Source organism: Misgurnus anguillicaudatus, chromosome 9 (assembly GCF_027580225.2).
Source record: "Misgurnus anguillicaudatus chromosome 9, ASM2758022v2, whole genome shotgun sequence".
NCBI classification, from domain to species: Eukaryota; Metazoa; Chordata; class Actinopteri; order Cypriniformes; family Cobitidae; genus Misgurnus; species Misgurnus anguillicaudatus.
The window spans coordinates 33,593,109-33,881,466 of record NC_073345.2 but is presented as its reverse complement, the minus strand read 5'-3'; the positions used below and the strand labels follow the sequence as shown (position 1 = coordinate 33,881,466).

The window sequence follows — 288,358 nt, the reverse complement described above, 5'->3', positions numbered from 1 at the left end:
GTTTTGGCCACAATCCTACATACTATTCCTTTAACTATTTAAGTTAATGTAGTTAAAGGGGTCATATTATGAGATTTTTTTAAAGATGTCAAATAAATCTTTGGTGTCCCCAAAGTGCATATATGAAGTGTTAGCTCAAAATATCTCATGGATAATTTATTATAACATGTTAAATTACAACCAAAAAAAATCTTAAATTCCTAAATTAAGATGCTTTTTCTTGATGAGCAAAACGACCCAATAAAAAAAATATCAAATTTAAGCGATTTTGTGCACAAAACAAGCAAAAAAATCTGGCAATGGGTTAAGCAAAAAATCTTGAACATTTTTCTTAAACACTAAATTCAACATATTTTTGTGCTTGTTTTATGCACAAAATCGCTTAAATGTGATATTTTTGGTCTAAAAACGAGATTTATTTTCTTGGGTCGTTTTGCTCATCAAGAAAAAGCAACTTAATTTAAGATTTTTTTATATTTTTATTGAAAACAATACATAAATGTTAAGTTACTACACTGCAAAAAAAATGACTTTGTTTCTTAGTATTTTTGTCTTGTTTTCTGTAGAAATATCGAAAAATTCTTAAATGAAGATTCCTCTTCTTGATAAGCAGAATGACCTAAGAAAATACGTCTAAAACTATACAATTTGAGTGAGTTTGTGCTTAAAACAAGCAAAAAAATCTTGAATTAAGTTTTCTTTTTTCCTAAACAATAATTCAAGCAAAAATTTCCCACCCCATTGGCAGATATTTTGCTTGTTTTGAGCACACATTCATTTAAATTGTATATTTTTTGTCAAAAAACTAGACTTATTTACTTAGGTCATTTTGCTAATCAAGAAAATACATCTTAATTTAAGAATTTTTTGATATTTATACTTGAAACAGGACACAAATACTAAGTAAGAAAGTCTTTTTTTTTTTTTGCAGTGTAGGTTGATCTTTTTCACATTTTCTAGGTTGATAAAAGCACTAGGGACCCAGTTATTGGAAAAAATCAGATTTTCACGCCATGACCCCATTAAGATTACAATAATATACTGTATAGACAAAGAAATAATGCTGAAATAGGTTGCTTCTGACAAAATGTAGTTGTGTAGCACTGTTCCTTGTACACAAATATGAATGCTTATATTGACAATCCAGCATTTCAGAGATCTTGTATGTTTGTGTGTGTGTGTGTCTCCTGCAGAAGTTTCCAGAGCTGAAGTTTAAATACGTGGAGGAAGAGCAGCCTGAAGATTTCTTCATTCCATACGTCTGGTCGCTGGTCTATAACTCCGGCGTCGGTCTCTACTGGAACTCTCAGGGCATCGAGCTGTTCAGCATGGACTCACCTTAAACCGAGCGTGTGATGTTGTGTGTACAGATGTGTGTGTGTGTATGCAGACGTGTGTGTTGGGCTTTTTTTTTGGACTGCCTACAGCTTTTAGTGCAAGTCGGACGTTGAAGTGCCTCTATGGTGAGCGTTAAGGAATGGTTTTCATATATTTTGCGTGTTCATGTGGGACTCCTGGGCTTCCATCCGTGTCTTTATGATATAAGGTTTACTCATCTCTGCGCAGCTAGCATGGGCTCGCTCTGGCTGCACTGACGTTTGGGAATGATACAAATACTTTTACAAATTATTACTTTGTAGTGATAATCAGAATAATTTAGTTTGTTTACTTGAGAGGGGTCATCAGGGAAAAAATAAACCAAAGCTTTTTCTCAGTTATTTGTTTGCTAATGCTGGGATTACAAGTAGACTTTGTTTTTTCCTCCCTAAACCCCATTATGACTATAATTATTGATATTATGCACAGATTAAACACGTAACGTATGTTTTGTTGGTTGTTTTATAGGACGCTTTGCTCTTTTAAATTAATTTATTTATTTGCTCAAATATTACTCTTATGTAATCTTCACATGACCGTCTGCACAAAGATAAACCAAACCTTTTTCTATATTGATTTCGATGCTCATTGTTTGCTGTTTATCCTCCCAATAGGGAAAATATACAAATTATTAAAACATATTTAGGTACTTGTATAATAAAATAGCAACATTTACTTGTAAATGCAGCCTGGTGTCTGATTTATGTGTATATAGGCTATATATAAATTTGGTAAACTGCATGTAGATGATATATAAACTGCATTCGTTTGTTTTTGTAATAGAAATCATTTTTTTGTATTCGTTGGGTTTGTTTTTATTTTTAGGTCAGATGATATCTTTCAGTATATAATGAATTGAGTTTATGAATTGAGAAATCAGCCACCGTCCTTGTTACTTCATTTTTTATCATTGTTACACAGCACAAACCAACCACCCAGAGATGTTGTTGCTCTTTGTTTATCTTTTATTTTCAGTATATAACATTAATTTAATTCATTGTTTAAATTGATCAAAATGGATGATGATTCAGAGTCAAGTTTAAGATGCATTTTTTCACACTTCAGTTAAGAATGTTGACTATAAAAAGCAGCTTGTTTTGCTTTCTGGGCGTCATTTTAGTTAGTTTCAGATTCAGTTTCTATAATGTTAATTACAACCAATAAAAAGCAAACTTTACAATCATAATTTTGGACATTTGTGTGGTTCTTGGTAGGGAACTTAACAAAGAAATTTGCTGAATAATGATGTTAAAGGTGCTCATTTTCTTGACCCCATTTTTCAAACTTTAGTTGCTGTTAAAGCAAAAATAATTCCTGCAAAACTATAAAGCTCAAAGGTCAATGCAAAGCAATATATTTTCTATAAAACAATTCACTTTTCAAGGTCCTCTACTTCTCATCTGTATGACAACAATATTTTGAATTTTTGATTAACCTGCGCCTACAGGAGAAGCTAGTAGAATGTTATTGACGCCATGCCATCAAGACGCTGTTATTTTCATCCCAGAGTCAAATCACCATTTGTTTGGTCTTTGCTGAGGACAGCATGACCTTTCCAGACAACGCGCACTAAGCCATAGACATTATATACATAGACACCTTATAGACTTAACCCTGCCTTTAGGAGCTGACGTATCGGCACGGCCGCCATCTTGTATAGGTCCCCAGTGCGCCCCCCTGCATCTATTACTGCTGAGGAATGTGTATCCCCAACTACAATTATCATAACTCTTTTTTTGTGATTGTTGCGGGAAAAAATCCTTGCTCTTGCGGCACATTTTCTTAAAAAATGCGATGGAATATGCGGGATATTTATGCAATGAAGTTGCGGACACTTGCAAAAATTGCGGGAACTTGCAAAAATTGCGGAAACTTGCAAAAACTGTTTGAAGCTTTTGCAGATTTTCAATGATGTTCACGTCGCGTAATTACGTCACTTCATAACATTCCCATGGCAACAGGGGACATGGCTGCGCTTGTGTGAGGTAAATGCAACATTTTTCAAATTTCTGCTAAGATGCATGTGATTCTTACTACGAAAATGCGGGGATTATCAAATCATGCAAGCCCCGACTATTTTGCGCACAAAAATCTGAAATTTATGCTGCGAAAGTGCAGCGTATTTGAAAAAAATGTGGCTCCCACATAAATATGCGGACTTTGGCTGATTATGCGTTTAATCATGCAATCGCATAATTGCGTTTTTTTCTGGAGGGACTAATTATAAATGGTAAAAAAATTATTGTATGATCTTACTTGTGAAAGGTAATCCCATTCGATCTAGTATCAATACTGCGCTGGTTATGTGCACAAAATACGGGCATAGTTGCTCGCTCTCCGTTTACTCCGATTGACTCATATTGGTGGCGGAGAACCAACCAATATGGCAGCGATGCTGGATTACGTTCCAGCACGTTATGAGGTGTCTATGTATATAATGTCTATGCGCTAAGCTGCTGATGTTGAATCACAACCAGGTGTGCCTCATACATCCTAAAAACTTAAGCTGCTGGCTTTTTGATTGCCCCCTGCTGGCTGGGTGCAGTACAAGTCATAAACCCCGCCCTCTCTATGCAAACAAATGGGACTCGGGTCAAAATAAAAAAATAAATTATACTTCCAATAAAATTTTCCAAAAAATGGTTTTGGTCCTTAAAGGTAGTCGTTATCACACTGAAATATGTTCAATTGATCATTTTTGTGATAAGTTTCATTTTACCTAGAAATGGGGCATGTCGTTATGACGACATTTTTGATTGACAGCTTCTCTGAGCGGACTGTCGGAGCATCGAGGGAAGATTGAAGATATAACTGACTATCAATTTTTGATTTCTGTGTTATTTCACACTGACGAAATGAGCTGTATTTAACTTACCTTATTTTAGCAAGCCAATCAAATGAAACGTTGAAGGTGCGTGGCAGAAGTTTGATACCACGGCTCCGGCCCTGTCCCAAATGGCGCACTTCATGTGTACTTTCGGTCTCGTGGGCTTAAATTGCGCATGTTTGCTTAGTCTACGAGTCCGTAGGGTGTTTCATCTGTCATTTTTACGCTTCGAAGTGTGCTCATTAGCGCCCCCTTTGCCACCTTGATGCGGTCTTTGGCGAAGCCCACACTGCAGCAGGCTTCACGCACTTTACCAACCCAGAAGTCCTTACGAAGGAGCAATCAGACCAATCAGAAACAGAAGTCACACTGACGGGCAACTTCTCTTCCTATTTCCGGCTTGATGCTTGAGTCTGTCCCAAAATACGACTCCGGTGCAACCATGTGGACTCGCATCACTAGTCCCTAAAGTCTGCACTACATGATGTCATCAAAGTGTGGGCTCTGAGTAGGACCAAAAGTCCGGAGTGTGCCATTTGGGACAGGGCCTCTGTCTTCGATTCCTTCTGCGCTTGCCCTGGCTCCAAACTGACGTTTTTGCGTAAAGCGTCAGCACCTATCGACATACATTTTACGCTCAGTTCATTACAGTGGAAGGAAGCGGTGTTGAGTCGTCCAGATATACATATACATTATTTTTACAACAGCAGCTTGGTGATAGGTGATATAAAGTCCAGAATGATTGCTATGAACCTTAAAGACCCCCCAAAATTGGAGCTTGAAGATCTGTGAAAGTTAAAAATATCATAACATGCATAAAAAATATACAGCATTTCTCTTAAGGGAAAAACATTCATGACTCAAATTGTGCTCACAGGCGTTTACATGCGTGAATGTTTTCTCTTCTGATTGAATAAAGCATTACATTAACGACTCTTGCTTAAAGGTTTGTTTTATTTGTTTATCCTTCTGTTGCCATTAAAATGAGGCATTTAAAAGATAAAAGCTAAGAGGAGTTTTAGTCCTGCTGGTTCCTCTCCTGAGGTTCTAATGTTCCACTGCAGGAATGTACAGGAAGTCGACATTTACTGTAATTATAGGTCACGGAGAAAGAAAATTTTCCATTAGAGAAAAAATCTGTTTGTAAAAGCTCATGTTAGTTCACAGTGTCAGAAGTGTGTGTTTAATGTCTTTTCATTTTGAATTCTTTTTATTTGTTTAAACTCCAAACCCTAAATCTAAAACAGCTATGTGTGTATTCATTCATATTTGAACAGTGATGCATGTAATGTTGGTATCTGCTTGTGTTTTCTCTCAGAGGTTTTTACCGCAGTAACATTATTTTTGTTACCTGTGAGGTCACCTTCTCTATTCCTGGCTCTGTCTTTCAGGTGACAGCTTTAGATAAATGCACTGTGGGATTGTGGGTATTATATTTCCAGCAGACTGTGGCATCTTCTTCATTAATAAGATGAATTTTCATTAGCAGTCAGCGTTGCCCACAAGGAACCAGAAGATGGCTTTTTCTTTTTTTGCACAGGCTGCATTTGTCATCATGATGTATTTATTTGTAATTTGCATGCTCATTCATGTTCTATTTGAAATCGTTAACCGGAGTCAATTAAGAGATTTTCTAGATTTACTATTTATGTTTAAGTAAAATGAATATTTTTGTTTCATTTTGGCAATTACGACAACATTTTTGCCAAATTCCTAATAAAATAATGTTTTTATTAGCATTTATTTACTGAAAATTTTAATGAAAACTGCAAAGAAAGCAAGTTCAAATTACTAACAAAATACTTATGTTTAACATGTGTTTTAGGAAAAATTCAAAATGTGATTTTTAGTCAGATCTTTCATGGGTTTTGTCATGCTCTGTCTTTTACATTTGCTGTTGGGTGACTTTATGTGTGTCTCTGCATGTCTCTCTGTGTGTCTGCGTGTCTGTGTGTCTCTAGAAAACTTTGCGTGTCTCTGTGTGTCTCTGTGTGTCTCTGTGTGTCTCTAGATATCTTTGCGTGTCTCTGTGTGTGTTTCTGTGTGTCTCTGCTTGTCTCTGTGTGTGTCTGCGTGTAATTGGTGTGTCTCTGCGTGTCTCTCTGTGTCTCTGCGTGTCTCTGTACATCTCTGCGTGTCTTTGCGTGTCTCTGCATGTCTCTGTATATCTGTGTGTCTCTGTGTCTCTGTATATCTCTGCGTGTCTTTGCATGTTTTGTGTGTCTTTGCATGTCTCTGTGTGTCTCTGTATATATCTGCGTGTCTCTGTGTGTCTCTAGATATCTCTGCGTGTCTCTTTGTGCCTCTGCGTGTCTTTAGATATCTCTGCGTGTCTCTGTATATCTCTGTGTGTCTCTGCCTATCTCCTGATATTGCTGCGCGTCTCTGTGTGTCTCTGCATGTCTCTCTCTGTGTCTCTGAGTGTCTCTCTAAATCTTTGCTTGTCTCTTTACATCTCTGTGTGTACCTGCATGTCTCTGTGTGTTTCTAGATATCTCTGCGTGTCTCTGTGTGTCTCTATGAGTCTCTGCATGTCTCTGGATATCTCTGTATGTCTCTGCATGTCTCTCTGTGTCTCTGCGTGTCTCTGTACATCTCTGCGTGTCTCTGTGTGTCTCTATGAGTCTCTGCATATCTCTGGATATCTCTGTATGTCTCTGCATGTCTCTCTGTGTCTCTGCATGTCTCTGTGTCTCTGCATGTCTCTGTATATATCTGCGTGTCTCTGTGTGTCTCTAGATATCTCTGCGTGTCTCTTTGTGCCTCTGCGTGTCTTTAGATATCTCTGCGTGTCTCTGTATATCTCTGTGTGTCTCTGCCTATCTCCTAATATTGCTGCGCGTCTCTGTGTGTCTCTGCATGTCTCTCTCTGTGTCTCTGAGTGTCTCTCTAAATCTTTGCTTGTCTCTTTACATCTCTGTGTGTACCTGCATGTCTCTGTGTGTTTCTAGATATCTCTGCGTGTCTCTGTGTGTCTCTATGAGTCTCTGCATGTCTCTGGATATCTCTGTATGTCTCTGCATGTCTCTCTGTGTCTCTGCGTGTCTCTGTACATCTCTGCGTGTCTCTGTGTGTCTCTATGAGTCTCTGCATATCTCTGGATATCTCTGTATGTCTCTGCATGTCTCTCTGTGTCTCTGCATGTCTCTGTACATCTCTGCATGTCTCTGTGTGTCTCTATGAGTCTCTGCATATCTCTGGATATCTCTGTATGTCTCTGCATGTCTCTCTGTGTCTCTGCATGTCTCTGTTCATCTCTGTGTATCTCTAGATGTCTCTGCGTGTCTTTAGATATCTCTGTGTTTCTCTGCCTGTCTCCTGATATTGCTCCGTGTCTCTCTGTGTCTCTCTAAATCTTTGCGTGTCTCTTTACATCTCTGTGTGTACCTGCATGTCTCTGTGTGTCTCTAGATATTTCTGCGTGTCTTTATGAGTCTCTGCATGTCTCTGGATATCTCTGTGTGTCTCTGCATGTCTCTCTGTGTCTCTGCGTGTCTCTGTACATCTCTGCGTGTCTTTGTGTGTCTTTGCGTGTCTCTGTGTGTCTCTGTGTGTCTCGGCGTGTGTCTCTGTGTGTCTCTGCATGTTTCTAGATATCTCTGCATGTCTCTGTGTGTCTCTGCGTGTCTCTGTACATCTCTGCGTGTCTTTATGTGTCTCTGTGTGTCTTTGCGTGTCTCTGTGTATCTTTGCGTGTCTCTGTACATCTCTGCGTGTCTTTATGTGTCTCTGTGTGTCTTTATGTGTCTCTGTGTGTCTTTGTGTGTCTTTGCGTGTCTCTGTGTGTCTCTGTGTGTCTCTGTATGTCTCTGTGTGTCTCGGTGTGTCTCTGTGTGTCTCTGCATGTTTCTAGATATCTCTGCATGTCTCTGTGTGTCTCTGCGTGTCTCTGTACATCTCTGCGTGTCTTTATGTGTCTCTGCGTGTCTTTATGTGTCTCTGTGTGTCTTTGCGTGTCTCTGTGTGTCTTTGCGTGTCTCTGTGTGTCTCTGTATGTCTCTGTGTGTCTCGGTGGGTCTCTGCATGTCTCTAGATATCTCTACATGTCTCTGTGTGTCTCTGCGTGTCCTTAGATATCTCTGCATGTCTATGTAAAACTCTGTGTGTCTATGTGTGTATCTGCCTGTCTCCTGATATTGCTGCGTGTCTCTGTGTGTTTCTGCGTGTCTCTCTGCATGTCTCTCTGTGTCTCTGAGTGTCTCTGTAAATCTTTGCGTGTCTCTGTACATCTCTGTGTGTCTCTGCATGTCTCTGTCTGTCTCTAGATATCTCTGCGTGTCTCTATGAGTCTCTCCATGTCTCTGGATATCTCTCTGTGTCTCTGCATGTCTCTATGTGTTTCTGCATGTGTCTTTGAGTCTCTGCATGTCTATGAATATCTCTGAATGTCTCTGCATGTCTATGAATATCTCTGTGTGTTTTTGCATGTCTCAATGAATCTCTGCATTTTTCTGGATATCTCTGTGTGTATCTGCATGTCTCTGGATATCTCTGTGTGTCTCTATGAGACTCTGGATGTCTCTGTGATGTGTCTGCGTATCTCTTTGTGTCTCTGCATGCCTCTGAGGATGTCTCTGGATATCTCTGTGTGTCTGGGTATTTCCTGGTACATGCGTTGGAGACAGCAGACAGCAGGTCATGCGTCTGGGTCAGTCTATAATCTCCACCCACTCCACTTGTGCCGACACGGCTGGGTCATTACCATGACGATAGTGATGCTATTGGCATTTTTTGATGTTTGACAAAGAAGCTTTATTAAAAGTACCGTCAGAGAGCCTCAGAGAACTCAGATTCAGAGAACAGTTCAAGCACTGAATTTAATTTTAAAAGCAATGAGTTTAATATTTAGTGCTGTTTGTTTGAGGAAGCATCATGTTACTGTTTGTGGTCAAAACTTATCCAGATTATCCAACCTAAGATCTTTGATGGACAATAAAACAGAAGTCTCAGACATATCTGAGAATTGGTCTCTTTTGATAAGTTAATCTCTCAGAACACCTTAGCAATAGTATAGCAACCCAACACTGTACTGAAGTGTTTTACATTGGCAGATTTCTACTTTAGACATCAAGTATCGACCCAACAAAAAATAACAAATTTTGCTCATAGATTTTAAGATCTTAACCTGTATACAAATACTATCCTTTATCATCTTGCTTATTTCAAGTGACTTGGACAAAAAGCTGTTGACATTAACAACCAAACATAAGCAATGCTTTCTCATCTCTTTAAAGATGGATTTGCACTGACATTTCTTCATCGCCATCCGTGACTTGATAGAAACAGGCCTGAGACTTTAACTGTGACCGACTCACATGGTTCAAACCATTGCATTTATTGTATCTTTTCATCTTTCACTTTTTTTATCTAAAAGCGCATCTTGTTTAAATGCATCACTGAGCAGCCGTGAGATCTTTCTGAACGACTCGAGTGAACGGCCTGAAGTTTTACAGAGCAATTCGATGCCGTATAAGACTCATAAAACTGAGGTCTAGAGGTCAACTGACTCTCAGAAGTTTCGTCTTTACGATGTCTTGCATTGACAGAGAGATTCAGCCTGCAGACAGAGCTCAGCATATGGTGTCCCATCTGGGGTGACGGGTGACGAGAGGACGTTTAAGTCTCATGTTCAGTACTAGACGTGATGACATTGACTGCAGCGTGTACTTCTCTGTTGTTAGCAAGCTTCCCTTTTAAAGCGTGCCAGGCCATCAAACCTCGCAAATGAAGCTGTTTATTCATTTTGTAGCAGAAGTTTGCTTGCTGTATACCAAGTTTTCTGAAGTCAGTCATAAACCACCATCTATTTTCCTTGTACAAAAGCAGAAGGTCAAATGAGGTGCTTAACATCTCTTTTTGTGTTTCAAAGAAGAAGAAACATCAGATGTGTATTTTTGTGTCTTTATAATCTTTTTTTGCCCTCATTCTCTCCCTTTGATTACGTTTCCTCTCTCTCGCCCTTTCTCTCGCTCACCCTGCTCTTTATATCTTTATAAAGGTCACGTAGGGTTGGGGATGTGATGGTTTTTATAGCAGCTCTATTAGCTTACTGAAGCTCATATAGAGAAGTGTAATTATATGAGATAATGGCATACAGACCCATAGTTTAAAACATGAAAGTGCTGCTCTGATTCTGTAAATGTTTATCACTAACAGTAAGAGCCTTCTACACAAACACCACAAAAACTCTTTACTGAATCTCTACAAAGATGACTTTCATTCAATTATGTTTGTGTCTTTGATTCATCACAACAGATCACAGATGAAAGGTTTCCTTTGTAAGCTGTCTTCATTTACAGTTACATCCCAAAGTTAAAGGATTAGTCAATTTTCTCAAAAAAATCCAGATAATTTACTCACCACCATGTCATACAACATGTTGATGTCTGTCTTTGTTCAGTCGAGAAGAAATTATGTTTTTTGAGGAAAACATTCCAGGATTTTTCTCATTTTAATGGACTTTAATGGACCCCAACACTTAAACAGTTTTAATGTAGTTTAAATTGCAGTTTCAAAGGACTCTAAACTATCCCAAACGAGGCATAAGGGTCTTATCTAGCGAAACGATTGTCATTTTTGACAAGAAAAATAAAAATATGACCTTTAAAATCACAACTTCTCGTCTATCTCCAGTCCTGTGACGCGCCAGTACGACCTCAAGCAAAACGTCATCACGTCAAGAAGTCACGGAGGACGTTTGCGAAACTACGCCCCAGTGTTTACAAGTCAGTTTATTGTTTAAAATGGTCCGCAAAATGTGTGTTTCATATATGTAACACGTGACCTTTCCACGGCATTACGCAATGACGTGAGGTCGCGCTGGACGAGAAGTTGTGGTGTAAAAGTGCATTTTTTTATTTTTCTTGTCAAAAATGACAATCTTTTCGCTAGATAAGACCCTTATGCCTCGTTTGGGATCTTTTAAAATTTTAAAACGATCTTTGAAATTGCAATTTTAAACTGCATTAAAACTGTATGTGTTGGGGTCCATTAAAGTCCATTAAAATGAAAAAAAATCCTGGAATGTTTTCCTCAAAAAACATAATTTCTTCTCGACTGAACAAAGAAAGACATCAACATTTTGGATGACATGGTGGTGAGTAAACTATCTGGATTTTTTTAAAGAAAATGGACTAATCCTTTAACCCTATAACTGGCGCAGCCCTTTTTGAGTGGGGGGTTGGTGAAAAGGTGATATACACCTTTAAATTAATATACCTCTGGCATTTTTTTTTTTTTTGGTCTAGAAGCTTTATTTTGGTTTTAATTTTGGTAATTTTTGGTTTTAAAGAAGACACTTCAACGTTTTTTAGGGAAGTGTCTGGAGGTGAAAATGTTATTTTTTTTAAAGCAGTTTACATTTATTTGTAATAAATAAAAATGCAATATAGTATAATTTTTAATACATAAAATTGTCAAAAAACTGAGGTTTGTGCTGGTTTGCTTTGAGGTTTGCTGCATACTTGTGTCAAAAATGAATAAATAACAGTTACTGCATTATTATTACTGCTAAAAGGTTTTGAAATATGAAAACTACATTCTTAGACATTTCCAACAATATATAGTTTGTCGTGATAGATTAACATTTACATAGAAAATATTGAAATAAACGTAGCCAATTAACGGTTTAATAAATATTGATAAAAATTAGAGGACCAATTCTCATTTTGTGTTCCACAGAAGAAAGTCAAACAAGTTTGGTATACAGCGTGCTGGTGAGTGAGCAATTGAAATCCCTTTGTTCATATTGTTTGAAAATCTGACATTTTTTAATTTAAATTTTTTAAAAACGAGTTTTAATCTGGGGTCCAGAGATCCCCAGTGGGTCTCCATGAGGTTCTAGAGAGTCCCCAAAAAATGTCCAGGAGAAAAAAATTGTCAAAAAAATTGTTTCTCTCTCATTTCTTGCTCCATACATTCCAGAATTGTTTATAATTTATTTATTTCTGCTATAAATATTCAGGTACACTTTCCTTTATCACACTTACTGGAGTTTGTAAAGCGAAATTCTTTTTTTAGATTTTTTTGGTCAAATTTGCTGCAGTGCAAATAAATTTTTATATTTTTTTTTCTTCAGATTTATACATCCAGCATTATTCGAAGTGTAGCCAATTCTGTTTTTATGCAAAATAAATATATAATTTGATACATATTTTAGGTAGGGGGTCCCTCACAAAAAAATCATTATGTTTAGGGGTCCTTGGCATCATAAAGTTTGAAAAGCATTCTCATTGTAAGCATTCTCATTACAAATTTTAAGAGTGAAGAAAATAATACATATATATATATGTCAAAGAGACCTGCTGTTTGACAGAGTCCACTTAAACATTTCTCAACATGGTCAGGTTTAATTTCACAGACACACCAGTGTGACCTCTGACCTCATCAATGGTTTGGACTTCCTGTGGTCTCGTCATATTCAGCTCAATGTCTAAACTGGCAGCAGTCCATTGATCTGTCTTTGTGTGAAACAGCAGTAATTTTCTGAAACTCATAAATTTAATGCAGTTAATATGTTTGATATGAACATAATTTATGACTGCATATAAGTTTCACATTTGCATTTATTCAGCATATGCTTATTTCAAAGAGTATTTTGCACTAAGAGCAACATCAAGACAAACAAAAACATCATCTTATCTGAAATGTATTTTTTACTCTTCTGACTAAAGGGTTGCACATATATTTGATGATGCTTGTGGGAAACAGATGTGGCACTACAATAGCAGGCCATAAATCACGTCTAACAGCATCTCTACAGCTGAGACAAAATTCAGGGAAAGAAAAAAAAATTCAGGAAGAAAATACTAAATGACATCAAATTTAGAAATAATTGACATAGCCTACGGTAAATATTTATCTAGTTAAACACTCAAGGGAACAAAAGGAGGAAAACATTAAAAGAAAGAAATGAAAAATGTATGTAGGCTATTTATTTATTAAAAAGAAAGTGCGCAGTTTTCTTGTTGAGATGAGAATGTGTGACGCCAGCAGATCCTCATGAGCTCACGCGGCGCCAGTGGGGAATCCGTGAACAATAGCGGCCCATCATCATCATCATCGTCATTATCTTCCTCTTCAGTGCCCTGCAGCCACGCAGACTGTCTGCAATACAACAGCTCTCTGTCTGATCTTATCTCTCTCTCCCTCTCTCTCTCTCGCCCTCTGTCCATTATACTGAAGTCTGAAGAAATTCCCACTGCACTGTTTCTTGGCAACTTTCTTTGTCCAGTCAGTGTTTGCATTTTAATGTACAACTAAAACTTATGTTTAATTTCTTGGTATATGAAATGTGTTTGGCTTTCAGAAAGATGTCATTACGTTATTAAAAAGCTCATGAAACGTCCAGCAATTGCTGCGTCATAGACAGTGTCCGCGCGCAGCCCGTCTGTCACCCTGCGGTTACCCGGCGCGCGCCATTGTGTCTTTCCATTGATCAGAGGGCGCGACCTCTCTCATCCCTTTAAAAACCCTGCGTAACGACTTGACTCTGTTTGCTTGATGGGGGTTTTGACCTTTAAGTGAATGGCCAGTTAAAGTTTTCCTTATGGATTTACTGTGGGAAAAATACTAATATTGTTTTTCGACATTTTCTTCCTTAAGCTGTTTTCCATATTTTTCATATAACTTTTTAAGCCTACCCGTATTTCTCATATCAAGCCATATCTTTATTGATTACCATGTTGTTTCTTTTCCTTTTCTATTCTGCTCCTCACAGTTTTGCACTCTTTTATTTGTATACAGCTGTGGAAGTGAATGGGGCGCAAGAACGATTTGGATACAAGCATTCCTCAAAATATCTTCCCTTGTGTTCATCGGAACAAAGAAATGTATACTGTAAATAAGTAAACGATGACAGAGGTTTCATTTTTGGGTGAACTATCTCTTTAAACCAGTGACGCCAGTTGTATTTGAGAGGTGTTATATTTCTCACCAGTAGGCGGCAGTAGTATTCACTCATTCACAAACACAACCAAAAGAGTGATTATATTCCTACATGTTTATATTGTTATAAAGAATTAGATTTCATAATGTCATTGTGTAAAGATATTTAATGCATCGTTTTGTTTGCTTACAATGTACTTATCGTGTCTCTTTTAATGTTAACAGACTATTTTGTGTCCTGTATTTAAATTTCACAACCTAATGTTCAAATTCACCCACATGTGTGTCCCGTCCAAAAGCGTCCTGGAGTCTCACAATTGTGATAAATATTTGTTGTGTGTATTGTGTGTGTGCTTCATAATGTGAATTTACCTGTTTGCTTGGCGCCTGTGTATGTGTGTGTGTCTGTGTGTGTTCCTCTGTCCTTTGCTCTTGTTAGACTTTACTTACTAACACAACAAATTTCAGCTCATTCCCGCTTCTCTAACCGCTGTTACTTTGTAAACGGACAAATGTATCCAGTCTAATGTTTCATGTTACTTTGTTTCATATTTGCGCAACACAATCACTTTTTTCCTGCTTGTTCTTTTTTTTAAGCGACAGGGTGTCTAGACAACCACATGACCCGCGGCGCGCCAATGAGAGACAGAGAGAGAGAGAGAGAGAGACAGACACACAGGGAGAGAGAGAGAGAGGCAGGCGCCTGATCTTATTCGTGTCGTTCAGTCTTTTAGTTCTGATCGACTCGCTTGCTGTTTCTCAGGCTCGGTAACTGTGTGTGCATTTATCATTTGGGAAGAATCTGCGTCCTAAAGGTTTTTTCTGGATATTCCGAGCGTCGTAATATTTTAAAGCACACATTCATCAGGAAACACAAGCGCTTAAGATACTTTGCAGTTTCTCAGACGTGGATTTATACGCTGGTGCCAATTGGATCAGAGCTGCGGATTTGGTTTCAAACGCGTCTGCTTGGAGAAAAAGGAACACGATGAGATCCAGAGGAACCGGGTCGACATAAAATCAGATCGTGCGGATTAATATCGGACCACTGTATGGATGTTTAATTATTTTAGGTTATACCCTGACATCAGTGCGAACGCGTTATCTGCAGGGTGCGGGAAGATTTTAGGTTTTGCTGGATCGCACAAGGTTTTTACTTTCCTTCGGTGTCGGTTCGGCTGGTGAAATAATAAAGACTGGCGCATGAAACAGATCGCCTGCGCGTCTCGTGCTCGCCGCTTCTCCGCCGCGTACTCTCCGGCTGCGGACTCGGACCCCGGGATCTTCATGATTTGCGGACAAAATGGCCGTTTTTTAGCCGGGGAACCCTCTTGCCGTCCCGCATGTTCAGGACCAAACGATCGGGGCTCGTCCGGCGACTCTGGAGGAGCCGCGCGCCCGTGGAGGGCGACGGCGACGCGGACACCGGGACGCGCGGCAGTGGCACCGCGGGCTGCTGCCTCGGTAAACCGGGCGTCGGTGGTAAGCCGAACCCCGGCACCGAGGCCGAACTGAAAGCCCTGACATACTCCATCCTGAAGAAGATCAAAGAGAAACAGCTGGAGTTGCTTTTACAGGCGGTGGAGTCCAAGGGGGGAGCGCGGAGCTCCTGCTTCCTCCTGCCCGCTAAAGTAGACGCCAGACTGGGTCAACAGTCGTACCCGCTCCCGCTGCTGCTCTATAAAGTGTTCCGGTGGCCGGACCTCCGGCATTCCACGGAATTAAAAAGACTCTCGTGCTGTGAATCTTATGGGAAAATCAACCCGGAGCTCGTGTGCTGCAACCCGCATCATATGAGCAGACTGTGCGAGCTCGGTAAGCCTATATATTATTTATATATAAATATGTGGTAGCTCAATTAATGCATTGCGTTAGCAACGGACAGGTCATGGGTTTGATTCTCATGAAACACACACATAATGATAAAATCTTGTAGTCGCTTTCGATAAAATCGTCTGGCAAATGCATAAATGTAAATATAGATTATATAGATAATCGCCAGGCCATGTACTTAAGAAAGCATACTTAAGGGTAAATGTAGTCTATAGTTAAATTACTTAAAATGATAAGAATAAATTGTTATCACTTAAATATTTAATGCAATTCACATTCCACAGTATAGCCTGTGATGTATGCTTCAATTACACACATGCATACATTTTTAATGGTTTTGGCATAACATTGCAAACGAGTTTGGGTTTTTATGAATTTTGTTATAAACATGATATGTTTGCATAGGTTATTGTTACTATAGTTTCCAATAACTTAAAAAGTCAGACTTAAATGTGTTTGTAGTTTCAGGGTCCACAATTTGCGTTTATTTGTATACAGTACAATGTTTTAAATCTGTTGTGTGGTTCATGGGCTGGATGGCCTCTGAAGTTTGTGTGTGTGTGTGTGTGTGTGTGTGTGTCTGGCGCCAGTCGGCTGTGTGTTTATCAGAGCTGTCCTGCCTCTAACCCTCAGCACTACACAAACACTTCTTCTGCTGGAGAATACCAGGCCTTATCATCAACATACATCTCAACTCACTATACTGCTCTCTCTTTCTCTCTCTCTCTTTTTCCAGAATCCCCCCCACCCCCCTACTCAAGATATCCCACCGACTTTCTTAAACCACCTGGTAAGTTGAAGTTTCATAATAAAAAAAATCTTAAGGCTCATATCTCAGTAGTTTTGTGGAAGTGATGATGTAACACTGGACTGATGATGTCATAAAGCACATTCCTGTGACTACTTTCCCATGAAACACTAAAGTGAATTTTCCATTCTTGTTTCTGTTTTACTTGCAAATACTATAGGAAAAGCACTCATAGTATAGTGACAGTAAAGCAGCAGCAGCTCTCCGTATGTGATGTGTTATGATTTAGTTTGGACAGAATGAAGCTGCGGTCATAGGGTGGCACCATGCCAGTCGCCACTTTTGGATGGGGGGTTTGTCTGCCTGGATGTTTTGCCGCAGGGCCGAGCACAGAGAGAAAAAGAAAGAGAGAGAGAGAGAGAGAGAGAGTAGATGACTAGTTTGTATAAAAGCGGAAACCCGGGAACAGCTCAGAGTTGATTTATCTGTCGAATTAATCTGAGGTTTTGGGAGTGTCTGTTTGCGTCTTTCCTCCGAGTGAACTCTCTTAGTCTCTACCCATAATGCAGTGTGTTTGGTAAGTATGCCCTGCGTGTATTCGCTTCAGATAAGCAACACGGAGAGCGTGTTGTGTTTGGCAAAGTCCAGAGAGAAGTTTCCTGCCGATTGGTCTCGTAAAGATCCTTCTTTATTTCAGTCCTCACACTATTTGACCCAAGCGGTATCGCTTACGCTGGAGAATTTCAGCCCAGGCTTGAGCCTGAACGGATATCTGTGTTAAAATTCTTTCTTTGCGTTGATTTGTTCGTCTGGTGATGTTTATAATGGGAATTACTAAAAGATGTGCGTGTGTGGGAATGACTAACTCTGGCTCTTTGACTCAGTTTTTCATTTTTTGAGTTTGGTAGTGAGAAAGTATGAGTGAGAGAGAGAGAGAGAGAAACTGTGGTGGAGGACAGGAAAGTCAATTCGGGGAGGACATTTCCTGAGGGGACACACACACATACACACTTCCATTAGCTGTGTTCGGCTCTTGGACGAGAGACAATAGAAGTCAGCCAGACTGAAAGAGAGAGTTACACCGAGAGGAAGTTATTTGTCACTCATGGTTGTGATACTATGCTTTGTGTGTGTGTGTGTGTAGATTCATTAGCGCATGTGATAATGTCAAGATGATGAAGACTGTCTGTCAGTCACGCTGTCACACACATGCGTCTGTCGCCGTGGTAACTGTCCGACGTTCACACTTTGGTGACGGTGAGGTGCGAAGAGACGTCATTGTTGTAAAGCATTTGCATTTCAATTGGTTTCAGCTCATAATCAAAGCAGCACCAATGAGAAAAAACAAGATTAAGTAGGTTTGTCGAATGTTTATGCTAATAGAGGCTTTTTAATGACAAAGATCATTTGATTGAGAAATAGCAGTCGTAAAATCACAGAGAGAGACAAATCTGTGTCAGATGCTTGCGTGGTGCCTACCTAGACAGCATTTTTAAGGTATTATCCAGGCACAAAGACTTTCAAAATATACTTAACTAAACCTAAAACTTTGTGTTTACTGCAGAATGTCAGATAGTAATACCGTGGTATTCGGACTGTATTCGTATGCAATCAAATTAACATGGTATTCCAAGGTTGTTCAGATTATAACAAAGCTATACCATGGTTTTTAATATGTTACGATTAAGAAATTTGGCGGACGGTTAATTGTTTAATAAATTGTGACGATTATGACGATTTGACATTTAATTCTCATCCTTTTTTTGCTTGTTTTTCACACAAACATATATTTAAAAAACTGAAAATTCTTTATAAGAAAGTGTCTGAAAAATAAAATGCAATCAAAATAAACTGACTATACCAGAACAGGCCTTAAATAGTAGCCAATCCTACTAAGGTCATATTAGTACAGTTAGTACACATGTATTGAATGGCTTTGCAATGTATCACGTAAGGAGCGCCATCTGATATGGTCTCATTTATACAGCCGCTGCAGCTCCCTCTTGTGTTTTTTAGAGAGATGTGCAATCATTGGGGTGATCTGAAATCATTGCGATGAGATCAATCAATCGCTATGAGACGATTATTTAATCATTGTGACTGCCCTATTTGTCCATGATCTGATTAACAAGTGACCACAAATTTAGTCACCTTTGTTAAACTGATGACAAATTTAGTCAAAGACAGCAATGCGTGCTAACGCTAACATGGTGACCAGATTTTTCAAATAAAAACATGCCCTAGTTCAATAGTTAAAACATAATTTGTTATTTTCTATACTCTGGTACTCCGCAGGTTGGCTTTTTCAGAGTATTGGTTTAGGACGTGCTGTAAAACGGGAACATTTCCAGAAAACAGGTCACCTTAAAATTAAAACCTTCAAATTTTAGGCTTATTGTCAGCAACACAGAAATAGCAAGTTAGCGCCCACATGGTTTGTTCAGCGTCTGATTGGTCAATTGAATGGTTAACAGATCTAAAGCCAAAATTACCATGGTAACAACACAGTACTAGCGTGCGTGAGCTGCTGGGATTTTGTTTATCAGCATCTGATATGATGTGCAACACTGCAAAACTGACTCAAGATCAGAACATATTGGAAAATAATATCTGACACAAGTACGCCAGTTAAATCATTTCAAGGCTAGAAGAGATTTCCTGACTACCTCGTTGTTTTTAACTTGCTGTAATAGATCCTTAAAACTAAACGTCTTGCTCTCACAAACCGCTTTCTTGGCAAAGAGTTTAACCTCAGAAATGGTTTATTTATTTTGCATGACAGAAAAGCACAAGTAACAGGAAACTGAATGTTCGCTGGGGTTTAAACTTTTACCCAAATCGTACTTTTATTTGACATGATGTTCAAAGGGGTAATCGCATCATGTGATCCTGTGATTGACAGCTGTCGTTCTCTTCCTCCACAGATTCTCCAGGTTCGGTCCCTGCTTCCACTGAAACCGGGGGAACGACTTATTCAGCCCCTATGGGGTTTTCAGGTAAGAACCCGAAATCATCTTCATCGGTTCCTTCATCTGTCGTCATGTATAGATCCGTTCCTTCATCCGTTCCTCTAAATACGCACAAACAGAGACAAATGTGTTTACTAGAGAGCGAGCGAGTGCATTTTAGTTCCAGGCTGGCTTCCTGCGTACAGATGTTTCTCATTACGAGGGCTTTAAAGAGTTTTTTATGATGGTGTTTAATTCAGCGCTGGGCGTATGTGTGTGCGTGAGGGGTCTTTAGATGGCTTTTCAGATAAGAGAGGTTAACTGATGGTAGCTTTACATAAACACATGTTAAAGTACAGATACCAATGTGTGCTTTAGGTTATGTGTGTGTTGAGATCCCCTTTCCCGGCCTCCCCGGCATTTGTTTTAAGTTTTCGTGTGTGTGTGTTGGATGAAAGCACAAGCGCTCCCGTACTGACACACAACAACACAAACAACAAACACCTCCTCTATTATCATCTTATGTTTCAATCGATTGCTGTGAATCGTATTCATTATTATTTGAAGGACTGTATGTGAAGTGTAAAGATGGTGAATTATAAAACGTTAGATGTTAAAATAAGTTCGCTAAACTAGGAGAACTTGTAGGTTTTGAGGTGTGCGTGTGGTTTTCCTGCTGGATTGAGTGAATGAAGCTCAGAGAGGAAAACGGGTCGAGGGAGGAGTTTGGGGGGTTGGTTGTCGGTTTTTTTGGCAGGGGAAGAAAAGTCCAAACACACACACAGGGAAACATGTTCCCGCTGATAGCTTCTCTCTGGACTTATCCTTCTCTGTTTTGGCTTTTTAATGAAGAGAGAGAGAGAGAGAGCGAGAGATTGCACAATTTTTTTTTACTGCCACAGTCTTAACATTATACATAGTTTATATTTTTGCTTGTTTTTTGTGCGTTGTTGTTTGAGGAGAAAGAAATTAATTTAAAATTAGTTTAAGTTAATATTTTACACTGAAAAAAAAACACCGGTTCCATATGATTGAATTAAATTATTTGTTTTTTTAAAACTTGTTGGATCTATGTAATTCAATTATGTTCACCAGTTCAACATGATTGAATCAAGTAAAAAAATGAAATTAATGTTAATTTAATTTAAGAAAACTTAATTTAATTATGTGCAACCGTTGTCCGCAATTCTTTTTTCAGCATTTATTTTAATATTTTTTAGTTTAATTTTTATTAACTTTACTATGAGCTTTTGTTATTTATTAGTTTTTTTTCTTAATTTTTTTCACAATAATATTTCTATTTAAGTTAAAGTTATTTTGACTTAAATTATTTGAACTTTTTATTTAATTATTTGAGTCTTAGTTTTAGTTTGTAATTTTGTTTCAGTTAATTATTTAGTCCTCATCTTAACTTATTACAGTTTTTTGCTAGCGCTAAACTATTTTTTTTTCCAACTAATATTTATACTGTAAAAAGTGAAAGTTGGATTAGTTAAAAAATAACTTAAATTGGTAACACCTAACCTTAAATTTTCTCACTTTAAATTGTAAAAACCAAAAAATTTTAGGTGTTAACAATCAAACTAATTTGTTTAAGGACATCCAACTTTCACTTTTTACAGTGTAGACCTATATTTTATTACATGCTTTAATAGTTTTAGTTAACTTTGGTAAACAATAATAACCCTGACACTAGGGATGCATAACGATTAATCGCGATTAATCTATAGCAGAATAAAAGTTTTTTTTACATCATATATGTGTGTGAACTGTGAATAAAAATTATATAAATATGCACACACGCATGTATAATTTTAATAAAAATATATATTTATAAATAAAGTATTTATATTTATATATAATATAAATTATGCATAAATATACAAATGTATATACACACGTAATTTTTTTTAAATATATGCATGCATGTGTGTGTGTATTTATCTATACAAAGTTATTATACAGAGTTCACGCACATAGGTGATGTAAACAAAAAACTTTTATTCAGCTATAGATTAATCGCGATTAATCATTTTATTTTGGGCATGTTCATAAAATAAACCAACATTTGTTAACTCTTGATATAAAAGCTAAATCTGCTGTTTTACAGTCCCCAGTTATGGTTGTGTACATGATCTTGTTTTAATATTAGTTTTATAAGAAAATATTAGCATCGTTATTTATTGTTTGTTAGCTTGTGTTGCAGTTATTCAACAACATGGTTGCCTTAGTATACTGATTGATTCTGATCCTTTAATCTATTCCAGTAGAGAATATGGCCTATATTTTTTATGGTTATATATTTTGCATCTCTGGTTAAAATTGAATTAGGGAGGTATAATCTTTAGATGTGTGTTTGTGTGGTGATAGATTGTCTCTTTATGATAAGACTGATCTGCGTCACCCTCATGTTTTGATTGGCTGAATTTTTCGTCGGTGAGGACAGGACGGTTATTTGCCGCTGGAAACTTGTTGCATCAGGACCCGGCCGTTCTTAAAACATTTCCGCCAATCCACAATCAGTCCTTTATGAAAGTCCCATGAATGTTTGAGCCGAGAGACCCCGGCAGGTTGCGAATGTTTCTGGACCCCCTTACAGGCCCTATACAGAGTTACCGTGACAACCTCCCGTCTCATTCCCGGGTTGTTTGGGTTAGCCAAGGAGGAAAGGGCAGCACAGGAAATGACATCATGCCTCAGAGGAAAAAGCCTTGAGTTTTGGGCAGGGCCTCCCGGTCGCCTCCGCAAAGCGGAAAGAAAACATTTCAAGAAACTGACACAAAGAAGTTACTTGAAGCTGCGTCGAGCCACTTTGAAGTACGAATGTAATGAAATTTATTCACTAAGAGAAAGCGCCTGAAACGATTGTGCAAAGAGGAACAAGAATGATTAAAACTTAAAAGGAAATGGAAAGAGAAATCATTTATAATGACACGTTCTGCATGCCCTCAGGTCTCCAGCGTGTATGTTACAGACAAACAGCAGCGTCAGACGCCTCAAACCACAAACATTTCCTTAAACCACAATCTATTGACTTACCTAAACAGAGAAACAGACGATCTGTTTTCTCACATCATTCAGAGGAACGTCGCCGGGCCGACTGTCTGCTCGACGGGTGATGAATGAAGGATTGAATTCGGTATAATTTAATGCTATCTAAACACAGCACAAAGCTTTGACAATAAAAAGCTTTTTGCAATCGACTCGCCCGACTGGTTGTCTAAAATACACACATAGACGATGAGATTTGGTTCCCACGGTGATTGTTAACATCCTGGATTAAGAACAATTCCGGTAGTTATCGGTTCTTCTGACCGCCATGTACGGGTTGATATGAGAGCTGGATGTCATTCGTAGACATGATGCACCGTCACAGACAAATGCAAATTTAAGTGGTTAAGTTGGATGAGAGACAAGAATATGATGGCGTTTATTAGGGATGGGTCACACAGTGATTGTCTAGTTTATCAGGATCATCTAGACAATGAGTCCAATCAGGGTCAAGCATACAGGGACTAACTAGTAAATACTGAATGGTGGTGATAGTTGTCTGATCTTTGACCGTGATGTCATAAACAGCCATTTCCTTTGCCCTGACACACCTATGTACAGTATACAGTAAGCGAGAAACAATCCGTACGTCGTAAAATCGTAGCGATCTGCTAACGTCTGATCGGTGTATTAGCGCACAATGGAGGCCGATGTGAAGTATTTCCTTTGTGTTATGTAACGGCTCTCACACTAATTGGCAGTTTCCTTTATTGACTTCCAAACAAAGACGCTCAGCCAAACATTTGTCTCTTGGCCTCCGTGTGTCTGTCTGCGTGTCTTTCTCTCTGTTGAAAGCGTGCGCGCGCGCGTGTGTGTGTGTGTCTGTGAGATTACGCCCGGGGAAAAGATCATATTTATAGAGCCGTAACCGACACGCACATCAGAGGGATCTGCCGGCAGGTTTATTTGTTTAGCTGGAATTTTGCATGACTGCTCATTAATGTCTGGAGGTTGTGTAGACAGACGGCTGTCTCTACAAAAGCTTGATTTAATGTCGTGTCACAATGTGGTTTATAATGTAACACAATACTGCTACAGTATAACAGCATTAGTGTTAAAGTGAGTTTTGGACATATGACCGGGTGTCAATATAATAACACAATAAATGAGGTTTACAAGAGGAGCAGGCAGATGCTGAATGTTGACTAAGCATTGTGTCTGTGTGTTTGTTGTACATTTGCCATTGTTGTGCATGTGTGCGTTGTTCGGGTCACAGGTTTAGGCTACAATACAAAAGCTTTGAGCATGCATGCACGTATACAGACACGCACACACGTACACGCACTGTTGCAGAGGTTAAGAACGCCGTCACCTCCTGTGAACCTCAGCCAGACGGCAACCAATCGATAAAACCCACAGACTTTCCTTCTCTATGTGTGTGTGTGTGGAGACAGACAGAAATAATCATTAACTTTTCCAGACTGCTGTGTGCATCCGTGTGTGTGTGTTTCCATTAAATGGCCAGACGCTTTTTTTAGTTGATGTCCAAATGTGTTTAAAAATCTGAGGCTCCTTAAAAGGAAAAACTTTTCTGAAAACACTATCATGAAACTCACTATCATGTGTGTCTGGTATTAAAGCGCCCAGACTAAAGTCTTGTTTATACTCGACGCATGAGTGCATTGGTGTGCGTGGCAAAAATGACATCAATGACGTCGTTCCCGTTGGGTGCACGAGACGTCATATTGCGTGGAGGTGTGCATGCCAATTTCTGTAACCTCCGCAATCAAAATGACGAGGCGATTCTGTCTGAGCAGTCAAGCCTGCGACGCATCTCTTTGATCGATCCGTGCAAAAAATGCATATAATATTTATCTAAAAAGTAAGTTGTTAAGTGTTAAACTTTGCCATTTAACTCATTCCCTGCCAGCCTTTTTTTTTAAAAAGATTCCTGCCAGCAATTTTTTTGTGATTTTACAAAAGTTTCACAAAATCTTTCTTCTATAGATGGTTTCAGCAGTAACAACATAAACAAGCGGCTTTCGTGGTCATCACGTAACTTCCTGTAAACTATGCTAAGAATAAAAATAACAATAAAGTCCTTTTAAAGTATTTTATTTATATAACAAGTAAAATAAACAACACATTACATAGGAAACCAAAACATTTGTTATTTTCAACTAAGTATTTGTTCAAGAGTTCAGTTTAGCAACTAGTCAGACCATTAAACAAACAAAAAACGGAAGTAAAGTTCCGAACAGATGCATAACCGCGACAACGCACTTGCGTCTGATGAAACGTCTATAAATATATAAACATACAATATATCAAATAAAAGAACAGACCATCTGCTTTCAAACAAACAAACAGAATGAAAAAAAACTTTTTGTCCTATCTTCATTTGTTCTTTTTTATAACCTCTTAAAGGTGCAGTGTGTAATTTTAAGAAGGATCTCTTGACAGAAAAGCAAAATAATATACAAAACTATATTATCAGGGGTGTATAAAGACCTTTTTATAATGAACAGTTATGTGTTTATAACCTTAGAATGAGACCTTTTCATCTACATACACAGAAGGTCCCCTTACATGGAAGTCGCCATTTTGTGCCGCCATTTTTCTACAGAAGCCCTTAAAGGACAATTTTTTGTACTAAGTTGTCTCCGACGATGACATGTTTGTCTGGTGCCGGCTACTGTAGCTTTTCTATGTGTTTTAGAAGCGAGGGGTGAGCAGTGGACCAAGCCGGGTCTCACCACTAGATGCTGCTAAAATTCACACACTGCACCTTTAAATATGGATAGGTTTCTTTAAAAATACAAACATTTTGAGCAACAAGCTGAAATAATTGCAATTTTTTTTTTAGAGATCAGATTCAGAACAATGATCAAAACATACACGGAGTTTAAAATGTTGTTGAATTAGTTTTTCCTTCATTTTTTATAAATTGGGTATGACCGCCATCTAGTGGATAATAGCATAATTACAGATTACCGTAAAAACTTGTAATGGAAGCGTTATTGGCAGGGAAACGTTTTCTCTTAATTGACGAGATAACTCGTCAATGGCGGGGAAAGAGTTAAAACATGAATTATTTTACATATGATTCAGATATGTTTAATAAAATATGAATAATACATATTTAAGAGATTGCTGTTTTATTCATGTTGTCATATATATATACAGAGCTCTGATGCAACAAATACCAGGGTTGTTCCAGCGAACGACGACTTTCCTCTTTTTTGTGCTGGTTTTGGAGAGAGAGAGAGAGAGAGAGAGAGAGAGAGAGAGAGAGAGAGAGAGAGAGAGAGAGAGAGAGAGAGAGAGAGAGAGAGAGAGAGAGAGAGAGAGAGATACTTGTAACACTTGTATGTCTTGGCGATACATTGTAACTGTTGTCAATAAAGCACATTTGGTTTGGAGAGGGAGAGAGACATGAGGGAGTGCAAAGAGAGAGCGAGAGCGAGGGAGAGAGAGACGGATAGCATTTGAGCTAACAACGTTCAGGATGTCCATTGAATGCTGGAAGCTACACAAGATCTTATCCAGAACTGCCAGTGACCCACTGTGTGTGTGTGTGTGTGTGTGTGTGTGTGTGTGTGTGTGTGTGTGTGTGTGTGTGTGTGTGTGTCATGTTGCACCCTCTATTTTGGGACACTCTCTGCGTCTGGCTGTCACCATGTCAGTCGGGGTGACACCATGTTCACCCAACCGACCGACACACAGACGCCACACACACATATCGCTATAAATCTATAACCTATACACACACATCCAGTCATATGTGTTTACCTGTGTGTGTCTGTGTAATGGTTGTGTTTAATTGCACCTGTAGTGTGTCTGTCACACACACACACGGGCACACACACACACACACACACACACACACACACACACACACACACACACACACACACACACACACACACACACACACACACACACACACAGTCTGCTTACTGCTGGAGTTTTAGATATGATGTGCGTAAGTGTTAATGCTGTCACAACAGAGACCAGTAAACTATCACAACTAAAATAGCATCGGTCTGGCACATAGCAACCAAACACACAACTAAACATTTTATTGTCTGTATCTAAGTGAGTGACATTTTCTTGAGGACTGATTTCAGATCAGTGTTGTAACATAAATCCTCTTAAAGAGGAGTCGTGAGGTGATCTGGAGTCTGTCCTGGATACGTGTGCGAGATAAATACCATAGTGGTTTAAAACACGCTGACAAGTCCAGACAGATAGCCGTATTATAATGATCACATACAGATGAGAGGAAAGACTCGGCTGGATCTCTATAGCGTGCTTCAGTAATAGCATCATATGATAATAATCTGCTATTTTGATATATACACTGACATATGTGTCAAAAAACATAGTTGTTTGGAAATGGTACCATGGTAATACCACGTTTGTAAGGGTTATTATGAACGCTGGTGCGTAATTAACTACACGGTTAAATGACGGCCTGCTCGCCCTCTCTAAGATTAAAGACTTAAAGACAGAAAGGATTCTGGGAGTTTTTCCACATAACCTGGTTTGCAGTTTTGCAAAAATAGCTGCATGTGACTTTAATGTTGTAATGAATTGTATTCGTAATTAAGTTCAAGTAAAGTTCTCTGATTGGCTGGTTTGCGGTTGATTTATTGTTTGGTTGGCATAAGGAACAGACGAATGATTGGCAGCGCCGCTCATGTAAACATTGCCTGAAAGCCAATGTTTAGATTCCTGACATTCCCACATTGTCTCATGAACGATAATATGAAGGATGATGATCTGACTTTTCCCATTACTTTAGTCTTACTAATCTTCTTAACTTTGTTATTTGTACTTTAAAACTTATTTTTAATTGAAATGTCAAGCTAAAACCAGTTTCTACAGTAAATTGGTTTCACATGGCTTCTTACTGGTCTAAGCAAGTCTTCCATGGTCATTAGCTAGACTAGATGGGTAATCTTCCCAATGGTGGACCTGATTTAAACCTTGTAGACCACCTTGGACCAGAAACAAACCAGACATCAGGGGCCTTATTTATAAAATGTTGCGTAGAAAACTTAAAATTTGATCTTACGATCATTCCTCAAAAGCGCGCATGTGTGATTCATAAAACTAATGTACGCATAGAAAACGCGCGTACTTTCAGACGTGAAATCTATAAATCAAACTTGAAATTTTTAGCAGATTTCCGCCTTTAAACAATTATTAATGTCCCATATTAATGTCATTGATATATAAAAGAGCACCTGTCAATGTTTAAATCCTTTTTGAGCAGCAAAAATGGCTTATATGTCAAAAAACGTGCAGCAATCGGACAAGCAAAAGTGCGCACATCTGCTCAGACCCTGACGTGGCGCTTAACAGTTTTTATTAGGGCTGTCAAAAGATTAATCACAGTTAATCACGATTAATCGCATGCAAAATAAAAGTTTTTGTTTGCATAATATATTTGTGTGTGTGTTATGTGTATGCATATATAAATATACTAATACATGTATTCATTTAAGAAAAAAATATTTATATTTATACGTTTTTTGTTTATATTAAATATAAAGTATTTTAAAATCGAAATAAATATACATACATGTTAATGTTTCTTAAATGCATATATTTAATATTATGCAAAAACAAACTTTTATTTTGTATGCGATTAATCGCAATTAATCCTTTGACAGCTATGTAGACTTTGCCGAGTGTTTTTGCGTACGCACACTTTACGATCAAATCTGTGCATACGCACGCTTTATAAATGAGGTCCAAAAAAAGCTTGACCACTTTAAGATCATTTAAATGTGATTTTCTAACAAAAATGTATTAGATTTTAATCTCTAGTTTCTCTTTGTGTTTTGGCAGATTCTCTGGCTCTTCAGGAACGTGGAGAACAGCCTCACTGGTGTGTAGTGGCGTACTGGGAGGAAAAGACCCGCGTGGGGCGTCTCTATTCCGTCCAGGAGTCGTCTTTGGACATTTTTTATGACCTACCTCAAGGCACGGGCTTTTGCCTGGGCCAACTCGCCTCCGACAACAAGAGTCAACTGGTGCAAAAGGTTCGGGCCAAGATCGGCTACGGCATCCAGCTCAGTCGCGAAGCCGACGGCGTTTGGGTGTACAACCGGAGCTCTTATCCGATATTCATCAAGTCAGCCACACTGGACAACCCAGACTCGCGTACGCTTCTGGTGCATAAAGTCTTTCCCGGATTCTCCATAAAGGCCTTCGACTTCGAGAAGGCGGGAAGCCTGCAGAGACCCAACGACCACGAGTTCAGCCTGCAGCCGCAGACGGGTTTCACCGTGCAGATCAGTTTCGTAAAGGGCTGGGGGCAATGCTACACGAGACAGTTCATCAGTAGCTGCCCCTGCTGGCTGGAGGTCATATTTAATAATCGATAACGCCCCATTCCTTCATCGCCATTGAAACGGACTAGCCCTTACCTTTTGCGGACTATGTTGTTTTTTTCGCGCGACGCTGACGAGACCTCCGGAGGGAATGCGCAAGAAAACTCGGACTTAACTTTAATAAATGACTTTATTGAGAATTTAAGTGAAATTAAAGCTAAAATGTATTTTATGTTAAATATAAATATATTATTACGTGTAAATATGAAGTTTTATATGCATTGTTATTTATGTATTGTGCAATGTGTTGATGGGACAATAAGAAGATGCACTTTGCTTAATATAAATGCAAACAAAGAAATGCCAAAATAAAACAAAAAATACAGAATGCTGCTCTTGAATTCGTGTTTGTTTGCTAATTTGCCTTAAAATACTCCCTTTATAGGCATCTTACTACACTACAAGTACTTGGTTGTTTCAAACTAAATGATCGTAGACAATTCTAGGTAACTTTACCTATTCTTTTGAAATCGTAGGAATTGTCTTTAAACCAAATGACGTACACACGATGTGATTTAGTGAATGTGAGAGCAGACTCCCAGTGTGTAAATCACCGGCCCCGGGGGCGAATGTGTGCCAGGAACAGTTTGGCTCTTGGGGAGGGGCCGTCTACGTCCCCGTCTAGACTGCAGCCACACCTCCTCCTGTCTCTCCTGATATGGCCGTCTGGTTGGGGGATTAAAGCTGTAATCTGCTTTGACCTGACCGGCCCCGACAGAGACAAAACCTAAACGCACAAGACCCAGATTCTGTCCAAACCCAGATAGATCCAAAGTTGAGTATGTGATAAAAAAATAAAGTAGTCTTGAAAATATTTGTCTGTCTCTCGGGTCAGATCACAGTTTTGTCTGAAGGCTGTTCTGGGTCATGATGCGCTCCTGGTGCCGTAATCCAAACATTGCTTAAGCGTCTAAATCGTGTGCTGACCAAGATACCCGGACAGATGTCTCGACCTCACACGACTGCAGAGAGACGATTTATTCCTATCAGATAAACAGACTATTAGGTCATATTACTGTGCTTAAAAAACAACAACATAAGGACCAATGTATGAATACATAGACTAATGCAGTGAATTAATATGTTAAATTTACTAAATTACTAAAATACATTTTTTTATGTGTCCAGACAAAAGAGACTAAATATGTTGAAGTAGCTTTCACATAAGATGAGTTGCTTTTACATTACCGTAATATTTTCTATATTACAGTAAAGTTTTCTTATCTGTGCTATTTTTAATTCATCAGATGAGATTTTGATCTGATGAAGTGCCGCCAGAAAAAATTCTCATGTCTTGCATAGTTCTCAAAACTGTAAAGCAAGGCTTTGAACCGGTTCAAGGAACAGAAACGAAACCAGAAACTTTCCAAAAATATATGTTCCGGAACAGAACCGTTAATGGAAAATAATGGTAACTGGTTAATAACGTTATTTTTTCAGTTCTTTGACAAGATTTCTGTGCAATTTGACTCTGTGAAATTCACTTCCGGTCGTCGTTGACTCATTAGAGAAATGAGAAGCTTGCCACCAGCAGGTAGCCTACTCAAGCCCAAGTCTCTAATGCTCAATCATAAGACTTTAATATTGTAGGCTACCAAGTATCTCAAGATGTTTTTGTTTTTTTAATACTAATTAGTGGTGTAACGGATTGCAGTTGGTCCGTGATCTGTACAGATCACGACCCACAGTTCGGTTCGCATGCGATTTGTGGATTAATACGCAAATTTAATAAGGTGAAAGTTGATAATTGCACGTGTTTCAAAGGCTTGCAAATGTTAACACTTAAGTGATTTTAAACAATTGAACTGCAAAAAGGCGCTAAAGTGAACAATTTGCACATGCATTTGAATGTGTCCGGCCCAACTCCAATCAAACGTGATTATCCCTATGCCCTTCAAAGATCAGGGGCCTCATTTTTAAAATGCTGCGTAAAAACCATCCTAAATTTAATCTTACGATCATTTAACAAAAATGCGTACTTGTGATTCATAAACCGAACGTACGTGCAGAAAACGCGCATACCCCTTTAAATCTATACATCGCAAATGAACTTGAACTTGTGCACGCAGCCGAGCAGTTTCAGATCTCTGCCTTTAAACGATGCGTAATTTATGTCAGACATATAAAAGAGTGCTTGTCAATGTTTAAACCCAATTTCAAACAGCAAGAATGGCTCATATTTCCAAAAACCTGCAGCAGTCAGACAAGCAAAAGTGCGTACGTCTGCTCAGACCCTGACGTGGCGCTAAGCACTTTTCCACGTCAATGACGGTTTTTATAAATATGGACTTTGCCATGGATTTTTGCCTACGCACACTTCACAATCAAATCTGTGCGTACGCACGCTTTATAAATGAGGCCCCAGAACTCTTAATGTGTAAAATACATTTGCCGAATAAAGCACTGAAAAACAACGTAATTTTCACTTTATGTGGAACGACTGTTTATGCTGCATCTTCTTCCCGAAGCGCAGTTTGGAATTCGTCCTCCGTCTGTGTGTGTGCATTTAAGTGCACTCAACAAATGTAGGCATGTCAGTTATGCCGCTTACATAATTTAGCCTTTTTTAATGTTCGATGACAAGATAGAAAAAGGAAAAAAAGGGAAAATTATGTAGACTAATAAATTTAAGTTTAATCTCCCAATGATCAGCCTACTTATTTTAATGTCCCACAGCTGACATGGAACGTTGTTAACCCGGAAACGTTAAAATACAAACCAATTGGGAAAAAATTCTGGTTCAAAGCCCTGCTGTAAAGGTCAATGAAAGTGAAATCGTTGTATTGGCTTTATTGTGTAGGATATGACATAAGAAGCTCACTGATCACAGACTCGCTTATCGGCCAAGACGAGAAAGATCTGCTGGTGTCTGCCAGTGTGTCTCCTGTCCAGCGGGACGCCCGTTTGTCCATCTTGATAAGTCAGGCATCCTGTGATGGCTAAAAACAACCCTGCTCAGACAAAACAGACTTGTTGACATCAACTTTTGGGATCAACAAAAATCTTTCTTATCAAGAACATTTCTTGGTGGGGTTCGTCACTTGGTTGAAGATAAAAAAAGGTTTTTAATATTTCAGGTATTAGGTTCTGGTTCTGATACTGGTGCACACAGATCTGCAGACCATAGTGCCAACTTTATGTAAAGATCTAGAGAACAAAAACTTGATTACACTTTACTATAAGGTTGCATTTGTTAACATGAACTAACATTAGTTAATGCACAATGAACTAACGTAAACAGAGATTAATAAATGCTGATAAACTGATTGTTCATTCATGTTATCTAATGCATTTATTAATGTTAAAGGAAAACACCACCATTTTTCAACATTTTACTATGGTCTTACCTCAACTTAGACTAATTAATACATACTTATCTTTTTTCAATGCATGCACTTAATCTTTGTACAGCATGTCATGAATGTGTTAGCATTTAGCGTAGCCCCATTCATTCCTTAGGATCCAAACAGCAATGAATTTAGAAGCCACCAAACACTTCCATGTTTTCCCTATTTAAAGACTCTTACATGAGAAGTGCTGCAAACTACCATACAATATAGTTCTCATTTTTATTTGCTTAAAAAATTGCCACATTTTATTTTGTGCCACCATACTTACTCGTGTCACTACTCATCTTTTTAAATATGGAAAACATGGAAGTTTTAGCTTAAAATACCCCACAGATAGTTAATTACAGCATGTTCAAATTTCCACTTTGTAGGCCTGAGCAAAAGTGTGATGTTTTGGGGTGTGTCATTTAAAATGCAAATGAGTGGATGAAATGCAAACACTGATCACAATGATGGTGGTTTGTTGCAATTGAAACTCAAATGTGCTGTCAATTATATTTTTTTCTCTCTTTTTTTGCACTAAATGGCAGTGGCGTGGTTGGATAGTCCAGATTAAGGTGTGGTATTATTGTAATTCGCCTTGCTACCTACCTCACAAAACAGGCGAAATCTGAACAAACAAATTTTTCACATGCTTGCAAAAAATGGCTTATCTAAACTAAGTAACTGGGTTGATCTTTTTCACGTTTCTAGGTTGATAGAATCACTGGGGACCCAGTATTAGCACTTAAACATGGAAAAAGTCTGATTTTCACGCTATGACCCCTTTAAAGGAGGGTTTATTGCTTTTTCATTTCATTTTTGGGCCAAACTTACGACACCTATTTCCTACAAAATTCGAAAAGTTTTTTTCGAACATGGGTACCTGTTACACAACACTGACCCCCTATTCCTTTTATGGGCACTTCCCCCGTGAAAGCACGCCCACACGTCAATCAGAGTGAGAACGAGGACGCTCATTAGCATTGTTTCTTTAAGTAGAAGTCACCGACATCACGTCACGTTTTAAATCAAAACTCAACAATGGCATGAAAGAAAAAGTGTGTTTAGAAAGCCTTGTTAAGCTTTCCAAGTAAGCCAGCATTATGGAAACTAGATATAGTTTGTTTATCCGGATGTGTGTTTGTTTAACGCTGGATTTCTTAAAAAATGGGGCGGTCCCAACCGGGAGTCGCAGGCGGGAAGTAAAACTGCATCAAATGTCTGTTTTGTTGGTAATCGGTGCGTTAGTGCATATAATGTAAAAAGACACAAATATAAAGTGAATCATAAGAGATAGTGGGATAATGTTTTGTGTGTGTTGCTTGCTCGTGACTCGCTCCTCCCGCTGGACGCCTCTGGGATTTTGCGCTTACCGGAAACAATCGCAAGAGCCGATTTGTCTTTTATAAATCTGATCAAACTAAAGACTCTTTGTATTTCTTTAATGACATCAATTGGTAATTTATTCCTTCTTTCAAACACTTATTTGGGTAAATTTCATGAAAACTTAAAATGTATATTTTGTTTAAAGATGTCAGCATCTGTAGACCTGCAGTAGGGGTCTCTCTCACCTAACCTGACAGACACCAGGAAAAACTTTATCACATCTCATTTTCTTTTCATTTTTTTGTGATAACGCTGTTGCCCTCATGAGCACGAATGTTTTTCATTTGCTCTTCACACGCTATGAATGACCAGACGACTGGAGCCGATCTGTCTGTGTTAGTAAGACACCACCCTCTCATTCTCTCTCTCTCTCTCTCTCTTCTGCCAAAAATCTAATAAAATCTGTCACATCTCACCTGGTTAGGAAACAGTGCTAGTTATGTTCATAACTATCAGGAGGTGGATGAGGTGATTTGGTCATCAGTGTAAATGTTTCCGTGATTACAATAAGAGATGTCTGTTGCTTAAGTGTAAACGGCTGTGACTTTAATGATGACTCCAGTCAGATGACAGACAGTAATCTAAATGTGGATATGACTTAGAGATTATATAGTTTTGTATATGACTCAAATTCAATACAGGCTAACCCAAACCCTACCCTACAATAAATGATAAAATTATATACATTAATCATTTTATCTTTGGAAAAAAAGGTTTTCTCACATGTAGCCCACTTCAGGCAATAAAAACACTCCCATTGACTAAATATTTCATTTATGTTACATATTTTGACACCGACATGTGGAGTATTAAAGGGGGGGGGTAACGATATTTCATGCATTCTGACTTATTAACAAAGTTTAAGAGTTGTTTAAACAAATGCAAAGTGTCAAAAAAGGTGTTACAGAGTATTTCTGTGCCGAATGCATTTCGCCAGTGTTCGTAGAATTTTCAGAAAGTTTTTTTTCAAACACGGGTACATCTTATGTATCATGACACTTCCCCCGGAAAAGCACGCCAGCACGTCAATCAGCAAGAGAGCGAAAACCGAGGACGCTAGAAGTCACAGGCAACACTTCACGCGACAACATTGTTTTATATCAAGACTCAACAATCGCACGAAAGAAGAAGAAATGTGTTTTTGGATGTATGGAGAAGTAAGCCAGTCTTATGAAAACAATGGATATCGTATGTTTATCCGGGGTAGCAGCGGAGTTGTTTGTTTAATGCTGGATTTCGTTGACGCTGGAAGTCCCAACCGAGTCATGAGTTGCATGCGTTAAGTAAGACAGGTCAAACTGGTCTTGTGTTTGTGGTTTCCTGTAGTCATTATTTAGATATGAGACTGATGTTAGATTAATAAAACAATACAGACGATCATCTGATTAAGAATAACTGGAGTCATGTGTCACAGACATAACAACTAAAACACTTTCACCTGCTCCAGACTGAAGCACATCATCAATGACAACAGACCAAATTAACATAATCCACTGAAACCACTCAAAAGGGCTTTTCACACTGCGATTAACCCTGGGTTAAGAATCATTTCACACTTGTAATTTAGAAGCGGGGTTATCCCTGAAATTAATCCAGAGTTATGAAACAAATTTTATGGGGTTAACCCTGCAATCAGAAACTGAAGAGCCCATACCTCATATTATCATCTATGTACTGAAAACAATTGAATTGGAGTAAAAATGACATCACAAAGCGACAGCGCGCTTTTTTAATTCAGTCAGTTTGACATCGCTTTTTATGACTGTTGACACCGCAAATATGCAAATGAAAATGTTAACCCAGGGTTTAAAAATAGACAGCGTGAAACGTCAGATTATGAATACCCAGTGTTATCCCTTAACCCCTGGTTAAGTATGAACAGTGTGAAATGGATAACCCAGGATTCTGTTGACCTGGGGTTTAGAATAAACCAGGGTTAACTATTTAAATTGTGAAAAGCCCTTAAAAACATGTTTAAGTGTGTATTTTCTTACATTAAAGGAATTTTCCACTTTCATGAAAAAATTCTGATAATTGACTCACCCCAATGTCATCAAAAGATGTTTATGTCTTTCTTTGTTCAGTCGAAAAGAAATTACGTTTTTAGGGGAAACCTTACAGGATTTTTCTCAAATACAAAAATAATTCAAATACAAATTTAAATGGCCAAAAATATATATTTACTGAAATATATTTTAAAATATGTTTACATAATGTTTGTATTTTTCATCAAAATTTTGTATATTTGGAAATATATTTTAGAAATAAATATATTTTAAAGCATTTATATTCATGTCGCATTGGAAGAAAAACTTTTTTATATTATAACATATAAACATAGTAGGTTTGAAAAGGTTCAAATTAAATATATTTTTAACTGCAAAACTATAATTTATAAACTTTAAATATATGTCGGCCATGACATTTTTTTGCCGTATAGGTTGTTAAAGTAGAAATGTATTTATTGCCATTGAAATACATTTTGACATTTATGTTGATTTGTATATTTTCAAATTAAAAATATATATTTAATGAAACTTTTAAAAAATGTATTAAGCATATATTTAAAACATATTTTTGGCTAGAGAAATATTTTTTCACCATTTGGGATACTCTATTTATTTTTACCAACCTATTCTCATAAAACGCGTATAAATAGCATCACGCAGTTAAAAAGTTGTGCAATACATACGCCAAATGCCAATTTTGCATGCATATGATACGCCAGTCTTTCCTGTTCACTTATCTGGTGCATCTTTTCATTATTTTTTGGTCGTTTTTTTGTTTTCACAATTGTCGCTTGGGTTTGGGGTTAGAGCAAGTTTTTGTTACATAAAATAACATCCTTACCCAAACCCCAATTCTGACCCCAACCATGGTTTAAAAATAGACAAAACATGAAGAAACTTATATATTAAATTACATCCTAAAGCAAATCTCAAATCTAACCCCAAACCCAAGCGACAATGGAAAAAAACTATAAAAAACAAAATAAATCGAAAAAATAAGACAACATGAAAAGACGCGCCATATAAGTGAACGGGAAGGACTGCTGAATCCTATGCAAGCAAAATTGGAATTTGGCGTATGTATTGCACGACTTTTGAACTGGGTGCTATTTATACGAATGGGTTGAGTTTGACATTTTTTAACACTTAAATGTTTTAAGGATCATCTTCATTGGTTTGTTTGTAAAGACAGCTAAGCAGTCACGCACCATAAGTTAATACATCTGTAAGTGATTGGACATGAACAAACCAGTAATAAACCTCTCTCTGTGTGTGACACTGCACTAAAACTGGCCTGAGAAATCAACGTAGTGTTTGGGAAGAAAAGGAAAAGAGAGATTGAGAGTTGTTCTCTGGCCGTTGTTAAGGAAAAGCTGAGTTGTGTGAATTCCTCAGTGGATTGCCATAAATTACAGCGAGGAAGTACACACAACACACACATCACAGATACACAACAGTCAGACACACACACACAGAAACGAACAGCACTTATTGTGTGGGCCTTTGCTGTCTTTCCATCTCTCTCACTCACTCAAAACTGTAAATAACACTGAGGACTTGAAAGCGTTTTTCGACTGATTATACCTTTAAACCATCAGTTTCTTAAACAGAGAGTCTGGAAAAACTTACTCACGAGATCTTCAGCTACCTTTATTTATTCACTTTCTATACTTCACCAAACATGAAGAAGGGTTCACACGAGCAGCATTTATTTCAATGCAAATGAAGTCGCTGATGTCATCGCTACAGAATCTTTACGAGCCTTTTAGGTTTTTAGCTTCTGTTGTTTTCAATTAAACAGCGAATCTAACCAATAGCTGCCATTTTTTTCAAACCAACACTCATAAAATCTGCAGTGAATGTTCAAACAACAAACACTGTAAACAATAAACCAGATGAGTAAACGCAGTTAGAGGAAGAATAATGAATGTGTGTGAATTCATGCTTAATGACATCAGACCTGAATCAGACTTGAGCTACAGACTCAATAAAACCTCAATGTGAAACGTTCAAAATAAGCAGTAGTTCTGTCATTTAACATAATGCAATATAAATAAAATCTATCTATGGTTATATTCATGGTGAGAATCACACATTGGCGAAGGGCAATTTGGCATCTCCAATTCACAGAGCTGGGTAGTAACGGATTACATGTAATCTGGATTACGTAATCAGATTCCAAAAATCAAGAACTTGTTATTGGATTAAACCAGGGGGCGTAGCTAGAATTTTATTTTTGGGGGGTCCCATCTTAAAATGAGGGGGCAATAGCTTAACACCTATAAATAAAACTGCTTAACACCCGAACACATTTAAATCAGCATATTTACTTCACTGTTTCAGCAGAACATGAAGTAGACTCAGATGATGTAGATGGCACATTTTCTCTTTCTCGTTTATCTTTCCGTGCTTTTTTTGAAAAAGCGTAATATTGTACGCCATTGTCACAGAAAATTAATGAACTCTCATGCAAAGATGACAGCATAAGTTACGCACAACAACACATGACATGAGCTAATCCAATCAAGTTTGAAAACAGCTGCATTTTACCGTGCAGCATTTTGATTGGGCAATCTATCAATCAGACTAAGAAATCAACATTTTCTTATTTTTTTTAAGCAATTGGAAATCTGCAACCCATTCTCACAGAGATGCGTATACATAGCACGAAGTGTAAAAATCGTTCAATACATACGCCAAATTCCACTTTGGCGTGCATATGATATGCCAGTCCTTCCCATTCAATTGAACGGCGCATCTTTTTTTGTCGTTTTATTTACTGGTTTCTCAACTTTTTTTTCCATTTTGGGTTTAGGGTTAAAAGAACTTTTTGTTATATAAAAATGACATCCTAATCCAAACCCCAATACAATTCTAACCCCAACTCCACTCGACCATGGCTTAAATATAGACAAAAACACGGAGAAACCTGTATATTAAATAACCCTATTAAGCTAATATGAAATCTAACCCTAAACCCAAGCCAAAATTGTTTAAAAAACTGATAAAAATTGAGAAAGCAATAAATAAAACGACAAAAAAGATGCGCCGTTTAAGTGAATGGAAAGGACTGGCATATCATATGCAAGCCAAAGTGGAATTTGGCGTATGTATTGAACGATTTTTACACTTCATGCTATTTATACGCATCTACATGAGACTGGGACGCCAATCTGAGGGGCGGACATGTAAATGAGGGGGCCAAGGCCCACCCAGGCCCCCTTGTGGCTACGCCCCTGGATTAAACTACATTTTAATAGTTGTAATCAGACTGTAATTATTTTTTATGGATTACACATTATTCACACTATGGCAGTATGATGTTCACAATTTTGTAAATCTCCTTTTTTTACATTTTTCATGATAAATTTATCTACCGCTTACGTTAGACAAGATGCAAAATGGAGCAGCACTCAGCGTTTGGTCATTGGATGCAAAGGCGTTGATTTGGGTAAGGACACTAGGGACATGTCCCTACCAATATCCAGGAAACACTAAATTGTGAATCTATATGTACATATAACCGCTGATGTCTGTTTGTTTTTTAGGTATTACTTATTTTATTTAAAATAAAGCAGATCTGGGGGAAATATTTTGGTTCAGTCTTTAACTTGCTATGCCAGAATTTTAAAATTAACCAAAAATTTAACAAAAATAATAAAATAAATATAGCTGCAAGCAGCGATGCCGGGGTCAAGCCGAAAAGGGCACAGAATGAAGTATTGGTTGATGACCGTCATGATTTAAGATTTAAGAAGTTTTCAGTAGATTAAGGCAAATATAGCCATTTTTCAAATCTTGAGTGCTGTGTAGAAACAATGGGTTTTGCCTCAGGTCATGTTTGTGATGACACCCACCAAATTTAATATACATATGATTAAGCAATGTTGAGATATAGCCTCAAATGACTTGACCACTAGGGGGCACTGCACTAAAACAATAGATGGTGCCTCAGGTCACGATTGTGAAGACACCCACCAAATTTGGTGTACATACGATTAAGCAATGTGGAGATATAGCCTCAAATGACTTGACCACGAGGGGGCACTGCCCCGAAACAACAGATGGAGCCTCAGGTCATGATTGTGATGACACCCACCAAATTTGATATACATACAATTAAGCAATGTTGATATATAGCCTCAAATGACTTGACCACTGGGGGAACTGCACCGAAACAATATGGTGCATCAGGTCATGATTGTGATGACACCCACCAAATTTGGTGTACATATGATTAAGCAATGTGGAGATATGGCCTCAAATGACTTGACCACTAGGTTGCACTGCACCGAAACAGTAGATGATGCCTTGGGTCATGATTGTGATGACACCCACAAAATTTGATATACATATGATTAAGCAATGTTGAAATATAGCCTCAAATGACTTGACCACTGGGGGAACTGCACCGAAACAATATGGTGCCTCAGGTCATGATTGTGATGACAAATCCAAATTTGGTGTACATACGATAAAGTGATCTGGAGATAAAGCCTCAAAACTCTTAACCAGTAGGGGCACTGAAAAGTTTACAAGGGCTTTCAAAAAATGTCACTGATGAACTAGGTGGTGCTGTAACAAAACATTCCATACACCATCAGTTCACGACATTTAGAAGTTGTGAAACATTCACCTATTCATACAGTGTCAGACACACAAGAGCCATCCAGCTCATCGGGAGCATTTGGGCTTAGATGTCTCACTCATGGACACCTCATCACTTGGTCAGGTGGAGCTGGGCTTTGAACCACCAACCTTCCGATTTGTGGACAACCTACACTAACCACTGAACCACTGCCAATACACACATCAATGTGCAAAACCTTTGCGAAGATATAGCCTTAAATCCATTTTCGTGCTCGCCATTATATTTGTTGATGTGCTATACAACAACTGACAAAAACTTTTTCTCTAGAGTCTAGATTGTGTGTACCAAATCCAAGCCAATCAAATGAACGCTGTAGGAGGAGTTTTGAAAAAGTTGGTATGCTTTGTTATTGAAAATGGCAGACAGAAAACGTTTTGATATCATTTGACTCGGCATGCCTCAAGGAATCTAACAATAGCACTTTCATGAATTTAGACTCAATTTTGCAAAAAAAAATCACTTTTCAATGACTGTTATGACATATAACTCATGGACATTTTGACACTTGGTCAGGTGGAGCTGGGGTTCGAACCACCAACCTTTCGATTTGTAGACAACCACCACTAACCCCTGAACCACTGAACCACTGCCAATGTGCAAAACTTTTGCGAAGATATAGCCGCAAATCCATTGCGGCATGCTCATCAACATGCTCAAACTAGGTGGCGCTGTACCGAAACTGTGCACGCACCCTCAGGTCATGACTGCCATCAAAACTACCAAATCTCATGTGAATATGTTTATCTTTGGCGAAGATACTGCCTCAAATCCGTTTGTTCCCACTCTGCATAAAATTTGTTGACGCGGTGTACGGAAACGGATTGGCGAATCGACACGAATTCCATAACTTTTTGCCATGAGTGTCTCTAGATGCTACACACCCATTCTTTACGCAAATTGGACAAAAGCTCTAGGACGAGTTCGAAAAAGTAGGTTTTACAAACAATTCAAAATATCGAAATAATTAGCATGACGGAAATTATGTCATATGGTGCAATCGAATTGGCATGAGCCAAGGAATCAGAAGAAACAAGAATTGCGTTTCTATGACGTACGGGTCAGCAGTTATAACCAAAAATGTAAGTGAAAATTTGGACTGTTGGTGGCGCTATCGGATTTGACATAGACACTCCAAATTCGGTGTGGGGACTATTTGGAATGTCCTCTTTGAGTGTGCAAAATTTCATAACTTTCCTACAAAAAAAGATAAAATTCAAAATGGCCGACACCCAAAATGGCCGACCGAAAACCTTTTGGTATCGTTTGACTCGGCATGCCTCAAGGAATCTAACAACAGCACTTTTATAATTTTAGACTTAACTTTGCAGTAGTTATAAGCAAAAACAGCAATTTTTCAAATCTCGTGAACACTAGGTGGCGCTGTGACGAAACTGGGCATGGACCCTCAGGTCGTGACTGCCATCAAAACTACCAAGTTTCGTATGAATACGCTTAACTTTGGTGAAGATACAGCCTCAAATCCGTTTTTTCGCGCTCTACGTAAAATTCATTGACGCGTTATACGGTAACGGATTGGTGAATCAACACGAATTCCATAACTTTTTGCCATGAGTGTCTATAGATGCTACACACCCATTCTTTAAGCAAATTGGACAAAAGCTCTAGGACGAGTTCGAAGAAGTAGGTTTTACAAACAATTCAAAATATCTAAATAATTAGCATGATGGAAATGACGTCATATGGTGCAATCGAATCGGCATGAGCCAAGGAATCAGAAGAAACAAGAATTGCGTTTCTATGACGTACGGGTCAGCAGTTATAACCAAAAATGTAAGTGAAAATTTGGACTGTTGGTGGCGCTATTGGGTTTGACATAGACACTCCAAATTTGGTGTGGTGACTATTTGGAATGTCCTCTATGAGTGTGCCAAATTTCATAACTTTCCTACGTACGGTTCTATGGACTGCCATAGACGCAATGGCGGAAGAAGAAGAATAATAGATAATAATAATAATAATAATAAGAAAACTAACAATCCCAATAGGGGTCTCGCCCATTCTGGGCTTGACCCCTAAATATAATGATTGTATATTTGTTGTTTTTTACCGAGCCCCTGGGTGACATTGGAGTAAAAATACATCTAAAGTTTAGTTTCATGTGCTCACGCGAAACCTTCATGTGCAGAATTTTTTTTAAGTTTAGTTTCATGTGCGCACGTGATAGTTTTTACGTGCGCACGTGAAAGTTTCACGTGAGCACGCGATAGTTTCACGTGAGCACACAACAGTTTCACGTGCGCACGCAAAACTAAACTTTATTTAATTTTTGCTCCAAGTCCCCTTAGCGGCTCCGTAGTTTTTTGCCTGTAGCCTTAATAAATAAGTTTATGATAACAAAAATACTATTTTAACTATTGTTCAAGTAAACAGCGATAAACGTTTGTGACAATGTGGCTCTGAAGACAATTTTATTTATTTCCCCACCAATGTCAAAATCAAACTTCTGTATAGACACCACTTAATTTTTAAAGAAACTCGCGGTTTAAAGAAACACTTCAGTTTTCTTTGTGAGATGAAATTTTAGACCCAACAGTGTTGTTGCAGTGAATTTTGTGAAATTCAATATTGTTTTTTGCAATGTAGCTATTTTTATTTTTATTTACTTAATATTAGGTAAATGTGTTTTAAATTCATAAAGAGTGATTTTTTTATTCAGTTTGTTACTATCAGTTGACACTAATAACAAAGTAAATCAGTGTTAGTTTTGTAAAATATCAACTGTCCATACATTGCACCTTTAAAAATGAGTTTTTAAAGCTCTTGTTGGTGAAAAACAAGAAATCAAATAAGATGTCAAAAGTAATCAAAATGTAATCCAAAAGTAGTCAGATTACGTTACCAATGATGTGTAATTTTAGAGATATATTACTGACTACAAATTTTGTCATGTAATTCGTAATCAGTAATGGATTACAATTTATAAGTAATCTACACAGCTCTGCCAATTCACCTAATATGACTGTTTTGGACTGAGAGAGGAAACCAAAGTCACTTCTCTTTGTTTTTTGATGGTGGTGCTGTGTTTTTGAGTGACAGCACGCTTATGTTTGGAGGGTGGAGGAGGTGCAGGACGACTGTCTGTCCCACCTGTGGAGCTCCTGACTGGACTGCACTGTCTGCTAATGGCCTGTAAATCAGCTCACAGTCACACCGGAGGAGAGGTTGACTTTAATCCACACGCCTTTTATCTTATTAAAGTGTCTGTAAGAAGAGCTGTAGGGAGCCGACAATAACCCAGCGCACACACACACACACACACACACACACACACACACACACACACACACACACACACACACACACACACACTGAGAGACACACACACACACAGAAAGAGAGAGAGAGAGAGAGAGAGAGAGAGAGAGAGAGAGAGAGAGAGAGAGAGAGAGAGAGAGAGAGAGAGAGAGAGAGAGAGAGAGAGAGAGAGAGAGAGAGAGAGAGAGACACGAAACACACACACACACACACAGAGAGAGAGAGACATACACAAAATGCACGCAAGCACGCGCGCGAGCACACACAAAATGCTGGAAAGCAGAAAAATATGCATGCCAGTAAATAAACACACAATCCCGTAACAAACAATCAAAAATGCCAGTAAACAAACATACACACACATATACATGTAATGCTCATAAACACACACACACACATAGCTGAAAAGTAGAAACATGTGTGTGCCAGTAAACAAACACACAAACTCTCTCACACACACTGTTCATGTCCTAATATTCTGGGTTATGATATAATATTCTTTTTTTGAGGGTGCTTGATGCGAAGTTCGTCACAACATGTTTGTAGCTGTCATGTGTGTGATTCGTGATTCTCGCAAAATTAGACTTATGAGGTGTCATGAAACATTTTAATAAAAAAAGTAAATGCTATCAAAATAGGAAGCATACAGTTACAAACATCTCTTCATGTATAATTTTGCACATGATTTCAAATGACATCATACAAACCAATTTTGTTGTTTTACACATTTAAGGGGAAATATTTCATTACCGCAACGTGCCCATGACTTGATTTGGTTTTTTTAACATGGAAATATTTATAATTAAAAAATCTAAAAAATAAAAAGCTTCATTGCATGTTATACTTTAAACATTTACAGTAACGAAACATGTGATATTTGGTGATCATTGGTTAATGTAGAGACAATAATAAGGAATATAAATGTGTACAAGAAAAATTTTCTCATCCTCCGCAACAATTTTCAATTATTGTTTAAGCCCTCAATGAATTTTCAAAAAAATTGTTGGAAGGGACATAATTGACTGTGACACTCAAGATGGCTGCCAGGTAAGCAGTTCTTATATTTTCTCTCCAGATAAAAGTTAAAATTTTGTTTGTCATACCTAGACAACTTTTTAGTTCTCATTACCGAAACATGAGTTTGTAAATGCATATATTTAATGTAATATCATGTTGTGGTAATGATCATATTTGATAATGATAATTCTATAGGAAATATTTTTTAAATCCTCTAAAAATAATGGGGAATAGTAATTTCAGACCTTAATCTTATATGTGCAAAAAATTGGCTTCAATGGCTTTTTAAAGATTCGTCTCCTTTATCATAAACGGTTTTGATGCGTGTGCAGCAGACATTATTTTGACAAAACACGTTATGCACATGGTTCACATGACACAACAAACACATATTTTGAAAACACGAGCAACACACATGACACTCCAAACACTTATTTTGAATTTGCGCCCCTCTGAAGAGCAGTCACCAGCCGCCACTGTTACGAACACACAATGTAAAAATAAAAAGTTGACAACTTAGATTTTCAAGGCAACTTGCCGTGCAGCTTCTTTAAGTTTACTCAACTTTTGGGTGATTAGTTTACCTAACACAAACACACATGATATGAAAATCTCAGTTTAAAAACTGTTTACCACCTGTGCTACACGCAGACAGAAACACACCGTTCAGATCATTGTAGTCTGATATTAACAGCTCGACTCATTGTTTTAATGCTTTGTTAGCTGATATTAAAGGGGAAATTTCACAAGACTTTTTTAAGATGTCAAATAAATCTTTGGTGTCCCCAGACTGTGTATGTGAAGTTTTAGCCCAAAATACCCCACAGATAATTTATTATATGTTAAAATTGGCACTTTGTAGGTGAGAGCAAAAATTGGCCGTTTTCGGGTGTGTCCTTCTAAATGCAAATGAGCTGATAATGCAAACACTGATCGCCATAATGGTGGTTTGTCGAAATTGAATCTCAGTTGTGCTGACAATTATTTTAGTTCTCTCTCTGCACTAAAGGGCAGTGCTGTGGTTGGATAGTGCAGATTAAGGGGTGGTATTATTATAATAAGATCTCCTTCTGACATCACAAGGGGAGCCACATTTCAATTACCTATTTTTTCACATGCTTGCAGGAAATTGTTTACTTAAACTAAGTTACTGGGTTGATCTTTTTCACATTTTTAATTATAGCACTTAAAAAACACATGGGAAAAAAATCTGATTTCCATGATATGTCCCCTTTAATGAATAAGAAAGATAAGAATAGGCAACTCGGCGACGTGTTGTTGGTTATTGCACATACAGTATGAAAAGGTTTTTTATACAAAAGTCTGTTTAATTTTGATGTTTTTACTTAACGTTATTTAAACATCCTACACTGTCAAATTCTCTTTAAACGCCATCTTTCAGATTAAAATGCACACATGAAACATCTTATTGTGTTTGTGTGAATGCCTCTACACATGATGGATGTTCTGACAGTCCAACAATCAAGATAAAAGGTTGAATGAATCTCTATAATGCACATCAACACGTCACCGCAGTAAAGAAGAGGCCAGATTATGGGATGTTACGGGAACACACACATGCACAATGTTGATGTCATGTCACACACATATATGTGATTGATGCCATTAGCAGAAGGTCACACCTGCTTATGAGACAGAAGCATAAACAAACATCATGTTGATCTGATTCTAGCAGATCATCTGATCGATGGGTCTGATCCACAAACACTCTCAAATAATAAAATCCCATAATAGTCACAACAGGTGAACTCACGTCGAGGCAGATGTTGTCCAGAACATCACAAAAACCTGAACGAGAAGCTTCGGGCCATCAAACATCCATCAACCACCGAGAAGACTCTTGAAACCAGAAGCAAAGACTTTAACATTCATCCCACAGCATATGAGCTTCATGAAGTATTTGATCTGAAACATAAAACATTGTTTTATGTAGACGAACCATAGAGACAGTGTTTCATTTATGGCTCTGGGTCTACATATCATTATATATTTAATAATAGCATCATCCATCATATTTAATACAAACATGCCGTGCATCTTTTATGGAGCCTGGTTTTGAATTCCCACAATTAGTGTCCAGTAAGACCACAATGAAATTCCCTCCATACAGTTACCAAGCAACCATCCGCCTGAAAATAGAAGTGATAACCAAAGTTATTTTTGACAATGGAGACGTAACTCATCACTTGTTTTTTATCCTTTAGCCTCTCATCCAAAACTGTACAAGCAGATTTAATATTCAACGACATACCAACAGTAACCTACAAATTTATCAACTTAGTTTGACAAGTCAATCCATCTGTGGGTTAGTTTGGCTAAACGCTCATTGTTTATTAATAACCAGTTTACCATGTCTAAAGTTAAGAGCAAAAAACATGTTTATAAATACACCTGTCAATGCAAATAAACAAATGAATGCATTGCACAATACACGTTAATAAAACACATATTAATAACATTACGTTATATTAACATAACACACATGCATGGATCAGTGACAAAATAAGTTTGGCAAGATGAGAAATAAATTTTAAAACTGGTTTTAAAAGCATGCATCAGGTTTATGTCAATGCACAGTGTATTTATGTTAATTTTATGCAATAAAAAATTACATTTGCACCATTTTTATGAAAGTTATTACTGAATGGACCTGAAAATTTCAAATGGTGTAACCGCCAATTGAGCTAAAGAATGAGAAATATTAAATATTTTATCCACCTTGATGTAAGCATAATCATCAATACTAATAATACTAATAATTTTAAAATATAATTTTATTAGTTATTTCTAAATGTAAATTTTAATGCGACACATATGCTCTGTTTTCTAAATAATCTTTGACAAATGATGTAAAAATGTAAAAAAATCATATTACACTAAACTAGATGATTATACTTTATTCAAAAATTTTCATGAATATATTTACATTTTAACAAAAAAATACTAGTTACACCAATTGACACAAACCGGTTACACCACATTGACATTTTTGCAATAACCCCGCAAATATTCTTTCAAAATAAAATAAAACCAGAAATTTTAGACTTGGTCCTCAAAAAAGAGAATGTATGCAAGTAATCTGCAAATTTATTTTGAAATTTTAATCCTTTTACATTTAATTTATCCATACAGACACAAAATAATTAACGTCACGTCACTGACCCGCATAAATACACATTTTAGGGACTCCACATCAACATCTATAGTAAAATCATTTTAACTCCAGATACTTTGTTGTTTACTCATAGTGCTCAATTTAAAGTAGATTTTAGTTTTTAAAAGTGATGTAAAAGCATATAAATGTACAGACATGCAATGTAAAGGGGTATTTTTTTTGCAAAAAAGTCTTTCATCCACGGACAGACTGAAGTGAACTTATGACTGCAAGGATATCAGATAAAAACTCAATCTACCTGCTCTGATCACTGCACAAAACATCAACCAGCAGGAATTACAATCAAAGCAAAGATAAACCTACAACTTTCCATTACAATTTGATTTGAAGATAACACATGCAATGCAATGTGATGCGATTTCATGCAACATTTACACACGCACACACACACATCCATGCACGCACGCAAATGCACACACACAGCAAAGAAACACATGGAAAAAACAACAACATTAAACTTTCTAAGTGCAAACACAAAACATTCACACAATGCAAAGATGCCATACTGAAACCACAAACAACCATAAACCTTATTATAAACAGTTATTTCAGCAAAATATGTGAATTGAGCTTAGATGAAAATCTTAAATTAGAGTTTTTTTAAGATATGCAATCCAGAAATGCATATAAAGATTTACAAAATCAGCATTTTTTTCAGTTTCACAGTTTTAAAGTGAGCTGAGATGGTGACAGACAAAGAAATGAGAGAAATGAGAGAGAGAGAGAGAGAGAGAGAGAGAGAGAGAGAGAGAGAGAGCGTCTACATTGTACACATCAGCATGTTCTTAAACGTACGTTTTGTGTTTTTTTAAAGTTACGTGTACTAAAACAGCGGCTCTTGAACATCATGTCTCTGATGGTGACAGTTGCCGTGCCGACAGGAAACCACAGTGATGTCTGATGGCTGACATGTACAAATGAACAAAAAATTACCCATAAAAGAAAAAAAAAAGAATTGTGTCTGAACATTTAAACTCAGTTTCTGAGTCTGCAGGTTGACCTTATCTCATTTTAATACTTAGGAAGCAAAGCGGTTGCTAGGGTGTTGATTGTTATTAAATGGTTGCTAAGGTGCAGGGATTGGACAGATGAACATCTATCATTTCCCAAACTTCCTATCATGTACATTTTTAATAAATAATAAATAATATACAATTTGGTTAACATCCTAAATTCAGATCTTACTATTTCTGCTACTGATACGAACAGAACACACAGACTTTAGACTCCAGAGGTATTAAAAACATACATCATTCGAATGTCTTGGCATGATCATCCATTCTTCAATAACGGAAATGTAATATTATATCACAGCAGAGCAGCATTCATCATGAATATTACACACAAACAGCTCTGTCTGTGGATGTTTGATTGCTTCTGACTGATTAAAACAATCAAACCAGAAGCTCTGTGCAGGAGATATAAAAGAGAGATCCCAGAAGATTACGTGTGTGTTGTTTTTGTGGGTTTAATGTAAAGTGTCTCCTTCTGTTTGTCGTAATTCTGTTGCTTTTGATGAATATTAACATATCTGTGTGTGATGATGGGTAACATCTGCAGATCTTTTAGTGGATTCTGTTGTGAAAGGTGTTGCTGCTCTTATGTGCCATCAAAAATGTGATCATTTCCACTTCTGAAGTTGTGATTAAGAGCTTGTTGGGTTTAGGTGCTTTGTCGTCTAAAACAATGGAGGACATCACGTACACACTTGCGTGTGTCTTCAGAAAATGTTATTTAAATACTATTAGGCGGTTTCGCAGACAAGGCTTAAGGATTAGGCCTTAGTTATAAAAGGAGTTTTTACAAACATAACTTATAAAAACATTGCATTTTGAGACTAAACAATGGCACTGATATATTTTATGAGACATGCATTTTAGTCAACATGATCTCATGTTTTTTATGTAAAGTGTGATTGTACCCAGTGTTGGGGAAAGTTACTTTTAAAAGTAATGCATTACAATATTAAGTTACTCCCCAAAAAATAAATAATTGCGTTACTTAGTTCATTTTCATGGAAAGTATTACTGACGTTATTTTTTTTATTACTTTTGCGTTACTTTTTCTTAACCAAACCCAACTCTAACCCTAACGCCAGGTGACATATAAAAAAATAAATCTGAAAAAATGGTATAGATCAATATATAAAGTGACATAATGCAAGCACCAAATCTAACCCTAAACCGAAGCGACAATGGTTTAAAAATAGGACAAAACAGTCGAGTAACCAATACGTGATAATCACACGAAAACAGGAATTCGCATTACGTTTTTGAAAAAGTAACTCATATGTGTACATTTAAAAAGTAATGCGTTACTTTACTCATTACTTTAGAAAACTAATATTATTACGTAATGCACGTTACTTGTAATGTGTTACCCCCAACACTGGTTGTAGCACACATTTACTTATGTTTTCATACACAATGAAACGTATAATATTGACGTACTGACAGGACTAATATGTTAATTATTTACGTATTACCAGCTCTACAAATGTAAAAATTTGTACGTATTCCTATTCATAAATATTAAAATTGCAAGCATTGGTGTTTCTTACTCATGTTAATGACATGTTTTCAGTCGTATCCGACTTATTTATTTAAGACTGTTTACTCATTAAAGGAATAGTCTACTCATTTTCAATATTAAAATATGTAAATAGGAAAAACGTTGATGTGTTTGGTCACTTCTAACTTTATCTCTAAATGGTACCATTGAATGAATGGGGCTAAGCTAAATGCTATCAAAGCGTCACAGCATGCTCCAGCGCTTACGTGCACGCACACAGATAGAGGGATGTATCAACAATTCTTAGTTAAGGTAATAACATATTTTAATATTGAAAATGAGTAGACTATTCCTTTAACTAATGAAATGTTTATGAATTACACAATATTAAACAAGACTACACTTTAAGACCTTAAAATGAATAAGATTTCTGTAATCATTTATCCATTTTGTAATATTTAGTTTGTTTGTCATGACACACAAAAACAAGTTTTCTCCTATGCAGTCTTCTCATATGCAATAATAATTACACCATAACACAACATAAATTGTCAATTTTATTAATTCGCTGTATTTCAAATCTTTAAAATTTATACAGTTGCGAGAAAGAGATCCAAATTCAGCCCTTTATCCAGCGATCCTGATCCCAGTTTACATCAGCGACCCTAAACGTCAAATCTTGTGTGCATTATAAATTTGAATTCAAATATTGCGCCTCAAGAAGCTTTACGACACATCAAACGCTCATTGGTTCTTGCGTGCTACGTCACAGATTTGTGACATTCAGTCTTTCAGTCGATGTACTTTTGAAATTTGAAATGCGCGCCTTAACAGAGAGAAGCTGGATTAACGTTCTCGTCGATTAAAACCTTTAATATTTCTTGTCATTTTTACTACTTTTGGTCATGTTTTTGAAATTTCACAATAAATTAATTATTCTGATTACACTTGTATGTTTGTTATGCTGTTTATTTATAACAATAAATGACTTTAATAAACTGTTTTGGGTAGGTATAGGGTAGGACTGTATTAGAGGCGTAAAATATCTCTTTTAAATGCAATTTTGTTACTAAATTTTTTCTACACATTTCTGTCCGTTAAGTTGCATAATATAAAAATAATACATTACGTATTTTAAACATTTTGTATATATTTGGGGTAGGGTTAGGTTGGTAACATTATCGTTAAAATGGTTAAAGGAAAATTATACAGCAATCTTCATGGTATGAACGATTTGTAAATGTTTTACATTTTATAGCTGTAAAAATGTAGTAATGCTACGATTAAATGTTGCAAATACTTCTACATGGTACGCTTCCGCATTTATTTAAACGTACAAAAGAGTATGTTTTGTGTTTTTGAAAGTTACATGTTAATACTATGTCTTAACAGCGAGACCAGGCTGATTTTAGTCTGGCACTAAACCCTGTCCTGAAAACCACCCCTACATGTACTACTTTAACCACCAACAAATTAAATAAGGATTAAATAATGAAATGAAGCATAAAACACAGCAGAAATCTTTCTCCCATCCACCATTTTTAATGTTTGAGGCCCATCTATATCGCAGGAATTTTGGTATCGAAATGATTTCCAATCAGAGCGCGCTACGATAATTCTGGACTGATGAGTTGATATCTAAAAAACAACAAGGAAGAGGTTCAGAAACTAAAATAAAGATTAGTATTTAATAAAAGTGAATAATTTGATGGGAATGCATAACGAAAGGCAAAATATATTTAAATATTTACAATAAAAATGTAGTTCCCAGACAGCAGACAACTTCAGGCTGGGTTGCTATACACGTCACAACAAATTATAATAAACAAAAAAAATTATACCTGACCAAATTTCGTTCAGAACTTTACAACATTTTATAAATAGTAAATGCATTAAAAAAACATGAACAAATGATAAAAAAATTACACAAGTTCTTCAACCTGTAAATATTTTTTCACAATTCTCTGAAAGATGTTTGGACGTTACTGAACCATTAACTATATTCACAAAACTTTGTAAGGTTATGAATGTGTAATATGTTGATATCAAAATCTGCTAAATTATCACTAATCATTCATTTTAGACTGAAAATTCAATGAGCGTATAAGATGTGATGACTCTCTGGTGCAGATACAGAGAGGTTTCTCCTGCATTCATCTTCACGTCTCATGCTCTGACAGGTTCAGGTTTAGTTGACTATTGTCTGTTGATCGATGGTGCCGGGCGGTTATGAATAACAACAGTGGGTTAGTTGACAGGTTATTCAGAAAGGCATGTGTTTTAACCTGACAGTATCTCTTAAAAGTCTTCTTTGCATCTCTGAACAATAGCAGAGAGGGTGTGTGTGCGTCAAAAACACTTAAATCATCTAGTCGTCTTCTACACGCATTTTTCCCATTTGTTCCAGTGTTAATACAGGATTGACATTATCCTCAGGTCAATTAAATATAATTAGTGTGAGAAAAACACGCACAAACAAACACACACAATGAGTGTCTGTGCAGTTTAAGTCTATGTCGTGTTTTCGCGTGTACGGCAGGGGTAAAGGAGATTAGCCGAGGACAAACGGCATGTGATTGGTTGATACAGAGGGATGTTTGATGTATGTTTAACATGTACACTGTGAGAATGAATGTTTCACCACATGAAAGGAATGTTGTACATAAAGTACGACCACACACACAACTGTATATACTGACACCTGTCAATACTGCCCATAGACTACAATACTAAAATCTGAATAAAGACAGGTATAATTGGTACAGTTTAAGCCTAAAGACTGGTTCACACGGGACCAAAACACACCAGGGGTTTGATGGTAGTGTGTAAAATTACGGTAATGTACCTCAATAAACGCATTGATGCAATTGTTTTACTACAATAAAATAAGTACTGTCATCATGACCAGTGTTGGGGTTAACCCAGAAACATGCATTTGCAGTTTCAGTCAAAAATGGAGATAGCAGACAAGAGCTTGACATTTTTGCAATGGAAATATGCAATTTATGAATGCAGAACTTCTCAGTCACAAAAACACCTGCAAAGTGAGAAAAAGTAACGCAAAAGTAACTTAAAAGTAACGTAAGCATTACTTTCCATGAAAAGTAACTAAGTGACGCAACTTTATATTGGGAAGTAACTTTATATTGTAATGCATTACTTTTAAAAGTAACTTTCTAGAGTATGGTTTGTTAAAAAAAAGAGTTTGCAACAATAAACATTGTTTAAGTGGAAATTTTAAATGACAAATCATTAGTGGTCGACCGATATGAGTATTTTTTTATGGTTGATGCCAATATCGATATAGAGAAAGTAGGATGACCGATTGGCCGATATAACCAATTTATTTACAACAAAAGATAGACAAACTGGTAATAAATATTATGCATAAAAATGCATATACATTTTTTATGTGTAATATTTATAAACATACTTTTTTAAGTACTTGAAAAATATCTACAATACATGTGAACTTTGGATGACAGATTTTGCTGCACACCAAAGTGTTGTTGTGTGTAACTTGACAATAAAAAGTGAATAATGATTGATTATTTTACTGTCTGTCAGACTTTGGCTTTACATCAGAATGGATTTACATTACAAACATGCAACAAATATAAGTAACAGAAAGATTTATTGTTCAATTAAAAAGATTTATCGGCTGATGTCAATAATTAAAATGTTACAAATATGGGCCGAAATATCGGCCACTGCAATAAATCGGTCTATCACTACAAATAATATTATCAGCAACAATTTAAAAGAAAATTTGAATGGAAAATGATCATGAAATTAAGAAACATTAATAAAAAATATTAATTTGAATGAAATTATTTGGTAAGTGTGCACTGCAAAAAATTATTTTCAAGAAAAAATATCTTAGTATTTTTGTCTTGTTTTCAGTAAAAATATCTAAAAATTCTTAAATTAAGATGCTTTTTCTTGATGAGCAAAACGACCCAAGAAAATAAGTCTAGTTTTTAAAAAATATATATATAAAATTTCAGTAATTTTGTGAATAAAACAAGCAAGAAAATCTGCCAATGCCAATTTTGCTTGTTTTATGCACAAAATCACTCAAACCCGAAACTTTTGGTCTAAAAACTAGACTTATTTTCTTGGGTTGTTTCATCGAGAAAAAGCATCTAAATTTAAGAATTTTTAGATATTTTTACTAAAAACAAGACAAAAATACTAAGAAAATGTTTTCTTGAAAATCATTTTTTGCAGTGTAATGTTAAATGCTGAATGCATCAATTGACCAGTCACAACCGAATATTCTAGAGAACTATATTATACATTTTCTTATTTGATTAGTGACCTAAAACAAGCAAACGTTTATGTGCATTCAGTCGGTTGTTATTGCAGAATAAATCTCATTATATTGACCAGAACCCACACATGAAGCAGGACCCTGAAGGATTTGCAATAAACGCTAGATCGATGTACATTATCCCACTTATTAATTACACAACTACTTACCACGTAAGTAAAATAAACATGCATGAAATATTGAAAATTTTGTTATATTTTATGTAAAAAATGCAAGGCGTGCATGAGAAAACAAACAATACATTACATATATTGGTAGTAGTTGTCATGAGCAATGTGTTATCAGTTTTTATTGAGGAATGAACTGCATCTGACCAATCAGAATCAAGTATTTCAGAGAGTTGTGTAATAACAAAAAAGATTTGTTCTTTGCATCACATTGCAATTTTTCTTTTTAAAATTATAAATATTCCTAAGCTGGTTGCTTTTATACTTTACTCCATGTATTAAACATACATTTTAACATATAAATACAAATAATTTAAATATCATTAAGTGTTAATACTCTGTCAAATAGTTTTAAAACAGCATCAATATTTTTCTTTACCTCAACTACAGTGGTCCAAATTGAACATGTAATTAAAATGTCAATAAATGTTAGTACCATGTCAAATAAATGTATACACCTTAACAAAATGCAACAGACACGTCAAAAGATTATACTTAATTTTAGGTGATAATGCAATAAAATATAATTTGATGAATTTTTAGTTATTATTGGATTTTATTTCTTAAACACCCACAGGAAACAAAAATATAAAATAAAAAATACATTATGAACTGAAGAATATTCATGATGTTGTTAATGACATTTTAATTACAAGTAGTTGAGGTCAAGAAAAATATTTATGATGCTGTTATAAAACTATTTGACAGAGTATTAACACTTAATGACATTTTAATGACAAATTATATTTGTACCAGTGTAGTTGAGGTCAAGAAAAATATTTATGACGCTGTTATAAAACTATTTGACAGATTAACACTTAATGACTTTTTTATGACAAATTCACTTGTAAAAATTGGTAATTTATGTTGTCTTGGTATTGTCAAGTTACAAGTAACAAAGACATCCAAACAATGTCATATTTGCATTAAAAATGACATAACTGAACAAATTACACTTAATAACAGTTGTCATAAATGTTCATAAAATCTTCAGCTGCCAGTACTGTAATTTCTACAATGTTTTTTTACTCTGTGTGTGTGTGTGTGTGTGTGTGTGTGTGTGTGTGTGTGTGTGTGTGTGTGTGTGTGTGTGTGTGTGTGTGTGTGTGTGTGTGTAAGAGAGGATGAAAATGACCTCCCAATTCAGGAAACCAGATAATATATATAAAGGCACCCCAAATGTTGTTAAAATGTAAAGGTTTTAAGAACTCACGAAGTAATGTCTTTAAGGGTAAGAAAATATCATTATCACAGTATAATAAGCATTAAGTCAACATTAAGCAGACATTCTGTGTGCACTTATCAGTGTTTCAATCCTTCATGCACTCTTGTGTTAAATCACCATTAATTTGAGCGTATAGGGGGCTTTGTCTTAGATTTGTCACCTTAAATTATATTGCAAAATACAGTTTTAACAGGAAAGTTGTGCTGGTGTTGTGTAGCATTACTGGGCATGCAGTGCACACATCAGCAAACACATTTGTGTGCCGTAAATGTTTCCTCCATTACTGAACTGCTGGCAATAATTTCACACGCCAGACACCATTTAGCAGAAAGAAACGCAAACGCTCTGACAAAATCTGAGTATGTGAATGACGAAAAGATGGAAAACGGGATAAAGAGAAGAAAGAGAGGGAAAAGAAAAGTTCAGAAGAAAAGACGACAAAAATGTAGAGGGGGAAGTGAATCAAAGAATGAGGTTAATCAAAGTTCTCTCTCTCTCATCTTGTTAAAATGTAATTGTTTACTGTAATTGCACAAACTGACTCTTGCGTTGGAAGCAAAAATTCGGAGAAAAAAATGTATACTTGTAATGCACTGCATTCGCTTTGGATAAAAACATCTGGGAAATGAATAAATGTAATGTAAATGTAACATGAAAACTAAGACGTGTCCCAAGAATTACTCTTGTGGGTAAATAAAATTTAATGTCAAAGATTCAGCATGTGCGTTTATTATAAAAAAAAATGTATGCATGCAAATTCATAAACATTACATCCAGCAAACAAACAACTTTCTGAGAACTTTGTTACAGATCAACAGTAAAGCATTCCAGTGGATCAAGTATCGTCCGATTTATGATTTTACATTTCCTTAACGATATGCAAAAGGTACAAACCCTAAAGTAAATGGTCATCATTTACTTTAGGGTTTGTACCTTTTGCAGAAAAGAGATTTACGTTGAAGACGATAACTTGCGTCATGCAAGTTATCGTCTTCAACGTAAATCTCTTTTCTTGGACTACAACAAACACACGGATTGTAGGCAACAGTTTACTTTCTGGGATTGGTGATATAGACAAGAACGGCATTATCATAATTTCTCCCAATTTGGATTCACAGCCTGTAAGTTAACTCCTGTTAGCAACCGAATCTTTCAAACATGGTAAGAAGCGTCACATTTCCGGCTGACGTCAGAGGTATTCAGGCCAATCACAACATACAGATTAGCTGGCCAATCAGGGACACAGAGCTTTTCAAATCGATGAGTTTGTACAAAATCTGTGCGCTTCAGGAAGAGAGTGAAATCTGAAGCTACAAAAATGTACGGTATGTGGAAAATAATGTTTTTTTTTAAACCACACAAACACATTGTATTATACCAAATACACAAAATATTTAGCAATGAAATAGGTGCACTTTAAAATTGGATAATTCATCTAAGACAATGTCATGCAAGCATTTATAATTGCGGCTTGAGGCCGTGTTTTGGTTGCTCATTTATACAACAACGACGCTTTGGAGCCTGAAAAGCAAACATTTAAAAATGTGTTTCAATGTGCAAGTGAAAATTATGCCATGATTGTTTCTGTGTAAATGACAAAAATGCAAATCTTACAAAAATGCTAATTGACACGTTGTAGGTGTCAGCAAAAATGGGCCATTTGAATGTAAATGAGCTGATGAAATGCAAACACTGATCACCATAATGGTGTTCTTTATTGAAACAACTGTGCTGTCAATTATTTTCTCTCTCTCTGCACTAAATGGCAGTCCCGTGGTTAGATAGTGCAGATTAAAGGGCGGTATTATCCCCTTCTGACATCACAAGGGGAGCCAAATGTTCACATGTTTGCAGAGACTGGTTTACAAAACGTTACTGGGTTGGATCTTTTTCAAACGTTCTAGGTTGAAAGAAGCACTGGGGACCAAATTATAGCACTTAAAAATGAAAAAAGTCAGATTTTCATGATACGTCCCCTTTAATGTTTTTCTAGCTGTGAAATGATGCTGGCTAGATGCAGTATTTAGAGGTCAGGTTATGTTAACAAACCGTCGCACACTCTTGAGTTTACATTGTGTTTCACAGCTACACATCAGTCCTTACCAGACCTCTGAATGTGAATGTGTGTGTTTTCACACCATCTTATTTGCTTGGCCTTCACGATCTGTTAAACAGTGAAAGCCAAACACATTCAATCTGGTGTCCTGCACACGGTTCAGCTAAACAGTGTACAAGGTGAGAACATTATACAAATGTTTTCATTTCTCTTGAGTGGGAGTTTCTGTGATTTTATACGACCTGACTTAAGTAAACACTTTAAATGGTGAGTTTATTGGTAATTTAAGGAAATAAATATTTCTAAACCAAGATATCTACTCTGCCCCATCCTCTACTAAAGATCCAGTGCTGATTTTATTTTACACAGATTTTAGTTTTGTGCGATGAACTAATGGAAACGAAACCTCACAAAAAATCTCCCCTTGACTGCAGCTCTCACGATTTTACTCACCTTTTGAAAATTTTTTTAAGATATTGAAGGTTTGAATGTTGCTGATTGGTAAGTTTGAACATTATGCTAATAATGAGAGAGAGTGAGAGAGATAAGGCATATGTGAAAATTTTGAGGGTGTGAATGTGGCTTTGTCTGACTCACGTGGCAGTGCAGATTCAGTCGAGCCGAACGACCCTTGACCCAAAGCGACGGGCCAGAAGAGTACTTGACTCTAGAATACAATACTGAAGAGTATTGTAACATTCAAATCAAATTAACAACATTACAATCACAAACACACAGAACAATCAACTTCATGCAAAAACTCAAACTCTGAACCAGAATCTCAATGCAAATGTTTCTACCCATGTAAACTTGATTTTATTTATTTAGCTCTAAAAGATATGCAAATTAAAATACAACACAAGTACATGATCCATTAATATAAGTCCCCAATGGCCTGTTTAACCAATAGATAGGAGAGGACAGGAAAGTATAGGGTGGAGAGAAGGGTACGGGATCGGCAAAGGATCCCAAACTAGGATTTGAACTCCGGTTGCCGAAAGTGCATATGCACAATATGTCGGAGCACTGCCCAATACACCATCAACTTTTGGAATCTTTCAATGCTATCTCACGAGAATGTTTTACGAGTTGGCTAATTTGTATGAATTCATACGAAGCTAATCGTGCAAAAACGTACGATTCTCATAAAAAACAGCAACGAAACAAAACCCCTAAACCTAACGTCAAAGGGGTCAAGGCAAATCGTACAAAAACTTACGAACAGTGTTAAGTAAAGTATTGCATTACAATATTAAGTCACTCCCCAAAAAAGTAACTAGTACTTTTCATGGAAAGTAATACATATGTTACTTTTGGTTACTTTTCGTTACTTGACTGAGGCTTGATCTCTTTCAGGCTTTGCAGTTGTTTTTTATGTAAGTTCTGCATTCAGAAATTGCATATTTCCATCGCAAAAATGTCAAGCTCTGGCCTGCCATCTCCGTTTGTGACTCAAACTATTCCCGCTCAGGCGCGCATAAAAAGAGTGCGTAATTCTATGTGACTACGTTTAGTTTAATTCAGTACATTATTTTGTTTTAAATCGAATTAATTAATTGAAAAGTAACTTGCATTACTTTTAAAAAAAAGTAACTATTAATGTTTTCATTTAGAAAGTAATGCGTTACTTTACTCGTTACTTCAGAAAAGTAATATTATTAGTTAATGCACGTTACTTGTAACGCGTTACACCCAACACTGCTTACGAATGTGGTCGTATGAATTAATACGAATTAGTCAACTCGTGAAATATGTACACATTTTTTGTGAGATAGCGTTGAAAGATCCCCAAAGTTGATGGTGTAGTGGGCAGTGCTTCGACATATCGTGCATATGCACTTTCAGCAACCCGAGTTGGAATCCTGGCTCGAGATGCTTAAATTAAATTGCGCTTAAGTCGGACATAGAATTTGCACCTGTTGCCCCATAGACGTAGCCCACGTCTGAGACTAAATCTTACGTCTGGGGTAGGCATAAGTATAAAGTCCTAACTTTATCTATGGCAAAAATAGAAATAATGAAATGTGATGAGAAATTGGCGCGTCTAATGCACATGATACACGAACAGTGTGCTTTTATTCATGACAGAGTAAGAGACCGCATTAATAAACTAATACATAAATATTTACAAAGACAAAGCTTTCGATTAATTAAATTTTATTTCAGAGCTGTTAGAATTAATCTGCAAATAATTACATTTTGTGCAAATAGTAAAGGCTTTTATTAAGTAAATGTGGAGGTTGTGTTTGAAGCGTCTGCATGCGACGCACACATCTTGAGAGAGAGAGCGCACTTGTAAGTGTGAGGAGAGAAAGCTTTTTTATTTGTCATCTATTAGCTGGTTAATAACCATAATAAACGCGAATGGCGTCTGAATATCACTGCGGTTAAATGCCTACGCGAGGACACGCATCATCTACGCTGAGCATAGTTTCAGATGGTTCAACAGTCGTAAATATTTTTCACAATGTCGGACGTAGCTAAGCCCGAGTTAGGGCTTACACCCAACTTTTTTACGTCCGGCTGGTGCAACCAGCCCCTGAACTCGAAGCAGTGGCTTTAACACAGAAGCACAAGCTATTGGTCCTTTAATAGGAAGTGACATCAGTAACACAAACAAGGAAGCAATATGTGTTAATGTCCACAGGTGTTTATCCATAAAATGTCAGATACAGAAGCAGCAAATGAGCTATAGTGATATTGTTGTATAAAGGGGAAGTGAAAACAATGAATAGCCCTAAACTCTTCCCATTAACATCAGTATGAGATTTTGTGGGGGGATGTTCTCTTTTGAGAAATATATACAGAATATATTTGAAATACATTTACAGTATGTTCATATACGTATCACACACACACGTTTAGCAGATTCTGTAAGGTTTATGTAAACATACAACCACCAAGCATATAAAGCTAAATCAATCTGAGTTAACAGGTTGTTGCTATGCAGTTGCTAAGATGCTCGCTATGATGTTGTGGATGGTAAGGTGCCAAAGATTGAAATTCACCCAGAATTATAAAAGTGTCAATAAGTCTAACAAACACCGCTTACATCTGTGGCTTTTATGACTTGATAAATATATAAAACTATGACAGAAACCACGGTCAAGGTGAAGGCCGTTTACACACAAATACACACAGGTGTGTGTGTGTTTGTATGTGCTATAACTGACAGGCAGCCAAATGAAAACTACAGTCAAACAAGAGCTTTCCTTGTACAACTGATCACATGACTGTGGCGTTTGATTGAAGCTTTCATGTGAAGCTACATTAAACACACAAACACACACAAACAACACACCTCACAAATCAATGGCCTGAGTGTGTAAAGCTGGAGATGTTTTGAGAACCTCCTGACCGACATAAAAACTCTGAAGTCTCACGGCTGCTCGTATGTTAAACTCACATCAGCCAAAAGTAATTTGATAAATATTATTAAATAGTTATTGTCAACAACTTTGTATTTGTGAAGATTAACTTTGACATGTTCCTCTAAGTTTAGAGAAAGAACAAACTACACGCCATCTTTAAATGATCTGTTTGTAATTATGAAACCTGACAACACTTTGTTTCTCTTTCATTTTATTTAAATGATGGGCCACTTTTTAGGCCAAAAATATCAAATTTAGGTGATTTTGTGCATAAAACAAGCAAAAAAAATCGGAATTTTTCCTGAATTAAGTGTTTAAGAAAATTTTTCAAGATTTTTTGCTTACCCCATTGGCAGATTTTTTTGATTGTTTTATGAACAAAATCACTTAAATTTGATATTTTGGGTCTAAAAACTAGACTTATTTTCTTGGGTCGTTTTGCTCATCAAGAAAAAGCATCTTAATTTAAGAATTTTTTTATATTTTTACTAGTGATGCACCGATGTATCGGCCACCGATATTTATCGGCCGATTTTTGATGAATTTGAAATTTGAAACCATCGGCATATCGGCAGTAGCACGATACCGATTGTTTATTAATTAACTGCAAAAAGAAATCCATTATATGTAAAAAAAATGAGTTGATGATGTTAATAAAATAAATGCTGAATAGCAAAAACCACCTTTGAAGGTTGTCATGCTGTCTTATTATATTTGTTTTAGCTTAATTTGTGCCTCTCTTATTATGTTGGTCAGTTGAATGTTAATTAGATCCAATCCATGTTCAGTCAAAATAATTTGATGCAGAAATAAACTAGCTAATAGACCAACTGTATAGTATTGTATACAAGTGTTTAATATCGGCATCGGTATCGGCCAGAAGTTGTCTGTTTAAATCGGTATCGGCCCAAAAAAAATCCAATCGGTGCATCCCTAATTTTTACTAAAAAAATAGACAAAAACACTAAGAATTTTTTTTCTTGAAAATCATTTTGTGTAGTGAACATTTCGTTTCTGAGTGAATTATAAAACAGTGATGACGAGACTTAAGCTTATAGCCAAAATCATCACTGTTGCCATCACGACCGAGCATAGCAGGGGTCAAACTATCAGACTGTCACCAATGTTGCCTAGCGACAGGAGAACACTCCCAGAATAGTTTCCACGGTGACCGTTGCTAGACAGAAACAAGAGCTTAGCAACGAAGACATCGGGTGCTGCATCCTGCTGCTCATGAACTCACACCTTAACCACATACTGACACACTGAAGGAGGTGTGTGCGCGCGTGTTCCCGAAACATTACACCAAAATGACTAAACAAATCTTTCTCGCAACGAAGGAAAAAATAAACAGACGCACCTTTCTGGCACACGCCGTCCTTCGGTTTTTCCACCATGCAGATAATTCAATCTGTATTTAAAAGAGTCAGTCGACACCAAAATGAAATCGGTCACTTCACAAACTCATTTGACTTGCTTTGCTCTGTGGAACATAAAAAGAAAAGGTTTTAAACACAATGCAAATGATCTCATGCAAGTTCTCTCTGCAGGCTACAAAATAAAACCCCTGGTTGAGCAAGAAACGCCGTTCACCGCCGAGCGTCCGGCCTGTTGCTGTTGGCAGGCAGGGCAGTGATGGTTTGGACACAGATCAGGCCTGGCTGGAAATGAAGAGGGTTTGGCTTTATAACAAGGAGCCTGAGCGGAGATGAAGGGGGGGTGTGTGTGGATGAGCTGAAAAGATGAAAGTTGGAAAAACAGAGCAGAGAGAGAATTCCTGGCTCCAGCAGCTTTAAGTTATGTGACTGAAAAACAGAATCATTAAACAGTTCATTCAGGAAGTGAACAGGTCATGACATCATTTCCTGGTTGGCAGGGGCAGGATGTGGGCCGACGCTTGTTCAGTTCCTCCAGAGAGAGAGAGAAAGAAATATGAACTACAAACAGACCTGTACAACACAACCGATCGCGGTAACTTCAGCGTGCTCATCCATCTGCTCGTCTTTTTGATGGACATAAATGAAGCTCGCTGAAGATTCATCGCTGAAGATTCACTGTTACTTTTCAAAGCAATCAGTTGCATTTATTTCCATAGGCAATAAAAAACGACTACAATAGCATGAAATAAGAGACTGAAACTTTACGAAGACATCATGCACATTTGTTATTTCACTTCATAAGACCTCAAATACTTGAGCTTGTGATGAAAACACTCACACTTTTCAAACTACATCACTAGATGTACTCATATTTAGACATTTATACATTAAAGGAATATTCCAGCCAAAGAGCAAGATTAACCCATGATTTACTCATGCTCAAGCAATATAAGATATACATATGTCCATCATCTTTCAGATCAACACATTTGGAGTTATTTTAGTAAATGTTTTTGCTCTTCCAAGCTGTATACTGGTAGAAAACAGGGATCAGGGAACAACTTCTGACTTTAAACCCCAAAAAAGTCCATTCATCCCCCACAGCAGCAACCCAAACGGCTCCAATGGGCCAAAGGATTTAAAAAAATCCAGACAACCCACCCGCCACCATGTCATCCAGGATGTTGAGGTCTTTCTTTGTTCGGTCGAGAGGAAATTGTGTTTTTTGGGGAGAACATTCCAGGATTTTTTTTTTCATTTGAATGGACTTTAATGGACCCCAACACTTAACAGTTTTAATGCAGTTTAAACTTGCACTTTCAAAGGACTCTAACGATCTCAAACGAGGCACAAAGGTCCCACTAAACGATTGTCACTTTGTCAAGAAAAATAAAAAAATGCACCCCCAACCACAACCACCCTTCTTCTTCCGGCTGTGTGAAGCGCCAGCACGATCCCACGTTATTGCGTAACGACGTGGAAAAGTCACATGTTAAATATAAGAAACGCACATTTGCGGACCAGAAAATAAGTCTAGTTTTTAGATCAAAAATATCAAATTTAAGTGATTTTGTGCATAAAACAAGCAAAACAAAAATCTGCCAATGGGGTAAGCAAAAAAATCTTGATAAACACTAAATTTAAGAAAAATTTGAGGAAAAATTTGTTTACCCCATTGGCAGATTTTTTTGCTTGTTTTATGCACAAAATCACTTAACTTTTATATTTTTGGTCTAAAAACTAGACTTATTTCCTTTGGTCGTTTTGCTCATCAAGAAAAAGCATCTTAATTTAAGAATTTTTTGATATTTTTACTGAAAACAAGATAAAAATAATTTAGAGCATTTTTTCTTGAAAATCATTTTTTGCAGTGTATCATTCCACATACAACAACGTCGGAACGCTTGTAAACACTGGGACGTAGTTTCACATATGTCATCCGTGACCTCTTGATGTGATGGCGTATTGCGTGAGGTCGCGCTGGCACGTCACAGGACCGGATGAGAAGTTGTAGTTTAAAAGTGCATTTTTTTTCTTGCCAAAAATGATAATCTTTCACTAGATAAGTGATTTTAAACTGCATTAAAACTGTTACATGTTGGTGTCCATTAAAGTCCACTAAAATGAGAAAAATCGTGGAATGTTTTCCTCAAAAAACATAATTTCTTCTCAACTGAACAAAGAAAGAAATCAACATTTTGGTGAGTAAATTATCTGGATTTTTTCAAGAAAATTGACTAATCCTTTAACCCACTGGAGCCATTTGGATTACTACCGTGAAGAATGAATGCACTTTTTTGGGGGTTTAAAGTCAGAAGTTGTTCCCTGATTCCTGTTTTCAACCATTATACCATTAGCTTTTTTGTGTTACTCGCACAAATTTCTATAAATAGTTTTTCGTGTCCATTGCACAACTTTCTTTTCGGCTTTTTTTGTGTTGTTTCTCATAGGTTTTTCTTATTTTCTTACCATTGTCGCTTGGGGTTAAAATTCATTTCGGTTACACTTTATTTCGATAGTCCACTTTAGACATTCCACCAACTATTAATAACTTTGCAGCTACGTGTCAACTAACTTTCATTAATTTGCAACTGTGTCAAAAAAACCAAATCTAAGCGACAATGATTTAAATATAGGGAAAAAACGAAAAAACACATAAAATGACACAAAAAAAAGTCGTGCCACGAACACAAAAAACTATTTATAGAAATTTGTGCGAGTGACACGAAAAAGACATTTGTGCTCAAGGCATGAAAAAACCTGCATTTCGTGCCATGGACATGAATAAATAAATAAAAATTTTCACGACTTTTCGTGAGATCATGTTGTTAATAAAGGTCTTTTGTGGGTAATCAGCGTGATTTTTTAAGAAAAATATATATTTAAAATTTCATAAACTTTAATAACTAGCTTTCGGTACCGACGGCATCTTGGACTCACGCAAGAGTTTTAACGTAGTGAGCGTTGGTTGCCGTAGGTATGTTGCGCAGTGACTCTTGCAAGAGTCCAAGATGTCGTTGTTACCGCTAGTTATTATAGTTTACAATGTTTAGAAATATAGATATTTTTCTTACACAATCGCATCGATTACCCGCAGAAGACCTTTATTAACCAATTGAAGCTTTGTGGATGCACTTTTTTGGGGTTTTATGTCAGACGTTGTTCCCTGATCCCTGTTTTCTTCCATTATAAGCTTGGACAAGGAAGGACATTTACTAAAATAACTCCAAATGTGTTTGTCTGAAAGATGAATCTCATGAGTAAATCATGGGATAATTGTGATATTTGGCTGGAGTATCACTTTAAGTTGACCCAATACAATTCATTAACAATTAATTATTCTATTAGGCTGGCCACTCTTATAAGAGATTTCTTAAATAGCAATGATCCGGATCAGAGACAAGGCTTAAATTAAAGGGATAGTTCACTCAAAAATGGAAATTACCCCATGATTTACTCAACCTCAAGCTATCCTCGATGTATATGATTATATTTTTTCAGAACACATTTTTTTATTAAAAAATGTCCTGTCTGTTCCCAGCTTTATAATGGTAGTAAATGGTGCTTTGGATTTGAAGCCCAAAAAAAGTTTGTCCATCCTTCACAGCAGTAAAACACACGGCTTCATGGGGTTAGTAAAGGCCTTCTGTCAATCAATGCGATTTTGTAAGAAACGTATCAATATTTTAAATTTTACACTAAATTAACTTGCGCATTCACAAGCGAAGAATGTAGCGTACGAGAAATAGTGGCGTAGTGATGAATGTGCAAGCGCAGTGAGCAACAAAACGTCAGTCAGGAAATAAAAATCTAAAATGGGGATTTCAAAAAAATTGACGGATGATTTCGATATTAGTCAAGAGGAAAACGTTTTTTTTTGCCTGTGCTTTTTTCGCTCGTATGATATTTCCTACACAAATATTACTGGCATACATCAATGACATTGATATTATACTATATTTTAAAGGTGCAGTGTGTAAATTTTAGCGACATCTAGTGGCGAGGTTACGAATTGCAACCAACGGCTCAGCCCATTGCTCACCCCTCGCTTTTGAAACGCATAAAGAAGCTACAGTAGCCGCCACCGGAAAAACATGTCATCGACGGAGACAAAAATGTTTGTCCGTTAAGGGCTTCTGTATAAACGTGGTGGCACAAAATGGCGACTTTTACGTAAGGGGACCCTCGTGCATGTAGATAAAACATCTCATTCTAAGAAAAATAAAAACATAATTCATTATAAAAAGGTCTTTATACACCCACGATAATGTAGTTTTGTATACTATATTGCATTTCTGTCGAGATCCTTCTAAAAATTACACAGTGCACCTTTAAGTCAGGGCAAACTGTTTGCAGTTAAGACTATGCATTTTACTCTGGGACTTGGTTTAAGCCTTGCCTGTGATACCAGGGCAATGAAAACACACTGGTATGATAGAATGAGACAAAGTCAAAAAGACAGTGTACACACACACACACACACAAACACGCATGCACACAAACACTCTGCAGGTTGCTGCTTTCTCCTGCACAGCTGTCAGATTTGTGTGTGTAAATCTGTGTGGCAGCTGCAGGGAGAACCCAGCTGTGTGTGTGTGTGTGTCTGGAGCCAAATACTCTCTTTGTCATTCACAGACAAAAGCAACAAACGGCAACACGCTCGTGGCCAATTTATCACACAACCTTGGGGGTGGACGAATGAGGCGGGAGATGAACCCATAAACACACACACAAACACACACGCACGCACGCACGCGGACAGTTCATCACTTACATTACACTCTGTGCTCTGTTAAGAGCATCCTCGTCCGCGTGAAAACAAATGTTTTATAGTGTCTATTATAATGTTGACAGATGAGATGAAGCAGCATTTACAAGTAAGGAATAATTATTCGAAAATAATGCACAGCCAATGTCGTAATGCATTATTTTCTAATAATTCAACGGTCCATTATTCTGCTTATACCACAGTTACCACACAATAAGACATTATGCAGATGTTTTATTATAAGACATTTGACAATTTTCTGTGAGTAGGAATATTTTCTTAAGCATTTCAATTGGCCTATCAATATTTATATATCATTTTTTCTTTAGTATTTATTTATAACTTATTATGTTTTATATTATCAGGTATTTCACTACCACACATATATTTATGCATTATTTGTTAAAATTAAATCAATCTGTTATTTTCATTAAACTTGCATGGTGTACTGATATGAAACTGTAATTTGGACAACAGACCTGGAACTGAAGAATAATGCAAACTGTTTAAATGTTTATCAATGAGAATGAAGCATTTAACAGCCCTGTGGTATAAATTAATGTTATTTTAATTTCAACTGTAATAACAAATATATCCAACTTTACACTGAAAAAAATAACTTTTTGGTTTAGTAAAATATATTAGATTAACCCTCATAATTTCTGTATTAACATTCATTGAGAACTAGATTTACTAAGTAAAATTATAAATAAATACACAATTAATTCATGTACAAAATGAACTGTGTGGGAATAGTAAGTCATATTATATATTTTCTTGTATTATTTAACTGTTCCATTAAACTAAAACATTCAAGTAAAATTAACTTAAAATTAAGGAATACCCATAATCCTTTGTGCATGAATATTTTAATTTAATGCAGTATTTTTGTCAAATCACCATATATTGTTGTTACTTTAACTTAAAAATTTACGTTAGACCATTTTAACTTGTTTTTATAAGTTATGTTAACTTAACTTAAAATAGTAGGTTAAACTGACTTGCAAAACCAAATTGTTTTAACTTCATGCAGCATTTTTTTTACAGTGTAGGTAAGTTGTTACAAAGATATATTAAGTACATTTTAAAAGTACACTGTAAAAATACTTTGCTGCCTTAAAATTTTTTGTTGAATCAACTCGGATTTACAAGTGATTTCAACTTACTATTATTTATCTTGACTAAAGATGAGTTGTTATAACTACAGGTGAGTTGTTATAACTGATAAATTTAAGTTGACTTTTCTCAACTATATTTTAAAAGTTGTGATAACTAATTTCTGTTGACATGGCTTCAAATCTGAGTTGATTGAACAAAAAATTTTAAGGCAGCAAAATTTTATTTACAGTGTAGTGTTTTTCAGTGTACATAAAATTGCACTCACATTAAGCAACCCCAACATTTGATTGTAAACCCGGACAAGTTGGATTTACTTGGAATTACCCTAAAAAGTACATTTTACTTAAAATTTCTAGTAATTCCAATATATTTCAGCAAGTATTATAATAAAATTTCTTTTAAGTTGATTTAACTTAAAATAATTTGTAATATCAATTGCTCTGTTCAACATCTCCACTATAATAAAATGTGCTGAACAAGGTTCATGTAAATAAACACTGATCACCTGAACAGTGACTTCACAAAATTATCATTTACAACAAAACAACATCATAAATATACCTATAATATATATATATATATATATATATATATATATATCATAAATATACCTATAATATATATATATATATATATATATATATATATATATATATATACACACACCTATAATATATATATATATATACACACCTATAATATATATATATATACACACCTATAATATATATATATACACCTATAATATATATATATACACCTATAATATATATATATACACCTATAATATATATATATATATATATATATATATATATATATATATATATATATATATATATATATATATATATATATATATATATATATATATATATATATATATATATATATATATATATATATATATATATATATATATATATATATATATATATATATATATATATATATATATATATATATATATATATATATATATATATATATATATATATATATATATATATATATATATATATATATATATATATATATATATATATATATACACCTATAATATATATATATATACCTATAATATATATGTAAGGAATAATTGACGACGGGCCATTGCCAAGTATTGTGGGTATTCCTTACAACATGTACTCATAATTTTAAGTTAATTTCACTGAAATGTTCTAGTTGAATGAATTTTATATGCTTATAAGTTAAATAAGTAAGACTTTGTTAAGTATTTGTGCAAAACACAAAATAAGAAGTGATGTTTACTTCAATGTTTAAGTAAAGACAATATCAAAGATGTGACAGTTGAACCATAAAAAAGACAAACTCTCCATTTTACACCCCTTCATTTATTTTCACTTGCATAAAAAGTTCTGATGACATCTTTTTTTAATAAGCCCAAATCTACAGTTCGGTCAGCTGACATTGTTTTCACACCTGCTTTGTACATCTAAAAGATGCAAATGAAGATGATTTGCATTCAACAATCCTGGTGGCTCGCACTGCTTAAAGAGTCAAAGGGTTCGAGAGAGTCTGCCACAAACAACATAAACACCCTGACAGTGCTGAGAGCTAAAGTCAGGAGCCAATTCAATTAAAAACTAAAATAAACTCAAGAAACAAACACACGCTCACAAACATGCATCCGTTCTTCAATACATCACCTGTGTGTGCACATAAAATCATTCACATGAAACTATTACATGTTAATCTTACAGTACCATAATGACATTTTGAATTGACAATTAAACACAAACCCAATACTCTCATGATAAAAAGTGATTTTTTTACCAATGCTAAATTAGAAACAAAATCACAGCATTGAAAATCTAATAAAATTAATGAAAATAACAAGCATTAAAGCTAAAACATCAAAATGTCATGAGATAAAGAATGTGCCTAACCATCAAAACAATAAATCAATAAAAACTGTGTACTGTCAATACAAAAATGAGACTTGATTTAGTAATGTGACCTTTCATGTTTTCATGAGCGTGTGTTCATCTTCATATTTGAATTCTTGATACAAGACAAATAAAACACAAAAGCCCACAACAACACATAAGAGGTTCTGCTTGTGTTTCCTTCCATAAACGAGTCCACCAATGAATTCGAAACACTTCCTATGTTTAATATTCAAATTCATATGCCGTTTACAAGATTACATAGCTTATATAGAACTAGATGACTGGCTCGTATTAATTCAATATCATAATGCACACAGTCATCATCAAAGCCAGAGAAATTGACACTTATTAGATATATATTATATATATATACTGTTAAAAGATTTGACCGCCATCTTCATCAAACAAATTTGTTAAAGTAAACAGTTTCAAACAGAACGACTTGCACATGGTCTTTATATTTAGTTTTCACTCATGCTTGATTTTTTAGATTTCTCTATTTAGGAAACTGAACGCCGCAGGGCAAAAAACAAAATCCTCTTCGCTGCACAGGTCTCTCAAAGATTCATCATTACACTCGCAGGGGTTTAAAGGCCACTAGTATCTCCCCAAAACCATTTAAAACCTAAAATTCATTTAGAGCAAAAAATGCTTAACATTCGAAATCCTCTACAACCCACTTTTTCTTTTTCGATTTTTAAAGCAATTGTCTTAAAACAGTGCAAAACAAATGAATCCTGTGCAACAGATCTACGGCTACAAACACTGAACCTCATTCATAAAAGACATGCCTGTAAAAATTCAATTCCTACGTATGTTCATATCAACAATTCCCACAGAAATTTTTTTTAAGTATTCGTCTGTAAAACCATTTTTTCATTAACAGTATGCAATTGCAAAAATGGTTTCATGGACGAAATGCATTCTGCTTTGTTCATAAATGAGGTTCATTACACAAACATTTATACGCTCTTCGTAAAAAAACAAAACACAATAAAAGAAAAGAGTAATAATATTAACAATAATGCATAATAATATAACACATTATAAACAAGGACGAGAGGCCAGAACGGTAAGATCCAACTGACGTTCGTGAAGAGAATCTGAGCACTTTATGTTCAATGTGTCCTCATCACAAACACACACCGTGTGCGTCCAAGCCTTTCAGAGTCTTTCAGCCATCTGCCGTGTGTATGACAAAAGAAGGTCTCGCTCTTTGGAGCTGACGTGACCCCAGCTGGACACCCCCGTGGGGAGACGGCGTGCTCCCGATACCCGAGGGACCGAAGGGGGGTGGGATGGACGGACTGAGCTCAACCCTCAGGCTTACAAACTGTCTGCAGACACAACTGCCCTTCGCTTAATAATTTATCATTGTGAGGATGAATCTCTAGGAACCCTTCAGGAACATGTGGCACATTTTACACCAAAATGAAAATATTTTTTTTGTTTTCCATTAGATTTTCTTAACCATAATTTTCTAATGATAACAACTGTTAAATGCCTTAAATGGCGCTGTCCCGTGAGCAGGACACGTGAGATTACTTCAATATTTTGCATGTAAATTTGAATCTATCACTAAAAAACGTTATAGCATTGGAAAGGTCTACGAATGTAGTTTTTATATTTCAAAACATTTTAGCCGTAATAATACTGCAGTGACAGTAATTAATGAATTTGTGACAGGAGTATGCAGCAACCGCTGACACCTAGTGGTCATTGTTGGTAAAACCACTAAAAGTGTGAGACAAACCTCATTTTCTGTGATAATTTTATGTATAAATATATACTTTACTGCATTATTTAATAGAATAATTGTAAACAGCTATTACAATTTTTTATTTAATTTTTCACCTCCAGACACTTCCGTGAAAAACTTTAAAGTGTCTTCTTTAAAACAAGAACAAAAGAAATGCCAGAGTAATATTAATTTCAAGTTGTAAATCACCTTTTCACCCCAAAAATGGCTGCAGTTTAAAGCAGAAATAATTATGACTGTAATATGAATGAAATTGTAAAACATTTATTCATAGTATAATGTTTTCTGTAACTTGCGTTGATTTAAAGCTATGTTTATACTTGCCGCGTCCGCACGGGCACCTTGGTGCGCTCGGCAAAAATGACGTCAACACGGAGTGGGCGGGCGTGTTGGGTGCGCGAGACCCAATTTCGCGTGGAGGTATGCACGGCATTTTTTGTAACTGCGCGCGCGGCTCCGCATCCGAAAATGACCGAACTCGAGGAGATTTTTTCCGAGCAGGCAAGCCTGTGACGTATCTCTTTGGCTTATTTTTGTATTGAATGAACCACTGGACGAGGAATAAAATACAAACTTTAAAGATGTCTGTACTGTTTGTTTAGTAAAAACATGAATTAAATAAAGACATATTTAAGAGATTGTTGTTTTATTCATGTTCTCATATTTATATATCAATATATTGTTCCAGTGGAGGACGACTTCTCTTCTTTGTGTTTGTTTTGGACTTGATTGCTCGCGTTGCCCCCTGGCGGTTAAAAAAAATAGTGCAACAGCGAGCGTGTCAACTATAAACGCATCGTCCGTTTGGTGAAACGCACGTGCGATCCGTGGAGGCTTGCGTTGCGGACCAAAGCGCGAGTATAAACACAGCTTAAGTGTTAAAAATAATAATTGTAAAACAGTATTTGCTAGAAATACAGCTAAATAACAGTACCATTGTAAATAATCACAATAAAAAAGATGCAAATTTGTGGCAAAATATGCTTAATAGTCATACATATCCTAATGCAAAAAATGTCTTTAAAACAGGTTTTATTTTCTCTATATAGATTGAAAATATTTATTTTGATTTCGGTGTAAAATGTGACCATGTTTTTTATGAGACGCTCCTCTAAAACACACACACACCCAAACATGACGGACTGTCTGTCTGCGTCGTGTGTAATGACTGTCTGGTTTTGTGTCCTCATGTCTGGATTTACTCATGAATATGCAGGTCTGAAGTGAAAACAAATACATATTCATTTCAATCTGCATATTTCACCCTCTGAACTTTGACCATTCGGCCAACCCCCATCCCATAATGCCCCCCTCTCATTCATGTTGGGCTGCAGTACTGTGTTTGACGGTGTGTGTCGTCTGTATGTGTACGTGTGTCTGTTCTGCGTGTTTATGGCCTCTAGTGGTTTGTCTGAAAGTTAAGTTAGTTGTTGGGTTGTGTTTGCGTCATGCCGTGAGTTTCTGGATGGTTCTGTTGTAGTAAGCGGTGGTCAGAGCCTCCAGTGGACTCCAGCGGTGAGCGTGAAGCTCGATAACCTCCATCAGGAGAGAGCGCGTCAGCTGGGACTCGGACGGACACAACATCTTATCCCGCACGGCGGCCAGCAGCTCGGTCATCATTTCGGGAAGCTGCTCCTCCAACAACCGGCCGGCGCTCTGGAGCTACAACAACAGAGAGTTGTAAGGGAAACGTGTAGGATGTATACAGATGCATTACAGAATGCAGACACATTAATGAGAAATGAATGGTAGCGCAGAATTGTTACATTTGTAGCACACAGACGTTTCTTTGTAAATGACCCATACGAACACAATGAGGCAGACACGCGACAGAAATCACAGAGAGGAAATAAGACGTTCAAAGAGACTGACAGACTCATGCTAGAGGAGAGGTCAGAGGTCAAACACAAAGGGAGGAGGGAGACAGATGCTGGTCTGAGTATGAGACACAGTTTGGATTGTGTCAGTCTGTCTCCTGCTGACAAATTATTGCATGTAGTTTGCATCCACTGACTGAATGAAGATGTGATGGAGACGTGTGCGTCTGCTATTCAGAATTTTAATTAATTTATTCAGAATTGTTTATTAAGAGACCCATCTATTCTGTAAGAACAAAACTCCTTAAATGATGCACCCGAGTACAGTTCAACATGAGTTTTATAACGTACCTCCATAGAGCAGCAAAGTACAGCGTCCTCCTTAACCTCAGGAGACTCCAGAAGCTACGAGAGAGAGAGAGAGAGAGAGAGAGAGAGAGAGAGAGAGAGAGAGAGAGAGAGAGAGAGAGAGATATGCATGAAATAAGACTTTGTTCAAAAGTAAATAATAATAATGCAACTTTTTGGTTTATTAGGTCATCTCGGGTTTCTCTGCTGGTGCCGAATAGTTTTGTTTACATTCTGTGACACAAACTTATTAATTGTTAACTTTTATACCCGCTACAGCCTATACTGCCTAATAAAGGAATTAAGAGAGGGAATTAATGACTAGAGGCCGACCGATTTATAGTTTGGCGGTTTTATTGGCCGATATGAGCTTGTCGCAGACAGAGCTGTCACGATTATGAATTTTGGCTGACGATTATTTGTTTAATAAATTATGAAGTTTAATTGCCTATTTATTGCTTTGAAATTTTTATAAAAAAAATTTGTTTATGAAATATTTTTTACAGATTGTTGTGATTTTTAAATGAAATCTTTTGCAAGGTTTATCTGGCAGTAACCATTTATACACATAACACATTTTTAAAAGTAATCTGATACTGTCTCGTTTATACAGCCGCTGCAGCTCCCCCTTGTGTTTTCAGAGAGATGTGCAATCATTGCGGTGATCTGAAATCATCACGATGTGGTCAAACAATCACGATGAGACTATTATTTAATCATTGTGACAGCCCTAGTCGCAGATACAGTATATACGCTACATGTTTGCCACTGGTGACCCAGGTCACTCAGGCCGTGTTTACATTAACGTGAATAACTATTAAAACGCATTACTTTTGCCATGTTTACGCCTTTCATTTAGGCCATGTTTACATGAACGTATTTACCTTTTAAAACGCATTACTTTTGCCTCGTTTATCCTTTTAATTTAGACTACTTCTCCGTTTTCGACTTCGACGAACGAAGTTGTTCATAAACGGTGCAGACTTTGTTTTAGTTTGAGAACTCTTATGTAAACGAACAGCTGGTTTTAACTTGACAGCGCATCATTTTCAAAGTGAAAGTGATTTTTATTAAGATAATGGAGGTTTGCAACAGAGGTTTGCACAAAATATTAAACATCTTCTAACCAACTAGTAGAAAAGCTGCATTCACACCAGCCGCGGTTGAGGCGTCAAGCGCAAGTGATTTCAATGTTAAGTCAATGTAAAAACACGTTGACACGCGTCTGGAGGCGCGAATGAGGCGTTTATCACTGTGCGGTAGACGCGATTCTGCCTCAATCGCGCGTCTAGTGCACGTGAATGTCGCGAATTGAGCGTTGCCGCGGGAAACGCGCGAGGTAAAAAAATTTAACTTTGGCGGAAAAACATGCTGCGTTAACCAATCAGGAGCTTGCTCTAGTTGTGACGTAAATACAGGACGCGAGCGTAGTCGCAGAAGACCCTCCCGTGACGCAAATTTCCGGGTGAATGTCTCAATGACTAGAATTTCATGCGGAAATGAAGCAAGTAATCTCAAAATGTTCAAGAAGCAAACTATACGCGAAGATTTTTCATCAGCACATTTGAGTAATCACTGCAAATAATTTACTTATTATCATGTCATCCAAAATGTTGATGTATTTCTAGAAAAACGATTTTCATTTTCTGCATGAAAAATAAAAATATGCACTTTTAAATCACAACTTCTTGTCTTGCACCAGCCTTGGGACTCGCCAGCGCGACCTTACGTAATACGCAAGCACGTGGAAAGTTCACGCATGACGTATGCGAAACTACCGCTCCAGTGTTACTACTACCGCACAAGTGTGGAGAAAGAGGACTGTTTCGATGTTGTTGTTCAATGAATGTCTTTGTGTCAGTTTACTGTTTAAAATGGTCCACAAATGTGCATTTCACATATGTAATGCATGACCTTTGCAGGATGCCTAGGCAATTACACGAGGTCGCGCTGGCGCATGATCACACTGCTGTTTCAAGACGAGAAGTTGTAGTTTAAAAGTACATATTTTTTCTTTTTCTTGCAAAAAATGACAATTGTTTGATAGATAAAACCCTTATGCCTCGGTTGGGATTCTTTAGAGTCCTTTGAGGCTGCGTTGAACTGCAATTTTAAACTGTAAACGCGTCCAATAAACTCTATTAAAATGATAAAATCCTGGAATTTTTTCCTAAAAAAAAAAAAAAACTTAATTTCTTTCTCGACTGAGCAAAGAAAGACATCAACATTTTGGATGACACGGGGGTGAGTAAATTATCAGGATTTTGAAGAAAGTGAACTAATCCTTTAATCTAGCACAGCTTTAGAAAGATATAATACAGATATAAAAAAGACCATAATACAGATATATTTCAGCAAATAATGCAATGCAATGATTGACCAATCACTATCAACATTGCAAAAAATACTTTTTTACTTAGTATTGTTGTCTTGTTTTCAGTACAAATATTTAAAAAGTCTTAAATTAAGTTGCATTATCTAGCTAAATCACCTAAAAGTCTAATTTTTAGACAAAAACATAAAATTTAAGTGAATTTGTGTTTAAAACAAGCTAAAAAAAAATGTATCAATGGGGTAAGAAAAAAATCATAATTCATATAAATATTTTTTTTGCTTGTTTCGAGCATAAACTCACTTAAATTGTATATTTTTGTCTAAAAACTAGACTTATTTCCTAAGGTCATTTTGCTCATTAAGAAAATACATAATATTTGTACTAAAAACAAGACAAAAATACTAAGTAAGAAAGTCATTTTTTGTGTGACGTCACTGCTGGTAATCTACCCTAAATATACACACAACATACCATAAAACAAACCATTCTTTCATTTCCTATTTTACTCAGAAAACCACCAGACAGACAAAAGCAAGAATAATATTAACTTGTGACAGACAAGAATGAGCTCAGATTGACCACAAAATGCCAAAATCACTTTAATACACAGAATTTCTCTCTTCGAGATAATCAATGTAATGCACATCTCCTCTGTGTCATTTAACATTTCTCCCACAATGCACCTGTAATGCTTTGATCAATAAGCATACTTTCTCATCTTCAATACAGCTGAAATAAAACATTCATGTGTAGCAGACCTTGTGTGTCTTGCGAGGTCTGGTTTTTCATATGTTAAACCGGCTATTCTTGTAAAAGACGCGATTGTGTCACTTGACAATATGATTATGTAAGAATGTACTTTTTGCTTTGGCCAAAACGTGTGAAATCTTGATGAGACGCTGATCTGCTCCAGACACCCGCAGATGACTCACAGTAAAGATTCATTCATGAATTCACACAGAGCTCTCATGCCAAAACATTACTAATGAAGATTTCAATGATGACACAGAAGCATACATACAGTATAGACACGATTTCAGTTCCTTTAAGAAGAATAAAGATTCGGTTGACACTGCGTGCGTGCGAGTTGCTGCCGGGGGCGAGATTGGAGGGGGCAGATTTTAGTCTGTATATGTGTCTGAAGAGATCGACTGCGATAACTAACAGAACGCTAGGCGGGTAAAGTCGGTCGGGTACTGAGACAGAAAGCTCTTTGTAAGTCAGGGGCCTGCAGGGGCCGAACACAGCGCTGATCAAAGTGAACACGAGCGGCTCTGCTTACTGTCACACAACTGACAGCGCCGGCACAAACCACAAATCTCATTCAACACACACACTCACAACCTAAAAATACTTCTAAGCTAAAACACAGCTAATGCTAACCACCACCATAACATCAGAGCAGATGTGAAGAAACACTGATCACCTTCATAACCTCTTATCTTTCCACTGAAGTACACTTACAGTGTAATGTTAGTCAAGTTTCTTGTACCAAACCTCAAATTTAAACAGGCTATTTTTGGTACTGCACCTTTAAGACACCTCTATGTAATAAGCTCTAATAAAATTGGATAACAGACATTGGTAACACCTTACAGTAGGGTTATATATTTTTTAACACTAGTAAACACTTTAGCTGACATAAACAATAAACTTTTTATTTTTACAGCATTTATTAAGTAAGGAATAATTGACGACAGGCCGTTGAATTATAAGGAATTAATGCACACCCATGCTTAGCGTCGTGCTGTTATACATTGGGTGTGCATTATTTTCACATAATTCAAAATGACCGGAGTCAATTATTCCGCTTATACCATGCACGGTTACCAAAAATATTGCTCTGGTGCCTAATTTTAAGACATTTTTTAAGTTTAGGTGTGCGGTTATTGAAAAATAATCAACACCCATGAAACATTTCTCTTCTCAGCCAATCAGAATAAAGCATTCAACAGCCCCGTGGTTTAATCTTTGTTAATGCCAGTACAATTGAAGAGTTTCGTTGCAAAACGAGATAAATCCATTTTTTAAAATTTTTGTTAAAACATGTTTATTATTATGTTATCATGTTATTATTTTGTTTAATGGTGCTACTTAGCTGTATTTTTTAAGTTATGAAGGTTTAAATCAAAACAAACCAACTGCAGTTGCATTGAAATTAATTGGAATGCACAACCAAAAACGAGATTTCTGAACAATTAAAAAAACGTGGTTATCTCGTTTTGCAACAAAACTCTTCAATTGTTCATGTGATTTCATTATGCAACAACTTTTTATTTTAAAAATGTATTCAAAAATCTTAATATTAGCAATAGTTAAAGCTGCAGTCTGTAACTTTTGCCTCTCTATCGCCATCTCTGTTTGGACTACAAAATTGCATTTATATGTGGAGGAATCTTAAAATTAATAAACGCTACAGAAGTATTATTCATGTTAGTTAAGTTTAAAGGATTAGTCCACTTTCATAAAAAAATCCTGATAATTTACTCACTCCCATGTGATTCAATATGTTTATGTCTTTCTTTGTTCAGGTTTGAACAAATTAAGTGTTTTGAGGAAAACACTCCAGGATTTTTCTCCACATAGTGGACTTTCATCAACAGTTTACAGTTTCAGTGCAGCTTTAACGATCCCAGGGTCTTATTGTCCAAGCGAACGATTGTCATTTTCACTAAACAAATAAAAAATAAGTACTTTTTAACCACAACTTCTCTTCTAGCACTAGCCGTGTGATGCGTCAGCGTGACTTTAAGTATTATGTGATCACATCAAAAGGTCACACATGACGGATATGCGAAACTACCGCTCCAGTGTTTACAAGTGTGGAGAAAGATATGTTGCAAATATACTTATGCTGCAATAGTTAAGTTGTCCAGAACCGAGCAGGTATTCAACAATTATAGTGTATGACACTTGCATTACATGCGAGCGGCCCCTACGCTAATAGGATTTTGTTTCTCTTTCCCTGTCTCATCCTCGAACCCCAGGAAACTGAGACTAACAGACCCAGTTCAAGCTCATCACACCACTAGGCCTTCCTTTAACGTAATCCCCAGCACATTTCAAATGTTTTCTTCCCATAAAATTGTATAATATAGTATTTAATATGTAGTATATCTTCTATAGAATCAGCTATGTCTGGGTTTTTCTCAAGGGTTTTTTCCCCCAAAGGACTTTTCCCTCTAATAAAATTAGGGTTTTTTTCTCCTAGGAGTGTGTTCAACCCTTAGGGATTCAGTTGACATTGGCTTAACTTTTATATGTTACATTATTACTACACTCACTAGTACAGTTTAATCTTAGTAGGGATGGGAGAATTACCGGTTTCACGATTAACCACAATAAAATGTCCTGACGGTTAGTATTATCGTTTAAAATTTAATTATCATTACAATCGTGTTTGATTACCGTGATTTAAAAAAACTCGCTGTAAATCCTGTCCAGCCAGAATCAGTTTGATGCAGGCGCGCACATGCCACATAGTTGTTTTGCGGAAGAAGGCATTTAAAGGGATAGTTCGGCCAAAAACGATATTAAACCCATGATTTACTTACCCCCAAGCTGTCCGAGTTGCATATGTCCATCGTTTTTCAGACAAACACATTTTCGGATATTTTAGAAAATATTTTAGATCTTTCTGTTGATTAAATGTAATATTACGGGGTCCACCAATAGTCTACGACCTTCAAGTCCAAAAAAAGTGCGTCCAACCTTCACAAATTAAATCCAAACGGCTTCAGGATGATAAACAAAGGTCTTCTGAGGGTAATCCGTGCGGTGTTGTGGTAGAAATATCCATATTTAAAATTTTATTAACGTAATTAACTACCTTCCGGTAGCGCCGCCATCTTAGTATCATACGCATTCAGGATGAGAGCTTACGCAGCGTACAGAGTTTCTCTGCTGCTGCTCTGTCCCCCCGCCCTCTGAATTTGTTATACGTCACTAAGAAAAGTGCATACACTACGCTAATACTCTCTCCTGAGTCTAAGATGGCGGCGCTACCGGAAGGTAGTTAATTACGTTAATAACATTTTAAATATGGATATTTCTACAACAACACCGCACGGATTACCCTCAGAAGACCTTTGTTTATCATCCTGGAGCCGTTTGGATTTAATTTGTGAAGGATGGACGCACTTTTTTTGGACTTGAAGGTCGTGGACTATTGCTGGACCCCGTAACATTACATTTAATCAACAGAAAGAACTAAAATATTTTCTAAAATATCCGAAAATGTGTTTGTCTGAAAAACGATGGACATATGCAACTCGGACAGCTTGGGGGTGAGTAAATCATGGGTTTAATATCGTTTTTGGCCGAACTATCCCTTTAAGGGAAAATGTATTGTATTCATTCACGGTAAACTTATTAGACAGATTTTTTTTACCACAGAAATTATTTCAGGGACATGAAATATTAAATTGTGATTTTCGGAAAAAAAAATGTTCATATGTTTTCAGTGTGTGTATCAGTTCTTTTTGAACATTTCCATCTCATTTTAACAAAATCATGATAACACTGATAACCGCGATAATTTTGGTCACTATAATCATAATATGAAATTTTCATCCCGTCCCATCTCTAAATCTTAGCCACTGTACTTTGCAACGTTTGTTGTCCATAGATTTTCTGTGTTTTCTCCTGCTTTTATAAATGTAAAGCTTTTTAAAACAATTAAATAGTTAAAAGCTCTATATAAATAAAATTGACTTGACTTGATAAAGAGGACCGTTTTGACGTTGTTGTATGTGAAATGATACTAAGTAAAGTCTTTATGTCAGTATATTGTTTAAAATGGTTTGTAAGTGTGCTTTCACATATGTAACACGTGATCTTTTGACTTGATTACATAATAGGTAAGGTCGCGGTGGTGCATCACATGGCTAGTGCAAAGCGAGATTTTTTTTTAATGTTTGGCAAAAATTGGCGATCGTTTTGCTATATTAGGCCCTTATGCCTCGGATGGGATCGTTTGGAGATCTTTGAAGCTGCGTTAAAACTGTAAACTGTTGAGGTCCACTATATGGAGAAAAATCCTGGTGTGTTTTCCTCGAAAAACTTAATTTCTTCTCGACTGGACAAAGAAAGAAAGACATAAACATCTTGGAAGACATGGGGGTGAGTAAATTATTGGGATTTTTTTAAAGAAAGTGGAGTAAGCCTTTAACTAATGTTAAAGTCCCCATGAAATTAAAACTGACAATTCTTATTTTTTAACGGAATATTGCAGTGTTCATTATAAATCATTTAACTGTGTGGGTCATTATTATTATTACTTTTTTTAGTCTTATGTCCTCCTAAACTTTAATTAAAATCAGAAAATTTACCTCTTCTGGTGATGTCAGCTAGACGGTTTGGGCGGGAGCATCCAGTAACCCCACCCCCTCCCAACAAATCAGTCTGCTGCTAGTTCTATTTCTAAATGAAATGCCTACTGTCTGATCCATTTACAATGGAAAACACAAGGCACACCCACTAGTTTCCTTGCGTGACATTCCTTTTGACTCGGAAATACGTTGCAATATGGAAGTAAACTCGATTGTTATTTCCTGTTTAGAGGGACTTTAACAAATACAACCTTATTGTAAAGCGTTACCCAGACATTGTCGTACGATGAATTCTATAAAAATTACAAATACAAGAAACAACTTTCTGTGAGAAGCCTGCTCTGTTATCAAGTTTCAGCTAAAACTGACATTTAGCTAAAACACCAACATTTCCAAAGCAACGTTCCTTAGATACAGCAGGTCTGAATTCACAGTATGTAGTGTTTGATGAAGTGTAAATGTATATGGGTGTCTAGAGGATTGTAGTCCTGGTGGTCCGGAGTAATTACTGATGGGGTCTTTGTATGCTATATGTATATATGCTCCATAATGACATCCCTAGAGAACCAAAGCTTCTGAGATCACATTACACAAATCCATTACCATAGTAACTCAAAGACAAAGTCAGAAATATTTATAAAACTCAACTCAAGAACCAGAACATACAGAGTTTATAACTCCTGCAATACTATATAAAATAATGCAACTGTACAATAATGTGCAAACTTTATCGTTAAGGGCTTTAAAAACATTTTCATATCCTTCTCCTAAAATGAACTAAACACATCACCACACACAATAAAAATATCATTAAGTCATATTAAAAAAATAGTTTGAGGGGGTTAAAACGTATTAACAATGTTTAAGAGTTGGATTTCTCATGCTTATCATAGTCAAAGTGTCAAAAAATCAGCTGGACATATGACAGCGTATTTCCGTGCCAAATGCACTTCGCCAGGGTTCGTACAAATTTCGGAAAGTTTTTTTTTTGTACATGAAAGATTCATACCTCATAATCTTGCTTTTTTTACAGGCAATTTCAGTGCAGAAAGTACAGTGGAAGTCCTTATATGGGCGTCTTACTGGAATTGCGCACTCACACACCAAACAAGAGCTGACACAAAATTAACGTCACCTTCCATAGTTGTTGTTTGTGAGACAAAATTTAAGCTTGTTCAGCTTCCCAAAGAACACAGCATTATGGAAACAAAGGATATACCGTATAAACCCAAATATAAGGGAAGGTTTTTGTTGTAAAAATAGGCTGAAAAATGGGGGGGTCGACTTATATTCGCGATATAGAAAAAAATCACGGGAGAAAAGGAAAAAGCAGGGGCAAACAGTAGACGCCGCCAACATGATAGGTTAGATGTGTTTGATTAAAAGGAGATGGTTATTTTCTTTCCATCTTCACATAACACATTTACATACATACATACATGGGCCTACATAACTATTGCATTTTTGTGCTCATTCATTCATTCAGTGCACTTTATTTTGTGACAAATTAATCCAAATATTAATGAATGGTGTAATGAATTATCACTAGAATTTTCAAATAAAATAATTTTCTGTTGAAAACCATTTTTTTTCCACAAAATCTCTTTTTTTACCGAAAATAAGTCTGGAAAATGGGCTGGGTCGTCTTATGTTCAGGGTCGTCTTAAATTCGGGTATTTAAGAACGTCTGTTTCTCCGGAGAAGCAGCGAAGTTGTGCGTGTTTGTGCAACGCTGGATTTTGTTGAAATGGGGCGATCCCAACCGGGTCATGAGTCACAGGCGGTAAGTAAAACTGCATCAAATGTCTGCGTTTTGTTGGCAATCGGCGTGTAAGTGCATATAATGTAAACGACACGAACATGTAGTGAATCATAAGTTATCCAGAGATATGTGTTTATGTTTTTGTGTATTGCTTGCTCGTGACTCGCACCGCCCGTGGTATGCCTCCAGAACCTCGGGTTTATTCGAAAAGATTCAGTAAAGATAATCTGTCTTTTATAAATCTGATAAAACTAAAGACTCTTCAGGGATATGAAGGATGTAATACTACTATATGTACTATACTGCAAAAAATGATTTTCAAGAAAAAAAATTCTTAGTATTTTTGTCTTGTTTTCAGTAAAAATATCTACAAATTATTAAATTAAGCTGCTTTTTCTTTATTAGCAAAACGATCCAAGAAAATAAGTCTAGTTTTTAGACCAAAAATATCAAATTTAAGTGAGTTTGTTGTGCATAAAACAAGCAAAAAAATCTGCCAATGGGGTAAGCAAAAACATTTTTCACACTTAACACTAAATTCAAGAAAAATTCTAGAAAATTTTGATTACCCCATTGGCAGATTTTTTTTGTGCTTGTTTTATGCACAAAATCACAAATTTGATATTTTTGGTCTAAAAACTAGACATATTTTCTTGGATCGTTTTGCTAATAAAGAAAAAGCATCCTAATGTAAGAATTTTTAGATATTTTTACTGAAAACAAGACAAAATGACAAATAATTTTTTTTTTCTTAAAAATCTTTTTTTGCAGCGTAACATGAGATAAGCGTGTGCTATGTAAGCTTTAATGTTTCTAGTTTTAATGCCTGATAATCCATCACTTAATTAACACACCCTGGTATGTACTGTTTCAAATGACAAAGCTTATTTTAAAAAAAATATAATCAGACTTTTTCCTATTCATAAAAGAGTCATACACACAATAAACTTGTTGACATATGTAAACAAGAAAGTATACCGGTATAAATAAAATAATGCATAGCTTCACAATATAACATGCATACATATCAGAAGAATACATTATGCATGTTACCCGTGTCTATTTGAAATGAAGTATATATGTGAAATCACATTTTGGTATGCACTCTGCAAAAAAATTTCATTTGAAACTCATGCCCTCCGCATTGCTGACAAAAAATATTTCTGCTATTAATATGCACCTGTAACACCACACACCTCAGCGTTTCTACATCATTCAGGGTTCCCACACCTTAGTTAACTTCAAATTCAAGGACCTTTCAAGGACTTTCCAGGTCCAATACCCTTAAATTCAAGGACTAAATTTGGTGACACATTTCAAGTGAGAGCAAGGTTACATTGTGTTACCTTTAAAGATACATTGTTACAGTTCCCTTTCGAGGGAACTCGCGCGGCGTCATTGCGGTGACACTTTAGGGACGCCTCCAGGGGTAAGTGCGTCTAAATGTGTATATCAAATTTAACCAATCGTGAAGCTTAACGACAAAGACAGGGTGATGCGAGAGTCAGGAATTATATCGCTATCTAAAATATTGCCAAAGATGGCGTTACATGGACGCAGGAAGTATGGCAAGGGAGACGCAGCGTCTCGTTCCCTCATCAGTGAACAACAGTTACTTACGTAACCGAGACGTTTTCATGTTTAAAACACAACTATGCAAAAAAGCATTTTGGTATGAATCAACATTCACATACAGAAGATATAAGCATTTAAAGCGGACAGTTTAGCACGTGTGCTTAAAAAGATATTATCCTACACTACACAGGGAATAATATGGATTTTTTCCAGAAATGTTCTTGCATAAAATAGATTCAAGCGATTTCAATGATCTGTATCTATGTATGTATATTTTCAAAAACTTCACAGGGCCTTGAATTTTTCCACAGATTCACAAACTTTCAAGGATTGTCTGATTACTCTGATAGGATATTTCTGATGTCTCCAACCCTACAGTTTAAATGAAGAATATGCACACAAACTCTTTCCTCCCTTTCTTTTCTCCACACCCTCAGAGCTCCACATACACCGGGATCACCTGTAATTATCAAACCTGCTCGACCGCTCTACAAACACACACTTCACACCTGACTGAGACAGATCACAGCGAAAACACACTGTAAACACAGTCAAAAACACACAAAGTGCTTGTTAAACCCTCCAGACGTTCAGGTCCAGACACGCTGAACGGGATGTTGCTGTGATGTTCTTCATTAATGCAAACAAACACAACAAACTCTCACCCACATCACTGACGGCTTTTAGCTCTTTGATGTTAACCCCGCGAACAATCAAACTTTACTTTAGACAGATTGTGTCTTGCAGCAGACATCTCTGCATGGATTCTTTCCAGAAAAGGACAGTTTATCCGGTTTACTTTTTTAATGAGGGAAAAGTCAAATTCTGTCTTTTATTATTCATTCATCCTAAGGTTTTATGCAGAATTATATCCTGACGTGCAGCGTTAGTTCTCAAACCTCTCATTACTTAAAATATCAAAACGATAGTCAACTATAGTCAAGTTTTCTAGCCGCCTTAGGGCCGGTTCACATTTCAGGTCTAAAACAGCACGGAAAACGTGACCTCACCACTCTCCTCCTTCTTTCCAACTCGGCATTCTGAAAAGTTTGGGTTAGTAGTTTCTAGGGCTGTCAAAAGATTAATCGCGATTAATCACATACAAAATAAACATGTGTGTTTGCATAATATATGTGTCTGTGTGTATATATTATGTATAGTATATATAAATACACACATACATGTATGAATTAAAACAAAATTATTTAGGTATTTTTTTATTTATATGTATAATATAAAATAAATAAAAAAATATATATAAATATATCAATATGTAAATGTTTCTTAAATACAAACATTAACATGTGTGTATTTTATATACAGTATAAAATAATTACAAGCAGTGCACACACATAAATGATGCAAAAACTTTTATTTAGTATGCGATTAATTGCAATTAATCTTTTGACAGCCCTAATATTTTCAAATTGCGGCGGCATCACCGGGCCAGAAAAAAGAGTGCGTCGCACTACGTGTCGAGACTGTGACGCTCTCTGATTGAGCGTGCTTGCCGCACGTCTACATCCAAAATCATAGATATGTACACTAGATGTCGCCTTGGCTACAGCAGTTCTTTGGACTGAATGCGTCAAACAGAGCCGCCATCTTGAAACATGGGAATCCCGCATCAGCGTCATTGTAGGCAATGGTGCAACAGAAATAAAATCAACATAAATCGTCATGAATGCGTTTTTCTTGGTTTTCTTTTGGTTCGTTTCAACAGTCAGACATGTATGTAGCATTTAGTACAGGAAAAAATAAAACTTTTGATTTTATGAAAATTTACTTTTTCTAACTGTATGCATAGTGCTAGTATCGCTAACATCCATACGCAGCACAAAAGTCCGGCATCGTCGATGAATTCGAAGTACAGGCAGAGATAGCAGCTTTACCCATATACTTCCTATGACAAGACCCCTGTCCTAAGATGGCGGCGGTTTTGACGCATGCTCAGAACCCCAAGGCGACATCTAGTGTATATATCTATGATCCAAAATAATGTATTTGCGTGCGCAAAAAATGCTCAATCTTCATCAATCAGACAATACATTACTGAGAAAAAAATACATTCAGAATTTTTCTAAGTGGCCAATTTAATTTTATAATAATTATTGTATCACTTTTGTAAATTATTGTATAATTATAATTGTACTCAATTATATCAGATTATATCATTTAATTTGGATAATCTCTGCAGTATTTATCTGGAACGCAAACAATCAAAATATCCATTAAATTTGATTTACACACAATTAAAATAATAACAATACAAAAAAAACACATACTGTAGGCTGAACTAAGCATGACAATGCAAACAAATCTGCATGAAACTGAATCACTAAAATAAATCTCACTTCATATGAGAAAGACAATTGCCATGATGGGGCAACGCAGCCATATATACAAAACCAGTCATAAGTCGCATATATTTATACATTTATTTGTAACAAGCCAACGATATATTGTATGGGTCAAAATTATCTATTTTACTTTTATAAAATATTATGTGTATATATATATATACTATAAATATATATATATATATATACATAAAGTTGATGCAGATTATAAGGACTTCACTTGGACAACTTTAAAGGTGATTTTCTTAATATTTATTTTCAATATTTTTTACACACTCAGATTCAAATCAGATAAGTTGTATCTGGGCTAAATATTAACCTATCCTAACAAACCATACATCAATGAAAATCTAATTTATTCATTTCAGATGATGTATAAATCTTAAAGATGCACCAGTACCACTTTTTCCATTTTCGATACGATTCCGATACCAGGATTCTTTGTACCAGCCGATACCAATACCTGCCGATGCGACGCTACTGCAGTGTATCTTTCTTAAACAATTTAAAATTGCACACACACAGCCCAAAAGCCGGGATCATCCCCGATACCCAATATCGGATCGGTGCATCCCTAAATCTCAATAAAAAAATTGACCTTTATGACTGGTTTTGTGGTCCATACAGAACTATACGTACAATTTGTAAGTATCACACTACAGATTATAAAGATCTGCTGTTGTGATTCCCATTGACGGCAGCCGTAACATTTTATGCATCACCAAACTATGAATCCCTTTAAACAGAAGTACATTATGCCCAGCATCGCTCTGAAGGGTGTGTGATGTTGTGTTGTGTACCTCTCTTAAGCAGGAGTAGATTGGGCACACCAGGACTCTGAATGGCTCTCCAGCGCTGCTCCTCATGGTGCCAAACACTTCACACAAAAATGTGATGAAACCCAACCAGCACTCCACATTCGTCTGGCGCAACTCCTCACGACGCGTGAAGTCTCTCTGGATAGAGTGACAGGCAGAGAGAGAGAAATTTAATTTAATTTCACACTACACACAACATGTTTTTGCACTACTGTTACTAGGGCCGCCACGATTAATCGCGTGTCCCATTTAAAATGTCTCTGAAATCGATTCAGAATCGATTTTGAAGCTTGTGCGTGTACTACGGCATTTGGTCAGTAGGAAGTCCTTATCAATCTAAAATCATTATGAGTCGGAGTCGTTAAATAAAAATCATTCAAAATATTCTTTATTATCATAAACATACCTGAAACAATTTGAAAAAGACCGATATAAATATTCCTATATACATTTACTGGAATAGCGTTTGTAATGCTACTTCTTCTGTGGCACAAAGGGAGTTTCTGCACGAGAGCGCCCCCTGGCTTTGGGATGTGCCGGGATATCACCATAATTCATTAAAATTAATTAATTGAGAAAACGCACATTTGCACAATTAATCGTTACAGCCCTAACTGTTACTGTTATCTACATTGCACACATTGTATGCAGCCTAGTTGCAATAAAGCAAATAAATCGCACTTAAATTAAAAAATACGAAGAATAAAAGATATGTGTACCCATATTTCACAGTTTAAACAAAAATTAAAGGTGTTTACAATTTAAGTACGCATACATCACACCTAACCCTAACCCACATGACCACACCATTTATTTTAAACTAACACAGTGGCATTAAAAGGTTTATATTAAATTCATTTTTATGCCTGAATCTGTAACAATGCATTCTGGGAGTGTTTTATCTGTGATGGACAAATGTACTTTTATTCTACAGTAGGGCTGCATAACGATTAATCGCAACTAATCGTTTGCAGAATAATTTTTTTTTACATCATATATGCGTGTGTATAATAATTATGTATAAATAAATACACAGACACATGCATTGTTTTGTTTAAAAGCAGCTTCACGTTAAAGTAAAGCGAGCATTACAGCGACTCTGTTCAAACATAACATTGATGATGAGAGCTGGTTTACATGAGGACATGTGTTACATTTACACACAAAAAAACCCCAAACTGAGCAAATCAACCTGATAAGCATTTCCATGTAACTCAGAAGAAAACTTTACATATTACATTACGTGCATACTGTCGAATAGATCTGAAAGATGATAATAAATGCAAGTTAAAATAAAGAAAAGATTAAGATAGTAGGTCTGTGAGTTGAGTTTGTGTTTTAGTTTAGTTAGTGTGTGTTTGTCTTAAACAGGATGTGTGTTTTGCAGCAGTAGAAACACAAAGTTCTGATGTCAAACCACAGAGAGAAATAAGTCTGAAACTCACTTCCTAAAACAATGACAAAACACTTCAGCTTCACCACCAAAACCACAGTACAGACAGTCTGACCTGACCTGAGAGACAGGCAACCATGTGTCTGTCTGCCTGTGGTGTGAGAACGCGCGAGCGATAGAGAGATAGAGAGAGAGAGAGAGAGAGAGAGAGAGAGAGAGAGAGAGAGAGAGAGAGAGAGAGAGAGAGACACTGACTGTAAATGAATCTTCCGGGTTCAGCAGAAGTTGAGCTTCCTATAATCTAAGCATCACCACAGAGAGCACATCTGACACATTTGCTAACTTCATACAGTTTCGGTAATGCACTGCCGAAGGAAATAAAAGAGACGGAGGTTTAAAAACAGCCACAATGCTGTCACAAAGATTCGCGTTTACAAGGATTCGCAAAGACAACTAAATCTGCTGTATTATTTATGCCAGGCCAGTAGATGGCGATGCTAGCTTATAAAGAAACAGTACACGATTTGACACATACGCATTTGTCTACAGAGAAATATACACAAACAATCAAGCAGGTTATTAAGTTTGGTTAAGACCGATCATGAGGTAGGTTTGTTACTAGTGAAAATGTAAAAAAAAAAAGTAAAGTTTGTTAGAGAAGTGTTAAAGGGGTCATAGCGTGAAAATCTGACTTTTGTCGGTTTAGTTGCTATAATTGGGTCTCAGTGCTTCTATCGACCTAGAAAATGTGAAAAAGATCAACCCAGTAACTTAGTTTTGGTAAACCAATCTCTGCAAGCATGTAAAAAATAGGTCATTGAAATTTGGCTCCCCCTGTGATGTCAGAAGGGGATAATACCGCCCCTTGATCTGCACTATCCAACCACGCCACTGCCATTTAGTACAGAGATCAGCTCATTTGCATTTTAAAGGACACACCCAAAACAAAGTGGGAATTTTAACATGTTGTAATAAATTATCTACACTGCAAAAAATGATTTTGAAGAAAAACAATTCTTAGTATTTTTGTCTTGTTTTCAGTAAAAATATCTAAAAATTCTTAAATTAAGATGCTTTTTTTGATGAGCAAAACGACCCAAGAAAATAAGTCTAGTTTTTAGACCAAAAATATCAAATTTAAGTGATTTTGTGCATAAAACAAGCAAAAGAATCTGCAGATGGGGTAAGTAAAAACATTTTAAAAAAATTTTAAACACTTAGTTCAAGAAAAATTCAAGAAAAATTTGCTTACCCCATTGGCAGATTTTTTTTTGCTTGTTTTATGCACAAAATCACTTAAATTTGATATTTTGGTCTAAAAACTAGAATTATTTTCTTGGGTTGTTTTGCTCATCAAGAAAAAGCATCTTAATTGAAGAACTTTTTGATATTTTTTACTGAAAACAAGACAAAAATATTAAGAATTTTTTTTTTGAATTTTTTTTTTGCAGTATATGTGGTATTTTGAACTAAAACCTCACATATGTATTCTGGGGACACCAATAATTTATTTTACATCTTACAAAAGTCTTGTGAAATGGCCCCTTTAATAAACTCAGTATCTTGAGTAGCACAAACACAGTCCTGTAGGCCACCGTTTTGATTATACTCGCGCATGCCATTCGCCTGAATGAACACATGCACATGATGTCACTGCTATCACAGATTTGCATTTATGAAAAAATCATTACGTTGATAAGCCCTTTGAACTTTGAAACCCGTCTTCAAAAATTTTAGTTTTCAGAAACTTTAAGTTTAAAGTCAAAATGAAATTGAAATTTGTTTTGGAATATTGTTCCCATTTTTTTTTACAAATTACTCTATTAAAAAAATACAATTTTTTTTTATTCATGTGCCCTCATAATCTTTAAATGAAAAACGCAATTTGCTCCCCTTCTCGAAACAATCTTTCTTTACTCAAGGGTTTCCACACCTTAGTTAACTTCAAATTCAAGGACCTTTCAAGGACTTTCCAGGTCCAATACCCTCAAATTCAAGGACTACATGTGGGCACATTTCAAGTGAGAGCAAGGTTACATCATGTTACCTTTAAAGATACATTGTTACAGTTTCCTTTCAAGGGAAGTGTCACACTGCGGTGACACTTTGGGGGCCTCCAGGGGTAAGTGCGTCTGAATGTGTATATCAAATTCAACCAATGGTGAGGCTTAACGACAAAGACAGGGTGACGCGGGAGCCAGGAAGTATATCGCTATCTGAAATATTGCCAAAGACGGCGTTACAGGGACGCAGGAAGTATGGCAAGGGAGACACGGCGTCTCGTTCCCTTCTCAGGGAACAACAGTTACATACTATCCAAAAAAGCATTTTGGTATGAATCAACATTCGCATACATATGATATAAGCATTTAAAATGAAACAGTTTAGCACGTGTGCGTAAAAAGTCTAGATTTTTATGATATTATCCTACACTACACAGGGAATAATATGGATTTTTTCCCAGAAAACTTCTTGCATAAAATAGATTCAAGCACTTTCAATGACCTGTATCTATGTATATTTTCAAAAACTTCCCAGGGCCTTGAAACTTTTTTAAGGATTTGAAGGACCTGTGTGAGTGAGTGACAGCTGTAGTCTAAGTAAATGTCATCAGATATGACCTACATTTCAAATGAACCCCTCAGAAAGGTAAAGGACATACTGTACTCTCTTATAAAAGCATGTATAGTCTGAAGTGAATTATAAACTGGACAAACCATACACACAAACATTCATCAATCAATGCAGATGTAGAAACCTGCAGCCAATCTCCTCACCTGTAACATGTTGAGTAACAGAGAGCGAAATTTGGTGCCCTCCACCATGAACAGTGCCATCTTGTCACAGAGTTTGGCCGCAGTGGCTGCAAAGCTTCGATCGCTGATGGCTTTATGATAAATGGTGTGAACGATCTCATTCAGAGTCTCTTCTGAATCTGCCGAGCTCTGCGCTTCTTCCATAAACGTGGTGAGCTGGGACTCCACATCACTTCTGTTGTTTCTCATACTGTTCAAAATCTCTAATAATCGATCCATTCGGTTCTGCTGAGGTCCGGCCGTCGCCACGGGAACTTCCTCCTGCCAATCAGAAAATACCAGATTATGTGATGACAATGAATGGATGACAAAATGTTGCTGGATAGTGTTGAGGAATTAAAGAAAGTAGCAGATCAGGACTACACACAAAGAAATTAAAAATATCATACAGTACACACATTCATTCACAATTAAAGCGGAAAACAGTTCTTAGGAAACTACACATATAATTATGGATTTTAACATGAGAATGCATCACAAATCTTCATTTTTTACTACATCAAAACTTTAATCAATTTATTCTAATAATCGAAAACATTTAGATTTAAAGTTAATATTCAATCCAGTACTTGTGTTCTCAGATATTACGATCCAAGTATACAGCTACACACACAGAGAAACACAAACAAACACACACGCAACTACACAAGCAAACACACAGACACGCAACTATGCAAGCAAACACAAAGACACACAACTACACAAGCAAACACATATATACCAGCAAACACACAGACACACACATACAGCAAACACACCGACACGCAACTACACAAGCAAACACACCGACACGCAACTACACAAGAAACACACAGACAAACACACACTTTCACAAGCAAACACTCATACACACACACACACACACACACACACACACACACACACACACACACACACACACACACACACACACACACACACACACACACCGACACGCAACTACCCAAGCAAACACACAGACAAACACACACTTACACAAGCAAACAAACACAAACAAACATGCAACTACACACGCAAACACACTGACACGCAACTACACAAGAAAACACACAGACACGCAACTACACAAGCAAACACACAGACACACACATACAGCAAACACAAATTAATAGACGCACACATACACAAGCAAACACACAGACACGCAACTACACAAGCAAATACACAGACACACACATACAGCAAACACAAATTAATAGACGCACACATACACAAGCAAACACACAGACACGCAACTACACAAGCAAATACACAGACACGCAACTACACAAGCAAATACACAGACACGCAACTACACAAGCAAATACACAGACACACACATACAGCAAACACAAATTAATAGACGCACACATACACAAGCAAACACACAGACACACACATACAGCAAACACAAAAAATAGACACACACATACACAAGCAAACAGACAGACACGCAACTACACAAGCAAACACGCACACACAAGCAAACAGACAGACACGCAACTACACAAGCAAACACACCGTCACGCAACTACACAAGCAAACACACCGACAGGCAACTACACAAGCAAACACTCCGACACGCAACTACACAAGCAAACTCATAGACACGCAACTACACAAGCAAACACACAGACATGCATCTACACAAGCAAATGCACAGACACACAACTACACAAGCAAACACACGCACACAAACAAGCAACTACACACACACAAACACACTGACACGCAACAACCCAAGCAAACACACAGACAAACACACACTTACACAAGAAAACACACACACAAACAAACAAACAAACAAACAAGCAACTACACACGCAAACACACTGACACGCAACTACACAAGAAAACACACAGACAAACACACATTTACACAAGCAAACTCACACAAACAAACACGCAACTACACACACAAACACACCGACACGCAACTACACAAGCAAACACACCGACACGCAACTACACAAGCAAACACACCGACAGGCAACTACACAAGCAAACTCATAGACATGCAACTACAAAAGCAAACACACAGACATGCATCTACACACGCAAACACACAGACACACACCAACACAAGCAAACACACGCACACAAACAAGCAACTACACACACAAACACACTGACACGCAACTACACAAGCAAACACACCGACACGCAACTACACAAGGAAACTCATAGACACGCAACTACACAAGCAAACACACAGACATGCATCTACACAAGCAAACACACATACACTCACCAACACAAGCAAACACACGCACACAAACAAGCAACTACACACACAAACACACTGACACGCAACTACACAAGCAAACACACAGACACGCAACTACACAAGCAAATACACAGACACGCAACTACACAAGCAAATACATAGATACACACATACAGCAAACACAAATTAATAGACGCACACATACACAAGCAAACACACAGACACGCAACTACACAAGCAAACAGACAGACACGCAACTACACAAGCAAACACACCGACACGCAACTACACAAGCAAACACACCGACACGCAACTACACAAGCAAACTCATAGACACGCAACTACACAAGCAAACACATGCACACAAACAAGCAACTACACACAAACACACTGACACCAACTACACAAGCAAACACACAGACAAACACACACTTACACAAGAAAACACACACACAAACAAACATGCAACTACACACACAAACACACTGACACGCAACTACACAAGAAAACACACAGACACGCAACTACACAAGCAAATACACAGACACGCAACTACACAAGCAAATACAAAGATACACACATACAGCAAACACAAATTAATAGACGCACACATACACAAGCAAACACACAGACACGGAACTACACAAGCAAACACACAGACACGCAACTACACAAGCAAACACACAGACACGCAATACACAAGCAAATACACAGATACACACATACAGCAAACACAAATTAATAGACGCACACATTCACAAGCAAACACACAGACGCGCCACTACACAAGAAAAAACATACACAAGAAACACATAGACATGCAACTACACGCACACACACACAACTACACATGCAAACACGCAGACACGCAGACACGCAGACACGCTACTAAACAAGCAAATACGCAGACACGCAACTACACAAGCAAACACGCAGACAGCACACGCACACACACGCAGACACGCACAAGCACACACAAGCACACACACGCACACACACGCACACACACGCACACACACGCACACACACACACACACACACACACACACACACACACACACACACACACACACACACACACACACACGCAACTACACATGCAAACACGCAGACACGCTATGAAACAAGCAAATACGCAGACACGCAACTACACAAGCAAACACGCAGACAGCACACGCACACACACGCAGACACGCACAAGCACACACACGCACACACACGCACACACACACACAACAAGAGACACAGAGTTACAGAGTTACACACACACACACTTCTCTCACCTCCTCTTTTAATCTTCTCTGTAGTCTCTCTTTTGAGGACTGTAGTAAGCAGATCTTCCCAGCTTCTGTTTTTTCATCTTTCTCATTCTTCTGTTTGTGATCTCTCACCGGCTCGTCCTTCACTCCTCTCTCTGTCTGAAGCTCCGGCTCCTCCTGTTTCACATTCTCGGTCTCTTTGGTATAACGTGTTGGGGCCCTGTCGGCCCCTGGGGGCCCTTGATTGAAATTGTTCGTCTGGTGTTTTGGATGTTGGTGCCAGCGACGGTTCTGACTGTAGCCGTGATGCGGACCGCCCTGCCGCCCGCCCTGGTTCTGCTGTCCCTGGTATCCCCGCCCCCCGTGCTTAGCGCAGATTCCCGATTGGTGGTCTGCATTGGGCTGTTGCGTCTGATTGGCCGGCTGCTGTTGCTGCTGCTGCTGGGGTCCCTGCAGCTGAGGAATCTGGGGTTTCCCACCCCCTCCTCCTCCTCCAGGTGGACGCTGTTGTCTCCTAAAAGATGAACAGTGTTGGAGAAAGTTACTTTTAAAAGTAATACATTAAAATATTAAGTTACTCCCAAAAAAGTAACTCATTGCGTTACTAAGTTACTTTTCATGGAAAGTAATGCTTAGGTTACTTTTAAGTTACTTTTGCGTAACTTTTTCTTAGTTGGCTGAGGCTTGATCTCTTTCAGGCCTTGTAGGTTTTTTTATGATCGCAAAAATGTCAAGCTGTGGCCTGCCATCTCCGTTTCTAATTCAAACTGTTCCCGCTCAGATGCACAGAGTGCGTAATTCTACATTAATATGTTCAGTTTAATTCAGTACATTATTTTTAAATTTAATTAATTAAACTGAAAAGTAACTCGTATTACTTTTTTTAAAAAAGTAACTTAAATATTAATGTTTACATTTATAAAGTAATGCATCACTTTACTCGTTACTTCAGAAAAGTAATATTATTACGTAATGCACGTTACTTGTAATGCGTTACCCCAACACTGAAGATGAAGAATATATTAGTAGAAAAGAGTGTAAAGGTTGTGAGTTTGATCCACAGGGAACCCACATACTGAAAAAATTTTGAAATTAAATGTACTGCAAGTCAGTTTGGATAAAATTGTCTGCCAAATGCATAAGCTTGAACAAATACTAAAGACACAGACAGGATGTGTATTCAGGTTCAGTCATTATGAGACTGTCTGTGTGTACATTACACACGTGCCCATACTGTAAACACCGGCGTGTGTTGTATGTGTCAGAACACATCTACTGTATGTAGGTCAGTATTTAGATTTCAGAGATAACTAGATTTAAAACTGCTATCACTATGAATGAGGGGACAATGCATCGTTCATTATAACAGAAGTCCCACCTTCCAGTTAAAAGAACCAATCATCAAACAATAACTATTCGCTGGGGGAGGAGCTCTGTATGGAGTCGCATTAGGCGCTTGCTAAACGGTGCATGTGCAGTAGCTAACTGACCTCGAAAAAACAAAAGTTATGATGATTTCAGATCACTGCGATGATTGCACATCTCTCTAAAAAACACAAGGGGGAGCTGCAGCGCCTGTATAAACGAGACCGTATCAGATTACTTTTAAAAATGTGTTGTGTATTAATATTTACTGCCAGATAAACCTTGCAAAAGATTTAATATATATAATCACAACAAACTGCAAAAAAAGTTTATGAGAATTAAATGTCAAAGCAATAAATCGTCATAATTGTCATAATTAACTTTCAGCCAAATTTCATAACCGTGAGAGGTACATCTGATGACAGGTTTATTTGTTGGTATTTTAAAGATATCGGTCTTTCCCCATTCAAGTAGATAAGACTTGCAAAGTCTTGCAAAAATTTAAAATGTACCTTTGGGAAATGAATAGTACGTTTAAATCTGTTTGAAAGAGTCGTTCACATCAAAAACACTTTAATGTTACAGTATTGTTAAAAGTTCGGTCACAAGCGTAATGTAAATAACTTGCCGGCTTGGGCTCCATGATGTCATGGGCCATCACAAATCAAACAACATCAAAGCTTAACATCTCCACTAAGGAGCAAACACGAAGTCACCTCTGTACCTTGTAAAACATGATATTTCTGCTCTTTAAAATGCTCACGCACACATAACCGGGAAGTCTTTCTGTTTGATTGACAGCTTTAAAGTAAGACATCATGTTAAGGTCACATTTGATGGGGACGTTCTGGGGTTTTATGAGGGTTAATTTTAGGGGACACACACTGAATGATGTTTTAAAAATAAACAGTGGAGGTGGAGAGCGTGACATTCCTCAGGTTTACAAGAGTTCACACATTACACAACATATGCACACGCGATATACATTTCAATATGATCACCAACACCAAACTGTAAAAATAATCCCTGTATTCAAACAACTCGGTTTGTCAGGATTTGAATAAACAGTACATCTAAATCCCATTCACACAGCACTTTGGTCCCAGAAAATTTGCCTAAATTTGGCAGAAAAGCTTCTGTGTGCACAAACACATCCTGTAAATGTTCTGGGATCGCTCCGTAAAAAGGACGTAGTAACATTGATGTTTACATTTACAGAAAGCATTCTGTGTGAACAAGACACAAAACAAGGCCGTAGTGAAATCCCACATGTCATTTCAACAAGAAGTTATGGTTCAGCTCTTTAAAATGAGGGATTTACATGCACATGAACATTCACAACAAGAAATGTCGGCAAATTGGACTGAAGCAGAGATCAGGGAGCTCATCACTATCAGCGCTGAAGCTGAGATCATTCACCAGCATGACAGAACAGCACATCACGCGCGCCTTATGATATTGTCATAAATGAAAATGCACACGCATGGTTTCTCGAGAGAGATATTACAAATAATTAACAAACTTCAGACACTGTGGAAAAAACAACCAAGTGCAGGACTTTAAAAACGTCATGTGCCTTTACAGGATCTTTACGGTGTGTGTGTGTGTGTGTGTGTGTGTGTGTGTGTGTGTGTGTGTGTGTGTGTGTGTGTGTGTGAATGCATGCACAGATTCCAGAAAATCATTAGCAGTGTAAATGAACCATAAATCAAAGAATCCCAGACAACTCCCAGACGCATTTTCCGTGATTTTTCCGTAATCTCTGTGTGGAAAGGGCACAGTTCTACAGACAGTAGATGTATTTCAGCTGGCCGTTGTGCTTTACAAAACATTTTACAATGTTTTATGAAGTGTGCAAATTGTGTTTCAGATTCTCTATAGAAAACACTAAACTTATCCTTTTCAAACTGCAAATCTCATCAAAACGAGAAAACCTTCTGGTTAAAAAGCATCTATGAATACATGTTAGCTTTTATTATATGTCCTTGAATGTGTTTCTAAAGAAGAATGAAGCACTTTTCTATCAAACACAATGACATACAAAAGATAAGACACTCATTGCATTAAATACAGCAAGTGAGATACAATTCACATCCCAAAGACATTAAAGAGCACCTATTACATCGCTAAAAACATTATTTTGTGTATTTGGTGTAATACAATGTGTTCGCATGGTTTATGGTTCAAAAAACACATTATTTTTAACACACCATACGTTATTGTTGCCCCTCTATGCCCTGCCTTCCTAAAACGCCTTGATTTTGTACAAAGCTCATCGATCTGAAAAGCGCAGTGTCCCCGATTGGCCAGCTAACCAGTACGTTGTAATTGGCCTGAATACCTCTGACGTCAGACGGAAATGTGACGCTCCTTACCATGTTTTGAAGATTAGCTCACAATGCAATGCTGACAGGAGTTAATGTCGTCTTTACTACCTTATCAATACGAGCCGAATCCGTTCCAGAAAATGCAGATGAAGAAGCAGATCGATCAACTTTACCAGCGCGGCTTGAGCAGAACGTAACAGATTGGTAAGGTAAGGATACTTAAATATAAAACCATGTCTGCATTTGTGATCGTAAAAATGACAAACAACAAGCGCTACTCTCTACTGCTCAAAACTTGTGTTTGAATCATGGTTTAGTCAGTAGTTAAATATGAAAAAATAGACGACTTACAGGCTGTGAGTCAGAAGTGGGCGGAGTTATGCTAATAACCGTCGTGTTCACGTCAACAGACCAAGGAAGTAAACTGTTGCCTACAATCTGTGTGTTTGTTGTAGTCCAAGAAAAGAGATTTACGTTAGAGACGATAACTCATTGTTTACTTTGGGATTTGTACCTTTGCACCAAAAGATGTGTAAAATCGTGAATCGGAAAATAGGTGCTCTTTAAAGTTAATATGAGAAAATGGGAATTATATTTATAGTATCTAAACATTTAATCTTTTAATGTTGACACACTAATACTGTTGGAATAAAATCGATACATCAATAAAATTGATGTTTTTATTAGATACACATTACCGTAACACAATTACATAAACGGTATATGTACAGTTATGTTGCATTTTTACAGTACTGAGAAGCAAAACAGGTAAAGACAGCATAATTCTATAAGCAAAATATAATTTCTTATTTCTTTTCTTGTTTTAGTAAGTGCAAAAATCACATTTAACTCCAGCTCTTATTCAAGTTCATTATTTGTGATCATGATAGTTTTTTCCCGTCTGCCCGCCCTTGGCATCTCTCCATTATGAGTGTGCGTGTGTTCTCTAATCTGTCCGGCTCTCATCGTCAGACACTTAAAAGTACAGAGCTGACTGACTCAATAGTGTCCACACCCGAACGTCCCTGTTCTCATTTACACACACACACACAACCTTAACAGCTCAACAGCTCCTTACCAACCCCAATTTACATCATCTGCTGGCGTATCAACTTCAAGTTAAACACACAAATTTGTTTACAATCTCAAATAAGCAATACCACACACATGCATCTCCTTCAAAATGTGAAACAGCTATTGTGCATTTCTATAGGTACAGCCACATTCACTTAAAGGTGCAGTGTGCAGATTTTAGTGTTAATTTCGTCAAACGAGACAAGACTAAATATGTTCGTCAATTACCTTTTTTCTATGACTAAGACGAGACGATGACAAGACTGCACAGATGTCCAAAAACTCTAACTAAAACTAAATTAGCATGCATTATTGTTGACGAAAAAAGACGAGACTAAAATGTTTTGCATAAAGTAAAAACTAAGATAAAATCTCTCTTCATTTTCGTCTACAATCGTCTCTATGTTACGTCTTCAAAATCCGCCATCTCGTACTCCTGTTGCTGCCAGCCTGTGGCTATTTGAGATGTGTGAAACACTATTTGACTGAAATGGCTATCAGAAATAATCTCAGAAAAAATTTATTTATAAAAAGACAAAAATGTCTTAACTATAACTTGACTAAGATACCTTGAGTTGTCTTTTGACTAAAACTAGACAAAAATGACGAGACTTTTAGTTGACTAAAACTTGACTAAGATACCTTGAGTTGTCTTTTGACTAAAACTAGACTAAAATGACGAGACTTTTAGTTGACTAAAACTTGACTAAGATACCTTGGAGTTGTCTTCTGACTAAAACTAGACTAAAATGATGAGACTTTTAGTTGACTAAAACTTGACTAAGATACCTTGAGTTGTCTTTTGACTAAAACTAGACTAAAATGACGAGACTTTTAGTTGACTAAAACTTGACTAAGATACCTTGAAGTTGTCTTTTGACTAAACCTAGACTAAAATGACGAGACTTAGGTGAATAAAACTTGACTAAGATACCTTGGAGTTGTCTTTTGACTAAACCTAGACTAAAATGACGAGACTTTTAGTTGACTAAAACTTGACTAAGATACTTTGAGTTGTCTTTTGACTAAAACTAGACTAAAATGAAGAGACTTTTAGTTGAATAAAACTTGACTAAGATACCTTGAGTTGTCTTTGACTAAAACTAGACCAAAATGACGAGACTTTTAGTTGACTAAAACTTGACTAAGAGACCTAGAGTTGTCTTTTGACTAAAACTAGACTAAAATGACGAGACTTTTAGTTGACTAAAACTTGACTAAGATACCTTGAGTTGTCTTTTGACTAAAACTAGACTAAAATGACGAGACTTTTAGTTGACTAAAACTTGACTAAGAGACCTAGAGTTGTCTTTTGACTAAAACTAGACTAAAATGACGAGACTTTTAGTTGACTAAAACTTGACTAAGATACCTTGAGTTGTCTTTTGACTAAAACTAGACTAAAATGACGAGACTTTTAGTTGACTAAAACTTGACTAAGATACCTTGGAGTTGTCTTTTGACTAAAACTAGACTAAAATGACGAGACTTTTAGTTGACTAAAACTTGACTAAGATACCTTGAGTTGTCTTTTGACTAAAACTAGACTAAAATGACGAGACTTTTAGTTGACTAAAACTTGACTAAGATACCTTGAGTTGTCTTTTGACTAAAACTAGACTAAAATGACGAGACTTTTAGTTGACTAAAACTTGACTAAGATACCTTGAGTTGTCTTTTGACTAAAACTAGACTAAAATGACGAGACTTTTAGTTGACTAAAACTTGACTAAGATACCTTGAGTTGTCTTTTGACTAAAACTAGACTAAAATGACGAGACTTTTAGTTGACTAAAACTTGACTAAGATACCTTGAGTTGTCTTTTGACTAAAACTAGACTAAAATGACGAGACTTTTAGTTGACTAAAACTTGACTAAGATACCTTGAGTTGTCTTTTGACTAAAACTAGACCAAAATGACGAGACTTTTAGTTGACTAAAACTTGACTAAGATACCTTGAGTTGTCTTTTGACTAAAACTAGACTAAAATGACGAGACTTTTAGTTGACTAAAACTTGACTAAGATACCTTGAGTTGTCTTTTGACTAAAACTAGACTAAAATGACGAGACTTTTAGTTGACTAAAACTTGACTAAGATACCTTGAGTTGTCTTTTGACTAAAACTAGACTAAAATGACGAGACTTTTAGTTGACTAAAACTTGACTAAGATACCTTGAGTTGTCTTTTGCCAACAAAAAAAATACTTCAAGTAAAGACAAAGCTACACAGAAAGGACAACAAAGTTAGTTATTTAGATAGGCAGGCATAGTGAGCATTATTCCAGTACGCCATTTAGTGCAGACACTATGACACACTTTTGGCAGACACACTTTCGGTGACGAGAGTTTGAAGCACAAAAGGCCCAAAAAAGAACTTAAAAAAGGGCATCCGTCCATTGACCAATGAAAAGATTTTACAGGCGCTATTGTGATGAATGTCTTTAATCAACCAACTCATAAAAGATAACAGATCAAAAGATACTGGACATCAACATTCAATTCTTTGTTTTGTGGGTTTAATTTTGCACATCCTTCACCAAACCACTCCTACTGAACACCATAATGACTGTGAATTAGCTCCACCTTCCAACCATCTTAATACCTGTGATTCACAAACATCACCCTTTAAAAGTGCTTTAAGTGATCTGTTATAAAATGACACACAGACAACATTCCTGTGACAGGAACATCACTCTGTGACATCACTAGACATGTGGGTGTGGTCAGATTATAGCCAATCAGAAGTCTTTTCTTTTTTATGTGCAATTTGCACATGTAATTTCGGTGTTTTATGTGACAGCACTTTTAATGGACAATAAATAAATGAAAGTTAATAGCAGTGATGAGAGTCCAGTAGGTTTGTTTGAATCCCAAGAGCAGATCATCACCAAGCATTATTGTCAGAAACATCCACAGTGAACGTTCCACCTCAATCCAGCGGCTCGATTCAAAGAGAACCAAGCTTAAGAGATGGAAAGCACATGAGTGAGCGAAGACAATTCCTGCTACAGGACCTGTTTGAGACACTGACCTGGACACATGCCGCTTTCCCTCAGGTGACAGTAGCACTGTGAGTTGTTCCTGGGGCGGGACAGTTCGGCTACGGATGTGATAATGACATGACATATAATTAAGGGATAGTGGATAGAAAAAAAAAGAAAAACAGATAAAAACAAGAAAGGGAAAAAGAAAAGTGAAATGGATAAAAAATAAATAACCTAAACAGTAAATAAAGAACAAAAATGATTCAGACAAATCTACTAGAATGAGACTACAAAATGCTGTGAAAGTAACAATTTTTTTTAAATTTTGTAATCATTTACTCCCCCTTAAAGGCAGGGTGCATGATTTTTGAAAAACACTTTGGAAAAGGGAGTTGGGCCAAGTACCACACACTTGTAGCCAATCAGCAGTAAGGGGTGTGTCTATTAACCGCCATTGTTGCTTGGGTTTCATATGTGTAGGGCGGATCTATCAAAAGAAGGTCCAGATTTTATTGGAGTAGGGGCATGTTTGTTTAGATGATTTCAAATGTCAACATTGGCTTTCAGAGATCATGCACCCCGCCTTTAAGTTGTTCCAAACTTGTATAAATCTCTTTGTGCTTGACTGCCATAGTAGGAAAAAAGATACTAAGTGAATGATGCCCCAGATCCGTTTAGATGTTTTTCTTTCCCAGCCAGCATTTAAAAAAAAAGTTGCCAGTTAGCGGCAGCATTTTTTATGATTTTCACAAAAGTTTAATGCCTACCAGAAAATGCTCTTGTTTAAATATTTAAAGATACAATATATCAAATGAAAATAAAAGTTTCATCCTACCTTTATTTGTTCTCTTTTTATCACCTCTCAAATGTAGTTTTATTTCAAATATATAAAATTTTGAGCAAAAATCTGAGATAATTGCCCTTTTTGTGAAGGACTTTTAATAGATATCAGATTCAGAGCGATGATCAAAACATACACAGAGTTTGAACCGTTTGCCCTAATGCTGCGTTCAGACCAGCCGCGATAGAGGTGTCAAGCGAGGGTGATTTCAATGTTAAGTCAATGTAAAGATGTGTTGACATGCATCTGGCGCGAATGAGGCATTTAGCCCGGTAGACGCAATTTCGCGCCTAGTTCACGCGAATAGCGCAAATTGAGAGTTGCCGCAGGAAACGTGCGAATTGAAAAATTTTAACTTTGGCGAAAAAACGAGCCGCGTTAACCGATCAGGAGCTTGCTATAGTAGTGACGTGATTACAGGAAGTGAGAAGCCCCTCCCATGATGCGAATTTCTGCGTGAATGTCTCTGACTAGAATTTCATGCGCAAATGAAGCCAATAAATTCAAAATGTTTAAGCGGCAAACTAGACGCGGTAGACGTGAATTTGATGCCTCAAACATGGCTGGCGTGAACCCATGGTAAGGGGTTGCTTCCGGGTTTTATAAGTTAGGTAAGAGCGCCACCTGGTGGATAGTAGGAATAGAAATATGGATTGCCGGAAAAAATCGGCTTTTCAACATTTTCAAAATATCTTCCTTTATGTACACCAAAAAAAAGAAATTTAAAAAGTTTGGAACAATTTGAGGGTGAGTAAATGATTTTTTCAGTGAACTATCCCTTTAAAGCAGTGCTTCTCAATTATTTTCTGTCACGCCCCCCCTAGGAAGAAGTAAACATTTCGCTCCCCCCCCCCAACTCTCTGCCGCGACTGTAAATAGTATAATTTGTCTATAAAATGACACATCTGCAAAGCATTGTAACCTTATTAACATTAAAGAAAACACAAAAAAAGAAATATCAATCAACTTACAACAAATAATAACTTTATTAACATTGTTTTTAGTCTGTAACAGAAAAGACTTAAAATGCATCAATTTGCCTGAAAAAAAAATCAATCCTTATTTACAGTATATTTTTTGACCATTTGATACTGAAAAATTAAATTAAATATAATCAATAAATAATAATAAAAAACTCAAGCGGCATATCAGCGTGTTTGGGGTGTAATGTCTTTAAGTGACGGTGCAAAAAAATCACTTCCTGAAAAAGTATTTCACCGGGGTCTCGCGCGCCCCCCCTGGGGGTCCCGCCCCACTATTTGAGAAGCACTGCTTTAAAGTGACTACAAACACTATGGTAACTACTGTACAGCTCAATACTGAAAGCTATAAGAAGCTGTGGCAAACACAGGACACAATGAAGCACAGGTTCAGAACAGGTTCAGAACTAAAGGTCTAAATGAAAAACCATTTTTATAAAATGTTCATTCAGAAATGTAATCTCAATTTAAAATCACCCCCTCTTGCTCGTGTGCCTGTAAATTCTCTCTTGTGCTGTTCAGATGAGTTTGGTGAATCAGATTATTGACCAAGCAGAACAAAGTCATCTGCCATCCGGCATTCTGTGTGTTTAGATACTACAAAATGTGTGCCATGATATGGGATCACACACACGCGTGCACGCACACATGGATGCAGACACGCACGCACACAGACTTGCACGCAGACACTTGCAACAATACTTCCTTCTGATATCTGTTTTTAGACATAGCTGATCTCATGTACAGTTCAGTGGTACAGAAGTGCGATAGCAGCGTAAATAGTCATGAGTTTAAAACCAGGAACACATATAATGATAAATTATGTATACCTTGTACATGTATACCTTTGTATAAAAGTGTTTGCCAAAGGCATACATTTAAATACAGAATATCTGCATATGAAGAGTTTGGTTCCAAAACGCAATAAATCAATTTTGACTAATTTCGGTAAAAACGTGTTTTCTATACCAAGAAAGTGACTAGATGAAAACCACTATTTTTTGTTACAAACTTTCACATAGCACCTTTAGGTTATAATAACATAAAAAATTCAAATCCATAATTTGATTTTCAAAGATTTATTTTAAAAATTGATAATTTTTTCAGCAAAATGCAATAAATCCATGACAAGTTTTTTCAAAATGCTATAAATCTATTAAATCAATATAAATGTGCATTCATCTTCGTCATGTTATATTCATTTAGTTTAACAGTGGTATACACTGATTAAAAAAATAAACATTAATGGCATTAATCAAAACACTTACTTTGTCATATTAATAAAACTGTCATTGCTGCGGTTATACTTGACGTTGTCGCTAAACTTTTTTGACAGCAATCAGCTGTAAAATGTTTTGGTCCTGCTCGATTTTGATGACTTCGCGTAAAATAATGAAAAAGTTTTTTCATAAGATCTTGTGGGGTCAATGTGTTAGCATGACAGAAGCTTGATGCTCACCACTACAGGTCATCAAACAATATCATCACGCGCTGTGATTGGTTAAGCGGATTTATTGCGTTCTGCAGAGAAGGAGGACTGGCGTTTATTGCGTTTTGGGAAAAAAGATGACAGTATAACACGGCGGATATTGTATTTTGTGTAAAATTAAGAATTTACTTTTTAATACTGACCTAATAAAATACTGATTTTGACGGTAATTCTTTTTTTTAAAATGGCGTTTATCCCGTTTTGGAACCAAACTCTTCATATGTAACCCGTAACATATATACATGAATCAGCTTATAACTTTCTAAATCCCATTTAGTAAATGATACAAAAATAGGCTTAAAACAGCTCGAATAAATCAGATAAAAGTACAACAATTATTCCGGTCCCACTTTAGGGTCTCACTATTAACTAACTATTACTACTTTTGCCTCAATATACTCCAACTACTGCTTATTCATACCAAGTAAAGTAGTGTTAAGTTTAAGTATTGGTAGGAATTGGGTAGGATAAAATATGTAGAATCAGGTTTTGCAGAATCAGGCATTCGAGTCAATGAGTTCACCATTTTAAGTTCCACAAACTCAAATAAAATGACTCAAAGAACTCAAAAATATTATTTATTAACTAGGGCTGTCACAATGGTTAAATAATCATCTCATTGCAATTGTTTGACCTCATCGTGATACTTCAGATCACTGCAATGATTGCACATCTCTTTAAAAAACACAAGGGGGAGCTGTATAAGCGTCTGTATAAACGAGACAGTATCAGATGGCGCTCCTTAACTGACAGTGTAATGTGATACATTACAAAGCCATTCAATACAGTGAAAAAACTGTATCTTAAGAAATGCTTCAAAACTTTGATAAGCAATACGAACTGCCAAGTACAACATACATTTCCGAAACAGCAATTTTAAATTTAGGGAAGTGAAGGATGCTATTCTTAAGGATCTGTAAGGAATTGATTTTTCGCAGCCACTACAGACATAAGACAAAAGATTTAAAGGAATATTCAATTTTCCCAAAAGAAAAATCCAGACAATCTACCCACCACCATGTCATCCAAAATGTTGATGTCTTTCTTTGTTCAGTCGAGGAGAAATTATGATTTTTGAGGAAAACATTGCAGGATTTTTCTAATTTTAATGGACTTTAATGAACACCAACACTTTACACTTAATTCAACACATAACAGTTTTTTTTCAAAGGACTATAAACAATCCCAAACGAGGCATAAGGGTCTTGTCTAGCGAAACGATTGTCGTTTTTGACAAGAAAAATGGAAAATATGCTCTTTTGAGCCACAGCTTTTCGTTTGGGTCCGGTCCAGCGCGACCTAACGTAAATGCGTAGTGACGTAGGGAGGTCACGTGTTACATATATAAAACGCAAATTTGCGGACCATTGTAAACAATAAACTGACACAAAGACATTAATTAGTATCATTCCACATACAACAACGTAGGAACGGTCCTCTTTCAACACACTTGTAAACACTGGGGCGGAGTTTCGCGTTCGTCCTCTGTGACCTCTTGATGTCATGACGTATTGCGTGGGGTCAGCTGGCTCATCACGACCGGATCTAGACGAGAAGTTTTGCTTTAAAAGTGTATATTTGTTATTTTTATTGTCAAAAATTACAATCGGTTTGCTAGATAAGACCCTTATGCCTCGTTTGGGATTGTTTATAGTCATTTGAAACTCTTAAAACTGTTAAGTGTTGAGTTAAGTGTCAAGAGCTGGGCTCCACCAAAGTCCATTAAAATCAGAAAAATCTCAAAAAACACAACTTCTTCTCGACTGAACAAAGAAAGACATCAACACCTTGGATGACATGGTGGCGAGCAAACCATCTGGATTTTTCTTTTAAGAAAATGGAATATTCCTTTAATTAAAATAATCACAACGGGTGAAAATTATTTCATAAACAAACAAAAAAAATGTATGAGAATTAAATGTCAAGCATTAAAACAGACAATTAATCATCATAACCGTCACAATTTATCAGACAATTCACCGTCAGCCAAACTTCATAATCGTGACAGCCCTATTCATTACTTCAAACGGAGTCATTTCAATACCACAGCCTCATTCTAACAAACACTGCAAATAATTAAACCTTTTGGTGGTTGTGATGAGTTCAATTTGCCAGGTAAGCTAAGAAAGAGTCTGGCACTGCACATTTCCTTTAGTTTAAAGTTAAGTCAACACGATTGGTTGAGGAGGTTCCAGTTCCCAGCATGCTTGGCATGAGCCCACAATACGAAAGCACACTTTTACTGGTCTTAAATTTTCATGAGTCACATACTCTGTTTATTAACTGATTTTTTTTATTTGAAAAAGTTGATTTACTTAAAATTTTTGATGTAATCAGTTTCAATAAAATTTAAGCATTCAGCTGAAAAAAGCTGGCTAGCACCTACAGTCGGTGTCCGCCTGCCGTTTTTAAGTGCGTTTAAACACTTTAGTTTCACTAGAGCTGACACGCAAACAAAAAACAGTTTTAACCTCTCAGTCAAACAGATAAACCCAAGTGCATTCTGGGCCACGAGGAGTTTAGTTGCCTTTATTCACAGCAAGCCGTCAAAGCAAAACCTCATCAGAAACACCCTTCACTAGACAGGCATCAGAAAAGATAAACCCAAAAAATTGTCCGGCATCCGAGTCCTTTGAAGCCATCCAGTCAGACTGGGTTCAACACACACAAGAAGATCAGATCAACGGCGACGAGACCTTTTTTCTACCTGAACAAAGCTGCAAATAAAAGAGGGGTTTTGCTTTCTTTCACGCTCTGCTCTCTGCTTTTCTTTCGTACGTCTTCAGACCAAAATATTTTCTTTTTCCTTCCGTTCCTTAGCAACGGCAAACTGCAACCCAACTTTCCAGTGACGTCGAGACCGAATGCAAAAGAAAGCGACTGGAAGTGGTTTAATGGGCAGATATGAAGATTTACTGTACGCTTGACTCCAAACACAACAGCCTGACGCTCTCGATTAAAACTCGTACACGTGTGAAAAGTGTGTGCTGTCCGCTTTACGACTCTCACATCTGCGTTTGATGTTTGAGCTGCCGACAGCAAGAGAACAAGAACTTCATCTCAGATTTATGTGACGTGACTCACCGACGGTCGGTTCTGCGCCGGCGAAACAGTTTTTTTGCGTGTGCGATCTCAGCTTCATTCGGCAGTGGAGGAAAGACCTGCAGAGAGAGAAAGAGAGAAAGTCTGTCACAAATAGCAGATAATAATTAAAAGCTTACATTTTAAATTATAGCATTAATTCAACTATAAGTACAATTTAATACAATGCAACAATGTTAAAAGTATAAATAATAATAATACATTCAGAGATCAATCTGCACAGGCAGACACTATCTCCAGACAACCACAGTGTCTGCTATAAGCAAAAAAAATCAAAGTTTTAAAGAAAAAAATGTCTTGTCTCGTCAGGACCGGAATAGGTTTAAGCACCAAAGTTTTTGGGAAGGGAAACTACTGGTGCATGATGGGTAATAAAACCCTAAAGTCTGAACATTCTTGAGCTCTGAGCAGCGGTGACACACACAAGAGTGCTCGGGGTTTGAGTTTCTGTGTCCTCTTTGCCTTACTGAGTTTTTGAAGCCAAAACCGCTGTATGCTGATTGGCTCATTCTGATTGGACACAGATGTTGGGAGAGATTAGTGTAATTGGCTGCTTTCCTCGTGGGCTCTGTAATAAAGGCTTCTAACACTTAAGCCCACCTCCACAAAATGACAGAGCCAATGTTTGTCACAAAAATGAGAAAGGCCGTTTCTCAACACCAAGAACGCCAAGTTAGGACTCACGTCCTTCGTAGTTCGGACTTGCAAGTTCAGAAGAACGAATTCCCGAAGACGGGAGTTATATTACAAATGGAAATGCAGAGTACTTGAGGTCGTCATTCAGTCTAACCAATACGTGCAAGCTCAACCGATACATATTTTTATAATAAAACTAAATATTTCAAATGCAAAAACACTGCTTGTTTTCGTTTTGAAAATATGAGTATGTGGTTCAGGAAAAATGCATATGATGAGGGGACATTTCAAAAGACTTTTTTTTAAATATGTCAAATCTTTGGTGTCCCCAGAGTACATGTGTGACGTTTTAGCTCAAAATATCATATAGATAGTTTATTATAACATGTTAAAATTGTAACTTTGTAGGTGTGAGCAAAAATTTGCTGTTTTTGGTTGTGTCCTTTAAAAAGCCGTGGTTGGATAGTGCAGATTAAGGGGTGACATTAACCCCTTCTGACATCACAAGGGGAGCCAGATTTCAATCTCGGCTTGCAGAGAATGGTTTACCAAAACTACGTTACTGGGTTGATCTTTTTCACATTTTCTAAGTTGATAGAAGCACTGGTGACCCAATTATAGCATTTAAACATGGAAAAAGTCAGATTTTCATGATATGTCCCTCTTAATGTATTTTTTTACAAAATAAAATATGATTTTATTTATTTTAATACTATAAAACATTTGTACAAAATGAAATAGCAACAAGAAAAAAAATGAGTTAACGTACAAAGGGTGTGATTTATTACAGTGTTAAGATTATATATAAATATATGTTATTTAAGTTATGACAGTTAAAACAAATAACAGACTTCATATGAAAAATAAAGAGAAATAGAGGAAGAAAGAGGAAATTTTAACTCTTTCCCCGCCATTGACGAGTTAGCTCGTCAATTACGAGAAAACGCTTCTCTGCCAATGACGAGTTTTTTCGGCTTTCCGGAATAAATACTGCCATTATCCACCAGGTGTGCACTTACCCAACTTATAAAATCAGAAAGTATTTAGGTATTTTTCAAGAAACCTACCCATATTTGAGAGGTGATAAAAAGAGAACAAATGAAGGTAGGATAAAACTTTTTTTTTTGAAAGCAGATGGTCTGTTCTTTCATTTGATATATTGCATGTTTATATATTTAAAAAAAGAACATTTTCTGGAAGGCATTAAAGTTTTTTGAAAATCATAAAAAATGCCGGCAATGGCTGGCACCTTTTTTTTTAAACGCTGGCGAGGAAAGAGTTTAAATAAGCGCTATCTTTACTAAGTGACCACAGACTTAAAGTTTATAATTTATATTTCGACTAAACAAGCTCTTAAAACTACATTTCATTGAACAGAAAAAGTAATATTTCGAATATTGCGCAAGTTTTAAGCTCTACTGCTGTTGACGCGAAATGCATTCTGGGAAACTTGACTGTCAGAAGTCCCCACAAGTCACCTCCTGATGCAACCTCGATAAAATGGGCGGATCAAGAACACATCAGGAGATGTTATGTGAACTTGGCTTGGTGTGAACTTTGAACTGGAACAGTACTTGGGCCGCGACCGATGACGTGCCAAAGACAACAAATCACAATTATTCACCTTGGAAGGGCTTAAATTGTGGGAGGGCTGGGGGGATCCGGGACCACCACATAAGGTCAAATTTTTTATTGTAGTAAAGATATTGTTAACAAATTAAAGATAATGCTGAAATGTTTAATAAACTAGTTCCTAGCCTATAAACACAACTATTTGGGAATAAAATAAGTATATAAATCATCTAGTTGTGTTTTTAAGGTAATAATGTTTTGCCAAAAATAAATCAGATAAGATGGAAAGAGATTTGTGATATCACTGCAAGCACAGTGGGTTTCATTTTGGGGCGAACTATCCCTTTAATTCATCTGATTTGGATAATTAGACAAACACAGAAGTGAAAATTAATTGTATATTAGTAAAAACACAAAGAACATCGTTCAACTCGTTTTAAATAAAGGAGCGCATGTTTTTTATCTGAAACAATGAGAATGAGTTTGTATATCCTGTATGTGACCGAGTACAGATCAAAGCCAGTGAGACACTGAGTTGAGCACGTCCTGCTGAGTCTGACCTTTGACCCACACGCAGCAGGACCGACGGTCAGCTTGTAGACGTGACTGTGGAGGGCGGGGTGGAGGGTGAGTCGACCCCGGCAGGAAACGTTTGCATACCACCGCATTCCAGAGTTCAAAGGTCATATCGGAATCAGCGCTGGCAAAGCAGCTTATAGAGACTCCTCCCACTCTGCCGTGATTGGCTGCGATCAGAGATGCAGCGATGACATCATAATGACGTAGAACTTAGATGTGTGTTAAGTAAATGCACTGGAGAGATTTAAAGCTCAGTTTGTGGTGTCAGATCAAATATAATTATTTATCAAGCTAGCTACAATTTCTTTTAGTAGCGCTGAAGCAGCGTTGGGTTGAATTTCGCATCATCAAGGCAAAATCCACAAAATTCAAGCTGAGCTTGTCCTGTCGAGATGATATTCAAAAAACTGTGAGGATTATGAAAAAACATGAACCTGAAGTGAATGAGGACATGAAGCGTGACAGAGTGAATATTACACCCTCTGATTTAAGCCAAAGAGGCTCAACATGTCAATATTTTACTCCATCACTTCTGAAAGCCTTAACGTGGAACTGAAAACTGAGCGTAAAACATCTGTAAATAATCCTGACTGCTGATTTCCACTCGAGAAAGTGCTTGTACCCACTTCACGCTATTAAATGTCCCATCGAACCGGCCAGACACACACAACAGATCCCAGAAGACAGCTCGGTTGATTCTCGCACTCTGATTGGCCGGGATTTTTATCCAGTCATTGTAAACGTTACTGGATCTCACATGAAAACGTTTCTAAATCCAGCACCTACAGAGATGGCTCTTTGTCAACATCACTAACGCAGGATGAGGGAAGCCATCACCTCTGGAATTAACCCGACCCTTTTCCTGTTCATAAGTCAAGACATTCCGGATGATGAAGCAGAATTCCAAGAGGGAAAGTGACACAGGAATTCCGGCGCTGTTAGCGGGGAGGAATCAGGAAGAAAATAAACCATCAGTCAATGCTGAACGCTTGGAGAAAGAGAGAGATATATCAGCTGTATGTCAGCTTATTTTGGGGGCTTTTCCACTTTTTTTAGTACCACCTTAGTTGAGGATCTAAGCGAGCTAAAACTAAAACTTGACGTGAAAACACTCTAGATCACTGATTGGTCCAAGAGAATCGATCAGGCCAACTTATAAACTCTTGGCTTAAAGAAAATCCCACTCATGTTTATGACGTTAATGTGCATTTATCTCGTAAATACGATATATCGGTCTTGACCATTCGTTTCACTGCCAGCTATATCACGTCTCATCTCTCTCTGAGTGACAGTACACAAATACTTTATGATCAAATCAGCTTTAGTAAACAAACTAACACAACGCTGGAAACGCAAATACCTGTGCTGTCACTTCACATAAGCTGTTATAGTTATGTGCAGTGGGGTTTTGTAATGTGACACGTCATAAAGATGCTTGAATCAGCCAACAAGCATCCACCCACAAATTCCACAACTCCCAACGGATCATTCCGCATCCAAGATTCCCTGATTGACCTTATCATTCCAGAGCTGAGGATTACGACAGAGAGAGAGAGAGAGAGTCAGGGAGAGAGACCTCCGTATTAAATAAACCGTGAAAGAGAGAGAGATGGTGAGAGCAGGTAAGCGTGTGTGTGCGTGTGTGTGTGTGTGTGTGTGTGTGTTGATCCGAGTTTCTCGTCTGGCTGACAATCACAGGATGAGGGAGGCGGTCTGACCTCCTTATTGTTCTGTAAGAGAAGTGCAGGGGTCTCTCCCTCTTTCTCTCTCTTTCTCTTTCGGCCTGCAGTGCTGCACGTAGCCCCGGGTCAAGCCAGTCCGTTTCTGGCCCAGTTAAGGTCTTTTGTTTTGCAGAAACTGAACACATCTACAATATCTGACCCATCATAGACGGTCTGCTTTAAACACGCACACATATAATAATCTAACCTCAAAAGTAACTTTCACAACTTTTCACAAACATTATTGGATTACATCAATATCATTTAGTTGATTTAGAAGCTGAGGACTCAAAAGTCAAACACATTATTTCTGAAATGTTTCACTGTATCTGTGAGACCTTTTTAAAACGTTTGGTCCTCACGAGTACAACAAAACTTGTACATGCATTTACTTAGTATTTTTGTCTTAAGTACAAATAGTCCTAAATCAGGATGTATTTTCTTGATGAGCAAAATAACTTAAGAAAATAAGTCTAGTTTTTAGACAAAAAATATCAAATTTAAGTGAATTTGTGCATTAAAAAAAGTTTTCTTAGCCCCTTAACAGTCAAAAAAGCCTAATCTTGGTCTTGTTTTAAAGAAGACACTTTAAAGTTTTTCAATGAAGTGTCTGGAGTTGAAAAGCTTTAATTAAACATTGTTATAGCAGTTTAAATGTATTGTTTAAAAAAAATAATTAAATTATATATTTTATACATTCAATTATAAAAATTATAAACATCAGAAACGTTACAAATTTCAAGACATAAGTCTCAAGTAGTTGTGATCCAAATTCCAAGTTAAAATCACAAAAAATGAGGTTTGTGTCACACTTTTAATTATTTTACCAACAACAGCCACTAGATGTCAATGGTTTGCTGCATACTCGTTGCAAATTAATAAATTACTGTCATTGTGCATTATTATTACTGCGAAAATGCTTTGAAATATGAAAACAACATTCTTAGAGCTTTCCAATGATATAGTTTGTCAACATTTTAATGATTTTACCAACAACAGCCACTAGATGTCAACGGTTTGCTGCATACTCGTCACAAATTAATAAATTACTGTCATTGTGCATTATTATTACTGCGAAAATGTTTTGAAATATGAAAACAACATTCTTAGAGCTTTCCAACGATATAGTTTGTCAACATTTTAATTATTTTACCAACAACAGCCACTAGATGTCAAGGGTTTGCTGCAAAGTCGTCACAAATTAATAAATTACTGTCATTGTGCATTATTATTACTGCGAAAATTTTTGAAATATGAAAACAACATTCTTAGAGCTTTCCAATGATATAGTTTGTCAACATTTTTGTAGATTTATACTATGATATAGCGTTATGAATATATATTAATTAATATGCATTCATATGGGGGGGTCATGTAACAAAAAACTGTCACTACATTATTTCTATCATCAGATAAAATATGAAAACTACTAGTGCTGGGCATAGATTAATCTAATACAAAATAAAAGTAATTTTTTGCATAACATATGAGTTTGTGCTGTGTGTAATTTTTTATTTATATACAATATAAAATATATATACATGTATGTATGTATGTATTTGAGAAACATTTACATATATATATATATATATATATATATATAAACATGTAAATGTTTCTCAAATAAATACATACATACATACATGTATATATATTTTATATTGTATATAAATAAAAAACGATAAAAAAAATTCTTAAACGTATATACACAGTATGTATGTGTGTGTAATTAAATATACATAATATTTATACACAGCACTAACTCATATATTATGCAAAAAATTACTTTTATTTTGTATGAGATAAGCCCAGCCCTAAAAACTACATTCTGAGAGCTATGCAGTGATATAAAGTGATATAAAGAAATTGGGCCTACATGTGGGCCTGTGACATTTTAGAAACTGACTACGTTATTTTGTTCCCAAAATGGTGATGATATATGATGACTACACTCTTAGAGCTTTCCAATCATATATAGTTTATCAAGATTAGATAAGAATTCACATGCAAAACACTGAAGTAAATGTAGGCGTCCTGCTGGCGGGTCAGTGACATTTAGCAGGATATAAATGTTTATATGCTCTCTTCATAAATGAATCAATTACTTTTCTAAGATAATTTATGTTATAAAACACTGTTGAAATATGTATTCTAGAGGCTTAGACCTTTCCATTAATATATAGTTTGGCATGATAGACTAACATTTACATAAAAAATATTGACATAAACTTAGGTTTTAATTCAAGAAAAATGTACTTAACCCATTGGCTTGAATTCATTTAAATTTTATGTTTTTTGTCTTAAAAATAGACTTATTTTCTTAGGTTATTCTGCTCATCAATTTGATCAAGAGCAATTCTTTGATATTTGTACTAAAACTAGACGAAAATACTAAGTACGAAAGTCATTTTTTCCACTTTGTAGACTGCAATTGTTTTATGTCTCTGTAGTGACTCAAACCCTAATTGTAAATGATATTTATGAATCACTTTCACTTTTAAGGAAATCCCCTGTCAGATCTGGCTCACTTATAATGACAACTATAAATAAATCCACACAATCAACAAACACAAACACACACCTGTGTAAAAGCGGAAACAGACAGACTGACTCTGGCTTTATTGGAAACGGAGCTAAATCTGTGTGAGACTCGACGTGAACGTGATGAAACACACACACACCGAGCGTTATCACTTCCTTAAGCTCGCTATTAAACACAATATAAGTTCACATGTTCATGAACATCCTTATACACGCACGCACGCACGCACACACACAGAGAAAAAGAGAGAGAGAGAGAAATCTGCAGACTTGGAGGGTTTATTCACATGCATGCATATTTGATATCCAATAATGCATTCTTCAATAGCCAAATTCTATGTGTAAAGATGCACACATTAAACTGAAGCTTTACACTAAAACAAAACACTACCATTTATGTAAAGTCACACAGACAAAGGACAAATATGGCAAATGGCTGAAACAATGCCAGATATCACACACACACCCTGTCTGAAATTAATAATGGACTCATGTCTAGACGATAACACATGGGCTGGGTCCACAGAGGACCATTTAACCGTATGGTACCTAACTACCAACATCCTGCTCTGGGTAGAGAGAGAGAGAGAGAGAGAGAGAGAGAGAGAGAGAGAGAGAGAGAGAGAGAGACTTTTAAAATTGAAATTTACTCTTTAAATTGACATTAATGTCTCTTTATTAAAAAATACCAAAAAATTTAAATAACATTATATAACAAATTATATATAATAACAAACTACATTCAAATATAAATTTGTAAAACTTCAACTTCACAGATGCATTGATTAACTTCCTGTTTTTCATCAGCAGGTCATCGATCAACTACTCAATATTAATTAGTGCTGCCTCACAATCGTTTGCAGAATAAAAGTTTTTGTTTACATAATATATGTGTGTACTGTGTATAATAATTATGTATATATAAATACACACACATACATGTATAATTTTAAGACAAAAATATATTTATATAATAAATATTTTTATATAATATAAAGTACATCAAAATAGAAACATGTATAGACGGTTTCATCGGACGCACGTGATACACGTCTGGATCCGAACCTTACTTCCGGTTTCGTTTTTTTAATGGTCTAACAACTAGTTGCTAAACTCATCTCTTGAACAAATGCCTCGTCAAAAATAACAAATGTTTTGGTTTCCTATGTAATCTATGTGGTGTTGTTGTTTTGCTTGTTATATAAATAAACTACGTTTAAAGTACTTTGTTGTTATTTATTATTAGCGGAGTTTACCGGAAGTTAAGAGAAAGCGAGCAGTATAATGCTGAAATGTGATAACATCATGACACCACCAGATGGCGCCACTTAACTGTTGTTTTTCAGTAGAATTTACACCGGTAAAACACAAATGTATGTTTTGACAATGTAGAAGTATACATTTTAAGTTGTAAAACAGTCACATTACACATACGTTAATAATACGTTTTTTCAAACTGAAGGAGTCTAAAGGACAAAACTCAAACACTATTTACAAGCTGCTTTTAATAGACTACTATGTAGGACACCGTGCCAGGACAATTTATGTCAAATTAAAGTTCAGTGCAAACACATTAGAAAAATCACAGGATTCTTCATCCAGCAAATCTTGCTAGAAAACTGCTAACATCTCTCCAAACTGTCATACAAACTCTTCATCACTAGATGGCAGTGTGGGATCATCTACTACAATAAAGCCAATATAAACATCCCTCCACCAGGAGGCGACCTGCTATAGACCCAGATCTTTGCAAGATCTTTTACAACTTTGCAAAAATTTAAGGGGGCCGGGATTAGACTAGTCCTATACTAAAATCATGTAAGAGCTGTCCAAACTGAAAACAACTTGCACTGACATATCTTAAAATACATCAGTGCCCTTTGCTTTACCTTAAAATGCACACAAGTATTGTTTTTAGTCAGGCATGTTTGTTAAAACTAGTTATATTTCCTAATTAAAGGCGGAGTCCACGATGTTTGAAAAACGCTTTGGAAAATTAGACGGGCCGTCTACCAAAACACACTTATAGCCAATCAAATCAAATAAAATGCCGGATTGCGTATGTGTGGGGCGGGTCTATCAACAGAAGTTCCAGATTCTATTGGGGTAGGGGCGTGTTTGTTTAGGTGATTTCAAATATCAACATTGGCTTTCAAACATCATGGACTCCGCCTTTAAACTAAGTCCTAGTCTTGGTTTAAGATAATCCCTGTCCGGGAAACCACCCAAAGGTGTTTAAGTGAAGTATGTTTCTTACCGGCAGGGTGGGCAGGAATTTGTCCATGTTCTCCAGGTCAATACCATCATCATCGTCAAATTTGCCCTTCATCATCCTGTGAGGAGACAGACGTAATTTGACTAGATGTTTAAGCAAACAAAGTATATCAATAATTTACCAGAGGATGTTTATTACACTGATATTAACCACACTTAAAGTGGTTGCTAGATATTAATAAAAAATATTCAATAAATAATATATATAAACAACACAGGACATTAGCCTTATTGTTGACCATTTATAGTCCCAACAATAACCAATATTTTTTAAACATGCATGTTTATGTTACGGCAATATAAACGAATATTGTATGTGTAATCAAATATAATTTTAGGAGGTTTAAATGTGCCTTATCCAATCAGATTTAAGAGTCATGTTAATAGTTGCAAAATAGCTGGGATTTTGTAAGCAACAAAAGAGTATTGTTATTGTTTGTACATTGTGTATAAAAAGTTCTAATGTAAAAGACAGATTTCATGCTAAATTATATCAAGCAATTAAACCTTAAAGGGGACATATCATGAAAATCTGACTTTTTCCATGTTTAAGGTACCCAGTGCTTCTATCAACCTAGAAAATGTGAAAAAAATAACCCATTAACTTAGTTTTGGTAAACAATTCTCTGAAAGCATGTGAAAAAATAACTCTAAATAATTGAAATTTGTCTCCCCTTGTGATGTCAGACGGGGATAATACCACCCCTTAATCTGCACTATCCAATCAAAGCATGGCCATTAAGTGCAAATTTCAGCTCATTTGCATTTTAAAGGACACACCCAAAAACGGCATATTTTTGTTTACACCTACAAAGTGTCAATTTTAACATGTTATAATAAATTATCTGTATTTTATTTTGAGCTTAAACTTTACATGTTTACTCTGGGGACACCAAAGATTTATTTGATCTCTTAAAAAAAGCTTATGAAATGTCCCCTTTAAATCACTCTGTATTATGTCATGTCAATATACAGTCACTAGAGGACAGCAAAGAGGAACCACCACACCCCACCCAAACACCACCAGACTTTAAATACTAAGATAAAGAGACTTTTAAAACCATAAGACAGACATGGCACAAATGTGAACAAGAATATGAGGAAACAGTGATATGTTTTGACTGGTGTTATATTATATGTTTTAGACAAAGTCTGTATGTTTCTGATCTGAGGTCAGTGTTATTGAGGGTTAAAGTCGTCTCACCCCTCTCTGTCGATGTGTGGAAGATGTTTTGGTGTCCCTCTATACGCCCTCCTGTGAAACTGTGAGAAATCAAGTTTCTCTGGTTGCATGTCCCACGTAGCACCTCTGAAAATACACACAAAAAACAATTAACACACACACAAAACATGTAACACACATTAAAAACATTTAATAAACATATACCAAAAGAAATGTGCTTAATCAGGGACTTTTATCCTGAAACATTTGATCCCAAAATCAAACTTTGTTTCATTATTATTATTTTTTTTGGGAAAGTTTTTTTAAGGGAAAAATATAGCCTTAAATAAAACATTATTTTATTGTTATTATTATTTTAAAGTTTTAAGGTTTGCTTTTTGTCATTATTTTTTATGTGTGACATATGCAGCAAACATTTATTGTTTTTTTTATTTACTGTATTCAATTATTTATTACAACATTAAATTGCTTTAAAGCAGCTTTACAAGAAGAAAAAAACAGAAAAGCTGGAAATTATTATATACATATTAATATATAAATAGCATATGTAATAGAATATATAGTGCATTACAGTTCTTACTGTCCCCTAATAGATCAAACATACATCAGAACACAAGAGTTTATAAGGCACAATGTTCACAAGAAGTTAAACAATATTCATGTTATATCTGGATTTTTTAAAAGGGACATATCATAAAAATCTGACTTTTTCCATATTTAAGTGCTATAATTGGGTCCCCAGTGCTTCTGTCAACCTAGAAAATGTGTAATAGGTAATTGAAATTTGGCTCCCCTTGTGATGTCAGAAGGGGATAACACCGCCCCTTTAACCTGCACTATCCAACCACAACACTGCATTTTAGTGCAGAGATCAGCTCATTTAAAAGGACATTTTGCTCATACCTACAAAGTGGCAATTTTAACATGTTATAATAAATTATCTAGATGGTATTTTGAGCTTAAACTTTACATATGTACTCTGGGGACACCAAAGATTTATTTGACACCCTAAAAAGTCTGGTGAAATGTCCACTTAAAGTCTTATGTGTATAGTGCCATCCAGGTATTTTAATCATACAGGTTCATAGCGCATACTTGAGAAACAGTAACAGTGGTATGCTAGTATACACAAACTACTGCGACACAAATCAGCTGTTTCAGTGAAGTGTACAACTCTTAATCTCCTGAAACTCTTGATCTCATACATAACACTGATTTAGTCAGAACAATGTGTTCCTTACAAAATCCACTTCAAAAACGTAAGAGTTTATTTTAGAAAGCTGTGTGAAAATCTAAAGGGATTACAAATGTCTGCAGAGAGAGCGAGAGACTGAGAGAGAGAGCGAGAGAGAGACCTTAGGGCAACGAAGATTCATGACTTGGCAAAGTTTAAATGAGACCATGAATCAGCACCAAACACACTAAACATTTTAAGCTAACAGTTTTAAATACACATCCACATAAGACTGATATGAGTCTGAGCAAACCTATTTTTTTCTTACTGCAACAATGCATATTCAAACATGTACATGGAAAGATACATTAAACATATTAAACAAGAAAGTCATGCTTTTATTCAAAATAAATGAAAAAGGTACCTGTATGCAACTTTATGCGCATTTTTAAGTATTGCATAAGAAACGAGTGATGTGCATGCCAAATTTTAAATTAAATCCCTTAATTTGCAAAAAAGCTTGAGGTGGTTTTTGACTTATGTGACAATGCAAATAATGGGAGATGGAGACGTGGGTTTCACGCTTCGATGGAAACCCAGCTTGTAACAATTTAGTTTAGAGGTTAAAAAATGTGTATTTGTGTATCTCACCCATGGCATTCCAAGTTAGCAGCCCAAATGTCCGTTCCCAGGATGTCAAGAGAAGGATCTCGGTTTCCATTCTAAAACAAACAGGCAAACATGCAGATGTTGCATTAAAATTTTTATTTTTTATTTTTATAGGGCATGTAATAAGTGTTTTTACTCCTTTATAAGAGTTCTCTCACCTTAGCTCTAAACTGATTGTTTTGTCCTCTGCTGCCTGATCTAGAACCAGAACCGGGTCGAGAACCTGAACTGGGTCTAGAACCTGTGCTGCCATTACTGCTGTGCTCCCATTCATCCTGAGAGAGAAAGAGAGGATCAAACTCTACTGAGCATGTGCAGAACAAACACCGGCACACAAGCACAACACGAACACTTTTCTCAAAAGCAAAGCAACAGTTTCATTCATCAATGCAAAATAAATCTGAAGTAACATTTTAAATGCTATATCTGCAAGTTTTATAGGTCCCCTGTGGTGAAAATTACTTTTTTTATAGTTGTTTATATGTCTACCACATATGCAAATCATGTGCAAATTCAACGTTTTCGTCTCATTCTCGTGGTTTAAAATTGTCTGGTTTTCTATATCACAACCAATCATATCAACACATATCAGTTGTTCGAGTTATAGATTTTATGTACGGATGTCGCATAGACTCGACAGCTCTGCTTCTGTGACATCAGCGCTAAAAAAATTGTGTACGTGTAGTTCACACATGCATTGCGTGAAACCGTACCTGAAACTGCCGAATGTAGCATCTATTTAAATTTACATCTATGGTCTGAGCTGTGTGATTAAGTAAAGACAAGGACTAGGGATGTTCATTTCAACTCTCCCGACCGACAACCGCAGCTTGTTAATCGAACATTAACGGTTATCTTTAAATATTAAACTGTCATTGAGTAAAAAAACAGTTGAGGGTTGTCTGTGAGCACGCGATCAGTCCCGAGGATTAATATCTAAAGGGGGCGGAGTGTCTCTTTTTTATCTACCACAATTTCTAAAGCAGGACCGTTTTGGAATCCATTCAGCCGATCTCCGGGTCTGTCGCTAGCACTTTTAGCATAGCTTAGCATAATTCATTGAATCTGATTAGCATTGCGCTCAAAAATAACCAAAGAGTTTCTATATTTTTCCTATTTAAAACTTGATTCTTCTGTAGTTACATCGTGTACTAAGACGAGAGAAAATTAAAAGAAGTGATTTTCTAGGCAGATATGGCTAGGAACTATACGCCATTCTGGCGTAATAATCAAGGACTTTGCTGCCGTAACATGGCTGCAGGAGGCGCAATGATATTACACACTGCCCGAAAATAGTCCCCTGCTATTAAAAGTTACTAAAGGGACTATTTTCGTCTGCTGCGTAATATCATTGCGCCTCCTGCAGCCATGTTACGACAGCAAAGTCCTTGATTATTACGCCAGAATGAGAGTATAGTTTAGCATGATGCTAATGGTCTAATCAGATTCAATGGATTATGCTAAGCTATGCTAAAAGTGCTAGCGCCAGACCCGTAGATCAGCTGAATAGATTCCAAAACGGTAAAAATGAAATGTTTAAAAGTGGAGTGTCCCTTTCATAAATTAAGTCATAAATTTGTACCTTCGGTTAACCAATATGAACATCCCTAACGAGGACTAATTTACATATTCATAGAAACGCATATACTAAATGAGGCAAGGGTGTAGAGCTACATTCAAGGAGTTTTTGAACAAGAAAAAAATTGAAGTCAGAGGAAAAACTTTTACATTTGTTATTATAAGGCTCAAAGATGAGTAATAAAATTATCGACTACAGGGGGACTTTAACTTTTTAAAAGTGTCCTCGGATAGTGTCAAAGCTACTGTAGACATGAACCCAAAACTACAAAATGGAAATTTGTTGATACAACTAGTTTATAATGAGGTCTTGAGGGTCTCTCGCTCTTGATATAAACACATCAAACACAGATTTGTAACAGAGATCCACCTGAACTGCCTAATAAAGCAACCGCATGACTTACAAAAATAGCAACCCGCAGGACAGCACACAATGAAACGCCCTTCTCATGTTTGCCAAACACCTTGACACTGTCTTTAATATTTAATGTAAACACAAAGTAAGCATACGGTTTAAAGTCTTAGTCTGTGAGCAACAAAAATCTGCAACATCAGCATTATTGAGACGGTTTTTAAATCACTTATTAAAGGATGCAATGTGTCTGTATATCAAACACATTGTAGCTGTGAAGTTCACATGAAAAACTAAATTGACTGTCACAACAAATGGCTTTATCTGCTTGTTTAGTCTGACATAAAACACATCACTGCTTCAGTAGATTAATAGTATTAATATGCGTTAATTAAAATAAACTGGTTATGGATTAGAAACTTACTGGTTTGGATGAACCCCTCCCCCTCGACGATGACCAGCTCCCATCAACCTTATCACTGCAGTCCTCCGTCCACTGAGAGAGAGAGAAAGACAAAATTCATTTGTCAATATCATTATAAATATGATTATCATATTATTGACATCTATCAATTATGTTGAGTAAATGAACAGCAGTTTTTCATCCCATAAATAATGTGCGCTTAAATGATTCATTAGAAAGCTCCTCCCACACAATCATTGTGATGATGTCACCTGTGAGGTGTGGGACGGGGTCTTGTCCACATCCTGGTCCGTGTCGTTTTTGTCGCTCAGAAGTCCCTGCACCTGATACTCGAGCACGTAGCTGTCGATGAAGCGTTCCAGCTCCTCGATCTCTTGCGAGCGAGTGCTTCCCGCCTCCGACGATGCTGATGCCACCGATGAGCTCTCCATGGCAACCGGACCACAGTAGGGGGAGGGAGGGGAGCTGTGGGCGGAGCAAAACAAATAAAAAGTGATGAATTGTCATAATCATACACAATTAGACGACACTGAAAATAACACATTGCGAAATGAATATCAAATACTGATACTGAGACAACCGTATCCAATATATTGTCAAGATGCTGAACGGTTTCTGTGAGATTCACCCATTTAGTAAAAACTGTTACTAGCACGTGACAACTTCTGCTATTTTCTTCAAACATCCAGGAACACTGCTTTATCAAAAATATAAGAAAACTAAATATAAAAATATAGCAATTATACGCAAAATGGACTTAACCCTTATGTTGGGTTTGGGTTATTAGACCTAGAGAGATTTTCTTTTACCCAAAATACAAGTTAATGTTATTGCATTGGACTAAAGTGTGGTGACTTTTTTTACAAAATACAGGTATATAAAAAAATATAATTTTTTGTCACTTTTCCACCTTTCCAACACATAATGGTTAATAATGTGTGGCCTACAGAAAATAGTTTATCAATCAGCCATTATGCAAAATATAACCAAATATTGGATTCAATCTTTTTGTCAACTTTTTTCAAGGACTGGTTTTCTATTTTTTTTTCTGAACTGGCTAATCGTAGGCCTCATTAGGTTTGTTTACATGCAACCAAAAAATCAGATTGTAATCGTATTGATGGATCAATCGTATTGAAAATCCTCCAGGTAAACACCTTGATCAATATGATTGAGGTTAAATGGATGCAAATTTCGATTGTATTGAAAGGGGTGGTGCAGTCCGATCTGTGATTCGATCATCAGGAGAACAGTATTGTAGTATTTTCTCAATCAGATGCAAAAATACCTTGCTTGTGCTTAAGTTCACACCTTTACCTCTTATTTACGTATCATAAATCAGGGTTCCCACACCTAAGTTAACTTCAAATTCAATGACCTTTCAAGGACTTTCCAGGTCCAATACCCCAGAGCTCCAGACTGCCACCAAAATTTGAGAGTGTGCAACTGAATTTTACATCCAGTCGCACATGTGCGACCAGTAAATTTGACCATTTTTTTGTAATGTGAAACAATTTAAAACAGCACATTGTACTTTCTGCATATATCATCAAAGTATTTATTAGTAATACACTGTAGTAGAAATCAGAATATTTGGTTAGCATGTTGATTTACGGTGTGTGCCCCTAAATTTTCTGGTTGTGCCCCTAAAATTTTCAGTTGGGGGCCACTGTGCTCCTAGTGAAAAAATTTGTCTGGAGCCCTGTACCCTCAAATTCAAGGACTAAATGTGGGGATAAATTTCAAGTGAGAACAATGTTACATTGTGTTACCTTTAAAGATACATTGTTACAGTTCCCTTTCGAGGAAACTCGCGCTGCGTCACTGCGGTGAAACTTTGGGGACGCCTCCAGGGGTAAGTGCGTCTGAATGTGTATATCAAATTCAACCAATGGTGAGGCTTAACGACAAAGACAGGGTGCGGAGGGAGACAGGAAGTATATCGCTATCTAAAATATTGCCAAAGATGGCGCTACAGGGACGCAGGAAGTATGGCAAGAGAGACGCAGCGTCTCGTTCCCTTCTCAGGGAACAACAGTTACATACTTAATCCGAGACGTTTTCATGTGTCAAACACAACTTTGCAAAAAATCATTTGGGTATAAATCAACATTCACATACAGGAGATATAAGCATTTAAAGTGAACAGTTTAGCAAGTGTGCTTAAAGTCTAGAATTTTATGATATTATCCTACACTACACAGGGAATAATATGGATTTTTTCCAGAAAACTTCTTGTATAAAATAGATTCAAGCACTTTCAACGATCTGTGTCTATGCATGTTTATTTTCAAAAACTTCCCAGGGGCTGCAAAGTCCTCTGCTTTTTGGTGGAGTTCAGATTTAGGTTACTTTCAAACTGTTTCTGTGAGTTAAAAAAAAATCAAAGGATTTTGTTAATTAGTTATTGGCATTTGGGCTGAATAGACTTTTGGATACTTTTGGCATCATTTTGAATGTCTGTTGGGCTGGCTTTGTTATGCAAATCTGGCAACCCTGTGCGCGTTTGCGCAGTTGTTTAGATGGATTATTCAGTCGCAATCAGATTAATTTCAGTCAGATTGACAGAATTTTGTGCATGTAAACATAGCCATTGATCTGATCTTATGCACCTTAGTGTTTGATTAAAAAAGAAAACAAATAATGCTCTTTTCACAAAAAACTAAGGTGCATAAGCATTTTAGATTAATTAAGCCTATGATTAATAATTAATTAATTAATTTAAAAATAATGCAATAAATAAATGCAAATCCCGTCCTATCTTAAAGAGAACAAGTTGACAAAAAGATTAAAATCCAAGATATGGTGCTAATGTAGCATAACAAGTGATTTGTCATGGTCATTTTTAACCGGAAACACCAGGTAACATAGGGTTTTGAACGCAGCACAAGAGTTAAGTGCAATTATACAAGAAAATGTTTTTATTATGAGGTATTTAAATTTTGTTTTTGCTTCAGAAAAACAATGGGAAATGTAAGAGTGACTGGATAATTTCTTTGGATAGTTTATTTCCTGATATCTACTCTCTGTGTGAAAGCTGTGTGCAGTGTTTATAGTCGGCAGGTAAAGAGAGAAAGTGAGAGTTTAATCGGGTGTTACTGTAGGTCAGACTCAGCAAATAGGATTTACAACTTTACCAACGTCTTAAACCACACGCAGAACAACATCACATTATCTACCATCACTTGTTTGATTTCATCAGCTGTTCAGTGAACCCAGAACCTGTGCAAACATCTCAAACATACGAACACTGAATTCTGTATGTCTATAATGTGATAGGAATGGTTACATCATTCACAGCATTTACAATCAGAAAAGAAAAGGATTGAAAATGATGCAAAACATGCCAATGAGATTTTATTTCAATTTTATTTTAACGGTTCTTCCTCACTTGTGTAAGCGCCAGCTTCAATTTAATTTTACATGAACATTACAAGGATATTGTATATTATTAGGTGCTCCACTAATTTGTTTCAACTCATCCTCCAGTTTAACAATCAATTTTAAAAGTACAAATATCCAATGCATATGCAATAAATATAAATAAATTATTTAACTGATGGGTAAATAGTCTCAAGATTATCTACAGCGATCCAAGTCCAGAGAGACAAACACAGCTAAAAAAAAAATGGACGGCACTGACAGATCCAGAACCCGGGGAAACAGACACAGGAAGACTGTCATGATTGACAGGAAGTCCAAGCATATGGCAGGAAGTAACTGCTGGGAGACAATAAATGTGCTGGATATACGAGGAAGAAGAACAACATCTGTTTCTGTTCAGTTACCATGTGTGCACTAAAACTCACATGGTGTACTCGCATATCTAAGGGTGTTTCCAGACCTGAGATCAATTGCTTTGTTCCGAAACCAGGGGTTAAATGGCTAAGTTGAAATTTCATATCGGTTCGGTTTGCATTGCAACTAACCAAACTAACTTGGTAATACAAGTCACGTGCGAGTAAACTCTCCTTTTTTTGGTCAGAGTGCATCTGTTTATTTTCCGTGATTCTAATAAGTTGTCTATCAGGATGGACAGACAGCAGCTTTGGGGGATTTTTTTTTTTTTGGGGGGGGGTAACTGTGGTTATATTACTTCATTATTGTGTACCTATTGCAGGAAAGAGCAATTTTATGAGGAACAGGTGCACTTTAATTTTGAATGGCGCTGTCATGCTCACCAGAATTCGTCATCAAAGAGCTATCAGGTTAGCCTGGCTCCGCCCTCCTACGTTCTTCCGCTTCATTTTCATTTCGCTTCAGGACAACGTCTGGGACTGCTGTGTAGAGTTTTGTTTTCTCCGGCAAAAATCTGCAGGTCCAATCAGCGAACAGCAGGGAGTGGCTAAGAACGCAGACGTTGAGGTCGTGCGCCAGACTGAGTGACATACGTCACGACCAAACGTTAGCGATAGGTTATGGCAGATTCAGAGTGACTCTGGGCAGATCCAATAGTTTTAAACTTCAACAGAGGACCCTCCTTAACGGAAGTAACGCTTTGCAATTGAGCGTGGCCAGACTCTCTGTACAAATGAAATGAATGTACGAGAGTCTGGTTGCACCAGGCTACTATCAGGTATGGTTAATAAAGCAATAAGATAGCCTGTTCATTGGTCCGTTGGGGTCGGATTGCTTTCACACGTATACCAAACCACTCCAGAGTTCGTTTGGAGTCGGGCACCTCATTCGGACTGCCTGAACCGAACCAAGGGAAAAACGCACCATGTTCCGAAACGTTTACATTTATGCATTTGGTGACTTACAGTGCATTTTACATTTTCATTAGTATGTGTGCTCATTGGGTTCGAAACCATGAGTTATAAGCTAATTTTGCTGAATAAAAAACATTAATCTATAGGGGTGTGACGAGACACTTAATCCACGAGACGAGACGAGACTTGAGATTGGTTTCATGAGAACGAGACGAGAATTGTACACTTTTTAAGAAATCCTCAATGATAAAATAAATGGGAAACTGAAATAACATTATTTTGAACTGTGCTAACTAATCTAGGACTGTCCCTAACAATTATTTTGCTAATTGATAATGAAGTAATTTGATATTTTTTGATAATAAATATAGACCCAAGTGAGCAATAACCTTTAAAATTACATAATGATGCAATAATAATTGGTTCAAATTAAGCATCAAAACAAGTAAATACATTACAGTAATATGTAGCCTATAAAAAACAGCATTATGTATTATAACAAATGCCTGCAGGGGGTGCTAACGGATAGGCTTCTGTTACTTTCACTTTAGATGCTTACTTTTAGCCAACATCGTTTACATCCATTGAAATCTTTCATATTTGTCCAATTCTTTACAATAGAAATGATACAACCACTGTTATTCTTGAGCAAGAACATGCAAAGATAAAATCATGTAAACTCAGGGTTTAATCTGCTGAGACACTTCACATCTGACACCGAGAAAAACACAACGCGCCTCAGACAAACATTATTAGCAACCCAAAACAAAAACAAAAAATCACAAAAAAAATCACATGCATTGCACTTGAAAAGGTTTAGCCAGAAACGTAACTTTATGCTGATATTAGGACAGTGGCCGTTTCTCAAACAGAAAGCTGCATCCTCTGAAGGTCGCATATGCAGGCTGCATACGAACCTGGTTTATTTCAGTTAACTGAGCATTACATTCGAGAGTCATGACAAAAGACAAACCAAAATGTCCAAAAACTATTTGAAATGTTTGTTTATTTAGCTAACGCTGATGTTTGATGTTTGTTTATTTAGCTAAATCTGGTCTGTAACACCAGCTGTTCAAAGTAACACCACTGTGATTTAAAACACACCGAGAAAAGAATGAAACTGATGAGAACAGCTGAAGACCACAAAGACATCAGCAGGCCAACATCTCCAGTGTGAGAACGCTTGCATATAGCAAAGTGCTTTAATGATCAAGTCTAAAGTTACAGATCTTCACCTCTACTGACTCCACTACAGTCACCTGTAAACCTTTCACCCAAACTCACTAACAAAACTATTTAACTTCAGATAAGAGTTTACAATACTGCTATAAATCAAAGTGATTCAAAAACAACAATTATTACAAATGGACTAAATTCATTTACAACCCAATCTAATAGAGTTTCAACTTGTTTCAAATAAATAACTCAAGTTACTGTGGTTATAACCAGATTTGTGAAAAAATGTTGAGGATGTTTTTGCTTCATTCAGGAAAATTCATGAAAAATTCGTGAAAAAGATTATATTATATATTGATTATTCAGTGTTTTAAGTTATTTCTGGCGACTGAAACATAATAAAACAATTACGGAATCTGAACTTTATATAATAGAAGGCATTCCTTCTTTATTTTTTCCCCTAAGCATAGGGCTGTCACTAGGGTTGCCGCGGTGACAGAATTTTCCCACCGGTTAATCGGCGCGTCACAAACCCGGTGATCCCGGTATCACCGGGTGGGAGGAGCTTATAAATCCGCATGCAGACATTTTACTTTCACTTTTGAATCACGCAACTGTTTAAATGCAGTGCTTGCGTACGCTGCGTTAAATCGCGTATGAATTTGCGTGAAATGAGAGTGCAACAGCTGGTTTAAGTCAATGTGCGCAGGTAATTCTCACAGAACCCACCAGTCGCAAGCAGAGCAACCGGCTACTTCTCCATAAAGTACTGCTTGAATGATGGGTTTATTATTTTTCTTGATGAAAAACACAACAACAAAACAATCTCTTATATTTAACATCAAATGTATATTATAACAAAAACAAGTAAGCATGCGGCTTCTGCCATCGTCTGGTTGGTCAGCTCGCCTCGCACACTGACTGACAGAAATAAATGAAACCTGACACCTGCTGCTCTGTGATGTGACGGGCGTTCAGCTCCGCTGAATTCAGGCAGCAGACACATTCAGTTTTTAGTGTTTGCTCTCTCTAACAAAACGAAATTATTTAATTACATGAAAATATCAAAACGACGGTGAAAGACGGTGTCGCGGTGGGCAAGTGATCTAACCGGTGAGAGGCTGAAGCATCGGTTATCACCGTTTCACCGACTATCGCGGCAAGCCTAGCTGTCACAATGATTAAATAATCGTCTTATCGCAATTGTTTAACCTCATCGTGATGATTTTAGATCACCGCAATGATTGCACATCTCTCTAAAAAACACAAGGGGGAGCTGCAGCGCCTGTATAAATAGACAGTGTCAGATTACTTTTAAAAATGTGTTGTGTATAAATTAGGGATGCATATCAATTAATCGCGATTAATCTATAGCAGAATAAAAGTTTTTGTTTACATCATATATGTGTGTGTACTGTGTATAATAACTTTGTATAGTTAAATGCACACACATGCATGTATATATTTAAGCAATGTTTACATGTGTATATACATTTGTATATTTATGTATAATTTATATTATATATAAATATAAATACTTAATATATAAATATATTTTTTTCTTAAAATTATACATGCATGTGTGCATATTTATATATACATAATTATTATACACAGTTCACACACATATATGATGTAAACAAAAACTTTTATTCTGCTATAGATTAATCGCGATTAATTGATATGCATCCCTAGTATAAATATTTACTGCCAGATAAACCTTGCAAAATGTTTTATTTGAATAATCACAACAATCTGTGAAAATTATTTCATAAACAAAAAAATGTATGAGAATTAAATGTCAAAGCAATAAACAGGCAATTAATTGTCACAATTTTTTAAACAATTAACCGTCAGCCAAATTTCATAATTGTGACAGCCCTACCTAGGCATGCAAAACACTTGTTTATAATAATAATAATAATAATAATAATAATAACAATAATAGTATTTAATAGAAGAAATTGCAAAATGCAATGCACAACATATCATCTTGGGAGTTCTCCTCGGCCTCCACCTCTCACGACGGAGGTTACTGCTGTCTTATTCCCAATGGTAGTAATTCTTGGACTTGTTTTGTGACAGTCCTGTAAAATACAATGATAATGCATTGCATTTTTTGTTTTGTTTTCTTGCTGAAAGGGATGATTAGGAGAGGACGGCTTTCGAATTGATTGATTGACTAATCAGTCTGCACAGCACTGTACTGCATCGACTGCACCTACTGTTTAATAACTTCATTCTGATTGGCCAGTGTGACATGCAGGTCATGCAATTGACACGCTTGTTTACCTCTCAGTCTCACAGCTTGCGTTAGCTTCTTTTATCCAGTGAGAGACGCAAAAGGTGAAGTTTGACTGATAAAACCATATAATTACATCTAATAAGTTTTAACACGCCCACAGGCCCACGAAGCCTGCGGCCCACCAGGAATCACCTGGTTGTCCTGATGGTCAGTACATGCTGGTGCATAGTGACATGGTAAAAAAGCTGGGCATGGATTAAAACAGGATCATGGCATAACCTAGACACGCTGTCATCTATGGTAACTGGAATGGAAGTGCTAACAGTAATAGTCCATTCTCAGACTTCAGACTGGATTTCAGAGACAGGGTCACAAATTTGAATATCTTTATATAGAAAATATCAAGAGGACACACACACACAGTACATACAGATGGTCACAAAAGCAAACATGCACAAATGTACTCTAGTCCAAAATCACTTGTAAACTTTGCCCTTGTGCGAGATAAGGAAATACTAGCGTTTACTTTCAGTCTGTGACTATGGGAACATGTTCATTATAAAACTGACTGATAGACATAGACGGGTGATTCTCACGAAACCATTGAAACACCACGGCACTAATGATTTTAGCTTTAAAATGTGTAATATAGTAACATTAAAAAGCATCAGAATTAACACAATACTGTGTTCTACCTTGCACAATGTGTGATTTCAACATAAGAATTTATAATTGGAAATTTTATCTCATTTTCTGCTGAAATTCTCATTACCGCAATGTGTCCGGCTGTGTTTGAACATGCGTTATGTTGTAATTTAATCAAATTAACACAAAAATATTAAGAAAATAAAAATAAATGGATGTTTTGCTAGACTACTTAAGATGACATAAAAAATATTTACTGAATATTCATGTATAATAATAATGAAGAAAAATTCAGAAAATGATGTGTCCATGCCTGATGTTCTCATCCTCCGCAACACTTTTTGAGAACAATTTAAGCACACATACAGAATTTTAATAAAGTTTGATTTTGAGTGACCAAGCACATGGACCAGTTACTTCAAGATGGCTACCAGGTAAGATCATTTTTTTACAGTTAATTTGAAATATTGTCTTGTCAGAATGCTTACACGACATTTTGATTATCATTACCGCAACAGATGCTTATTAAATGTTAATTTAATTAATAGAAGCATAATACTTTGATTTTAAATGAATGTGCAGAATCTCCAAATTATGTTCTTTCAGGTTTGTCATGTCATTTTGAAAATATGTCAGTGTTGATGTTTTCTGACTGTTGCGGTAATGAGATTTTTTAGGACTAATTTTTTAAATTATGTTACAAAAAGTGTTAAATGACAAGTAAAAGTTTTTAAATTAATGTTCCCATTTACTCCAGACTTTGTTTTTCAATGTCTGGTGGGAAAAAAGTAAATTTAAGCAATTTTTTAATTTTCATGCTTGACATTTTTAAAACCAAGTTTTCGTGAGAATCACCCAGACATGCAAACCACTTTAAACACAGTTTTTAATGATGAATAGTTTCCAGTCAGGAGGCATCTCACTGGGGTTAGAAACAGAGATACAGAGTGTCTCATTACATTAAGGTGAATAAATTAATTTCAGATCATCATTCCCATCATTTTTAAATTCAACAACAAATCCTATCAAGTATCATTTCAAACAAAGTTACTTTACATGAATTAATGCATTGTGTTTAAGGGTTTACGCTCATTTGGAGAGTGTCAGCGTGTTTAACACCTGATGCAAAAGTTGGTCATGTGATTGACAACCCTGATGATGTCAGCTGGTTGTCAGGACAACCCATCGGTCACATCAGCACCAATGCAATGCTGACGGCAGGATGTCAAGTCAATGAGCTTTCTAAGAGAATGGATGTGCACGCGTCTCATTGCAAAACAGATTAGGATCCTTTCTAATAACAATGTTGTGATGTAATACATAACAGACAAATTGTTCAGTGTCTATCTTGACTACATAACATGTCACTCAATGTGATGTCTCAAAATACCAGCTGAGAAGCCAAAAACATCTTCCTGAGCAACATCTAAGCATCCAGACAGAAGATGAGATATTTAGGAAACCTAAAGAGAAAGAGGACGCAGTAAAACAGAGTTTGGTGATGACAAAACTGAAGTCCACCAGCAGCAAAACAACTGAAACAAAAGACGTATTGTTCTCCGACAACGAAGCGGCACTGAATGAAGCCGATGCAAAACTACAAACATTTCACTGCACATTCTTACAAGCCAAATCTCATTGCAACACACAAAAAAAGAGTCACAATACTACAAGTTTTACTAAGATAAACTTTTGATTTTGATATTTAAAGCCTTGAAATAAAAAGTTTGTGGAGCTTTAAAATGTCAAAGTATTAAAAACGAGACATTGAATAAACTTTTGAATAGCATTAAATAATCTTCAACTTTAGACCTTGATGAAAATAAACATTATTCGTTATTAACAAAATAAATAAGCCATCATGATATGAAAGTGCCACACATGCGTTGTTACAGTCATAAAAACCTGGATTTCCCCCTTAAAACAGATACTTAGTTAGATCATAGAATTTTTATGAAAAGAAAACCCAAGAACAATTAACCTGCGTCCGTTTACAGTTGCCAGATCTGCGTAACAAAACCAGGTCAGTGGCCATTTAAAATTAGCATCCCAATGACTATTCACATTCCAAATACCAACAACTAATGAACCAAATCCTTTCATCTCTAACCCGCAGAAAACATCAACCTGCAGAAAAAGTTTAAAAGTAGCCCAATTCAAAACTTTGCCGAATGGCAGAGGACGTGGCAACGCTGCCTTGCTTTAACCAAGCTGGTCGTGCGTTGAGAAGAATCAGCGTCTGATAAACATGAAGCTCGTGTTGTATAAAGAAAGTAACAGCAGCTGACTTTAATTCTTAGCGGCTAGTTTGGTAATATCTATTTATATTATCAATACTAGGGGTTTAAGGACGGTTCTGTTGGATAGCAAAGGATCACAAGCCCTGCGAAACACTGGCCTCAGCACAAAACAAGCAAACAAACAAACACACACAACAAATGCATAACATGATGTCAAATATGAAGGTTACAGCAGTCAAAGTCAGTCACACAACACACACGTGATCAGATGTGACATGAGCATGCCCCACAAAAAAGAAAATCAATATTTACACTATAAATGTCATATGAGCTTCTGGTCCAGATGATGTCATCACAAAACATAAAAATAATAATGTGATAAAATTGACCAGTCCTTAAAACTACAGTCGCAACAAACTCAATTACACACAAATCTCTGCTCTGCTTCTCATGATGTGAACTGAATTCCCACAGATTGTATATCTGTTCTGATTGGCTGATGAAGCAGGAAGTGCTCACACATTCCACCTCACACAGAATGAGCCAATCAGAATCATAATGCAAACTAGCAGGGATTGAAAAAACATTGATGGGCGGGGCCAAAGCTGAAAGCAGCCCAATCAGCTTTGTACTATTTAAAAACAAAGCCCCTCTTGTTAGATACAAATACAGAGGACTGAAGCAGAGCTTACTGAAATGACATGTGTACTGTTTTGATGTTTAACATTCATGTCGTATTTAAAATATATCATGGTTTAATCATATTTGCAGTGTCAACAGTGAACTTATATACGAATATCACACACTAATCCAAAAGCAAATACAAGAAATTTTAACATAGACGCACTCCAAAAACAACCAAATCTTTCCATCATCAGATACAAAATTCTGAAACACATTCTTCATAAACGTTCAAGCAGAAATGTATCGTTCTGTGAGCCTATCAGATACCTTGGTTTACTTATTTAAAAAATATTCGTGAGAAATAAAAATGAAGAAATGTTACTTATTGTAAGGCAGGTTTGACCAGACGTGTGTATTTGTTTTTTAACATTCAATCTGATTGGAGAGTCAAATACACCGTATGAAACAATCTAGGTATTGACCGATATGGATCTTTTTGTGCCGATTCGGATACCGATTTTTGTTTTAACAGCCTTAGCCGATGACCGATACAGGCTGCTGATTTTCGTGAGCCGATACTGCTTTTGCTTACTTAAATTACTAACCCTAACCCGATGCGATACACATAAAAATCACTAAAACAAACTCTAGTTTTGCACTGTAAAAAATTGTGATATCTACTTTTGAAAAAAAATCTCTACACAAAATATTTGTAAGTACCAAAATCATTCATATAGTTTTACACAAAAGTTAATTTCCTTCTTACAAATTTAAGTAGATTACACAAGATAATATTAAGCTAACACAGCTTGTCCTGAATTGATCCAGGGAAAATCTTTGGAATTTTGTCGCATTCATTTAACGTGCAACTATTTAATTGCTAAAAAAAAACAATTATTTTGTGTATTTTTGTGTATAATACAATGTGTTTGCATGGTTTTGATAAAAAAAACACATTATTTTCCACATACCGTACATTTTTGTTGCTCTAGATATGCTTGCCTGCCTTCCTCAAGCGCTTTGATTTTGTACAAACCTCATCGATCTGATAAACGCTGTGTCCTTGATTGGCCAGCTAAACTGTACGTTGTGATTGGCCTGAATACCGCTGACGTCACCTGAGAATTAGGGCTGTCACAATGATTAAATAATCGTCTCATCGCGATTGTTTGACCTCATCGCAATGATTTCAGATCACCACAATGATTGCACATCTTTCTAAAAACACAAGGGGGAGCTGCAGCGCCTGTATAAACGAGACGGTATTAGATGGCGCTCCTTAACTGACAGTGCAACGTGAGTTTGCAGTTTTTTAAATATATATTTGTGTGAAAAAAAGCAAAAAAAAAAAACACAAAGTATGAGAATTAAATGTCAAAGCAATAAAATAGACAAATAAAAATCACTAAAACAAATTGTGATATCTACTTTTGAAAAAAATCTCTACACAAAATATTTATAAGTACCAAAATCATTCATATAGTTTCACACAAAAGTAAATTTCCTTCTTACAAATTTAAGTAGATTACACAGGATAATATTAAGTTGAACACAGCTTGTCCTGAATTGATCCAGGGAAAATCTTTGGAATTTTGTCGCATTCATTTAAAGTGCAACTATTTAATTGCTAAAAAAACAATTATTTTGTGTATTTTTGTGTATAATACAATGTGTTTGCATGGTTTTGGTTAAAAAACACATTCTTTTCCACATACCGTACATTTTTGTTGCTCTAGATATGCATGCCTGCCTTCCTCAAGCGATTTGATTTTGTACAATACAAACCTCATCGATCTGATAAATGTTGTGTCCTTGATTGGCCAGCTAAGCTGTACATTGTGATTGGCCTGAATACCGCTGACGTCACCTGAGAATTAGGGCTGTCACAATGATTAAATAATCGTCTCATCGCGATTGTTTGACCTCATCGCAATGATTTCAGATCACCGCAATGATTGCACATCTCTCTAAAAAACACAAGGGGGAGCTGCAGCGCCTGTATAAACGAGACGGTATTAGATGGCGCTCCTTAACTGACAGTGCAACGTGAGTTTGCAGTTTTTGAAAACACAAATGATGAGAATTAAATGTCAAAGCAATAAAATAGACGATTAATCATAACAATTTATTAAAAAATTAACTGTCAGCCAAATTTTTTTAATCGTGACATCCCTACTGAGAATGTGATGTTCCTTACTATGTTTAAAAGATTCGCTCACAATGCAATACTGACAAGAGTTAATATCGTCTTTACTACCTTATCAATACAAGCCAAATCTGATCCGGAAGATGCAGATGACTAAGCTGATCGATCAACTTTACCAGTGTAGCTTGAGCAGGAGGTAAGGTAAGGATTACTAAAACATAAAACCATGTCTGCATTTGTGATCGTAGAAACGACAAACAGCAAGCGCTACTCTGCACTGCACAAAACTTGTGTTTAAGTCATGGTTAAGTCAGTAGTAAATACTTTAAAAATGAAAACATCGACTGTGAGTCAGAAGCGGGCAGAATTATGATAATGACTGTCGTGTCCATAAAACAGCCGAGGAAGTAAACTGTTGCCTACAATCTGTGTGTGTGTTGTAGTCCAAGAAAAGAGATTTACGTCGGAAACTCTAATGCACGTCATCATTTACTTTGGGACTTGTACCTTTTGCATATTGTTAAAGGAACAGTCTACTCATTTTCAATATTAAAATATGTTATTACCTTAACTAAGAATTGTTGATACATCCGCATACATACGTAGCGCTTTTCTAAGCGGATTTAAAAGAGGAACTACATTTTATGGCGTAATAGCACTTTTGGGAGTACTTCGACTCGGCGCAGTAACACCCTCCCTCTCCCATTATGAGAGAGAGAAGGGGAGCGGACTTTTCAGGTGAGTCGAAGTACTCCCAAAAGTGCTATTACGCCTTAAAATATAGTTCCTCTTTTAAATCCGCTTAGAAAAGCGCTACGTTTTATTTTGTACCACCAAAACTTGCTCGTATAACTACTCGTCTTAAATAGGAAAAACGTTGATGTGTTTGGTCACTTCTAACTTTATCTCTAAATGGTACAATTGAATGAGTGGGGCTAAGCTAAATGCTATCGAAGCGTCGCAGGCGCAGCGCGCTCCAGCGCTTACGTGCACGCACACAGATGATAGAGGGATGTATCAACAATTCTTAGTTAAGGTAATAACATATTTTAATATTGAAAATGAGTAGACTATTCCTTTAACCTGTACTAACACACACTTACACACCAAAAGAAAAACGTGAATCGGACAATAGGTGCTCTTTAATCACAATCATCATAAACTGTGTTAAACTGAGCTGCTGGACTTCTACAGCTGAAATCAAAAACTATTTCATTGAAAACACACTTCATTGAATCTAACCTTGTTTAGCATGAGACTATTAAAGAGAGCCATTACACACACAGAGGTCAGATTGTGCCCCATCAATCTATTGACAGTGAATGTATTGCTTTGAGATTGATTGACTCAGACTGCTGATTCACAGACAATCTTTAACTACATTCTGAGTGGGTTTATTATTAACTGCAGTGATTTGTTTTTGGGTGTCAATGAAGGGTTAACCAGCACTAATAATATGCTGCTATAGGATGTATTCCCGTGTAGACACGTCTCCGTCTCTACACACATTCCTTTATAGATCCTGAGAAAATGTATTACGCAAGCTAAATTCCCGTCATACCTGAGCATCACGGTGTTGCCTGCTATTACATCACCAAAACATGCATAAATTAATGACTACAAAACTATGCACACTACACATATATTATACACATACACATCCAGTCACATCTTTATTAGTTGTATAAATTGCATTGCATCGGGTCACAACTGTGCAATAATGACACAGCAAATGTGCACTGATTTAGCAAAGTGACATTTACAGCTAATTCAATCTCTGCTACCATGGTACAAGATGAATAACGTGTTCTAAGTGATATCACGTTACCATCAGTTAACAATGCTAATGAAAGACTAAACCATACATTAAATGTGTTATCCATCATCAGTCTAGTGATCAGACACGAGACAGAGCCCGTGTAAAACACGCCTGAAGGGCGAGGAAGATGATGATAGAAGCAGCAGCAGCTGAAGAAGACCACAGCTGTTTAACTAATAGATGATCTCTTAACTGAGCTGATGCAACCACCCTACAACAATACCGGTACGGTCCAAAACCGGACAGCACGCAGCAAATCCTCTGTGTATACATGTATGAGGTGAAATGCAGATGTCTGGACACTTCTCTTTACAATGCGCTTTGTGTCTTTGTTGCTTTTTAAAGGGACCCGAACATGATGATGAGACAAAAAGCTAACAGACACTCAGCAGAAGAGACGGTCAGCGGGTTCAATGAGCGCGGAGGATCAAAGACACAATATGTGTATCAATAACGAGACACAAAGTTGCGATCATAAGCGTAAAGCGTTACAATAACGTATCACAGGCGTGCCACCCGGCCGCACGGCGTTACTACAGGCTGCGCAAAAACGGCGGATCAGCGCGTAAACACCCAAACCCGCCCGGAGAAATCACGCGAATACTCACCAGATATCCGCGATCGGTTCTGCGGGGGTCGCCGGGTGTCCACCGGGCTCAGATCCGCCCTGTCATGAGAAGGTTTCCCGGGGACAGAGAGGTGTACGGGGTGAGAGATTAGCCTGCGTCCCTCATACACAGACAGACGCACGCACGCACGCGCAGGGAGGGAGAATGCTGGAATGTGACGTTTAGTCCGGTTTGCTGACAGGACGCGCACGTGGCAACCAAGGATTGTGGGAATTAGAGTTTAAACTAAAGAAAAGTAGGCCTACGTAAGTTTTTGTATCGGTGCTGCTAAATATTGTCTATATATTTGTTTATTAAAAACTATAAGGCCAATTGCAATGTATTAACATTACATTTTGACATTTATTCATTTAATCCAAAGCAATTTACAAACGAGGGTGGATTTAACATTTTATTTTAAAGAACAATAAAAATTACACACTCAAAAAAAAAAAAAAAAAAAATGCTGGGTTGTTTTAACTCTTGGTTGAGAAAAATTTGGACCAACCCAACTGCTGGGTTAAAATAAACCTACATTATTATGTAGGCCTATCAGTTAAGCCCATACTGCAAAAACAAAATATTCTGGCTAAAAATATGTTTTAAAAATATGCTAACTATATATAAATATAACATTCTATTTAATTTGAAAATATATCTAGTTTATATTTCAAAATGTATTTCAAAGGCAAGCAAATAGCCTACATTGATCATTTTACAACCGATATGGCAAGAAATGTATTTTTGGCCAAAATATATTTTAAAATTATGCCACATACAAGCTAATTTTATAATGTAAAGCTAATATAAAATATAATATATATAAGTAGAAAATATATTTAATTTTAACCTTCTCCAACAAGTTTGTAACAACATTCTTCCAATGAGACGTTGATATATTTCCTTTCTTTGAAATATATGGAGGGCTAAATATATATATGAACATTTTTTAGTAAAGTAATTTTTTTCCCAAGACACTTAAAAAATTTACTTAAAATACTCAAGTAGTGTCCGCCAGGGGCGTAGCCAGTAATGGGCCAGGGCGGCACTGGCCCGCCCACTTAACTCCCTGGCCCGCCCAGGCAAGTTTCATCAAAATACACTTTTAGTTTATTTTTATTATTCAAATGTATTTAAGAAAATATATTAATATAAACCTGATTTATCTTTGACTGGTGTGTGTTTAATTTGCTTTCTAAATAAAATGGAATTGTTGAAGCAAGTTGTAGGAAGCCGCCGGAACGTAATTGGTTGCTTGGTTGCTAGGGGTTCTTCTGACAGGTAGACTCAGTGGGAAGCGGCGGGCTTAGGCAGCCAGCCAGCTAACTTTGCTAACTGCGTTTTTTAGCTAATATTATTAACATTGCCACAATAATGGCTAAAGTTTCTTTAATGTGTTATTTAAAAACGCAAGTGTTGAGGAAGAAGATACGCCACTGCCTCCATCTGCCGAGTCCTACCAGCGCAGTTCTATAGACTCATTAACCCACAAGAAGGCTAGTCAGGCGCTGGTGGTGCCGGTTGCCGCTTGCTCCCTGGCGGCAGTTCCAGTGCTCTCTCCCGGTCAGCCTGACACAGGTTTACCCGCCAACGGCAATTGATAAACCACCCTCACAACCTAATTTGAATCCATGACTCGATTACTCGCCTCAAAAACCTGTGCCTTTTGTTTTTTGAGAAAAAACTCTGTGACTCTTTGGAATATAATGAGATCATTGCTGTTTTCAACATTAAACCCAGGCGCTTGCATCTTGTTTTGTAGAATGAAAACAACAAAGGTAGGCCTGTTGTTTAACTCGTTTCCTTATTTTTGCTCCTGAAGTGATCTAATAATGTGTTTTGTGTATAGATGTACGCCTTATAGGTTAACTTACATTGTTTAATTTAAATGAGTTGCTATAAGTTTATTTATTTCAAACCGTGCTCTGCTGAGAGTTTTCATTTTTTTCAATTTTCTGTTACGTTTAGCCTACTTTATTTCAGGTGAACTGTTTTTGCACTGCTGATTAGCCTGAATAAGACAGTTTATTGTCTATGCTGGCCTGGTTTGTCCTTTATTGAGCTCTGTGTTGGTTGAACATGTTTAGACAGTGTTTTATTATTTCCTTTGCCGAAAATTGCAAAGTAAAGATGTAACTGCTTTGCAGTTTGTCTATTCTTTTTTTTTCTACTCTAAGGTTTAATTATTATTCAAGTCATTTTATTCTAATATAAACTATAGGCCCACTCAGTTTTGCCCCGGCCCGCCCAAAATACAATTTCTGCCTACGCCCCTGGTGTCCGCCTCTGTATATACAAAAAATATATTTGTGAAAAATATATTTTTTAACATATTCCCAAAAATATTTCAACAAATATCTTTTTTGGCCATTTTTGTAAATTTGGAAATATCATTTTTTGGTGTATGGGAACCAAAAAGCTAAATTTGTCCATATTTCTCGCAACCATTAAATGAAACTACCCAGCATTTTTTTTACAACAATTAACATAGTACACATAGTATAACATGTGTTTATATTATTCTTTATTTTACACATGTATTTGAAGACCACAAAACAAAACAAAAATCCCAACAAGTCATTATTTTTTGTGATATCTGATGCCCTCTGGTGGGTATATTGTTCCTCTAATCTTTATACTTGATTATTATATGTTTAGTTCTGTCGCCCTCTTGTGGTTTACCTGTAAATGACACACAATATTCAAGAACTAAAAACAGATTGATCATACTCAAGTTCAGTAAACTTAGTAATTGTACTAAGCAGATACATAAAAAATCTGTAATATATGACAATTTATGTGTCAATGAGTTTTTTAATGACTAAGCTACACTATAATAGATCTTACTGGGTCTATTTTAAGACCAGTAGGTCATGTGATGGGGCAGCATATGTATGAACAATTAAAAAGCTTTAAATGCAAAACTCTTTAAGTGCGTCTGGCATGTTTTTCTTATAAATGAGCATTTTTATCAGACTTTTAACATATTATGCAAACATACTGGTATTTCTGAATGATCTGAGGTCAGGATTAAGCAGATTTGAAATAAAAGTATTTAATAAACGTATAATATGCACCGAGAGCATCATAATCTAATTTTTGATAAAAGTGGCGTTTAGTGGCTATTGCATCTGAGACAATCTAAAAGTCATGCCCTCTATATGCCAAAACACATGTTCACACACACAGACACACAATTATCACGTTGTTTGTGAAGGTCATAGCATGTGATGTCCTTCTACAACACCTTTTAGTCGCTTTGCCATTTTGGCGAGAACTGTTTTCATCAATAACAGCACTGCCAAGCTCCAAGTCTTACACACACACACACAAACACATACACACGCGCGCGCGCACACACACACACACACTCAGAAGTCTCCTGAAGTTCCTCACTCTCCAGATGGCAATAACACGTTAGCTGTCACTGTCAGAGATTAATTAATGTTCCTGGTGTGATGTATCTTCCTGCAGACTGCAGCTTTCTCTTCCTCCATCCTCTCTATCACTCCATCTCTCGCCCGTCCTGGACAGCCTGTCACTAACGTAACCCTAGAAACCCAGCATCCTCCACGGCCTCCTCCGAGAAACAAGGATGCCAAATATCAGCATCACTGACGCCGCTGGCTACTTGCAGTTTGTCAGGATGTTACTCAACAGCACTTCTTTAAAAAGTCACTTTACAACAAAACTTTGTATTTAGTCATATAACTCAAATCTTCTCTGCGCATTGGTTGCAATGCCTGGGTCTGTTACAGGGTATGATTTTCCTTTAAGCAACAAACACAGAGTGAGGATGATATGACATCATCATCATCGGCAGCTATAAGGTGAGGCGTTTATTGTGTTTTGTATTTGCCATCTTAATGTTGGCTTCGTTTCAGTGATTGTAATAGTCTGTCATTAGCTCAATGAGTCACACAGGCGTCGTGCCAGGCTGTGTGTGGGACGATTTGTTGACTGTTTATTTGTCATGAACCTTTGTGTGCATCCCTGTTTAAATTGTTGAGCTGGTGACATGCAAACACACACACATATATACACACACACACACACACACACACACACACACACACACACACACACACACACACACACACACACAATAAATGCATGTGCACGGGCCATTCAAACTATGGAGTTTACTGTCAGAAAAAAAAATGGTCATTTATCCTTTCAAAATTATACCAAACAGTGCAAATAAGTACATCAAATGTACATATTAGTACCAAATGTATACACCTTTGTAAATAAATGGTACTTTTTAGGAAAGGGTACTGCCCCAGTCACAGATAGGGACCATTTGTTTGACCATTTTTTCTGAATTAAGTGAAGATAGAGGTAAACCAAAATTATGTCCAAAGTTATATCTGTTCATGTTAGAGCTGTCACAAAGATTAAATAATTGTCTCATCTCAATTGTTTGACCTCATCGCGATGATTTCAGATCACCGCAATGATTGCACATCTCTCTAAAGAACACAAGGGGGAGCTGCAGCGCCTGTATAAACGAGACGGTGTCAGATTACTTTTAAAAATGTGTTATGTGTATAAATATTTACTGCCAGATAAACCTCGCAAAAGATTTAATTTAAATAATCACAACATTCTGTGAAAATTATTTCATAAACAAAAAATGTATGAGAATTAAATGTCAAAGCAATAAACAGGTAATTAATTGTCACAATTTATTAAACAATTAACCGTCAGCCAAATTTCATAATCGTGACAGCCCTAGTTCATGTCCAGAAAGTTAATTAAAAACATCATCAAAGTAGTCCATGTGACATCGGTGGGTCAGTTGGAATGTGTTGAGGCATCGAAAATACATTTTGGTCCAAAAATAACAAAAATTACGACTTTATTCAGCATTGTCTTCTCTTCCGGTTCTGTTGTGAAGCACATGCGCGAGACTAAAGTCACGTGACTGCAGTGATGTGGATGACGTGTAATCCTCAGACGTGTTTGCGAAGTTATTTTTTTTCAAAATGTAAACGAAGCTCAGGCGTACAAAAACAACAGCTGGGGCGCACCATATAACACGTCAGCCGTGCGTACGTCATTTGCGTCACTGCAGTCACGTGACTTTAGTCTCAGGAAGAGAAGACAATGTTGAATAAAGTTGTAATTTTGGACCAAAATGTATTTTGGATGCTTCAACACATTCTAACTGACCCACTGATGTCACATGGACTACTTTGATGATGTTTTTATTACCTTTCTGGACATGGACAGTATATCGTACATAGATTTTCAATGGAGGGTCAGAAAGCTCTCGGACTAAATATAAAACATCTTAAACTGTGTCTTACAAGTTTGGAATGACATGAGGGTAAGTCATTAAAGACATTATTTTCATTTTTGGGTGCACTATCCCTTTAAAAATTAAAAATAATTTATAAAATAGCCTAGAATCTATTTAGAAACTATTTGTTTATTTCTAACTTCTAAAATAAAAAATAAAAAAACTTATTAAGAAATATTTAGTTTTTTTAAGTTTACTTTTTTGAAAAAATAAAATGCTTTGAAATAAATAGCTAAAGTTTTAATAGCTAATAAATGTATGGTGTGATTTCACAGACTGGGTTTAGGATTAGGCCTTAGTTAAATGATGACATAATTTAACTAACTGGTGTGCATACTATTGCAAGACAAATGTACACGGACAATAAAGTGCTATCTATCTATCTATCTATCTATCTATCTATCTATCTATCTATCTATCTATCTATCTATCTATCTATCTATCTATCTATCTATCTATCTATCTATCTATCTATCTGGGTGATTCTCACGAAACCATTGAAACACCACGGCACTAATGATTTTAGCTTTAAAATGTGTAATATAGTAACATTAAAAAGCATCAGAATTAACACAATACTGTGTTCTACCTTGCACAATGTGTGATTTCAACATAAGAATTTATAATTGTAAATTTTATCTGATTTTCTGCTGAAATTCTCATTACCGCAATGTGTCCGGCTGTGTTTGAACATGCGTCATGTTGTAATTTAATCAAATTAACACAAAAATATTAAGAAAAAAAATAAATGGATGTTTTGCTAGACTACTTTAGATGACAGAAAAAATATTTACTGAATATTCATGTATAATAAAATTGAAGAAAAATTAGGAAAATGATGTGTCCATGCCTGATGTTCTCATCCTCCGCAACACTTTTTGAGAACAGTTTAAGCACACATACAGAATTTTAATAAAGTTTGATTTTGAGTGACCAAGCACATGGACCAGTTACTTCAAGATGGCTATCAGGTAAGATCATTTTTTTACAGTTAATTTGAAATATTGTCTTGTCAGAATGCTTACACGACATTTTGATTATCATTACCGCCACAGATGCTTATTAAATATTAATTTAATCAATAGAAGCATAATACTTTGATTTTAAATGCATGTGCAGAATCTCCAAATTATGTTCTTTCAGGTTTGTCATGTCATTTTGAAAATATGTCAGTGTTGATGTTTTCTGACTGTTGCGGTAATGAGATTTTTTAGGCCTAATTTTTTAAATTATGTTACAAAAAGTGTTAAATGATAAGTAAAAGTTTTTAAATTAATGTTCCCATTTACTCCAGACTTTGTTTTTCAATGTCTGGTGGAAAAAAGTAAATTTAAGCAATTTTTACATTTTCGTGCTTGACATTTTTAAAACCAAGTTTTCGTGAGAATCACCCATCTATCTATTTAGAGGCAAAACAATTGCACTGATATATTTTAAGATATCTCACATTATTTTCATTTAAGACAGCTTAAACATGCATTTTTGTCTGTGATACCAGACCTATGTGTTAAATAATATTAATTAAATAAAAGATAATAAGATCACTTATTTTATAAATGTGTTATACAGAGCATGTCTAAAATATGACTTTCCATTCTCTTAGACAGTGGCGGCCGGTGACTTCTGTTTTTCGAGGGCGCTCGATGCGAAGTTCGTCACAACATGTATGTATCCCGTCATGTGTGTGGTTCGTAATTTCAAAATATGTGTTCAGCGCGTCGAGTGAACCTATGTGCATCGCGTGTCTTGCCAAAATAAGTTCCTGCCGCAGACGCGTCTGAAGGATTTATGATAAAAGAGACGCTCGCGTTTGCCAGATACTCGCATAATCTCATGCGTAATCAGAGTTTAATGTTACGGGAGTGTCTTGCGTATATTTTGTGAACATGAGCGTCTCTTTCATCATAAACGGTTTTGATACGTGTGCAGCAGGCACTTATTTTGACAAAACATGTGATGCATATGGTTCACAACAAACACACATTTTGAAAACACGAGCAACACACATGACACTCCGAACACATATTTTGAATTTGTGCCCCTCGAAAGAGCAGTCACGAGCCGGCACTGCTATTAGATGATAAAAATGAAAGCGTCATTAAGTTGAAAGACTCATGTAAGCCATCCACAGAAATAAAAAAAAACAATTCTTCACAGCAATTTTCAGTACTGAATCACTGCAATTGTTCATCTTTTGATTCATATTCACTCGTATTATCCAAAATGGCCACACCTAACAGACACAACAGATGTGAAGTGATGTTTAGCGTTTGTTTTTCTCTGTGAATATTACAGCTTGATTCAGACAGAGCGGTGTGGAGTTGAGCTGGTGGAGGGTACTGAAGGCAGTAATTAGTGAGCGAGAGCCAGCATGATGATATTTCCGTGAGTCTGTGGCCTGCGTTTAAAAACTGAAACGTAGAATTATGCAGTACGGCCACCTCCCTGTCCTCTGGTCCACAGCCCCATCCCAAACATACACACAACAGACTGGGGATTTAACCATCTCTGCACCTGCTCGTTACAAATCACTCATTCATTCACATAAACACCACATCTTATCTGAACAGGACACAGCTGCTTGTATTGGTGGCGTTTACTGCCTTTTCTAAAAGTTTGCTTTTGAACAAATTGTATTAAAACAGTATTTGTCTTCATGTTCCTTTTACTCTTCTAAATGACTCATGAAGGATGATTAAACCGAATCCCAAAGACTTTTGCTGAATTTAAGTATATAATAGAGACTTATGGACTCTTTAGACTTGAGTCAGTTAGTTTTACCTAACAACTAGCATCTGGGAAAGTGCTAGCAATCACAGATCAACTGGATAACGGTATATCCTATACTGAAAAATAAGCATCAGCTGGTAGTTGGTTTAAGGTGGCAGTAGCTGGTTTAAGCTGGTCCTCCCAGCCTGGCAAAGCTGGTGAGTCAGCTGATCTTCCAGCCTGACCAGCTAAGTCCAGCTAGACCAGCTTAAAAAGGTGACCAAAACACGGCTAGACCGGCTTAAAAAATGATCAAAACGCAGCTAGACCGGCTTAAAAAGCAACCGAAACGCAGCTAGACCGGCCTAAAAAGCAACAAAAACGCAGCTAGACCGGCCTAAAAAGCAACCGAAACGCAGCTAGACCGGCCTAAAAAGCAACAAAAACGCAGCTAGACCGGCCTAAAAAGCAGCCGAAACGCAGCTAGACCGGCCTAAAAAGCGACCGAAACATGGCTAGGCCGGCCTAAAAAGCAAAAGAAACGCAGCTAGACCGGCCAAAAAACCAACCGAAACGCAGCTAGACCGGCCTAAAAAGCAACAGAAACGCAGCTAAACCGGCCTAAAAAGCGACCGAAACGCAGCTAGACCGGCCTAAAAAGCAACAGAAACGCAGCTAGACGGGCCTAAAAAGCGACCGAAACGCAGCTAGACCGGCCTAAAAAGCGACCGAAACATGGTTAGGCCGGCCTAAAAAGCAAAAGAAACGCAGCTAGACCGGCCTAAAAAGCGACCGAAACATGGCTAGGCCGGCCTAAAAAGCGACCGAAACGCTGCTAGACCAGCTTAAAAAGCGACCAAAACGCAGCTAGACGGGCCTAAAAAGCGACCGAAACGCAGCTAGACCGGCCTAAAAAGCGACCGAAACATGGTTAGGCCGGCCTAAAAAGCAAAAGAAACGCAGCTAGACCGGCCTAAAAAGCGACCGAAACATGGCTAGGCCGGCCTAAAAAGCGACCGAAACGCTGCTAGACCAGCTTAAAAAGCGACCAAAACGCAGCTAGACCGGCCTACAAAGCGACCGAAACGCTGCTAGACCGGCCTAAAAAACGACCAAAACGCAGCTAGACCGGCCTAAAAAGCGATCGAAACATGGCTAGGCCGGCCTAAAAAGCGACCGAAACGCACCTATTCCAGCTTAAAAAGCAACCAAAACACAGCTAGACCAGTTTTAAAGGCGACCAAAACACAGCTAAACCAGCTTAAAAGGCGACCAAAACACAGCTAGACCGGCTTAAAAGGCGACCAAAACACAGCCAGACCCGCTTAAAAGACGACCAAAACGCGGCTAGACCAGCTTATAAAGCAACCAAAGCGCAGCTAGACCAAAAAAGCAACAAAACACAACTAGACAAGCTTAAAAAGTGACAAAAACACAGCTAGACCAGCTTGCTACAACAGCCAATCCAGCTACACCAAGCTGTGAGACCTACTAAAACCAGCTGACCTGCTTTTGCTGGTTTTAGCTGGATTTTACAGTAGGGTAATAAAAAATTGGCAAATTCAAACAACACCTCAAAGCCCTGGAAACCCTTTAGCATCAACCCAACGAGTACCAACGACACATTACAATACTGTATTACTCTGTTACTCTGAGAGAGAGAGAGAGAGAGAGAGAGAGAGAGAGAGAGAGAGAGAGAGAGAGAGAGAGAGAGAGAGAGAGAGAGAGATGCTGTTAGACAGGCAGTGGACTGTAGGACTAAACAGCTGAACATTTAAAAGTAATTGAAGATTACTGGGTGTTACTATAACACTACTCACCCAGTGTGTGCTTGACTCTTTAGCCAGCAGGTGGGGACAGAAAACCAGCCAGACAATCTGTGTGTGTGTGTGTGTGTGTGTGTGTGTGTGTGTGTGTGCACATGTGAGTTCATTTATTGCTCATTTATCTCTGTCCTCCATATGTCATTAACAGAGACCCAGTTATTAAAATGATTTTTGTATTGATTGTAATTGTTTTATTTTGTAAAAGCGCCTACTATAGACAGAACTGACCAGTATGCTACAATATTTCCTACACCTCATTAAGACTGAATTATATGTTTATTACTGCATATTTATAATTAAGAAAGTAGTGGCCGTGTTTGTTTGTTAGTTTTTTGTACTTCTGATCTGTTAATATTAACTCTGCAATACTCATCTTTTAGGCTCCCGGTTCTGTATGTGTAAAAATATCATTGCATAATTCAGGGTTCCTACACATTTTTCATTTCAAAATTCCATACTTTTACAGACTCAAACATACCGACCTCCCTGAAGATTTTTCAGACCATTTAACATGATAAAAGCAGTGGTTTAAAAAATGTATACACTAAATAATTCATGGATTTTTATAGCTATACCTCATACAAATAAATGAACACCAAACCAAGACATGTTCAATGCACATTTTATTGGAATTTAATCGTAATGTAATTATTTTGGAGGATGGCAGGTGGGAACTAATATACATCGTATTGGAATAATGCCCAAAATACACTACAAAAATTAAGCTAATGGTTCATAATGAACAGAAATTCTTAGTAATGGTTTCTATTGTTATTTCAGCAGAGTACTACAGATATAAAAATTAGTTTCTTAAAATAATTATTATTGCAAAATGATCCATCAGGGATGGAGTAAGACTAAAATTCACCAAACACATCAGTAGGGGCATGAACATGTGTCCACCGTCAATATTCATAGAAATGTTAACAATTCTGCTAAGCTGAAAGTACAGGATAATGACACGAATGAGAACTACAGCAGTGATATAACATAACTGCGTTATATAAATACACATCTAAACAATAACTAAACACCAACGCACAATATAATCTATAATGACATGTTCCCTTAATCTTTTGCTTATTTGATTTAGTGACAATGAGGTGTTGTGAGGTGTTGTAATGAGGTGTTAGCAAAGTTTTAATGTCCATTCATATTTATTTTTATAGATTGAAAATGTTATGGAAAATATTCTCCTTTTAAAATAAAAATCCATTTTTATTTCTATAGCACTTTTTTGCAATTTTGCATTGTTACTAAGCAGCTTTCCAGTAAATACATATTAATACAATCACTTTAGAAAATAAATAATATTATTAAAAAAACTCCAATAACAATAAGACTCTTATATATTTATAGCTCTATCAATCAAGTATGTATTTCCTTAGATATATATTAATGATGCTGTCTCTAAAAGCAATTGTCTGTTTGATTGTAATCTACATATTCCAGAAGTTTTGTTAATATTCAGTTTTGACCCTTATTAAAATGTTAGTTGTGATTACAAGTACTGAAAATGGTTTTGGGGTCAGCCTTTCACACCAGAGTTAAAGTCTTCACGTATGAGTGGTGAGAAAGGTGTCATGCTGCCCCCTGCAGGCTGTATGTGGCACTGCAGTGCGGCCCCCCGCTGCGTCCGCTGGGTGAGTGTGTGAGCACCCGTTGAGTAGGTGGGTGAGCTGGAAGAGTGTGGGAGAGGTGGTAAGGGGGCAGATGGGCCGGAGAGAGAAGTTCATGGAGGACCGAGAAGGTGTCAGGTACACGAGAAGGAGGGTGAGAGAGAAAGAGAGAGAGAGAGAGAGAGACTTTTCCTCACACACTTCTCAACCTACAGATTTAATATATCGGATGCCGAAGTTTTCATTTAGCAAAGAACAGTTTATGTGACAGCAGATAAACTCTGTAAGCTTTTAGATAATCTTAAGTTTCTAAGGAAGTATCTGTGGTGCTTTTCTGAAGAATCAATAACAAAAATATTTCTTTAGGCACTTTGGAAATCTTTCTTTTACTTTAATTGGTGATTATCATTCCTATTGCATATCCGACTGAGGTTGTAGCTCGACTTCGATCCTAAATTCATGTTGTTTGTTGAGATGTGAGATGAACAGACTCATCATTTCATCTGAACATGAAGAGTTCAATCTAACAGACTTATAGGAGGGACATAAGTTATATCATAGAGACGTTCCAGTGTTTTTTTTTTTGGGATGGGGTCAATCAACAACACCTTAGCAACCACTCGGAATCCCTAAGCAACTGAAAAGCAATGCCCGTAACACCCCAGCATCGTGGGCAACAATCCCATTATCTTCATAAAATGTACAAATCGAGTTTTGCCCTTTTTCTCTATTATAATTGTCTAATATTATTATTGCACCCACAGAGGTTTGTGCAAAAATTGGAAGTTTTTTTTTTAATGACGCACAGCCAATAAAATGAGAGTTGAGTTAACAGATGTTAAATAAACTGCTGTAATGAGCATTCCTGAGAGGCTGATGCTGGATTCAATGTCGTACTTTGTCGGACAGTCAGATTTTATTGCTGTTTTCTATTACATTGCCTGTCTGGACACCTTGTTATGCACAGATCGGTGTGTGTGTGTGTGTGTGTGTGTGTGTGTGTGTGTGTGTAGACAGCCCTGAAACCTCAGTGTCTTGCTACCAGACAGAGAATCATGTCATGATCTTGTTAAAATCTTAAAATGACCAAATTTTCACATTCTGTCCCCCATTTCAGTGACCCATATGTCTATTTGTTCAACACATTTACCCGTTTAGTGACATTTCATATTGTGAAAGCAGAGATGCCTGGAGCTTCATTTAGCAACTACTTTTGCTGTAGTTAAAGACAAGACACATCAATGATGTGACAGACAAACATGTGCTACATGTTTTATGATTTGTGATGTTTCATGTTAGCAAAGACTCAAAGAGCTCAGATGCAAAACCCTCTAAAGCCCTTGTCACACGGAAAATACTGAAAATGCATCCGGGATTTTTGGTTTATTCACACTGAAAATGATTTTACAGAATCTTTGTGTGCGTTCAAATGAGGTTTTAGTGAGCCTGACATGATATATTTTTTCTTTCATCAGACTCTTAATGGATTCTGTCAACAAACCGGTATTTCTAAATGGCCTGAGGCCAGGATTAAGCGGATTTGAAGTGATCGTTTTTTGATACATATAGTATGTGTTGAGTTATACTAAAATGAACAGATTATTTTATATTGGAGATCCACCGATATATGTGACAATAATGGGTATCGGTCGATAAAAGCTATTTTTCTCAATATCGGCTATCAGCCGATATATCTTCTTAATCAAACAGAGAACAAGAAAATGCAATGAATTTGAGCTCTGTGTATAGAAAATGTAAAGAAACATTACAAGTTTAATGTTAAATATTAATGATTATTATGTAAATGAAAACCATTTAGAAAATTCAATCTTCAGAATTTAGTTAATGTAACCACCAAACTATCGGTATATCGGCCGTTATCACTCTGAATAATTGGCTACTGAAAAAAATTATTCATTTAATTTACTACAATTTTTTTTAAGGTAAGTGGTCGTAATCAATTTATTTAAGCTACATTTAAATCAAAAATATTAGAAAAACAAAACAAATTTTTATTAAAATGTAGCTTAAATAAATTGATTGCGACCACTTACCTTAAAAAATTGAGTACATTTAATGAATAATATGGGTGCATGTCTATTTGATACGTTTTAAATTAAAATATGTATGTTTAAAATATGTTTTATTTAACTATTTTTGTGACTGTATGCTTTAAAAATGCATTTTTCTTTTAGTTGTCATTGTTTGCACTTATATTGGACTCATCAAACTTTATTTTCTGTAACAACAAATAAATAAATAACAGTCCTGGTAAATTTTTATAACAGTGTAGGCTCAAAACATATGAGATGGTTCAAATAAAGCTGCACTGTAAGAAAATCTTTTTGCACTTAATTTTTTAACCCTGCCCTGTAAAAAAATCTGCTGGGTTGGCGGTAACTTACTGTAGATTTAAATTTATGTTTTTTACTGGCAACATTTTGTTCAAAGTTAAATGAACATTAGACATTTACAAGTCTTTGTCTTTACAGAGTAAAACTAAAAAAAAACAGCATCAAGCAAAACATTCTGGGAAACAAAATCTAAAGCAAAAAAACAGAAAAAGGTTGATGATGATTTCTGGTTCCCAGAATGCTTTGCATAAGGCTGTTATTGTATAGTTTTATTCTGTAAAGATAAAGACTTGTTAATATTTAAAATTGATTTAACTTTGAACAAACTCTTGCCAGTAAATAACAAATTTAAATCTACGGTAAATTACCGGCAACCCAGCTGCAATAACATTGTAATTTCTGCTGAATTTTTTTACAGTGTGGAGAACACACAGGGTCAAAATTGGCCGCTGTTAATTGCTGCTACCCAAAATGAAAAAAAAATTCTAAATTAGGGAATAAAGGGTTCAAATTGAAAAAGTTGATATTTGGGTGTTTGGTGAACTTATAGCAGTAATTTAATGCATAGTTCATAATTTTCCAAAGAAGAAAAGGGTTCGGGTTAAGTTTAATTAACTTGGATTTACAAATCATTTCAACTGTATTGACTAGTGATGAGCTGCTGTAACTTATAAAATAACTAAAGCAAATTCAACTTAATTTAATAAGTTACAGCAACTCATAACTTGTCAAGATAGGTAAAAAAACTTATAAGTCCTAAACTTAAAAATATAAGTGCAAAAATATTTTTTACAGTGTGTCCAATAGGTTCTATCACTTACTGTAAAAAATGCAGCATTTTTATGTCACTTTAACTTAACAAATGAAGTGAAAAAATGTATTAAAGTTATGTCAACTTATCACAGGTCAAAATTTCAAATATTAGCTTGACTTGACTTGCAAAACCAAATTGTTTTAAAGGGATAGTTCGGCCAAAAACGATATTAAACCCATTATTTACTCACCCCCAAGCTGTCCAAGTTGCATATGTCCATCGTTTTTCAGACAAACACATTTTCGGATATTTTAGAAAATATTTTAGATCTTTCTGTTGATTAAATGTAATGTTACGGGGTCCAGCAATAGTCCACGACCTTCAAGTCCAAAAAAAGTGCGTCCATCCTTCACAAATTAAATCCAAACGGCTCCAGGATGATAAGCAAAGGTCTTCTGAGGGTAATCCATATTTAAAAAACGTAATTAACTAGCTTCTGGTAGCGCCGCCATTTTAGAGTTATCCGCATTCAGGATGAGCGCTTACGCAGCATACAGCGGTTTCTCTGCTGCTGCTCTGTCCCCCCGCCCTCCGAATTTGTCATATGTCACTAAGAAAAGTGCGTACACTACGCTAATACTCTCTCCTGAGTCTAAGATGGCGGCGCTACCAGAAGGTATTTAATTACGTTAATAACATTTTAAATATGGATATTTCTACAACAACACCGCACGGATTACCCTCAGAAGACCTTTGTTTATCATCCTGGAGCCGTTTGGATTTAATTTGTGAAGGATGGACGCACTTTTTTTGGACTTGAAGGTCGTGGACTATTGCTGGACCCCGTAACATTACATTTAATGAACAGTAGGGGTGGGCAATAAACCGGTATGATAGTAATTACCGGTATTGTGTCGCGCCATGATATGGATTTTGCAAAACCGTTGATACCGGGATTACATATTTTAAATTCTATTTTTGCACTTATCAGGGTTCCCGCGGGGTGTTGGAGAAACTGGCCTTCAGAAAGTTACATCCATGGCCCTAAAATGCCCAGATCTTCATCCTAGGACTTAAATGTAACTTTATGAATGTTGTTTTTTAAGACCCCGCGGGAGTTTACTCAAGTCTTAAAAGTCATACCTCCGTTCCCGAGATGCACTGTCCACAGAAACACAAAACGAAAAGCTCCGATCGCACTTCAATCCATTTTTAATCATCATTTTTTTAAGAGGATGCACAACATAGTCCACGCAAATCCTGCCAAAGACTATATTTCAGGTGTTGTGATCTGTACAGCGAGTTTGGCGAGAAACAAACCCGTGGCTTACCTAAGCATTAAGTTACCAGGTTCTGAAACAGGACCCAGAAGCGAACAAAATCAACACTGCTTTATTGAAAATCAACTTAAACAGTCGGGCTGTCGAGTCCCAAGGCACCAACAGCGCGTCAACAGTGTTATACATTAGGGAGGCTTTTTTTGCTTCACTGCTTCGTTTAACGGTGTTACTCCCTTTTCACTCAGATCTGCTCTCTCTACTGCGCCCTGCACACGCTCTCCAGGTAAGCGATTGGAGGACGGAAAGCAAGAAATTACCGTAATAAACCATAATTTGCCAAAAAGTGCAATTTATCTTCTTTTAGCAACCATTCTTTTTTTGATAGCGCAAATGGTCGAGGAGTTACGGTTAAATGAATAGCGCTTTCCGAGTCCTTTAGCGGATAACGTAAACAAAATACCAAACACATTAAAAACAGCCTTTAATGGTAAATTTCCTTTTCTTAATGCAGATTTATTAATTAGAGAGGCTATTAAACAATACAACGTATGAGTGGAGTGTTTTTGGCAATGTGAATCTGCTGGTTAATTAAATTAAATGCAATAAATACATTTATTAATATAACTAACTTGTATTAATAAACTGAATTCATTAATGCGTTCAAAGATTAATACTAATTTAAAGTGAGATGGCATCTCCCATCAGATGTTCATATTAACAACAAAAAGAAAATCTTGTTCTTTGTATATTTATAAATCAAACAGACACAAGATATACACAGCACACAGCTTTAAAGTTGTTGGATGTAGCGTAAAACATTGTAATAAGGCACATAGCCTACCAGCAAATGACCATACTAATTTCCATACTTTCATACTTCCCATATTAGTGACAATACGCATAAGCAGATGAGTCCACCCATCCACACAATGGCACTTTTAAAGGAAAAAATGGGAAAAGATAAAAAATCATGTCTATGTCCAATCCCTCACTTATTAGTAAAATAAGGTTAAAAATACTAATTTTGTCCGTAATTTAACTAAGGTTTACTACAGTGTGACGCCAAAATGTTTTATCTCATATGGCAACATACCGTAATACCGGTATACCGGCTGAAGAGTGAAAAATACCTTGATATTAATTTTTGCTCATACCGCCCACCCCTAATGAACAGAAAGATCTAAAATATTTTCTAAAATATCCGAAAATGTGTTTGTCTGAAAAACGATGGACATATGCAACTTGGACAGCTTGGGGGTGAGTAAATAATGGGTTTAATATCGTTTTTGGCCGAACTATCCCTTTAACTACATTCTGCTTTTTGTTTACAGTGTAGCATCAGGCAAAAGAACTGTGAAAATATCAATTGTCAGATTTCCCAAACAGCCCTCCAGTTTTTAGTCCTACTGGTCAGATAAACAGATGCTTCAAATTCACACCATGTGTTGAGTACATTGCTTTTAACAAAGCACACAACACAGTCACAGGTGCAGGAATATCAGTGTGTCACTTAAAAGACAATTACTGTAAATTAACAAGTATAAAACATAAAAGACAAATGTGCACACACACACACACCCTTATGATCTTATGATGGTGACAGATGATTTAAAAAATGGAGATTAACAGCCAAACCCATGAAACCAGGAGCGCTATCTAAAACCTGTCGGTTAACAGTAAAGATCTGAATTAATCTGTACTCAACTACTTTATTTGTACACCCTAACATTCACACATTAAATTGAACTCCTCTGTACAGACATCACAATTGACATTGAGTACCACTTTTTATGTTATTATTCCTTCTGGAAAAATTCACACTCATTTGATGCACTTCAGAAAAGGTTTGTGGATTTCAGATGACCATGCAGTCAATAACCGCGACATGAGGCAGAAGTGAAATCTAAATAAAACACTTTGTGATCGTGTCAAACCAGGTTGTAGACCAATCTGTACTGGAGACCGAACGAGCGTTCACCCCACACCCTCGCTTCATGTCTTATAAACATGCCCTGGTCTGTCAAGAGGGGTGTAAAATTAAATCAAGTCTCACTGGATACACAGGCTTTCACGAAAGCTCGCCAAAACCAAACCCACATAAATACTAACGACTTTACCAGCCTAATGTTTAATTAGACCAAACCCCTGCCCTCCTTTCCTGCCCCAAACAGACTGAAATACAGCACACAATAACCCCCAGCGACGGGCTGAAACACAAACCGCCTCCATGTGACTCAATCTAACGTTTCTGCTGAATGATTTACTCACATCCACTTCTTCTTTCTGATCTTTATAAAGGATGTGAAGAAAAATTAAAAATTAAATAACATGATGGCATTATTTTACAATTCTTCAATCATTGTAATTACAGTACTTTTTGTTTAATTACTGTAACACAACTCCTTTTTTAATTAACAAAGATTACAGAAAATACAACATACTTTTCCTACACTGTAAAAACATTCTGTAGAAATTACAGTATTAATGGGTATTACAGGCAACTAGCTGCCAGCAATTTACTGTAGATTTTACAATTATGTTATTTACTGGCAACAGTTTGTTTAAAGTTAAACATTTTTTGTCTTTATCTTCTACAGTAAGTTACTGGCAACCAGCTGCATAATTACAGCTACATTTTTACAAGTAATGAGAAATTTGTGGAAAACATGAAACATTTTCCTGACAATAATGTCACAATAAAGAAACACAATAGTCCTAAACCTTAATATATTATGCAAAACATAAAGATTTTGTGTATTAAAAATGTAGCTGTAATTATGCAGCTGGTTGCCAGTAACTTACTGTAGAAGATGAAGACTGAAAATGTTTCTTGTTCATTTAGCTTTAACCTTTTAAGCGTCACCGCACCCTATTGAGTTAAATCTACACTCTTGGAGCTTTCAAACAATATACAGTTTGTCATGATTAGATAAGAATTCATATGCAAACATTGAAGCAAATGTAGTCGTCCTGCTGGTGGGACATTGACATTTAGCAGAAAATAAATGTTTTGAGGCACACTCTCTTGATAAATGAATCAATTACTCTCCCTACATAATTTATTTTATAAAACACTGTTGAAATGTCTATTCTGGAGGCTTAGACCTTTCCAACGATATATAGTTTGTAGTGATAGATAAAAATTTACAACAACAATATTAATGCAAACTTAGGTGTCCCGTATTCGGGACGGCGACGTTTAACAGTTTACAAACTGTTGCCATTAAATAACATAAATGTAAAATCTACAGAAAGTTACTGGCAACTAGCTGCCGGTAATACTGTAATTTCTACAGATTTTTTTTACAGTGTACACGTGTGACTATACAAATCACAACACATAAATAGTAAAATGTTTGCGTTATTTTGTCACTAATTGGGAGCAGTATGCTAGCTAAAGCCATTCACTTCCAGTCTTTGTGCTAAGCTAAGCTAGCGGGGGCTGCATCAGACAGAGTTACAGCACGCACGGAGATGAAAAAGGTATTTATGGACTTATCTAACTCTGGGGGATACGGCGAATAAGCTTAATTCCCAAAATCTGGGCGTGTTCCTTTAATGTTCATTTAAAGTCGCAATGAAAGTAAAATAAAAACTGTAATTTGTTTTGTAATATTGTGGGTTTTTTTTTTTTTTACAAATGATTTATCTGTAAGCTTCATTCATTTTTAAAAATTCATGTGCCCTCATAACCTTAAAACAAAAATGCAAATCTCCTCCCCTCCTAAAAACGATCTCTCTTCACTTCCGGTCATAAGTACGGCAGGTGGGCGGGGTCCAGGAGAATATCGCTGCGATTAGCAATTAGCAACACGACCCAACTTCAAATGATCCAATCAGATCTCGATGGACAAATTCAAATCCAGCCCTGCCTTATTTCATTTCAGAGGCCGGTTTTACTCGGATACACGTCACCACGGGGAAAATTAGGCAATTGATACTTCCGTTTCATTAACTTTGAACAAACTGTTGCAGTATATAACATAAATTTAAATCTACGGTAAGTTACTGGGAAACAGCTGCATAACTACAGCAATTTTTTTACAGTGAACTGGTTGTTTATTAGCATTCATTTTACTGAGATGTTTGCTGTTTATTAGTATTTAAATAGCACATATTAATGCCTTATTCGGTAACACTTTATTTTACGGTGTCTTTGTTACACATGTTACATTATAGTAATAACAGTTAATTATGCATTAGCATGCAACTAATCCTAAACCAAACCATAATCCTAACCCCAACCCTACAGTAGGTACATGTTGTTGATGATTATTACTTAGTACTTAAATATATAACGCCTTAAAATAAAGTGTAACCCCTTATTCTACAAATACTTAGTACTTATTACTTAATGGGGTGGTTTCGTGGACAGTGATTAGCTTAAGACAGGACTAGGCCTTAGTTTAATTAGGAAATATAACTAGTTTTAACAAACATGCCTTACTAAAAACATTACTGGCGTGCATTTTGAGGCAAAACAAAGGGCACTGATGTATTTAAGGATATGTCAGTGCAATTTGTTTTCAGTTTGGACAGCTTTTACATTTATTTTAGTCCAAGATTTGTCTAATCCCTGTCCCAAACCACCCCTATAAGTATTAATAAGAAGTAGTTTGAGTATATTGAGGCAAAAATAGAGAGAATTGGACCCTTAAGTGGGACCAGAATAATTGTACTTTTATATGATTTATCCAATCCTTTTCAAGCCTATCTTTGTATCATTTACTAAATAAGAAATTAGTAAAAAGTAATTAAATACTTTTTGGTGAGAATAATTTGTACAGTAATATAATTACAGGATTGAAGATTTAATTAGTAACTAGTATTATTTACCTTTTTGAGTAACTTGTATTAATATAGTAGGTGTGTGACTGTTGTCTGCACTCTTAAAAATAAAGGCGCTTGAAAGGTCCTTTACAGTAATGCTATAGGAGAAGCCTCAAAGAAACATTCAGTCAAATGTTAATTTTATAATGTAAAGAACAACAGAAAGGTTCTTCAGATGCCAAAAGATCTTTAAAAAACGATTTAGGCAAAAAATGGTTCTTCTGCGGCACCGCACCTTTATACAGAAGGACGTTTATTGGAGGTATGGCATTGTTAAAAGTATGGAAACGCTGATGTAAAATCTGTATGTGAAGTCAGTGTGAGTTTGTTGACGGTGTGATAGTTTATAATTACAGAACAGGTGATGTGGCTTTTAAAAACAAGGTGACTACGAGCAGAACAACAACATAAATATAAAGTGACATGGGTTACGGTAAAATAACACACAAAAGTGTATCATTAATATCATATAAACATTTATAAAATATGTTTTACTCAAAGAAACCTGATCTTATGAGAATACGTGTGTATTTTTACACACATACATCTACATTTACGTTTTCATACACACTAAAACGTATAATATTGACGTATTGACATGACTAATATGTTAATTTTTTACGTATTAACAGCTTTACAGACGTACAAATTTCTATTTATAAATATTAAAATAGCAGCCATTGTTGGACCCTTAAGTGTTTTCAGACATATTTTTTTACTTATTTATTTATTTATCTAATGAAATGTTCAAGACTAAACTTTAAAACCTTAAAATGAATCATATTAAAAATAAATTATAAAAAATGTTTAGGGTAAGGTTTGGGGTAAGGTTACGGTGGTAACATTATCGAGAAAATGCTTAAAGGGAATTTATACAACAATCTTTATGGTATGAAAGATTTGTGAATGTTTTACGTTTTGTAGCTGTAAAAATGTAATAATGCTGCGATGAAATGTTGCAAATACGTTTACATTTTACACTTCAGCAGAGACCTGTGGATTTATATATATATATATATATATATATATATATATATATATATATATATATATATATATATATATATATATATATATATATATATATATATATATATATATATATATATATATATATATTACACACACACACACACACACACACACACACACACACACACACACACACACACACACACACACATATTCTATAGACAGACTCAATAATAAGCCATGGTTAGCAGACACACACCCTTTCCATGGCACACCACATTGTGGGTCTCAACATCTGTCTGCAGACACACACACACACACAACACTGTCAAAACCCCTCCACCCAAATACTGCACCCACCCTTTACTCTTCCCCAAAAATATCTGAAGTGCCTATCCACATGTCAAATTCAAACACTAAAAACCATCATTGTACAGACCAAAGGTTAATCCACACACGCACACACAAAGGTAAACGTTGTTTTAAGGCCTGGGGTTTTAGTTTAGAGAACATTTAACCCTTCATGTGCTCTCTGAGTTTATAAAAACCTTTAACCCAAAACTTTCCCAACCAGATAATTATTTTATGGTCTCCAAAGTATTTGGACACTTAAAAAGTATTTTTTATTTGCATACAAAACATTTCACAGAAGAAAGTGGTTTAAATGTTAGACTGACTAAGCGAAGGGTACAGTTTGCAAAAAATGTGAAAACAATAGTTTACCATTAATCTTATTAACTTACCAAAGTATTTCAAGTGAGAAGGATACATAAAAAAACATGCATTTTCAAATTAGACTGATGTTAAATCCACTGTTGTAATATATATAATTGTTTTACAGTCCATACACATGGCCGTTGCCAGGGTTTGAAAATTACCGAGGTCCAGGGTGGGGTGTTAAGAGTTAACAAATGCTATCCCAGGTGAAAAAAGTGCACTCATATAAAATACACTTTTTAAGTACACTTAGTAAATGTACTATTTTCGTGCACTCATTTTGTGGCTTATATATCACATTTGTTTTTGGTACTTCTTAAAATTATGTTAAGAACATCTAAGTGTTATTTTGAGACATCATTTATTTCAATAAAAATCTAGTTGGTGGTATTCTTACTTTTTCAGGTAAACTGAAGTACTGCTCAAGTAACTTTACTTTTAATAAGTATATTTGTAGCATAACTTTACATAACTTACAAATGTACTTAGTATTTAAGTGGTTTAAGTACATTGAAGCATCCTTTATTTTTACCTGGGATCTAAAATATTCTGTCTTAACCTTTTTACACTTTGGGTACACACTCTGTTTTGGGGGATGGACTGGGACTGCTGGATTATTTATTACTTTTTCATGCAACAATGTTTATACTTGTAATCATTTTAATAAGCAATATTATATATAACAAAAACGTTACAAGATTTTAAACAAGAACTTGTTTAGTGCTCTTATTGTTTTCAGCATGACTTTGGTTAACTTTTAAATTAAATGAAATAACAGAATTCTTAATGCTTATGTTTTGTTGAGATTAGCTTTACCGTTTTACGCTACGTGTTTTAACATATTTGGCATATTTTATTTAAACCCAATTCTTCTACATCTTTGTACCAGAGTTATTTTCTGTTTGATACTGTTAATACTCTTACAGACACAATTATGATTATTACTGCTTTTATCTTAATGTAGTATCAGCAATAACCTGCTCGCGCTGAATGATGCGTCTTATTTGATAACTTTCAGTTTCCATGTTGCCAGATATTAGTACGAGAAATATGCAAAAATAATTGGCCTTAAAAAACAAAGTTCGTCCAAACCTTGTATTTCAGAAATAAATCAGAAAAATCTCTAATACAAACCTACACCTAACAATCACTTTATAGATCATGTCAAAGTGTCACATTAATTGCTAAAACACTACGGGCCCTATCTTCCACCCAGCGCAATTGACTTTGTCAGTGACGCATGTATCATTCGTATTTTGCACCGGCGCATAGCGGGTTTTTCCCTCCACAGACGCACGTCGGCAAACTAGGGAATGAACTTGCGCTCTCTGGGCGGTTCAGCGGAAAAAAGGAGGCGTGCTCCGGCGCAAACCATCTCTTATGCTATTTTGCAGTTTCAAAAAACAATTGCGCTACACTGTAAAAAAAGTCCGTAAAAATTTCAATGTTATTGCAGCTGGGTTGCCGGTAATTTACCGTAGATTTACATTTATGTTATTTACTGGCAAGAGTTTGTTCAAAGTTAAATTAATTTTAAATATTAACAAGTCTTTATCTTTACAGAATAAAACTATACAATAACAGCCTCATGCAAAGCATTCTGGGAACCAGAAATCATCATCAAACTTTTTCGTTTTTTTGCTTCAGATTTTGTTTCCCAGAATGTTTTGCTTGATGCTGTTTTTTTGTTTTACTCTCTGAAGACAAAGACTTGTAAATGTTAAATGTTCATTTAACTTTGAACAAAATGTTGCCAGTAAATAACATAAATTTAAATCTACGGTAAATTACCGGCGACTCAGCTGCAATTTCTACAGATTTTTTTTACAGTGTACTAACCAAAAAAAACTAGTCTAAAGTCAGTGGCGCGTTGCGCGTGGTTCATTATGCTATTTTAAGGGCACATGCTTGACCATAATGTATAGCGTGCACAACGCGCATTGCTTATCTAATCTACACAGATGCAACAGTTATTTTTGCAAATCATACATTTTTACAATAAAAAAATAAGATAAGGGAAATCATCATAAATTGTTACAATAAAAAATATTAACACATGAGATAAGGGAAATCATAGTGGTGAGCATTGTGGTGATAGTTTTTATTTATTTTGTGTGGCAGCGTTAAACAATTATCATGCAAATAACGATTAAAATATTTTCATAAGTTTGTTGTGTGACTGTATTACGGTTATTTTATGTAAATAATAATTAAAATGTTTTCATAAGAAACCTTTATGTATATGAACTTGATTTGTAAGTGTACTTTGGGGTTGGACCTTGCGTTTCTTGTGTCCGATTTCAAAGCCCCCAAACCCCTTCAGCTGTGAGGGTGGACGCAGCGATGTCCTCCTGTGTGCCTGGCGTGCCCGATTTATGCTGGCAAGCTTGGGATCCCCCCGTCTCCTGACATCATTGTAGTGCTTGGCGCAGCTGATGAGACAATTGCGACTATTTCCTCTCACGCCTGTTTAACCGCGACGCTGATTCGGGTGGGTTTCTCCCATCCCCATACAAAACAACTTCTCTGTCTTTGACTGCTCTTACAAGAACGTGGGTCTCCTCGGCTGTGAACCGCTCCTGGGGTGCGCCTGGTAAATCCGTCATAATAATAGCAACCCGCCATGGAACTTGCGCCCTTGCATTTAAAGGGAATGTTGGATAGCGTTCTGATTGGTTTATTTGACGTTACGCCCAAACCACACCTATGAATAATGAACCTACTTCAGACCAACCCCTTATTGATTTGCGCCCGGCGCAAGACTTATTTCTCCCGCCGGGAAAATAGCAACAGCGCCCAAGATCCGCCCACAAAGTCACTTGCGCTCTGCGCTTCGCACTTGCGTTTCAGATCGTTAAAATAGGGCCCTACGTCTAAAGAGGATTTTTAACAATAGGATCTGGCAACACTGCAAATTCTGTATCCGCGCCGTCGCAGCTTAAACCAATCTTCGTCATTTTACACTAAACTATACATTAAACCGTCCAAACTTAATTATATATGCAGATTCTTTTTGAAAAACGAATTAGTCATTCAGAGAACTTCAAAAAAAAAAAATTTATGAAAAAATTCCGGACCTCTGTGACCTCATAGCTGGCTACAGCCATGCATACACACAATATTTAGTTACATCAGAAGTAACTGTAATTCAATTTCTCTTACTTTACTTCTTCAAGGGAAAAGTAATTACTTAGTAACTAGTTACACCCAACACTGATTAATACATTTTAAAAATGTGCCAAAGTCTGTTTGTAGCTGAGACTAACACTGCTCCCGTTTGTAACTCTGCTAACCTGCAATTGTACTGAGCTGTACATTTAGCAGCTGGAATGTTGGGGTGGGCTGAGCGTGTGACACACACAACAAAGCTAAACACAAGGGTGTAACTGCCCGCTTCACATCCTTCTGTGAAACCACCCGCTGGCCCGACTTAAGGGAAACAACGGCATCACGGCCATCCAGATCTCCCCACCCTCAGCATAGAGACTCTTCCTCTCTTTCTTACATATATTATATATTACATGTTTTGTGACACTGCAGAAAAATGTAATGTGTCAAAAATAGAATTACATTAAAATACGTTAATATAATATTGCTTTAATGTTTACATACATACGCACTATAAATGTATACACAGGCACACGTACTGTAGTTGAATAAGTGAGTGATGTAAATCAATCTTATGTTTTTCAGGCGCAGAGATTTACATTTTTAACGAATCGCACCCCATACTGCCCCATGAATATGCAGATGCTCCCACTGTGTGTGTTTGTGTGTGAACACGATGTGTTAAAATCATTTCGTGTGTCCCTCCGATCTGGCTATACAGTATGATCATTTCTACATTTTGCTAAGGTCTGGACACCTGAATGTCGCATAATTAAAACCACATTTGTTTATGAAGAAAGCAGAGGAAGAGAAATCTAGCAATAAATGTTATTTGGCTTTTTGATGAGAAACGAAAATGAGAACGATTATAGTTTTTGAGCAATAAGGGCATTTAGAAAGGACAACCACAGCGCCCACACTGACTCATACTGTCTCACACACACACACACACACACACACACACACACACACACACACACACACACACACACACACACACACACACACACACACACACACACATAATTTACAATGAAGTACATTAATATATCTTGCATGCCAATGAGAATAAATGAAGAGCAAACTTTTTGGTAATACTTTACTTGAAGAGGTGTTCATAAGACTAACATGACACCTTCATAATCATGACATGACGCGTCATGAACATGAAGGAAATTTTATGCATATTTATGACAACTGTCATTAAGTGTCATTTGTTCAATTATGTTATTTCTTAATGCAAAGATGACATTGTTATGACAACTTGACATAAACCATCATAACTCTGTCATAAACATGACATAGCAGAATATTTATCAAACTTAAGAAACTACTTAGGTTTATGGGTTAACATTACATTAAACTGTCATATACATATCATTAAGTGTTAATACTATGTTAAATAATTTTAAATACCTTAACATAATGCAACAGGCACATCAAAATATTATACTTAACTTTATTTAAATGCACAATACATAAAAGAACAGAACTTGATTTTCCTCACACAGAGGGTTCTGAAATTTTCTGACATAGAAGAAAAAACTAACAAAACATTTAATCAATTTAATTTAATGTTATTAACTTTGCAGCAATATTGACCCAACACTGCATTGCTTAACCCATTATTGTACTGTTTTCATTTAATTTTAGGTAAATTGGTCTCCAAATGCAATAAAATATAATGTTATACATTTTAATTATTATTATTATTATTATTATTATTATTATTGAATTATTGATTTTATTTGTTGAACACATGGAGGAAACTTAAAAAACCCCATTATGAACTGAAAATATGCATGATGTTGTTATAAAACTATTTCACAGATTATTAAAGGATTAGTCCATTTTCTTAAAAAAATCCAGATAATTTAATGGAACCCAAGACTTAACATTTTTTTTCAACAGAGTTTCAAAAGACTCTAAACGATCCCAAACGAGGCATAAGGGTCTTATCTAGCGAAACGATTGTCATTTTTGGCAAGAAAAATAAAAAATATGCACTTTTAAACCACAACTTCTCGTCTATCTGGGGTCTGTGAAGCGCCAGCGCGACCTCACGTAATTGCGTAATGCCGTGGAAAGGTCACCTTTTACATATGTGAAACGCACACTTGAGGACCATTTTAAACAATAAATGGACACAAAGACATTAATTAGTATTATTCCACATACTACAATGTCAGAACTCTCCTCTTTCTCCACACTTGTAAACACTGGGGCGGAGTTTCGCATTCGTCCTCCGAGACCTCTTGACGTGGAAACGTATTACATGAGGTCGCAGGTGCGTCACAGAACTGGAGGAAGACGAGAAGTTGTGGTTTAAAAGTGCATATTTTTGATTTTTTTGTCAAAAAATGACAATCGTTTCGCTGGATGGGACCCTTATGCCTCGTTTGGGATCGATTAGAGTCTTTTAAAACTCTGTTTAAAAAATATTTAACTGTCGGGGTCCATTAAAGTCCATTAAAATGAGAAAAATCCAGGAATGTTTTCCTCAAAAAACATAATTTCTTTTTTACTGAACAAAGAAAGACATCAACATTTTGGATGGCATGGTGGTGAGTAAATGATCTTTTATTTTTTTTTAAGAAAATTGACTAATCCTTTAACACTAAATTACATTTTAATGACAATTTATATTTGTACCACTTTAGTTGAGGTCAAGAGAAATATTCATGACGATGACAGAGTATTAACACTTACATGACATTTTAATGACAAATTCAATTTGTATCGCTGGTAAAAAGTGGTCAGTTATGTTATCTTGGTAATGTCAAATTTTCATGACAAGTTATGATGTATTGTTTAATGTCAAGTTCTCGTCATAAAGACATCTCAAACAATATAATCTTTTCATTAAAAATGACATCATTGAACAAATGACACTTAATGACAGTTGTCATAGTCATAAACATGAATAAAATCTCTTTCATGTTCATAGCACATGTCATGTCATGATAATGAAGGTGTCATGTCAGTCTTATGAACACCTTTTCAGGTAAAGTGTTACCAACTTTATGTTTTTTATAGGACCCGGCGTTAATTATTTCTGACTTAAACCACAACTTCTCTTCTTGGACTTGCCATGTGATGCATCAGCGTGACTTTACGTATTACATAATCACGGCAAAAGGTAACGCATGAAGTATGCGAAACTACCGCTCCAGTGTTTACAAGTGTGTAGAAAGAGGGGCGTTCAGATGTTATTGTATGTGTAATGATACTAATTAATGTCTTTGTGTCAGTTTATTATTTAAAATGGTCCGCAAAATGAAAAATGATGATCGTGTCGCTAGATACGACTCTTATGTCTCGGTTGGGATCGTTTACAGTCCTTTGAAACTGCATTGAAACTGTAAACTGTTGAGTAAAGTCCACTATATGAAAAAACAAACCTTGGAATGTTTTCCTCAAAAAAACTTAATTTCTTCTCGACATCTTGGATGACATGGGGGTGAGTAAATTATTGGGTTTTTTTATGAAAGTGCAGTAATCCTTTAAGATACTGTACGTAAGGGTAATCTCTGAACAATACAGGTATTGTTTGGTAAAACACAACTCTGTGAGGACCCAAGATCACTTAAAATCTCCTTAAAGCCTGGTGTTACAAACACAGAATAATCCTAGTACCAGACTGAAGGATTTCCTATGACAAATATATGTTTGACAGTGCACTGAATGCCGGATTTAACGAACGTCTGGGAATGTTCTCATAGACACCTGGATGAATGACAACAGACACACATAATATTGCTGGCCACCCCTCCCCATCACTCTTTCTTTCTTTTGTTCTTTTATTTTTATCACATTGTGTTTTCGAAAAGAGAAATTGAAACCATTAATTCTTTATGTCAGTATAGACTCACGTTTACATTGAACACAAGTGACAATAACTTGCCAAACACACTAAACGGCAGTCAGAGCGTCGCCGGTGAGTATTAACCCAGAACAATAGACAGAGACTTCACTAATATAAAAACAGGGAGGGTGTCTTACTCCACCCTGGCTGATATATGCAAGTGGCTCATCTTTCTCGTTGGGTGACCAGGCCCTTGAGATGACTGTTGTCTGTCGTCCCCCCACACCCTCCCTCTCTCTGGGGATGAAGGAAAGGAGGCGCGAGACGCCTCCCACCTTCTTTAATTTTCACCTCCGACACCATGGCAACTGAAGGGTGGCGACCTCGTGTATCCGGACGCTGTCGTTACCCTTCGATGCTCGCGTCCTGAGAACCCATAACCACTCTGGACCGACGGGGGGTCTGCTGCTACGGTGGCCAAAAATGAAAGTTGTGCCAAATATAGTTCTCGGAAAAGAACAGGCAAGAGTTGAAGTACAGAATTAATTACGAATGTGTGCTTCACATTTTTCCAGTAAGTTTAAGATGTATGTATACTGTGCACAATATGCATATTTTCCGTATTCATGGAATAATTTGTAATATTTGCTAAAATATTCAGCGTACAAACGGAGGACACAGCGTGAAATAGTGTATCAATGCCATGCACTCAACGGCCTTGACTGATTTGATCTTGACTTACTTTGAGAAATTATATATATTATGCGAAGTATCGCATTCCTAAATTTAGATTACTTGCAAGATTTAACTTCATGCCATGCAAATTTTTCGTTCAAGTTGAATAGTTTCAACATGCGCGAAGAAGGTTTAAGGCAGGAATCGCAGCAATCGCAGAACCAATTCTCACCATTTGCATTGCCCGTGCCAAGTTTGCGTCTATTCACATCTTTGCATTTACTTTGTATGTAATCTACTCACGCAAATCATTGAATTTGCGTTGGATGTGTACGCCCCATAATGCTGCATTTTCACTTGAGTTGAATATTTTCAACTTGCACGAAGACGCTTTTGAGGCAAATAGCATGTTTTCGCAGCAATCGCACCACCCGATTCGTGTCATTCGCAACGCCCGTGCAAGTTTGCATCTTTGCATTTGGTTTGCATGTAAACTATTCGCAACAAATCGTTTAATTCGTTTTAGATGTGTATGCCCTATAATGCTGGGTACACACCATATGCAAAGCATTGTGTTCCTCGCTATAGATTACTCGCGGGGTTTAAGTTCGGATCATAGGAATTTTTCGCATTTGTTAAATATTTTTATTTGCACGAAGACGCTTTTGAGGCAAATAGCACGTGATTTTCAGCAATTGCACCGCCCGATTCATGTCATTCGCATCGCCCATGCAAGTTTGCATCTTTGCATTTACTTTGTATGTAAACTACTTGCACAAATTGTTGTAATTCTTGTTTGATGTGTACGCCACATAATGCGGCATACATACAAACGCGAAAGCATTGCGTTCTTCTCGCTCTAGATTACTCGTGGTGTTAAAGTTCGTATCATAGGATTTTTTCGCTTTAGTTAAATATTTTTAATTTGCACGAAGACGCTTTTGAGGCAAATAGCGCGTGATTTTCAGCAATCGCACCACACGATTCATGTCAATCGCAATGTCCGCGCAAGTTTGCATCTTTGCATTTAGTTTGTATGTAAACTACCCGCACAAATCGTTGAATTCGCGTTTGATGTGTACACCCCATAATGCTGCTTACACACCAAACACCAAGCATTGTGTTCCTCCCTTTAGATTACTCGCAGGGTTTAAGTTCATATCATTAGAATTTTTTGCTTCAGTTGAACATTTTCAACTTGCACAAGGACACTTTTGAGGCAAATAGCGCATGTTTTCGCCCCAATCGCATCGCCTGATTCACGTCATTCGCATCGCCCACGTGAGTTTGCATCTTTGCATTTAATTTGTATGTAAACTACTCACACAAATCGTTGAATTCGCATGTAATGTGTACGTCCCATAATGCTGCGTACACACCAAATGCAAAGCATCGCGTTCCTCGCTCTAGATTACTCGCGAGATTTAAGTTTGTATCATGGGAATTTTTCAATTGAGTTGAATATTTTCAACTTGCACAAAGACGCTTTTGAGGCAAATAGCGCGTGTTTCGCAGCAATCACACCGCCTGATATGCGTCATTCGCATCGCCCGTGCAAGTTTGCATCTTTGCATTTAGTTTGTATGTAAAGTACTTGCACAAATCGTCGAATTCGCATTTGATGTGTATGCCCTATAATGCTGTGTACACACCAAAAGCGAACCATCGCGTTCCTTGCTCTAGATTACTCGCGTGGTTTAAGTTCGTATCATAGGATTTTTTCGCTTCAGTTGAAGACGCTTTTGAAACAACTAGCCTTAAATGGTATATAATACACTTACAGAAGTACTATTATAGATGTAAAATGTTTCCCTGTACAGTGTATAAGTAGATTTCAGCTTTAGCCGAAGAGTTCTTCAGATGAACTCTGTGTGTGAGAATCTATGAAAAGGGTTTAATCATGACCTTGCAAAAGTTATTGTATTGATTCTACATCTAACACATTTGGTGGCACCTGTCCTGTATATTTAGTAGGTGTAACCTAGTTCAGCCTATCGTGCCATAACATAAACCAGTCCTGTTTCTATGACAGCATGTGTGAGTGTGTGTTAACTGAGACTGGCTAATCAACTGATGAGCTGTTTACAGACCCCCGTCGCCTGGAGGAGCCCTAGTGAACATTCAGACATGTCTTACAGAAACACACACATATCTCCAATGATATGCATGCATGACATTGTCCACACACACAGAGAGAAAGAGAGTTTGGAGGTCTCATTACTCTGACAGTCATTTGCAACGCTGCATGCAGTATTAGGTGAAACTGCTCTGTAATGACTGGTGACTGTTGGATGGGCCACTATTCAGATTAAAGTTTTGGGTAAAATCAGGTCATCTTACAGTACAGCAGACCACCTTACGAATGAGATGAATATCTAATGAAGATTCTAGAAAAGCAGGCCATTGTCTGCGTTTTAGCCAACATATGCACAGATCCCATGGGTACTTTATGCCAATGTAAATTAATTTATGGGCTGCAATGATAGTGTGTCTCTAAATGCTGCATGAAAAATATGAGTAGTTGACAAATAATAAAAAATTTCTTCTCAGGATCAAGATATTAGGTAAAAATTGTCATAACAGCAAAAGAGAAAGGCTATAACCTGTAGGGGTGAGTGGGGCACAAACTAACGCAGGGTTTATTATAACACGGCTACTTAACATATTTTCAACTTTTTTCTCTTACTATGAGAAGATCTCCTGTTCATTTGTGAAAGGTTATGATGTGTTTTCATTAAGATGTCAAACAAAGAGGTTTGGAGGACTGGATGTAAATTTCTTCATCTTATGTTTAATTTTTTATTTCTGAGTTGGGTGTGTAACACTGATGCGCGGTTACGAGTCATCCAAAAATATTTTTAATGATATTCAGGTCGGGGTCGGTTGGATTGTTTGAAATAAAGATGCCAATTAACTATTTTAAACAATTACGACTTTTAAAAAATGCGGGCCAGGAAGCGGGTCGTGTACAATATTAATTTATTTTTTTGCGGTCCGAGTTGTGGGCAGGTTTGTTGAAAACGTCGGTCAGGTGTGGGTTGTTTATACATTGACCCGCGCATCACTGGTGTGTAAGTTACCAAATTTAACCTTATATTATTTTAATCACAGTCTTGTTACCTATAACATAACACCATTTTGAAACATCTCAGCAACTTCTAGTAACTGATAGCTGGGATTGAAAACATTTTTTCACAGCGGGGATAGTTGTCACACAGTGTTACAATAAAGCCTCAGGTATACAATGATAATAAAATAAAAACAATGTAAATACTGTTCATCAAAATGGTTAATACTGTTAGTACAATATTAGGGGAATTAACTCACAATTATGATTTTTTGTCTTAATTGTGCAGCTCTTAATACAAGGATGGTTAGATGAAGGATCATGGATAGATGAATGTGTTGATATCTATCTATTATAGGCAGATATACAAACAATATCCACCTTTAGTATAAAGACAGAATTGTATTAAATTATTTTATAACTAAATTTTGTTACAAATAACCCCACCTACAGATTAAGTTTTAATGTTTGGACTCCTGTCACTTTTGGTGTAATTGTACAATAACAGTAGGTCACACAAACAAACTTTAAGTGTTCATTTGTAGCAAAGATGTGTGTGTTGATTGTGTAAAAAAATTGTTAATCTAACTTAAATATTTTTTGAATGATATAGCCATATATAGTGTGTGTGTGTGTGTGTATATATATATATATATATATATATATATATATATAAAAGCATCCAAAATAAACCAAAACTTTGTTATATTTTATTATTTGAAGTGCAGTCACCCTTTGCCTAGAAACTGTTGAACCGTAAGCCTGTCATTTTTTTAAGTACCTTCTTAAATTTTCAATTTAGGATGAATTTTAAAGAGTATAGAAAGAGTTTATATATATAATCTGGGCTTTTATTGACTGCTTTTTCTTCAATATTCAGTGTAAGTCATCCATTTCAAAAATATTTTTTTTTAATAAAATTTAAGTTTTCTAATGGCACAGGTACATTTTTGTCTACAAAAGTAATTTTAAGCATTTAACTATACACCTTCAGCTTAAATGATTTTTAAGATCATAGTTAACATTTTAGTCAAGTGTGTCCTATATATATATATATATATATATATACAGTATATTAGGGATGCACCGATACAGTTTCTCAAACTTTTTCAGCCCAAGGACCACTTTATCTTCCATTTTTTTTCTGAGGACCACCTAACAGAATCCCACTCTAACACGCCCCCAAAACACAACAAAAAAGGAAGGATAAGCTAAATTTAAGTTTAATATGCAACTGTTTCAAGTCAAAAACTTAGTTTGTAAACTCAAATGCAATGCTATGTTCAGAAATGATTTTAATTGTATTACATTTGAAAAAGTAAATGTGAAATGAGTTGCAGTTTAATATAAACAACAAACTGCTTTAGCTACTTTCAGTTGACGCTTTATCTTTTCTTTTGACTCCTCTTTGGTTTTGCCACCGATCCATTTTTACGTTATTAAAACAGAAAGGCAAGAAGTGATATCACAGTTTCGCAAGTGCATTAAAAATCTACTTAAATAAGTGATAATTTTGTATAAAAACTTGCCTAGTTTAGGTAATCTTTTGGCAGACCACTGGGGGGGTTTGGTGGACCACTAGTGGTCCGCGGACGACACTTTAAGAATTACTGACTTAGAATGACATATACCGATACCAATAAATGAAGGTGTTTGTGTGTTTTGTGTGTGTGTGCGCGTGTGTACCTCAGTTTATTTCCAGCTCTAGTCAGATAAAGACAAAGCGCTATAAATAACAATAATTTTCTCACTAAGGTCATCTGGAAGGTCACACGTAAGACCCTGATTCCCACAGCACCAGAATGAGATGATGGAAAGAGGACACATGAGAGCAAACCTGCCACTGTGTGCCCAGCAAACTTATCAGACAACTCTCTGAAGTTCAATCTAACCAGGAAGTCAAAGAGGAAGTCCAAGTGTATCACCATGACGATAACCTAAAATGAATCAATGCACTCATACTCATACAAACTTTAAGTCTGTTTGTGGGACCTGCCGTTATCGTACAGTTACACCGAAAGTGACAGGAGTGCAAACGTTACCCCAAAGGTTTCCTAGCAGGTGTTTTCAAGCACACAATATTGGTTTATTAAACTGGAAAAGTATCCTTAAAATAGGAATGATGCAACGAGAGACACAAACAATAAAAGTGACAATATCTAGATTTGGTATTTTGTGTTTTCTGAGTTGACCGTTTTAAACTAAATTGAATTTCTGTCTTCGTTTAGTCACCTTCAAGTTTATTCATAATCATGTAAACAAACACATAAAAAGACTCTCCAAATACAGTATTTTATTTTAGCTTTTCTCTTTACAATAAAAGCACATATAAAGAGGCCTTAAGGGTTGTTATCACAGAAATAAGCCCTGACTGTACGTTCAGGACCCGAAGCGAAGCAATAACAACCTGCCGTCTGTACATTATCCTGCTTATTACACAGCTATTTACCTCTTAAATAAGGTAAGAAGCATTAAATATTAATTTGAATTATTTTATTTGCTAATTTTTAATAAATGCAGACCTTTAGTGAGGAAACCCTCACTAAGATAAGTGTGTATTTGTTTTAAGATAAGACAGGACATTCAAATGTCACTATTACACTATATGGATTAATCATTTGTAAATATATTTATGTTATTAAAAGACATATTTATATTACATTTTTTGTTATATTGAACTGCATCTGTTGCAATGATTTGCTGCATCCTGGTTACCAATCTCAGAATAGCAAACCTGCAAATGTCGCGAGTAGCCAATCAGAATCAAGCATTCCAATGAGCCATGTAATAAAGCACAATAACAATCACATGTGCTTAGTCACACAAGAGATTTGAACAAGAAAGACCCAAAACATAAATGATGCATCATTTACTGAAACTCTTGTCTCTTTTAAACATGTGCCATGTTTGAGCAAACATCTTTTCTTTTCCACAAAACAAAGACGTTTGGAATTACCGCCTATGAATTATTGGTTTCTTCTGTAATTTCTCTCTGTTGTTTGCGTTTTCAAACACAACCCCATGACAGAGAAAACAATAATTACACTATTTTTCAAAGTGAAAATGCGGATTCACCGAAGTGAGGTGGCAAAGTCTTTATATTTATCCTTCTCATGTATGAGCAAAAGGAAATTGGTCGTGATGGTCACCATTTGAGACCACAAATTACAAGCCTGCCTCTCACAAAAACCAAAGCCGAAAACAAAAACGTAGAAAGTGGTCTCGTTTGAACATTAAAACCTGTTCAAATAAAACTCACCACAGAGGCGGCTGCATAGAAAGCCTGAGAAACCAAAGTGGTTGAATCGATCCCCCCACCCCATTTAAATACAGATTTGCAAAAAAAGGAGGTATTTCGAAGATTAAAGCCAAATATTTGCCTAAATGATTCATGCATACAGTACACAGTGACCCTATAACATATTTCAGGGTTTTCCAAACTGGGGCTCATAAACCCCTGGTGGTTCGCGAGGGAATTGCAGTGGGTTCGACTTTTGATGAAATTAAATTACAATTAAATCACACTGATGTTATGACAATTATTGACATGTCCGCAAAAAGCAATAATACGTTAATTGCAAAATAAATCTATTGTTTTTTATCTATTTAAAAATGACAATTATGGCTAAATACATTGAGACCAGAATATAGGAAACCTATTTAAGACACATTTGGAAGACTGACATGATTATATGTGCAGATGAGATTATCTAAAGAGGTCATCACCCCTTGTTTTGCTTGTATCAGAACAGGATGAAGTTTAGGGGCCAAAAAAAGATAACACAGTGATCCATCCCATGATGCACTGTGATAAGAAATTTTTTGTGGCTTGCAAAAGCAGAGACCAAACACACAAACTCAATGCACAGAGCCTCAGGATCATAATGTGGGAAATAAATGCTTTGCACTTTTGACTAAAACCAGCATAAGTTGCTACAACTTATACTATATTTTTTATAAGTTATAACAACCTATCTCTAGTCAAGATAATTAACAGTAAGTTAAAATGACTTGTAAATCTGAGTTGACTCAACTAAAAAAATTAAGGCAGCAAAGAATTTCTTACAGTGTGCATACATTCAAGAAGATAGCTTGTTCACTCGTTCCAGAAAAACAAGTTTTTGTGATTGGGCAAAATCCTTGATCTTGCGGCACGTTTTTTTAAAAAAATGCGATGGAATATGCGGGATATTTATGCAATTTTATGCAATGAAATTGCAGGGACTTGCAAAAATTGCAGGAACTTGCAAAAATTGCGGGAACTTGCAAAACTGTTTTCAGCGTCACATAATCATGTCACTTCATAATGTTCCGTTGTTGTAGAAATATGCATATTTATTACACGGCTCTCTGGAATGCTTGATTTTGATTGGTCAGTTGAGAAATTTGCAGGTTCGTTCTTTTCAAATAATAACCGCTCCAAAGTAATAACGCATAGCGGGTACTACTTGTACGATTAAAATCGCTCCGCGCCAATAAAGACCAATAAAGATTACTGTTTGGCGCCATCTTGTGACAAACACTGGACAACCACAATTAAGAATGGAAAATTTTGACATTAATTTTAACATGTACGGAAAAAACAAAACATTTAAACAGTGGATAGAAGAACGAACAACGACAAGACACAGAGAGCTTACTGAGACTGAACTTGACAAAATAGAGCATGACAGCTACGAAGCCAACACACAAAAAATACAGAATGGGCATTAAAACTTCTCAAAGACTGGCTAAAACAGAAAAAAATGGAGACAGACAAGTATGAAGCAGAGGATCTTAATAAGGTATTACGATCATTTTATGCATCTGTGCAAAGTTTCGCGGAAGAATAAAAATGTTAATTTAAAACAAATATGCCAATATGCTTCGCGTCGGGTCCTGATCACACTGTCGGGGCTTATTTCCCGATAACTACCGGCTGCCTCTACATTATCCCTTACTTAAAACTTTATAAACTTTATAAACCAAAATTACTACCTTCGGAGGGCGGGGGCACAAAGCAGCAGCAGAGAAACCTCCGTACGCTGCCTAAAGCTCTGATCTTGAGTGCGGACGCGACTGGGATGGCGGCATTACCGGATGCGAGTTATTTTCGTTTATGGGGTTTTGAGTGTGGATATTTCTTCAGTGAAACTGCGCGGATTGCCCTCAGAAGGACTTTTGGCGCTTTTCCATTGCATACTATACCCCACGGTTTAGTTTAGTTTGGGTCGAGTCAGCTCACCCCAGTTTGGCTTGGTTAGCTTTTCCATCGAGTTTAGTAACACTTCGCAGTGGGAGGGATTATAGGCGTGTCGTTATATTTGCGCTGCCTGCTGCTGTATCATACAAGCAAGAGCGTTGTTTGAATGCTAAACATCCCCATACATTCATTTATTTCTCAGTCCGCCACAAAATCAAAATTGACCACCACAAATATGTTTGCACATCATGTTTATCACTACCTCTGTATTCTGTAGAAACACCGGTGGCGTCGTCAGTCGATGCGCTCTGCTGAGCCTCATTTAAGTTGAATATACACATATTATGCGCACGTGCGTTGCGAATGTGCCGCTACAAACTGCAAGCCTGGAAAAAACACTGGTATGGTGTTCCGGGTTCGCAACATGTGGATGTTTTTCATCGCTAAAAGGGAGTTTTGGGAACTTATAGCAGAGCACAGATGACAACATGTTTGCTCGAGACAGCGCAAGCTAGCAGTAAAAGGTAAAGCTAATCTTTACATTATAGCGATGACGCAGGTAGTGACGTTTTTCTTAGACCAATCAGTGATTTACAGTGTTTTCATATCACGTTTGGTATCAGCTCGGATCGCTTGGAACCCCAACCGAGGTGGTACGAAAAAAAGTATCGGGTACCATGTACTGCACCTAATGGAAAAGCTCCCAAAAGTAAGCTGACCCGACCCAAACTAAACCAAACCGTGGGGTACTATGCAATGGAAAAGCTCCATGTGTTTGTCATCGTGGAGCCGTTTGGATTTGTTTTGTGAAGAATGGATGCACATTTTTTGGACTTGGGGGTCGTGGACCCCATGGCTTCACGTTTGGTTAGCTGAAAGATCTGGAACATTTTCTAGAATAGCTGGGAATGTCATCGTCTGAAAAATGATGGACATATGCATCTCGGACGGCTTCGGGGTGAGTAAATCATGGGTTTAATATCATTTTTGGCCGAACTATCCCTTTAATTTTACGCAAAATCCGATATCTGTTATCTTTTCTCCATTTTTTCCCAAAACGCAATAAACGCCAGTCTTCCTTCTCTGCAGAATGCAATAAATCCACTCATCCAATCACAGCGCACCATTCTATGCATTGTAAACAATGGCAGTACTTTAAATACACACAGAATAGTTTTCCTCATCTACTTTGTACTTCGGGATCAACAAACAAAAACAAAATAATACTTTTGATGGCTTTGATAAACCTATGGTGTTTTTTTGTGGCGGGGAAGAAATGTAAGCCACTCGGGCGACTGACAAATCTCACAGGACAGCATGAAGTTTCTGTCATGCTAACACTTTGACCACAGGGGATTTTATGAAAAACTTTCCATTATTTTACTCAAATCGAGCAGGACTAAAACTGATTCCTGTCAAAAAAAGTTCATTGACAACGTCCCAAGGATGACAGCAGCAATGACAGTGTTCTTAATATGACAAAGTGTTTTGATGAATGCCATTCAGGTTTATTTTTTAATCAGTGTATACCACTAGCCAACTAAATGAATATTACATGGCAAAGATGAATGCACATTTATATATTGATTCAATAGATTTATAGCATTTTGAAAAAAAAAACTTGCATTTTGCGGAAAAAGTAGTTTTTAGTATAAATCTTTGAAAATCAAATTATGGATTTGAATTTTTTATGTTATTATAACCTAAAGATGCTATGTGATAGTTTGTAACAGAAAATAGTGTTTTTCATCTTGTCACTTTCTTGGTATAGAAAACAAGTTTTTACCGAAACTGGTAAAAATTGATTTATTGCGTTTTGGAACCAAACTCTTCATTTGCATATGATTTACTTATTGAGTAAAGCTGCATGCATGTCAAAATGGTATGAACATGATCGTCCTGAAACCAAAGTGAATAACTATTCGGGTGATTCTCACGAAACCATTGAAACACCACGGCACTAATGATTTTAGCTTTAAAATGTGTAATATAGTAACATTAAAAAGCATCAGAATTATTACAATACTGTGTTCTACCTTGCACAATGTGTGATTTCAACATAAGAATTTATAATTGGAAATTTTATCTCATTTTCTGCTGAAATTCTCATTACCGCAATGTGTCCGGCTGTGTTTGAACATGCGTTATGTTGTAATTTAATCAAATTAACACAAAAATATTAAGAAAAAAAAATGGATGTTTTGCTAGACTACTTTAGATGACAGAAAAAATATTTACTGAATATTCATGTATAATAATAATGAAGAAAAATAAGGAAAATGATGTGTCCATGCCTGATGCTCTCATCCTCCGCAACACTTTTTGAGAACAGTTTAAGCACACATACAGAATTTTAATAAAGTTTGATTTTGAGTGACCAAGCACATGGACCAGTTACTTCAAGATGGCTACCAGGTAAGATCATTTTTTTACAGTTAATTTGAAATATTGTCTTTTCAGAATGCTTACACGACATTTTGATTATCATTACCGCAACATATGCTTATTAAATGTTAATTTAATTAATAGAAGCATAATACTTTGATTTTAAATGCATGTGCAGAATCTCCAAATTATGTTCTTTCAGGTTTGTCATGTCATTTTGAAAATATGTCAGTGTTGATGTTTTCTGACTGTTGCGGTAATGAGATTTTTTAGGACTAATTTTTAAAATTATGTTACAAAAAGTTTTAAATGATAAGTAAAAGTTTTTAAATTAATGTTCCCATTTACTCCAGACTTTGTTTTTCAATGTCTGGTGGGAAAAAAAGTATATGTAAGCAATTTTTACATTTTCATGCTTGACATTTTTAAAACCAAGTTTTTGTGAGAATCACCCATTCACAGAATAACAAACAATAACATGTCATCATCTTGCTTAAAAACACACAGTTTAGTACTAAATTCTAACATTTACTGTCTTCATATGTCATGAGAGCAAAGCATGCTGGGAACTCAGTCCTCTACCTAGTTTCCATTATTCAATGAAAATGATTGATGTTGTCCCAACACAAATGGATTAAGTAAATTTCCCAACTCATCTGAATAAACTGAGCAAGCAGTTGAGTATTTTCAAAAAGAAATGTCAGTATTATGCATTGCCATTGTGTTTAAAAAAGACTAAAACAAAGGTGTAGGATTAATCAAACAACATTTAAAAATCTTTTTGTTTGTGTGTGTGTATCAATATCCGAATAATCACACTTTCTTATTTTTATATTTTGTTCTACATCGCGGTTGCGAGTATATGCACTGAAAAAAATGATTCATTGAATTTAATCCATTTTTTTAAGGTAAGTGGTTGCAATCAATTTATTTAAGCTACATTTAACCTCTTCAACCCTAGGACCCTGTCCCGGGTCCAAAATTTCTCATTTTGACTTAATATAAAATATTCTTTTAATTGTTAATGGTCTGTAATGGACCCCAGTAACATATATGAGATACTGTTTGAAAGCTTAGAGTCTCTACTTTCTGCAGATATGCATCACTTTGAGAAATCTTTTACTGTAAGAAAGTTATTTACACTTAATTTACACTATCACCCCCCCCCCATAATTGTGTATATGATTTAATATTCACATATTTCATATTTTTAAAATATGACAAACATGGGCAAGTCTTATATCAAATGAAAGCTCTCATTCTCAGGAATAAGGCTACAGCGTTATTTTTGTTCTATTATTAACACATATCCAACAATAGTTGAATGAATAATAAGGTAAAAAATCGTCTTTTGTAAACGTATGTGAAACTTGAGCGTGAACTGCCTCAGATAGCACAGATAGCCACAAATGATACACCATCTTTTCTCTTAGGTCCTACTCTAAACAATGAGTCCATTCACAGCATTTTCTTTGGTTGTGTGCATGAATAATCCCTTGCTATTTATTATATGTGCAAAACAAAAAATTAATATTTATATGAAAAATGTATTTTCGCACACTTCAGTAAAATAAGAATAAATTTTGAATGCGACATGCTAAAGAGATCATTCTTTTTTTGGGTGTTTACTGTCTGCTGCTGTTAACAACCAGAACTGTCTGCAGTCTACTAGAGCACACAGAACCAGAGTTATACACTATCAGAGACAGTATTTACAACATAAAAAAAAGAAAATTTGGTGTTTCATCGTATGAAAAACAACATAAATAACATTATTTGTCACAAACAGCAGCTTTTTATGTAACTTCAAAGTGTTTTCTTTAAAATGATATAAAGCAATTGCATTTATTCCACTGTATGTGGTTATGGGAGCACTTCAAATATTTTTAGGTGGAAATTAAATACAAAAATAATATTATTACTCCCTTCAGTTGGAGTAAAATAACTTTTGTATAGATTACGATAGAGAAAAAAATGCTGGCAATTGCTGGAATCAAACAAAACTGTCTGCAGGGAGCTGAGGCACTAAGGGCCAGAGTTCTACACTTTCAAATAAAAACTTTAGAAAAAAAAAACATCAAAAAGCGCCTATTTATTTTTGTGTTTATTAGAGGACTGACATCACATACAACCATGTTTAGCACTTTCAACAGTGTTTTATGTAATTTCAAAGGGTTTCCTGTAAAATGATACCAAACATTTGTATGTAAACCTCTGCATGTGGGTATGGGAAGCTTTTGAAATTGGGTAGGCCAAGTCCAGGCGAAAATCCCCAAAATAGCTTCAGGGTGGAAGAAGTTAAACAAAAGTTTTATATTTTATTTTACTTTACTAATCTTTTTTGTTTAAATGTAGCTTAAATAAATTGATTGCAACCACTTACCTTAAAAAATTGATTAAATTCAATGAATCATTTTTTTCAGTGTGTAGGTTTTTGTCACTGCAGAATAAATAAACTGCTTTAGTCAGACCTATTAGCTTTATCAAAGTTTACCTTCCTGTCTGTGGTAAAAATCTATGAGAAAAGCTCAGGGAATCTGACACTATAATCTTTAGGCTTCGGTCATGTCTGAAGAGTTGGCCCATGTTTCCCTGACAGATAAAATCTGACCTGGTTACCGTGCCGACAGTGATGTGCGAGCCAAACGGCCAGTGATGAAGGGTTAGATGTGAGCCGCAGGGTTCTGTAATGACAGCTTTGAGACTCGTGCAGGGTCGAGATTTAACTGTGTTCAAAACAACAACCTAAATTTATTACAACCTCTTCTTCAGCCTTTTATCTCGGATGTTTTGTAAAACCATAAACTGCATCTCTTCATGGGAGATTTCAAATGTAGTCTTGCAATCATTCTCACGTTCGTAATTTTACCCATAGATGTTCATTAATAGTAAGTTCCTACACTGTCCAAAAAAGGTCAAATAATGGTCCCAAGAAGCTGTAATCCTTTAAAAAGCTCTTAATTTAGGGGAGACAGGCATGGCCGTAGCCAGGGTTTGGCAATTAATGAAGTCCAGGGGTGTTAAGAGTTAACAAATGCTATCCTCTTACTAAATGTACTATTTTGTGCACTCATTTTGTAGTTAATATATCATAAATTTGTCTTTAGTACTTAATCTAAGTGTACTTAACTGTGCGATTTTGAGGCACCACTTTTTTAATACACTAGAAATCTATTTACTGGTATTGTATACTTATAATACTTATATTTACAAAATACTTAGTACATTCAAGTTTACTTTATTTTTTTACCTGGGATCTTAAGAATTCTGTCTGAACCTTTTTGCCATTTTACACTTAAATACACACTCTTTAGTCTTTCTATACGTTTTGGGGGTGGATATTGTTATATTATCCGCTATTTTATAATATCACAATTTTAAACTCTTTGCTGTTAGGGTGGATATTTAATTTATTTTCATGCAACAAAGCATATCATAGCATTATATTAATCGTTTCAATAAACAACATTATATAAACAAGAACTTTATTTAGTGCTCTTATTAATGTTTTTAACATGACTTTGTTAAAAACTGACTCCTGAACTGAATAAAATAACATAACCTTTTTCATACCCACCCTTACGAAAATTACCATGGATTTATGGTGTAAAAAGTGTAGTAACCATGTTTTTTGTGTGTGTGTGTGTGTGTGTGTGTGTGTGTGTGTGTGTGTGTATTGGTTACTATCAGCAAAACCCTTAATTTTCGTAAGGGCAATGCTTACATATTTCACTGCACTACATCTTTGTACATTGTACCAGTGTTATATTTTACTTATTTTTAGTGTTAAAAGCGTTTATTAAATACAAAATCATGATAAGTATTGCGTGTGTCTTACCAAATGTATTATCATGTCAGGAATAACCTGCTCACGCTGAATGACAGCATTTGAGCACTGTTTAGGTGGTCACCCCATGTTGCCAGATATTAGTACGAAAACAAACAAAATGGGCCATAAAGAAAAAATACATTTATACTTTGTCTTTCAGAAATAAATCAGAGACATCGCTTACTTCTCCCTTCATAAATTTCCCAAATTGTCATATTAATTGCTAGAACATCAAACATTAAAGAGGATTTTTCACAATGGGATCTGGCAACACTGCGGCTGCACGCGTGGCCGCCAGTGTCTCACAGCTGTCAGTTTTCATCTTTTTTTTAAGCAAAAATATACAGTAAACTGTTCAAACTTAATTATATACGCGGATGCCAATATGAATCGTTTAAAATTAATTAGTCATTCAAAGAACTTCAAATTTTATTTCTTTATATGAAAAATTTACCAAGGTCCGGACCTTGGTGGGCTCATAGCTGGTAACGGGCATGGAGACAGGGACACAAAGTAACGCTTTTTGGCTCTATCATTCAAAAATATTTAAGTTAGATTCATAATTTTTTTTACACAATCAACACACACATCTCTGGTACAAATGAACACTTAAAGTTTGTTCGTGGGACCTACCCTTATTGTACAATTACACTGAAAGTACCAAGAGTGGAAACGTGACAACTTACCCCATAGGTGGGGTTCATTGTAACAAACAGAGGGTTTGTTGTAACACCTGCTAGATTTAGTTTAAACAAATAATTCAAAAAAATTCTGTCTATATACTAAAGGTGGACATTGTTTATATATCTGCCTATAATAGATAGATATCCACACATTCATCCCTTCATGATCCTTCATCTAACCATCCTTATGGGTGATTCTCACGAAATCCAGATTTAGAAGATGTCCAGCATCATCATTTTTAAAAAGCCCTTGAAGCCGATTTTTTGGCACATATAAGATTATGGTCTGAACTTACTATAACCATTATATTTTAAGGATTTAAAACATATTTCCTATAGAATTATTAAAAAATTTTTAGATTATCATTATAAAAAAAATTATCATTACCGCAACTGTTTACTGGTAGCCATCTTGAGTGTCACAGTCAATTATGTCCCTTCCAACATTTTTTTTTTTGTTTTTGAAAATGTTAGTTCCTTGAGGACTTAAAGGTATAGCGGAAGATTTTCCCGAATTATTTAAAAGAACCGCCCCTCCACATTTTTAAAAAAATGCACACGCGCCACACTCTGGTCTTGTTTCTTTATTCATAGTCCTTTCTCTTCTTGTCATACAATTCGTAGACACATTTCTCTTGCAGACATTTTGAAAAAAAAACTGTGAGAACGCGAGCTTCAATGAATGGTTGTAACCGTAGCACAACACACATACACGTGAAAGTGCGCATGTGCAGAAAGCGAGCACTTACCACGGTTATACGTCGACAAATCATCAGAATGATTGACATCTGGGATGACCAATAATATAGGTGATCCACCCGGAAAACGAAAATCTTCCGCTATACCTTTAAACAATGATTGAAAATTGTTGCGGAGGATGAGAAATTTTTTCTTGGACACATTTATATTCCTTATTATTGTCTCTACATTAACAATGATCACCAAAAACCACGTTTCATTACTGTAAATGTTTATAGTATAACATGAACTGAAGCTTTTATTTTTTAGATTTTTTAATTATAAATATTTCCATGTCAAAGAACCCAAATCCATTCATGGACACGTTGCGGTAATGAAAATTTTCCCCTTAAATGTGGAAAAAACAACAAAATTGGTTTGTATGATGTCATTTGAGATCATGTGCAAAATAATACATGAAGAGATGTTTGTAACTGTATGCTTCTTTGATAGCAATGAAAATGTTTCATGACACCTCATAAGTCTAATTTCGCGAGAATCACCCTTATATTATGCATTAATGCATAGATTTTTTTACACAATTAACACAAAAAATCACAATTGTGAGTTATTTCCCCTGACATTATATTAACAGTTGGTATTTACATTATTTTCATTTTATTATCATTGTATACTTAAGGCTTTATTGTAATGTGTGACAACTCCGCGGTGTAAAAATGAATCCCAGCTATCGGTTACTAGAAGTTGCTGACATGTTTCAAAATGGTGTTATGTGTTAGGTAACAAGACAGTGATTAAAATAGTATAAGGTTGGATTTGGTGACTTACACAACTCAGAAATAAAAAAAAAACATTAGATGAAGAAATGTACCTCCAAAACACTCTTAGTTCAATATCCAAAACAAATCAAAACGTTTTACAAATTCACAGCAGATCTTCTGACAGTAAGCAAAAAAAGCACAGATTGCTTGGCCCTGTATAAATATATAAAGTAGCCGTGTTACAATTAACCCTGCGTTAGTTTGTCCCCCTTTCACCCCTAATATTTCGGTACAGATATATGTATACATTTGGTACCAATACTTAGGTACTAATATGAATTTTTTTAGAAAATAGTGCATTGTGTTAGCAGCGCAAAAGGCCATGGGTTTCAAATCCTGAGAACTCACATGCTTATAAAACATGTTTACGTTGTAATGCACTTTGGATAAAGAATCTGCAAAATGCATAACTGGATTTGCCCGATGACAGCAAGGGAGCCATTTTTTTGACAGTGTAAAACCAAAAAGGCTTTTACAGACAGATGTGCAAATGTTTTATTGTCTACATTCAATAAAGATAGAGTGATTAGACTTCATGTTGACTTTATGTGTGTATGTCTATATTGGTTTATGGTCTGTCCATCCCTCAGTGACCTCAGATAAACAGGATGAGCTATTGGTCATTACCGGCTTAGAAACAAGAGAATAAGACAGACAGACCGAAAGACAAGTGAAATGATATTGGTGGTCCCTGAGCACGCTCTTAGCCTTTGGGCAGAACTGAAATGCCCTCGAACCTGAGCTGATTACTGTCACTTCAACAGCCAATACACTAAATACACTTACACTTACTGAAAAAGTGTCGTCTGCTACGGTGTTTATGTTTCAAACCATAATCATGACAGTAAATACTGTCAGTAAAATGACTCTGTTGTAATGTCAGTCTGAATTTTACTATTTGGCTAATTTGTATGAATTTGTACGAAGTGAATCATAAAAAAAACATGTGATTATCAAAAAAAACCAATAAAGAAACCCCACCTTTAACCAACGTCACAGGGGCAAAAGCAAATCGTACAAAAATGTACGTACGTGGTCATACGAATTAGGCACCTCGTAAAATACATACGAATTGCAATGAGATAGCGTCGGAATTGTTTGAGATTTTTAGCATTGAGAAATCTCTTCTAAGAGCATTTATCTTTAGGATGGGTTTATTTTCTCAGTACACCATCTGGAGAAACAAAAAATAAATGATTTGTCTATTTAATATCATTGTTCTCCAGGTGCAATTATTAAACATTAAAAAGATGTTGGTGGTTTTTCTTACATGTGTGCATGTACGTTTGCGCACACAAAGTTGATAAAGATTATTCAATTGAATGGGTGCATAAATTAGATGCATTAATTACAGCTGCAGAGATTTAATGAAGCGTATTGTTTATATTGTTGTATATGTGCACATTAACGGCTCATTAGTGACGGAAGATCATCAGACATTTCACCTCCACAGGCTAATGAGAGAAAACTTTATGTCCAATTCTGGGAAACTCCTCCACAATCTCTCTCCTCATTCAAACCCTGGAGCTGTTGAAGGGATGGGTTCAATGCGGACATATAGATCAGTTCACATGAATTTGAATGCTTATAACACCCTGAACAAAAAAGGTCAAAAACTCTCCTACTGTGGCACTTTTAATTATTATATTAATAGAAACGATATTTATGCTTCTTGTACTTTTACAAACTGTAATGGCAATCAAAGAATACTATACATTTTGCAGTTTGTTATATATATATCAAAAATACACAAAATGTCAAAAATTATTTTTACATTTTGCATTAGGAATAATAACTCGTTATTGAAGCATTGCTATTGCAAACTTTTTGTAGAGTGCCGCAGGGATGACATATTGTTGTAGGCTAATTCAGAAGTTAGCGCGATACTGATTCCCTCACAAAAAAGCCCATTCATTTTTTTCCATAGCCTTTAGATTAGCGCAAAAAATTAGATGTGTGTTTAAAGAAAATGTATGATACTTACTCGTTTTGTTCAACAAGTTAGTCTTCACAGATGAACACAACATTTATGACTTTAGAAGTCAAAATTCGTCTTTTTATTTTTTTAATAATCACATTTACACTTGAAAATTCATAAAATTGGTATTCATCTGTAAAGATTAACTTGTCTTAACTTGAAAGACATTTAAGTGTCTTTCACCTTTAACACAGAGCTTTTTTTGCGATAGTCCAAAAGTCTAGGTTTGGGCTTTCTGGTGAGAGAACCAGTGCAGGGCTCCAGACTAACTTTTTTCACTAGGAGCACAGTGGCCCCAACTGAAAATTTTAGGGGCGCAACCAGAAAATTTAGGGGCACACACTGTAAACAACATGCTAACCAAATATTCACATTTCTTCTCATTTCCACTGTATTACTAATAAATACTTGATGATAGATACAGAAAATACAATGTGCTGTTTCAAATTCAGTGTCACATTTTATTGTGCACTTTTGGAAAATAAGGTCAAATTTACTGGTTGCACATGTGCGACTGGATGTAAAATTCAGTGGCACACTCTCAAATTTTAGGGGCAAAATGCCACCATTTGAGAGCAGTCTGGAGCCCTGCAGTGTCCTGCTAACTTCCAGGTTAGCCTAAAAAAATAAGTCACCCCTGCGGCACTTTATTTATTGTTTTATTTGCGATACAGATATAAGTAATCGCAGTTATGTGCATTTATTACACGGCTCTCTGGAATGCTTGATTCTGATTGGTCAGTTGAGACATTTGCAGGTTCGTTCTTTTCAAATAATAACCGCTCCAAAATAATAACGCATAGCCGGACTACTTGTACGAGTAAAATTGCTTCGCCCCAATAAAGATCAATAAAGATTACTGTTTGGCGCCATCTTGTGACACACACTGGACAACCACGACAAGACACAGAGAGCTTACTGAGACTGAACTTGACAAAATAGAGCATGACAGCTACGAAGCCAACACACAAAAAAATACAGAATGGGCATTAAAACTTCTCAAAGACTGGCTAAAAGAGAAAAAATGGAGACAGACAAGTATTGAGCAGAGAATCTTAATAAGGTATTACGATCATTTTATGCAAAGTTTCGCGGAAGGATAAAAATGTTAATTTAAAACAAATATGCCAATAAAAATGTTTCAAATTCATATTCATGTCCAGTTTTTTTCTTATGTGGCAAGTAGCCGTGTAATAAGCGGGATAATGTTGTGACCACAGCGAAGGTAAATATCAAATATTTTGACATTAATTACACTAGTGTAGTTTGATTCACTTTATAGATGATATAGAAAAATGAATACATATAAAAAATGTCTGTGACAAGATTCAAAAGCTGTGCATTAAAGGCATTTTAAAAACAAGAAACATTTGTAAATGCAGAATTAAAAATATAAGATTTGGCATAATAACAAGGGATAAAAGGTTTAAATCTGTTAGTTTAATAAAAGTCAAGTTTAAAAGTTAGTTTAATACCAATTTTTTGGTAGTTAGTAGTCTCATAGTTAGAGAACCACCCTTTTATCCCATTCCTAGTTTATCAAGGAGCTTGCCAGTTAACAGGCTTTAAAACTTAAATTCATTATTTGTAAATCAGACAGCAGACATTATTATTGTAATAAAGAACAGGGTTTATCATTTTCGAGAGGACAATTTTAAAATACACTATGAGTGACAAAATTACTGTATTTAAAATAATCTTTACAAATCGTTATTTGGAAGGAACGAGCAGGAAAAATCCTGAAGGATATAAGAGTTGGAGCGAGCAGTGAGGTGTGAGGTTGTTTCTGTAAGGTCATGTGTATGGATCATACAGTGGGTGTATGTGGTGTGGGCAGACAGCCGTTAGCAAACTCACCAACACTAACTACACTCGCTAATGTTCTGTTAAAAACCTTCATCAAGATCTGAAGCCCTCAGCTCACAACACGAGTGTGAAAACACTTTTATCTAGCCAATATATCTACAGATTAATTCAAAGGTAACCTCTCATCTGCTTCCTTATGTGCCGTTAGACTTTTTACTAGATTCCAACGAAACGCCACTCGAAATACTCACGATTTTATTAAGCATTCATCCTACATTCATATATGCTTAATAATGTCCTCATGAGAAATCAATGTTCTCATAGTTTTTCTCAACTTTGTCTCACACGTTTCTCCTCAAAGTCTATGAAAGAAAATAAAAAAATGTGAGCTTTGACCACAAAACCAATCATAAGGGTTAATTTTTTAAAAGCTGAATAAGCTTTCCATTGATACTTTCCATTGCATGGTTTCAATTATTTGAAAATCTGGAATGGATGCAAAAAAATCTAAATATTAAGAAAATCACCTTTAAAGTTGTCCAAATGTAGTCCTTAGCAACACATATTACTAATGATAAATAAAATGTTGTCATATTTATGGTGCAAAATTACAAAATATCTTCATGGAACATGATCTTTACATAATATCCTACTGTTTTTTTTTTTTTTTGCATAAATGAAACATCGATAATATTGACCCATGCAATGTATTGTTATCCTAATTATTTGCTCACATACATTGAGAGTTGAAAGGTAAAAGAAACTGGAAAGTGTATTTCGATAACTTAATCCTAAAAAAGTTTTTTGAGACATGTATGAGTTCATATTGAGATTTAAAGGAACAGTATGTAAGAAATTTATATCAATTAATCATAAAATGGCCCTGATATGTCACTAGACATTAACTCTTTCACCGCCAGCGTTTTTTAAAAAAGTTGCCAGCCAGCACCAGCATTTTTCATGATTTTCACCAAAGTTTAATGCCTTCCAGAAAATGTTCTTCTTTAAATATATAAACATACAATATACCAAATGAAAGAACAGACCCTCTGCTTTCAAACAAAAAAAAACGTTTCATCTTACCTTCAGTGGTTCTTTTGTAATCAGCTTTTGAATATGGGTAGGTTTCTGCAAAAACACCACATTTTGAGCAAAAAGCTAATTCCATTTTTGTGACGGACTCTTCATAGAGATCCCATTCAGAGCCATCTTTAAAACAGACACGGACATGCAGCTGCTTGCCATAGGGCAATACTTCCGGGTTTAAAAAGTTGCGGAAGGCCGCCACTTGGTGGATAATAGCGGTATTGCGGAAAGACGGAAAATCTCGTCATTGGCGGGGAAGCGTTTTCTCTTAATTGACGAGATATCTCGTCAATGGCGGTGAAAGAGTTAAGAAATAATTTTCATTTCAAATACTTATATCACTGACAACACCGGTCCAGCCAGGATATTGTCATTTAAAATGTGGAGTTGCAGCCCTCAACTGATGTTTATGTTGTCATTTTGTGTATTGGCCACCAGTTCTGTGATTGCAGTACCAGTTTTGGACACAATCCTACATACTGTTCCTTTAATTGCAGACTTCAGGATTGTGGCAATAATGTGACCCATTTTGTGAAAACCCAGCTGAAGTTTTTTTTATTTACTGTTTTCTACATAAAATCATAGCATAAAGAACATTCTGTGAAAATATAACCTTGGTATCTTTAATATTGACTGATTAAGATCCATGGGTGTAGAATTTGATATATGTCCCCCCACTTTGAAATAAACATGATTCTGTTCCCCGCACTCAGGTTCTGGCTAGAGGGGATACAGCTACGGCCAAATCTCACAAGGATGAAAAACGTGCTCATTCCACAAGATTTCTGATTTTGGCCGTAGTTGTATCCCTTCTAGCCTTCAACTGGCCGCCACCGTTCCCACCCATGATTTTTGTTTGTTACTTAAATTTGAGCAAAGTAACATATACTCAATCACAAGTGAGCATTATAAGGCGAATCATCTTTCGCGCGTCTGGTGGAGTTTCGAAGTTCAAAGGACGGGAGCAGGAACAGCGTAGACCTGCCACTGCGTTGTCTCAAACGCAGTGCTGTGTCGGCACAAGCCACCATTTCACATAATTTCAGGTATTGTCACTTTAAATATTTAAAGAGTAACTAAACCCCTGGTCAGAGCCTGACTCCACCCAATATTTAAAAAATGCAAGAAAAGTGGGCAGACTCCAACGGAGATAGAGGGACAAACTGAGCTCGTACCAAGGGTGTGGTGAGATCATAACAAGGGCGTGGTGAGCTTGAACCTGCTTATGTCACGTCATACCGCAACATTCAATAGGAAAATTCAACTGCAGTAGCCACCGTTCAACCTGAAGAGGGCAGCACTCAGACATTTTTACACCATATATTGTAGCACTGAAACACTTTATACCCAAATGTCAAGAAGTTTACTCAAATCAATGAACAGCACTAATAAAGCCCCATTCTTACAGATCATTAACTAAAAAAAGTTGGTTAAGGGTTTAGTTACTCTTTAAGCACAAATAGACGCTTGGCCATAATACCACATCTCAAGGCTTTATGCTGCGTTCACACCAGTAGAAGTGTCAAGCGCGAGTGATTTTAATGTTACGTCAATGTAAAGATGCATTGATGCGCGTCTGGAGGTCTCGCGGCGCGAATGAGGCGTTTAGCGAGGCACGGTAGACGCGATTCCGCCTCGTTTGTGCGAATGCCGCGAATTGAGTGTTGCCACGGGAAACGCGCAAGTTGAAAAATGTGAACTTTGGCAGAAAAAAGCGCTGTGTTAACCAATCAAGAGCTTGATCTTACAGGAAACGAGCGGAGTCTCAGAAGCATTTCATGCGCGTTTGGGAACATTCTGTGAAGTTTGGGAACTTACAGCAAAGCACAGATGACAACAGGTTTACTCGAAACAGCGCAAGCTAGCATGAAGGTAAAGCTAATCTTTTACATTATAGCGACCAATCAGTGATCTACAGTTTTTTCGCCCGCCTAGCTCGACTCTAGTGGCCAGTCGACGAATTGCAGTTTAAATCACTTCCATATTGGCTCCGAATCCCTTTAAAAATATATCATGTGATTGATGTCTTGAGGTGTGGTAACCGTAGTATAAGCGGAATAATTAGACTCCGGGCCGTTGAATTATTGAAAAATAATAATAATAATAATAATAAAATCTACTGACAGCCCAGATCCCTCTCACTTTTAAAATGCTGGCTAAGCTCTTGTTAAAGGGATAGTTCACTTTAAAATGAAAATTCTGTCATCATTTACTCATCCTCATGTTGTTCTAAACCTGCACGAACCTCATTCCTCCGATGAACACAAAACAAGATATTTTGAGAAATGATGGTAAACACAAAGTGACCAATGACTTCCATAGCAGGAAAAAAATATTTTGGAAGTATTGTGATAAATGACTAAGAAAATGTTTTGATAAATGACGGTAAGCACGCAGTTGATGTTAACCATTCAATTCCATCAAATTTTTTTATTCCTACTATGGAAGTCCATGGTCACTATCTGCTGTGTGTGTATACAATCATTTCTCAAAATATCTTCTTCTGCGCTCATCAGAAAAAAGAAATTCATACACATTTAGAACAACATGAGGACGAGTAAATGATGACAGATTTTTCATTTTAAAGTGAACTATCCCTTTAAGATCATGTCAAAAATTGAAATCAATGTGAAATCAAACATTGATGCCCTAAATCCCATCATTAGATTATGAGATTAGTCTGGATTTTACAGAGTAACATATGATCACAGTTTTATGGTAGAGATCTCTTTAGCTTCAGGAGAAAAGTTTGAAACGGAAGATTTTAGCCATATGCCCTCAATTTAATCTCTTTGATATCAACTTAATCAATAAAGAGATTTCTTTATAAATGATAAATAAATGTGTGTTCTTCTAAAGACCACAAATCTGCTTGCTGGAGTGCTCTTCAATAGACAGACATGTAAATAGACAGACTGTATGGATATGTATTGTATAATGCTTTGTGAGTTTCTCAGATCTGGCTGCGGGGTGGCTGGTGTGGGAGGGTCCAGTTGTGTGTGTGTTGTATATTTAGGTGGATTTTGCCCATGGGTTGGCGTGTTGTGGGAGGGTCTGATGGCGTAGCCCATCTGCAGGACTGAATTGCAGGTTGCGTCTGAGCGCAGCGACTCAAACTAAGATAAATAATGAGAGCGAAGCCGACCGAAATAGCTTCCCCCGTCGCCTCTGCGGTTCTGTCCTGCTCAGAGACCGTCCAGACCCGACTGCCTCGGCATACTCCTCTCTCTGGTTAGCATCCTGGCTAAATTTGTTTGCTGTGCTCCTGTAATTAAGCGTGTGTGCGCGTGTGTGTGCCAGAGTTTAGATACACGCTGGCAGCTGGCTTCACTTCACCACTATAGTTTTTTTTTCCCTCAGGAGACTCACAATAGTGTTTAACAGCATGTGCATTTATGTGGGTGTGTGTATTATTGTAGAAAATCATTTTAATTTACTGCAAATTAACTCATCGGTTACTTAGGCAGACAGAAACAATAGATCACTGGTACAGTATGTCACCTTTTTTACCTGGAGAAGAAAAATTAAAGGGATACTCCAGCCAAATATCAAAATGACCCCATGATCCGAGATACACATGTCCATCATCTTTCATACGAACACTTTTAGTAAATGTCCTTGCTTTTCCAAGCTTTATAACGGTAGAAAACAGGGATCAGGGAACAAATTCTGACTTTAAACCCTACAAAGTGCATTAATTCTTTACAGAAGTAATCCACACGGCTCTAATGGGTTAAAGAAGGTCTTTTATGGGTAATCGATGCAAATGTGTAAGAAAAATATCCATATTTTAAACTTTATGAACTACAATAACTAGCTTCTGGTAATGACTCGATTCGATTACATTTTCGATTCAATTCGATTCTCGATTTTTACTCTTTTTTTTGAAAGCACAAAAATTCGAAGTTCGAGTTTGTGACTTAATTTCGATCTATTTCGATTTAAAATCGAAATCATGACACCCTTATAAATGTTTGAATATTTTTTCTTACAAAATTGCTAATACATAACGTTTAAAATATTTTGTTTTACAAAAATGCATCGATTACATGCAAAAGATCTTTATTAACCCATTGAAGCCCTGTGGATTACTTCTGTAAAGGATGTATGCACTTTTTGGGTTTAAAGTCAGAAGTTGTTTCCTGATCCCTGTTTCTCCCATTATAAGTTGGGAAAATCAAAGACATTTACTAAAATAACTCAAAATGTGTTCGTCTGAAAGATTATTTTAATATTTGGCTGAAGTATCCCTTTAAAGCCGCTCTATGCATTGTCGGCGTTTTTGTCAAACAGCGACCCCTAGAGTCGCTGGAGAATACTTGCAACTGTCGTAATTTACCACTCTAGTACTCCGAAGATAATGACCAGGTAATGTTTCACAATTTCATACAAATATTAGGCTACTGCATAGTCTACTACACTACAGATGATGTTAATAGGATAATAAGAAGTTTATTCCAAGTGTAGAGTGCATATAATAATAAAGTACAGCGTTTGCTAGCTTATAATGTTTTTACATGATTGCAGCTAAATCACAAGTAAACATTACAAAATGCCATGACAAAGTTAATTGTGTATGTTGCATTATCTCATAACATTGTTCATGATAATGTCACTATACATGATTATTGCTATGATTATCATAATAGTTTGCAAATTGTGCATGTTTACACTATTTACAACCTCTAGGCTTATTTATGTCCTGATAATTATGTGAGATAACTGTTGTCATGATAATCGCATGACATACTACAAGCAAGCGCAACAACATACAACATAGACCCCAAACAAGTTTACAAATGAGAGATTTACTTACTAGTCCATCAACAAGATCGCCAGATCAGCATCCCATCCAGTGCTGTCTTTTATCTCACGCCAACGAGTAAAAACATGACCGAGTGGGACTCTTGTCTGGTTCCTAACGCGGTCAGATTCTCTTTTCCTTTTCCAACTCACTTCCGAATGCTCTTTCTTAACTTTTAAATCGTTTAGCATCACGTCTCAAATTCGTGCGTACAGTTGTTGTTATGGGCTTGATTGACTTCATGCAGCGCTGCAAGAACCGACAGCCGGGTGACGTCAAAGTGCCGTCTCGGATTATTCTCGTGGTTCTTTGACGTCATCCGGCGATTGGTTCTTGCAGCGCCACACGAAGTCGAACAAGCCTAACGTGTGTGACGTCGTTGCCGTAAAGCAAGTCGTGATTCTCGCGAGATTCGTCAGGGGCGGTTCTCTCAAGCTTGCAATTGTGGTTTTGCTAGCGGCGTCCTCCCCGAGCTTCAACAGGAAGATGATTCGCCTTACTATGACTTTGTTTACCTCTGCAATAACTTTGAAGCTGTTATATTAAGGTAAAATAACTGCATAGTGTGTCTTTAAATGAGATCTCTACAATAGTTTTTAACTCTCTCCAACCCATCCCCAACAATAAATCTCTTAAAAGGAAAAACAACAGAAAAAAAGCAATGCCAAAAATATATTTATATTACATTTTAAAGTTATTTTTGCAAGTTATTTTTAGTTGAGACAGCTCAAATGTGTTTTAGTCTAGGTCTAGCCTTAAAGGATTAGTCAGTTTTCTTAACAGAAATCCAGATAATTTACTCACCATCATGTCATCCAAAATGCCGATGTCCCTCTTTGTTCAGTCGAGAAGAAACTATTGTTTTGAGGAAAACATTCCAGGATTTTTCTAAATTTAATGGACTTTAATGGACACCAACACATAACAGTTATAATGCAGTTTAAAATTGCAGTTTCAAAGGACTCTAAACGATCCCAAATGAGGCACAAGGGTCTTATCTAGTGAAACCATTTTGATTTTTGACAAGAAAAATAAAAAATATGCACTTTTAAACCACAACTTCTCGTCTTCCTCTGGTCATGTGATGAGCCAGCGCGACCCCACGCAATATGCCATCACGTCAAAAAGTCACGAATGACGTGTGCAAAACTACGCCCCAGTGTTTACAAGTGTGGAGAAAGAGGACCGTTCTGACCTTGTTGTATGTTGAATGATACTAATTAATGTCTTTGTGTCAGTTTATTGTTTAAATAGGTCTGCAAATGTGCGTTTCATATATGTAACACGTGACCTTTCTACGTCATTACGCAATTACGTGAGGTCGTGCTGGCGCGTAACATGAACGGAAGACGCTGAGAAGTTGATGTTTAAAAGTGCTTTTTTTCTTGCCAAAAATGACAATCATTTCGCTAGATAAGAACCTTATGCCTCATTTGGGATCATTTAGAGTCCTTTGAAGCTATGTTGAAACTGCAATTTTAAACTGCATTAAAACTGTTAAGTGTTGGAGTCCATTAAAGTCCATTAAAATTAGAAAAATCCTGGAATGTTTTCTTCAATAAACATAATTTCTTCTCGACTGAACAAAGAAAGACATCAACATTTTGGATGACATGGTGGTGAGTAAATTATCTGGATTTTTTTTAAGAAAATGGACTAATCCTTTAAGCCTTGTCTGGGAAAACAGGGGTTAAGGTAGAGCAAATGGAGTTTTTGTCATTTTAAAGACCCTGGTAAACTCACGTGTCTTATCTTGTGTAGGGGAGGCTGCCACTAACCCATGTGATGTCACCGCTACTGCTTTTGTGCATTTGGCCAAATCATTATAGTTTCACCACTATGACTTTTCTAATTTTATCAATGACTTTTCACCTCCACCTCTTCATCTCTCCGTGTGGGGGTCAGCTTGTAAAGATGTGGTGACTTAGTTTAATATACTCTGAGCCAGAGAGTGAGCGATCACCCGCCTGAGAGAGGGTCAAATCATAGCAACCACCCAAACTCCAGCGGTACGCTCACACTTCTGAATCATGCATTACATAAGGCCATATAACACATAACACACACACACACACACACACACACACACACACACACACACACACACACACACAGAAAGATCAGAAAAGCATTTCCAGTGCATTACTAATGTTATCATGAAGTCTCACTCTTAAGAGAAATGTCACGTGAATATTTGTTTTGTTAATAAAGTTTAATGTCTAATATAAGTGAGAGTTCGTCATTGTGTTCGTTGTTGGTTTTTCACTAAGAATAATAGTTAATCCAACATTTAAAGGGCACGTCTAACAGTATTTTAAGCATTCTGACTTATTAACACTGTTAAAGAGTTGGATTCCTTATGCTAAACATTGGCAAAGTGTCAAAAAAGCAGATGAATGTATGATGGAGTATTTCTGAGCCAAATCCACTCCTCTTTCCTACAAGTTTGTTTGACTTCGGAATCTGTTGTGTAAGAGAGCCCCCGGTTACAGTGGAAGTCCTTATATGGGCACTTTAACCAGAATAGGGCGCGCACACACACACACCAACCAAGAGCTGACACGAACATCAACATCATCAAAGTAGTGTGTTGTTGTTTGTGAGTGAAATATAAGCTTGTTTAGCTTTCCAAAGGACCCATTCTTATGAAAACAATGTATATGGTTTGTTTATCCGGGATAGCAAAGGAGTTGTGTGTGTGTCTTTGTGTAACGCTGGATTTCGTTGAAATGGGGCGGTCCCAACCAGGTCATGACTTGCAGGCGGTAAGTAAAACTGCATTAACTGTCTGTGTTTTGTTGGCAATCGGCGAGTAATTGCGCTTTTCCATTGCATAGTACCCGAGCGCAACCTTCCAATCTCTCTGATGAAGCCAATACGGAAGTGATTTAAACTACAAATCATCGACTGGGCGCTTGAGGCTCCAAAAGGGAGTCAATTCCCATAGACCTCCATGTTAAAATGGACAACTTTACAGTAGAAAATAATATATTTACAGCCTGGTACAAAAATTGTTTTTGGTCTGTATAGTTAAGTTTGCCCTTTGTGACAACTGTGAGGGGGGTGAATTTTTTTGTAACTTAATTATATTAAGCCTTAAAGTTCTGCATAATTAAGGGCGTGGCCACTTGAGTGACGGTTGAACAGCCACTGCTGTCACTAGAGTCGAGCTAGGCTGCCGTGGTTTCAGCAACCAGTCTCCTCAGCGTCACCCACGTCCCGCCTTTTTATCCATTTTCAGATATCCGCAAGTGATGCGCGGCCAAGATGGCGATGGCAAGCACCGCCTACTTTAAGCTTCAAAAACGATCTTCAAAAACCTATGGGTGACGTCACGGACACTACGTCTATTTTTTTTACAGTCTATGATAGTACCCCACGGTTTGGGTCAGCTTACTTTTGGGGGCTTTTTCAGTGGGTGCAGTATGTAGTAGGGATGCACCGATATGGACATTTTGCCCGATACCGATAATCGATAACTCTTTAAATTTGGGGGCCGATAACCAATATCTATAGGCCGATAAATATTCATATTATTTTCACAATGAAAAACTCGCAGACGGCAGACATCTTGTCTTTGCGCTAGACTAGCATACTTACTTAATGTTAACATGAGATAAGCAGAAACAGCGTGTGTTATGTGAGCTTTAAGCAGCGCATGAAATGGAGAAAAGTGCCAGTTGTCATGATGCTCATTCCAAACGCACTCCTAATGCTGCGTTTACACCAGCCATGGTAGAGGCGTCAAGCGCGAGTCATTTCAATGTTTAGTCAATGTGAAGATGTTGACGCGTGTCTGGAGGTCTCGCGTCCCGGATGAGGCGTTTGGCGCGGTAGACTCAATTCCGCCTCATTTGCGTGTCTAGTTCACGTGAATGGTGCAAATTGAGCGCCTGGCGCGGTACACGCGAATGGTGCGAATTTGCGGCTGACGCCCGAGTTGAAAGATTTGAACTTTGGCCAATTTTCGCACCACGTTACCCAATCAGGAGCCTGCTTGCAGCCCCGCCCGAAGTCACTCATTCAACATGAAGGAACGCTTGATATTGTCCAAGAGCAGTCACCCGGAGCTATACGACACAAGTTCTTATTTCTATAGAGACAGGAATAAAAAGGACCTCGCTTGGAAGAGTGACAGTGAGGACATTGGGCAACCTGGTAAGTTGTAAATACATTTCACTTTTGAGTCACGTGACGTTTATCGACCCGCGCCGTTTATTTTCCCCCTATAGTAAGGTCACCAAATACAAACTGGTAACTCTCTCGATAAATGCACAATCAACATCAGTCATCGCATAGCACTTGCCCCTCCCACAAGAAGCGGATTTTGCCTTTGACGCGCGTCAAATGCTTGCTTTTCTCTAGACACGTGAAATGCATTCAAACTGTTCAAGCGGCAAACTAGACGCGGTAGACGCGATTTTGACGCCTCAAACACAGTTGGTGTAAACGCAGCATAAAGCTTTTGACGTGCGTGCTTCCATTCAGACAATATGTCAGAAGTACCAGCACACACCGGGTCACTTCATTCAAACAAGTTCATTGCCCCTAAATCAAAAGTGAAAGTAAAAGGCTCACGGCTGCACTGCCATTCACATTGATTAACTGCTGGGAAACTTTTCTCACTTTCACATCCCTACTCTCCTTGTAGACAAAATCACAATGTGTGGCTAAGATGATGTCTTCAAAGCAGTGGAGGCCCTTTTTGGGTGGGCTTTTGCCCCCAAAAATGTCTGCACAGACCCCCTAAAAATTTTTGGATTTATTCTACAATCTGTACACAAATTCATGCTTGCTTTAGTCCCCTGTTAATGAAAACTGAAACGCATTTTTCAGGGCGAACGTCAAAATACAAGGTGTGTACATTAACTGATGCTCCAAATCTCATCATTAGATTAGAAGAATTGAGACTGGATTTCACAGACAGTGGAACATATTTTTTGGAAAGGCTGCAGGAGACACGGCTCTCCTGTCCTAACCCCGCCACATTACTCCGTATCCTTCACTGTGGTGCCTCGGATGAAAGAGGAAAGGCAACTCCAGGTCATCCCTTTCTGTCGGCGGTCGGTTAAGTGCTTGTTGCCAACGGAGAGCAATCGTGCCCGTGTGTCCGGCGAGCAGCAACCCCGCCTCACTGTCTTCCACCGCACCGAAACGGGCACGTCTATTTTAACAACTCACCACTGAGATGGCCTTACCCATAATCCTCTACTGACCAGCTACGCCCTCCTGCCCGGCTGGGGTTTTGATAGTTAGCTGGAGTGATTACTAGCTGTGTTTAAATTCCACTGAACAACATGTGGTCACCCATTGAGATGCCACGCCCACAGTCTGCTTACTGTCTGTGTAGAATAGAAACATATCACCCATCTTTAGAATATAAAGGAAAACTTATCCCTTTCCTGACAGACGTTTGCATTTTGTTTGTTGTCTTTCTGATAATATTTCACAGTTTTATTCTGGCAGTAGACTTTATTGTGGGACAACAGAAAAATCTGATTACATGGGCACGATTTCTCACCAGATGCCTTATGACACATCTAAAGGTAAAACACACCCACACGTATGTATGCGTAAAACCCCATTTATAAATATATGCATATTTCTCAGAAAAGCAGACCTGTGTGAGGCATACATCATTTTTATTTACTTTTTTATGTGATTTTGGGGGAAATCTGAAGAATAATTTTAAACATGGTGCAATGGGTATTAATTATTATTAATCTGAGTGAAAGATGTAAATTTTTCTAGGGTATCAAAAATACATTTTGCATAAAGTTGTATGATGGGAGAATGATTTTATGGATATATTCCTAGTTGGGTAACGTGGTAAACTTCCTGCCATACAAACCACAACAAGAAGAGAAAGGCCATCGTAACCTTTAAAAAATGACATCAGACTTCCTGTCTCTTAAATAACAGAAACTCTAAATGCTCTTATCTTAAATGTGGCATGTTGAATGTTTCACATCTCAAAACAAGGAAATAACCTTATGTTTTCTGTACCATTATTACTATATAACTTTATATTAAACAGTGTTTTCCTGAATCAAGCGTATGGATTTGACTCCGGTAGGTGAAATATTTTTTTTCTGTAACAAAGATTTTGAAGGACTATATTGCTCATTATTATTATTAGTTTAAATACAACCTTGTTTTAAAGTGTTACCATATTTTCTTTAGGAAGCAATATTTGACTGTTGTTCTGTAACTTAATTATTGATTGAAACGTCAAATTTTTTAAATAAAAGATTTAATGCTTTCAGTTTTAGGCAGTGGTGGCTAGTGGCTGGTGACTTCTCTTCTGAGGAGCGCAAATTTAAGATGTGTGTTTAGAGTGTCGTGTGTGTGGCTCGTCATTGTGTTCGATGTGTCCTGTGTGGCCCGTCATTTCAAATATGTGTTCGGTGTGTCATGTGTGTGGCCCGCCATGTCAAAATATGTGTTCGGTGCGTCATGTGTGTGGCTCGTCATGTCAAAATATGTGTTCGGTGCATCATGTGTGTGGCCCGCCATGTCAAAATATGTGTTCGGTGCGTCATGTGTGTGGCTCGTCATGTCAAAATATGTGTTCGGTGCATCATGTGTGTGGCCCGTCATGTCAAAATATGTGTTCGGTGCATCATGTGTGTGGCCCGCCATGTCAAAATATGTGTTCGGTGCGTCATGTGTGTGGCTCGTCATGTCAAAATATGTGTTCGGTGCATCATGTGTGTGGCCCGTCATGTCAAAATATGTGTTCGGTGCATCATGTGTGTGGCCAGCCATGTCAAAATATGTGTCTGGTGCATCATGTGTGTGGCCCGTCATTTCAAATATGTGTTCGGTGTGTCATGTGTGTGGCCCGTCATGTCAAAATATGTGTTCGGTGCATCATGTGTGTGGCCCGCCATGTCAAAATATGTGTTCGGTGCGTCATGTGTGTGGCCCGCCATGTCAAAATATGTGTTCGGTGCGTCATGTGTGTGGCTCGTCATGTCAAAATATGTGTTCGGTGCATCATGTGTGTGGCCCGTCATGTCAAAATATGTGTTCGGTGCATCATGTGTGTGGCCCGCCATGTCAAAATATGTGTTCGGTGCATCATGTGTGTGGCCCGTCATGTCAAAATATGTGTTCGGTGCATCATGTGTGTGGCCCGCCATGTCAAAATATGTGTTCGGTGCGTCATGTGTGTGGCTCGTCATGTCAAAATATGTGTTCGGTGCATCATGTGTGTGGCCCGTCATGTCAAAATATGTGTTCGGTGCATCATGTGTGTGGCCCGCCATGTCAAAATATGTGTTCGGTGCGTCATGTGTGTGGCTCGTCATGTCAAAATATGTGTTCGGTGCATCATGTGTGTGGCCCGTCATGTCAAAATATGTGTTCGGTGCATCATGTGTGTGGCCCGCCATGTCAAAATATGTGTTCGGTGCGTCATGTGTGTGGCCCGTCATGTCAAAATATGTGTCTGGTGCGTCATGTGTGTGGCCCGTCATGTCAAAATATGTGTTCGGTGCATCATGTGTGTGGCCCGCCATGTCAAAATATGTGTTCGGTGCGTCATGTGTGTGGCTCGTCATGTCAAAATATGTGTTCGGTGCATCATGTGTGTGGCCCGTCATGTCAAAATATGTGTCTGGTGCGTCATGTGTGTGGCCCGCCATGTCAAAATATGTGTCTGGTGCGTCATGTGTGTGGCCCGTCATGTCAAAATATGTGTTCGGTGCATCATGTGTGTGGCTCTTCATGTCAAAATATGTGTCTGGTGCGTCATGTGTGTGGCCCGTCATGTCAAAATATGTGTTCGGTGCATCATGTGTGTGGCCCGCCATGTCAAAATATGTGTTCTGAGTGTCATGTGTATGGCTCGTCATGTCAAAATATGTGTTCGGTGCATCATGTGTGTGGCCCGTCATTTCAAAATATGTGTTCGGTGCGTCATGTGTGTGGCTCGTCAAGTCAAAATATGTGTTCGGTGCGTCATGTGTGTGGCTTGGCATGTCAAAATATGTGTTTGAATGTGTCGTGTCTGTGTGGCCCGTCAAGTCAAAATATGTGTTCGGTGCGTCATGTGTGTGGCTCGTCATGTCAAAATATGTGTCTGGTGCGTCATGTGTGTGACCCGTCATGTCAAAATATGTGTTCAATGTGTCGTGTGTGTGTGTGGCCCGTCAAGTCAAAATATGTGTTCGGCATGTCATGTGGGTGGCTTGTCATGTCAAAATATGTGTTCAATGCGTCATGTGTGTGGCCCGTCATGTCAAAATATGTGTTCAGTGCATCAATTGTGTGACCCTTAATGTAAAATATGTGTTCGATGCGTCATGTGTCTTGTCTGTCATGTCAAAATATGTGTTCGGCGTGTCATGTGTGTGGCCCGTCATGTCAAAATATGTGTTCAGTGCGCCATGTGTGTGGCTTGTCATGTCAAAATATGTGTTTGATGTGTCACGTGTGGCCCGTCATGTCAAAATATGTGTTCGGTGCGTCATGTGTGTGGCCCGTCATGTCAAAATATGTGTTCGGTGCGTCATGTGGGTGGCCCGTCATGTCAAAATATGTGTTCGGCGTGTCATGTGTGTGGCCCGTCATGTCAAAATTTGTGTTCAGTGCGCCATGTGTGTGGCTTGTCATGTCAAAATATGTGTTTGATGTGTCACGTGTGGCCCGTCATGTCAAAATATGTGTTCGGTGCGTCATGTGTGTGGCCCGTCATGTCAAAATATGTGTTCGGCGTGTCATGTGTGTGGCCCGTCATGTCAAAATTTGTGTTCGGTGCATCATGTGTGTGGCCCGTCATTTCAAAATATGTGTTCAGTGCGTCATGTGTGTGGCTCGTCAAGTCAAAATATGTGTTCGGTGCGTCATGTGTGTGGCTTGGCATGTCAAAATATGTGTTTGAATGTGTCGTGTCTGTGTGGCCCGTCAAGTCAAAATATGTGTTCGGTGCGTCATGTGTGTGGCTTGGCATGTCAAAATATGTGTTTAATGCGTCGTGTGTGTGGCCCGTCATGTCAAAATTTGTGTTCAGTGCATCAATTGTTTGGCACTTCATGTAAAATATGTGTTCGATGCGTCATGTGTGTGGCCCGCCATGTCAAAATATGTGTTCGGTGCGTCATGTGTGTGGCTCGTCATGTCAAAATATGTGTTCGGTGCATCATGTGTGTGGCCCGTCATGTCAAAATATGTGTTCGGTGCATCATGTGTGTGGCCCGCCATGTCAAAATATGTGTTCGGTGCGTCATGTGTGTGGCCCGCCATGTCAAAATATGTGTCTGGTGCGTCATGTGTGTGGCCCGTCATGTCAAAATATGTGTTCGGTGCATCATGTGTGTGGCTCTTCATGTCAAAATATGTGTCTGGTGCGTCATGTGTGTGGCCCGTCATGTCAAAATATGTGTTCGGTGCATCATGTGTGTGGCCCGCCATGTCAAAATATGTGTTCGGTGCGTCATGTGTGTGGCTCGTCATGTCAAAATATGTGTTCGGTGCATCATGTGTGTGGCCCGTCATTTCAAAATATGTGTTCGGTGCGTCATGTGTGTGGCTCGTCAAGTCAAAATATGTGTTCGGTGCGTCATGTGTGTGGCTTGGCATGTCAAAATATGTGTTTGAATGTGTCGTGTCTGTGTGGCCCGTCAAGTCAAAATATGTGTTCGGTGCGTCATGTGTGTGGCTCGTCATGTCAAAATATGTGTCTGGTGCATCATGTGTGTGACCCGTCATGTCAAAATATGTGTTCAATGTGTCGTGTGTGTGTGTGGCCCGTCAAGTCAAAATATGTGTTCGGCATGTCATGTGGGTGGCTTGTCATGTCAAAATATGTGTTCAATGCGTCATGTGTGTGGCCCGTCATGTCAAAATATGTGTTCAGTGCATCAATTGTGTGACCCTTAATGTAAAATATGTGTTCGATGCGTCATGTGTCTTGTCTGTCATGTCAAAATATGTGTTCGGCGTGTCATGTGTGTGGCCCGTCATGTCAAAATATGTGTTCAGTGCGCCATGTGTGTGGCTTGTCATGTCAAAATATGTGTTTGATGTGTCACGTGTGGCCCGTCATGTCAAAATATGTGTTCGGTGCGTCATGTGTGTGGCCCGTCATGTCAAAATATGTGTTCGGTGCGTCATGTGGGTGGCCCGTCATGTCAAAATATGTGTTCGGCGTGTCATGTGTGTGGCCCGTCATGTCAAAATTTGTGTTCAGTGCGCCATGTGTGTGGCTTGTCATGTCAAAATATGTGTTTGATGTGTCACGTGTGGCCCGTCATGTCAAAATATGTGTTCGGTGCGTCATGTGTGTGGCCCGTCATGTCAAAATATGTGTTCGGCGTGTCATGTGTGTGGCCCGTCATGTCAAAATTTGTGTTCAGTGCGTCATGGTGTGACCCGTCAAGTCAAAATATGTGTTCAATGCGTCATGTGTGTGGCTCGTCATGTCAAAATATGTGTTTGATGTGTCATGTGTGGCCCGTCATGTCAAAATATGTGTTTGGTGCGTCATGTGTGTGGCCCGTCATGTCAAAATATGTGTTCGGTGCCTCATGTGTGTGGCCCGTCATGTCAAAATATGTGTTCGGTGCCTCATGTGTGTGGCCCGTCAAGTCAAAATATGTGTTCAATGCGTCATGTGTGTGGCTTGGCATGTCAAAATATGTGTTTGATGTGTCATGTGTGGCCCGTCATGTCAAAATATGTGTTCGGTGCGTCATGTGTGTGGCCCGTCATGTCAAAATATGTGTTCGGCGTGTCATGTGTGTGGCCCGTCATGTCAAAATTTGTGTTCAGTGCGTCATGGTGTGACCCGTCAAGTCAAAATATGTGTTTAATGCGTCATGTGTGTGGCTCGTCATGTCAAAATATGTGTTTGATGTGTCATGTGTGGCCCGTCATGTCAAAATATGTGTTTGGTGCGTCATGTGTGTGGCCCGTCATGTCAAAATATGTGTTCGGTGCCTCATGTGTGTGGCCCGTCATGTCAAAATATGTGTTCGGTGCCTCATGTGTGTGGCCCGTCAAGTCAAAATATGTGTTCAATGCGTCATGTGTGTGGCTCGTCATGTCAAAATATGTGTTTGATGTGTCATGTGTGGCCCGTCATGTCAAAATATGTGTTTGGTGCGTCATGTGTGTGGCCCGTCATGTCAAAATATGTGTTCGGTGCCTCATGTGTGTGGCCCGTCATGTCAAAATATGTGTTCGGTGCCTCATGTGTGTGGCCCGTCAAGTCAAAATATGTGTTCAATGCGTCATGTGTGTGGCTCGTCATGTCAAAATATGTGTTTGATGTGTCATGTGTGGCCCGTCATGTCAAAATATGTGTTCGGTGCGTCATGTGTGTGGCCCGTCATGTCAAAATATGTGTTCGGTGCCTCATGTGTGTGGCCCGTCATGTCAAAATATGTGTTCGGTGCCTCATGTGTGTGGCCCGTCATGTCAAAATATGTGTTCGGTGCCTCATGTGTGTGGCCCGTCATGTCAAAATATGTGTTCGGTGCCTCATGTGTGTGGCCCGTCATGTCAAAATATGTGTTCGGTGCATCATGTGTGTGGCCCGTCATGTCAAAATATGTGTTCGGTGCGTCATGTGTGTGGCTCGTCATGTCAAAATATGTGTTCGGTGCATCATGTGTGTGGCCCGTCATTTCAAAATATGTGTTCAGTGCGTCATGTGTGTGGCCCGTCATGTCAAAATATGTGTTCAGTGCGTCATGTGTGTGGCTCGTCAAGTCAAAATATGTGTTCGGTGCGTCATGTGTGTGGCTTGGCATGTCAAAATATGTGTTTGAATGTGTCGTGTCTGTGTGGCCCGTCATGTCAAAATATGTGTTCAGTGCGTCATGTGTGTGGCTCGTCAAGTCAAAATATGTGTTCGGTGCGTCATGTGTGTGGCTTGGCATGTCAAAATATGTGTTTGAATGTGTCGTGTCTGTGTGGCCCGTCAAGTCAAAATATGTGTTCGGTGCGTCATGTGTGTGGCTTGGCATGTCAAAATATGTGTTTAATGCGTCGTGTGTGTGGCCCGTCATGTCAAAATTTGTGTTCAGTGCATCAATTGTGTGGCACTTCATGTAAAATATGTGTTCGATGCGTCATGTGTCACGTCTGTCATGTCAAAATATGTGTTCGCTGCATCATGTGAACCTCTGTGCATCATGCGTCACTACACAAAATACTCACAAGACACTAACTTAACACTAAACTCTGATTACACATGAGAGTAAGCAAGTTTCTGGCAAACACAAGAATATCTTTTATCATTAACCCCTTCTAAGCATCTGCATCAGGCAGATATTTTGACATGACGCGTGATGCACAAAGGATTACATGACGTGCCAAACACATATTTTGACATGAAAGGCTAAATACATGTGTGCACCCTCAAAAAAGAAGTCACCTGCAGCCACTGGATTTAGGTGAGGCCTGACTATAATATGAGCTGATCTGGCTCAAAAAGGTTTTTAATTTTTTCACTTTTATTGCTTTTTAAATAAATAATCTATCCATCTGTACATGTATATCAATAACATTGTGCACAGGGTTATTTTCAACCCAACGTTCCAAACTATATCTTTGAATGTCATCCGGAAATTAAGCACACGTACGTATTCAAAATAATTTCCAGATAGAATGATGTATTTGGTAATAATAGTACTAAAGTGAAGTAGCGATATCTGTAAGATTGTTACTGGACCATAATAATGAAAGCAGTATTGACGTAAATGTACAAAAGAAAGTCCTTAGTTACGTTGATGTCAGCAGTCTCCCTGATGCATTTTCTTAGTTTTCTCAAGTTAAATAAAAGGTGTGGCAGAAAGTTAATTTTGGACCCTGTGTGTAAGAGGAAGACACAACGTACCCAAACACACATCAGAACACATCTAACTAAAACAGACAGGTTTAGACATGAGAGTGGGCAAGATCACAGTGAGGGGGTTTATCATGGTAAAACTCGACTAAACTAGACCCACCCACCCCGAAAGAGAGAGCGAGGGATTTGTACATGTGTGTGTGTGTAAAGTGTGTAGGAGAGGCTAAGAAAAACATTCCGGACTGGCAGCAATATCTCGGGAGAGTGTGTGAGAGAGAGAGAGAGAAAGAGAGGAGGTGAGGTAATATCTATGATTGTGTGGTTGGACTACATTCCCTTCCTTGTCCTTTCATGCAGTGGGTTATAAGACCAGGGAGAGAGAGAGAGAGAGAGAGAGAGAGAGAGAAAGAGAGAAAGAGAGCGAGAGAGGTAATATCTATGAGTGTGTGGTTGGATTACATTCCTTTCCTTGTCCTCTCATGCAGTGGGTAAGTATACCGGAGAGAGAGGGAACATGAGGGGTGGTTAGTGTGAACCAGTCAGACCACTCCAGGGGTGTAGCTAGAACTGACAACCACTAACACAGTGGTTCTCAAACTGGAGGGAAGGGGGCCCACGATGGTGCCATTTATCTTATAATACATTTTGTTAAATTTAAATCTTAAGTTTGATGTTTTGTCATGCATTTTCTTTGGGGGGAGGTGAAGGGATGCACTAAAGAAGGCTGTATTCCCCTATTACACCTTTAAAAATTACATTCACCCTGTCTTATCTGTCTCGCACCCAGTCAGACTAAACACTATATATTGCACTGATATTATTTAAAGCAGAGAGCTGGATATTGTGCGAAATTCAGGTGGGTGGGTCCGACTGTGTCAGGGTGTATCTAAACTGTACAGAATATTTACATTTACAGGAGATTGACCTTTAACCCTAAACCACACACATCACAAGGCCTTACTGTGTTTAACCTCAGACTGTGGTTTTGAGGTGTGGCTTTGATAACTGTATTATAATTGTGTAGCCACAATAAAATGTCAAGTAGGGTAAATCAAGTATTTATTTTTTTTACTGTAACATCAATAGTAGAACTTCAGCCAGCATTAACTAGCATATAGCACTAAAGCGGCAGTCACAACTTTGTTTTTAGCATTGTAACAACATTGTAATTAATTTAATGTGTCATTTAATGTTGCGGGTGTACATTTTGACTGTAACGTCACAGTCGGTGTTATGTCCAGTGGTCTTTTTGCATGCACAAGGTTTACATAAGAATTTACTCGCGTTACTATAATTGAGTCGTTTTTTGAGTACTTTTATTTTTTAACTAGTTTTTAAAAACTGTTATTTTACTTTTATCTAATTTTAAGTATTTTTTTTAAGTATTGTACTTCGGTAACTTAAATCATATCCGTTATGGATTTAAAAAATAATGCAAGGTGAAAAATGCGCGATACTGATTGATTGCCGGTGGAACGTGCTAAACTCACAAAAAGAACCATGGAGATGATGCCAGAGATGCAGACCCTGAATTTGATTCTTATGAAAGCAACCCCTGGCCATATTTAAGCGACCACTTTGACTATAGGTGCAAGAAAGGCAATAGCTTTTTTGTGCAGTGTTTGCACAATTAAGGTGCACTTGCATCTTATAGAAACTCGACATTAAAACTGCGCAAGCATGTTCAGGTAAGTTAATGATACTCAGAGTTTAAATGTGCGTGTGCACTAACGCGAAACAAGTGTTTTCATTAATTCCTATGGAAAGTAGGCTTCAGAAATTGGAATTGCCGACCGGGTTTTTACTGCTCATTTGCACATGTTTTTTGACACCATGCCCGATGTACGACTTACACACAACTTTTTTTACGTCCGGCTGGTTCAACCGGCCCCAGGTGCCAGGGTCAGGAAAACTAGATAGAAGACAATAAACATGTAAAGGATAAAAGTATATATCCATGGCACGTATTTCATTATATGGTCAATATGCAAATGATATATTAGCTGGCGGCAGTAAGTTTAAGTTTTTAACCATAGTAAATGCGAATTGCGTCTAAATAATACTTTGATTAAACACATACGCGGGGACGCGCATCATCAAAGCTTTATGCTCAATTTATTTATTATATGCTCAACATGCAAATGATATATTAGCTGGCGGCAGTAAGTTTAAGTTTTTAACCATAGTAAATGCGAATTGCGTCTAAATAATACTTTGATTAAACGCATACACGGGGACGCGCATCATCAAAGCTTAATGCTCAATTTATTTATTATATGGTCAATATGCAAATGATATATTAGCTGGCGGCAGTAAGTTTACGTTTTTAACCATAGTAAATGCGAATTGCGTCTAAATAATACTTTGATTAAACACATACGCGGGGACGCGCATCATCAAAGCTTTATGCTCAATTTATTTATTATATGCTCAACATGCAAATGATATATTAGCTGGCGGCAGTAAGTTTAAGTTTTTAACCATAGTAAATGCGAATTGCGTCTAAATAATACTTTGATTAAACGCATACACGGGGACGCGCATCATCAAAGCTTAATGCTCAATTTATTTATTATATGCTCAATATGCAAATGATATATTGGCTGGCGGCAGTAAGTTTACGTTTTTAACCATAGTAAATGCGAATTGCGTCTAAATAATACTTTGATTAAACACATACGCGGGGACGCGCATCATCAAAGCTTTATGCTCAATTTATTTATTATATGCTCAACATGCAAATGATATATTAGCTGGCGGCAGTACGTTTAAGTTTTTAACCATAGTAAATGCGAATTGCGTCTAAATAATACTTTGATTAAACGCATACACGGGGACGCGCATCATCAAAGCTTAATGCTCAATTTATTTATTATATGCTCAATATGCAAATGATATATTGGCTGGCGGCAGTAAGTTTACGTTTTTAACCATAGTAAATGCGAATTGCGTCTAAATAATACTTTGATTAAACACATACGCGGGGACGCGCATCATCAAAGCTTTATGCTCAATTTATTTATTATATGCTCAACATGCAAATGATATATTAGCTGGCGGCAGTAAGTTTAAGTTTTTAACCATAGTAAATGCGAATTGCGTCTAAATAATACTTCGATTAAACGCATACGCGGGGACGCGCATCATCAAAGCTTAATGCTCAATTTATTTATTATATGCTCAATATGCAAATGATATATTGGCTGGCGGCAGTAAGTTTACGTTTTTAACCATAGTAAATGCGAATTGCGTCTAAATAATACTTTGATTAAACACATACGCGGGGACGCGCATCATCAAAGCTTTATGCTCAATTTATTTATTATATGCTCAATATGCAAATGATATATTAGCTGGCGGCAGTAAGTTTAAGTTTTTAACCATAGTAAATGCGAATTGCGTCTAAATAATACTTCGATTAAACGCATACGCGGGGATGCGCATCATCTAAGGTTCATGCTCAATTTATTTATTATATGCTCAATATGCAAATGATATATTAGCCGGCGGCAGTAAGTTTAAGTTTTTAACCATAGTAAATGCAAATTGCGTCTAAATAATACTTCGATTAAACGCATACGCGGGGACGCGCATCATCAAAGCTGTATGCTAAATTTATTTATTATATGCTCAATATGCAAATGATATATTAGCTGGCGGCAGTAAGTGTAAGTTTTTAACCATAGTAAATGCGAATTGCGTCTAAATAATACTTCGATTAAACGCATACGCAGGGACACGCATCATCAAAGCTTTATGCTCAATTAATTTATTATATGCTCAATATGCAAATGATATATTAGCTGGCGGTTTTTAACCGTAGTAAATGCGAATTGCGTCTAAATAATACTTCGATTAAACGCATACGTGGAGACGCGCATCATCTAAGCTTTATGCTCAATTAATTTATTATATGTTCAATATGCAAATTATATATTAGCTGGCGGCAGTAAGTTTAAGTTTTTAACCATAGTAAATGCGAATTGCGTCTAAATAATACTTCAATTAAACGCATTCGCGGGGACGCGCATCATCAAAGCTTTATGCTCAATTTATTTATTATATGATCAATATGCAAATTATATATTAGCTGGCGGCAATAAGTTTAAGTTTTTAACCATAGTAAATGCAAATTGCGTCTAAATAATACTTTGATTAAACGCATACGCGGGGATGCGCATAATCAAAGCTTTATGCTCAATTTATTTATTATATGATCAATATAAAAATTATATATTAGCTGGCGGCAGTAAGTTTAAGTTTTTAACCATAGTAAATGCAAATTGCGTCTAAATAATACTTCGATTAAACGCATACGCGGGGACGCGCATCATCTAAGCTTTATGCTCAATTTATTTATTATATGATCAATATGCAAATGATATATTAGCTGGCGGCAGTAAGTTTAAGTTTTTAACCATAGTAAATGCGAATTGCGTCTAAATAATACTTCAATTAAACGCATTCGCGGGGACGCGCATCATCAAAGCTTTATGCTCTATTTATTTATTATATGATCAATATGCAAATTAAATATTAGCTGGCGGCAATAAGTTTAAGTTTTTAACCATAGTAAATGCAAATTGCGTCTAAATAATACTTTGATTAAACGCATACGCGGGGATGCGCATAATCAAAGCTTTATGCTCAATTTATTTATTATATGATCAATATAAAAATTATATATTAGCTGGCGGCAGTAAGTTTAAGTTTTTAACCATAGTAAATGCAAATTGTGTCTAAATAATACTTCGATTAAACGCATACGCGGGGATGCGCATAATCAAAGCTTTATGCTCAATTTATTTATTATATGCTCAATATGCAAATGATATATTAGGTGGCGGCAGTAAGTTTAAGTTTTTAACCATAGTAAATGCAAATTGCGTCTAAATAATACTTCGATTAAACGCATACGCGGGGATGCGCATAATCAAAGCTTTATGCTCAATTTATTTATTATATGCTCAATATGCAAATGATATATTAGCTGGCGGCAGTAAGTTTAATTTTTTAACCATAGTAAATGCGAATTGCGTCTAAATAATACTTTGATTAAACGCATACGCGGGGACGCGCATCATCAAAGCTTTATGCTTAATTTATTAATTATATGCTCAATATGCAAAAGATATATTAGCTGGCGGCAGTAAGTTTAAGTTTTTAACCATAGTAAACGCAAATGGTGTCTAAATATATAGTTAAATAAAGTAACGTTAACAGCAATAAATCAATTACAACTAACTATAATGATCGTATTTACTAGCTGACCAAATTTTTTGCCTCAAAAGTGCATAATTCACCTGTAAAAAGCATTACATGCATGTTTTTAGTTATAAAAAAGATTTTAATTTTATTTACTTTTTGTTATTGCACTTTAATTTTAAATTGTGTTCTTTCAATTAAAAACAACTAGTTATTTGTCCTTTTTCAACTACGCTAGAATACCCCACCTCACCCCACTGCTAAAAAAGTACATTTAAAGTTAAAGTTAAAATGACTTACTTTTTACTTTTACTTAAGTTGATTTTTAGACCAGTAACTTTACTTGTACTAAAGTTACATTTCATTAAAGTAACTGTACTTTTACTTGTGTCCAATATTTTATTACTCTTCCCACCTCTGGTCAGGACTCTTATTATTCATCTATGCCTAGGTACATACAGTTTTACATTCTCTGGCACCTTTAAGGTTAGAGAATAGAAAATATCATTAGCCTGATATAAAATCAATGACATGACCTCACTAATATAGTGAAACCAGGATGAAGATGTTTGGCACTTATGCAGTGCAGAGGGAAAGAAACACACACACACACACACACACACACACACACACACACACACACACACACACACACACACACACATACATATATAGACACACACTGCAGGAAGTGGTTGGTGTTTGCAGTTTCAGCTGACACAGTGAGAGCTCATCTATGTCTCAGTCTCATTTCTGACAGTCGGTGATCACAAAGAGAGAAACGACCTTGACCTTGCGTGCATTTTTCACACTTCTGAAATGTCACGACTAGAAGCAGTATGAGATTTAGATGCACTATGGTTTTCACACCTGAATAAAAACTGTTTTTCTTTACTGAATCAGTTTTAACAATGTTAAATTGCATACTACCATACATTAGTATTAAGACTTCGGCAGTATGTATACTAAAACGGATGCAAAGCGTGTATGCGGAGACAATCGATATCTAAGCACCTGATTTATACGCTCCTTCTATATAGAAACGAAAGCAGTAACAATTTTGATTCGCAGCTAAACATACCACATACTCAAAATGTCAGGGCCCGGTTGCATAAAGCACCTCAAGTGTAATTTTCCCTTAAGTTCACCCTTATGTTTCCCTTAAACTTAAGGGTGTTGCAGAAAAAAACCCTTACGTTTTTTCTGTTGCGTCTCCATGGCAACAATAGTATTTTATAAAGACAAACCTGGGTCCCTGTCGTGAAACACTTAACGATTACTCTTACCTAAGAGAACCATTTAAGGGATTATACTGTATGCAACACCCTTAAATTATTCTCTTAGTTAAGGGGAATTTACCCCTTAAGTGTCATATTAGACATCACTTGATTTCTAATATAATGAATTGAAATCGAGGCTTAAAGGGACACTCCACTTTAAAAAAAAAAACTTTTTCAGCTCCCCTAGAGTTAAACATTTGATTTTTACCGTTTTGGAATCCATTCAGCCGATCTCCAGGGGCCGGTTGCACCAGCTGTGCGTAAGTTACAACGTAGCTTAGTTACGACGTAAATGGGCACTAAGTTACAACTTACGCACTACTAAATAGTTTTGCGTTGCACCATTAAACTTAGTTTAAACGTAACAATACGTTGTAACTAAATATTTACGGAAGCCTCTGTCCATGAATAACGATTTGTATAAGATATCAGCCAGATTATATTACATCGATGAGCTCATATAAATTATGAAGAGTCGCAAGTTTGTCAACGAGTTTTCAAGAACTGTTTAATTTTCTGTGTATCCATCAATTAAAATAAAATTTAACATTTCTTCCTGTTTATTTTCTCCTCCATGTGTGGGATAGATATTTAAAAAAAAGTGTTTTAAGTTTGATAACGCTTGCTTTAACGTCTTTTTTAACTTTCAGTTTAGGCGAGACAAGAATGAGTTTGAAATTACGTACTGTTCAGACTATTTCCTGTTTACCTATTATAAGGCTTGTGATTGGGTTAAGAAAAATAGACGTCATTCTATGCGACAACGCATTACTTTACGGAGAGCTTACGATCTACTAGCTACGTTCTGCCTTAAGAACAAATGGTGCAACCGAATTAAGTAAAAAGTTAGTTATAAACTAGCTAGTAGTTACTAAGCCTCTAGTTTGGAGTTTACGTCCCAGTTTAAATAAGAACTTACGAACGACTAGTGCAACCCGGTCTGGCGATAGCATTTTTAGCATAGCTTAGCATAATCCATTGATTCTGATTAGACCATTAGCATCGCGCTAAAAAATAACCAAAGAGTTTTAATATTTTTCCTATTTAAAACTTTACTCTTCTGTAGTTACATCATGTACTAAGATTGACGGAAAATTAAAAGTTATGATTTTTGCTATTGAAAGCATGTTACAGCAGCAAAGTCCGTGATTATTACGCCAGAATGAGAGTATAGTTCCTAGTCATATCTGCCTAGAAAAACGCAACTTTTAATTTTCCGTCGATCTTAGTACACGATGCACAGAAGAGTCAAGTTTTAAATAGAAAAATATCGAAACTCTCTGGTTATTTTTTTAGCGCGATGCTAATGGTCTAATCAGATTCAATGGATTACGCTAAGCTATGCTAAAAGTGCTAGCGCCAGACCCGGAGATCAGCTGAATGGATTCCAAAAAGGTAAAAATTTAATGTTTAACTCTAGGGGAGCTGGAAAATTTGCATATTTAAAAAAAATGGAGTGTCTCGTTAAAGTGCACAATTTAAGCCTGGCATCTTGATAAAATGACATAGTGTGAATGACACAGTAAAGTCTTAGCGCTGTTTATCTGATTCATTGTGTAATAATCTCTGCGGCGCACACCTGCATTCACAAACACCTTACTCATGAGATTTACAGAAAAATGCCCACTCCCTTCTTTAGGTGGGTATTAATGGAGCTCCTGAACCCCTCCCTGGATTTAATGTGATAGCCGCACAGATAATGAACGCTGGGAACTCAGCCATGATAAGAATTAAATGCGTTCTTTCATACGTATACCCCATATAGAGTTTCTACAGGCCTGTGATTCATTTTACATTAAATATAAATTCAGCATCACTAGCTACATTAGTCTTATAGTACTAAGTTTTATAGTATTACCATGCTTTGTTCACATGGGACCATGGTAAAACTTTGCTTTTAAAGAGTATGTGTTTGTAAAGTCTGAGTGTACTATGGTAAATCAATGTGTTTATCAAACTATAAAATAAATACATATATATCGCTACACACACAACATGGTGTTTTCTGGATGTTTTTATTATGTATGACATGCCAACACTGTTTGACTGCAGGTACGCCGGAAGGGTTTATGTGCGTGTATGTTAGGTGGACACGTGCGGCTGGTTGCCAAATACTTCTGGTTTGGAGGGAGGGGTAGGTGGGTGTGAACTCTTGTTTAGTCTCTCTCTCTCTCTTACTCTCCGATTCACGACACACCTTCTGTGCAAAACTCCTCTCCTTATCTCTCTCTCTCTCTCCCTGTCGCTCTCTCTCGTCTGTCTTCACTTTCACATGTTTGAGCTGGAGGATAGCAGTTTCCTGACACGGCGAGACTTCTCCTGCAACACCTAAAGGTCAGAAACCACTAGTGTCTCGCTCTCTGTCTGTCTGTTTGTTTCCCTCTGACACGCTTTCTGTCTGTCTCACCGCTCCATCACGGTCTGTAGAGGTTTACTTGCGTCTGTCACTCTTAAACATGCTTGACAGGCACTAAAGCTTACGAAGCTGAATGCAATCTGTGGGACCCCCCCACCTCCTCATTCTCTGTGACTTTTAATTAGAAAGTCTAATACAGTAAAATGAGATGACAGGTCAGGTACGGGGGTCTGATGCTATCGCAGCATCGCCCAGTGTTTCCCTGCAAACAGACGTGCATTTCAGAGAAATCTGAGGGCTGTAGGCAGGACAAGCGAATCCTGCGAACTTTATAAATTACGTCATTAAATGTAAAGAGCAAACGAAATTGACGTTTGGGGGGGAAGTATGTACAGTATGTACAGATTGACACTTGATACTGAATTAACGTTAACTTTAAACTTTCAGGTTTTTGACCTCAGTGTTGTTGTTGTTATGTCACTTGAATAATGAAGCATTGCAAGTTTAGCTTTTTGTGTGAAGTGCATCCGTCAAAAAATCTTTTTAAAATCTTTAAAATCTAACCATTAGGACCACAAAGGAAATAAGTTTTTTTAATGACAAATGTGTTTATTTCACCTTTTGTCCAATAAATTAAATTAAATAAAATTTTAGTGCATTCTTCAGAAAAGTAATTGCATGCAATAATATTATTAAACAATATATTGCATGTTTAATGTTTATATATATTGCATAATTAACTAAATTAAATAATATTTTAAAAATATTTGTTCTATTTTATTTAAGGCTGTCAAAAGATTAATCGTGAATTAATCGCATACAAAATAAAAGTTTGTGTTTGCATAATATATTTGTGTGTTTATTGTGTGTAATTATTATGCATATATAAATACACGTATACATGTATAAATTTAAGAAAAATTTGGTTTATGTATAATTTTTAAAATGTATACATGAAGAGTTTCGTTGCAAAACGAGAGAACTCTGTTTTTAACATTTTTGTCAAAACATGTTTATTATTATGTTATCATGTTATTACTTGTTTTATGGTGCTACTTAGCTGTATTTTTTAAGTTATGAAGGTTTAAATCAAAACAAACCAACTGCAGTTGAATTGATTTTAATTGGAATGCACAACCAAAAAAAACCCGAGATTTCTGACAAATTTAAAAAATGGAGTTATCTCGTTTTGCAACAAAACTCTTCATATATAATTTAAATATATCAAAAAATATATATGCATGTAAATGTTTCTTAAGTACATACATGCATGCGTTTGTATTTATATATGCAAACTAATTACACACAGTGCACACACATATATTATGCAAAAACAAACTTTTATTTTGTATGTGATTAATCGCGATTAATCTTTTGTCAGCCCTAATTTTATTTTAAAACAAAACGTATTGTTTTCTGAGCTGAGAATTAATTCTTCATGTGTGAATGATGAAATATTAAATTATGTGAATTTTGTGCACTCAGGTAAACTGTGTACACAATTCTCATTAAAGGAGCGAGAAAGAGAGAGAGAGAGAGAAAGAGAGAGAGAGCTTTGTATAGACTGGTCAGGGACACCATATATCAGGTGAATGGTCAGATGACTGTCACCATTAATTATTCATTCATTTTAATTGACGTTCCATCAGGGTACCAGATTTCCTTTCAATGCCAAGCAACTGCTTTCCAATCGATCACGATGTGTTTGCGATCTGCCTGTGTTTAACATTACCAGGCCTGTATCATGACACACATACTCCTCTGTGATAAGACTTAAACACTCACTGTCACTCTTAAAGCAGAATCAAGTGAGAGAGAAACGAGAGCGAGTGAGGTTATGCTGGGATACGCGCCACACCTTTGTTGAGTCACCGGCACAGGGTTTATCAATGTTGAACCTGATCCGAAGCGCTCTTTTGTTACACTGTGGATACTTTTACACTGGCGTGTTCTCAAACATTTAAAAGTGCGCTGCACACCGCATGCTCTCCCCGTAGGAGGGTGTGGGAACAGAGTAGGGAACAATGATCGGGTTCTCCGTGCGGATATGCTGCGACCCTACTTTAAACATGCAAAGAGTACATGTGCACATGCATAACAACCTCCCTGCCCGCACGTGTTGTGTTTTTTATGTAGCGACGTTTAGTTAAATCAATATTTGAAGTGTTTTGTTGCAAAACGAGATAACCACAATTTTTTTAATTGTTCAGAAATCTCGTTTTTTGGTTGTGCATTCCAACTAATTTAAATTCAAATGCAGTTGGTTTGTTTTGATTTAAACCTTCATAACTTAAAAAATAAAGCTAAGTAGCACCATAAAACAAAATAATAACATGATAACATAATAATAAACATGTTTTGACAAAAATGTAAAAAAATGGATTTATCTCGTTTTGCAACGAAACTCTTCATTTGTTTGTTTTGCACATTTATTAATATACATTATAGTAATATTATTTTAAATTAAGTGCAGCTTTTCTGAATCATTCACATTATAAACACCAAAGTCACATGTAAACAAGTTGTGATGTCTAATAGATGTGATCTGTTTTACTGGTAGTTTGTACGCAGTAGATACGCTGTCATAAATAAAAATTTGATAAATTTGGAAAACTTCTTGATAACTTTTGTGTTTCAGTTTCGTTTACTTATTTGACTGAATATATGTAACTTCATTTAAAATATTGTATTTATTTTTTGTTAGCTAATCGATTAAAAAAAATACAGAGAGATGAGGTCATTTATTAATAAAATTTTACTTTCTTAAAATATAAAAAATGCTGGGTTATTTTCAACCCGAGTTTTGGGTCAAAATGGGATAAACAAAACCCACTGGGTTGTATTTTAACCTATGTTGGGTTGTTTTAACTCATTGTTGGGTCAAATAAAATTTTAATTTAAAATAGTTTAATTTAACCTATCGGCTGGGTTTGTCCGTTTCTGACCCAATGCTGGGTTGAACTTTTTGGGACTCAATACTTTTCTAAAGATTTAAAAAAATATATTGATTGATGATTAAAAAATTTTTGTAGAGTCAAAATCTAAAGTTTTCACTCATTCTCTTAATTTTTTTGGAGTTGGCCTATGAAACGCTATATTTGTTCAACCGTCAGTTGTTTATAGATTTATATGTGAAACCTTTTGGTTTCCTTGGTTTCACCTCATAAGAGAAAGAGTTTCTTCTCTGAAACTGAACCATCGCTTTAATTTCTGACTGAATCATTTCACTTGTAGAACGAACTAGTATAAATTCTTGTGTGTGTTGAAGCAAATATATTAAAATGGGTGATTTGGGGGTCCGGTTCACATCACAAAGAGCAAGTTTGGCGATTTAAACAAATACTGTATCGAAATGTTCCTCAAATTTTCATGAAAGCATTTCTGGTCTAGTAAAGACCAGAAACCGAGGGGCGTGTGTGGTAATTTAGTTAACTCTCATCTGTCAGACACTATGGAACGTCCTTACCTCACCTTCACAAAGAGAGAGAGACTAACGCTCCCTGGCTATGATTAATCAACGGCAGAAAACATTAAATGTCTTCTGACTGGAATCCTTTATTATCGCTAATCCAACTATTAAAACACCCTAAACTAGTTAAGAAATCTCTCATTATTATTATTTAATAGTGCAATAGCTAACGTTGTATGTTTACAGCTATTCACCAATGACCTGTGCCAAAAGACCATGCAATATTATGCAAATGTTTCATAGTAATTCACCAGGTCACGTGTACTTTATAAAGCCATATAATTGGCATCACTATGGTCATAGTAAGTGATATAAATGCCTATCTATATACTCATAGGTCCGTGCTCGGTTAGATTATATTCACATTAACTACGCTGTAAAAAAAATCAGCATTTTTGTCAAAACAAAATAATTTGTTAAGGGAAAGTAACATGAAAATATAAGTTAAAGTGGACATTTCACAAGACTTTTTTAAGATGTAAAATAAATATTTTGTGTCCCCAGAGTACATATGTGAAGTTTTAGCTCAAAATATCATATAGATAATTTATTATAACATGTTAAAATGAGCAAAAATGTGCCGTTTTGGGGTGTATCCTTTTAAAATGCAAATGAGCTGATCTCTGCACTAAATGGCAGTGCTGTGGTTGGATAGTGCAGATTACGGGGCGGTATTATCCCCTTCTGACATCACAAGGGGAGCCAAATTTCAATGAGCTCTTTTTTCACATACTTGCAGAGAATGGTTTATCAAAACTAAGTTACTGGGTTGATCTTTTTCACATTTTCTAGGTTTCTAGGTCACAATTGTAGCACTTAAACAAGGAAAAGGTCAGATTTCCCCTTTAAACTATTTCAAATTGTTTATATTAAATTGTTTTATCACAGGTCAAACCTTAAAATAAGTTGAATTGACTCGCAAAACCAAGTTGTTTGAACTTTTTTTTCTATGAGAATACAACAAGTGTTTTCCTCAAACTCCTCCCACACGTCACATGTGTGGAGCTGGTCACATGATTAATCCTCATCACAAACAGGAAATTAATTCATTCAAAGCCTTTGTAAACTTGTACATTTTTTCTTTATTTTTCTTTAAATGTTTTTTTTGTTTTGTTTACGCAATTGCTCAGCATAACAGATCTGTTTAATACAAACTAAACTCCGAAGCGAGCATGTTTAATCCTTCAGAAATGTTATCTATGATCCACATATATTTTCTGCAATTATCACATTTAACTAAACTATAGACGGTTTCATCGGACGGAACTTAACCTCCGGTTTCTGTGGCTAAACTGAACTCTGGAACAAATACCTCGTCGAAAATAACAACTGTTATGGTTTCCTTAAGACGAGGGGAGACAGAGATCATGGATAGTTAAAATTGTATACATGATATAGTACACATTTTAAAAAGTAAAGTTAGCTCAGGGTAGTTTTTAATACACTTGAATTGAACTTATGCATATACTTGTTTTGCTTGTTATCAGAAATAAACTACTCTTAAAGGTATCTGTTGTTATTGATTCTTTGTTTACCATAAGTTACGTATGTTCCACGAAAGCCATTATCAGACGGTATAATCGGACGCACGTGCGGTGACGCAATACGCGTCTGGTCCGAACTTTACTTCCGGTTTCAGTTTTTTTTAATGGTCTGACTAGTTGCTAAACTGAACTCGTCGAAACAAATACCTCGACGAAAATAACAAATGTTTTGGTTTCCTAGGTAATCTACGTGTTGTTTATTTTGCTTGTTATATAAATAAACTATGTGTAATGTAATTTGTTGTTATTTATTCTTAGCGGAGTTTACCGGAAGTTACGTGTTGACCACGAAAGTCGCTTGTTTATGTTGTTACTGTCGAAACAGTCAATACAACAGCTAAACTTAACTAGATTTTACAAGACTATAAACATACTACTATACTCTCAAGTATCCACTACTATAAGTGAGTTTAACTAGACATGATCTTTACTATAACTACTGTATGCAAAATGTTAATACTGTAAACTAACTACAAGACCTTGTTATTCTGTAACTTTACTGTAGTAAACTATGACTGTATACTTCTTTGTACTATCTACCACAGAGTTTCGTTTAGCTCAGTTTTAGTTGACTCGTCTTTGTTTTAGTTTACTTGGTTTAAGTTGTGTTTGATTTCAACACTTTGTGGCTCAGTGAAGGCCGGTTTGAGTTTAAATGGTTTTTACTGTATGAAAAGTGAGTTTGTTATGAGAGCAGCTGATTGGGGAACATCTAAACTCTTGTAGGTGTTTCCTGTGTGAGAACCGTCACTGTAACCAGTGGCAACTCCCTGACTCTCTCTTTCTCTCTCTCTCTCTCTTCATGGGTAAATGGTAAAAACTGAAGAACAGACACTTTTGTCACGCACACGTCATATGGTCAGAGGCGTTATTGAGGGCGACACACCTCAACACACGTTTGTACAAGGAAACAGAGATCAATGAACCGTCCGCATACACACGGGGAAAGCGGGCCGTTTTATAATGTTGCTGTAAGATTTTGGTTTTGAAACTGGGTCCACCCACTGATGTGAGAGGAGAGCATGGGGGGGAGAAAGACAGAAAGAGAAAAAATTAGTGTGTGGGCATTCATTCCCTCACTCTCTCAGCTTTAAATAAGGACACACTGATCCACCCACCCCAGCACTACATCACATACAAGTGTACACACACTACATTACACACTCACCCCAACTTTACATCATGGACACCCGCTCAGTGGCGCCCCCATTTAAATAGGCTTGGCAAATCACGGGGTGGCAAAAAAAAATCATTCAGAGTACTTTTGTTTCTGGTTAATGTAACAAAATTTTTTTAATTAGCAATTAATTGTTCTTTAAATAGTATAGTCCTTTGCAAATAGACGTGAATGACGTGATTTTTTTTAAACCCCTAGCGTTAATATATTGTTATTGTTTAATCTACATGCTCTATATACATTGCACGCTAATTCGCTAATTGTTCTACATATGTGACTTTAAGAGCCAATGAAATCCATTAAATGTTACCAAAAACTGCTAATCTAATAATAAAGATCAACAGATGGAGTAATTCATGATATATACCAAAAAACATATATAGGGGAGAACCGGGGCGAAAGTAACGCGGAACGAAAGTAACGAAGCGATTTTCTCGGAGCCTTGATAACATTTGCATTCCAAACTATGACGGCATCTTTAGCACGTAACCATTGACAGAGCTGACAGATATCACGTTATTTCCTTACCGTTTTGCGCGTGTAGGTCCGGAAAGCTGTTTTCAACCATGATAAGAAAATTCCAAGTGTTGTGTTTCTGGTTTCATACGTTAAAGTACTGATCAATCTACAGTTTATTTAGTACTCTAACACATCCTGAAGTTTGACTTCTTAAGAGTTTTTCAAAATAAAATAAATCGGGTTAAATGTCACGAGTTCCTGCCGGGACGAAAGTAACATTTGTTACTTTTGTCCTGCTGCTAATACTATTGCATTATGTTAAAAAAATTATATTATTATAATTTGATTTAATTTAATTTCATAGTGTTTAAACTGTTAAAATATGTTTTATTTTTAACAATTCAAGTTTGAACTGACAGGTTGCTTTTGAAAAATTTGATAAAATTGAAAATTAAAATGAAAATGTAATTTCATTATTTTTTGCAAAGATAAATGACAAAATATGTTTGCAGTTACATATTAACAAGGTCACACTCATGTATATTTACTAAAAACAAATGTAACCACAAAAATCTATCTTGTTTTGTTGTGTTACTTTTGACCCATTTGTGTGTTTCTTTCAGCCGTGCTGACAGGGTCAAATGTAACAATGTGCTACTTATGTTCAAAGTGAAATTATACTGAAGTCATTTTACATTTGTTCAAAATTACACCTGGTATTGATAGACAACACTTGTGAGTTACTGATCACAGCAAAAATATATCTCTGTCGAAAAGAGATATCTTTTAAAATTACTTTTTTTTAGAAAATGGTACTTTCGCCCCTTCTCGAGAAATCGCTCAATTTAAACCAAAAAAGTGGTGCTTAATTTTACACATAAAAGCCAAGCAGTCGTGTATTATGTGAGTGTGATACAATAAACAATGTTTTATATAACATACGACCCCCAGGGGGGCCGTGAGATGGTGCCAGGGGGGCCCCAGTTTTATGACATTTTATGAAATACATTAATTTATCATGAATTCTGTGTAATAAAACCTAAAAAAAATAGGCTACTAACCAAAAGCACTACTTTTTGTATAATTTCATGTTTTTTTTATTAAAATGTTGAGTTTTAGAATAGTTTTTGTCACAAATTTTCTTTGGGGGGCCGCGAAGGAATGCACTGTACACAAGGGGGGACGCACGCTGAAAAAGTTTGGGAACCACTGACATACGAAAAACTAACTTTCTCTCCACAATAAACATAGCCTGATGCTCGGGCCAGCTGACAGAACTGACTAAAGACGCGAAACAGATTTCAACATTTTCCTCATCCATTTGATAAAGTTTGTGTACGCAACAAGCGCAAATGATAAAGACAGCACCCATATTATCTCAAAATGCTGTGATTATCTTATTAAGTAAATATAAGCAGTTGAGAAATCCAACGCGTGTGTAATAGTAGGCTATATTGGATCTGTGTACTTTTAAAGTAAATGATCTAGGCCAGTGGTTCTCAAACTTTTTCAGTGTGCGGCCCCCCTTGCGTATGGTGCATTCCTTTGTGGCCCCCCCAAAGAAAATGTATGACAATTTTGTTCTAAAACGTAACATTTTAAATAGACAAAACATATTAAAGTATACAAAGTAGTGCTGTTGGTTAGTAGCCTTATTTTTTTAGGTTTTAATTATACAGAATTCATGATAAATTAATGTATTTTATAAAATGCCATAAAACTGGGGCCCCCCTGGCACCATCTCCCGGCCCCCAGTTTGAGAACCACTGATCTAGGCTACATGTAATTTATACAGTAAAGACCGCAATGCGGGTCAAGAGTGCAAGGGGTTAACATATCATGCAACTTTATTTCATATTAATATAGTCTTTAGTTTATAAATTAACATGGACATTGACTAAAGTTATTACTTCACTCTTTCTGGTTGGGGTGGCCATTGTCTTTTTAGGGGTGGCTGTGGCCCCCCTGGCCCCCCTTGGTGGACCAACTGCTTACACTCACACCAACCCTACATCACACACACACACACACACACACACACACACAGACACACACACACACACACACACACACACACACACACACACACAAACACTCGCACTGGCCCATCATCCATCACACACACACCCAACACACCCCACATCACTTACACACTCAATACAGCCCTACAACACACACACACACACACACACACACACACACAAGCCCTAAATCGCGCACACACATACCCTGACCTTTCATTACACAGACACTCACCCCAGCCCTGCATCACACAAACTCACCCTAACCCATCCACATGCCTTGCAAACTTACTCAAACAGAAACCCCAGCTGAAAAGTTTTGGTGTAATTGTTTGTCTTTGAGCAGCGCTATACACATGATCGAGAAAGATCTCATCATTTTGGTGGGTGTTGGTCATAGATACCAGATGACATCTGGTTAGGACAAGTTAGAGGAAATGTACAATTTACTGGTGATGATTGCAAATGACTTTTAGGACTTCTTAGAAAAGATCTTCTATCACCCTAAAGGGATTTATTAACACATAGACCCAAGTGTGACACAAGTGTGATTTTACAACAGGAAGCTGATGTTCTTCACTTAAAAAACTGCAACTCACTGTAACTAAATTACTCTTAAGCCCTTTTCACACAGAGTTTACGGAAAATACACGGAAAATTCCTCCGGGATTTGTCCAGGATCGTTTAATTTGTGGTTCATTCACACTGCCAATGATTTTCTGGAATCTGTGTGTGCATTCAAACACATACCGTAAAGATCCCTTAAGACACGTGACATATTTTTTCACAGCGTCGAAAGTTGTGTTCTCTGTCGAGAAACCACTCGTGTGCATTTTAGTTTATGAGAAGATAATAAGGTGAGCGTGATGCTGGTGAATGATTTCTGCTTCAACACTAGCTGCGTTTACATGGACATTTGTAATCCGTTTAAATGATCAATCTGAATAAAAATGCTCCATGTAAACACCTCAATCGGACTAAAAAGTGCCAATCTGATTAAAAATCTAATCCGCTTGTTAGGGGTGGTTTATACCATTTGTAATCCGCTCAAAATGACATGTATACACTTGATCGGATGGATAACTGAAACTGGGAGGCTCTGCGCATGTGCCATCTTTTCTTTTTTTAATGGCGGTTGGCAAACGCACTGAAAGGTGCATTTACGCCACCTACAGGACGGGAGTGTGGAGCATATTCACACGTGCAATGATGTAGAATTGCTGTAATGACATGTGACGCAAATAACTCGAGTTTGTTTTGTTTAAGGAAGTCACAAGAAGTGATTGTCTTGTTAATCTTGTTCCTATTATCCGTCCAATTCCCCATAAAGTGATACAAGACAGCGTTGTCCGGTCAGTCCATGATTTATTCTCTGATCCACAAATGCGTGTGTTTGGACTCGCTCTCGCGAACGGTCCCTGCAGCACCGCGTGAAGTAAAATACGCTTTTTGGGCAATTTTGCTGCTGCTTTATAATCAGTGAGGCACAAAGCAAATCTTGAAACAGCGTGAAACTATATTTGTGCAATGTGCGCATGTCAAATGATCAAATTTGATGTAAATCTTGTGTCATATAAACACGCACATCAATCCGATCACATTATTAAGTGTTCATGTAAACGCTATGATAGGATTTATTAATCGGAAAGGATTTTAATCCGATGAAGGCAAAATGTGTCCATGTAAACGTAGCTACTGATATTGACGAGCTCCCTGATCTCTGCTTCAGTCCAGTTTGCCGACATTTCTCGACGTGAATGTTGATATGTTTAAATCCTTGTGTCAAAAAGTTGAACCATAACTTCTGGTTGCAATGACACATAGGTCATTCCTACGGCACGGCCCTTACGGCATTTTTTTGCTTCTTGTACACACAGAATGCTTTCCGTGAATGTTACTATGTCCATTTTACAGGAGCAATCCCAAAACATTTACGTACGCGTTAGCAGTCTCTCTGCTAATTTTACGGAAATTTTCTGGGAACGAAATGCTGTGTGAATGAGGTTTTACTTCTCAAATAGGTCGTAGAATAAATTATGTTTTAAATGATGTCATAATGATTTCAAACCAATCATCAGAAAGTTTTATATTTTGCGACTAAGCAACTGATGGTTCAATTTCCCATGTATTACACAGCTACTTACCAAATAAATAAATGGACATTATATTATAATAATTAGCACGATTCAACTCAGGAGAGTGTAAATAAATAAAGAGTTGAGCACAGAATTGAGTGATTGACAAAAACCTAATTAATAAGATTTTTAAGAACAGTGTGTGAATAGCATGCACATGACAATTCATGCACGAATGCAAGTACAATATCACAGTGTGTGAATGATCAGTAAGAAAGCCTGCATCTTGTGTGTGTGTCCGTGCGTTAATGTGTGCGTCTGTGTGTGTGTGTTTGACAGACATGTGTCTCCTGTGCCCTGCAGCCTGGTTGGTTTTAATTAGGTAGAGCCAAAGGGCCTGAGGGCAGACAGAGGCGAGTCATAATCACACACACACACACACACACACACACACACACACACATACACACGCATACATACACACACACACACAGGCCAGCCTCCTCCTCACAATCCTCCACACAAAAAAATATCCTTTCAGGAGCAGCATCTCAAAAACACACACACTCCATCTGTCACAAACACGTGTGTGTTTTTTATGCACGATTAGTTTGATTAATGACGTACAAATTAAGGATGTGCATTTTAACACTTGACACACACACACACACACACAGCCTAAAATGATCGTGTTTTTAAGGCTGCAGAATCATTTCAGAAAATAATTGGTTATTGTGTATTAAGTATTAATTGTAATTGTTAACCATTAAAAGTGTAAGTATACATTTTTTGGGAATGTAGAAGAGCAATAGTTTTACAGAGTAATGCAACTCATTTGGCCGGTTTTTGAGGCGCTGTTCTGCTTGTGTTTTTAATCGTTGGTCTATGTTTTACTACTGTGTTATTTTGTTTACTACCTTCTTTAAAGTGCTTGATAAATAAAATGAACATGACCTCGAACATATGCTTTTTTGGCTCCTGCATCTTGATGTTCATCTTGATTTATGAGCGTTGCACTTTTTAAGACGTCTCAAGCAAATATAGCATATCTTTTAAAAGTGTTTTAAAGACACCTGCATACTTACCTGTATAAATTACGTGCGTGTCTTGTTTTTACATCTTGCACAGCATCATAAGGTGTTGCTTTCTCAATCCATGATCAGTAAGTAGTGTTGATGTAAATCTCTGTTCCAATCAGACTGCAAGGTACCACCCAACCTGCCACAGTTACAAAAACACCAAATTAAAAATAAGCCATATACCGTTTTCTGCAGTTATCCTAAACAATCAAAACATCCTACAAGCAACATAAATTAAAGTCACCATAAGTAGTAATAATATTTTTTCCTATCGTGCTGTATATCCAAGTGAAAAACTTCTGAAATGAGAAAAAAATGTAAGGCGGGACTTGATTTCATCCATGAAGAACTGATTGGATAATTGGAAGTTGGGACATGTTTCAAACTGCTAACCTGGCAGAAATAAGTCTCGATAGCTCCGCCCTTTATTCATTCCTCATGACAGGAACTAAAGTGAGGTTGTTTCGAGGAGGGGAGGAGGTAAAATTTTTTTTTATCAAAGATTATGAGGGTTCATGAATTACAAAAAATATTAATAACGCAGGACACAGATTTATCGTTTATTTTCATTTTTATGGTGACTTTAAGCAGGATATTACGACTTAAAAGTGGCGTAGGCATAGATGAATAATAATCTGTAAATGATAAGTGAGCCTCAAACACGATTGTTTCCTCCTTATGTAAACCTTGTGCATGCAAAACACCGCTGAAAAACAGGCAACATAATACCACCTGTGACGCTACAGTCGAGATGTACGCCCCAATCATTTAATTACACATTCAAATAATTACAATGTTGTTACAATGCTATAAACAAAGTTGCGACTGCTGATTAAGCGCTATATGCTAGTTAATGCTATATGCGTACATTTAGGCTAAATGACGCTATTAACGTTTCAGTTACGTTTTGCAGGTCCATACTGGAAAAAAAACATACCATTCAAAAACAACCATTTCTAATCTCTGAATAATTAATTATTCCTCAAAATCTGTATTTTTGTCTGATACAGGCTCAAACATAAGGTCTGTTTACACACACACAAAGAGCTATTTAAATGAGCTGCTCTGCGAAACAGCCAATCAGAGCAGAGCTCAACATTATTAATCATGACCCTTTCAAATAAGGTAATAAAAGACTATTTCATTTTGGGGATAAATTGTAGAATTGTAAATAGACATGTAAAAACTTGTATGGATAATTTTTGCACTTAATAAAGCCACATACATGCTATGTAGATATCAAAGAACGATTTGACATATTGTATCAATGTATTCTTTGGCACCTTTAAGTCAGCGTAATTTTCTTGTGAGGAGGTTTTAAAAAATTACTGGAAAATGACAAAAATACTAATAGAGGAAAATATTAAAATATAGGCTACTGTTTGCTGACACCTCAGAGAACTCCAGAACTAGATACAGTCCTCCTGACCATCTCTTATAACAATAAAAACACACTTAACCTGACATGTGTGTGTGTGTGTGTACACAAAAAAACAGAAAAAAATTTAAGAAGCCGACCATAAGACACAACACATCCAGAAAAACAGGAGCTGCTGGGTTTGAACCCCTAGAAACCCCTTAATCTGCTCACAGATGACCTTGTCACATATTTTAAACTCTGTGTGTGTGTGTGTGTGTGTGTGTGTGTGTGTGTGTGTGTGTGTGTGTGTGTGTGTGTGTGTGTGTGTGTATGTGTGTGGATGTCCTTGAACAACTGATTCCCACCCTAGTTGGTGGGTTTGTCTTTAAGTGGGCAGAGATGACACAATTTTTCCCATAAGCCCACACCCTGGAGCAATAAAGCCCCCACACCCAGAATGCATCTGTGCAAAATCTCCCGAATCACAGACAGAATCCTTTATAGAGAGAATGGGATGATTTTACAATACACATTTACCACAGGAGAATTTTGCATAGATCCAGTTTAGGTACTTTTAATCCCCCCCCCCAAAAAAACAGAAACCATCATAAAACAAATCCTTATAATTTACTCACCCCCATGTCATCCAAGATGTTTATGTCTTTTTTTGTTCAGTAAAAAATGTAAAAACGGCGTGATCTTACGCATTACGTAATCACGTCGAAAGTTCAAGCGTTACATATGTGAAACTTCAATTTTATTCAATTCACTTGAATCGTTACATATGTGAAATGCACACTTGCGTACCTTTTAAACAATAAACTGACAAAAATACATTAATTAGTATCATTCAACTTATAAGAACGTCTAAACGCTCCTCTTTATCCACACTTGTAAACACTGGAGCGGTAGTTTCCAGTGATGCGCGGGTTGATCCGAAATAAGCGGGGGCCTGCGGTCACCCGCGGTTACGAGTTACCAAAAATATTTGTAATGATATTCGGATTGCGGTCGGTCAGGTTGTTTGAAATAAAAATGGCAATTAACTATTTAAACTATTTCTTTTTTTTTTATTCGGGCAAGGGAGCGGGTCGGGTACAATATTATTATTATTTTTTTGCAGTCCGAGTTGCGGGCGGGTTAGTCGAAAACGTCAGTCGGGTGTGGGTTGGACCCGCGCATCACTAGTAGTTTCGCATACGTCATGCGTGACCTTTTGAAGGGATTACGTAATACATAAGGTCATGCTGGCGCATCACACGGCTAATGACAAGGCTAATTGCCGAAAATAATGTTTAGATCGCTTAGAGTCCTTTGAAGCTACATTGAAACTGCAATTTTAAACTGTTGAGGTCCACTAAAGTCCACTATATGGAGAAAAATCCTGGAATGTTTTCCTAAAAAAAAAAAATTCTCGACTGAACAAGGAAAGACATAGACATCTTGGATGACATGGGGGTGAGTAAATTGTCAGATTTTTTAATGAAAGTGGAATATTGCTTTATGAACCTACAATGAAAAATTTCCCTTTTACAATTTACAAGATTTTTACTGAATTTCAGTGTCACAGACTGTTTTGTGTGTCTAATATAAGAATCTGTTTTAACCTGTCCAGTTACCTGTCTGGCGTTTCTATGACAACTGACTGAGCATCCCTACAATTAATCATACGTGTATGTCCAAAAATGTGTTCATAATTATTTTCCCATCTTTCAATCTTCTTACGTCACTGCTCATTTTACAGCTGGGAATGTAAGAAATGTATTTTACTAGTGTAACGTTGACTTTGGCATGAAGTAACCGTGCTTGTTGGAAAGCAAGTCACTATGAATCTCTGATGTATTACATAACAAGGTGGATTCTTAATGTAATTTAGGAAATCCTGTCCGTGTTTAAAAGCGTCAAATCATGATTTAATAAAAGACACCGCGGGACGATGTCACGGAGCCAACAAACACAATCCAAAGTGAGACTTTACTGTAATCGTTTAAACCAATATATTTATTTTACTCCTGAATAAGCGTGTGCTATCATTGCCGTAGATCAGCATGCAAGTTAAATCTGCGAAATATCACACTTACAGAAACGCAGAGATCATGTCCTGTGTTATTCCTTAAAGGCACATTGATCTTAATATTAAGCATTTCATCTCTCCAAATCCAAATTTTTATAGTGAGGATAGAGGTCACGTTTATTAAGTAACATATTCTGCAAGTGCACAGAAAAATGAAAAAATCATATCATTTTAAGTTTGAAAAGACATTTGAACAGTTTTAAGAGAGGTCTTTGAATACCATGTTACAGCCTGAGACTCTCCATGTTTATCTTTAGTCCAATTCCAGGTTGGTTTACAGATTGCCAAGAAATAACCAAGAATCTAGAAGACGCTCAAATGAACCATGACTGAACTAATCACAAGCTGCGTTTCCATTACCCTTCAAATTGCACAAATTGACATTGTGAATTGAAAATATGGCCAATGGAAACATGCCAATTTCGCAAAACCCCCATATATCACAAAAAAGTTTTTATGCTTGAAGAGGGGGTTTTTCAGGCAATTCGGATGAGGTGTATTTCGCAAAACGGCAATGGAAACAGTTAATTCACATTTCCAGGTCACCAAGTCACATTTTTCATTCATTTGTATTATTTTTTGAAGATGACGCGGTCCCCTACTGAAAAATCTAGCAAAGACCAGCATAAGCTGGTGAGCTGGTTTTAGCTGGTCTCCCAGCTTGGTTTTAGCTGGTATTGCTGGTGTAGCAAGCTGGTCCAGCTGTGTTTTGGTCACCTTTTTAGCTGTGGCCGGTTGCATGAATATAGCCGTGACGTTAAGACTGCGTCTTATGAATGATTCTGACTAGCTAGCAATTAGTTAGGGCTAATCATTCTTATTATTTGGATTTAAATTAGACCAATCTACCTTTCTATGTAACATACTTAAAACAGTTATGATCAGTCTTGAAGAAAAAAAATCATGACTTACTTTTAAGACTAGTCTTAAAATTTTATGCAACCGGCCACTGATCTAGCTGGACTTAGCTGGTCAGGCTGGAAGACCAACTGACCCACCAGCATTGCCAGGCTGAGAGGACCAGCTTAAACCAGCTACTGCCACCCTAAACCAGCTGAGGCCAGCTACCAGCTTATGCTGGTCTTATGCTGATGATTTTTTAGTAGGGTATGTACTAAAACCTCCCAGAAACACCTCAATACGTGTCTGCTCCTTGCGAGGCTTTCCTTGCCAATAATGTTTGGATAACACTCCTACATCTCTTTTGATTTAAAATAAATGTACTATTACCTCCAAGAAACACCTATACGCACAACCGACGCAATGTCATAGAATGTCTTTGAACAGGTTCACGCCCACTTTTGGGGGAAAACAATCTAGACTTCCCATTGACTTCCATACAAAATAGCGGAACAAAGCAACGTTCGTACACACCCGGTAGGCGTAATTAAGAAATCACTCAGATTAAACATGTTGAGTTATTATCTGTCCACCCTGCCTGCCATAGAGCGCGAAAGATACATTAACACATTTAATTTGGTCAATATAAAAACATGTCCCTTTCACCCCCCATTCAGACAGCCAGCGACTAGCAGTAGCAGAGCGACGCGATCTCATTAATTTCAATGGAAACCGGGCGACTTCCGGCGGGACGAGAGAAAGTGACCGTTGGCGACCGTATGGGCGTGTCCAGCGACGCGAGAAAGTTAAGAAAAGTTTAACTTTATGCAAATGCCGAGCGAATTTCGGGAGCGACTACCAATGAGAACGAAGCAGTGGAGTTCACGTCATCCTTCTCTCGTCAGTTATCGGCGTGGATGGTACTCATTTGTGTATGACAAGCAGATTTAGAAACGCCTCATTGAAAGAGACGGGCGACACACAGCGATAACATCGCTGGCTGTCTGAATGCGGCGTCATTCTCACAGCGTCAAATTTGTGTAACAACGTTCCCCATTGGCCAGAGGTGTTTTACTAAAAAATGCCAAGTGCCATGGATGTAATATTAGTAAGCCTACCAACATCAGTCGGCGTGATGTTTTGAATGACTTATCGGCGAGAGCAAAAACTACGCTTCAGTCGCATATCATTGCATTTTTTTTGACATTTAGAAAATAACGCTAAAGTTTTGTGCAAACCTGTAATGGAAACACAGCTACATTTTATTCTATCACAGGAAAATGTTAAAAGACGAACACAACTGACAGTAAAAAAAAGTTTGTTATATTTGTCCTGTACCTTACACCTGATTTACGATCCAAATAATCAATTTTTAGATGTATACCAAACACAGATCCAAATAAAACACCCATTTAATAGTCCATTGAAAGATTTGAATTAAATACATTTACACACAAATTGATCAGACCCTAAATCTTTGGTTTCCGTTTCAACAAAGGTGAAATAAAAAACGTCACATGCACGATACAAGTCAATCCACGTGTATAAAACAAGCTAACTTAACTAAAAAAGTCAGTTTTGATCACAATGTCAATTTAATTGAACTGACTTGTGTAAACTGTTAGTTTGTTAGTGAAGCAGTTTGTTATAAATTAATAGTTGTTTTAAACTGTAGTATGCAATGCATACATTGTGCTAAATGTTAGTGGCATCCGGATGTCATTGTGAAAATAAAAATTTCTTTAAAGGAATATTCCATTTTCTTAAAAGAAAAATCCAGACAATTTACTCACCACCATGTCATCCAAAATGTTGACGTCCCTCCTTGCCCAGTCGAGAAGAAACTATGCTTTCTGAGGTAAACATTGCAATTTTTCTCATTTTAATGGACCTCAATAGAGCCCAACATTTAATACTTAACTCAACACGTAACAGTTTTTTTCAACGGAGTTTTAAAGGACTATAAACAATCCCAAACGAGGCATAAGGGTCTTATCTAGCAAACCGATTGTCATTTTTGACAAGAAAAATAACGAATATACACTTTTAAACCACAACTTCTCGTCTAGATCTGATCCAGCGCGACCTAACGTAAATGCGTAGTGACGTAGGGAGGTCACGTGTAACATATATAAAAAGCACATTTGCGGACCATTGTAAACAATAAACTGACACAAAGACATTAATTAGTATCAGTTGACATACAACAACGTAGGAACGGTCCTCTTTCAACGCACTTGTAAACACTGGGGCGGAGTTTCGCGTTAGTCTTCTGTGACCTCTTCACGTCATGACGTATTGCGTGGGGTCACGCTGGCGCATCACGACCGGATCTAGACGAGAAATTGTGCTTTAAAAGTGTATATTTGTTATTTTTCTTGTCAAAAATGACAATTGTTTTGCTAGATAAGACACTCGTTTGGGATTGTTTATAGTCCTTTGAAACTCCGTTGAAAAAAACTGTTACGTGTTAAGTGTTAATTGTTGGTGTCCATTAAAGTCCATTAAAATGAGAAAAATCCTAAATTGTTTTATGATTCACAGTAAGGGTAAATCCAGTCCACATTCATGATGAATATCAAGCATGACAGATATATTCCTGTCTGATTGTTAGCGTGCTCATATGTGAACATAACCAACGTCTGAACTTCTGAGTTCAGTGCGCGCACATAAATAGCGCTGGTACTTTTCTCTCTATTTAAACTACTTCTCCGTCCATTTGTCCCCAAGTCTGAGTTGCAAATCCTTCACGAATAAAACTAAAAATTCATTTAGTCTGACCCCAAATCAGAGGGTTTGTGCACCATGGGCTTTATTACATACTGAGCTTAAACTGTGTTGTGGAGGAGGATGGGTATTATTATCCTGAGCTTCCCACCCAGCTATAAAAACTACATCTCTCTACGGTTGCTCTAGAGTAGATCCACCTCCTCTCTCTCTCCCTCTCTCTCTCTCTCTCTCTCTCTCTCTCTCTCTCTCTCTCCCTCCCCGTTGCTGTCAGCTTCCACACAAACCTCTCAGTCTCTCCTCGTGTGTCGCTGTTTTGGGCTTGTAGTCGGATGCTCGGCTGTGTGTTTTTGTGAATGGAGAGGACAGGCTAGGGCAGACAGCATGGACAGGCGTCTCTATCTCCCTCAAAGACAGAGATGAGACCGGCTCGAATTTGAGACGACACTTGGAATAAATCTCACATACACTCGCGCACACCTGAGGATCTGGACGGGTGAGTGTATTAAAGTGAACTTCTTTGGAGAAAGTGATTTGTCTGCTTAAGTGTAATATTTGGCATCTGAAGATGCTGTGCGTGCACAAACAGTTTTTAACGCTTCATCGTGGCGGTCGTGTTTGTTTGTTTTCGTGTGTCAGGTATAGAACAGCACGTCTGTGGGCAGTCATTTGATGACTCATGTAATTATTTGGGCCATTCTTTAGATGTCGTCTCCAGAAAATGAGCGTGTGAAGTTTTGGCCAAAAACTTAAGACAAAGTCAATTCTCTGCATGAAACCAGCTTCGCAAAGCTTTCTGTGAACGCAGGATATCAAAACACAAAAATACACTTAAGATATCTTTTCTAGCTATCTTTGGATAAAAAACGTTTGCTAAATTGTGAAATTTGTGAAGTGCATATAGAGGCAACAGTGGCACTGAAAATAAGTTTTCTGCCTAGTTTCAGTTTTGTTCTTTTTCAAGAGATTTAATTTTGACCCTTATGTGACCGTGCCTGTGAAAACCCAGCTGAATTACTGTTTTCTACATAAACTCATACTACCTAATGTAAATGAATTGATATCTTTATCTATATTAATGGAGTAAAGTCATAGATTAAATTCATATTGAAATGAATGGCTGAAATCAAACTTTAATGCTTGTTATCTCAGAATTTGATTGTGAGACTTGGCCTGCTTTTCACCATTTTTTAGATGCTGGTCTAAAAACTTTGAATTTAAACACAAACTACATATTTTGTATCGTTTAATTTGATATATTATTCATTGCATGTAGAACGACTTTGGACATTGTAACATTTGTAACATTTGATTCTGTTTGAAGTATCACATGTATGTGAATGTATCAAATTTGTGTCTTTCTGTGTGATATTGCATAAAGTTCAAATCATGTATCTCAAGTTATTTAAAATGTAAAATTACTGCTATATCTTGGATTATGGGTAACTAAAAATATTGATAATTAATTTAGTGAATCGGATCAGAAGTGGTAATGCAGATGTGATTTATGTGATCATACAAACAACAGATCTGTCTTGTATTTTCTAGTCGTACTAAATGTTTAGAAGAAAAAAGTTGGAGTGTAAACGGTGTGTGTGTGTTTAAAGAGGATGAGCACAGATTATAAACAGGTGTAAATTACTGTTTGCAACAGGTGAAGCCTCTGATGCAGGCGTCTGTACACCTTGCTTCATATATTTACCAAACAGAGGCATTACGGCAGACATTACACAACCATGTGTGTGATCCTAATGAAGTGACATTTACCGTATTCTGCATTGCGGTGTAAATTAGTATACGAGTGAAATGAGTGAATATTTGGGTTATATTTACAATCACAATTTTAACTTCCAAGAGATCGATTATAAAATAAAACTTATGAGGATTTCACGAGTAACATTTAACATTGTCAAATTACATAATTGTTTATTTTAGCAGTTTACCATTTGGTTTAAATTACATTTTTGGTACATAGTCTATTTTAAAGGTCATAAAATCTGCATGTATAAATTATACTTGAAGTTAAAAAGATGCCGGTCGGTACTACATAACAACAAGTAAAGTATTTTACGTAGCACTGTTCACCTGCTTACAGTTCATCCATAAGAGGACAGATAGGAACCATATTTAAATATTTAAATTCAGAGCTTTCTATTGGAGGATTAGCAGGTCATAGCTGAAGCTCACAGGAGAGACCGTAAACAGTCACAGCACTAATGGAGTAAAACCTACAGGTGCCGCTGCAGGTGAGACCGCTAAATGATGTCCCTCAGGACCCACGAACCCACGACTGGATTTAGCCAATTTACCAGCAGTCTGAGTGGCCGTAAGTCTGACATACGCTCTCTCCTGTCTTAGACTCAAACCCTGCCTCCCTAAAGAGGCCATGATGAAATATCGCTCGCAAATATCAACGGTTTTAACTTTTAGAAAAGATGTCGTAACTTTACCGTTTATCAATAGTTGGTCATCTTTGCATCAGAAGGCCATCGAGAACTTTAAAACTTTATTTAGGAAATGCTTTTGTACCGATTGATATTAGTCATCTTAATACATTTTAAACCTAAAGGCTTTGGCCCAGTTATGAGATCCATCAAAGCATTTTCATACGTGTCTGCGTTTAGTTTAAAGATCAAGCACAGGTGTGTGTGTGTTATTTTAAAAGATCAAAGAGGTGAGTAGGTAGTTTTTAGGGTTTTTAAGGTAGGGTTTTTACTCCGTAGCGTCATTTATGTTTTGAAACATGACACATTGTGATTGATGTTGAATTCATAGCATGCGAGACAAAAATATCATCAAACAAGGTTATTATCAATAACACCAAAGAATTTACCCACTGTATTAAAATGACAAATTATAAACTATTGCACTTTACTAAGTTTGGACTATTTCGATTTGATTTATCTACTTTACAATTTTGGCGTTTTTGCATTTACAAATGTTTTTAATTGTTTGACTGATTCAAACTCAAACAATTCAGGGCTTAACGCAAATAATGTTTGACACGGTCGGGCCAGTGGTTCAGGTTTTCACTTGCCCTGCCAAAATTTTCACTGGCCCCCAATTAAAAAATTTCAGTGTCACATATATCAAAATAATAATTCAAAAGTCAAATAGTATTGTATACATATACAACAGACATGTTCCAACGAAAAAAAGGCTCCCAACTTCTCTGCTTTACCTGGAAACTGACAGGAAACTGTGCAAAATATTGCATCGTTTCTTCGTTGTGTTTTACCCAAGTATTATATAACAGCATGTTTATACATTGATGAAAATATCTTTAAGTGACTGAGGGTGAAGCACTGGCCCGATCGGGAAAGTGACAATACTATTTGTAGACGGGCAGTCCTTTATGTTGAGCCCTGCAATTCAATTCGTTTCACAGATTGGCTTAAATGATTCATCCCATGCCAATTGAATGGTTAATTGGAGAACACAATGGGATAATGTACGAACACTTCAATATTACTGCACAACTTTACACCAACGTCGCAAAATTATGCAAAGTATAATTTTTGCACCCGTGCATCTTTTTCAGACAACAATTGTGTCTATCTAATGAAATGTGTGTGGTGCAAAAGTGCAGAAACTTTTGCGTGGGTATTTTATAGGTTCGTCGTCACTTCTTTCCGCTAACTGTGTAGATTAGTGCAGACACCAGAACAAAAGTCAAGTGTAGTTCTCAGATCCTCAGATTATCTCAAAGCATCCTTCAACCTCAAACAGGACATTTGATAGCGCCGCTAAAGACTTCACACGCGACGAATGCTGCTGATGAACAATCTTAACACAACATTAATATCTGTTAAATTTACTTGAAGAATGGGGAAAATTAAGTTTTACAAATAAATCAAAAACATAGATTTTGTGTTTATGTGAGTGCATACACGTAAGCACGTACATTTTCAAGATTAAAAGGAGTTAGGTCGATGTTAAGTATATGTGGCACTATAATTATGGGAGGGTGTGTGTGTGTGCGGAGGGGTTGAATGAGGAAAAGACAGGAGGATAAATGTATATGTGCTTCTAGGGTGGGTGGGAGATTTCACTGTCTGTCTTCCTTCTTTTCCTCTTTTTCCCCGCTGTTGTTTTTAGCTCCAAGCGCCTATTTAACTTGGCTGGACTTTCCAGGGTGGGGCACCTTTTTCATTTTTGCCCAACCTGTCAGGGACAGAGATCTCATCCTGCACTCTTCCTTTTTTCTGTCTACAGCATTTCCCTATCAATGCACAAGTCGAACCATAAACGTAACACACGGAGAACAAACCAATCAAGCGCGAGCTTTCAGGAAAATTCACATCATGACATTTTTGATCAATTTAAAAAAAAATCAAATGGGAATTAAGGTTACATTTGCAATTATGCTTCTTTTATATTTACCTGATGGGTCAAATTACTTTTAGTTTAAAATACATTTCTCGTTACTAGGTTAAACGTTTTAGCCTTAATTATAGCAACTGTCTCCTAGCAACAGCAGACAGACCATTAAAATGTTGATTGGTAAGCGCCGAGCTAAATATTATAGTAGATGAAGAAAGACAATAAATGAAACAATTTGTGGCAATAAGGACGAAAACACTAGTAGCTGATTGACTCTGGCGTGGTGGCTGTTTTTGGAGCACTGAAAGCAAGTCAACAGCCCCAGCAGTGGCCGGACGTAAAAAAGCATCCGTCCACATGCTTTCGGTGACCACGGGGATGAGACACACTGAGATTAAACTCTATTCATAGGCATGAATGAAAGACAATGTTGCCAAAATGCCTCTTAAAAAGTCATTTTAGGGAATCCACAGGTACAATTCAGGCTCATTCATGTAGGCCTGTGTTTAAAAACCATCTGAATGGAGATTCACTGTCCACACCTACAGAAAAATACAGCTTTTCAAATGCACCAATATCTTAGGAAGAGAGAAAAGACTTGTATCCACTTCAAAGTAGACTTCAAGATAAACAACGTGAAACTAAATTGCAAAATGACTCGGTGTTCTGGGTTTTGTGTGTCATTGAAGAACAAACGCTGTTAAATAGAAGTTAAATGATGGTTAAGATCTCTCATGCGACGCAAGTAAACTGGGGGCGGTGGGTTACGTTTACTCATGCCCTAGCAGTTTTTTTCCCGCCGAAAGCAGAAACTAGAGCCTGACCCCTTTCGTCTTCCTGTCTTGTTTTCTTTTCTTTCCGAACGTGACAAAGATAAGTGTCAGCTTTTCTTACAATGCAAAAGATCAGATTTAATTTAATCTTTCTACACAATGCGGACAGGCGTATCGATGTATGCCACGGAAAGAAGAAATCAGTGGAGCAGGTGTCTGATTATAATCAGAAAGAGTCAGATAGAGAAATAGTCCTTGCACACTACAGGAGTTCATTAATTATCTGATCCTCTTTAACCACATCGTGCAAAGACACATGCACAGACAAACACAAAACTACAACTACATGCAATTAATCTGGATAACTACCGAGTTGATAATAAAACTGTCTGCCAATAACTCTTTTGAACATACAGGACTCAATTTTTGTATTTTCTTTCTCTCTGTCCATCTACAGACTCCTCAGAGAGGATGGCACACACAGATGAGGACCTGATTGGAATCCCCTTCCCAAACCACAGCAATGACGTCCTGTGCAGTCTTAATGAGCAGCGACGAGACGGGTTGCTCTGTGATGTCGTCCTAGTCGTCAGAGACCAGGAGTACCGTACCCATCGCTCCGTTCTGGCCGCCTGCAGCCAGTACTTCAAAAAACTTTTTACCGTGGCAAGCGGTAGCGGTAGGGACTCCAACCAACATGCCATCTACGAACTTGACTTTGTGGCTCCGGAATCGCTGACAGCCATTTTAGAATTCGCCTACACGTCGACGCTGACGGTGACGGCTTCAAATGTCAAGGAGATCCTGAGCACCGCGAGGCTGCTGGAAATTCCCTGCATCATAAACGTTTGCCTAGAAATCATGGACACGGGCGGAGGGGGAGGAGGAGACGATGTGGCCGCAGAGGGAGAGATGGAAGGAGAGGAGTTTGAGGGGGATGATGAGGAAGACGAGGACGAAGAGGAAGAAATGGAGGAGGCAGAAAATGACTCAAAAGATGGCGACGACAACAGCGAGATATCTGCACAGGCGAGCGTGTCCAAAAACCAGAATGGTTGGGATGAGTGCGCAGCAGCCAGCCCGCCCTGCAGTTCTCAACAGGGAGTGGACCAGAACGTCCATGAACCCCTAACGAACACCCCAGAAGCCCAGAACGCTGAAAAATCTAGAGGGTCAGAGGGATTAGAGGGCCGGACACTGAAGGACTTCTCGATAGAGTCCCTGCTCCAGGAGGGTCTCTACCCAAAAGTGCCAGGCCTCGAGAGAGGATCTGGCTTCTCACCTCTCCTTCCCGGCTTCTATCCTCCCATGTGGGCAGCTGAATTTCCAGGGTACTCTCAGCTTGTGGAGCCACGACATCGCCCCCATCCCTTCCCCAGTGGCTCGCTGGAAAATGGCCCTTTGGACCTCGCCGTCAAGAAAGAAGTTATCAAGGAAGAGCTGAAAGATGAGCCCCTAAATCCTGCCATTCACAGAGATTTCTTTAAAGACTTCATGAGTCCAGGACTAGGCGTGACCTCTGACCCTGCCCTTGGTCAAATCAAAGATGGGGCAGACCTCAGGTCCTATCTGAGTTTTCTTTCCGCCTCCCATCTGGGAACGCTGTTTCCTCCCTGGCAGCTGGAGGAGGAGAGGAAGATGAAGCCCAAAGCATCACAGCAGTGCCCAATCTGTAACAAGGTCATTCAAGGAGCAGGAAAGCTACCACGACACATGAGAACGCACACAGGAGAGAAACCCTACATGTGTACCATCTGCGAGGTTCGCTTTACCAGGTGAGTCGGGCTAAGGTGACCAAAGACGTCACAAATTTAAGGTCCCATGCAGGGTCGGGTTTTATAGTATACATTAGAAAGATGAAGTTGAGAGATTTGTTTAAAGAATATTATAATGATTCATGAGAATATTGTAAGAATCATTCATGTTGCAATCAAGCAAATTGCACTCGTTGCCAAAATGAATAGTCTCTTTGAAGCTGCACAAGTATTACAACAGTGAAACAGTACATGGTAGGCCACATGAGGTTTCCACACTGTAAGAAAAGTAATGTTAATAGAAGACCTACATTTTACTCCTGACCTCCAACGCGGAATGAAATTTCAATGAGTGAGATCAAGAGTAAGAAGCAGAACAAAAGAAGGCTTTTAGCTTCTGGATAACTCATCTGGATACCACATAACAGAAATGCTAAATCCTGAAAAAACCCTCTGAGTGTTTCGATTTTCATGTTGCTTTGTTGCTACTGATCTGTCGTTTTGGTACAGTTGAGCAAGATGCAGCGGTCTGCTTTTCAAGTTCGAAAGCGTGCACCTGTGTGTGTGTGTGTTCCTGCTTGCGTGCACGACTGAAGACGTGTGCGATTCTGTGTGTTTTGAGGTTAAACAGGGATTTTCAAGTGTGAGAAATATGTCAGCAAGTCTTATCTGTGGACGAGACTCAAACCTCATTCTTAAATGTTCCTTTCTCTTTATTCTTTCAGGCAAGACAAGCTGAAGATTCACATGCGTAAGCACACCGGCGAGAGGCCCTACATCTGCCTGCATTGCAACTCTAAGTTTGTTCACAACTACGACCTGAAGAACCACTTGCGCATTCACACAGGCGTACGGCCGTACCAGTGCGAGCACTGCTACAAGAGCTTTACGCGCTCCGACCACCTGCACAGACACATCAAACGGCAAAGCTGCCGCGTCTCGCGCCCGCGACGTGGCCGAAAGCCCTCCGCGTGGCGGTCCACCAACTTCCTCTTTCCTCCAGACCCCAGCGCCCCTCAAGGGGACAGGACCATGCGGGTTCCCGTCACCAGTACCCCCTTGCTGGCTCAGCTGACTGAAAGACAGCACCCTCCAGGTGGACAGGGGCTGGAGGACGTAGATGGCAGCAGTAACAGCCGGGAGAGTTTGATGGACAGGAAGTTCATCTCAGAGGATGTGGACAGGAAACGGGGGATTTTCACTTTCGCCGTGGCAACAGAGGATGTTCTGCCTCACCCACCCTTCTATAGTGCCACCTCCGACCCCTGGGCCGTGAGACTGGAGCGAGCCCCACCCATTCCTGAGGCTGCAAAGTGATTTTCAGAGTTTTCTGTTAGTTCTGATTGGCTCACGGGTTATGGGACAGCTAGAAGTTCATCTGCCTCACCTGAAACAGCTGCTCGCGTTGGACATAACAAGGAAAACTCATCACAAACTTTCCCAGACAGCATACACTGACTGTGTAATATTATTCAGAAAAAGGAGACTTATTTTTTGTTTAATAAGACAGCTTCCAATGGGATAACAGGGATTTTGAACACTTTTTTAATATTTGTTAATATTTTGGATGTGTGTTTGTTAAAACAGTGTTTAATAATTCAACGTTTGCTAACAACAACAAAAACTTAAAGTACGATGCGCTCAAAAACTGTTCAGTGCAATCGTATGTGAAACTTTCATGCGAACATTTGACAATCAGGTATTAAAGTGAAAAAAAGCCCTGCTAAAATAAGCTCTAATGTTTGCATTTCTTACTGAAAATTACAATATTACAATTACCTACACATAAACCTACACATTGTACATCACTATGCAAAATAAATAATATCAAGTGAGTGATTATGAATGAAAATAACAATTTGTTAATCTAACAAAAATCTCAGGATCCAAAAAGTTTTGAAATTAAATGATCTTGATTTTTCTATACCTTAATATAACACATTACACGCAAAATGTCATATAAACCTGGAACTAAAAAATACTCTTGATTAAAATCACTTCTGTCTGCAGCATTGAAAATAAATTGTACAGATTATTTACTCTTTCGAAATCCTATTGTGAAACGATGTAATTGTTGTAATTATATCTATACTGAAATTTGTAAAATACCCAAAGATGTGTCATCTGAGAGCAAACTTGAAAGTCTTTTCAAAATCACTTTTTCCAACTTTTTGCAAAGCAGGAAGTCTTTCACGTGTATGACTTGCCATTTTAAAGTGTCTTATAGAGGTGCTTGTGTACAGGAAGATAAAACAGGAAAAATGGTCATCACTTGGGTAATTGTAAATCTGCATTGTTTGAACTAAAACAAGAATATTTTCATGCTATTTATGTATATTTAAAAAAGCCTTGGCTATATTTTACTAAGATGTTTTATAAAGACACTAACACTTTTGTGTTGTGGTTTATCAGAAAGGGGTTGTGTTTTCAAAAGAGAGAATGTGTGACAATGCAGTATATACCGTATCATAAATCATTCCTCTTGAATTTAATATCATTTAGTCATCAAAAGGTTGTTAGGAGGAAAATCACATATTTTTTTCCTGAAGAACTGTAACTTTTTAATTATAAACAGTTCAATTTCAAATACTTTGGAAGCACAAGCAAAATATCAGTCCAAACTAAATGAAAGAGCCAATGTATTGTAAATGTTAAGCTACATAAAATTGTCTGAAAATTAAAGATAATTTATTACAGAACTTGACACGTATGTTGGTGTGCAAAATGCAAAGACATGTTTTAATGGCCAATGAAGGTGCTTAAAGATTTGTGTGTATATATACAGTAAAGCCCTTCTATGGTGGGAATTTACTTGCACTATTTGTTTGATGATGTTTTACTGATCAATATTGATTATGATGTATTGATATCTAAACTTAAAAGATGACAGAACGTGTCTAAGATATGCACTTTACTCTTTACACAAGAACAATTTCAGTGAAAGTCATTTTTATAAATGTGTGTGGTATTTGTATATTAGATTAATCCCTGAATCAAATTAATTCAATGACTGGAATACAATAAAAAAGAAGCTTTTCTCAAAAATATTTGGTTTTTCTGACTATTTCTTTTTGGGTGAGGGACCTGTTCTTTTAACGCAGATCTTTACTGCGACCTAAAATTACTCTGAAATCATAGCATGTGGTAGTTTGTTGTGACACAAGGCGATAAGGATTCAACAGACAGGCCTTTCTGGCACAATGAACCATCAGTGAGTAATCTAAACCCACACATTCTAACTGTGCTTAACTAGCAGCCAATGTCCTGAGCACTAAAACCTGTGCTGAATTATCAAAAATTTTCATTGGTACGAACTTTCCCCATTAAGTTAGGCCAAATTTGAATTAGTGCAGGGCTGCATAACAACTAATCGCGACTAATCGATTGCAAAATAAAAGTTTTGTTTACATCATATGTGTGTGTGTGTGTGTGTGTGTTGTAATTATGTATATATATAAATACACACACGCATGTATATATTTAAGAAATATTTACATGTGTATATATTTATATATAATTTATATTCTATTTAAATATGAATTCTTACTTCCTTTTAAAAAAATATTTCTAAAAAGTATTCTTCTTAAAAAAAATCTACATGTGTATGTATTTCTATACATAATTATTATACACAATACACACACATATATGATGTAAACAAAAACTTTTATTCTGCAAACGATTAGTTGCAATTAGTTGTTTTACAGCCCCAAACAGTCAGTTATTTTCTCACAAGTACTTTTAAACTTTTTTAAATGATTTGTGTCTAGTGCCAACTTGCAATCCAAACTCACCTTTTACAATCAAATAAAGTATAAAAAAATATTTCTTTATGTCTTTGAAATACGAAATATAGACATTGAAAGTCATTTTATTTCTATATTAAACATTGTGAAACGTTCAATGCTTGTTTTTAGAAAACAAATTAAATCTTGTTTTCAAATTTATATATTTAAAAACAATTTATATTTGAAGACAATTTATATATTTTTTAAAATATCTGTTTTTCCAATTAGATGAATTGAACTCATAACTAGTCGTTGGCTTAGTGCTGTTTAAAAAGAGTGGTCCATTAGGTAAAGTGTTTACTCTTAATCCAGATTAAAATTGTATTTTAAATTACAATATTTGTGTGTAATCTATGATGTATATTTTCTCATTTTAAAGGGATAGTTCACCCAAAAATAAAAATTATGTAATCATTTCTTACTTTCATGTTGTTACAAACCTGTATACATTTTTGTTCTGATGAATATGAAGGAAGATAATTTGAGAAAAGTTTGTATCCAAACTGATCATGAGCCCCATTCACTTCTATAATATGAAAATAAAAATACTATGATAGTGAATGGGGCTCATGAACGGTTTATTTACAAACATTCGTCAAAATATCGTTCTTTGTGTTTATCAGAACAAATACATTTATACAGGATTGTAACAACATGAGAGTGAGTAAACGCTGAGAGAATTTTGATTTTGGGCGAACTACCCCTTTAATGGTTTAAGCGCCACATGTATAGCTATTTGGCGCCCTCTACCGACCATCAGGATATAGCAGGCTTCACAATAATACAGTTGCACATTATTTACAAATAAATTATAGGACTGAAATATTTTCTTTAGAAAGGAAAGCCTTTAAATCGGGTTTTATCTATGAAATCCAATAAAATATTCATTTACCATAAGCTGTGGTTTAAACTAACGTTAAGTGTGTCATTTTAACTAAAGCAAAAAACTTATATCAACATGTAAGAAAACAATTAATCTTCCACTGTATTACAAGTAAATATGGGGCCAAATGAATATTTAAAGCTGATAATAATGTAATTATCAAAAAATAAACATTCTGATATGTTTAAGTTAGCTCGCCTCATCTTTCATATGATTCATCATATTTGAGGCACATTTTTCTCCATGACCTGTGTAGCATCTTACCTTATCTGCTAACAATACTCGATAAACTCACCTGTACTCAATAATCTTCTTCATTAACTGTTTTTCATGTCCATCATTTCTGTTCATTTTGGATTTTACTTTGTTGTTTAGCGGCATGACCGTGTTGTTTTCTCTCACACGTGGAGACGCGTGAAGTGCATCAAAGAGCGAGGTTTTATGATTCGAACGAACCGATTCAACATTTGTTCATCATTAGATTGTCATAACTTTGAGGTTAAATCCGTGAGGTGAGTGAAACGTAAATGTGTAAAACGTGAGAGAGATAAAGTAAGCTACCGTAGATCTAAAGTTGAATCTGTGGTACATAACGTTAGCCTTGGATCACGTAATTGTCTTCCAAAAAACTTCGCTAAAAAAATGTTTAATGCTGCAGACCACAGTGCTTCTGAATTAAACTCTGAATTAAATAGTCCGTTCCACCAAAATATTTAAAGTTACAAAAAAAATAATTTCCCTACACTGCAAAAAAAATGACTTTCTTATTATTTTTGTCTTGTTTTCAGTACAAATATCTAAATAAAAATTAAATGAAGATGCATTTTCTTTATGAGCAAAAAGACCGAAGAAAATTAGTCTAGTTTAAGACCAAAAATATAAAATTTGACAAATATTTTTGCTTGCTTTAAGCACAAAATCAATTCTCATCAATTTACTGCAAAAAAATATATATATTTTCAAGGGAAAAAATTCTTAGTATTTTTGTCTTGTTTTCAGTACAAATATCTAAAATATTCCTCACCCTTAAGCCATCATAGGCTTATATCACAATAGTTCTATTACATATATTAGTCTGGCTCTTTCTAGCTTTAAAATAGCATTGGATAGTGCCTCATTTGTCCAAAGCTCCAAAAAACAACATGATCCATCAAAAACTACACTGCAAAAAAATAAGCAAAATGACTTAAGAAAATAAGACAAAAAAAACAAATGGAAGTAAATTTGTGCTTAAAACAAGCTAAAAATCTGCCAATGGGGTAATAAAAACTTTTAAACCCTTAATTCAAGAAAATATTTCTTTCTTAATATAAGTTTTTGCTTGTTTTAAGCACAAATTCACTTAAAATTGTATATTTTTTGTCTAAAATATATATATCTTCTGTCATTTATTCACATATGGCTGTAGTTTACTTTTCAATCCAAGTGTTTCCTTACAAAAAATATGTATCATTTCACCCTAGGAGACATTCAATAACTCTATGGGTTTTCTTTTGATGGATAAGGTTCTTGGAGCTGTAAAACAAAAAATTGGGGCACTATCCAATGCTATTACAAAGCTGAAAAGAATCTGAATCTTACTTAATGTAACTCTTGTGTTACATAAACCTAGGTTTATGATTTGAGTAAACTGTTCCTTAAAGTACTAGCATTTTTCAAATGGTGCCAAAATGTAATTTGAGGAACACAGCAGGGAACACCATGTGTGCTTTGTCACGTTGGATGAAGAATCTGTTAAATTAAATATGGTGAAGTATCAGTACTTTGTGTTTTGAGGGGAACTGGGGTTATCAGTTTATAAAAATAACGGTATTGCAAAAAAAGAAATTCATTTACAGCCAGTAAACAGAACATTTAACTTACAAAATCATTTATTTCTACCAAAACACTACTGAAATGAGACTTCAATGAACAACTCTGGTCCCTACCAAATATCTCCTGTCAACAAAAAGCGCAAACATTTTTTTATGAAGCAAGTTAAAACAAGTTCATTCAAACCAGCATATTGATAAGCTCCATTAGGCGATACCCAAACATTTAACATTTAGTGGACTTGGATCATCTATATGCAGATTCGTAGCTACGAGACGGAGGAAGTAAACTGGGCACGTAGGAAATGTCTGCAAACACTGGAAATTACTCAAAATCATTTTATTTCAAAAGCTCTGGCAGCTCCCGAACCTCATGTGGTAAATCCAGTAGACATGTAAAATACAACCATACAATACATTATTCAAAAAAGGTACCAAAAAGTACAGTAAAAATTACACTTCCGCCTGTGGAAATGTGGACAAAGGAAAATAAATTTAAAATAAAAAACGTGGAAGTGTGACTTTGCTTCCCCAGTTCGTCTGTTCTGTACAAATGGATCATGATCTTGTCTGTAGAGGGAGAGCGAGTCTCTGAACTGTTGTCATCGTGTTTGACTCGTGGTTTGAGAATACTTCAGTCCTGCAATAAAGACAGACCATGTGTGTTCAATAGATGCATAATTGTAAAATTTTAATAGTACCAAATAAAGCTTAGGCTACCTGGTGTAAGTGTGATCAGTATGGCTTGTAACTCTGGTGGCCGCCACGTCTTGGTGTTTTGCCATAGCTTGTATTGCCCTGGCTGTAGTCATATCCTCCACCATAGCCGTAATAGCCAGGGTTATAGTCATAGCCGCCATAGCCACCATAACCACCATAACCCTGCTGACCTCCATAGCCATAATCCTGGCTCCCATAGCCCTGGTTCCAGTAGCCGCTATATCCCTGGTTCCAGTTCTGGCCTTGGCCTGGAAGACACATTAAAACAAGTAAATACTAATACGCTTGAGCATTTTAATGTCCGATAACAATGCAGATATCTAGAGAGCAAACCTCCACCGACAAACCAACTAAACCAGGATACTTTAAAGTCACGGTTTTCCTAAAACAGCATATTAAAAAATATATAAACAAGATCTTACCTCCACCACCACGACCTCTGCCACGACCTCCAAAGCCTCCACGATTACCATACTGCTGCTGCTGGTAGATTTCCTTAGGCTGGGCAATTTTGATCTCGCACTAAAACCAGTGACATGGAAAAGTTGGGAAGAGACGAGAAAAGTTATGAAACACACACGTTTTGCATTGGATTTAAATGGACTCCCACAACAACAGAAGAAACAGTCTTCAAGTTCATTACCTTGCTTCCGCTAACATTATGATATTTCTTCTCAAGAACTTTCTTGACAGAAGACTCATCCTTGTACGTGATGAAAACAAATCCCCTCCGTTTCTCAGTCTTTGGATCCGTCGGAAGTTCAATAGTTTCCATCTGCCAGCCATAATCCAAGTGTTAACGTTACCGAAAACAATGAATATTGCTGTGAACAATCAATAAAACCCACCTCTCCGAAGCCTCCGAAGTATTCACGAATCTTCTCTTCAGTGGTCTCTGGGTTAAGGCCACCAACAAAGATCTTCTTGACTGGCTCTTTCTTCATGGCCATGGCTTTCTTGGGATCGATCTGACGCCCGTCTAACCTGTGTTCCTTTTGCGCCAACACCTTAAAAAAGACAACAACATTAGACATTTATCCCAATCCACAAAACTGCTCCTAAACTTAAAGACTGAGGAAGAAATAGCAGTTATACCTTCTCTACACTTTCTGCTTCTTTAAAGAGGATGAACCCAAACCCTCGCGACCGGCCCGTGTTGGAATCCATCTTGATGGTGCAGTCCGTCACCTCTCCGAACTTTGAGAAATAGTCTTTCAGGTCTTTTTTACTGGTGTCCCAGCTGAGTCCTCCAACGAACATTTTTCTAAAAAGACAGACAAAGAGTTTACTCATTTGAGAACAAAACAATGACTTAATATCGCTCGGAATATGCATAACAGCAAAGGCCACCGCTTCACACCACATTTGTCTCTTTAATTGACAAAAACGAGATTAAATGCAACCAATGTGGTTGTCTGGAGTGATTTCTAAGTTAAACTAATTTAACTTGAAAATGACTACCAACAACCACATTGTAACCACCATTCATGTTAATCATCATCTATTGTTATTAATGTAGGACACTACTCCAAAAACCGTAAACCTATTAACATTACAATGCCCTGCAACCATAACAGCCCAAAATGGCTACTGAACTACATTGAGAAAAGGTTCATTCTGATTTATATAAACAATTGAACATTGATTTCATTATTAAATTGCTTTAGCCCCAGATTAACAAAATCAATAACCCACTCGGAGGCTTTCAGATTAAAGAGCAGCAGCTGCCACCTGCGACTCAAACCCTGATGACGCCCGATCACATCCCAACAATGGGCACAATAACCTGGTTGAACACCCGAGCCCCGTCCCATCCCCCACCGGTACCGAAACACATCGGGTCAACGAAGACTCAACTAATTTGACTAACGTTAATTCGTCTAACAGTATTAAAAACCAATTTAAGCTGCAAACATTCTCACCCCGCATCTTCCTCGCCCTTGCTGGCGTCGATCTGCCCTCCATCGCCGTTCTCCTCCTCCGTCGCGGCCTCCCCCGTGGTGGTATCCGCTCCGTTAAAATCATCCTCGTTCCCGTTCTCGGAGGTCTCCATGAACTGATTCTCAGCGTCGGCCATTCTAGTTTTTGATCACCTATAGACACCAATAACAGTTTAAGTGATAAATGATGGAAAGGCTGATGCTAGAACAATAATAGCAGAATGCACAAACCCTGTAAATCAGCGATGCGATACGGTTAAACAACATTTAAGTTAAGCGTATCTTAATCAAATGCGTTAGAAAACAAATCATAAGTGGTGCAAATGTGTTTTCAATTGTAGATACGTAGTCAAAGAAATTTCAAAGAGTTAATTCATTTCATCGGTTAGCGACGAAGGCTAAAGTAGGTTAGCAGCACGCCAAGCTAACTGTCTCAAAGAGCGTGTTAACGTTTACTTAGCTACTAAACGCACCGAATACATAAACACTGCTTTTGAAACAAAAACACCTACTGCATAATTTTCCCTCTTTTAACGCTCAAATTAATCTAAATTCGCAAGCGAAATAAATGAAGAAATAAATGTAATGCATTTACCGGCTTACTGTAAAATATAGGCGCTAAAAAGGCCACACTCCAAAATGGACTCTCGCTTACAGTGCCAACTCGTGGCCACTTTTATAGCACCGGATGAGGTCAGGGATATAAAACGAGTTCTGTTTGGTTGCAAGCGATCGACCTTGCATTGATCGCGTGCTGTGATTGGTCAAGGACAGGTACGGCACCGCCCTCTTTACGGTTTCCTGCTGCGCACTTTAAATGCTGAAGCACTAGATAGTGTTCAAGAACACGAGCTACACAAACGCATTGTTTAGCCAAATCTGTTGCAAATAAGATTATACAAACCGTTTACTATCCGTGATTTTATTTTTTACTAATGATTCCAACAACGTTTGACCAAGTAATACACGACGTCCTAATATTTTTAGTCGTTCATTATTTTAAGAGAATACTTTGCAAAAAGAGATTTACAACAGAAATATCCAATATATTTTGAGATTTTATTTCAATTACTTTACCGGACCTGCGAAAAAATTAATTCCCCCATATAGCGTAACCCTGTTATTCATATATACCGGAGTGGTCGACCGAAATGTTTGTTTTTTTTAATGGCCGATGCCAATTTTAAGAAGCTGTATGGACGATAACACACAGTAAATAAGAGACAAACAGAAAATGTGTGAAACTAAATAAACATGTGTTATGTAACGTTTATAAATATATCATTTTAAAGTACTTATTTACAAAACATAATTAACGTGGATCTACTGTTAGAATAACTGTTTTTGTGTGTGTGTGTGTGTGTGTGTGTGTGTGTGTGTCACAACATGACGTCATGTTAAAAAGTAAATAATGATTGGTCATTTTTACAAATAAATGTAAATTAGCTTTATGGTAACCAGTGTTCGAAATAAAGGGGGGCTGGGGGTCCCAGAACTCCTATAAGCATTCAGGGACCCGCTATAAAGCACAAAAATATTAGAGGGGGTCCCCTGTTTTTCATAAAAATTAAAATACTACATACATTTAAAATTGTTGTGCTGCGCTGCCACAAAGTTATACTGTAGATTAATTGTCCAAAATTCGCAATAAACTAATCCAAAATATTCCTGTCTGAAATAAATGTAAATTTCAAGTGCACCACACCCTGATTTGTGGTGGAATTAACAGATTGTTAGATTTAGGATTGAGGTAAAATTATTTAATATTTAACACTAATTTGAGGGGAAAAAAATGTTTAGGGTTGGATCACATCTTGAAATCACAGGACCCTGTAATTACGGGGAGGGGGGTGTATCTTAGCTAAGGGACCCCAAAATCTTTGACATCATTTGAACACTGTGGTTAACTCTGGCATAACACTTAGACATGCATTGTTTCTGTTAAATAAATGAATAAAATAGATAAATTGTGGTTTTCACAAAGATCTTAACATCTAATCATTGAAATCAGGACATCATAAATTACCAAAAAAAAAAACCTTGCTATCATAAACTTTTACAACACAACACTAAAATTAGAGGCAACAGGACCTTGCACAATGAAACTTTAGTTTTTTAAAGTCAACATTTATATCAGTATTAGGTGTTTTAAATGCATTTAATATGAACTTCATGTGTATCTTAACTGATACTATAGAAAGCATATAAAACAGACTTCCTAATATATATACAACAAATATTTTATGTAAAAATGTTTTTACACAGTATTCACAGAATCAAGGTCTGCGGTTCATCCCAAATCTGCTGGTTATAGCCAAATTGTGTCACTTAAACATCATGCAGATCATTATAAAATCAAACCGGGACTTGTGTCTTTAACTTCCATGAAAAACAAAGATTTATGAACCTCCAAAAAAACAACAAAAGTCTCAAACGTTCCAACACAAAAAACACTAATGAAAACAAGATTTGCAAATATCATTTTTAATATTTATTTTTTATTCGCTTTGCATTCTGCTCTTGGATTTTACGACTTTATCGGGTTCCAATGGTCACCTGCCAAACTCTGATCAGGTTGTCTGTGTAACCAGCAAAGAGAGTCTGAGAAAAAAATAAATATATCAGTGTAATTAATCCAGATATCTCTGTATGTCCGTTAGGTTTACATTTAACATTATCCACTAACACACATTACATTCATCTACCACCCAATCCAGCAGACACCGATTATCAGACAAACAGCTTCAGCGCCGACATTTGTCTGTAGGATTTCTTACCTGTCCATCAGCAGACCAGGCCAGACATGTGCACTGAGGTGGCTCGGCCTTACTGTTTGTGGTGATGACTTCCTGTTTAAGCTCATCAACGATGATCTTTCCCTCCAGATCCTACCAAGAGAGAAACAGACAGAGTCAAGTAAGAGATCTGCAGTGACAACATGATAGGGATAAACAAAAAACCATCCCCAATATCGGCTTAGTCTTTTTAACTCCCATAACTATTTTAAATCACAAATATATTACTAAATGCTTAGACTTTAAAATAGAAGAATATATACAGAATTTATGTAGCACATTTTAAAACATTGAATTGGCCGATGCCACTATCTGGGCAAATCTACTGTACGTTAAAGTTCCCCTGTGATGAAAATCAAGTATCTATTGTTCTTTGTGTGTCTGTGTTTTAAATTTGCTTTAAGAAAAATGTTGTGCAAATTCATCAGTTTACCGAAAACAGAGACTTAAAACCGTAGTTTCAAATCGTCTCAGTTTCCTATGTCACAAACATGTCACATCAAAACTTTTGAGCCATAGATTTATATTGCGCATAAACTTTTTATATGCTATTTTATTTTTATATGCTCACATGTGCATGCAGTGCGCTAAAATAAAAAATATTGCTGCAAACACGCAGTTCATGTATGCATTGTGAAACCAGACTTAGCCTGAAACCATCAAATGTAGCATCTATGTAAACATATACATCTATGGTCCTAGTTTGTGCAATTAAGTGGAGGCGGGGACTAAAGGGCCATCACACTAGATTTTTGATTGTATTGACTTGAGTCAGACTCAAGTTCAAGTCTGAGAAAATACGTTTTATAACCCTAACTAACACTATGGGGTGGTTTCCTAGACAGGGTTTAGATTAATCTGGGACTAGGCCTTAGCTATACTAGGACATTGAAGTAGTTTTCACAAACAAACCTCACAAAAATAACTTCTGGTGTGCATCTTGAGACACAACAATGGCACTGATATATGTTAAGTACAAGGTGTTTTTAAAATAAGGCAGCTCAAACATGCATTTTATACTTTACACTTCCAACCACGGCACTGCCATTTAGTGCAGCGATCAGCTCATTTGCATTTTTAAAGACACACCCACTTACAAATAGTAATGTAACAGGCTCATGACGCGAGGCAAAAATATAATTACCACAATATCAAACTCGTGTTTTAGCTATTATGTGCTATGAATGACAGAGAGCTGCTCATACCCAGATTTTAATGCTGGGTCCTGTTGCGGCACACAGCCAGTATCTGTTCGGACTGAAGCAGAGAGCGTTGATGACATCACCGCCATCCAGCGTGTAGAGATGTTTTCCCTCATTCAGATCCCAAAGCATGGCCTGTCCATCCTGAACACAGAGACACAGGGAACATCAAACCTCCACGCAAACCAAAATAAAGTCAACTAGCACAGAAGTGCAAAAAACAATCAGACTTCCCAAGTTTCAGAACCCAATTATCTGTAAGACATGAAACTGACCTTTCCACCAGAAGCACACAGAGAGCCATCAGGAGATACAGTGACTGTGTTCAGGTAGCCCGTGTGTCCGATGTGATTGGTTTTCAGCTTGCAGTTGGCCAGATTCCACACCTGATGAAACATTACACATAAGACACAGCTCACACCCATCATTAATACAACAGTTGCAAGTGACTCGTGTTGGTTGTTAATATCCTGGCATCACTCACTTTGACCATCTTGTCCCAGCCACAGGAGACGATGATGGGGTTACTGCTGTTAGGGGAGAAACGGACGCAGGAAACCCATTCAGTGTGACTTTCATCCTGAGAAACACAACACAAAATATCTCAGTGTGGATGAGAAAAAGTGCAGCTAAATGACCTGTTAACTGCACTGACTATCAGATACTGCTGGCTGCACTTCTGGAAAAGGATTTTTTGTATAATTTTATTTACAAGTTGGCATTAACATGGAATCAGATATGATACAAAAAGCATATGGTAGAGCAACAGTGTTGACAGTTTGTGAGATAGAGAGAGTGAGTGAGTGTGTGTGTGATCAAACCAGAATTTTAAACTATGTAAGACTTTTTAAAGGAAATATTCTATTGTTTTGGCCTTGTGATCCATGAGAATGAGTATCAAATTATTTAAAAAATCAGAGAAAAACAAATATATCTATATATATATGAAGAGTTTGGTTCCAAAACGCAATAAACGCCATTTTTGAAAAAAATGAGTTACTGCCAAAATCAGCATTATATCAGGTCAGTAATTAAAAGTAAATTCTCAATTTTACGCAAAATCCAGTATCCGCCATGTTATTCTGTCATCTTTTCTCCCTTTTTTTCCCAAAATGCGATAAACGCCACTCCCCCTTTTTTACAGAACGCAATAAATCCCACAGCGCACCATTCACGCAATGTAAACAAACATGGCGGCGCGCTGAGTACACGGAATCCTAGTTTTCCTCATCTACTTTGTACTTTGTGATCAACAAACAAAACAAAATAATACTTTAATTGCATTGATAAACCTGTGATGGTTTTCTGTGATGGGAAAGAAACGTAAGCCATCAACATCTAATAATTTCCCTGAAAGGCACTCGGGAGACGGCCGCTTGTTCTCCCGACAGCATCAAGCTTCTCATGCTAACACATTGACCCCAGAGGATCTTATGAAAAACTTTCCATTATTTTACTCAAAGTCAACGAAAATCGAGCAGGACCAAAAACATTTTACAGATGATCGCTGTGAAAGACGTTAAGCGAAGACGTCAAGTAACCGCAATGACAGGGTTCTTAATATGACAAAGTAAGTGTTTTGATTAATAACATTAATGTTTATATTTTTAATTAGTGTGTACAACTAGTCAACTAAATGAATATAACATGGCAAAGATGAATGCACATTTATATAGGCTATTGATTCAATAGATTTATAGCATTTTGAATAAAAACTTGTCATGGATTTATTGCATTTTGTGGAAGAAATAATCCGTTTTTATAATAAATCTTTGAAAATCAACTTATGGATTTGAATTTTTTATGTTTTTATAACCTAAAGATGCTATGTGAAAGTTTGTAACAGAAAATAGTTGTTTTCATCTTGTCACTTTCTTGGTATAGAAAACACGTTTTTACCAAAATTTGTCAAAATGGATTTATTGCGTTTTGGAACCAAACTCTTCATATATATATATATATATATATATTTTTTTTTTCCAATGACTTCGGACACCAGAGGCCGGTTGCACCAGCTTGGCATGCACCTGGTTTTAAAGACTAGTCTGTAAGACTAGTAAGACTTAGCCTTGGATGTACGCTATGCCTAGATGGTGAAACAGGTGTAAATTTAACCTAGGATGTAAATAGTTACACCTGTTGCACCGTCTAGGCATAGCGTATGTCCAAACTTAATCTTACCATGGGTTCACCCCAGACGCGGTAGAGGCGGCAAAAACGCGCTAATCGCGAGTAGTTGGACGCTTAAACATTTTGAGTTTATTGGCGTGTGAAATTCTAGTCATTCACGCAGAAAATCGCGTCATGGGAGGGGATTCTGTGAATCCGCTCGTTCCTGTAATCATGTCACTACTAGAGTAGGCTCCTGATTGGTTAAAGCGGTGCATTTTTTCAGCAAAGTTCAGATTTTTCAACTCGCACATTTCGCGCGGCGACACTCAATTCGCGCAAACTAGACACGCGAACAAGGCGGAATTGCGTCTACCGCGCCACGCTAAACGCTACATTCGCACCGCGAGACCTCCAGACGCGCGTAAACGCATCTTTACGTTGACTTAACATTGAAATCACTCGTGCTTGACGCCTTTACTGCGGCTGGTGTGAACAGAGCATTACGTCTAGTCAAAGGTAGGCGTAAATTTAAAGTGTTGACTTGTTTCTATGGCAAAATAGAAATAATTAAATTGACGAGACATTGGTGCGTCTAATGCATCCGTGAGCACTAGACTTTTATTATAGGATACAAACATTGGACAAAAACACAATGGTTTAACACCTAATGTACAAATTAATGGTTGCATTAAGCATAAAAAGCCACAATCCTTAAGTACTGCCAATAAAAATTAACATATTTCATTAGGGATGCCCCGATATGGAAATTTTGGCCGATACCGATAAATCTTTATATTTGGGGGCCGATAACCGATATATATAGGCCGATAAATATTCGTATTATTTTCACAATGAAAAAAACTCCCAGACCGCGGACATCTTGTCTTTGTGCTAGACTAGCATACTCTTCTTAAGCCCGCAACACGTGTCATCTTCGTGCTATGTCACAGAAAGCACCAATCAAAACTCCACATGGCCAGCAATGAGCAAGTGAAGTGGTTCAACAAACCAAAATAATACATCATTTATCGGCTTTCATTTATCTGCTTAATTTTGCTATCAGACCGATAACCGATAATATTACAAATAAGCAGTTATCGGCCTATAACGATATGTCGGCCGATATATCGTGCATCCCTATATTTCATGCATGCAGAGTGAGAGACTGCACCAATGAATTGGATTTTGTACTTGTAAATGTGTGAGAGGAGGGAAAGCTTTAATTTGTTATTTATTAGCTAGCGGCAGTAAATGTGAGTTTGTAAACGTAGTGACACGAAAGGCGTATCAACTATCAATTTGAACACAATCGTCTACACTGAGCGTAGCTGCACCTGGTCGTAGTATTAGATGGTGCAACAGGCTGAAAAATGTATTTAACAAAGTGCTTACACCAAACGTTTTTACGTCTAGCTGGTGCAACCGGCCCCTGACGTACCTGCAATTATATAATCACTGTTACGATGAAGCCCGTCTGTCAGAGCAGCTCTCATCCTGAATCGTGTACTTGCACACACCCAGGGTGTTCCACAGCTTGATGGTTTTATCCCGAGAGCCAGACACGATCTGACGGTTATCAGCAGAGAAGGCCACGCTCAACACATCTTTAGTGTGTCCCACAAAGCGACGGGTCGTGGTACCACTACAAAGAACATTAAATAGTTAAAAAAAGTTACTTGCATTCTTCTTCTTATATCAAGTAGTTTAAAAAACACTTCTCTATCACCACACTCACGTGGTGAGGTCCCACAGACGCAGGGTGCTGTCCCAGGACCCAGACAGGGCAAACTGACCATCAGATGAGATGACCACATCACTCACAAAGTGAGAGTGTCCACGGAGAGCTCTCTGAGGGATGCCGTAGTTAGTTTCATCACGGGTCAATTTCCACATAATGACGGACTTATCTAGTAGACAAACAAGAACATATTCACAGCTTACATGTTAAACAAGAAAGCTAAATTTAAATATCTAGATCCGTTCTGTAATATTTGATCAGACAGGCAACTGTGCTCTTTAACATCAGATCGAGAGACAAACAGCGGTTTACTGTAATATCTAATGACAGAGAGACAGATGTGTGCTGTAATACTGGATCAGAGAGACAGCTGTGCACTGAAACACTTGATCAGAGAGACAGACAGCTGTCTGACAGTCTCTGTGTGCAATACCTCTGGACGAGGAAAGGATCATGTCAGGAAACTGCGGTGTCGTGGCAATCTGCGTCACCCATCCGTTATGTCCCTTCAGGGTTCCTCTTACGGTCATCTGCTCTGTCATCTTGGCGGCTTTGCTCCGGTTCGGTACCGATTGATGGTGTCAGATTAAGTCGGATTGAATCTGATGGTCTGATGCGCCGCTTCGCTCAAGTTTACAGCGCTCGGAAAGGAGCAACTTTTCTTCTTTTCTGTGTTATGCCGGTTGAAGAATCATCTAGTTTTGCATAAGCGCCACCTATCGGCTGGAGTGTGCAGCGACGCTAAAAAACAAACACCGCATACGGCAAAAAAATACTTTTTTCTGGCCAAAAATATGGTTTTAATATATGCTAAATATATTTTTTAAATAAAAAATATTTTGATATGAAGGTTAAAACTAAATATTTTTCAAAGGGCAAGCAATTACATTTTAAATTTTACAAGAAATGTTTCTTGGTCAAAATATATGTTAAATATATGCTAAAAAATATATTAAAACTTAAAATCTAATTTGATTTATTTATATATTTAATTTTACAGGTTTGTAACATAAACATAAAGTTTTTCTTCAAATCCGACGTAAATATATTTCCTTGCTTTAAAATATATTTATTTTTTTAAATACATTTCAAAGTTTCCAAAAAAGGCCAAAAAATGTATTGGTGAAAATATATATTTTTAAACATATTCCAAAATATATATTCAGCAAATGTATTTTTGGCAATTTTTTGTATATTTTGAAATATATAAAAAAAAATTGGGACTTTAATGAAATACTCCTTCTTTACATTAATTGTAATATTTTTTAATATTATGAATTCCTACATTGTTGAATATATATATATATATATATATTTTTTTTAAACAGATTCCAATATATATATATATATATATATATATATATATATATATATATATATATATATATATATATATATATATATATATATATATATTCAGCAAATATATTTTTGGCAATTTTTTGTATATTTTGAAATATATTTTAAAACAAATTTTTGGCCATATGGGACTTTAATGAAATACTCCTTTTTTACATTATTTGTAATATTTTTTAATATAATGAGATCCTACATTTTCACGTATATTCTTATCTAGTAATGTACATTATCGTTTAAGAGTATAGAGTCACTTGTCAAAGTTGTTTGTACTCATCACGAAACAAAATTAATTAAAACAGTTTTTAAAATACAGAAAATTTACAATAAAAACAATGAAAGCCAAGAATAGATGGGAACTCATTCAACATTATTAAAATAACGTTTCGGGGTGAGACATCAAGAACAAGAGAACATTTCTAAATAAAGGGTTAACACCAAATAAAATGGTTTTGATATTTGGGGTTTATTTATTCACAACACAACTCCTATAGTTACATTTGTGTGGTTTTGGTGATACCACTACACTACGGAAACCTGCACATGCGCACATGACACCCTGTAGTTTTTTGACATCTATGGTCAAGCATCTCCCTCATGTGGTAGCTAAGATTAATTACAAGTCCAGTGTGTCCCCAATTTTTTTTAAATTTTAGCCACACTTATAAAACAAAAAAAAAACACTTGACCACAACGCGAAAATGTGTTCAAAATTGGACGTTTAATCGCGCGTGCATACGTATTTTTGCACACGTGAAATTCATGTGGCTTGTAAGTGCAAGCACACAAAAATAATTTACGTTTTATACGATATTAAATTATAGATGTATAATTGTATAATTCATAGATTAATAATTTAGTTGTCAAACTTTTGTCAAACGTCAACTAGTTAAAAAGTTGTCCAGCAGAGGGAGCACAACATCTGTTTTATACAAAGAGCTGAAAGACAGTCCAGCAAATGATGATAAGATGATTAAGATATTTATTTGTCAAACCTTTAACATCTTCAGGAAACCATCTTTATTATTTTTATTGTTCTGCAAACTGATTAGATCAGTTAAAAGTCCTCGCTGTAGGCCTACTTTTGTACAACAGGCCCTGATATAAATATAAGTGTCTGTAGAGGAACGCTTTTGTCTTTGACCACAAAACAAAGAAGTTAGCATATAAGAGCCAACACATCTGCGTTCAGATGAAGAGTTTGGGTCTCGTAAACCCCCTGAATTAAAACCACATCCCTTTCATGTTGAAGTCGGTCCTCTTGACTCCAGTCCTCGGCTCAGAGTGGCTCCTGGTCTGAGACCGACCGCATGTCTAATATACAGCGGCCTTCTGCTGACAGAGATGTTACCCGCCTTCTTCCTGCCGTTCTATTTTCATTCATACCAGAAGACAGACTGGGTTTTACCTCAATCTCCGACTGCTCCATCTGAAAAAATTCTTAACTGATGTCGCATGGAAAATCATCATGTATAGTATCGTATAAACAGGCCTTTCCATGGCCTACATCAAAGAGTTTTAAACGTTACAAAGCGTTAACACAGACAGAATATTCTTCAATTGTAGAAGTTTGTAAATGATGAGCTTTTCAAATCTGTATACATCTGCATGGTGTGCCAGAAAGGAAACCAAAGCTTTTGTCCAGAGCTTGCAGTCTTCCAGAGTTCAGGTGAAGTTGATGTTGAGCCAAAAACTGTCTCCACCCATACAGTATGTGAGACCACACAGTCAAAAACCAAACCCTACCACAACTCTCAGAGAGATGCATCAAAAAAATAGATGAGCTAAAACATAAAAATATGCAAATACATAATATTTCAGTTTTAATATAATGTAAAGAAGTTCCTATGATGAGAGAAGCAAAAACACAGCTGCTTCCAAATATGAGAAACAAAGTATTTAGTGGACTTGAAGGTAATTGTCGCATTAATTGTTTTTTCTTGGACATTTGGACATCAACCCTGAAAAAAATCTCCAGATCCAGGCAGGCAGGGATATTCCTGACCAGGAAGAGCTCGAGACACAGTCAGGAGCTGATGGAGACACGACACATCTCAATTATTTGTCCTATATGTAAGGAATAATTGACGACGGGCCATTGAATTATAAGAAAATAATGCACACCAAGGTGGTAATGCGGCACGACGCGAAGCGGAGTGCCGTTACACCGCAGGTGTGCATTATTTTCAAATAATTCAAAGGACCGGAGTCAATTATTCCGCTTATACCACGGTTACCACAAACATTGCTCTGGTGCCTATTTTTAAGACATTTGAAAAGATAGGTGTGCGGTTTACAGAAAAATAATCAACACCCATAGAACATTTCTCAGCCAATCAGAATGCAGCATTCAACAGACCCGTGGTATAAACAGCAAAAAAAGTATACTTTTAAACTTATTTAAATTAATTAAAATTTTGTAATGTATTAACATAAATAGATTTTCGACCAAATATATTTTTTGCTATTTTTGTTATATATTTTGATATAAATATATTATTAAAATATAAATAAATAGATTCTTAACCCTCAAACGGTTCTTATTTTCTGTTTACAATACTGGCCCTTGGGGTCTATATGACCTCAAAATTAAAGACGTAATTGTTCAAAAAATATACATTTTTCAATTATACAAATAATATATCTTTTTTTTTGTTTACTTCTTATCTATACAATTAAGCTGTGTTTTGAGAGATTTTTGGTACCCATTCACCCCAAAAATACATTAGCTTGCATGTGATATATAGATTTTTAAGAAAAAAATCACTTAAATGATTATCTAAATTTAATTTAAATAGTTTCTCGATGTTGATCTATGTATAGGGTGTAGAATTCAACTTTTTGCTGGTTAGAGAGATAAAGGAATAACCGTTTAAAAAGAAATAGCTTTAACCAGCAGAGGGCCGTAGAAAACCAAAATAACAGCCTTATGCAAAGCATTCTGGGAACCATAAATCCTCAAAAACCCTCTGTTTTTTTCCTTCAGATTTTGGTTCCCAGAATGCTTTGCATGAGGCTTTATTTGACTTTTATCAGACTTATTAATGTTTAATGTTCATTTAACACACTGTTGGCAGTAAATGACATACATTTAAATCTACAGTAAGTTACTGGCAAACAGCTCCCAGTAATACTTAAGTTTCTACACTCTAAAAAAATTATGTGTTGGATTTACTTAAAATATATATGCACCATTTTTGTATCACACTTTTTAAGTAGTCCCAACTTTGATAGTTTTACTTAAAATTAACAAGAAAACCTGTGTTTTATGTACTATTTTAAGTAAAGAATGTTGATGAACTCAAAATATTTAAGTTCATATAACACATATTTTCTTGTTTATTTTAAGTAAAATTATTACACACACACACACACACACACACACACACACACACACACACACACACACACACACACACACACACACACACACACACACACACACACACACACACACACACACACACACACACACACACATTAGGTCAAATTTCTGTGGCATTTTGTAAAAACAGACATTTCAAAATGCATCAAAAACTTCAAAAAAATCTAATTTTTGAAATAATATTTTTTTTAATGTCCTTTCTAATGTATATTTATACATAAATTCACAAAATGTATCACTAAAGTAGTAATGTGAGCAGTTGGCCATATCCAGTAAAATGAATGGTTTTATTCTGTAAAGATAAAGACTTGTTAATGTTTAATGTTAATTTAACTTTAAACAAACTGTTGCCAGTAAATAACATATATTTAAATTTACAGTAAGTTACTGGCAAACAGCATAACTACGGCAAAATTTGCTTTTATTAGCCTAAATGTATGGCAAATACAAAAATACATTTCATTGAGCTTAATTATATATTTAAAACATATTTTTGGTCAGAAAATAAATTTTATTTGCTGTAATGAAACTTGAATGAGTCAGTGACACTAGACACACAAACAAAAAGATTTCCTGAATTCATCCTCTGAGGAAACTAAAGAAACAATGTCACAGACTCATTCTGACATCATCACGCAGAGACATTGTCATCACGGGTGGGCGATGGTTTAAGGAGGACCACACAGGAAATTCCCTTACAATGGCTTTTGTAATCTTATCAACTCATACCAAATACACTTAGACCTTGAATCATGAGCTTTTTAAAGTTTGATCCCGACTCTCTCTCTCTTCGTTTGGACCGGGAACAGGTGGAAGTGAAGATCCCGGTGGGGTTAATTATTAGTTCGGATCTGTCCAGGGCCTGACGGCACATTTCCTCCGGCAACTCAGGATAGAAAATATTCAACACCCTCTATTGTTTCTTAACATAATGATAACAAATCAGTCACAAGGTTCCTCATTCAAGAACACACGTGTTTATACGAGACCTTGTCGGTCAGGGATACTACGCTACTCCAACAGCTGACGTGTCAGCGGTGATGCAATACACATTAATCACATTCAAAGAAAGAAGATACTGTAAGAAAGAAGCGTAATGAAAAAAAACCTTCTTTACGTCAAAATATGTGTTTTTTTGCATCATGTGAACCATGTGCATCATGCGTCATGTCAAATACGTGTCTGCTGCACACGCATGGAAAAGGTTTATGATAAAAGAGATGCTCAAAATACTCATGAGTTTAAGCGAGTATCTGGCGAACGCGAGCATAAAGCAGCAAGCACATTTTTTGACATGTCGCGTGATGCACATAGGTTCACATGACATGCCAAACACATATTTTGACATGACGAGCACACATGACGGGCTAAATACATGTTATGACATATTTAGCATTGCATTGTCCCCCTATTCATACTTTATATATCAGTGCCCAATCTTGTTATATCCAATATCTGTTGAAGGTAACATTTTGGTGAATATAATGTGCTCAGTTGTTTAATTGTAAAGATTTTTTGTTTAATTTTTAAAATTGCAATGATAATTATTTTAGCATGAAAACAATGTCATAGTGTAAAACATCTTCATGGTCCTGTTTCATTTTCTTTTACGTTGTTATCTAGTATACCTCTCTACCACCACAATAGTGCTTTACAACTTAACCTTCCATAACTTAACATTTAACCATCTGACATTAGATTTCTCTTAAGGACTCTGAAATGCATTATTGCAGCTCTATACACAGCAGCACTAAACTAAGGGGCTTTTAAGGACCGGTGTGTAATTTCAAATGACCCTGGTTGAGTTTACAGGAAATCATCTGCGCTTACATCATATTCAGACCCATTTACATCCATCTCATTCAGACTTCATGTCTTTTAGTCTGATGTCAGATGACAGATAAAAAGTGATTGACAGGTAGTTGTGGAATGAGAACCTAAAATGTGATCTTGGACCATAAAACCATAAGCCGCACGGGTATATTGGTAGCAATAGTCAACAACACATTGTATGGGTCAGGATATTAAGTAAAGATCATGTCCATGAAGATATTTCCTAGTGTAAATAATATCAAAAATTATGTATCATCATTAGTCATATGTGTGACTAAGGACTTCATTTGGACAACTTTAAAGGCGAGTTTCTCAATATTTGGATTTTGCACCCTCACATTCCAGATTTTCAAACAGTTTGGGCCAAATATTGAAAGCTTATTTATTAAAGGGGAGAATGAAAAAGCATTTTTACCTTGTCTTTGTTGAATAATGGTAGTCTACCCGCATTCACAAACATACAAAAAGTGCTAAACATGCTAAACATCTCAGTCTCATAGAAATTCCTCTTTTAGAAATGTCAGCCAGAAAACGGCCCAATCTGAAAAACTGATGCTTATGACATCACAGGCATCTAACTGCCTCTCCACTTTAAATTAATTGGCTACATTTTTTGAGTGGCAGCAAAGTCAGCCAATCAGTAATGAGATTGCAAGTTAAGCCAGTAGGGGGAGCCAAATAGGTGCAAAACCACTTGTTTAAAATCCCCCACCCTAATAGAGCTATCTGAGAGAGGTTTTTAGGAAGCTTTTAAGACATTACAGACCCAAACAAAACATTTTTTGCCTACATGTCACATCACAGAACAAGGATAAATCTATGTCACCTTTAATTTTTTAGATGATGTATAAATCTTAATAATAAATAAATTACCCACATGACTCATATAGGTTTTGTGGTCCATGAAATAAGACAAAACATACAAACAAGATCCCACTGGAATTCATATGTATTTTTTTAAGTTGCCTAATTCATAAGCATTTGTATAAAGTGAATTGTACGATTATTTAAAATACAATAATGAAACCTCTTAAACCTAACATCATGAGGCGAAAGCAAAATTTTGTCATACAAATTCTTATGAATTAGCAATTCCCATGAGTGTTTTTTATAGACCGTTTCAGCAGTAACAACATAAACAAGCAGCTGCCGCGGTCCGCACGTAACTTCCGGTAAACTCCGCTAAGAATAACAACAAAGTTCTTTAAACGTAGTTTATTTATATAACAAGCTAAAAAACAACACATAGATTACCTAGGAAACCAAAACATTTGTTATTTCCGACGAGGCATTGTTCAAGAGATCAGTTTAGCAACTAGTCAGACCATTACAAAAAAACGAAACCAGAAGTAAGTTTCGGATCCAGACGTGTATCACGCGTGTCTGATGAAACCGTCTATAGATACAAAAAAGTTTATCTATCATTGTTTAAACATTCACACTCCAATAATTACAAAAAAGCAAGCATTTCTTTTATATTAACAAACAAACACGAGGCCGGTGGAGACTTGTATTGCTCTTGCAAAACTAATAATAGTGGAGTTCACTGTTATGTTTCTTAAAGCATAACATCACAATACTGATGACACAAAGTAACCAATCAGAAAGATATTAAATATTGTTATTATATGTTGTGATACACCAATGCAATCTCATGGCAATTCATTTGTCATATTCTGGTAACGTGGCTATGCATTCATTTGCGTGACAACATTCACATGTTTTTGCTTTCGCCCCTGTGATATTGGGGTTAGGGATGGGGTTTCATGACTGTTTTTTATGAAAATCAAATGTTTTTAGGCTGGATCAGGTCATCTGATACACACATATTACATTATATTACATAGGATGAAGTTGTCCATTTAAGATACCTGCTATAAGTATATGAGGTTGATGTTGGTGTCTCCAAGCAAATGAAATGTCTCTGAGAGATGACAATGCTACGGACAACAGATCAGATCAGAAGGAAAAACGAGTCTGAGACGTGGTTGCCTGCTAAGAGCACGACAAATATGTGGATCCGATCTTTACAAGGTCTAGACGAGTGAAGTTTGGCTCCAACTCAAGGACGCAGACATTATAATTATAGTGTCCAGGCAATACTTTGAGAAAAGAGAGAGAGAGAGAGAGAGAGAGAGAGAGAGAGAGAGAGAGAGAGAGAGAGAGAGAGAGATGCCCATTAACCAGAGACCATCCATCTCCAATGTACAGTAATTGCTGAATTTCAACCAGAACTCTTCTAACTCACCAATGATACAGATAAGGTGTTGCCCCCTTCAGATTTCTTATGTTTTTGCAAATTGCACACTTTAATGTTTCAGATCATAAAACAAATTTAAATATTAGTCAAAGATAACACAAGTGAAAACAACATGCAGTTTTTTTTAAATGAAGGTTTGTATTGTTAACGGAAAATAAAATCCAAACCACATGGCCTTGTGTGAAAAAGTGCTTGCCTCTCTGTTAAATATAACTTAATTGTGGTTTATCACACTTGCGTTCAGCATCTCTAGCCACAGCCAGGCCTGATTACTGCCAAAGCTGTTCGCAGTCAATAAATCACTTAAATAGGACCCCCCTGACAACGTGAAGTAGACCAAAAGATCCTTAAAAGCTACACATCATGTTGAGATCCAAAGATATTCATAAACAAATGAGAAAGAACGTAATTCAGATATACACTATTAGGCAAGTTGTATTTTTGAGGATTTCCTTTGGTATTGTACAACTACAGTGCTCTTGGTCAATTCAAAATGTTAACAAACCCTCAAACCTGAACATTTAAGAAGTAAAAGTGAAGTTTTGGCTTTCTTAAGAAAATATTTCTACAGCATTATTAGGCAACTATTAGTGTGCAGAATTATTAGGCAACTAAATGAAAACAAAGATTTTACCATCTCACTTGTTTTTTTTTTCAACTGTTAAAGTGAGAATAATAAACAAACTCTACATTTACAAAAAAAAAAATATTAATAAAGCAATAAAAAAATATATATATATAGACTCAGTGACCAATATAGCCACCCTTCTTTTCGACAACAGCCACAAGCGTTCCATTCACGGATTCAGCATTTTGTGCAGCCGCAACCACAGCCTCCCAGACACTGTTCAGAGAGGTGTACTGTTTACCTTCACTGTAAATGTCCTGCTTAAGAAAGGCCCAAAAGTTCTTACAACGTCAGGTGAAGAAGGGGTCCATGTCATTAGTTTTTCATGTTTAAGGCCTTTACTGGCCAGAGTACTTTGATGCATGTGATGGAGCGTTGTCTTGCATAAAAAGTCTTCTAAAAAGATGCAAACTTTTTCCTGTACCACTGCTTGAAGAAAGTATTTAACAGGTGAAAAAAAACAAGCGAGATGGGAAACTATTTGTTTTTCATGTAGTTGCATAATAATTCTGCACACTAATAGTTGCCTAATAATGATGTAAATATTCTCTTAAGAAAGCCAAAACTTCACTTTTCCTCTTTAAATGTTCAGGTTTGAGGGTTTGTTAACATTTTCATTGACCAAGAGCACTGTAGTTGTACAATAACAAAAGTAATCCTCAAAAATACAACTTGGCTAAGAATTGTGCACACGTTGTATTTGTTTGGAAAAGGATATAAAGCTTTTGGACTCCAGCAAACCACAAATGGATAAAACAGTGGAGAACCTTCCCAGGAGTGGCCGGCCCACCAAAATTGCCCCAAGAGCGCAGCGAGGACTCATCCAAGAGGTCACAAAAGACCCCACAACAACATCTAGAAAGAACTGCAGGCCTCACTTGCCTCAGTTAATAATAATAATAATTCCTTACATTTACTCAAAGCGGTTTACATATGAACGGGGGAATCTCCTCAACCACCACCAATGTGCAGCATCCACCTGGATGATGCGACGGCAGCCATATTGCACCAGAACGCCCACCACACACCAGCTTACTAATGGAGAGGAGACAGAGTGATATAGCCAATTAGTATGAGGGATGATTAGTATGCCGGGGCGCACCCCTACTCTTTTTCAAAGGACATCCAGGATTTTTTTTTATGACCACAGAGAGTTAGGAACTCGGTTTAATGTCTCATCCAAAGGACAGTGCTTTCTGACAGTATAGTGTCCCCATCACTATACTGGGGTGTTAGGACCCACACAGACCACAGGGTGAGCACCCCCTGCTGGTCTCACTAATACCTCTACCAGCAGCAACCTGGTTTTCCCAGGTGGTCTCCCATCCAAGTACTTACCAGGCTCAGCTTCAGTGGGCAAGCTGTCTTGGGCTACAGGGTGATATGGCTGCCGGTTAAGGTCAGTGTTAGTGTTCATGACTCCACCATAAGAAAAAGACCGGGAAAAAATGGACTTTGCAAGACGAAAACCGCTGCTAAACAAAAAGAACATAAAGGCTCGTCTTAGTTTTGCCAGATCCCTATAACCTTTGGGAAAATACAAGACAAAAGTTGAACTTTTTGGAAGGTGTGTGTCCCATTACGTCTGGTTATAAAGTAACACCTCATTTTAGAAACAGAACATCATATCAACCAGAAAATATGGTGGTGGTAGTGTGATGGTCTGGGGCTGTTTTGCTGCTTCAGGACCTGGAAGACTTGCAAATGAAACCATGAATGTTGCTGTCTACCAAAAAATCCTGAAGGACAATGTCTGGTCATCTGTTTGTGACCTCAAGCTTAAGCAAACTTGGGTTCTGCAGCAAGACAATAATCCAAAACACACCAACAAGTCCACCTCTGAATGGCTGAAGAAAAACAAAATGAAGACTTTGGAGTGGCCTAGTCAAAGTCCTGACCTCAATCCTACTGAGATGATGTGGCATGACCTTAAAAAGACTTTTAATGCATGAAAACCCTCAAATGTAGCTGAATTACAACAATTCTGCAAAGATGAGTGGACCAACATTGCCCAAACGCTTGTTTGCAGGTGTGGGTCGCCCAAGCAGTTATTAGGTTTAGGAGTTTTTCACACAAGGCCATTTAGTTTTCCCTTCATTTAAAAACTGTATGTTGCGTTCACTTGTGTTATCTTTGACTAAATCTAAATTCGTTTCATGATCTGAAACATTAAAGTGTGACAGAAATCTGAAGAGGGGTCAACACTTGTTCACACCACTGCACATTTCGTCTATCTTCTGTTACTTCTGTTCTCCTATGTAAAGGGATATTTAAAACATGTACGCATTATTAGTATTAGAAATATGGCCTACGGCTATAACACATACACCACTTAAACTCGGCACATTCACACAGGAAGCTGAGTCATAACACAATCATTAGACATTTACAAGACATCTGCAGATGAGTGATGCATACCTGTTTAAAACCTCTGGTAGAATATACATTACTGTATAAACATTATTTACAACACACCGCTTCTGAAGGTAATATATGTTCAGGATACTTTATGCATATATGTAATGTTTATGTTTGATTTTCAGATTCATATGAAAAACATTTAGGCTTGATCATTTAAGCAGTAAAAAGGAAGTTGACTTCAAGTGTATAAAGTGCAGTCAGACCACATGCAAAACCAGCACCTTTGATCAAGCTCACAGTTAAATAAAGGTACAAAGTAGATTGATGCCTTATAGATTTTTGATTACATTCAACATTTTTCTTTCTGTAACATTTTCAACTTCATTATTTAAGATTTTGCTGACATGCATTGCATCTTGTTTCTGAGTGTGAAACATCACATATACAAACTTCTGTACGTGTCACCATGTTAAGTTAAAGGTTCCTCAACTGTTTTAAAGTTCAGAAAAAAGCACCTTCTTTCTGCAGTGTGGTTCTCTGAAAAGAAAATAAAGTGATGACTTTCAACATAAGTTCAGTGTTTTTAATTCTGAGTAATTTAAAGCACCAGAATATTGATGTTTTTCCAAAGAACTAGAGAAAAGTTATGTAAAGTCCCCCTATAGCAGTGCTTCTCAAATAGTGGGGCGGGACCCCCAGGGGGGGCTCGAAGCGACACCAGGGGGGGGGGGGCGCGCGAGATCCTGGGGAAAATACTTTTTCAGGAAGGGATTTTTTTGCACCGTCACTTAAAGACATTACACCCCAATCACGCTGATAAGCCGCTTGTGTTTTTTATTATTATTTATTGATTATATTTATATTTATATTTAATTTTTCAGTATCAAATGGTCAAAAAATATTATACTTTAAATAAGGATTGATTTTTTTATTTCAGGCAAATTGATGCATTTTCAGTCTTTTCTGTTACAGACTAAAAAACAATGTTAATAAAGTTATTCTTTGTTGTAAGTTGATCGGTATTTCTTTTTTTGTGTTTTCTTTTTATGTTTTCTCAATGTTAATAAGGATACAATGTTTTGCAGATGTGTAATTTTATAGACAAATTATACTATTTACAGTCGCGGCGGAGAGTTGGGGGGGCGCAAAATGTTTACCTCTTCCTAGGGGGGGCGTGACAGAAAATAATTGAGAAGCACTGCCCTATAGTGACATCAGAAAATGAAAATCTTTTCGGGTCTTAGTGGAACATCTTTTCTAAAAGTGTTCATTTAAGTGTCGACTCATTTTAGATGATCTTTCAACTCACAATATCTGACTGTTCAATAATAATAATAATAGATGTTCTTCAGACAGGAGAAAATCAAATCATATAATAGGCAAAACCAACAGAAGTTGGAGACCATTGAATATTTTGATAACTGTTCTTCTCAAAGTCATAGCAAGACTTCAGATAGATGTTTAAAGTAAAAGTTGTATGAATAATAAACGCTTATCTGCTCTTCTTAGTAACCAATGGGCAGATCTTTGCCAACAATTAATAAAAACTTTTATTTATAGCTGTTCAGGGATGTTATGAAAAAATTTAAATGATGTCTTTGTAATCTTTCTAATTATATACAGAGAAATCATCATTTCCTGACAAGTTTCTTACTCACACATCACATTACAAAAGTACGCACGTACTCACGACTTCTAGTTTCCATCAGTGATGTTGTAATAGATTTATTAACACGCATGTTATTCATATATTGTAAAAATTGGCCATATACCTTGACCAAAACTAAATGTGACAAGTCACAGTTTGAAGAATTGTTGTGAAATGTAAGAAATAAAAAACTGCAATAGAAAAATCTCAAATTTTATTTTTTAATTCTCTGAATTGTAAATGTGAGCTCTGTGATTCTCATTAATCTCATAGATCTACACTCTCATAGCAACATTTGACGTTTTAGTTTTTCTGGGTAACTTCTGAAGAAATGTCACAGTTATGTCATGAGTTTTGCAAGAGCAATACAATTCTGCTGGCTGGTGTTTTTGTTTTAATACAACAGAAATGTTTGTTTAGGTCGTCTTTACTGACCTCAGAAATCATGAACTGGAGAGGTTCAGCTGGAAACCTTTCATTTACTGCTGTGCCTGAAGGAAAAAACTCCTGAGCAATTACAATATGAGACACAGCCTTTAATTTACTGTATGTGCGTGCGTGCGTGCGTGCATGTAGATTTTTAAAGATTTAAACTAAACCCAAGTATTTCAAAACAAAATCTGATCTACTAGACATTAGGGCTGGGTATCGATTCAGAGGTTCCAGATGGATTCGATTTCGATTCTCGGCCCGATTTCCGATTCTCGGATTGATTTTTACACTCGATTCTCAATTCAACTCAATGAATATAGATTTAATACAAATACTATATTTATAAAAAAGAACAGTGAACATAAGTTTACAAGTGCATAATAAATAAAAAGAAATCTGTATATTAAACTCTTTTATTTTGGGAATTAAAACAGAATCCATCTTTAATTTTCAAATGCATACAATTTTGTTAAATACAATACAATTTTGATGCAGGATGAAAAATGTAAGCTGAAAAAAAGTCAGAACAGTCGCATTCCTTGATCAAACAGGATCAGGTTATTTCATAAAAAAATTATTCGTGGCCTTTGAGAATCGATTTTTCGACCATGTTTAAAAAAAAAACGATTAATCGAAAAGTCTATTTTTTTGCCCAGCCCTAGTAGACATGTTGTTATAGCTATTTGTTATATGCTATTCATTATTATTCTTCCTCTAAGAGTTTTAAAGGGGACATATCATGAAAATTTGACTTTTTCCATGTTTAAGTGCTATTATTGGGTCCCCAATGTTTCTATCATCCTAAAAAATGTGATTAAGATCAACCCAGTAACTTAGTTTTGGTAAACCATTCTCTGCAAGCATGTAAAACTATAGGTCAGTGAAATTTGGCTCCCCTTGTGATGTCAGAAGGGGATAATACCGCCCCTTAAGGGCTCATTATAGTTGTGCGTAGGTCTTACGGCGTAGCTAAGACGATGTAGGTTACGCGTTGGTTTTCATTTATACTTCCGTGTCGACATGCAAACACACATGCAGACCGCTGGTAGGCAGTATCCACGCGTGTTACTACAGTAGCAATGAAGAAGCAGCTTGGCCAGTTTAACCCACAAACCAACTTGTTGTGTATGTTTTGAGATGACCAGCAATGACCGAAGTAAATAACAGCGACTAATGTTGCAGTTTGAGTTAAATCACTCCTCAACTTGGTCCATCTTTGTTCTTACCATCGCAAACGGAAATACCTATGACGCAGTTTTTTACCTGATGGGAGGGTTCTGGTTGACCAATCACAGCGCTCTACACGGTATTAAAATTTGGCGAGGTGCACGTCAGGCTACGCAGAGCTTCGCAGAGGCGACTATAAATTGGACTCAGAGGTGGAAAGTAACGAATTACATTTACTCACGTTACTGTAATTGAGTAGTTTTTTGGTGTATTTTTACTTTTTTGAGTAGTTTTTAAAATCTGTACTTTTACTTTTACTTAAGTATGTTTTATTTAAAGTATTGTACTTCGCTACATTTTAAATCATATCCGTTACTGAGTAAAAAAATATTTTAAAAAGCAAAATGATAAAGACGCGCAACGGATGTAAATGGGCGGGGCCCGGGGGAACGCGCAAAAAGAACCATGGAGATGGACGAGACAGGCGCACGCTAATGCAGACCCGCCTCAGTTCAAATCTTATGAAAGAAACCCCTGGTCATATTTAAGCGACCACTTTCCACTGACGCGAAGCGAGTGTTTCATTTCTATGAAAGGTAGGATTCATGCTCTTAAGTACGAAATTGCACGACGCGTTTTTAATACCATGCGCATTATCTTCCGAGGTCTAGCAGCTTCGCGTCAAGTCAGACAGAACTTCAAAACGTCCTCGAGAATGCGCAGGTCATTAGACATTGCAGAGAGAGAGAGAGGGAGAGAGAGAGAGAGAGAGAAGAATAAAGGTAATCAGGTACCCAGGTCAGGGAAGTAAGAAGATAATAAACGTGTCAAATGTATATAGACATGGCACTCATCTCATTATATGCTCATTTAAACTAGATATATAATTTAATAAAATAATGTATGTTACCAGCAATACATCAATTACAACCTTACTATAGTGATTGTATTTACAAGCTGCTGACCACCTTCAAAAGTGCATAACTCACATGTAAAATCATTAAATAATTCCATAAATGTTTCTTACTTTAAAAAAGCTTTTTATTTTATTAACTTTTTGTTATTGCACTTTAATTGTAAAGATGTTCCTACAATTAAAAACAACTAGTTTGAGATTTATATTCCCTTGTCGTTTTTGAACTATACTCCCCGCTGTAAAAAAAGTAACTTTTACTCCGAGTAAAGTTAAAATGACTTACTTTTTACTTTTACTTGAGTAGATTTTTAGACAAGTAACTTTACTTTTACTTAAGTAAAATATTATTAAAGTAACTTTACTTTTACTTGAGTACAATATTTTAGTACTTTTTCCACCTCTGATTGGACTTTAATCTGCACTATCCAACCACGGCACTGTCATTTAGTGCAGAGATCAGCTCATTTGCATTTTAAAGGTGCAGTGTGTAATTTTTAGGATCTCTTGACAGAAATGCAAAATAATATACAAAACTACATTATCAAAACTATATTAACTATATAATTATTTTAAAATGAATCATTATGTTTTTATTACCTTAGATTGAGATGTTTTTATCTACATACACCGAGGGTCCCCTTACTTGGAATCATTTTGTGATGCCATGTTTCTACAGAAGCCCTTAACGGACAAACTTTTTTACTAAGTTGTCTCCAACGATGACATGTTTTTTCAGTGTTGGCTACCGTAGCTTCTCTATGCGTTTCAAAAGCAAGAGGTGAGCAGTGGACTGAGCTGTTGGTTGCAATTTGCAACCTCACCACTAGATGCTGCTAAAATTTACACACTGCACCTTTAAATGACACACACAAAACAGCACCTTTTTGCTCACACCTACAAAGTGTCAATTTTAACATGTTATAATAAATTATCTATAAGATATTTTGAGCTAAAACTTCACATACGTATGGGGAAAGTGGAGTGAGTTGGGCCATGACAGTAATGCCTTCAACTTAAGGATGTACATATGAAGAGTTCGGTTCCAGAACTAGATAACTCTCTTTTTAATTTTTCAGAAATCTCATTTTTTGGTTGTGCATTCTAATATCAGTTTAACTGCAGTTGGTTTGTTTTTATACCTTGTGTATAACCTTTTCAGCTAAGTAGCACCATAAACAAAAGAATAACATGATAACATAATAATAAACATGTTTTGACAAAAATTTTAAAGAATCTCGTTTTGGAATCAAACTCTTCATATATTTCAGGATGTGGTGCATCCATGAGAACAATAACTTTGGATCTGAAATAAATTGTTTCAGAAATATAGCTTTTGGGAAAAAAGTGGTCTTGTGGCACAACTTGCCCCTGGTGCAGGGCAAGTTGTGCCTTTAGGAAAAATAAGTTGTGGTAAATTACGCCGGTGATTTCTGAAGTAAAACCGAACATTTTAATGTTATGAACTGTAATGCTATATTACAGCAAGACAAATTGCAAATTAAAGGTTTATTTAGGTATTGTCACTCTTTTAAACTGTTGGAATAAGTCATATTTTGAAGTTTTAACACAATATATGAATAATTTCAGGCAACGTGGCTTTGGCAATAGATGCCTGTTGACATACACAGAACGCTGTCTGTCAATTATGTATATATAAGAATAAAGTGACTAGACTATAATTTCTAAACATCCTATTGTGACTTGGCCACTTAAAAACTTAATAAAACTTCTCTTTAATAAAATAGTGCAAACTCAAAACTGAAATCAATGTTAGCCAAATGAAACAAATGGCAGCAGTGGCGTAGCGTCTGGGCATGCAGGGTATGCATGTGCAAATGGGCCCGGGCCAATAGGGGGCCCGCCACAGCTTTTAATTAAAACATTTTTTTCAATTTAATTTTATTTCTGGCTGCAATAAATATATTTTTGTATGCATATCATGTGTAGTGCTTTCTTATTTCTCAGTAATGTCTAATTTCTCCATCATTTCTTGTTCATTCTTTTTTTTGCACTCCTCGGCTGCCGTAGAGTACTACGTAACGCTATCATTTTTTTACATGACGCATCGCCGCGCCAAAAAAAAAGAAAACACAGTGTGAGAGGTTAATATAGCGGCAATCTACATGAACATTGAGGATGGACAAATATAATCATAAAAGTGGGGCCTTAAAGAGAAAAGAGAAGGCGGAGAAGTTAGTCACAAGTCAAAAACTACCTAAAACATTTCGTTTTTCTTTACTCAAATCTACCCTTTAAAGTAAAAAAGTAAAGTAAAAATATTTGACTACCTTATTAAAAGTATATGTTGTGTATATGTATAACAGACCTGCGCGGCAACGTGCAAGGTTGGGGGGGCTTTGGCTTAAGGGGGCCCGTCAATTTTTTTTGCATATGGGCCCGGGACTGACTTGCTACGCCACTGAATGGTAGGTAGGCCTAAGTCAAACACTAATGATGCATGTCCATCTTCTCACTTCTCCAGATTATCCCCTGTGAGTATGTAGGTCTCGGTGGTCTGGATCTGGCCTACTATTTAACATCTCACTTGTCAATACTGCAGGGGAATATAAACGTATGCTGTCTTATGGCTGTACCACCAAGTTTTTGGTGTGGGTAGTTTCTTGAGCACATCACCTCTGGCACAATTTAACCACGGCCCTTTGGCACAAATCACCCCAGACCTACATGTCTGAACAATTAGCATGATCCAGCAGTTAACATTATGCTAACTGTATAGACTCATTGTGTAGCCTGCTAAAGAACTAAAACATGTGTGAAATATTTTCAAATCTATCTATAATTGCTTAGACACTACAATCAAAAAACCTTATTCATAGAAATTTTACTTTGAAAGGAAAAAAACAGTTTTTGGAGCTAAAATGTGCTTACCTCTCATGCCACGTGTCTCTCTTTTTTGAGGATAAGTAAAATTGATTGCTTTTAAAAATTATGTGGTCACATGACCAATTTCTTCTATGGTTTTCCAGAAACAAGGGGTGGAACTACATCCCCCCTGGCACAAATCACCCCACTCTCCCCTACACTAAAGATTTATTTGACATCTTAAAAAAAGTATTGCGAAATGTCCCCTTTAAGAGAAATAAACAAAGTAAGAAAGTAAAGCAAAGTTTATCTGTATAAAATGGAGATGTATATTAAAACTCATATTAAAGTTACAGTGTGTACATTTTAGCGGCATCTAGTGGTGCTGGTGAATTGCAACCAATGGCTCAGTCCAAAACCCTTGTTTTTTAATCACATAGAGAAGCTACGGTAGCCACCACTGGACAAACATGTCATCGGAGACAATTTAGTAAAAAAAACTTTGTCCATTAAAGGTTTCTGTAAAAACATGGCGGCACAAACTGGCGACTTCCATGTAAGGGGACCCTCGATATATGTAGATAAAAACGTCTCATTCTAGCTAACAAAAACATAACGGTTCATTATTAAAGGTCTTTATACAACCCTGATAATATAGTTTTGTATATTCTTTTGCATTTCTGTCTGAGACCCTTCTGAAAAATACACACTGCACCTTTAAGAATCCATGATGATTCTACACAAACACACATCTGCTGCACAGGTTAAAAACATGCCGAATTCAGTCCTCTGTGTTCATGGTCCATCTGTGCAACCCCAGTATAAACACCCATGTCTGTTTGGATACAGTGCCAAAGTTTTGGGTAATAATATGTTTTACTGGCGTTATTCCACACTTTTTACCACAGTTCTGGAATCAGTATAATTTCCTATGAGTGGTTAAACGTTTGTCTCTGTAAATCTTACAAAATCTTAAATTGCACCTAGTTTAAAAAAAAAAGAAAATAAGAAGTGATGTACAGCTAAGGGTGAAGGCCACTGTGTGTTAGTCTTGAAAGTTAAACACACACATACTAACTCTTACAAACTTTATCACACTCTCTCTCTCATCGCTCATGTAAGCGTCTAGACCTTTACCACAGAGCTCAAGCTTAACTTCTCATTTTAATGTCACTTTACTTGATGTTTATTGCTCTTGTCTGCTGGCAGTGAAATGTTTCATATCTAAGACAGCATTTTTCTCCTCACTGTTCCATTATTCAAATCACATGACATCCATCCAAACCCATTACGTATACTTTCTTCTGTGGAAACAAAAGCTAAAAAATACTGTTTTACATAATAATAAAAGTCAACAGTGATGTTTTTCAAATAAGAAACAGTCCATCAGTAACATATCCTCTTAATGTAACTATGCATGTTATATAGTTTGTATGTCGTGTCTGGACACCGTGTTATAGAGTGGGAAATTAGTTTCACACAGTAATATGAATACACGATACCAGACTAAGTAACCACAGTGGGTTTATTTATTGAGTTTCTTAACCAACATAAAGGTAAACTTGACATATGGTTTAGTAAAAAACAATCACACATCACATTTGTCACATATGAACAACAAAAGCATCTCACGCATAAAAACCCATAACCCACATATCCTGTAACCACTGCAGTTTACCTAACACCTTTACTAGACTTACTTAACCCCTTCTGACCCTGCCTCCACTGAATGGACATCACATGTTTTGTGTAAAAATGCTGATCATCCAATCAAAATAAGGCACACTGATTAAACACCTGAAAAATCAGGTCTGAAGCTAACATCAAGGAGCATTTTTTAATTTAATATGAATGTCAAATTGTACTAAATCCAGATATATAATATAATTATATATAATATAGTTATATAATAAACAAGCAAGAAATGACTATCAACAGCAATAGTATATTTATAAAATTATGAACCTTTAATTAATGCTAAAAATGTTTATGTTGTATCAATGTATTTATCTAATGGAACGACATTATACAATGTTATTAGTATAGATACATATGTAGCGATGCAATAATGGTAATATTATATTTAAGTAATGGTTTAGCTCATTAAAAAGTATTTAAGTAGATCAAGAAAGTGTTTTAAACTGGAGGAAGGAGGAGAGTGACGCGCCAATGACGCGCGCGCCTCCGTTACGCGCACAATAACTTCTCTCATCTGAACCTCTGCACATCACAGATAAAACATGATGTTCATCTAGAGGATTTTACTTTGGACACAACACACGAATGGGTTTCTGTGAAGACACGCTCGACGTATCTGATGGTGAGTAAAAATAGGACTTGGAGAAAGCCGGAGATTTAGATGTTATAACAATGTTTCTATTGATCGTTTATTTTTGTGCCAAACAGAGAGTTTGGGGAATGAGATTTATGTCTATATGATTATCGACTATCCGTATTATATAGGTGTTAAAGATATCCACTATATTTAATGCTATATTTACTCTGACGCACCATTGAAAGCTCGCGCATCTGCATTGATTTAACACCCTGATACAGTATTCGTAAATGAACTTCATGTTATTGTTTATTTGTTGTATCATTGAGGTTAATAAATAACAAAGTTTGATTTAACTTTGTGCATTGTAAGATTAACAATCCCCTATATTACATTATATATGTATAAATTAGCTTTATACATTATACATAAGGTTATAATACGTCAGCACATTGCTGGTAAAACAATTTGTTCTTCTTTATTTTGTTATGCAATTTTTATAGTACTCGAATGTTCCTCAATTAATTATATCACAGTCCATAAATATGATAATCATTCCATGCAATAACGTGGGCGGAGCCATGGAGGGGAGATTGATGACATCACCTAAAATTTAGAATGTTTACCATGTTGAAAGATTATGAAAACAAATGTTGTTGCATGCCGTATAATGAATATGAGAAATGTGCATTGCTAAAGAGTTTTTATTGGTTTATTCCTTAGAAAGATGTAAGACACCAACATGACGGTGCCTGATTGATCGGTGACCCTGAAGATAAACTCACCTGTTTAAGGTCCAACTACTGTCTCCACTCAGCTTCATTTTCACCCCATCTCCATCACAAGAAGCGCTACCAGGATGATAAACCAGGTTATTTCCAGCCATTACAATCAGATGGGAAAGCCAAACAATCGTACCACCACCAAAGAGCCTCTGAAGGATCCCAAAACAGCTGTGATTTTGGGAGTATGCAGCCTCATTATTTTGGAGAACTTGATCGTTTTGTTGGCAATTTGGAAGAATCATAAATTTCACAACCGAATGTATTTTTTCATCGCTAACCTGGCTTTATGCGACTTGTTGGCCGGCGTGAGCTACATGGTCAACCTGATGATGTCAGGAGAGTTTACGTTTCATCTGTCGACTACTGCGTGGTTTGTGCGCGAAGGGAGCACGTTTGTAGCTCTGGGCGCTTCCATCTTCAGCCTCTTGGCGATCGCTATTGAGCGCCACCTCACCATGATTAAAATGAGGCCTTATGATTCAAACAAAAAATACAGGGTGTTTCTCTTAATAGGGACTTGTTGGTTGATAGCCGTCACACTGGGAGCTCTCCCCATTTTGGGCTGGAACTGTCTGGATAAACTTCAAGAGTGCTCGACCATCTTTCCCCTCTACAGCAAATACTACGTGGCCTTCTGCATCACCATTTTCATTTCACTGCTGCTGGCCATCTCCGTGCTGTACGCCAGGATTTACATCCTCGTCAAAACCACCAGCAGCAAAGTCACCAAGCACGGCAACTCGGAGCACTCCATGGCTCTCCTTCGAACCGTGATCATCGTGGTGGGCGTCTTCATCGCTTGCTGGACGCCCGTCTTTGTGCTTTTCCTCGTCGATGTGGCCTGCCAAGGGGGAGCCAAAAGCTGTCCCATCCTGCTGGAAGCTCATTGGTTCATAGTCCTGGCAGTGTTGAATTCCGGCATGAACCCGGTGATATACACGTTAGCAAGCAGGGAAATGCGCCGTGCCTTTTACAGGCTGGTTTGTGGCTGTGTGGTGAAGGAGGACGGGTTGGGAAGCAAACAGAACACAGACCCCGGCAGAAGCAAGACGAGTTCGAACAGTCAGCAAGCGGCTGAACCCGACGGCCCAGAAACCATCAATGCACAAAACCAACCGGCTGACTCTTAACAACAGCCGATGTAAAAGAATTAAAGACTCTGTCTGTGTGTTCAATAAAGTGCACACAACTGCATTAGTGAAAAGACTATAGAGCTATAGTATGCACTTTTTAAAGTGCCCATAAAATATTAGTGCATGCTAAAGGAAGCTGTTTTAATGTTGCCCTTCATATGTAAGAGTCTTTAAAAAGCATGCACATTGAAACTCTGTCAGCAGTGGCACAATGAACAGTTTCAAGAGGGTATGCGAGACCCTTCCTTTAGATGATTTTTTGACTTGGGATGTATTCACAGCATGCAGCTACATAAAAATGACTCATTTGAGTGCATTTATTTAATTTTACAGAGCATTTCACTCGCATTTGTGAATGCATGTGAATTGAGAAACAAAAAAGGATTATTCGAAAAACAAATGCGATTTTAATCTGGAAATTGGATTACTAAAAGAAGAAGAATGCATGAACATTTCTGAATCTATGGACAGTACGGCTCATGGTTGCACGTCTCACAGCACTGAAAGTATGCACACTTTGTTTAACTTATATAATGTAACTGTATAAAAACCACCAAACTGATCCCAACCCATTTTTTACAGTGTTAGTAATTGAAAAAAAATGGAAAAGTGATGGTGGGGCATCTCATGGGCAGGATTCAAGGTTGAGATTATTTCACTTGATATGTTTAAAAGCCCATTAGCGCATTTAATAAAGCCTGAATGCATGAGTATTATATCTCAAACTGATACAGCACTTCCAATTCAGAAATTGAATTTCCAAAGTCAAACTGAAACTAATTCTCAACTAAAGTTTTGAGCAGATAAAAAGCTGACATCTATTGATACTGGCACATAACTAAAATATAGAAACAAATAAGATCTGTAAGAATTGGACTTAGTATTTAATGTAGTGCATGTGCTACTATATTTAAGTCTGTCATAAACTGTATATAGTGTTATAATTATGTATAATATATGTTAAAATATCAGAGAATATGTGTATTTAAATGAGATCTGTCTGTATGGAGTAATTATAGGCCTCTATTTTAAGATTAAATGCATAAACACCAGTGCTATATTTATTATAACAGGCTGTTCCAGGTTTGTGGGTTTAACAGAGAGTCTTTATAAGTAACAGTATACTGGCGCCACCTGCTGGATAAAAATGTGAAGTACCCACAAATAAAATATTTCTGACATAAGATATCTGATTCATGCAGAATACAAAACTTGTTTTTGACATAAATCGGTAACATTGTTTTGTCTTAAGTTTGTAGAAACTTCTTAAATGATCAAATATAAATAAGGCCTAGTCCTGGATTAACCTTAACCCTGTCCGAGAAACTGCCCCATAATGTCTTATTTCTTTTGTGAATTATGTGAGTAATCCTGTCTGTGAAATCCATCAACATTTCATTTTGATCATTGACTTTTACACTGATTTCATTCTTTCACATGACCTTACTCAGTCAATATTAAAGATATTAAGATTATATTTTCACACAATGGTATTTCCAGTATGTACACACTGAGTAAAAGTTGGATAAATTAAAACAAATACTTCAATTGGTTGGCTTACATGGTGTCAACAACTGAAGTATTTGTTAAAAAGCAACTTAAAGTGAGAACATTTTTGCATTCTTTCACTCTTTACAGTGTAGGGTGATTTTGTGTAGAAAAAAAATCACAATTGAATGCACCTTAAAGATTACTATACCTAAAAAAAAATACAGATAAAATCCCGGTAATTTACCTTACGTATTACGTAATCATGTCGAAAGGTCACGCATGACCAGGGCTTGACATTAACAGCCAGCCAATCTCTCTAGCCACTTTGGCAGGTTGCATATAGACTTTGGGAAATATTAAACAATTGCATGTAAGTGATTGAAGAGATTTAAAGTGTGTGCACACTCTCTGGACAAGAGGAACAGCGCAAACCTGAATGCACACATCCCAGTTTTGTCCGAAGTCAAGGGAAACAGAGAGGTTCGCACATCATATATAAGCTACTTTGAGGAACAATAATGACCTCTCAACATTTGTCAGTAAAAGAGCGCCATGAATTCTTAAATCAGAAACAGAAACCATGATCAAGCTTATAAAATACAATCTGCATAAACAAGTTGACAGTAAAATACATGTCTTGACAGTATTTACTGCTGTTGTTAATAAATATTTAAAGAGGGTATTTGTGTTAATATGTTCAGTTAATCTTCTACACCCCTGCACCACCTTTAATATATCCATTAGAAGTTAATCTATTTATGCCTTACTAGCATGTTTTTCAGGCACATACATATATGATATGATCTATACTGTATATACCAGCGAATAAATATAATCTTAATTTGGGTGGTCAATCTGCATTTAAAAGTCAATCTGCATCTAATCTAGTAAAATCAAGTAAAATTACTCAAAGTCATTTTAGGATGCCAAAGTCACGTTTAATCATATAAAATGTATTTTACCAACAACAAAATTGTGGACAGTAAAAATGCTGAGTGGCTAGGAACTTTGGAAAACAACCAGCCACTTTGGCTGGTGAGCAAAAAAGTTAATGTCAAGGCCCGGCATGACGTATGCGAAAGTACCGCTCCAGTGTTTACAAGTGCGGAGAAAGAGGAGTGTTCAGACGTTGTTGTAGGTGGAATGATACTAATTAATGTCTTTGTGTCAATTTATTGTTTAAAATGAAATGATCCACAAGTGTGCATTTCACATATGTAACGCGTGACCTTTCTGTGTGATTATGTAATACGTAAGGTTGCACTAAAGACTCTATATGTCAAATTGCACCTCAGATTTTTTTAAAAGAGAAAATAAGAAGTGATGTACAGCAAAAAGAAGGCCACTGTGTTTAACTCTTTATGTGAAAGTAAAACACACACACACACACACACACACACACACACACACACACACACACACACACACACACACACACACACACACACACACACACACACACACACACACTTACAAACTTAACATTCTTTCTCTATTTCTCTCTCTCTCTCTCTCTCTCTCTCTCTCTCTCTCTCTCTTTTGTAGTATTATAAAGACAAAAAATACTGTTTTACATAATAATAAAGTCAACAGGGATGTTTGTCAAATAACAAAACAGTCCATCAGTAACATATCCTCTTTATTTAACTATATATGTTACATAGTTTGTATGTCGTGTCTAGAC

At 36.7% G+C, this 288,358-nt stretch overlaps 7 protein-coding genes and 1 long non-coding RNA gene across 11 annotated transcripts in view; 4 read left to right on the top strand and 4 right to left on the bottom strand.

The window, feature by feature from the left end:
- dym (dymeclin) overlaps positions 1 to 2,563 on the top strand; it is a 90,589-nt gene extending 88,026 nt beyond the window's left edge. The window contains exon 17 of the mRNA XM_055179747.2: positions 1,194 to 2,563. Within this exon, the coding sequence (XP_055035722.2) occupies positions 1,194 to 1,343 (150 nt within the window). The 3' untranslated portion in view covers positions 1,344 to 2,563. The remainder of the gene's footprint in view (positions 1 to 1,193) is intronic.
- A 12,196-nt stretch (positions 2,564 to 14,759) lies between these two features.
- smad7 (SMAD family member 7) lies at positions 14,760 to 29,341 on the top strand. Its single transcript, XM_055180306.2, has 4 exons — positions 14,760 to 15,904; positions 16,659 to 16,712; positions 19,595 to 19,666; positions 28,469 to 29,341. The coding sequence occupies exons 1-4, from the start codon at positions 15,433 to 15,435 to the stop codon at positions 29,005 to 29,007; spliced, it is 1,137 nt and encodes a 378-aa protein (XP_055036281.2). The 5' UTR covers positions 14,760 to 15,432; the 3' UTR covers positions 29,008 to 29,341.
- A 40,803-nt stretch (positions 29,342 to 70,144) lies between these two features.
- ctif (CBP80/20-dependent translation initiation factor) lies at positions 70,145 to 141,754 on the bottom strand. Of its 2 annotated transcripts, XM_055179748.2 has the most exons (14): positions 141,584 to 141,754; positions 125,620 to 125,833; positions 125,369 to 125,440; positions 123,173 to 123,289; positions 122,997 to 123,067; positions 121,193 to 121,297; positions 119,972 to 120,047; positions 110,648 to 110,724; positions 104,301 to 104,369; positions 96,525 to 97,014; positions 92,997 to 93,296; positions 88,809 to 88,964; positions 74,650 to 74,703; positions 70,145 to 74,143 (listed from the first exon to the last, which is right to left on the bottom strand). In XM_055179748.2, the coding sequence occupies exons 2-14, from the start codon at positions 125,797 to 125,799 to the stop codon at positions 73,928 to 73,930; spliced, it is 1,983 nt and encodes a 660-aa protein (XP_055035723.2). In that variant the 5' UTR covers positions 125,800 to 125,833; positions 141,584 to 141,754; the 3' UTR covers positions 70,145 to 73,927. The 2 variants fall into 2 exon arrangements, with proteins under 2 accessions (XP_055035723.2, XP_055035724.2); XM_055179749.2 differs by lacking the exon at positions 104,301 to 104,369 and having other exon boundaries at positions 141,584 to 141,753.
- A 2,335-nt stretch (positions 141,755 to 144,089) lies between these two features.
- On the bottom strand, positions 144,090 to 250,316 carry LOC141366158 (uncharacterized). Its single transcript, XR_012371260.1, has 3 exons — positions 250,159 to 250,316; positions 231,348 to 231,480; positions 144,090 to 144,265 (listed from the first exon to the last, which is right to left on the bottom strand). It is a non-coding gene; the product is annotated as an uncharacterized lncRNA (long non-coding RNA).
- On the top strand, positions 219,335 to 248,239 carry zbtb7c (zinc finger and BTB domain containing 7C). 2 transcript variants are annotated; one of them, XM_055180111.2, is made up of 3 exons: positions 219,335 to 219,495; positions 243,896 to 245,213; positions 245,918 to 248,238. In XM_055180111.2, exons 2-3 carry the CDS (start codon positions 243,910 to 243,912, stop codon positions 246,507 to 246,509), a joined length of 1,896 nt encoding a protein of 631 aa, XP_055036086.2. In that variant the 5' UTR covers positions 219,335 to 219,495; positions 243,896 to 243,909; the 3' UTR covers positions 246,510 to 248,238. The 2 variants fall into 2 exon arrangements, with proteins under 2 accessions (XP_055036086.2, XP_055036087.2); XM_055180112.2 differs by lacking the exon at positions 219,335 to 219,495 and adding an exon at positions 238,172 to 238,838 and having other exon boundaries at positions 245,918 to 248,239.
- Positions 250,317 to 251,999: 1,683 nt separating the features above from the next.
- On the bottom strand, positions 252,000 to 255,085 carry hnrnpabb (heterogeneous nuclear ribonucleoprotein A/Bb). Of its 2 annotated transcripts, none has more exons than XM_055180086.2 (8): positions 254,930 to 255,085; positions 254,317 to 254,487; positions 253,490 to 253,658; positions 253,243 to 253,401; positions 253,038 to 253,169; positions 252,817 to 252,916; positions 252,395 to 252,642; positions 252,000 to 252,314 (listed from the first exon to the last, which is right to left on the bottom strand). In XM_055180086.2, exons 2-7 carry the CDS (start codon positions 254,469 to 254,471, stop codon positions 252,410 to 252,412), a joined length of 948 nt encoding a protein of 315 aa, XP_055036061.1. In that variant the 5' UTR covers positions 254,472 to 254,487; positions 254,930 to 255,085; the 3' UTR covers positions 252,000 to 252,314; positions 252,395 to 252,409. The 2 variants fall into 2 exon arrangements, with proteins under 2 accessions (XP_055036061.1, XP_055036062.1); XM_055180087.2 differs by having other exon boundaries at positions 254,938 to 255,011.
- A 1,727-nt stretch (positions 255,086 to 256,812) lies between these two features.
- On the bottom strand, positions 256,813 to 262,860 carry LOC129423697 (small ribosomal subunit protein RACK1). Its single transcript, XM_073871535.1, has 8 exons — positions 262,615 to 262,860; positions 262,179 to 262,350; positions 261,942 to 262,085; positions 258,816 to 258,915; positions 258,607 to 258,717; positions 258,335 to 258,475; positions 257,112 to 257,222; positions 256,813 to 256,935 (listed from the first exon to the last, which is right to left on the bottom strand). Exons 1-8 carry the CDS (start codon positions 262,721 to 262,723, stop codon positions 256,870 to 256,872), a joined length of 954 nt encoding a protein of 317 aa, XP_073727636.1. The 5' UTR covers positions 262,724 to 262,860; the 3' UTR covers positions 256,813 to 256,869.
- A 20,263-nt stretch (positions 262,861 to 283,123) lies between these two features.
- On the top strand, positions 283,124 to 286,658 carry LOC129424409 (sphingosine 1-phosphate receptor 3-like). The gene is made up of 2 exons (XM_055181074.2): positions 283,124 to 283,310; positions 283,989 to 286,658. The coding sequence occupies exon 2, from the start codon at positions 284,125 to 284,127 to the stop codon at positions 285,178 to 285,180; it is 1,056 nt and encodes a 351-aa protein (XP_055037049.2). The 5' UTR covers positions 283,124 to 283,310; positions 283,989 to 284,124; the 3' UTR covers positions 285,181 to 286,658.
- The last annotated feature ends 1,700 nt before the right edge of the window (positions 286,659 to 288,358 follow it).

Excerpts from the sequence above, each read along its gene's own strand:
- smad7 (XM_055180306.2), top strand. The coding sequence starts at position 15,433 with ATGTTCAGGACCAAACGATCGGGGCTCGTCCGGCGACTCTGGAGGAGC. Across the intron at positions 16,713-19,594 it reads CGACTTTCTTAAACCACCTG|ATTCTCCAGGTTCGGTCCCT; the intron begins GTAAGTTGAAGT and ends CTTCCTCCACAG. Across the intron at positions 19,667-28,468 it reads AGCCCCTATGGGGTTTTCAG|ATTCTCTGGCTCTTCAGGAA; the intron begins GTAAGAACCCGA and ends GTGTTTTGGCAG.
- ctif (XM_055179748.2), bottom strand. The coding sequence starts at position 125,799 with ATGGAGAGCTCATCGGTGGCATCAGCATCGTCGGAGGCGGGAAGCACT. Across the intron at positions 121,298-122,996 it reads GCTAACTTGGAATGCCATGG|AGGTGCTACGTGGGACATGC; the intron begins GTGAGATACACA and ends GTGTATTTTCAG. Across the intron at positions 120,048-121,192 it reads CCACACATCGACAGAGAGGG|GATGATGAAGGGCAAATTTG; the intron begins GTGAGACGACTT and ends GTCTCCTCACAG.
- zbtb7c (XM_055180112.2), top strand. The coding sequence starts at position 243,910 with ATGGCACACACAGATGAGGACCTGATTGGAATCCCCTTCCCAAACCAC. Across the intron at positions 245,214-245,917 it reads TGCGAGGTTCGCTTTACCAG|GCAAGACAAGCTGAAGATTC; the intron begins GTGAGTCGGGCT and ends TTATTCTTTCAG.
- hnrnpabb (XM_055180086.2), bottom strand. The coding sequence starts at position 254,471 with ATGGCCGACGCTGAGAATCAGTTCATGGAGACCTCCGAGAACGGGAAC. Across the intron at positions 253,659-254,316 it reads AAGGGCGAGGAAGATGCGGG|AAAAATGTTCGTTGGAGGAC; the intron begins GTGAGAATGTTT and ends CTGTCTTTTTAG. Across the intron at positions 253,402-253,489 it reads AAGCAGAAAGTGTAGAGAAG|GTGTTGGCGCAAAAGGAACA; the intron begins GTATAACTGCTA and ends GTCTTTTTTAAG.
- LOC129423697 (XM_073871535.1), bottom strand. The coding sequence starts at position 262,723 with ATGACAGAGCAGATGACCGTAAGAGGAACCCTGAAGGGACATAACGGA. Across the intron at positions 258,916-261,941 it reads GGTGTGTGCAAGTACACGAT|TCAGGATGAAAGTCACACTG; the intron begins TCAGGATGAGAG and ends GTGTTGTGTTTC. Across the intron at positions 257,223-258,334 it reads GACCCAGCATTAAAATCTGG|GATCTGGAGGGAAAGATCAT; the intron begins GTATGAGCAGCT and ends CTCTCTTGGTAG.
- LOC129424409 (XM_055181074.2), top strand. The coding sequence starts at position 284,125 with ATGATAAACCAGGTTATTTCCAGCCATTACAATCAGATGGGAAAGCCA.